Source organism: Haliotis rubra, unplaced genomic scaffold (assembly GCF_003918875.1).
Source record: "Haliotis rubra isolate DU_JTF1 unplaced genomic scaffold, ASM391887v1 Scf41, whole genome shotgun sequence".
NCBI lineage: Eukaryota > Metazoa > Mollusca > Gastropoda > Lepetellida > Haliotidae > Haliotis > Haliotis rubra.
In genome coordinates, this window is record NW_025767091.1 from 2340962 (window position 1) to 2629319 (window position 288358).

General features: G+C 40.9%; 8 protein-coding genes across 17 annotated transcripts; 4 read left to right on the forward strand and 4 right to left on the reverse strand.

Annotated features, from left to right (window-relative positions):
- Window positions 1-19149: 19149 nt before the first annotated feature.
- LOC124288035 lies at window positions 19150-22697 on the reverse strand. Its single transcript, XM_046724597.1, has 4 exons — window positions 22608-22697; window positions 21722-21792; window positions 20373-20535; window positions 19150-19236 (listed from the first exon to the last, which is right to left on the reverse strand). The coding sequence occupies exons 2-4, from the start codon at window positions 21780-21782 to the stop codon at window positions 19200-19202; spliced, it is 261 nt and encodes an 86-aa protein (XP_046580553.1). The 5' UTR covers window positions 21783-21792; window positions 22608-22697; the 3' UTR covers window positions 19150-19199.
- Window positions 22698-27933: 5236 nt separating this feature from the next.
- Window positions 27934-71291, forward strand: LOC124287992 (DNA polymerase subunit gamma-1-like). Its single transcript, XM_046724500.1, is given in 25 exon segments — window positions 27934-28105; window positions 28770-29329; window positions 36214-36409; window positions 36719-36877; window positions 37351-37491; window positions 38610-38689; window positions 52874-53056; window positions 53466-53652; window positions 57013-57113; window positions 58031-58172; window positions 58174-58283; window positions 60719-60887; window positions 61069-61146; window positions 61474-61631; window positions 62459-62512; window positions 63535-63652; window positions 63825-63960; window positions 64925-65031; window positions 65828-65967; window positions 66539-66565; window positions 66988-67045; window positions 67047-67103; window positions 68284-68535; window positions 69212-69329; window positions 70172-71291. Coding segments are annotated over 24 exon segments (3426 nt in total). The 5' UTR covers window positions 27934-28105; window positions 28770-28775; the 3' UTR covers window positions 70273-71291.
- An 831-nt stretch (window positions 71292-72122) lies between these two features.
- On the reverse strand, window positions 72123-76260 carry LOC124287995. The gene is made up of 4 exons (XM_046724504.1): window positions 76107-76260; window positions 74229-74315; window positions 73003-73156; window positions 72123-72187 (listed from the first exon to the last, which is right to left on the reverse strand). Exons 1-4 carry the CDS (start codon window positions 76243-76245, stop codon window positions 72151-72153), a joined length of 417 nt encoding a protein of 138 aa, XP_046580460.1. The 5' UTR covers window positions 76246-76260; the 3' UTR covers window positions 72123-72150.
- Window positions 76261-76984: 724 nt separating this feature from the next.
- On the forward strand, window positions 76985-79580 carry LOC124287994. The gene has a single exon (XM_046724503.1). It carries the CDS (start codon window positions 77086-77088, stop codon window positions 78778-78780), a length of 1695 nt encoding a protein of 564 aa, XP_046580459.1. The 5' UTR covers window positions 76985-77085; the 3' UTR covers window positions 78781-79580.
- Window positions 79581-84449: 4869 nt separating this feature from the next.
- Window positions 84450-105168, forward strand: LOC124287993 (nucleolar MIF4G domain-containing protein 1-like). Of its 2 annotated transcripts, none has more exons than XM_046724502.1 (14): window positions 84450-84748; window positions 87012-87152; window positions 87435-87573; window positions 94249-94338; window positions 94905-95757; window positions 96870-97069; window positions 97568-97689; window positions 98699-98792; window positions 99667-99891; window positions 100422-100547; window positions 100800-100930; window positions 102242-102406; window positions 103749-103880; window positions 104807-105168. In XM_046724502.1, exons 1-14 carry the CDS (start codon window positions 84563-84565, stop codon window positions 105089-105091), a joined length of 2889 nt encoding a protein of 962 aa, XP_046580458.1. In that variant the 5' UTR covers window positions 84450-84562; the 3' UTR covers window positions 105092-105168. The 2 variants fall into 2 exon arrangements, with proteins under 2 accessions (XP_046580458.1, XP_046580457.1); XM_046724501.1 differs by having other exon boundaries at window positions 84451-84748; window positions 100797-100930; window positions 104807-105164.
- A 4758-nt stretch (window positions 105169-109926) lies between these two features.
- LOC124287960 (nostrin-like) lies at window positions 109927-194141 on the reverse strand. Of its 4 annotated transcripts, XR_006901351.1 has the most exons (18): window positions 178248-178807; window positions 168424-168706; window positions 137213-137298; window positions 131362-131442; window positions 128700-128762; window positions 127447-127528; window positions 126707-126769; window positions 123312-123401; window positions 122655-122771; window positions 121381-121488; window positions 120698-120820; window positions 120029-120137; window positions 118883-118971; window positions 118429-118557; window positions 117755-117905; window positions 115904-116008; window positions 111071-112425; window positions 109927-111027 (listed from the first exon to the last, which is right to left on the reverse strand). XR_006901351.1 is itself a non-coding variant. In XM_046724455.1 (17 exons), exons 2-17 carry the CDS (start codon window positions 168493-168495, stop codon window positions 112319-112321), a joined length of 1575 nt encoding a protein of 524 aa, XP_046580411.1. In that variant the 5' UTR covers window positions 168496-168706; window positions 178248-178807; the 3' UTR covers window positions 109927-112318. The 4 variants fall into 4 exon arrangements, 3 of the variants coding, with proteins under 3 accessions (XP_046580411.1, XP_046580412.1, XP_046580413.1); XM_046724455.1 differs by having other exon boundaries at window positions 109927-112425; XM_046724456.1 differs by lacking the exons at window positions 168424-168706; window positions 178248-178807 and adding exons at window positions 143936-144252; window positions 144835-144916 and having other exon boundaries at window positions 109927-112425.
- Window positions 194142-201506: 7365 nt separating this feature from the next.
- Window positions 201507-215551, forward strand: LOC124288033. 5 transcript variants are annotated; one of them, XM_046724595.1, is made up of 13 exons: window positions 201507-201564; window positions 202975-203132; window positions 203644-203817; window positions 204258-204520; window positions 205062-205251; window positions 206350-206608; window positions 207151-207386; window positions 208503-208658; window positions 209030-209121; window positions 209398-209594; window positions 211130-211210; window positions 212662-212796; window positions 213689-215551. In XM_046724595.1, exons 4-13 carry the CDS (start codon window positions 204369-204371, stop codon window positions 213832-213834), a joined length of 1644 nt encoding a protein of 547 aa, XP_046580551.1. In that variant the 5' UTR covers window positions 201507-201564; window positions 202975-203132; window positions 203644-203817; window positions 204258-204368; the 3' UTR covers window positions 213835-215551. The 5 variants fall into 5 exon arrangements, with proteins under 5 accessions (XP_046580551.1, XP_046580549.1, XP_046580546.1 ...); XM_046724593.1 differs by having other exon boundaries at window positions 201519-201564; window positions 202936-203132; XM_046724591.1 differs by lacking the exons at window positions 201507-201564; window positions 202975-203132 and adding an exon at window positions 203195-203445.
- Window positions 215552-216776: 1225 nt separating this feature from the next.
- Window positions 216777-282536, reverse strand: LOC124287986 (sterol regulatory element-binding protein cleavage-activating protein-like). Of its 2 annotated transcripts, XM_046724491.1 has the most exons (25): window positions 282443-282536; window positions 278039-278227; window positions 275266-275422; window positions 255423-255583; window positions 248943-249080; window positions 248401-248480; window positions 247519-247633; window positions 246438-246619; window positions 245987-246113; window positions 244827-244939; window positions 244443-244537; window positions 243998-244096; window positions 241533-241847; window positions 239869-240200; window positions 238946-239372; window positions 237628-237743; window positions 232791-233215; window positions 231487-231614; window positions 231305-231390; window positions 230983-231092; window positions 230325-230497; window positions 229766-229846; window positions 224917-225129; window positions 224243-224305; window positions 216777-223878 (listed from the first exon to the last, which is right to left on the reverse strand). In XM_046724491.1, exons 2-25 carry the CDS (start codon window positions 278152-278154, stop codon window positions 223696-223698), a joined length of 4035 nt encoding a protein of 1344 aa, XP_046580447.1. In that variant the 5' UTR covers window positions 278155-278227; window positions 282443-282536; the 3' UTR covers window positions 216777-223695. The 2 variants fall into 2 exon arrangements, with proteins under 2 accessions (XP_046580447.1, XP_046580448.1); XM_046724492.1 differs by lacking the exons at window positions 278039-278227; window positions 282443-282536 and adding an exon at window positions 276674-276736.
- Window positions 282537-288358: the final 5822 nt, after the last annotated feature.

Sequence of the window (288358 nt, forward strand, 5' to 3'; positions counted from 1 at the left end):
ATGTTTGGGGTAGCCGTTGAGGCTGACAAAAGTTGCTCTGAGGTGGTCTATTTCAGCTGGGAGATGGATCCGGGGGTGTTGTTGGTTGAGGTGGTCGAGGTGGGGTCATGGTCAGGATCTAAGATGGTGTAGGCATCATCCACCTTTCTGAACCAATAGAGTGGTTGGAGAGGGGATGTGGATAGGGCAGCAGACTCTTCGAAGCTGGTCATGGAGATCTCGGTTATCAGTGGTGAAAGAGGGGAACTTATGAGGAGATCATAGATCTGCTGGTAAACGTTGTCTTGCAAAGTATACTAGCCACATAAAGAAACTGTGCATTGTCAAAATATAATCCCAGTTGACAAGTACGATAACAATGTCAAAGGTACATATAAACTTTAATGGAGGGATCATGAGACCATAACAAGTCGGGAGAATTTCAATTGAAAAGTCAATCACAATGACGTCACGAGTCCACAAGCGGGACAGGGGTCAAACGACCATGTCACAAGCTCAATAACGGGTATGTCAGCCATCGGCATTGAGAACAGCAGTGCATCGACGACGCATAGAGCCTATCAAACGTGCAAGGAAGGCTTGTGGGATGTCATGCCAGATTCTCTCAAGTTCTGTTGCAAGGTCAAGGACGTTATCTGGCGGATGAGGAAGACGGCGTCGACGTCGATCCATCTCGTCCCAAACATGCTCTATCGGGGAGAGATCCGATGAATTTGCAGGCCAAGGCAGTAAGTCAACGTTGTGGTGTTGCAAGAAATCCATAGCAACCTTTGCCGGATGAGGGCGGGCATTGTCCTGTTAGAAGGTTAACCCAGGGCCATGACGTTGCAGAAAAGGAATTGCCACAGGTCGAAGAATCTGATCCCTGTAGCCCACACCAGTTAAGTTGCCCTGAACAATCACCAAGGGAGTTCTTTGGCGTGCTGTTATTCCACCCCAAATCATCACGGAACCACCACCACCAAAGCGATTCCTCTCCAAGACACAGGCCTCTGCATAACGTTCTCCCACGCGTCTATAGGCACGTTGACGTCCATCACTATGGGAAATGTTAAACCTGGACTCATCTGTAAAAAAAACATTTCTCCACCAAAACAAGGGTCTGCGGACATGATTTCGGCACCACATTCGGCGAGCTTGTCGATGACGTTGTGTCAGGATAGGCCGTATGGCGGGACGTCGTGGTCTGATCCCGTGATGACGTAAACGTTGTCGAACTGTGTTGGGGTGGATACGGCGAAGTCCTGGGATGGTTTGGGCAGTCATCACTGCAGTCTGAAACCTGTGGCGAAGATGGGTCACCCTTATCCATCTGTCCTGTCTTGGCGTTGTTACACGCGGACGTCCAGAACGTGGTCGATCGATGACGTCATTTGTGTTCTGGTAGCGTCTCACCAGTGCAGAAATGGTGTTCCGGTGGCAGTGGAAATGTGCAGCCACTTGTCGTTGTGACATTCCCCGATGGACCATCCCAATGGCCTCATGACGTTGTGCAGACGTGAGCCTTGGCATGCTATGCGTTTCAATAGCCGTTTAATTTTTTGAACGATCGCAAGGGCAGGGGTTGAGCTTTCTAAAGTGACAGTATTGTGTGGCATTCATTTGCTCTGTTTCTCTTTCCCGGAATGCACGTGCAACATCGTATTGCACGTCTCAAGGACGATCCACACTGACGTCACGGAACGTGGCACGTGCATGCATGTTGGATACATGTCACTAATCTCTGAGTTTAAATCCTTATGTGTCTACACAGGTTTGAATAGGAGGCGTGTCTATAGTCAGTGCAGTGTCCATGGTATTGATGCAGGAGACTAATCTGGCACGGAGGACGTCAAGGGCTTTGTCTGGTGGAATATTTGTGAACAAGTCCACAACATCATAGGTGACCATAGTGCCAGATACCTTAGAGTCCAAAAGTTTTTTGACAAATGTAGCAGAGTCGCCGATGAAGGACTTGCCTTCTTTACCTAAAGGTGAAAGTAGTTTAGAGAGGAACTGAGCAGTATTGTAGTATACTGAGCCACGAGAACATACAAAATTCTAGTTAATACAGGCTTTTTGTGGATCTTAACAGTAGCACAAGCATATTGACAGATGTACTTATTGATGGGATTGTTTAATTTCTTATTGGGTCGTTCTTGGGTGGTGTCTAGCAGGGGCGTTTGGGCAAAATCTTGTAAATCAGGGGTGGTGTTCGAGGTTGATGTCCATGCCCTGCCCTTGCGACTGCCTTGTCTGCTTCGGTGATAGTGATGGATGTGCCAGTGCGAAGTTCTGCTATGGCTCTCTGTTCCTGTGGGGAGATGTTGCTGCGTTGTTTCGGATCCCAAATGGTGAAAGGGTCAGCATTTACATCGCTTTTAGCAGTCGTAGTGTAACACTGCAAGGAATCGAACATGGGTCTGTGGCTGGAGGAGTTAACACATTAACAATTTAATCTCAACACTGCAGAAACTTCCAAATCCTACCTTGGATATAGAATGACTTTCATCAACGTTTAGTGGCCTCAGTGAGACGAAGGTGCCAGGCACCTTCAATACCTGGTAGACCCTCCCGCCCGACCTGTGAACGTGCTTATGGACCCCCTCTTGTGTTGTAGCTCGTTTGCATATGCCAGATGCGCATATTTCTCTTTCCATGTAAAACATTTCATTCTCGATAGTAAAAGTTTAACACTGATTCTGTTTGTTTTTTGTGAGTCACGATAACCTTTGCCTTTGAGTATATATACTCGGCGTCATCACTGAAAGGTCAAGCTATTGATAACACTATCTCTTAAAAGTTGTAAAATCTTCATTTTTGTTTGAAATATATACAACGGGATGTTTTACAAACTTTCTTAACAGTATGTAAAAACACAGCAGGCAGTTATGTCATTATTACGTTCTTTAACGTCTTATACATTCTGTTACAAATGGCACATTTTCTATTCAAATTTTTAATATGGAAATCCACCTGCCACTTAATGTCAATGATTTGCACGTGCAAGTCGCTCAATCCATGGAAAGTGGAGGACAATACACATGTATTGATGCCTTTTCACTGTCGTTCACTGTTCGGGTACCTGTTTGAAATCACAGCTTAAAATGAGACGTTGTTTGACACTTGCTGAATAGGCCTTTTGGAATCTGGTCAAACTCAGCGGCAGACTGCTGTCCGCTTTAATGTGAGTCAGAGTGCTATTGGTTGACTGTGGCAGAGATTTAAAACCAATGGGTCCGTGGAATATAATTAACACTGCATTACGTAACAGATTCCTTAAAGCAGCAGACACTTGAATGTTAACAGTGTAAGGATATCCAGTAGCACCGTTCGTCAACGTTGTTTAAGGGCAGCCGGACTCCGCTGTAGGCGACCTGCAGTTCGTCCACCACTAACACCACGTCACAGGCAGGCGCGTTTGAGATGTAGTAGACATCATGGCCGCTGGAATCAACGCCAATGGTCTCGTGTGCTCTTCACAGATGAAAGCTGATTCAATTTGTCCTTCCATGATGATCGGGGAGGAATTATCGTCGCAATGGAGAGCGTATCACAGATGCAACTGTGACCACGCATACCCGATTTGGCGGGGGGTCGGTCATGGTTTGAACAGGGATAACTCCTACTGCACGTACTCCACTGTACGTGGTCGACGGTATTTTGTCAAACAAAATCAGTACTGGGGAGGCTACGATTTGAAATTTTTCAGCTGCCTCCTCCTGGACTATTACTTTCTTCTAGTTCGAGAAGTCTTTACCATTTCTGTTCTGTTAACTCAGGGATACTCTACAACAGGGATAGGTCACTCGCTTGCTTTCTTTACCATTTGTACTAATTAACGTGTGCCTCGTCATGCTCCAACGCACACAGTGACTTGGTTCGTTCCCAGCGCAACTTCGGCTGCGTTTAACAGTACTTCAGCCAGTGTATTGTATCAGTCGGAATTTTACAAGGAATGAATGAATGAATGAATGAATTAAGAGCAAGAATTATATGTGAATGAATGAAAGAAATAAAGAAAAAGTACAAAAGAAAGAAATACATATGTGAATGAATGAAAGAATAAATGATACACCACGGCCATCCCTCCCCAAACATGTTAAAGAACGCAAAACTATCGCTAGAACACATGTTAACATCAGCTGTCCTTTTTGTAAAAAATCTACTTTGAGACATTTTTTACATTAGTAACTAATTCAGATATCTTATTGCATGTGTGGGAATGGCATGGGCATTGACAGAATGTTAACTGACACTGTCACAGACCCCTCAAAAACAGAAAGTTTAGAACTATCACAAAGCGTTGTAAACACCTTTCCAGTTTTGTCAAATACTAAGATCAACAAGAAAGAAAGAAGTTTTAGAACTATAACACTCAAGCATCACAAGCATCAATGGCGTATCAGAACAGATCGGCGATATGTCATATTTTTCACACACCTCAAATACACCCTAACAAAAAAATTTTAGTTATAAAACTATCACTATTACTTGCAAACACCTTTCAAATAAAGGTTTATTTCCCTTCTAAAAATTAAACGAATATGTGAAAGAAGTTTTTAGCGATAGAATTTAGTCTTTCTTCGCTGTGTACCGAGAATTGAAGCCAGGGAGCTACAACATGCCGACTTGAAACTTTACTACAAATCTACTGTACTAATACTGACACTAATAACAATTATTTGACTTAAAATGAAGTGACAAAATAGGTAACTTATCTTCTACACGTAGGATTTCAGTTGTCACAACACTCAGCGTATGTAATCAGCTGTTGAAAATAAACCGGGCTCAATCTTAAAATCTACGCTGCCGCCATATTGGCTACACTGGTCACGTGACGAGCCGAGGCATACGCAAAGGGGCTTTCCGAGGAGTGACCACTCCCCCTTATATAGTCTCCCTGGTTAACTTAATCTTATTGGACATCTCTTTACTATTTGTTACCCTTGGTAGTACCTTCAGGTTTATGTGGAACGAGGCATCCCTTAGTATGTGTCTGATATCTTCTGTATTACAGTTTAGGATTGTTTATTTAATACTGATTGACACTACAGTGACTATTAAAGAATGTTTATAACATAGTGTGTCGGATATTTTAACTATTGCATTACGTGCAAACACGATGTTGTTTAGTGACTGTTGTAGAATGTACATTGTATGAACGCCCACTGGGGTGATGTCTAGATTGTATAGAGTGTGTCGGGTATCCTAACTATTGCACTACGTGCAAACACGATGTTGTTTAGTGACTGTTGTAGAATGTACATTGTATGAACACCCACTGGGGTGATGTCTAGATTGTATAGAGTGTGTATCCTAACTAGTACATTGCGTTATGAGCAATATGCTGTTTTGTGCGGTATGAACGCCCACTGGGATGGTGTGTAGAGTATTGAACAATCACATTACGTTGTATACTTTTGAATGTGTAAAATCGTTCAGTGACTGCTGTGTAATAAACTCTTAGTTTATTTACTCAGGTGTTGTGTTGTGTGTGGGTTGGTATGGGCAGACCTCTTGCCAAGCGAGCTGATTCCCAAAAACTCGCGTTTTAATAAACACATGATGACAATCACTGGATTGTCTGGTCTAGACACGATTCGTTTACAAACAACATCCTACAGCTGTAATGCAGCTGAAACAAATATATACTCATGATATAGTCACAACTGTACAATCGACTCTGCTTTTAGCAGAGATTTAATTTCTTATGGATGTGGAAAGGGTTTTGTCGCCACTATTTTCATGAAAAACGGCATTCTTATGCCAAAAACACGTTTATTTCCTGATTAGTATTTTACATCACTCTTTTTAGACGATGTGGAACTGCTTGACAAGGGACTGGAGTCTGGAACAAATAGAGAAAATTTTAAACATATACAGTCTTAGTATCATATAACTTGGTGACAATCGACTCTGCTTTTAGCAGAGATTTCTTATGAATGTGGAAATGATTTTGTCGCTTCTGTTTGAGAAAAGCGGTCATATTATGGCCGTGTGACCATGTTGAGTTAAACGACATGACGTTTTATACATAAGCTCCACCACATGAAAATGTCTTTGCGTTTTAACGCCACAATCAGAACTTACAGGCTTTTTGAATGGCCACGTAACCTTCACTACGGATTACAAACAAATGTTGAATACTGTAAAGATGTTGGATATAGACTTCGCAATATTTCTGCAATATCGTGGCTGAAATACAAGCAAAATGGTTTCATGCATTGTACTCATGTATGGAAACGAACCCATGTTTTCGGCGTGACGGGCAAACGCTTTAACCACTAGGCTAACCCACTGCCCTAATGATGGGGCTCCACTCACGATCTGCAGATGAGGTCGCAGCCGCTGGAGAGGAGCGCATTGTGCATCAGGAGGGCTGTGCACTCCGTCTCACAAGCGGCCTCGGTGCCGTTAGATCCCACGTTGTCAGCAATCTTCTGGACAACGGCCTTCAGCTCTCCCACGTCTAACCATTTGATTTCAAACTCTGAATATAAACACATAATTATGTTGATGTGAATTTGTCATTAAAAAACACTTACATCTTGCCCAAAAGATAAATTGTAAACATGTATTTGCTCCAAAGGGGTAGAATGTTATAGATATACAAGGTATTTTAAGACACTCGCGAAAGCGAAATATGTGTCACATTATGACATCTAATGAAAGCGGATGTTTGTTGATATTATCCAATGAGAGGATGTGTTGTATGATACGCACGATCGATGAAGTCACAGTATGAGGCATCGAGGAAGTATGTTTGAAGCCAGCCAATGAGAGCGGATGTTGGTTGATATTATCCAATGAGAGGATGTGTTATATGATACTCACGATCGATGAAGTCACGCCATGAGGTAACGAGGAAGCATGTTTGAAGCCAACCAATGAGAGAGGGTGTTGGTTGACATCATCCAATGAAAGGATGTGTTATATGATACTCACGATCGATGAAGTCACGCCATGAGGTAACGAGGAAGCATGTTTGAAGCCAGCCAATGAGAGCGAGTGTTGGTTGATATCATCCAATGAGAGGATGTGTTATACTCACGGTCCAAGAAGTCACAGTAAACCAAGGGCAGGAGCACGAGGATCAAGAGGGCGAATTTCATGGCTGCTGATCTGAATGTACAGAGAGTGTAACATCAGTCTGACTCGACTGGTCAACAAATGGGCCTACCTAACTGTATAACTCATAGATTGGTAGATGCTGATTAAAAAGAGGGGGAATATAATGAGTCGTCTTTGATTTTTACTTTGTAAAATAAACTCTATTTCTTACAAAAAGACAGAACGCTTGTAAATAAGGCGAATAAAACAGCGTTATGCACAGGTTGTAGATCAAACGGAATGAAGTTCCCGTATGCTATGTTATTGATAATACGTATCAAGAGAAAAACTTGACACAATTGAAAGTGAATTAAGCGATTATGATGTTATTTGTATTTCAGAAAGTTGGTTAAATGACTCAATAGAAAGTTCTGATTTAGAAATTCCCGGATTTAAGTTACCTTTAAGAAAAGATAGGGCAACAAGAGGTGGTGGAGTAGCACATCTATATGCAACATGTTTAGACCATTTAAGTCCCCCCAAGCTTGAGGCGATATGGATTCAGATTAAACTATAAAAAAAATTAAAAATTGTTAGAGACTTTTTATAGATCAGACTATAGCTTGGAATATTGGGATCTAGTTTGTCAATCAGTTGGAAATGGTATCTACATGAATATGGACAGCATTGTTGTTGGTGATTTCAATCTTGATACATTGAACAAAATTAGTGAGAAAGTAAGTAACATTGAACATATGTTTGATATGAAACAGCTTATCACAGAACCTACTAGGATTACTCAAACATCACGTTCACTGATTGATTTAATCTTTGTAACAAATTCTGATTCTGTATTAAACTCAGATGTACTTGATCCTGTTTGCAGTTACCATTGCCCCGTTTTCGTTACTATCCGTGATGCAATACCGATTCAATATTGTTTGGAAAGAAAAGTATATTACTACAATTTAGCTGACATTGAAGGATTAAATATAAGTTTTCAAAACACAGATTGATTAAACGTCCTTTCAAATGAAATCAATATTGCAACTGAATTACTAACGTAAAAGATTGTTCACTTGTGTAATACCTTTATTCCAAATAAGGTGGTAACTATAAGATCACCTGACTCACCATAGATGAATAATTTGACTCGTAGACTAATAAGGCAAAGAAACCGCCAACACAAAATAGCCAAACGTAGAAATCAAGATAAAGATTGGATAAAATTTAGACTGACTAACTGACTGAGTTTGGTTTTACGCCGCTTTTAGCAATATTCCAGCAATATCACGGCGGGGGACACCAGAAATGGGGATAAAATTTTGAAAACTTAGAAACAAGGTAACATCAGCGGTAAGAAAAGCTAAATCAGATTATTATTCTAACTTGATGATAAATTAAATAACAGTAAAAATTCAAAATAATGGTGTAAATTAGTTACCAATTACCTGAAAAAGAGAAGTAATCCATCAAAGGCACCCCCCCCCCCCCTCTCTGCATCACAATGGTGTCATTTATGAAGACACCAAACGAGAAGGCAAACGTACTTAACGATTATTTTATCGACCAGACAGACAGCTACCAGGTGTAGAATATGTAAATGAAAACTCCTTAAGACATTGTTTTGACGCGAAATGAAATGAAATGAAAAATATTATTTTATCAGTTGAGACAAACAAAGTAAGTGGCCCTGACAAAATAAGCAATAAGTTTATCAAGCTAACCGCAGAATCACTTTCTTTGCCCCTCACCTATTTATTTAATAAATCATTGCATGAATGCATTTTTACCACTATATGGAAGGAAGCTTCGGTATTTCCTTTGCATGAGAAGGGTAGTGTAAATGAATGTCACGATTACAGGCCCGTTGAACTTACGAGCTGTATTGGAAAGATATTTGAAAAATGCGTATTCAAATATGTTTTTTTAAATCTTTTCGGGACTTTTTACAGGTTGGGTTGTAGTGACTTGAACGCTCATTGTTTTGATAGACATATTTTAAATAATCCGAATTGTGCATGTGGGTATCCATGGAAAGATTCTCTCCATTACTTCTTTTCTTGCCCTTGTTATGACTTAATAAGATCAGATAAATATTTCTACACTAATGGTTTTGACTTGAATTCAATTCTCCATGGAAATCAAACTTCAAGCAACATCATTAATCAGCTTATTCTTGACTCTGTTCATAAATACATACTACTTTCAAATAGATTCAAATTATTCTAAACTCTTATGCATGCAATTACTATGAATCATTTAGTGTAATTTTGTAGACTTTTTCCTGTTATTATGCATTTCTTGCCTTTGTGGAAATAATTGCTTTTGTATTTTGCTTGAAATTAATTATTGATGGTATTGTATTATATTTTATGGAGCGGCACTCACATAAACTGTTGGCTTGTTGTGCTAATCCATATTCATGTCATGTTAATATTCATGAATGAAATATGTTTATAACGTAATACGTATCACGGCTTCTTGTATTGAGATTAAATGTGTAGTCTACGCTTGGACTGACTGACTGACTGACTGACTGAGTTTGGTTTTACGTCGCTTTTAGCAATATTCCAGCAACATCACGGCGGGGGACACCAGAAATGGGCTTCACACATTGTTCCCATGTGGGGATTCGAACCCGGGTCTTAAGCGTGGCGAGCCAACGCTTTAACCACTAGACTATCCCACCGCCCGTCTACGCTTGGAATAAATATCTACAATATTGCTGACATTGTCACTGACTGACCGAACACCATCTTGGGGAGAACAGTGGCAGTATTGTATCAGTATCAGTTGTATGTACAAGTTTACATCGTTTTGACCAGTATTCATGGAATATTCAATTAACCATTCCTGCAGAAATAGGCCTGACACTTTGTACCCATTTTTGGAATCGAAACCGAACCTCCGGTGAGACAAGCGGACTGGTCATCCACTATAGTCCGTTTGGCTCAAAAGCGGACCGATGAATTGCAAGCTAACTGAAAACTAATAAACATATAATACTCAATGAAACGCTGATCATAATCAAAACATCAGACAAACTCTGTGATTTGTTTGCAGAATTTATGTTCTAAAATTAAAAAAGTTGTTTAACAAACTATCATTAAACTTTTGACACAGTTCACTATTTGTTACGAGGGAGGAGTGCAGAGAAAGGGACAGCCAGGTGTTAGAGAAGCAAGTGCCGACAATGTTATTGATTCATTAACCTGTGCTGTGCCGTCTCCATCCTTTCTCGCACACCTGACTGTCCCTTTCTTTGCAATTCATCAGTCCGCTTTTGAGCCAAACGGACTATAGGCTACCCACTGCAAAACACTGACATGTGAATGGTTGCAACTTACCGTAGTAGTAGACGACGCTGGAGACAGAGTGGGAGCTGAGGGCGACTTATATAGGTTCCACCTCCAAGATAACCTTGCCCATCCTAATTCAAATATTTAAACAGAACTTGGTCTGTCAGTCAATTTGCATATGCAACATACTTGCATTTTGGGCACGAGGGGTCAGATAATGCAGCGGAAGGTCAGACCACCCAGTCACGATTTAATCACACTGTGCAACGTTGCTAGAACCATGGAATACATTCAACCAACATCTCATTCATCCAATTTTCAGGGTTTTTTTTAAAGGACATTAATGTTGAGAGACAGACCATTGTTATTTTTATACCATTATCTGAATTTGTATTACAGGAGCAATCCTGGTTCCACTCTACGTCAGTGACGTGTAGTTCACTACGTGTAACATTAGTATAGAGAATATCGCATGAGTTCTGCTTAGAAACTGTTGCAGGTACTGTGGGAAATTCGGGAGTGTCGTCAAAATATTATCTAACTGGAGCAACTGTGGTATGTTTTACCATGATTACTCTTCAGTTTAAATGTACCTAGATTACAAAAGTGTTCGTTTGACAGACTAATCCAAAATGTAAAAGGCAAATATTATGGAAAACTACTTCTTTTTCATTGTATGTCACAACGTTTTGGGCTATTCCTTGCCTCTTCGTCACGTGAATTGTACACGATACAAGATACATCAATGAGTGTACATAGACTAATATACTAAATGTATAAGAAGCCAGTGTTGGATGTATATACAGTAAATTGGATAAGAAACAGGAGATGAAAGAGTGAGATGTACAGAAGATAGGCATTGTTTATACAAGGGAAGATTTTTTTACAAGTGATTAGCAGATGGAGATAGAAGCCAGTAATGGGCTAATTGACTTCCCAGACACTGGGGAGGTACACTCCTTGATCCCTGTTCAGCTGCGGTTGTAATTGTCTTATCGTTAAAGACTCTAGTAGTTTGCACTTGCGGCAATCATGGACAGTAGTGGTTAATACGGTTGGTTGTTGCCAGTCAATGTCGTGAGTAGGGTTTTGTTTCGATCTGCTCTGAGAGAGCTGATTTTTGGTCCATATTTGGTACAGATGTTTTGAGGTCCTTCAGTCGTATGTCAAATGGACGGAATGTTTCACCTATGTACATGAAGCCACAATCTCATTTGCACCCCCTGGGTCTATTTGGGGTCTTCGTACAGGAAACTCGTCCATTGGCTCTCAGGGTGGTTTTCAGGGTATTATCAGAGTGGAATGTCACGTCGATGCTGGTAGTTTTCTTTATGAGACGGCTGATGTGGTGACTGATCTGGCCATGGTAGGGTATGTTGATTCTGATAGGAGAAGGTTTAGGCTTAGGAGGGCGTTCATCTTGTTGCTGAAGCGTTGAGGTTATAGTTCTTTCTACTATATGTTTGGGGTAGCCGTTGAGGCTGACAAAAGTTGCTCTGAGGTGGTCTATTTCAGCTGGGAGATGGATCCGGGGGTGTTGTTGGTTGAGGTGGTCGAGGTGGGGTCATGGTCAGGATCTAAGATGGTGAAGGTATCATCCACCTTTCTGAACCAATAGAGTGGTTGGAGAGGGGATGTGGATAAGGCAGCAGACTCTTCGAAGCTGGTCATGGAGATCTCGGTTATCAGTGGTGAAAGAGGGGAACCTGTGAGGAGACCATAGATCTGCTGGTAAACGTTGTCTTGCAAAGTATACTAGCCACATAAAGAAACTGTGCATTGTCAAAATATTATCCCAGTTGATAAGTACGATAACAATGTCAAAGGTACATATAAACTTTAATGGAGGGACCATGAGACAGGGGTCAAACGACCATGTCACAAGCTCAATAACGGGTATGTCAGCCATCGGCATTGAGAACAGCAGTGCATCGACGACGCATAGAGCCTATCAAACGTGCAAGGAAGGCTTGTGGGATGTCACGCCAGATTCTCTCAAGTTCTATTGCAAAGTCAAGGACGTTATGTGGCGGATGAGGAAGACGGCGTCGACGTCGATCCATTTCGTCCCAAACATGCTCTATCGGGGAGTGATCCGGTGAATTTGCAGGCCAAAGCAGTAAGTCAACGTTGTGGTGTTGCAAGAAATCCATAGCAACCCTTGCCGGATGAGGGCGGGCATTGTCCTGTTGGAAGGTTAACCCAGGGCCATGACGTTGCAGAAAAGGAATTGCCACAGGTCGAAGAATCTGATCCCTGTAGCCCACACCAGTTAAGTTGCCCTGAACAATCACCAAGGGAGTTCTTTGGCGTGCTGTTATTCCACCCCAAATCATCACGGAACCACCACCAAAGCGATTCCTCTCCAAGACTCAGGCCTGTGTATAACGTTCTCCCACGCGTCTATAGGCACGTTGACGTCCATCACTATGGGAAATGTTAAACCTGGACTCATCTGTAAAAACAACATTTCTCCACCAAAACAAGGGTCTGCGGACATGATTTCGGCACCACATTCGGCGAGCTTGTCGATGACGTTGTGTCAGGATAGGCCGTATGGCGGGACGTCGTGGTCTGATCCCGTGATGACGTAAACGTTGTCGAACTGTGTTGGGGTGGATACGGCGAAGTCATGGGATGGTTCGGGCAGTCATCACTGCACTCTGACGGCGTTGTTACACGTGGACGTCCAGAACGTGGCCGATCGATGACGTCATTTGTGTTCTGGTAGCGTCTCACCAGTGCAGAAATGGTGTTCGGGTGGCAGTGGAAATGTGCAGCCACTTGTCGTTGAGACATTCCCCCACGGACCATCCCAATGGCCTCATGACGTTGTGCAGACGTGAGCCTTGGCATGCTATGCGTTTCAATAGCCGTTTAATTTTTTGAACGGTCGCAAGGGCAGGGGTTGAGCTTTCCAAAGTGACAGTATTGTGTGGCATTCATTTGCTCTGTTTCTCTTTCCCGGAATGCACGTGCAACATCGTATTGCACGTCTCAAGGACGATCCCACTGCCGTCACGGAACGTGGCACGTGCATGCATGTTGGATACATGTCACTAATCTCTGAGTTTAAATCCTTATGTGTCTACACAGGTTTGAATAGGAGGCGTGTCTATAGTCAGTGCAGTGTCCATGGTATTGATGCAGGAGACTAATCTGGCACGGAGGACGTCAAGGGCTTTGTCTGGTGGAAGTCCACAACATCATAGGTGACCATAGTGCCAGATACCTTAGAGTCCAAAAGTTTTTTGACAAATGTAGCAGAGTCGCCGATGAAGGACTTGCCTTCTTTACCTAAAGGTGAAAGTAGTTTAGAGAGGAACTGAGCAGTATTGTAGTATACTGAGCCACGAGAACATACAAGAATTCTAGTTTATACAGGCTTTTTGTGGATCTTAACAGTAGCACAAGCATATTGAGATGTACAGTTGATGGGATTGAGCTTATTAAATGCAGTGTCGTTTAATTCCTTGTCGTGGAGAGTTTTTAGGGCCTTCTTGTGTTGACGTTCCAGTCTAGCAATTGGGCGTTTGGGCAAAATCTTGTAGATGGAGGGGTCGTTCAGGGTGGTGTTCGAGGTTGATGAAATCAGGGGTGTCCATGCCCTGCCCTTGCGACTGCCTTGTCTGCTTCGGTGATAGTGATGGATTTGCCACTGCGAAGTTCTGTGGGGAGATGTTGCTGCGTTGTTTCGGATCCAAAATGGTGAAAGGGTCAGCATTTACACCGCTTTTAGCGGTCGTAGTGTAACACTGCAAGGAATCGAACATGGGTCTGTGGCTGGAGGAGTTAACACATTAACAATTTAATCTCAACACTGCAGAAACTTCCAAATCCTACCTTGGATATAGAATGACTTTCAAAAACGTTTAGTGGCCTCAGTAAGACGAAGGTGCCAGGCACCTTCAATACACAAGGTAGACCCTCCCTCCTGACCTGTGAACGTGCTTATGGACCCCCTCTTGTGTTGTAGCTCGTTTGCATATGCCAGATGCGCATATTTCTCTTTCCATGTAAAACATTTCATTCTCGATGGTAAAAGTTTAACACTGATTCTGTTTTTTTTTTGTGAGTCACGATAACCTTTGCCTTTGAGTATATATACTCGGCGTCATCACTGAAAGGTCAAGCTATTGATAACGCTATCCCTTAAAAGTTGTAAAATCTTCATTTTTGTTTGAAATATATACAACGGGATGTTTTACAAACTTTCTTAACAGTATGTAAAAACACAGCAGGCAGTTATGTCATTATTACGTTCTTTTACGTCTTATACATTCTGTTACAAATGGCACATTTTCTATTCAAATTTTTAATGGAAATCCACCTGCCACTTAATGTCAATGGTTTGCACGTGCAAGTCTCTCTATCCATGGAAAGTGGAGGACAATACACATGTATTGATGCCTTTTCACTGTCGTTCACTGTTCCGGTACCTGTTTGAAATCACAGCTTAAAATGAGACGTTGTTTGACACTTGCTGATTAGGCCTTTTGGAATCTGGTCAAACTCAGCGGCAGACTGCTGTCCGCTTTAATGTGAGTCAGAGTGCTATTGGTTGACTGTGGCAGATATTTAAAACTAATGGGTCCGTGGAATATGATTAACACTGCATTACGTAACAGATTCCTTAAAGCAGCAGACACTTCAGACTTTTGTCGCTACTATTTTCATGAAAAACGGCATTCTGATGTCGAGAAACACGTGTATTTCCTGATTAGTATTTTACATCACTCTTTCTAGACGATGTTGAACTGCTTGACAAGGGACAGGAGTCTGGAACAAATAGAGAAAAGTGTAAATAGATACAGTCTCATATCATATAACTTGGTGACAATCGACTCGGTCATGTAACTTGGTGAATGGCTTCCGTTCTTTTGAGAAAGGCGGTCATATTATGGCGTTTGTGACCATGTTGAGTGAGTGAGTGAGTCTAGTTTTACACCGCACTCAACAATATTCCAGCCAATGGTGGCGGTCTGTATATAATTGAGAGAGAGAGAGAGAGAGATAGAAAGAGAGAGAGAGAGAGAGAGAGAGAGAGAGAGAGAGAGAGAGAGAGAGAGAGAGAGAGAGGAGGGAGAGAGAGAGAGAGAGAGAGAGAGAGAGAGAGAGAGAGAGAGAGAGAGAGAGAGACAGAGAGAGACAGAGAGAGAGAGAGAGAGGGGGGGGGGGGGTTAGTCCAATCCAGCAAAAGATAATATACAGGGGGCCAATTCCGCTTTCCGCAATCTACAAGACTGGCGACGTGGTTGAATGACCATATGAACCCAGGCATTGCAAGAGGAATGGGCCATAATTCCACAAGGTCGAATTCAAAAGACTTAGTCAGTCCAGGATTGGGCTTCATACCCATGTAAGGAAACGAAACAATGTTTTCTTCGGGACGGGCAAACGCTTTAACCATAAGACTAAACCACTGCCCTAGGGAGAATCCACTCACGATTTGCAGATGAGGTCGCAACCGCTGGTGAGAAGCGCATTGTTGTGCAGGATGGCGTTGCACTCATTCTCACAGACGACCTCGCTGGCGTTAGGTCCCACGGTGTCAACAATCTTACGGACAACGGACATCGGATCGAGCGGCAGTGTATAGGGCATGCTCACCGCTGAATATAATTAAGAAATACACTTCGCTCTACCACCATTTCTTTTCTAAGATGCCAAATTTAATACTTTCTAAAGATAATTACGATTAATTTAAGGCAGAAAACAAACGACGGTGTCGGTGACCTAAATTAAGAATCCTCGCACAGGGCTAACTGGCGCGCTGTTCTATTGATGTGTCTGCCCCCCCACGTTAAGACGAACGTTACCAGAAAAAAACAAATGATAACAGTTTGATGACGGTTTACGTTCGGATTAAATATCTTCTCTGAATTATTTTAATTACATCTGTCATGAACGTAAACCATATGGGGCAATATGAACGTTGCATTTCTACTACCAGCGTAAGTTTAGATCAGTACATCCAGAGGAAGTTGAGTAGTCAAGCGACATTCCACAATTGCATTGTGGGAATGTAAACATTACGAACGTTACCGTGTCGCTGAAAACTTGCGAGTCGAAATGACACATTTCAACCGTCGAAAAACATAAACGTAATGTTTCCACCAGTGATGTTAGCTGCGTGAAGCAACAGCAAACCAAGAAACTGGATGCAACGGTGTAGTTTACTGTAGGAGGCCGTACGAGGCGATGACAACTGACATGCATCGTGACGTCGCTTACATTGTGACGTAATGTAAAATGGTTCGATTACGAGGGGGCACACTAGAATGGCGCAGTGACAGGATAACGTCATTCAATTCTTACGTCATCAAAAAACTATACCTTTATTGTCTGATAATGTATTTTTTTTTCGATTGTTCTAACCGCTAGGCATCTTAGAAACACAAATAACTCATAACTAAATATGAAGGTTTCATTACAATGCGTTTGAATACTGCACAAAATATCTTTCACGTGTTTAATAAATATGTTATTTCACGGAAGCGAGTTTAGTATTCTGTATATTACTCTGCAACATATATTGATAGAAACTGCCTACAGTGTAATGACTCGCAGCTGTCCACGAGTCAAGCAAGGTCTTATACCATTGTGACAGAGGTATTAGCATTGTGACGTCATAACTGCAAACCATTATGACGTCATACGTGTAGCCTTATTACACTAGTGTAATATTGTCGTAAACATATATCACTGTAGTATTTTACACGGGCGAGTAATAAATGCAAAGTATGACACCAGCGGAAGGGACATAACTGTGCATAACAAACCTTGGAGCGGGTTGATATTATCAAATGCGAGGATAAGATTCACGATCGATCAAGTCACAATATAAGGTAACCAAGGAAGCATATTTGAAGCCAGCCAATGAGGGCGGGTGTTGGTTGATATTGTCCAATGAGAGGACGTGTTATACTCACGGTCGATCAGGCCACAAACCAGAGGCAGGAGCACGAGGATCAGAAGGGCGAATTTCATGGCTGCTGATCTGAATGTACAGAGTGTCACATCGGTGTGACTCGATGACGTAATTTTATGACGATGTCGTATTGGACATAGTCGCTGTACTCATTACTATCTGCTAAAATCAAATGAGGGATGGACCTCCCATGTGTGTCTCTTGCGATGAAGTGTTCACCCTCAAGCATATTCTACTTGACGGTGTGGACTTTTCGACTGCAAGGGATTCACATTTTGATGCGAGAAATCTTAAAGATCTGTTTTCCCGCGTCAGCGGGCATCTCATTGTTAACTACCTGAAGGAAGTTGACCTGTATTATAAATTGTAACTATGTAATGTGAATAACTAATTGATTGCTTTTGAATTTGGTGCTATGACATTTTCTGTTTTTAAATAATAATGTAGTGAATATATATCTTTTTAAAAATAAAACTCATTTGGACTTCGTACTTAAAATGTTTATGAAAGCAGACTTGATCTCGTCACTATATGGCTGGAATAATGCCGATGTGACGTAAAGCCAAACTCAAACTCAAACCTACAAAAAATGGGCCTAACACTTTGTACCCATTTTTGGAATCGAAACCGAACCTCTCGTGAGACCATCGGACTGGTCAACCACTAGGCTACCCACTGCAAGACACTGACATGTGAATGGTTGCAACTTACCGTAGTAGTAGACGACGCTGGAGACAGAGTGGGAGTTGAGGGCGACTTTTATAGGTTCCACCTCCAAGATAACCTTGCCCATCCTAATTCCAATATTTAAACAGAACTTGGTCTGTCAGTCAATTTGCATATGCAACATACTTGCATTTTGGGCACGAGGGGTCAGATAATGCAGCAGAAGGTCAGACCACCCAGTCACGATTTAATCAAACTGTGCAACGTTGCTGGAACCATGGATTACATTCAACCAACATCTCATTCATCCAATTTTCAGGGTTTTTTTTAAAGGACATTAATGTTGAGAGACAGTCCATTGTTATTTTTATACCATTATCTGAATTTGTATTACAGGAGCAATCCTGGTTCCAGTCTACGTCAGTGACGTGTAGTTCACTACGTGTAACATTACTATAGAGAATATCGCATGAGTTCTCGTTAGAAACTGTTGCAGGTACTGTGGGAAATTCGGGAGTGTCGTAAAAATATTATGTAAGTAGAACAACTATGGTATGTTTAACCCTGTAGTTTAAATGTCGCTAGATTATAAAAACTTTCGTTTGACAGACAAATCCAAAATGGTGAATGGTTCAGCATTTACATCGCTTTTAGCAATTGTATTTTAACACTTCAGGGCATTGAACATGGGTCTGTGGCTGGAGGAGTGAACGCCTTAACCATTTAACCACAACGCTGCAGAAACTGCCAAATTCTACCTTGGATATAGAATGACTTTTATCAAGTTTAGTGGCCTCAGTAAGACGAAGGTGCCAGGCCTACGTCAATGCACAAGGTAGACCCTCTCGCCTGACCTGTGAACGTGCTTTTGCATATGCCAGACGCACATATTTCTCTTTCCATGTAAAACATTTCATTCACGACAGTAAACGTTTAACACTGATTCTGTTTGTTTTTGTAAGTCACGATAAATGTTGTCTTGGAGTGTACATGTAAATGTGTTGTGGGTAATCATCATTTGTCTTTTGAAAAGGTTAAAAAACTTGGAATGACACACAGGAAAAATCTCTCAAACGTTTCAAAAATTCCTGATCATTGAGTTCACTTTGAATTTCAGCAGGTAAACCTTCATCAAAGGCAAAAAGACATACGGTTTGCCTTGAAACGAAAGAAAATTTCATTTTCTCGGCGTTCTTTTTTTCATGAAAAACGGCAACATTCAGATATCCTGACATTTATTTCCCGATTCGTCTTTTACATCACTCTGTCTAGGCGATGTGGAACCGCTGAACAAGGGACTGGAAGCTGGAAACAATATAGAGGAGTGTAAATATATAAAGTCATATATCATGTAACTTGGTGAAGTCTGGACCAGAAAATCCAGTGATCAACAGCATGAGCATCGATCTACGCAATTGGGATACGATGACATGTGTCAACCAAGCCAGCGAGCCTCACCACTCGATCCCGTTAGTCGCCTCTTACAACAGGCATGGGTTACTGAAAATCAGTTCTAATCCGGATCTTCATGGGTGACCATGCTGAGTTAGTATTTTAACAATGGTGTGTTCGAGTATCGACAAGGCAAACCAGTGGTTGATATCAGGAATGAAGGGTCAGAGAGAGAGAGTGAGTGAGAGAGAGAGAAATAGAGGGAGAGAGAGAGGGGGGGAAATAGAGAAATAGAGGGAGAGAGAAATAGAGAGATAGTGGGAGAGAGAAATAGGGGGAGAGAGAAATAGAGGAAGGGAGAGGGTGAGTGAGTGAGAGAGAAATAGAGGGAGGGAGAGAGAGGGGGAAAATAGAGAAATAGAGGGAGAGAGAAATAGAGAGATAGTGGGAGAGAGAGAGATAGATAGAAAGAGAGAGAGAGATCCATCCATCCAATCCATCAAACGATACTATACGGGGGGCCAATTCCACCCGGAACCTTCGCGGCGGATTCGGCAAGGGAAATGAGAACACTGTCCAACACATTGTTGAATACTGTAAAGATATTGGATATAGGCTTGTATCGCTTTCCTTAATATGTCTGCAATATCGCGACAATAACGTTCGATCCTGGAATCTACAAAACTGGCGACGTGGTTGAGTGACCATATGAACCACGCGTTCTGCTTCAATGCCATGACGTTTGAAACTGCCGCAGGCATTGCAAGTGGAATGGGTCAGAATTCCACAAGGTCGAATTCAAAGATTTAGTCAGTCCAGGCCGAGACGGTGCAAAACTTCACGATGGATTCAACAAGAGAAATGAAAATAATTACAAAAATAGAGTTTGGCAGTAGCCTTATGCCGCTTTTTGCAATATTTATGCAAAATGAGGGCGGCAAAATGGGCTTCATACCCATGTGTGGAAACGAACCAATGTTTTCAGCATGACGGGCAAACGCGTTAACCATTAGGCTAAACCACTTTCCTAAGGATGAGAATTCACTCACGACTTGCAGATGAGGTCGCAACCGCTGGTGAGAAGCGCATTGTTGTGCAGGATGGCGGTGCACTCATTCTCACAGACGACCTCGGTGGCGTCAGATCCAACGGTGTCAGCAATCTTCTGGACAACGGACTTAAGCTCTCCCAAGTCAAACAAGTGTTTGAACTCTGAATATAAACACACGCCACACACAAATGTGTATTGAATATGAAGGTTTCATTACATACGGTTACATACGGCAGTTTTGAAAGACCTAACTTGTTCCAGAGGGGTAAAATGTTATGGATGTACAAAAATGACACCAGTGGATCCTTTCCTCTAAAGTACATATTACTGTGCATAAGAAGTCTAAAAGCCTTATACTACTTAGAGTGAGTGAGTCTGGTTTTACGCCGCTTTTAGCAATATTCCAGCAATATCACGGTGGGGGACATCCGAAATGGGCTTCACACATTGTACCCATGTGGAGAATCGAACCCGGGTATTCGGCGTGACGAGCCAACGCTTTAACCACTAGGCTACACCGTCGCCCCTATATTACTTTGAAATCCAAACATCTTTCACAGTAAATTACAAAGAACATATACAATGAATATACCGAATAACGTCAAGTTGTATTTCTGAAGCAAAGGCAGCTATCAATAGAGACATATACACCTATAAATATCATAATTTGTCTTCTCTTTCCTTGACATTTCAAACGGACAGTCAGCTAGATTTATAAAGGTGGTTGAGCTTCTTGGTGACAACCATGCACATCTGGTTTACCGAAGATGAGATCATTCATTTCGACAGAGCAGGAATCCCATTGCGGTGGTCAATGAGAAGTGTTTCATGTTGGCCAGTAAGAGTAAACATTATGAAATACAAACCAGTGAGAGGATGCGCATAATATCACTAGCGAGCCAATGAGTGGTTACGCTACATAACCAGACTAGACATTGTCGTCACTAGCCAATGAGAGCAAGCGTTTCACGAGCCAGTAAGTGTGACACAAGCCATTGGGGTTGTAGGTTACATAGGATGAGCAGATGTTGTTTTAAGACACTCACAAAGGAGAAACATGCGTCACATTATGCCACCCAATGAGAGCAAGTGTTGGTGGATATTATCCAATCGTAGGATTTGTTATATCATAATCACGGTTGCTAGAGTGACAGTACGAGGAACCATGTTTGAAGCCAGCCAATGAGAGCGGATGCTGGTTGATATTATCCAGTGAGAGGATATGTTACATAAGAATCACGATCGATGAAGTCACACTATAAGGTAACCAAGGAAGCATGTTTGAAGCCGGCCAATGAGGGCGGGTGTTGGTTGATACTGTCCAATGAGAGGACGTGTTATACTCACGGTCGACCAGGTCACAGTAAACCAGGGGCAGGAGCACGAGGATGAGAAGGGCGAATTTCATGGCTGCTGATCTGAATGTACAGAGAGTGTCACATCAGTCTGACTCGACTACTCACCAAATGGGTCTTCCTAACTGTATAATTCATAGATTGCTAGATGAGTGGGTGAATATAATGAGACCTCCTTGACTACATAATCTTCATTTCTTTCACTAACTCGTTTCGAAAGCTCTGCCCATGTTGCTTATTTAGACAAAAAGACAGAACGCATGTAAATAAGGTGAATAATACAGCGAAGTACACAGGTGGCAGATCTAAGGGAATGGTGCTCCCGTACAGGCGTATGCTGCTGTAGTCATTGTGTGAGTGAGTGAGTGAGTATGATTTTATGCCGCTTTAGCAATATTCCAGCAATGTCACTGCGTGGGAGACTAGAAATGAGATTCACACATTGTACCCATGCGTGGAATCGAACCCAGATCTTCAGTGTGACGAGCGGATGTTTTAACCATTGGGCTAGCCTACTGGCCCCTTTACCCACTGATAATACACAGTATGGCTTCTGGTAGTGTTAAGAAGAAATGTGTTCTCTACGCTTCGAACAAATATTTACAATCACTATACATATTATATTATACATAACCTGACTGCCATACAGACATCTACTGGAGAACAATGGTCGCTGTGAATTTTTCATTCAGTTATGAGTAAAATTTGACGCCGTTTTGACCACTATTCCAGCAATATCCAATTGACCAATCTTGCAAAAATAGGCCTAGCACTTTGTACCCATCATGGGAATGGAACCCGAACCCGAGACCATCGGACTGGTGTATCCACTAGGCTACCCACTGCAAAACACTGACATGTGAATGGTTGCAACTTACCGTAGTAGTAGACGACGCTGGAGACAGAGTCGGAGCTGAGGGCGACTTATATAGGTTCCACTCCAAGATAACCTTGCCCATCCTAATTCCAATATTTAAATAGGACGTAGTCTGTCAGCCAATTTGCATATCTATGCAACATACGTCTACGTGTTTTGTGAGCACGAGAGGTCAGTGTCAGATAGTGCAGCGGAAGGGTGAACGTCCACGTCAGACCACCCAGTCACGATTTAATCACACTGTGCAACGTTGCTAGAACCATGGATTACATTCAACCAACGTTGAAGGACGTTGATGTTGAGAGACAGGCCGCTGTTATTTTAATAACATTTTCTGTGAATTCTATTACATGTGTAATCCTGATTCCAAATTACAATGCCAGTGACAATATGTAACATTACTGTAGAGAATATCACTCGTGTCCTCGTTAGCTACTCCTGCAGGTGCTATGGGAAATTCGGAAGTGTCGTTAAAATGTTATCTAACTAGATGTTTTTCCATGATACGCTCACTCTTTCCCATCCTCATTTGTTCTAATCATTATCTGATAGTGATTCACGTCCTTGAGGCATGCTTGGAATCGTAGGGGTGGTGGGGTAGCCTAGCGGTTAAAGCGTTCTCTCGTCACGTCGAAGACCCGGGTTCGATTCCCTGCACGGGTACAATGTGTGAAGCCAATTTCTGGTGTCCCCATCGTGATATTGCTGGAATATTGCTAAAACCAAACTCACTCATTCACTTTGAGTCGTACAACGGACTCAGCTTTTAGGGAAATAATTAATGCGATTATTTTTTATTATTTGCGTCGCTTGTCTTCGGTGATGTCCAGAGATTTATACATTTAGCATCTCACCATCTGTCTCTTCACGTACTGATTATGTAGGTCCGCCCAGGTATCACATACATTCTGTCTCTTCACGTACTGATTATGTAGGTCCGCCCAGGTATCACATACATTCTGTCTCTTCACGTACTGATTATGTAGGTCCGCCCAGGTATCACATACATTCTGTCTCTTCACGTACTGATTATGTAGGTCCGCCCAGGTATCACATACATTCTGTCTCTTCACGTACTGATTATGTAGGTCCGCCCAGGTATCACATACATTCTGTCTCTTCACGTACTGATTATGTAGGTCCGCCCAGGTATCACATACATTCTGTCTCTTCACGTACTGATTATGTAGGTCCGCCCAGGTATCACATACATTCGTCTGAATTGAGTCATAGGACTCCCAGAAACCACTGGCACTATATGAGAGGAGGTCTGCCATTCAGATTTCTACCATCTGTCAACTTTTAACGGATACCTGTTTAGTGATGCTTAAAGGAGAATACGAACGAAAACAAAACTTTTGAGAGGGGTAAAGTTTTGCATAACACTTCAGAATGGGCTAGGTAGCTTGTCTCCATGCTGGTAGCACTAGCGATGACCATCGTGAACCTTACATTTTCTTAAGTATGAGGTTGTGGCTTGTGTTATTTATGATTTTGGAGATACATTGAACAAACAAACAAAATATATGATCAACCTCAATCTGGGAGGAACTATGTTTCTTAAATGTATTCTTTAACACATGACCCGCGAAGAGTTAGAATTGGTTTTAAGCGACCCATGTTTGTCGTAAGAGGCGACTATCTGGATCGGGTGGTCAGGCTCGCCTCAATCAATGTGCCTCTTTGGCACCAACATTTGTGTAGAGCCATCTTTCTCCACTTCTAAATTTGTAGAACAAGTTTTCCTGCTTGAAATCATACAAATATCTCCCATTTCCTGCTGATATTGATACCCATGAAGATCCGGGTTATAATCTTTAGCAACCCATGCTTGTCGTAAGAGGCGACTGACAGGATCGGGTGGTCAGGGTAGCTTACTTGGTTGACACATGTCATAGGTTCCCAATTGCGTAGATCGATGCTTATGCTGTTGATCACTGGATTGTCTGTTACAGACCGCCGCCATATAATATATGGAATATTGCTGAGTGCGGCGTAAAACTGAACTCACTCACTCACTAGTAAAGTACAGATTCTATTAATTTTGTTGGGTTGAGTCGCAATCCACACTCTCAGAGTCCGGTACCTAATCGCCAGCACACAAAGTAACCCGCTCAGCCACCGCGACTTCCACAAAAATGGAAGTCGGACAACTGGTAGTCTAGACTTCGGACTTTGTGTTCCCCTCTGATAAGCGTAAATTGGCACGGCTCCCAAGGCCAAAAGCTATGGTGACACAATGCCATTTAGTAAGTGGTCAGATGTAACATATGTTATATTTGGGATTACACTTTCTGTGTAAAGTACATGCAGATTCTAGTACTTTTGTTGGGTTGAGTTCCCATCCGGGATTCGAACCCACACCATCAGAGTCAGGCACCTAATCGCCAGGACACAAAGTAACCCGCTCAGTCACCTCGACTTTACTAAGACAGTGTAATCCCAAATATAGCATATGTTACATTTGACCACTTTCTAAATGACATTGTGTAATCACAGTCAGTATTAGTTGACTATCCCTGATGTCAGAAGTGCTGAACATAGCAGGACAAACAGTCATTTTTCTCTGATAATGGTGACGATAACGCACTATATTTACTTCATGAGTTACATTGTCACCTGAGAATGTCCTTGACACCTTAAATAGGGGTCCACAACATGCAACAACAGCTCCTGAAACTAACATTCAAACATGATGGCATATGAACTACGGAAATGTTCATCCTTCGTAACATGTTTTATTCAGCAAAGAATAGCCTTGCCTTGCTCCAAGGCTGTACTGACTGCTGAGCCCATGGAGGTATGGTAATTCTATCCTTTAAAGAGGCAAGTATAAGCGGACGCCAGTCTGTTATTCATATCTTTTACAAATCATCAATTAAACTATAAATTATTACCTTACAGACTTGTGCAAGTCTACCATCCCCAACCGACCCCAGTTCTACTGAATCACGTTCATGAACATCTGCTGATGATTTGTACAATGAATCACTTCCTGTGACAAGCCTCTGCTGTTCGTTGTACAGAATTGTTTGAAACAAGGCTACCCTATATACAATATCAGGCCTCCGCCCCTCTCACCCAAGTCTAAGACTGATCCTATTACCATCGACATCACTTAGAGGCTGTGTGTGTGAAACCAAAGCAAACCCGTCGATACGGTTACCTACCGCTAATATTGGCATTGTCCCTTGTAACGAAACATGCAGCTTCGCGGAATACGACTGAGTTTAGTTTTACGCTGCTTTTAGCAATATTCCAGCAATATCACGGCGGGGGACACCAGAAATGGGCTTAACACATTGTGCCCATGTGGGGAATCGAACCCGGGTCTTCGGCGTGACGAGCCAACGCTTTAACCACTAGGCTACCCCACCGCCCCTTATCTGTAACTGAAGGTGACTACAATTATGTGATGAGAGTGTGTGAGTGAGTGAGTTTAGTTTTACGCCGCACTCAGCAATATTCCAGCTATATGGCTGTCTGTAAATAATCGAGCCTGGACCAGACAATTCAGTGATCAACATCATGAGCATCGATCTACGCAATTGGGAACCGATGACATGTGTCAACCAAGAAAGCGAGCCTGATCACCCGATCCCGTTAGTCGCCTCTTACGACAAGCAACGGTTTCTGAAGTTCATTCTAACCCGGACTTATGTGATGAGAAATATATTACACATATATCCGGATTCGAACCCACACTGGCCGTGGGCAGTTATGTAGCTGAAACTGACAGTGTGGCTTAATAAAAAATAATACAAGTACTAGAATCTGTACTTGTTTGAGCAAGTGTAATCCCACATATAGCATATTCTACATGTAAATAAGCTGCTTTTGGATACTAAATGACTATTTGGATTTGATACAATCTATCTCTTAATTGGGCGGTGGGGTAGCCTAGTGGTTAAAGCGTTCGCTCGTCACAAGGAGCACCCGGGTTCGATTCCCCACATAGGTACAATAAGTGAAGCCCATTCTGGTGTCCCTCGCCGTGATATTGCTGGAATATTGCTAAAAATCCGCGTAAAACTGAAATCACTCGTAATAACCATAAGAGGATTTTACTTTTTACTAGCCACGTCTTTTCATTTTCCCTGGTGTGTAGACAAGCAGGTGAACTTGAAACAGGTGTTCGAAATGCGTCGCAGTTACCGAACTGAAGGGCACCCGTGAAGAGCCACCTCCTCGTGGTGGGTGCTGTTTAATGCTGAGGGCTCTTCAAGACCCGGAGTTGTTGGCGACCTATAGCTCGTTTTTATATTGTATTGTCTTCATAAATAAAATAGTTTTAATTGTACATGCTAGTTTTAGACTCCATCTGTGATACTCTAGTTAATTTACAGCCCTTCGATGACTGATTATTTAACAACTTAAATTGATTGTTTATGTAAAACATTTCTCGTCACTATATGGCTGATATATTGCCGAGGTGACGTTAAATTTTAACTCACTCACTCACCGAACTGAAGTTTATCTCAGATTCATCTTACAACTGTTTTTGGGCGGTGAGCTAGCCTAGTGGTTAAAGCGTTCGCTCGTCGTGTTCTATTCCCCACACGGGTACAATGTGTGAAACCCATTTCTGGTGTCCCCCGCCTGATATTGCCGGAATATTGCTAAAAGCGGCGTAAAATTATACCCACTCACACACTACAACTGTTTCTAAGATGTTTACATATATCATTGTGATATCATGATCCCATAAACATGCAAATGAGGTCATATGACAGGAACTAAACTAAATATTTTTCTTGAAAACAGCGTTAAAATTAGAAAAGAGTTTTGATTGTGACTTACAAGTCACAAGCATTGTGTACGTGTTGCAATAACACCAGATATCTTACCAAATTACAATGTTGCTAGCAAAATATTTGTTTATTTGGGAATAGTCTCAATACACCAGGTGTGTACTTTCTTTTGTACATCAGTATATTTTTATATGAGAAAAGATATTTTATCCTGATGTGTGAGGGCTTCTGTGAATATTGGTGGTGCAGATCAGTTGACACTATATAACACATGGAGCAGATCACTCAGGCACAGTGTACAATCAGCGGGGGTGTTTTTCTCTCCATTTCTTGCTAGGTTACTTTGTTGAATGTTTCTATTTTGTACAGAAGGATACAATATGACAAGGAGATTATAACAGACAGAAAATAATCAGCACTTTCGGACGATGAGAACTCATGATTTTGTATATATTTTGTTCATGAAATATACTCATGCAGAATCTTCAGATGAGAAGTGGAATATCCTGGTAAAAGTGATCCGGATTATGACATCTTTCTCGTGGTATGCACAAACACATTGTTGTTACCTCCCCTTCGAACATGTGTTCGGGGATTTAAAGATGTTTACAAACAATCCCTGCGAATCTGTTGTAGAAGCTGTTATCTGTACTCAAATCATAGCTACTAAATATAGAAGCTACGTGACAGCTGTAATATTCTCAAGCACCCCGATTGCTTGCGTTTGCCAAGCTGGAAAAGTAGCAGCGTGAGTGGCTCGAGCTATTGAACTGGCAATTTAGAACTAAAACCCTGCACTGCAGCACACAGTAACAGCTACAGCACAAACTGAAAGGTGTCCGATGCATCTGATCCATGTTTTGCGAAGATATATACCCGATGAACTATAACAAATTCACATTTTAGCTCAAATACAACTGTTTGGCTAACTTATCATATGTCTAATATGTCTATGTACAGAGATTATTACACGACCAAGTGTGTCATACGACTTATACGAAACGAGTGTACAATTTTGTATTGCCCGAGCGAGAGCGAATGCAAATATGATATATATGACACTGGTTATTTTTCACCATATGAGTAATGAAAAAACTCTTAATCTATTCTCTAAAATGTATGTGCTTTGACATTAAGATAAATGATATTTCAAGATAACAAGGACTTAGTTTAGTTCCTTAATTTTGAAATATGTGATATTTCTAGGTAATAAATTTGGAAATGAGAGCATACATTTAGGGCTCTATCATGATCATTGCAAGATAAATTCCTCAGCCAGTTACAATGGTTTCTAGAAGACATTTTTATCTCATTCATCTTTGAATACACACAACAGCAGTGTAACTACAGAGTGCAGTGACAGGGTGATATAAATTCTGTTATAAAATTTGATTTTCTTTTCTTGTTTGCAGATAACAATGCAAGCTTTCCCACGGACGACATGTCACTTAAACACCTGGTGTCGCAGACAATGGTTTCATCGCACAGTGAACAAACTCCAAGATTCAATACCACAACGTACAAATCCACTCCAAATTCAAATGCTCTCTGAAACTTTACATAAACAAATTTTCAAAGAAACAGAAATTGCCGAAACGTTAAATAAAACTTTAAAGTCTGTGGAAAATCATCTCCAAAAACATGGTTTATGGAATCGTGCCACCACAGTTCTTGATGATGTTGATTTAAAACTACCCCCACTTCAAGGCAACTCCATCGATGAACATTTCTACAAGATAGCTGAACAGCAAATAGCTGTGTATAAGTCTATGGCGGAGAGCCTATGCAGCTCAGAAACACCACCACTGCCAGATGAGTGGGTCTACAGCAAGGGTTGGACAAAGTACCACCCCGACGGATCTACCACAGCAGTGCCGTACCCAGAAGAAACAGCCATCGTGTTTGATATTGAATGCTTGATGACTGAAGGACAGTTTCCTACCATGGCAACAGCTGTTTCAGATAAATACTGGTTGGTAACATGTTAATAAGAAGAATGTAAAATAAAGTTTATGATGTATTTTTAACTTTTAACTGTCATTTCTGTAAATGACATGTCTAGGAAGATAGAGTTCACTTATCAACTTGATTCAATTCCCTTTTCAAGCACTTCAGTTTTCACCATGAACACTGTTATAGTCCAAATGTGAACAGTTGGAAAATGCCTGATCCCTGTATTCTGATCCTATTCATAGCTATTGAATTAACTTCAGGGACCCATCACAACCTCTGCTTTTAAACAGATGTAAATGAGGACAGTTTGCAAAAAGGTGCCTCACTCTTGAAATAAATACCTAAAGTGTACCAGAATCTGTACTTACCTGAGAAAATGTAATTACAAAGATCACATTCCTTATCCTGACTCATGCTAATTATGCTTGTCTCCTTCCTCTTTGCTCTTATATCTGAATGATAGTGGAACACTTGAAATCCCTTTGAAGTTCCCTTCTAAAAAGCGGACGTAAAATCACTCACCCAATTATGGTCTCCTTCTCCTTGCGAATGATAGTAGCCCCCTTTCCTCCTTTTAAAAGGTGGGCCCAAATGGTCACCTGACCGACCATGCCTTGTCACTCTCTCCTTCTTCGCCCTTGAGGATGGTTGTGAGAGCACCTGGGTCCCTATACGGCACATATCCTTTTATATTTTCGGACCTTACATCAAAATTATTGCTGTATACGGTTTTTAGGATTATATTCTACATTACGGTTTGAAATTTGATCTAAATTTTCCGTTGTTTGACATGTGTTTTCATTGTGTTTACATTTGATGAAAACTTGTATTCGTTGTAGGTACCGAGTGTCTGCGGCTGACCCTCATTTATTATGTCCTAATTGCACTATTTCATGTTCTTTCAGCTCTCGCTGTAAGTTTTGTGTAAATTTAACCTCTGTTGAATTTACTAATTAATTACCTTTTTCCATCCATAGACGTGCTAAGGACTGGGTACGAAGGTATTCACAAGTCATGTCTAAATCGAGTGATTGCGCTGATAACCGTGTGTTAACCACTGCTGCAGATATTCATAATTCCAGTGAATTGCTGAACGTTTCTCGGGAGCAGGTCGATGTACCAGTGGTGAACGCCGGAGGCCATAAGAGATCATCGTCTACTGAGCTGACCTCATCGCAGATGAAGAAGGCTAAATCATCATCTTCGCAGAAGAAGAAGGCTACTACCATGAAGACTTCAGCGAAGTCTATGCTCAGCTCTACGCAGAAGACGAGGTCTTTCTCAGCCGAGATTGTTCCTCCGGAAGAAGCAGATGTTTATGATGATCCACCCATCCTCATACCTGAAGTCACCATCGTCAGTAAGAAGACGAAGCCTGCTTCTACAGCTACATCGGCATTGTTATCAGCGCAGACATTGACAGAAGACCTTCTATCAACGCAGACATCGGGTACCAGAGATAGCAGCAGCGTCAACTCTTCACAAGTGCAGCGAGCCTTAGATGACGTCTCTTCAGTATCAGATGCATCATCCCTGCAGCAGTCTCTTCAGACAACGCAGAACTTCAACCCGGGACTGTTCATGCAACAGTTTACAGACCAGATGATGTCGATGATGGAACGTCGCTTCGCTCAGGAGAAGGCTGCTATGAAGACCTCTACAACGACTACTAGACTGCGTGAAGGTTCTACAGTCTCTCCACCGCATCCGGATGAAGAGGGAAGCCTGCGCGAAGGCTCACGGACACGACGATCTTCCCCATCTGAAGTGAGGAGTCTGGACACCGCTACCAACGTCAGTTCAGCCGTAGACGCTCCAGAGATTGCTGCTAAGAAGTCTCCACGCAGGAAGAAATCGAGGCGTTCTCCTGAACCCTACAGACGTCGCAGATATGAGTCTTCATCTCCATCGGACTCTGACGCCCATCGAGAACCTGCGCGAAGGCACTCCTACAGAGGGGAAGCTACGTCCAGAAACCCACCTTCACGAAGACCTAGAGAATCATCTCAAGACTCCAGAAAGGATACACGATCGCATCGGGATCGCTCGCCTGCGCGAAGCTCATCATACAGATCATCCCATAGAGACTCAAGTCGTCGTGGATCCATAGAGCGAGAGATGTCCAAATCAGAGGAAGAAGGTGAAGGCATATTCTCCGATACGGAAGTTAACTCCTGGATCGCCAATGGCTTGGACTTAGCATCACCTTCTAAGGACACAGATGAGGCGTTTACCTACAAGATGTCCAACGATGATTTCGACACGCTCACCTTTCCACCGATCGACCCGATCTCTCAAGTACCAGACAACCTCAGCGCAGCTTTTGATAAAGCCACCAAGTCTCAGAATCAGCACATCCCGACGTTCAACGCCAGGAAATTCCCTCTACATAGGATGGAACCCTTCCTGAAGGCTCCAGAGGTTGATGATGACTACAAGATTATCACCGACTCCCGTCAGAGAACTTACAAGATTGAGGATAAGAAGTTAGCGCAGCTGGATACAACCACCAGACGTACCTTCTTCGGATTAGCCAGATCGAGGGCTATCAACGAAACACTCATCTCGAAGTTCAAGAACTCCTCCGCCGAAGAAGACCGGATGATATACTCCGCTCTACTAATGCAGAAGAGGGACCATCAGTTTATGTCGGAGCACCTAGCATCCACATCAGCGGGCCTGACTCTCCTGAGAAGACAAGGGTTATTGTCAGCATGCACTTGGAGTGAACGCTTCACCAAGTCCTTATACAGAGCCCCATGGTCAGCATCTTACATCTTCGGAGGAGGAATTGAAGAAGTCGCCAGAGAAGTCTCTCACGACTCAAGGGAGGTTATGATGATTAAATCCATCGACACCTTGGCTAATGTGATTCGTCAGACGTCCCAACGCTACTCCAACAAATCTAAGTTTGCAGGAGTCCAGAGAGCCAGAGAAAAGAAGTATTCCAGCATGAAAGGAGGAAGAGGCTCCTTTCGTCGCCCAACCGGAGCTCCTAGAGGTAACCCCGGAAGAGGCCGAGCACCTAGGGGTGCAAGAGGAATCAAGCGCTGAAGGCCAGGTTCGGAACGACTGGAGTCTTCCACCCCCAGCCGTTCCTGTACAACCTTCGACAGTGGGTGGACGTCTTCAACGATACTGGGAAAATTGGGGAATCCTACAAGACGACTACGTGTCCCAGATACTACGCAGAGGGTACAAGATACAGTTGGAAGCCACCCCGCCGCTCACAAGCAACCCGATGGCCTTCAACTATGCAGCCGACCAGATAGAGAAACTGGACGATGCTATCAAGACCCTACTCGACAAAGAGGCAGTAGAAGAGATAGATCAAGATCTCATCACGCCCGGGTTCTACTCCCCAATTTTCCTGGTACCGAAGAAGAATTCCAAGGAGAAATTTCGGCTCATCTACAACATGAGGAAGTTCAACCGGGAGTATCTACGCAGACCAGCAAAATTCAAGATGATACATCTTCCTCAGCTCCGACATCTCGTTCGTCCAGCAGACTACCTCGCCAGCATAGATCTGCAAGATGCGTACCTCCACATCCCGATACATCCAGACTCAAGGAAATACCTAAGATTCCTTTTCAACGGACATCACTTCCAGTGGAAGGTTCTACCGTTTGGAATATCATCGGCCCCCTGGTTGTTTACTTCGAGTGACCAAGCCCATCGTCACATATCTACATCGTCGAGGTCTACGCAGTGCTTTCTACCTGGACGACGGGATTCAAGCTCATCAAGATCCCAGTCAACTCAGACTGCAACTAGACTTCACCATCAGGCTGCTCACTCAACTAGGATGGCTAGTAAATCTCCTCAAGTCGGAACTGGAGCCGAAACAAGATCTGCAATTTCTAGGAATTCGACTCATCACACCAGTGAATCGCATAGTCGTTCCAGAGGATCGTTGGGTCAAGATACAACAGATGATATCTCAAGCATTGCTCTCTCCGTTGACACTACGTGCTTGGCAAAGCATGCTCGGTCTACTCACCTCAGCTCAAGACATGACTCGCAGAGGGAGACTACAGTTGCGCCCACTACAAGTATTTGTGAATGCCCACCTAGACAGCCTAGATCCGTTAATACTACCGGACAGCCTGAAACCATATCTCCTATGGTGGACTCGGAAGTCGAATGTTTGCGGAGGAACCTTTTTGACAGAGCCGGTTTGCAACACTCATCTCTACGTGGATGCCTCCCTACAAGGATGGGGTGCGCACTTCAACAACGAAGTGGCAGCAGGGAAGTGGTCGAGTCAGGATCAGAAGTCACACATCAATCTGTTGGAGATGAAAGCAGTAATCAACGCTTTACAACATTGGTCCAGCGTACTAAAGAACGCACGACTCATGGTACACACGGACAACTCCACAGTGGCGTTTTACATCAACAAACAAGGGTCAACAAGATCAACAAGTCTGCTACAACTCAGCTTTCTCCTGTTCAGCATAGTCGACGACCTGAACATCTACATGAAGGCATGCCACATTCCGGGAGCAAAGAATGTCATAGCAGATGCCCTATCTCGTCCACTACAACCATCCCCGACGGAATGGATGTTGCATCCAGAAGCATTCCAGTTCATCAGACAGACTATAGGATCCCCACTAATAGACCTGTTTGCAACAAAGTTCAACAAACAGCTACCAACATTCGTCTCACCGATTCCAGATCCTCAGGCATGGGCAACAGATGCTCTAAGCATCTCATGGGAAGGACTAAACGCTTACGCGTTTCCGCCTCCTGCACTGCTACCACAAGTACTACAGAAAATCAAGCAGACGACTACGTTGCAACTGATTTTGGTCGCGCCCTATTGGCCAGCGAGGGTATGGTTTCCCATCCTCATACAAGAACTCGGAAGTCCAACCCTGAAACTACCAGAGTGGTCGAACCTACTCGTCCATCCACACACCAAGCAAGCTCACGGGAACCCGACACTGTTCCAGCTACACGCGTGGAGCGTATTAAAGCTTGCCTGAAGACTAGAGGGTACTCCGCCAGAGCAGCGAAAGCAGTTACACTAGCTCTACGCAGATCAACTCGCAACTTGTACGACGACAAGTGGCAGAGATTTGAACAATATGCAAAGAGGAAAGGCTTTACAGCGGTGAAAGCAACACATCCTCAAGTGGCGGAATACTTATGTCATCTACGACAGACGAGACACTTAAAAGGTTCAACACTCTCAACTTACTTAGCTGCCCTCAGTACAGTTATCACCATGAAAACGGGTATCAAGCTGACCAAAGTACCAGAGATTCTGGCACTACTACGCTCGTTCAAGTTGGAAGACCAACAAAAGAAATTTAAGGCTCCTGCCTGGGATCTCAACATAGTTCTACAACATCTCACCAGTGATGCCTACGAGCCTCTAGAACGGACATCCTTTGAACTACTAACTCAGAAAACGCTGTTCCTGATCGCCCTAGCAACAGCTGCAAGGATGTCAGAAATACATGCTCTGGACTTTGAACGAACACGATTTGAATCAAGACATCGTGACATCGTACATCTTGGACTGAGATGGGATTTTATCGCCAAGAACCAACTGCCTGGTCAGCCTGACAGACAGTTCCACATCCCAGCACTATCTACAGTCCTTGGGCCACAGGATACGCAGGATCTATCCTTATGCCCAGTCAGAGCACTTAAAGTCTACTTACAGAGAACTAAAACAAGGAGACGAAAATTCAAGCGCCTATTCATCCCCTTATCCACTGAGACGCCCACGGAAGTCTCTCGGACAACGATATCGATCTGGATGAGAGCCGTTATACTAAGGGCCTATAAAGCAGCAGGACTTGAGCCTCCACGAGCCTCCAACCCACATGAAGTCAGAGCCCTGGCGTCAACACTTGCTCTGCATGGAAACTGCTCGATTACAACTATAATGGAGGGCTGCTTTTGGAGATCGAACACAGTGTTTGCCAACCACTACCTCAGAGACATTGCCACTGAAGACGTCTCAGGCATTCACCAGTTTGGGCCACTTGTTGTAGCACAACAACTAACGGTTCCACAAAGGCGCTGAGTAAATCTCACCCCTTTTATCACGTGACTTGTGAAAACCAACGCTCTGGAGAGCAATGGCTATAAGTCCATGCACACGTCTAGGACAGACTAGCATGAGTGATAGACCCTGTACTTGTATAGGACATACTTGTACATGAAGAAGGGTCGCATCTCCACTTGATGCGCGCATCAAGAGATGGAGTTGCAATAGATAACTAATGGAATATTAGTATATCTAAAATCCACACGAAAATGTCAGGAGAAGTTTCGGAAGAAATCTGACAAGTTGTGGTTCCCCCAGACTCATCAGAGAGAAGTTGAAAGAACAGAATCTTCAACAGTGCCGTCATAAGTTCCCAAGGGGGGTAATACAGGACGTAAATCTACAACCAGTGAATCCAGAACGTGGCCTGACCCACCACCGTTTCCGACGGATTCTGCAAGCATAATTAGCATGAGTCAGGATAAGGAAAAATATGTAATTTTCTGACTAAAATTGATATTTTATACTTATCCTGACTCATGAGGTTAGCCCTCCCAACCTCCCCTCTTATGGCACTCTGGATTTCCCTGTAAATCCGGGTGTCGAGAGTGACAAGGCATGGTCATCAGGGAGAGAGTGACAAATATGGCAAGGAGGCAACTCATGTGACCATTTGGGCCAAAAGAGGGAGGAAAGGGACGCAAGTGTTCCTCATTGTGAGTGAGTGATTTTACGTCCGCTTTTTAGAAGGGAACTTCAAGGGATTTCAAGTGTTCCACTATCATTCGCAAGAGGGAAGGAGACAAGCATAATTAGCATGAGTCAGGATAAGTATAAAATATCAATTTTAGTCAGAAAATTACATCTCACTCTGCCTCTGTGATGATGTCCAGGTACTCGTGGGTCAGTGATTATGTTGTTGAGGACAAGTATCGCTGGTCTGACAAGCCGACACTGTCTGACTTAATTCCGCTGGAGACAAAGCGAGGCTCAAATGCTCCTCCTGGTGGCAAATGGCAGAAACGTCTCATCATCGGTCACAATGTGGGTTTTGACAGATCCTTTGTGAAAGAGCAATATTATACACAGGTAAGTACATCTACATAAATACCAGGATACAATTCCAAATATTGACCTGAAAATATATTATAAATGTTGCCAGGAGACAAGATGGGGATCAATAGAATCGAAGGTTTTACCTGCAGATTTTTGAAGAACCTGGATTTTTCAATGGTAGTCACAGTTGTATGTTATATCCTAATTTTCTTCTCTCAGGGACATTTTTGTGTTTGAAATACTAAATTTTGAGACCTGAAAAGTGCTGTCCCATAATGTATGCATGGTATATAACTCTTATCACCTTTCTCAGCTCAGATTCCTTCTTCTCTTCTTTCCCAGCCCAAACCAATACGCTTTCTAGACACAATGTCGATGCACATCGCGATCTGCGGGCTCACCAACTTTCAGCGGATCCTGTACCAGGCAAGTGGGGGAAGGAGCATGAGGAAGGAGGTTCTGGAACACAAGGAGAAGCATCAGAAGTGGCACAGCGACACGGTTAGTTGGGGTCACTGGCTTCGACAATACATTTTGAAAATGACTTTGGATGTACCAGTGATATTAACTGTGAATACTCCCATTTGAATATACCTATGGCGTTGGCTTTGAATATAATACTCATTTACTATGAGTGAGTGAGTTGGGTTTGATGCTGCTTTTAGCAATATTCCAGCAATATCCCGCCAGGGGACAACAGAAATGGTTGTCACATTGTACCCATTTGGGGAATCGAACCCGGGTCTTCGGCGTGACAAGCCAACGCTTTAACCACTAGGCTAACCCCCCGCCACATTGGCTATGAATATACCTATGACATTGGCTCCGAATATACCTGACATCGGCTCTGAATATACCTGTGACATTGGCTCTGATTATACCTGACACTGGCTCTTAATATCAGTGACTTTGAATATTCTATAATGACAGTGGCTTTCATTCACTGAATTACTCCGATCTGATCTGTGACCCAGAGTGAGGACTGGAAGAGGATCAGTACCATGAACAACCTAAATGACGTGTACCAGCTCCACTGCAAGGCAGGGCCACTGAAGAAAGCCACGAGGGAGGTGTTCATCGAGGGCACCATGCAGGATGTCCGGGATCAGTTCCAGGTAGTTGCCACACAAACATGTACAGTGAGATACATCCATAACACACTAGCATCTATGTCTAGAATGTGAGGAATATTTATCAGAAAACATTTTATCTGTGTCTCAGCATTCTGCTGACAAGGCAGATTCTGTTGTCACAGATGCCACCCCGTGTACCATGGTGTCACAGCAGCCATAGTGTCAGTACTCACACTGGGTTCTCATGTCGGGAAACTTACTGATTAGTGTGAGTGCCTTGTGACAATATTGTCATTCAGTTTCAGATGTTCTTCATGTTAATGAGACTTCAGTGCACAGAAAATATGTTTGTTCCTGCATAGATACTTACGAAAACTCCCATAAATCCGGACCCTCTGTCCTTATAGACCCTTGAAGATCCGGGTTAGAACTGATTTTCATCAACCCATGCTTGTCGTAAGAGGGGACTAACAAGATCTGGTGGTTGGACTCTCTGATTTGGTTGACTCATGTCATCGGTTCCCAATTGCGTAGATCGTCCCTAGTAACCAATGATTCCAGTGTAGAATTGGTCCATAGTAACCAATGGTTCCAGTGTAGAATTGGTCCATGGTAACCAATGGTTCCAGTGTAGAATTGGTCCATAGTAACCAATGGTTCCAGTGTAGAAGTGGTCCATAGTAACCTAGGGTTCCAGTGTAGAATTAGCCCCTAGTAACCAATGGTTCCAGTGTAGAATTAGCCCTAGTAACCAATGGTTCCAGTGTAGAAATGGTCCATAGTAACCAATGGTTCCAGTTTAGAATTAGTGTGTAGTAACCAATGGTTCCAGTGTAGAATTGGTGCCTAGTAACCTGTAGTTTCAGTGTAGAAGTGGTCCATAGTAACGAATTGTTCGTCGTAGAATTGGTTTGTAGTAACCGAAGGCTCCAGTGTAGAATTGGTGCCCAGTTTTTGTAAGAGTGTATTAAATTGGATTGGGCCCAGACTTCGTGAAGGTCTGTTATTTCTTCATTCCTCACGATATGGAATGCTGGTCATGAGGTTGTCAGAGGTTTGTCTGGCCTAGACTTGATTATTGATATGTTTATTGGCTGATATGTCTTTGCTGAGATATTGCTGTATGTATATTCAAACACTCACATGTGCAATGTCTACAGGAGCTGATGGTGTACTGTGCCAATGATGTGCTGGCTACTCAAGCTGTCTTCCGTAAACTCTGGCCACAGTTCCTACAGAGGTGCGTCTGACACTGAGTCCTGGCTCCGATTTCTTGAAACAAACTTAAGTTTTTACTCAAATTTCAAACTGAGTTTGACAATTAAAAACAGCTGATTCTTTTTTATATATTCCTCCTTGGGGTACTTATAAGCATTTAAATGTCCATTTAAAATCCCTACGACAGTTGTAACAATATTTGAATAAAATATTTACAAAACAAAAACTACGTTTTGTCTTGTGAGACCACCCTTACAGGGCCCTCTGGCCCCCTACAGCCAAGAGCAGGTAACTCTAGACCGTAACCTCGCACCTCACTTTCCATGCTGTCGTTTCCCGACATAGACGTGGGTCCATTACAAGAAAGTTTTCTTTTCCCGGCGAGAATTATGAGTGGGTCAGAAACAGCAATTGTATGTATGGTTCTCTTTTTTCCCTGCATGGGCGATTTGAAGACTTGTTCTGAACTTTTTCATTCATAATTTTTAGTTGTAACTTGGTACCTGTCGCGGTCGGCTCGCCGGGTGCGTGCCAAGATGGCGGCCAGGTACCTTCGCTAGCATCACTGTTCATTGGTTTCCCGTGTGGTTTTTCAATGTTACAGGTGGGGTTAGTAATTTTTACGTATATGTGGTTACATGTAGGGCGTTTCCACTGCTTGCATTTTCTATCTTACGATATAAAAAGTCGTAGTTATGTCAGTGCGTATTATGGTTATTGTCAACTGTATGCTACGTTGTCGCATTAGTTGTGTCGCCCATGCGTGTTTTTTCATATATGTATGTGTGTATGGGGTTGATTGCTGCACAGGTTGTTTACTTGTTGCAGTTTAAATCCTGTACTTCGTGCCTTGCGGCCATTCCCGTCAAGGACACACACGAGGTCTGCTTACGTTGCCTCACCCAAACTGACCATGAGGAAGAGGGGTGTGTGGCATGTGCCACTTTTACACCTCAAACGATTAGAGCACGACGAGCGGATCTGCTGTTCTACAGCAATCTGATTCGGCCGGGGGGTGATATCTGGGCACAGGATCCCCCGTCCAAACGTTCACACAAAAAGGGGTCTCACGGGGCAGCCGCCCCATCTCGGAGCCGGCTCCCAAAAGAGCTAAAGGTTCCAAGGAGGCATCTAATACCAAACCTCAACTTGCTCCTGTCTCTTCCCCCTGTTGTGTAGCCGGCACCAGTTGTGCCCGTTGAATCACTAACCGCTTTATTCCAGGAACAGATGGCGTCAGTGAAATCTCTCATTGATACGGGCGTTGGATGGGTTCCGTAAGGAGCTCACCAGCGCCGTCGTGGGGTGGATCTGACGCGCATCTGTGGGGTTAACTCGCGGCCCGAGCTTAGGCTCGGGAACAGCCGGCCCCTGGGCAGCTTGATCCCGGCGGCTTAGGCCGCGGCGCCGACACCTAAGGGCTTACCTCGCCTCGGGGCGTAGGTCCGTCACAGGTGGCTGGCGCCCGGCGATGCAGGGTTGCCCTGGCTTCGCCAGGTGCCCTGACTGGCAGTCGCCGGCACTGCCCAGCTTCGAGGACACCTCGGCCTGGCAGCCAGTCTGGGTTGCCGGGGAGGCCTGTCGCGGCAGGTTCCTCTCGGCGCCTCGGCGACTTGGGCGAAGTTCTGCCCGCTGGGCGACTCGTTGCTTCTGGCCTCTTGACCTTTATGGTCTTTTCGGGTTCAGCCTCTGGTATATCCTCGGCGGTCTCTCAGGAGTATGAGAGTACGGCTGCCGAGGATTATGCCGAGGTGGACATGGAGGACGATGGAGGGAGGGAGGAGCGGGGCGGGAGTGCCGTACTCCTTTGGCTCGTCTCTGAGGCAGGTGCGGGAAAAAATTGCCGAAGCCCTGCCCCAGGTGGCCGTTCCCACACAGGCGCTCGACCCCGCGGAGTTTCGGCTCCCGGGGGAGGCTTTTGCGCCTACCAAGGTCGCCGAGGCGCGCCTACGCATCCTACCATCACTGGTAGGTGAGGTGGTAAATCCTCTCTTAACTGGTTCTCGCTCGAGATTTGATCTGCCAGACGTTGGCAGGAGGTACCAGTTGGGGGAGGAGACGCTATTCGAACCACCAGTGGTGGACGAGTGCGTCTTTGCCTCAGTCACGTTAGGGGGGTCGTCCTCGTCTTCCCTGGCCTCGGCCAGGCAGGGCAGGCGCCTCCCCCCTTTTCCTGCTAATTCACTGCCGCTGAAGTCTGCGTACCGGTCATTCGAGGAATGTTACCGGTGCGCGGCCCAGCACCTCAAAGTAGCAGTCCACTGGCCTACCTGTCTGCACTGCAGGGACAGCTGGTGGCTCACAGCGCTTGGCGCCGACTCATCGAGTCGGTGCTGTAGCGCCCAGCTCACGGAGGTACACTCGCATCTGGCTAGGGATAGCATTCGGTGCTGTGCCAGCCAGATGATGGGTGCCGTCATGGGCTTGCGCCGCCTGTGGTTGTCTGTGGCGCGGTATTCGCCGGCCACACAACAAGCGCTCCTGTCATTGCCCTATACCATGGGATCCTCCCTGTTCCCTGGGGCATTGCAGGTAGTACGGGAGGCCGCGGAGGCTGTCTCTACCTTCAAAGACTCAAAGCCTTTGTTGGAGCAGCCCTCCGCTCCTCGCCAGCGGCCTTCCCCGCTTGCGTCCGCTTATCCTTCTGTCCCGGCGAAGGATGTTGCTAAGTGGACTGCCCCTTTGCAGTCCAAGCAAGGGCAAGCCTGCTCAAGCGCAGCAGCCTTTTCGGGGAAAGGGGAAGCCAGCCCCGGCTTCCCGCTGATTCCTTCCCCAGAGCCCTTATTGCCCCCCACTCACGCAAGCGGAGACTTGCCGACTGTGGGGGTGCACTGCCTCCTGCCACACGTCCCTGTCGGCGGCCGGCTGTCCCTATTCCTCCAGGAGTGGGAGGCAGCCACCTCAAATCCCTGGGTCCTGTCCACGCTCAGGGATGGCCATTTGCCACAGTGGAGGCGGTAGATCCTCCGTCCTTCTCCGGGGTTCGGCACTGCGCCTGTGCCGACCTCCGCGACAAGCGCGGGCCGCAGCTCGATGCCGAAGTTCAGTCCTTACTGAACAAGGCAGCCATCGAGTGTGGTTCCTGTGGGTCAACAAGGAGAGGGGTTTTATTCCACCTACTTCCTAGTGACCAAAAGGGCCGGAGGGTTCAGACCCATTCTGAATCTCAGAGGTTGAACCAGTTACTGGAGGTGCCGTCTTTCAGGATGGAGACACTCAGGTCAGTGATCTCCTCCGTCGAGACAGGGGATTGGCTTACGTCAATCGATCTCAAAGGCGATACCTCCATGTTCCAATGCACCCGAGTTCAAGAAGTACCTCCGTTCTCCTTCGACGGGACGTGCTACCAGTTTCGCGTGCTCCTTCGGCATCTCCACGCGCGCCAAGGGTGTTCACCAAACTTATGCTAATCCCAGCTCAGTTAGCCAGGTCTCAGGGCAGGTGTTGTCACCCGCACCTGGACGATTGGCTTCTCAGGGCCTTAGGTCCTCAGTTAAGCAGAGCCTCCACACTGTGCGTGCTGGATACTCTGGTGTCACTGGGCTGGATTATCAACCTCAAGAAATCAGACCTCGTTCCGGCCGCAGGGATCTGATATTCTTGGGGCAAAGATTCAACACGAGCTAGGGATTGTTTCCCTTGCCCCGGACCGCATCGTCAAAGTCCAGAGCACAGTTTCTCCAGTCGCCCAATGCGTCAGCCCGAACATGGCTTCGGTTGCTAGGCAACATGGCAGCGACAGTGGACGTGGTTTGGCGTGCGCGTCTGAGGATGCGACCAGTTCAGCAAGCGTTAAGCGCAGCTGTGGTCCCACTCGCAGAGCTACGAGATTATTCTCACAACGCCCGAGTGGTTAATTCCTCACTTGCGATGGTGGACGGAAGTCGGGAATTTGTCAAGGGGGATCCCCCTCGACACCCCGACACCTTCCCTCTCAGTTCAGACGGACGCCTCCCTCACAGGTTGGGGGGGGGTCCTGGGCGAGCACTCAGCCTCCGGCCTCTGGTCGGAGCGGGAAGTCAGCCTACACATCAATGTGTTAGAACTGAGAGCAGTCCGCAGGGTGTTCGAGTGCTTCCGAGTGTTGGTGCAGGGCCATGTGGTTCGATCTAGAAATGGACAATCAAACGGCCATGTCTTACATTCTCAAGCAAGCGGCACAGTGTCTCCGTCCGCTCCTTCAGGAGGCGTGGCAGTTTCTACTGTGGTGCGGTCAGTTCAACATTCGGGTTTTGCCTGTTTATCTCCGGGGTAGACAGCGTCCGTGCAGATGCACTCTCACGGCGTATACACGAAAGTGGATGCTTTCGACCGAGATATTCGGGATTATCTCCCAGTTGTTCGGTCGTTCCAGGTGGATCTGTTTGCGTCTGGGGTGACGAACCAGATTCCTGTGTTTTGCTCCGGATTCGGATCCGGGAGCGTTAATAACGGCGCCTTTCAGCTCGATTGGACGGACAGGGTACTGTGGGCGTTCCCCGATACCACTGATTTCCAGGGTCCTGTCACAGCTGACCGCACAACCAGCTCGGCTACTTGTGCTTCTGGCACCCCTTTGGTCGGCACAACGCTGGTTTCCGTAATTCTCAGGTTTCTGGCTCAGCCTCCTGTTCTATTACCTTTTCGACCGACCTCCTATCCCAGAGCGGAGCTTCACCCGAATCCCAGGATTCAGTGGGTGGCCTGGCAGCTGTCAGGGATCGCCTCCACGTCGCGGCGGAATTCCTGCACCAGTTGCAGACACAATTCTGGCTTCAGCGGAGGGATTCGACAAGCGTTCAATATGAGGATAGATGGGCCTGTTATTCGCTGGTGTGTCAACAGGGGATTCTTGATCCCTTTTCTACAGATTTAGTCTGTGTTTTAGAATTCCTCCAGTCTCGGTTGGGCGCCGGTCTAGCGGCTTCAGCGGTTCGAGGATATTCTACAGCTATTTCTGCGTTTCATATACCTGTTGACGGTGCTCTCTTGGGGCAGCACCCTCTGGTACAGCGCTTTTTAGCAGGCGTGGACAGAATCCGTCCGGTTGTCCGGCGGATTAGTCCCCCGTGGGACTTGTCAATCGTTCTTGATTGGCTGTCCGGTCCACTGTTTCACAATCTGTCGGCTCTTTCACTCCAACTGTTGGCGTGGAAGGCGGCGTTTCTTAATGCGGTGACTTCAGGCGAAGGCGGGTTGGCGATATTCATGCAATGTCGGCCGATCCCGCTTACTATTTTTCACAAAGACAGAGTTAGCATACGGCTGCCTGATACTTACCGTCCTAAGAAGGATAGTCCCTTCCATGTGGCCTATTGAGCTCCCAGCTTTCACTCAGCCTTCCTGTCCGGTACCTCTCTACGGCGTGCTCACGTCTTAGATGTCCGTAAGACACTTAAGGCTTATATCAAACGAACAAGGAGTACCCGTGGGGTAACCAATTGTTTTGTTGTTATGGCGGGTTCAGGCTGGTCTTCCGGCGACCAAGCAAACCATTTCTCGGTGGCTTGTCTCTGCCATACATATGAGCTATACTCAAACAGGGCTTATCCTGCCTGTTGGGTTGAAAGCTCATTCGGTTAGGGCAGTTGCTACATCGAAAAGCTTACGCTGCAGCCCTGCCCATTGAGGAGATCTGCTCCAGCTGCTATTTGGAGCCGTCCGAGTAATGTTCATCCGTCATTACCAACTTGACAGACTCTCCAGTGAGCGTGCTCGGTTCGGTCAGTCAGTTCTCTCCAGTGGGCATGGTTCCACCTCTCTAGCCGATTGAGCTTTCGAGAAAGTATGTGAACCATTCCATGCCAACTTTTTTAACACTGGTGTTGGGTTTTTAAAAATCTTGTTTACATATTCCCTTGGTGACGGGTTTTATGTGGTGATGGTTTTTATTCCCATGTCTTTTGCATTCTGCTCTAGACTTTACTGGCCTTGGAAGCTTTGCTAAATATATACATATTAAGGCATTTCGTTTCTGGCGGCTTATTGCGGGACCCTTATCTTAAGCTTCCGGTAGATTACGGGAAGGAGGGAGGGTGTGTCTCGTTAGTTTGCTTTAGCGAGGTTTAAGCTGGGCAATTTACATATGTTCGACCCTGACCCTGGTTCATGCCCCGCCCTGATTGGCTATGGTGGACACGTGACCGGGTAAGTGTGCTTTTCTGCTATAATTAGCTTGGGAAATTCCACTTCTTGTCGGGGTGCTTTCTGCAGACAGAATGCCGCTCCTTAGCTCCGTCTTTAGGAGTCTGTCTTATGCTTATAAGTACCCCAAGGAGGAATATATAAAAGAATCGAACTAACCTGTATAGGTTTCAGATTCTTTGAATATATTCCTCCTTGAATACGCTCTCCCACCTCCCACATTCTGTCTGATGTCGATTCAGCATGGAAAGTGAGGTGCGCGAGGGTTACGGTCTAGAGTTACCTGCTCTTGGCTGTAGGGGGCCAGAGGGCCCTGTAAGGGTGGTCTCACAAGACAAAACGTAGTTTTTGTTTTGTAAATATTTTATTCAAATATTGTTACAACTGTCGTAGGGATTTTAAATGGACATTTAAATGCTTATAAGTACCCCAAGGAGGAATATATTCAAAGAATCTGAAACCTATACAGGTTAGTTCGAATTTTTAACTCAAGTGCATTTGTAAAATAAAAAAGCCCAAAGAACTTGAGTAATCTATCCACCAAACTCAAATTGTCTACTATGTTTGGGTTTAATATCGATTTCAGTTCATTCTGGGAAATGCATTTTCCTCCGTTTTCTCAAATTTGAGTAAAAACTCTAACTGGAGTCAAAACTCAGACTTAAGTTTGTTTCGAGAGAAATCGGGGCCTGATCACCTGGATTTGGTTTCTTTGTATGTCGGCACCATGACAACAGGATGTAACTAAAGTACCATTGAAAGCATCAATAAACGAAACTGACTCAATAGTACCACCACAGTATTCATAAATATGAGGGCGGTTGGGTAGCCTTGTGGTTAAAGTGTTGGCTCATCACGTCGAAGACCCGGGTTTGACACCCCACACGGGTACATTGGGTGAAGCCCATTTCTGGTGTCCCCACCGTAATATTGCTGGAATATTGCTAAAAGCGGCTTAAAACTAAACTCTCTCCCTCACTCACTCATAGATATGACGTTACTCTTGCAACAGTAAATATGCTCCCTATAGTCACTCCAACATATTGTACAATTGTATACCGTATACCGGGAAATTTTCGAGGTATCTAATTTTCGAGGTTTTCGAGGTTGGAAACGCAACCTCGAAAATATTATATCCATGAATTTTTTCCGAACTTCAAACCTTTTGAAGTTGGATTTCCTATCAATAAGCATTTCAACTGCTGGCAACCAAGTAACTGACATGCGCAGTAACTCTGTAATGCCTGTCTACAACTAATCTTAACATTCAGTGACCCTGAACGGCCTGAATAAACAAACAAAAGAAATGCGGAGTCGAGACTATTTAATTGTGTTGTAATTGTTGGTCCAGAATAACATGCATTAAAAAAAATATGTAATTCAATCAGTGTCTTACATGTAAAGTGTAAAGTCAAACCATCTGTCAATACACTCGATGTCTTTCTCTGGCCAAACGGACTGCATCGGTGATGCCAGGTTTGATGAATGCGCGTCTTTAAGGGGCTTGTTTACACAAACATCCTGGAGCTGTAAGGCATCCGTGCAGTTGGTCAGTTTCGCTAAAGAGGTCAACTTGTCAGCTTTCTTACAACAACATAGTTTCAGCAGAGACCCATGCATACATGCTTATAGTTAGTTGTTAAAAAAACAATATCGTCTGAGAAAAAATGGCGTCATGTTTGAACTTCGCCAACAGAGTGTTTCATGGTTCATTTATCACAACAAAGGATCAAAGGGTTGTTTTCATTACTATTATTTCTGCCATGGACTGGTATACCGGTAGTTATAACAGTCAGACGGCAGTTACCACTGGCTACTAGGAGTTTTGACAATAGCTCAGTGAGTATTGGTCCGGTACGCCATGTTTCTGGCCACTTTCTTCTATTAAACCTCGAAATTAAAATTGTCTAAAATATTTATATATTTTTGGCCCCCAAACCTCGAATTCTTTTTCAGAGAGATCGTCCTTGGGGTACATATTATGCATTTTCCGGCTGAAAAATGTCCTGTGACAGTTGTATCAATGTTTTTTGAATAAAAAGATTGAACAATAAATAAACTCTTTTATTTATTATACGGCCCCTACCTCACGGAGTTACCTCCCGTTACGCATGCGCACCAACTGGGTAGGCTCCTAGACCCGTATCATCATTCCTTCTGCTGTCACTGCCATGAACAGACGTTAATTCATGAGCCGTACAGTGCTGAACTTTCTGCAGAAACAGAAAACGACTATGTCTGAGACGCCACCTGTATGTATGGTCTTTATTTGCCTATGAAAAGGAACAGTAAAGCTTTACAGTTGGTTGTTTCATAATTGTGACTTTGTATTATATTATTTTACGCGAACTTTCCCGTGGTTTACGCACATGTTGCTCTGCCATGGCGGGAAGTTTAGCGTGCCATGTGGTCGTAATATTGCGTATTGAACCAACTATTACTTTCCGTGGTAGCCTTCACGTATTTTTTCAATGTTTTCTACGTGTATATATGCTGCTGTCCGCCGTTAGCTACATGCTTGCGTGTTTGCTTTCAGGCCTTTTCATCCTGTTCGGTCTGTGGACAGAGTATTCCACGGGCGACGGGGCATGACATGTATGCGTCGCCTGTCTAGAGAAGACTGGCCATGGCGGACACATGTACAATATGTCTTGGGTTTTCCCCGGCCCAAAAGCGGAGGCGGCGGACACGCTATTCTATAGAGAAATGCGAGGCGGGGTGGGGAACTGGCGCAGGTTCCCCGTCTAAGTCTAAGCGTAAGGGAAAAAAATCCCGAGGCCAAACCCCCTCTCCCGCTAGTACTGGTGGTTTTGATATGACACTAATGGACAAATTGTTTCAGCAGCATATGGACTCTGTGAAGTCCCTCGTTCGTGAGTCTGTTGGAGGTCTCCGCCAGGAGTTCCTCGCTCACTCCGGCCGGGGGGCGGAGAGTCAGGGGGTGGGATCGCCGGGCTCGGCTCGATCCCTCAGCCTTGAGGCGTCTGTAGACCCGTTGCCTCTGGCTTCGGGTCCGGACGCCTCGGCTGCCCCGGAGGGGGAGGTGCTCCCAGTCCCCCTCTCCGGAGTTGGCGCAGGGACCGTTGAGTATTCCTGGTGTTCCGGTCCCTCGCGCCTCCCGCCCCATGAGGCGGAGGCACCAGTTCTGCCTGGTCTGCCTCCAGCGTCTCGGGGACCGGGGTCGTGCAGACGCTTCCAGGCGCCCGGCGTGGAAGCGCTCTGTCTGCTCTTCCCTCTCTGTGCTTCCTAAGCGCTAGGCCGCCCACCGGGTCGGGTTAGGGTTCTCTTTCGGAGGAGACCCAGCCTCTGACTTCGGGCTCGGGCACCGAGTCGATGGAGCTTGGGGAGGTAGAGGAGCATGACGGAGGTTTCCGTTTTGCTTCGGCTCTGCGGGAGGTCCGGCAAAGAATTGCCGAGGGCCTACCCCAAGCCGCGGTGCCTGTTGGCCGCGCGGACTCGGCTGAGTTCCGCTTGCCAGGCGAGGCGTTTGCCCCTCGGCAGCCCTCGCAGACGCAGCTCCGCATTCTGCCTTCGTTGGTTCAGGACGTGGTCGAGCCCCTCTTGTCTGGTACCCGTGTTCGGTTCGACTTACCGGATTTAGTACGGAGGTACCAACTTGGGGATGACTCCCTGTTCGTTGTTCCCATCGTTGACGAGTGCGTGTTCACTTCCGTCGCCCTGGGGAGGCTCGGCTTCCTCGGAGCAGCTCGCTGCTCGGCAAGGGCGCCCTCACTCCACCGTTAAGCCCTGCAGCGCTCCCCTGCGGCACGCGTACCGGACCTACGAGGAGGTCTACCGGAACGCGATGCAGCAGGTCAGGGTGGTGGTCCATGAGGCCTCTCCTCGATACAGAGGTCGGCCCTGGAGGCGGAGGGGCATGCTGGCGACATTTCGCCTTCCGGAAGTTCAGGCACACCTCGCGAGCGACTCTTTGCGGTCTGCTGCGTCGACGGTGATGTGCGCAGTCATGGGGATGCGCAGGCTGTGGCTGTCGACGTCTCGGTACTCGGCAGCGACGCAGCAGACCTTGCTGGCCCTCCCTTTCCGTCTGGGAGCGACCCTCTTTCCAGGGGCCCAGCAGGTCATACGGGAGGCTGCCGCTGCAGCTACCTCCTTCAAGGATTCTAAGGCCTTGTTGGAGCACCCGCGGGTGTCTCGCCCACGCGCTCCCGTTCCACCTTCCTCCGCCGGGGTGCAGCCTACACCCGAGTCTGCCAGCTGGCTTCGGCCGCTTGGTAGGGGTAGGAGCAGGTCCGCCAAGGGTAGGGGCAAGGAGCAGTCCTCGACTAGCTCCCAGCCTTTTCGCGGGCGCGGGAGGTCTGCCCCGACCTCCCGTTAACCCATCAGGCTGCAGCTCAAGCCGTGTGTCATTTACCACTGTGGAAGCGAGGTCCGCCCTACTTCACCGGCATACGCCGCACTCCGGTGCCGTCATGTCAGGCAAGGGCGGACATATTGCGCGACGAAGTTCAGGCTCTGCTGGACAAGTCCGCAATCGAGCACATTCCACCGGGAGAGGAACAGGCGGGATTTTACTTCACGTACTTCCTCGTCCAGAAGAAAGACGGCGGGTTCCGTCCGATTCTCAACCTCAAGGGGTTGAATCGCATGCTAGAAGTACCATCCTTCAAGATGGAGACACTGCGCTCGGTGATCTCATCTGTTCAGCCTGGCGATTGGCTCACGCCAATCGACCTAAAGGATCGCGTATCTGCATGTGCCCATACATCCATCGTTCAAGCAGTACCTTCGGTTCTCTTACGACGGGATGTGTTACCAATTCAGGGTGCTCCCCTTCGGCATATCGACTGCCCCAAGGGTGTTCACCAAGCTCATGTTAGTCCCAGCTACCCTCGCTCGCTCGCAAGGAAGGCGTTGTTACCCTTACCTCGACGACTGGTTGCTCGGAGCACTAACACAGCCAGCGAGTCTAGATGCTACTCACACAGTGATAGACATTCTAACTCGACTAAGTTGGATAATCAACCTCAAGAAATCCAACCTGGTACCCACCCAGGACTTGGTTTTTCTTGGAGCTCGATTCCAAACGAACAAGGATCTCATTTCCTTGTCGCCCGACCGGATCACCAGAGTTCGGGAGATGGTATCTTCGTTCCTCTCCCAGCCCCAGGCACCAGCACGGACTTGGCTCCGTCTACTGGGCCATATGGCGGCGACGATCTCTGTAGTGTGGCGGGCGCGGTTGAGGATGCGTCCTATACAGCAAGCTTTGGCTCGGCTGTGGACTCACACGGAGGATCTGGAGCGCAGTCTCACAGTCCCCGAGTGGTTGACACCTCACCTTCAGTGGTGGACAAATGTCGGGAATCTCACCAGGGGGATCCCCTTGGAAATCCCGACGCCAGCTCTCACAGTTCAGACCGATCGTCCCTCACGGGCTGGGGGTGTTCTGGGCAGTCTGTCGGCGTCCGGACTCTGGTCTGGTCGCCGAAGCCCACCTTCACATCAGCGTGTTGGAACTGAGAGCTGTGCAGTTGGTATTCGGCTTCAGAGAGCATGTCCGTGGCCAGGTAGTCCGTCTTCAGTTGGACAACCAGGCGGCCATGTCGTACATCCTGAAGCAGGGAGGCCGGTGTCCCCAGCGCTCCTCCGGAGGCGTGGGACTTTCTCCTCTGGTGCGATCAAGTACGACTGTCAGGTACTCCTGTTTATCTCCGGGGCTGGAGAACGTCGCGAGCAGATCGCAGCTCTCGCCGGATCCTGGCCCCGCGCGAGTGGATGCTCGACAGGCAGATTTTCAGAGTAATCTCCCCAGTTGTGCGGGTCGTTCCAGGTGGATCTGTTTCGTCCGTCCGGCGGGGCGCATCAGACACCCGATGTTCTGCTCTCGGATACGGACCCAGGGCGTTGGCTGCCAACGCCTTCCTGCTGGATTGGACGGGCAAAGTGCTCTGGGTGTTCCGCCGTTACCACTCATTCCCGTGTCCTTTCACAGCTGTCCACCCAGCCAGCTCGGCTACTTGTGCTACTGGCACCGCTTTGGCGTCCACAGAGCTGGTTTCCGGTAATTCTCAGGTTTCTGGCTCAGCCTCCTGTTCTATTACCTTTACTGACCGGACATTCTCACTCAGAGCGGGCCCACCCAAATCCACGGATTCAGTGGGTGGCTTGGCCTCTGTCAGGTCTAACCTCGAGGCACGCTTGGAATTCCTGCAGCAGTTGCAGACACAATTCTGGCTTCGGTGGGATTCGACAAGCGTTCAGTACGAGGATAGGTGGTCCTGCTATGCGCTGGTGTTCAGATAGGGGCATTGCAGATCCCTTTTCTCGCGGATTTAGTCCGGTATTGGAGTTTTTGCAAGCTCGTTTGGAAGAAGGCCTGGTGGCTTCGACCATTCGTGGCTACTCCACCGCTATTTCCACTTTTCACACCCCTGTCGATGGTGCTCTTCTGGGGCAGCACCCTCTCGTTACAAGCAGCTTTCTTGCTGGCCCGGAGCGGATTCGACCTGCGCGCCAGGCGAACCAGTCCACCTTGGGATTTGTCAATTGTGCTAGATTGGCTGTCGGTCCAACTTTCTCACACCTATCGGCTATTTCCATTCAGTTGTTAACTTGGAAAGCTGTTTTCTGGTGGCGGTAACATCTGGACGTAGGGTCGGCGATTTACATGCTATGTCGTCCGACCCGGCGCTGACTGTGTTTCACACGGATCGTGTCAGTATTCGCCTCCCAGATACTTACCGACCGAAGGTCGATCACGCTTTCCATGTGACAGCTCCTATCGAACTTCCTACTCTTACCCAGCCTTCCACATCGGGGACCACTCCCCGTTGGATGTCCGTAAGACGCTCAAAGTCTATATCAAACGAACGCAGGGAATCCGTACGGGTACCCAGATGTTCTGTTGTTACAGTGGCGGGAAGGCTGGTGTGCCAGCGAGCAAGCAGACTTTGTCTCGCTGGCTAGTTTCGTGTATTTGTGCCGCTTATCAGGCTAAGGGCAAGCCTCCCCCTGAGGGGTTGAAGGCTCACTCGGTCAGGGTAGTAGCCGCATCAAAAGCTTTTGCATCGGCACTCCCCATTGAAGAGATCTGCTCTGCGCTATTTGGAGCCGGCCAAGCCGCGTTTATCTACGGCACTATCAGCTCGATACACATTCCCGTAATCGATGCGAGCTTTGGCCGTCTGGTTCTCTCCAGTGGACAGTGTCCTGCCACCCTGACCGAGTGAGTCTTGGTTTATTGGTTTGTTTTTGACGCTGCTGTACAATAATTGCGTATTATTGACATATCTGCTACTGTGAGCTAACTACATGTACCCCTTCGATTCTCTCAGGAGTTATTTGTCGAATGTGGCGGTATTTACATTCCCCACGGTGCTCACTAATAGAAACATGGTGGGTGGGGCTTTGTTGACATTCGCACCCACGTCGTTGTCTCACTATGCTAAATGGAGGTCATCTTTGAGTACACTTCCTCCCTGTCAGTTCCCCTCCCATAATGCCTCTCGCGGGCGCAACTGGGACAAGTGACAGGTGAGTGTTTATGGCGTCTGTTCAAATTTTTTTTTTCCATGATACGATCGCTATATTTGTGTGTGCTTGGACAGAATTCCCTCCTCCCTGGCCTCCGGTCTTTGGGAGTCTGTGTTTATGCTTAATATGTACCCCAAGGACGATCTCTCTGAAAAGAATTAACCAAACCTGAAGAGGTTTTCAATTCTTTGAAGAGTCGTCCTTGGGTAGGGCCTCCTGCCTCCCAATTCTGTTCACTGATATATTCAGCAGAAGGAATGATGATACGGGTCTAGGAGCCTACCCAGTTGGTGCGCATGCGGAACGGGAGGTAACTCCGTGAGGTAGGGGCCGTATAATAAATAAAAGAGTTTATTTATTGTTCAATCTTTTTATTCAAAAAACATTGATACAACTGTCACAGGACATTTTTCAGCCGGAAAATGCATAATATGTACCCCAAGGACGACTCTCTTCAAAGAATTGAAAACCTCTTCAGGTTTGGTTAAATTTATATCACCTCGAAAGCTCTGGGGGTCTCAAACCTCGAAATTTTAGTACCTTGAAAATTTCCCGGTATACGGTATTAAGATGTTTGTACTCCCAGGTTCCCCCACCCTGTGACACTGGCGGGGATGTTGGAGATGGGGACGTCGTACCTGCCGGTTAACACGAACTGGGAAAGATACATACAACAGTCGAACACCACGTACTCCGAGATGCAGCGTGAGCTGAAGAACCTACTGATGTCCCTGGCCAATGATGCCTGTGCCCTTTTGGAGAATGATGGGTGAGAATATGTTGCACTCGGGACCAGGCTCAATCTGGTTCACACATCTATACTATTCAAAAGAAATTAAGGAACACCCAATAGATGGTGTGTAGTGCTTATCCAGCCTTTCAGTTTTGGGTATTCTTTAACTTGTTTTGGGTAAAATATAACATTATCTGCACTTTACAATCTGCCTTGGCATGGTTGTTATATTGTTGACCACATCTCCCTTTATTCACCACCAGGGAGTGAGAAAGTGAGTTTTATGCCGCTTTTAGCAATATTCCAGCAATATCACGGCAGGGGACACCAGAAACTGGCTTCGCACGTTGTACCCATGGTGGGAATCAAAACTGGGTCTTCAGCATGACAAGTGAACGCCTTACCATATTTTGTATTGAGATTGAGTGTATTTTTGCATTCCCAGTTACAAGGACGACCCGTGGCTGTGGGACTTGGACTGGAGTGTCAGGGACTACAAGCTGAAGAAACTAGCTACCAAGTCTAAACACAAGGATCTGCTTGAAGAGACTTCAGATAACCCAGAGGAAGATGCACCTTTCAAGAATCCAAATGGAATCGACATGTTGACAGCAAAAGATTGTATTATTCAGGTACCTTTCTGCAGTGTCTCTTTAGAATAACTCTAGAGTCATAATATCATGGCTTGTTGAGGTCATACTGTGGTGATTAGATGTCACGTATGATTGTGTAGGACCATATATGCACTCAAAGAGAAATTTGTGCTTGAGTGCACATGCGTATGTTTAACATGGATACCCAACTAACTAATAAGTGTGGTTTTACGCTGCTTTTAGCAATATTCCAACAATATCACTGGCTTGTATCTTGATCTCCTGGGACGACATTACGATTCTGTGTTGTGATAAACCATATGCCCAGAAGATGCAGATCTTGTTTTGGTTCCAACTCTGACTTCATAAGGTTCACCAGCCATCCTAGTTGAGTGAGCAACTTGATCGTGAAGTTCAGCTGTATTCTGAGTAGACTGGCATCTTGGTGAACCTGAATGCCGTCGTCCAAGTAGAAGGCATTGCGTAGACCTTGATGATGTAGATATGTGACTATAGGCTTGGTTATGCGTGAGAATAGCCACTGGGCCGAAGATATTCCAAACGGTAGGACGTTCCACTGGAAGTGCTGCCCTCTGAATAGGAATCGCAGATACTTTCTTGATTCCGGATGTATGGGGATGTGTAGATTCGCATCTTGCAGGTCTATGCTGGCCATGTAATCTGCTGGACGGACGAGTAGTCTGAGTTGAGGTAGGTGGATCATTCTGAACCTCTCTGGTTTCAGTAGATAGTCTTATTTGAATTACGCATGTTGTAAATCAGTGTGAACTTCTCCTTGGAGTTTTTCTTGGGTACTATGAAAATTGGGGAGTAGAAGCCTGGAGTGAGATGATGCTGATCTATTATCTCTACCGCCTCCTTCATAAGTAGTGAGTTGATGGCTTCTTGTAGTTTGTCTGCCTGCTCCCCTGCATAGTCGAAGACCATCGGGCTGAGAGTTGGCGGAGGTGTGGCCTTGAGTTGTATCCGTAGTACTTGGGAGACGTAGTCGTCCTCTTGTATTCCCAAATGTTTCCAGTACCTTTGTAGACGTCCACCCACTGTCGATGGTTTTACAGGAACGGCTGGGGGTGAAGCTGGAGTACTTCTTCTCCTTTGCCTTCTGTATGTCGGAATATTTGGACTTGCTGTTATACTTTTGCGAAGTATGACGAATGACTTTGGCCAGAGTATCTATGGATTTTATCATCATAACTTCTCTAGAGTCGTGCGTGGCTTCCTTAGCTGCATCGTCTATTTGTCCTCCAAAGATAGTAGGCGCCTCCCATGGAGCTCTAAGTAGTGGCTGGGTGAATCTGTCACTCCATGAACAGGATGCAAGTACCCCTTGTCTGTGTAGTAAAGTGAGACCTGCAGATATAGATGCCACATGGTCCGATAAAAAGTATTGGTCCTTCTTCTGAGTTATGAGCGTCGAATATATCATTCTGTCCTCTTCCGAACTTGAGTTCTGGAATTTCTTGGATATAGGTTCAATCGGAGGGATAGTGACCAAGTCAAAGTCGTCATCACGCATCAAGTAAGTGTAGACTTCATCTTTATCCTTAGAAGGAGACTCAAAGTTCAACCCGTTGGCAATACAAGCTGTAACCTCTGGGTCAGGGAAGACGAAGTCTGCTTGCTCATTAAGTATCTCCTGATTAGTAGAGCTAGACCTCCACGGATCATCTATCTGCAAACCTGTATCCCTTCGCGAAAGTCTATCTTGAGAGTCCTCTCTTCGCGAACCTCTATCTGTAGATTTATCTCTTCGCGAACCTCTGTGATGTGAGCCTTCTCTTTGCGAACGTCTGTCGCTAGATGTATCCCTTCGCGAACCTCTGTGATGTGAGCCTTCTCTTCGCGAACCCCTGTCTCGTGATGAGTGACTTCGCGAATGTCTGTGAGAGATATGAGATCTCGATCTAGAGCAGCTAGGTGTAGGAGATGGATCCTTCGATGTTGTCGAATGTTGAGGGTTCACAGATGTAGAACGGTGAGTAGGCATGTCATGTCTTCTATCCTCCTCCAAGATAACAGAGTCATCTGACTGTGGAGACCTTCGCAAAGGTGTCTTGAGACGTAGTTCTATGTGGAGTAGGTTCGCACAGGTCCATTGGTTTGCGCACGGTGTCAGAAGATGAGAGGCTTCGCCGAGCCTTCGCTTCTTCCTCGAACCTCCATTCCATCAAATAGCCATCATCTGGTTGGTGAATTGTCTCATAAATTCACCTGGATCAAAGTTCTGCGTTGATTGAAGCTGCTGCGGTGTAGACGAAGCGTTTTCTCGAACGCTGATGAGTTGTGTGTCTCGACTTCACTGCGTTGAGAAGTTGGTGGTAGTTCGTCAAACATCTGGCCTGCTGTGACCGTTGCAGGAGATGATCTAGTAGTCGTGGAAGTCGATTGTGTCGCCAGTCTGAAAGGTACTTCGGGTAGAAGTAACGGGGGATCATCAAAAACGTCTACTTCATGTGGAGGTAGTATCTCTTCGTTGAAAGATTTCTGATGCGTTGACTACAACTACATCAGTACAACTTACTTTTTCTTGGCTTAAGTCGGAGTCAACAGCGTTGTAGCCGATCTCTTCTTAGCCCCCGTACCAGCAGACTGCCCCGGCAACGTACTCAACATAGCACCAGTATTATGAATCTCCGCAGTAGCAATCAACATACGGTTTGCAGGCTGATCTCCTGTTTTATCAGCCGTGACTTGAGATGACTTCCTCGTCCGATCCATGGCACGTCTATAGATATAAGACAAATATTGATTAAATTGTAGATTTGATAAATCAACACAATAAGTACAGCGCAAGCTGGAAGAACATGGTTTTATGCACGAAGGTCATTAGGGGGGTGAGGAACAGCCATGGATAACCTGTGCAGGCAAACACTGCAAGATTTCATGAAATGTTAACAAAGTTACATAACGATGAAATTATGACACAAATACAAATAATTTTTCAAATTTATGCATATAATACATAATAGTTATTGCCAAATCCATACTCAACGTAATTTGAAGAATAGGACCTAAATAAAAAGGATATAATGCCGTATAAGGGACTCCAGTGCTCGCCCAACCATCCGCTTGGGGGAAAAGGGAGAGAGTGACAAGTAAGGCTGGTCACATGACTGTTTGCATGGGAAAGGGCAAAAGGGAGGTAACTAGTGGGTGAGTGTAATTTTACGTCTGCTTCGGGAACTTCAAGGGATTCAAGTGTTCCACTACCATTCGCAAGGGAAAGGGAGATAAGCAAAAGATCATGAGTCAGGATAAGAAAAAATAAGAGAAATAGAAGGCTGTCAGCGGCAGGTAACACGGTGAATACAATGCCATGAATGTTAAAGGTCTCGCCTAGTTAGGGATGACATATCTGAGTCTTTTGTCTTCTTCAAGTCAGAGGACGAGCAAGAGGAGAGAGAGGAACTGGTTGCCATGGTGATGTCCACAGCTGGCAGGGTTCCAAAGAACGAAACCTTCATGGCTGGGTATCCAGCGTGAGTATAGATGGTTGCTCATAATATCGATCACTCAGGGATTAACTCTGTAATGTTTCTGATTGTCAGAGAAATACAAGTCACTTCTACAAAGCCATAACAGTAGTTATGGCTCTATCAACATGCACTTGGAAACTTTTAATTTTAGGTTTTGTATCTGATATATACTTCAAACCTGGGACTGAATATTGACCCTCTGAGCAGGTCTAGATAATTCCCTGTCACTAGATTGTCTGGCTCAGATTCGATTATTTGCAGGCTGCTAACATATAACTGGAATATTTCATGTCTTTTTGAGAGTCATGTATAGTATCTATATAACCCAGGATCAGGCTTTGAAGATAGTATGGCACTACATGCAAGTATTGTCCTTGGTTTCTGTCATTATTCAATGTTTCATGTAATTTCTATTCAGTTTCCTTAACTGTACGCTGCACTTATATGCAGAAGAAACACCTGATGAAGGGGAAAAAAGTAGAGGGAACTGCAGTGTTCTATGGATAGTTAAAATCCGTATCACCTTGTTTCAATTTGATTATTATCAATGTGCCTCTTTGGCACCAACATTTTTGTAGAGCCATCTTTCTCCATTTCTAAACTTGTAGAACAAGTTTTCCTGCTTGAAATCATACAAATATCTCCCATTTCCTGCTGATATTGATATCCATGAAGCTCCGGGTTAGAATCTTCAGCAACCCATGCTTGTCGTAAGAGGCGGCAGGATCGGGTGGTCAGCCTTGCTGACTTGGTTGACACATGTCATCGTATCCAAATTGCATAGATCTATGATCATGCTGTTGATCACTGAATTGTCTGGTCCAGACTCGATATTAACAGACCGCCTCCATATAGCTGGAATATTGCTGAGTGTGGCGTTAACAAAACCAACCAAGCTGATACTGATTTGTCTCCTCCAGCTGGTACCGTGACCTGTGTCCGCGGCCTAAAGCTGAAGACTGGTACCCTGGCCCCTCCCTGATCAGCACCCAAGTGCGAGTCACCCCCAAGCTGCTCCGCCTCACTTGGGAAGGCTACCCTGTCCACTATAACGAACAGCACGGGATGGGGTTACTTGGTTCCTGGAGAGACGGAGTCCGAGATGGACACGGAGTTGGCTAGTCAGGACGATGAAGAGGACCTCGAGGAGGAGGAAAGAAAGTTTCCCTTACAGTAAGGATTCATGATTGTGCCTAGAATGTTGTTATCCCATTATAGAATGTAGATAACAGGGGGCGGTGGGGTAGCCTAGTGGTTAAAGCGTTGGCTCGTCACGCCGAAGACCCGGGTTCGATTCCCCACATGGGCACAATGTGTTAAGCCCATTTCTGGTGTCCCCCGCCGTGATATTGCTGGAATATTGCTAAAAGCGGCGTAAAACTAAACTCAGTCAGTCAGTCAGTAGATAACAGTGGTGCATAAGTCTCAACATCCTCTTGACTCCCCTCCAAGCCCCTGGACTCTACAACCCCCCAGTACCTTCAGGAGTCCACAGTCCCCAGACCCAATACTTTTTGTACTCCACACCCACCAGATGTACAATCCCAGTATTCCACACACCCTAGACACAACGCCCATTGACTCAACAACCCCAGACATAACACCCCTGGACTCCAAAAACACCAAACACAACACCCTCATTCATCCACAGTCCCCAAACACAACACCCTCATTCATCCAGTCCCCAAACACAACACCCTCATTCATCCAGTCCCCAAACACAACACCCTCATTCATCCAGTCCCCAATGACAACACCCTCATTCATCCACAGTCCCCAAACACAACACCCTCATTCATCCAGTCCCCAAACACAACACCCTCATTCATCCACAGTCCCCAAACACAAAACCCTCATTCATCCAGTCCCCAAACACAACACCCTCATTCATCCAGTCCCCAAACACAACACCCTCATTCATCCACAGTCCCCAAACACAACACCCTCATTCATCCAGTCCCCAAACACACCACCCTCATTCATCCACAGTCCCCAAACACAACACCCTCATTCATCCAGTCCCCAAACACAACACCCTCATTCATCCAGTCCCCAAACACAACACCCTCATTCATCCACAGTCCCCAAACACAACACCCTCATTCATCCACAGTCCCCAAACACAACACCCTCATTCATCCACAGTCCCCAAACACTACACCCTCATTCATCCACAGTCCCCAAACACAACACCCTCATTCATCCACAGTCCCCAAACACAACACCCTCATTCATCCAGAGTCCCCAAACACAACACCCTCATTCATCCAGTCCCCAAACACAACACCCTCATTCATCCACAGTCCCCAAACACAAAACCCTCATTCATCCAGTCCCCAAACACAACACCCTCATTCATCCCCAGTCCCCAAACACACAACCCTCATTCATCCAGTCCCCAAACACAACACCCTCATTCATCCAGTCCCCAAACACAACACCCTCATTCATCCAGTCCCCAAACACAACACCCTCATTCATCCAGTCCCCAAACACAACACCCTCATTCATCCAGTCCCCAAACACAACACCCTCATTCATCCAGTCCCCAAACACAACACATCCTGGACTCCTGAACATGGAGACCATCACACACTGGCAGCCCAGTCACAGACACATGCCCCATGATCCCCTCTCACTTTTCTGACACATACATTTGTCCTATTGATGAAGATACCACCACCTCTGTCCTTCAGTTCCCTGACACATACATTTGTCCTATTGATGAAGATACCACCACCTCTGTCCTTCAGTTCCCTGACACATACATTTGTCCTATTGATGAAGATACCACCACCTCTGTCCTTCAGTTCCCTGACACATACATTTGTCCTATTGATGAAGATACCACCACCTCTGTCCTTCAGTTCCCTGACACATACATCGGTCCTATTGATGAAGACACCACCACCTCTGTCCTTCAGTTCCCTGACACATACATTTGTCCTATTGATGAAGATACCACCACCTCTGTCCTTCAGTTCCCTGACACATACATTTGTCCTATTGATGAAGATACCACCACCTCTGTCCTTCAGTTCCCTGACACATACATCGGTCCTATTGATGAAGATACCACCACCTCTGTCCTTCAGTTCCCTGACACATACATTTGTCCTATTGATGAAGACACCACCACCTCTGTCCTTCAGTTCCCTGACACATACATTTGTCCTATTGATGAAGATACCACCACCTCTGTCCTTCAGTTCCCTGACACATACATTTGTCCTATTGATGAAGACACCACCACTTCTGTCCTTCAGTTACCTGACACATACATTTGTCCTATTGATGAAGATACCACCACCTCTGTCCTTCAGTTCCCTGACACATACATTTGTCCTATTGATGAAGACACCACCACCTCTGTCCTTCAGTTCCCTGACACATACATTTGTCCTATTGATGAAGATACCACCACCTCTGTCCTTCAGTTCCCTGACACATACATTTGTCCTATTGATGAAGACACCACCACCTCTGTCCTTCAGTTCCCTGACACATACATTTGTCCTATTGATGAAGACACCACCACCTCTGTCCTTCAGTTCCCTGACACATACATTTGTCCTATTGATGAAGACACCACCACCTCTGTCCTTCAGTTCCCTGCATGAGTTCCTTGCCTCCACCAAGCCAGAGCTGTACGGACCTGACTACGAGAAGATCAAGCTGGCAGAGAACCCCCTGGGAAGAGGATTTGATGTCAACTCCATGGAGCCGTCAGAGTTGAGACGACACTGGGCTTTAGTCAATGAGACCAAGCCTCGCAAGGTGAGATGACTTATATACTATCAAAAAGAAGTTATAGAGTATATGAGCATTTTTGGCATATTAGCAGGTGGGTATTACAACCCTCAAGTGAAGGTGTCCTTTCTATTTGAAGCATGTTTATTCAGAAGAACTTCACCTTTATGTGAATTATGTATCATGTTTCTGGACTTTTATCTTGTAGCCTTTCACAGCCTCCCCTGGTGACGGACCGTTTGACATCGGTTTGACTGGCTGTGTGTTCTACAAGATACCACATAAGGTAGGTAACAGTCGGTACTGGCGTTGTACGCACTGCCCTGGACACCTACACAGCTGAAGGGAATTGGGTTCTTTCATCTTGTGCTAACTCTTTATGGTGCATATCAATTCTGTTCATTCGCCTTACAGTGACAACTTAGTTTTTTCTGATTACAATGAGAATCCTCATCACACAACATCTGGAGCTAATGTGTTGGAAGCAATAAGCACTCAGCCACTTATAAATCTTACAATTCTAAATTCCTGTTTGTGCATCACACTTTCAAATTTGGCTGAATGTACATGCATTTTCAAAGTCATTGCTGTCTTCACATCTCCCTGTTCCAAGGATGGCAACAACAAGCGAGTGGGGAATCCACTGGCCAAGGACTACCTTCTACGTGTGGAGGATGGAACACTGCGCACAGCCACCGGAGCAGATGCAGACCGGGTTTTGTCTCTGGGGAAGATGTGCTCCTACTGGAAGAACAACCAGCAGAGAATAGAGTGAGTGAAGTTCTCAGAAACTTGACCATCTGCCCAGAGTCCTGTTGCACAAAGACCGCCTCCGTAGTGTAGTGGTTAGAGCGTCCGCCCGGGAGAGCGGAAGGTTCGCTGTTCGATCCCCGACCGCGTCATACCAAAAGACATTAAAATATGGTACTTGTTGGTCCCTGCCTGGCGCTCGGCATTAATGGGTACAACAAGGACTGGTCGGCTCGGATTCAGTATAATGTGTCTGAGTGGGGTATTCATGCTTCACTGCGGCATGGTATCTCAGTGGGCTAGCACTATAAAACCAGCTTAAGTCTGGGCTAGTACAAACAGTCGCACATACACATACACACGCATGCACGTTGTCATATGAGCGAAATATTCTCAAGCACGTCGTAAAACCCAATTTCACCCCCGCCTCACCTGTTGCACAAATGGTTTTAGTGTTACAAGTGTCATAAGTCTGTTATAAAATGTGTGTTACATATGTCTTACCACTAAGACTGGACCCAGGTCTCCAAGAATCCAACTGGACATCTCCTACTGTCCAGAATATTGCATGTGTTGTTGAATATGACAGAGGTCCATAAGTAATCAAGTCTGGATCAGACAATCCAGTGTTTGACATTATGAGCATTGAGTTAGGCAGTGAGACCTTTAGACATGCAACATTGCAATAATGTAGTCCGAGTTTGAATCCTCATTCCCATTGTCATACCTTCACCTTCCACCCGCTTGTTACTTATGAATGTCAAAATCCTCTGTATATTTCACACAGTTTCAGTGATTGATTGTGTTAATTACTTAAATCTGTTGCCGTATATTGTTTGATGTTTCAGAGGTCAGATGGCACTGTGGATGAAGAAGGGAGAACTTCCCAAAAGCATCACAAGGTAAAGTTGATTTATTTTGGACTTTGTTAAAATAATATTGCATATATATATGCTCTTCCATACAGCATAACATACGCTGACTGATCTAGGCTTATGTCCGTTCCATGGGGGGGCGGTGTGTGTTTGTTTTTTGGTCTGTACAACTGATGTTTGCTAGTGCTGTTTGAACTTATTGTCTGTATGTCATGTTGTGTCACGTTTGTCACCACATTAAACATTATGATGCACTCTTAGTTCTATTATTTCTGGGAAACATTTCTATACATGTACTATGTATCATTTGACCCTTTATTAGTGACGCCTTGTATATGTAAATGTATTGTGGATAACCATCTTACATGACAAAATGTCTCATACTTTTCAATCATTTCAAGAACTCCTGATCATGGCGGTTACTTTGAATTTAAACAGGTAAACTTTTATCAAAGACCATAAAGCTTACAATTTTTCTTGAAAAGAAAGAAAATTTCATTTGCTCAACGTTCTTAAATTTCATGAAAAATAGCAATGCTGTGTGTGTTTATTTCATTCAACCACCATTTATTTCTGTATTACATGAAAAATAGCAATGCTGTGTTTATTCCATTCAACCACCATATATTTCTGTATTACATGAAAAATAGCAATGTTGTGTGTGTTTATTCCATTCAGCTACCATTTATTTCTGTATTACATGAAAAATAGCAATGCTGTGTGTTTATTCCATTCAACCACCATATATTTCTGTATTACATGAAAAATAGCAATGCTGTGTGTGTTTATTCCATTCAACCACAATTTATTTCTGTATTACACGTATATCAGCAACTCCATGACACTGAGAACATAACCGCATCACTTTACAGTCAGATAGAGTACACATTGACAGATTTTTTGTTCTCAAAGGAGAACTGATATACAAATTGACATGGAACTCTGATGTAAGGGAGATAATTCATGTATATCAGACAACAAGAAACCACTTTTCTACAAGACTAGTTTGTCTGTGTATGTAGACATGACCAGATAGTCTGTGTTTGCAGCCAGGAGGACTACGAGGAAGATGGCTTGTACGGTGCAGTGGTGCCAAGGATCGTCCCAGCCGGAACCATCACACGCAGAGCTGTCGAACAAACATGGCTGACTGCCAGCAATGCCTATGTAAGTCAAGTTGTATGCTTCAAACAAAGTAAACAAAGTGTTGCCAGTATTTTGTGTATATTTTTCCATACTCTTTTTTCCAGAATTTCAAATATTTGTTGCAGAAATATGTGTGGTTTGTAATGAAATATGTGATACCCAGCTAGGTGTAATGGGATTTGTATTTCTGCAGCCTGATCGTATCGGCAGTGAGTTGAAGGCCATGGTCCAAGTTCACCCTGGCTACCATTTTGTTGGAGCAGACGTGGACTCACAGGAACTTTGGATAGCCTCCATTATTGGTGATGCCACCTTCCAGAAAATACATGGTATGTATATATACTGTTTTCCTACTATGTAACCCACTGTAGATTCCAGGCTAGAATAGCTTCTAGACACCTTTACTTGTCGAGATGTGTCTCCTTCCAGTAAAATACTACTTCCCTGCAACAAATACCGCTTTTCTGCCTACATGTACTACTTTTCTACATACATATTCATCTTACCTACCTGTACTACATTCCAACCTGCATATACTACTTACCTGACAACATATACTACTGACCTGACTACTTGTACTACTTTCCTACCTATGTATACTTTTTAATGGTCATGCAAGAGGTCCTCCAGGGAATGAAAGATCAGACTTCGTAAACTATTTTGAAAAAAATAGCATATGAAGATAATGTAAAAATCCAGAACATTTAGGAATTGGTTCAGTCGCAACTTGTTTTAATTTTTTATCAAAATGGTCTCAATGTTAAATGTTTGCTTCTAACAAATTGAATGATATAAATGGTATTTTTTCAACTAAATATTGTCAGTGTATTTGTTTGCTCAAAGATTAAGGCTGGGTCTTCAGCAAACAATGAAAATCAACATGCCTGCCCAACAACTCAGTGAACAACTGCACCCTGTTGCAGGCAGACCGCCTCCGTGGTGTAGTGGTTAGAGCGTCCGCCTGGAGAGCGGAAGGTCACGGGTTTGATCCCCGGACCGCGTCATACCAAAAGACATTAAAATATGGTACTTGTTGGTCCCTGCCTGGCGCTTGGCATTAATGGGTACAACAAGGACTGGTCGGCTCGGAATCAGTATAATGTGTCTGAGTGGGGTAGTCATGCTTCACTGCGGCATGGTATGTCAGTGGGCTAGCACTATAAAACCAGCTTAAGTCTGGGCTAGTACAAACAGCCGCACATACACATACACACGCATGCACGACCTCATATGAGCGAAATATTCTCAAGCACGACGTAAAACCCAATTTCACCTCACCTCACCCTGTTGCAGGCTGCACAGCCCTAGGCTGGATGACCCTGCAGGGAAACAAGGCCGACAAGACGGACCTCCATAGTAAGACAGCAGAGACAGTCAGCATCAGCAGAGACCACGCCAAGGTAGGGGTGGAGGGTAGGGCTAGGTCCACACCAAAGTAGGGGTGGAGGGTAGACGTAGATTCACAGGCAGGTAGGGGTGGAGGGTAGGGGTAGGTCCATGGCAAGGTAGGGGTGGAGGGTAGGGTAGGTCCATGGCAAGGTAGGGGTGGAGGGTGGGGGTAGGTCCATGGCAAGGTAGGGGTGGAGAGTAAGGATAGGACCACAGCCAGGTAGGGGTGGAGGGTAGGGCTAGTTCCACGCAAAGGTAGAGGTGGAGGGTAGCGGTTGGCACACATCAAGCTATGGATGGAGGGTAGGGGTAGGTCCATGCCAAGGTAGGGGTGGAGGGTAGGGGTAGGTACATGCCAAAGTAGGGGTGGAGGGTAAGGATAGGACCACATTCAGGTAGGGGTGGAGGGTAGGGCTAGTTCGACGCAAAGGTAGGGGTGGAGGGCAGGGGTTGGCACACATCACGGTATGGGTGGAGGGTAGTGGTAAGACCACGTCAAGGTAGGAGTAGAGGGTAGGGGTAGATACACTGCCAGGTTGGGGTGGATGGTAGGGGTTGGCACACATCAAGGTATGGGTGGAGGGTAGGGGTAGATACACTGCCAGGTTTGGGTGGATGGTAGAGGTAGGTCCATGCCAAGGTAGGGGTATGATAATAACATAACAAGTATGATAATGTTTAACATGTTGTACATTAGGATTGTTGCTCTTGATATCAGTCACTGGTTTGTCTGGACCATAATCATTATTATGTCACAGTCATATAGCTGGAATTCTGAGTGTGATATAAACACATTGTTGCCTCCAGGTGATGAACTACGGACGCATCTATGGGGCGGGGCAGAGGTTTGCGGAGAGGCTGCTGGTGCAGTTCAATCCCCGCCTCACCCCCGAGGAGGCCAAGCAGAAGGCCAAGAAGATGTACATGGCCACCAAGGGCAAGAGGAGGTCAGTACAAACTGTTGGTAGTCTGCCATCCTCACATAGAATTAGACGAAAAAAACGTTTTTACTTTTCAAATCAACAATGCTGTAGACTAGTGTTGCTTGTTGTCCTGAAATCTGGCTCCCATGTCAGACACTGTTACTGTGTCTGAATCAGATTGAGTGTCTCATGGGTTGTTGTGCCAGGAATGGTTAAAACCCAATTCATTCACTCATTGTAAGGAAATGACACTATGTCTAATTGTAAGGTACCAGTTTATGTTCAAGTGAACTACAGGATATATCTAGAATACCAAACTAAGTAGCCTCGGAAAGTAACATGGAAAAACTCCTATTTTCTGAATTACAATTCCATAAAGTGTTATAAATTATGCATTAAAACCTCATCCTCTTTATTGTAACTGTTATTTGGAAATACAAGTCACCTTGACCAAAACATGTTATGGCCATTATAATATCTCAGACAGATTTCATGTGAGTGTTTTCTCTCTTTGACTGTCAATGAAGCAGGCATTCGTTCTATGGCACAGTATATTTTACTCTGGGTACAGATTTAACTCCCTTGTTTATTTCAGCCAATCGGGACTATGGGTCGGAGGAACGTAAGCTGTTAACTCCTCTTAGAATCATTAACCTCAAGATTTAGAAGGGCAAAGGTTACCCTGTTGTCCATTTCTTCCTTTAACTATACAGAGTTGCCTCCCTTAGGCATGCCTGGAACATATGACCTTGGGTTATAATCCCAGATTTGCACTGATTGTTTATTGTTTTGGAGCACCATCCCAGGCTCATGGTTCTAAAGCAGTAGCATATTTCTAAAACCGGTATCACTAGGAGCTTTCTCCATAATTCTTGCTGACATGTTGCGATATGACTCTCCCATAATCACTATAGAGGAAGTTAATTCTGGCTTCAGTTTTATTGATATAACTGAAATACTGTTTAGCCATCTCTCTCCCATAATCACCATTCATCAGTTTCCTGGATGTGTTTGTTATATCGGGCTGTGTTATTTCTGTTGAAGTGAGAGTCATATGTTCAATGGCCTTGAGAAGATAGCAAGATCGGAAGAACCATTGACGCCCTGTTCTGGGATGTCGAATCAGCAGAGCTTTGGAGCCAGAGCATGTTCTGGACGATGTAAGATTTCCCCAAAGCATCACCTTCATTACAATGAGGTTCAGTTTGATTTCACTGAAGCATCAGCACAGCATGAAACAAATGTCACTATCGGAATCATTTGACTGACTGACTCACTGAGTTTAGTTTTATGCCGCTTTTAGCAATATTCCAGCAATATCACGGCGGGGGACACCAGAAATGGGCTTCACACATTGTACCCATGTTGGGATTCGAACCCGGGTCTTTGGCGTGACGAGCCAACGCTTTAACCACTATGCTATCCCACCGCCCCTGAATCATTTGAATAGTTGTAGGTAGTAATAGGTGTACCCAGAATATTGGCAGTCAGAAATGTACGCTTGATGTGAGAGATGACTAAATAGATCAGGCAGCGTTCGAAATACCTGCCTGCCCGACTTCCCGGGACAGGTTATTTTCAACACGGACTACCAAATTCTCAAATTCACCTTCCCGATGGTCGGGGTAAAATTTAGACACATAGGCGGATCGGATGTTCGGGGGTGTTTGAAGGGGTGTGCAACAAAACACCCCCACCCCACCCCCACCCCACCCCTTTGTGCTGAAAGTTTGTTAAATGACCATGGAAACTCGGGTGAAAATGAAGTGTGCACCCCTCCTTTTATCAATAGTGTGCACCCCCCCCTTTCTCAAAAAGCTGTATCCGCCCCTGAGACATGTAAAGATATTTGGGGAGAGGTAAGTTTAGGTCAGGGCTGGCAAGTTTTACATTCCCATTGGAATTCCATGTGAGAGTATTGACGGCAAGCAATGTATGCAAACACCCCCAACCTTGACTTGGTTGAAGCACATCGTTGTATCCCAACTGTATAGATCAATTGTATAGATCAATTGTATAGATCAATGTTCTTGATGTGAGTCACAGTACTGGCTACTACAGACATGATCTGTTACAGAATATCTGGGGCAGTAGAAAACAACAAAGCACAAGTACAATGTATCTTATAGCATAAGATGTAATAATCCTAATATATGCTGTTCTTATTCACTCACTCACTCACTCATTATTAATGTATACCACCAATTAAATCATGTTTTGTAAAATGTAGCATATCGGTCAGGTATCAAGTGCTTTTGAGAAGAAATGATATTCAAACACTTTTTCACCATGTGTACAGCACTATTGCATAGCTGAACATATTTTGTCAATTTGTTTCAGTTCATGACAAGTCGAGTGAACTGGGTTGTCCAGAGCTCCGCGGTAGATTATCTCCACCTGATGTTGGTCAGCATGCGCTGGTTGCTGGAGACATTCTCCATCAAGGGGCGCTTCTGTATCAGTATCCACGACGAGGTCCGCTACTTGGTGAGAAGTGAAGATCGGTACCGAGCCGCCCTGGCCTTGCAGATCACCAATCTATGGACTCGATCCATGTTTGCCTCCAGGCTTGGAATGAAAGATCTACCTCAGGTAAGTAAACAAGGACAACCAGGTCATATTACTCCTGCGGTTCTTGTAAATATATTACAGTATGTGATATAATGAATCATAACATGGGATGTTGACTCACAGGATTTATGATTATAATGTAAATTCTACCATGACTTCAGTAAATACTGGATTGTGATTGGCTAATCAAAGTCAATCAGAGGTATATTTTCACGTTTATCAGAGGTATATAATGATATTGAAATAGCTCTAAATTTGACTTAAAACGGAACATAGAGCTATTTCAATATCATTATATACCTCTGATTTTCCAACACAGTATGTCATTTTTTAAATCTTAAGAACGCAGTTATAGTAGAATGCAGATAAAAATACTGTGTTGGAAAATCAGAGCTATATAACGAAATTATAATAGCTCTACGTTCGGTTTTAAGTCAAATTATAGCTATTTCAATATCATTATATACCTCTGATTTTCCAACACAGTATTTTTGTCTCCTAAATAAAGATAACAATCTCTAAACTGTTAACAGCGATAACTCTTGTTTGAATTTGGCATTGATCACTAATAATTTTAGATCAGATCAAAGAGTTGAATTAACATATTCTCAGAAATTTCTCATCAAAGAATTCCTTGTTAGAAGCATGTTAAGAAATTCAGTTTTTTGTAGTATGTTGAATTACAATCCTGTTTCAGTCGGTTGCCTTCTTCAGTAGTGTAGACATTGACACCTGCTTGAGGAAGGAGGTTGTGATGGACTGTAAGACTCCCTCCAACCCCCACGGTCTGGCCAGGGGCTACGGTATTCCACAAGGTAGGGCATTTCAATTTGGAAGCTGTGAGTATGTTATGATCGGTGGGTTTTATGTAATGTTGTCTGTGTGAGTTGGTTGAGTCTAATATTCAAGCGATATCACAGCAAGGAACAACAGATACCAATGGTGGGAATCAAACCGTGGTCTTCGACATGAACCACTAAACTACCCCACTGCCTCTCTGACAGTGGGGTTGATGAGGTAGCCGAGTGGTTAAAGCGGTCGCTCATCATGCCAAAGACACAGATTCAATGTGTGTACAATGTGTGAATCCCATTTCTAGTGCCCTCTACACTAGGGACAGTGGGAATCTTGTTAATCCATTCATGTGCGTGACTAATTAGATGACAAGGCATTTGGCTACCTTAAGAGAGTCATAGTCCATGATACTGATGGAATATTGCTAAAAGTAGTGTAAAAAACTAAAATCACTCACTTATCTAATATTCTTATGAATAAATGTTTAGCTATTAACTTGTTAACTTGAAAGTTATTTGAAAGTACAAAGGAATGGAACTAATGAGAATGTTCATATATATTTGTTTTGAATAACATATGAATTCCTTTAAAAATTGATGATTTGAATCGAACCCACACCCTCAGTCAGGCATCTGATCACCAGCACACAAAGTCAGCCGCCTAACCCGCTCAGCCTCTGCAGCTTCCACCCAGGGTTTTGGTTCAAATCCCAGATGGGACTCAACCCAACAAAAAAATACTAGAATCTGTACTTTACTGAGAAAATGTAATCCCAAATATAACATGTTACATTTGACCATTTTCTAAATGGCATTGTGTATTCATTGAATTTTTTTGTTTTCTGTCACTTATATATTTGCAGGTGCTGCCCTGGATATTTATGAAATACTCAAGATAACAAATGGGACGCTATGTGCCAAGTCCCAGAATAAGACAGCACCAAGTGGCACGAAGGAGAACTAAGTTTGTCAATGTTGGGATGATTGAATCATCTGTTAATAAAACCAAAAATGTCTGTTCAACCTTTCACTAGACACCAGCTCTATGGTCTTGTCAATGAAGTGTATACCCAGAGAGCATCATACCAAAGACATTACAATATGAAACTTGTTGTTTCCTTGCCTGGTTCCCTCTCACCTCATCCATGTATATACAGCATATGCTGTTTTATTATGTGATACTTATCATAATAGAATCAAAAATGTCATTTGTGGTTGTGTATATGGAATGATTTGTTTTTGTTGTTGATTCAAAATGCAGCCCATCAGGAATCCCGTGAGAATATAGTTTTATCTATGTTGTCGTAACAGGTGACATAATGGATCCAGGGTCAGGTTTGGTGATTTGGTTGGTCATGGCATCAATCACTGGACTGTCTGGTTCAGACTCTAGTATATACAGAACATCTTATTATTGCTGGAATATTGCTGAGTACAGCATTAAAGAACAATCAAACAAAGTGATATGGATGTAGACCAAGTGTCATCCGGACTTCCTCCCTCCCTCCCTCATCATGATCCTGTTTAAAAGGGGCAGTGGGGTAACCAGGCAGTTAAAGCGTCCCATCGTCACGAGGAAGGCCTGTGTTCGATATAATATGTGAAGCCCATTTCTGGCGTTCCCCTTTGATATTGCTGGAATATTGCTAAAAGTAGCGTAAACCCCAACTCACTCACTCACTGATTAACTCACTCACCTGTCCAAAATGGTGCATAACCAAGTTACTCACTCACTCGCTCACCGAACCTGATGAATGGCATCAGGAATACAGGGGTAGAGATTTTTGTTTATGTCAGAAGAGGTCTTTAATCTCTAGAAGCATTTATTCTTGCAACAATTTCAGTTCTTTTCTTGTTCATTACTGAAACATCATGTGTGATTTTGTTTTGTCATTTTATGTTATGGGGCTATCATCCAAAAAAGTGCAGATAAAATAGAAACAACCATTTTGTGAATGTTTGTAGTAAATAAAACTCAGTATTGTGTAAAACCTTTTTTTTATATTTCCTTGGCATGAGTTGCCCAGAAACCAGGGCTGATCGCAGAGTTGTTGCACTAACTCCCTGCTGCTGTGCCAATGTTCCTGGTGTGTTGGCAACAAGATTATGGGATAGAAAAAACTTACATGTGGTCAATGGATGATGCTATGGATCTCTGCTACTGTTTGCTGTGTTGAGCTGCATGAGAAACCTGCTAGAAATCTGGTCGGTGTGAATCCCAGATAATCTGTGACTATGATTCTGACTTTGTCAGCACCATACTCATGCTCGTTGCTCATAATATCAACCTCTCGTTTGTCTCTCCCATTATCGACCCGTTAAGATCCGGTTAGAATATTGATCTTCAGTAACCCATGCTTGTCGTAACAGGCGACTAAATCAGGTGGTCAGGCTCGCTGACTTGGTTGACACCTGTCATCGGTTCCCAATTGCGCAGATCGATGCTCATGCTGTTGATCACTAGATTGTCTGGTCCAGACTTGATTATTTACAGACCGCTGCCATATAGCTGGAATATTGCTGAAGGCGGCGTAAAACTAAACTCACTCACCCATTGTCCCATTATCGATTTTTTAGGACACTCATAGTATGTCTTCTATGTGTCTGTATGTGGGGGGGTGCGTGTGGTGCTGTCTACTAGTCTGAACAAATGCTGGTTTTATAGTGCCTGCTGACTGAAATACAATTGACACCGTCACACAGCTGTAGTGGTGTAAGAAGCTGTTTTAAACCCCACTCAGTCAATCGCTCACCCACTTCACTCGCTCATCTATGAAGGTATTGTCCGTCATCCAAAGAAATAAATTTTAAAAATAAGGAATCTGGACTTTATTCTTGGAGCCTATTCAAGATTGAACTTTTGGATAAGGGTCTGGATTCTGAAAAGAAATGGTTTAGTTTATTATGAATGTATAACCAGAAGAGAGAAAAGACTTGTACATTCATTGTGCCGAGACGACTCGAGGAGTTTATGAGACGTGTCGGAGACGAGTATAAGAACAGAGGCGGTGAGGTCACGTGGCGTCAATACACACAATTGACAATATATCTTCACAGGAATAGACAATAATGGATAGTATTAGCAATAATTGTTTCATGAGAAAGGATTGTTACGGTAACCTATATGTCTAATGCTTACTAAACTCAATCTAGATAGTTACGTTCACGTGTAACACTAAACTCAATCTAGATACATGTAGTTAGGTTCATCTGTAAAACTCCCAAAACAAAGTCTCCATTGTTACGTTCACGTGCAACACTTCCGAACACGGTCTATGATGCTACGTTTTTGCCTATCACTTACGAAGAGCATCCATAATGTTATGTTCACGTAAAACACGTAGGAAGAGCAATCTAGATGGTTACATTACTTCTAACTCATACGAAGGGCAATCTTAATGTTATATTTACTTCTAACACTTACGAATGGCAATCTTAAATGTTACGTTTACGTCTAACACTTACGAAGAGCAGTCTATAAGGGTACGTTTACGTCTAAAACTTACAAAGAGCAATCTAGATGGTGACATTTACGTGTAAAACTTACAAAAAGCCGTTTGTAATTTTACGTTTACATCTAAACATTACGAAGAATTTAAGTCTAACACGTGCAAAGAGCAATCTAGATGGTGACATTTACGTGTAAGTCTTACGTAAGGCAGTTTATAATTGTACGTTTAAGTCTAATACTTACGAAGGGCAGACCATGGGACACGCATTCTGGAGGAAGGACACCTTTATTATCAGAGGGCACTCGGTCTCGCAGAGCTTCTCGGTAGTGTCAGAACCAAGGGTTTGAACCAAAAGACTCACTATGTGCTTGACCTCGTTCGAATCCAGAATGTTAGCTGAAGAGAGAAGCATCGATTTACAGACACGCAGTCTACGTAGAAGATATGTCAGGTAAACAGAGAAACTGACGAAGCCTTTTATTTATTAGGGACATGATTACGTGAACTATCAACAGCCTCGAGAGTGCCTTAGTGGGGAACTTAGGGACTCAAGCGATGTTCCATTTACAATATGGGACTTAGTTCTATTTTTCTGGAGCTCCTTTCACGAAGCACTAAGGTGATCGTAAGTCACTAAGGTAACCTTAGTGCAATGTTAAAGAATGGGAGTTAAGGTTAACCTTAGTAAAGGTTGCTTCGTGGAAGGAGCCCCTGAACATTATCCAAGTATAGGCCTAAGTAATAGACCTAAGGTCTAATATTGCTGAACGATAATATGGTAGTATTTTAAATACGGCAGGGGTTCGTACCCCTGAAATTTGAAAAGATGAGTGGAAGATTCCAGAAAATGCTAGCATCGACTCTGACTCAGTTATAGAATTGGAAAAAGAAGGCTTGTTTGTTGTTGTAGTGCAACATCGCAAACAACGATATTCCAGTAAGTCTAACTCGAGTCTGGGACACACTGGTTGATGTTGTGGGCACTAGTCCACAACTTCGGGGCGCCCTGACACGCGATCACCCACGTCACCGAGCCAGCGTGCGAAATAGTTTCCAAATTTTGCTTGCCAGTCGAGCTAGCTATGCCTGAAAGTTACTAGCCCACAAAATAATTCACGCGCCCGAAATCTGAATGTAGAAACTAAGCAAAAGATTACAAAAAGTTAAAATACCATCATCTATCCGGCCATCATCTTGGATGATTTAAAAGTGCATTATACTTAACCAGTCGGAGAGAGTGTATATTAAAAGAATTACCCCATGGAAATTCACTAGTCAGTCGGGATAGTGACTGTGGAGATTTTTCTGGCCCGACTGGGTTTTTACTAGCCACGGGCTAGCAAGCTAGTGGCTATTTCGCACACTGTCACTGAGCCTATCATCTGATTCATTACGTCGTGCAAGACCAACATTAGATGCTGGGGACTTTCCACACACGGGGGTTCATGGGTGAAAGGAAGTCACTTACATAAAAGCATCCTCTTCTCCAAAGGCTTGGAGAAGGCCAGGGGCAGCAGAACAAGGAGCATAAGCACGACCTTCATTGTTATGTGAGCTGTAAAACCACAACACACATTTAAATCAATCACATTTCATCTGAATCGTTTTAAAGTCAGTCAGTGAGTATGGTTTTACGCCGCTTTTAGCAATATTCCAGCAACTTCACGGCGGGGGCACCAGAAAATGGTCTTCACACATTGTACCCATGTGGAAAATCTAACCCGGGTTCGGCGTCAGTAGCGAACGCTCATCCACTAGACTACCACTATCGACCCAGTTGTGAAAGGAAAAGTGTAAACACGACTAAAGTTTGCTTTAATATAGATACTGGTATGCGTATTGATATAGTTAAACATTATTACGAAAGTGCGTTCTATAGATGGATTCAATTCAAATGTTTATTGTATGAAAGGCCGTAGGTCCACACACATGAAGTCTACATAGTGCGGTATAGGATCACTTTAACAAAAGATGTACATTTCATTTCAATCCGTTTCTGATCTTTGAAATTTTTAAGTATAACATAACAGATGTTAAATCTTGATAGTTTGTGGTTGCCATAAGGCGAATAAATTGTTGTACCAAAGGTCGAATTAAATATTTTTTAGATGTATTGTTTTCGAATATTCTTAAAGGATGGACATATAAGGATGAAAAGGTACAGATCTTCGATATTGTTTATGCACATACTCTTTCAGACTTTGCCATTATATTATGTCTCCCGGTATCAATATTTAGCCTTGTACATCCAACTCGAGCACGAGCAAAGTCGGTTGCAAATGTACACAAGGTCGAATCTATTACATATTTCTCTGCTTCAAGGCTAATCTTAAAACTTGCATAACATTCATATCTAGTGCTAGATGCTAATATATTTGTCTATTCTTGGGAGTACATATCTTTTAATCTGGTTTGAAAAGTGCTAAGAAAACTGGCTATACACTAGCTCTTGATAGACCCAAGCATCGCCAAGACCCGAGCTAAATAAACTATGTCTAAGTGAGTGAGCTGGATTTACGACGTTTTGAACAACATTCCGACTACATCAAGGCATGGCAGCTTAATGTGAGAGATAAGGCTTCAGTGATGTAGGTCGTAACGTATATAACACGCTGTTGAAATCCAGGCCAACGGGTAAGGTGCTGTCAGGCCGAGGTGACATGGTCAGCACTAACCGGGTTCGAACCCACAGTCACCGCTATGTGACGTGTCCATGAGCCTCATCTTCTTCGTGTTCACATAATCCTGCATTTCACTGACATCATTGATGAAGAAAAGTCCTACTTTGGTCAGATATAACATTATACTGTATACTGCAAAAGGACCCGAAATTACATACATAATTGTGCTACAACGTTGAACATTGAAACATCTGTCTTTTTCAAATACAGACTTATCGAACGTTGATTCATATTCCTATAGTTACAGCTGAGAAATGGTACAATAGCACCGATTTCTGATTATTAAGAATCTCAGACTGTCATATATTACATACGATATACTTATAAAGTTTCTGTCGTACTAAATGGAAGATATAATATATGACAATGATATAGATATATAAATATATCGATATAAATATATACAGAGAAAGAGAGAGACGCGCGCGCACACACATACATGTATATACATGGATAGTATAGCATAGTATATAGCTGCACACACTGTTGCAATACATTGTTTATGTGTAATGAGAACTTAGATCAAGACTTAAGATAGAAATTGATTTTTATTTGTCTTTGTTCCTTTACCAACTAGGGCTCTACGCGTGTGATTAATAAGTCATACAACTATCACGGATTAATCAGAAACCATAAGTTCTACGTGAGAAGTTATTGCGTCTTACCTGTTGTCCGTACAACTGAGGTACTGATAGACCGTCGTGTCGTGGTATATCTAGGAGCAGAGCCAGCTGATAAGGGCCCGCACCCCAAACCAAACGTGTTTGATTTCTTTATTTCTAGGTGTGGTGCCAGATAGAACATATTCTTCTTAACCTTTCTTTCCCTTGCAATATGCGACTTAACTCTGGATTTCTGAAAATAGTTCAGCTGGGAGTTCTGGATGACCAATTATCAACAGTAAATTGGTAATATTAGCTTCCGAGGTATACTGAGGGGCAAAAGAAAGTATACACTTGAAAACCGGTTATGACAAAACAAATACAAACGTTATCAAAATGAAATTTCGATTAATCGTTTTTTTTTTGTTGTTGTTGTTGTTTGTTTGGTTTTTTTTGTTTCGTTAAAACCCACTATCAAAGAACTTTGTCGCTTATTCCTGTGGCATATGAGACGCTTCCTTATATCTGCTTAACAAAAATTACCATTTTGGGGGCAATAGAATATTATATTTATATATGGGTAAATATAAGACATCAACGACAAAGAATAATCAGTTTCGATTATATGGCGAAACAGATTCATCCGGAGTAAAAGGTAAAATATCGGTGAAATTACATGAATGGATCGCTGAACATCAGTGATGACATCACCACATGTTTCTTTACCTTTCAGCAACCAAACAACGTGTTCAAAGTTAGACTGTATTTCTTCAGTTTATTGAGGTATGAATGATATACCGATGAACAGATGATTGCATATTTTAGACGTCAATGTAAGCATAACAAAGTAAGGTTCTAAGTCATGACGTCATTGACTTTGTGACGTCTTGCTGAGTAACATGTGACGTCATTTACTTTGTATAGAGTCTATTATGACGTAATAGCTATAGCAACACAGTTCACAGTTATCTGAACCGTTTGCCTTTATGCAAACTCTAAGCCTACTTGAACATCCATCGGTATGAAATAGTACCATTTCACAATGAGTACAGGGAATCCGGAATTGACGAAAGAAACGCACAATAACAGTGCACTAGAACAGGAGGATTGTAGCGAAGATTTTCATGATTCTGTTACGAATGATTCGCCCAAGGATCCTCCCGAAGGTCTTGCCAAAGCGCCATTACAAACCGTGGAAGATTCAGTGGAACAAGAACCTGATCAAGACGAGCAGTTTTATGACGTAACTACTGGTTTAGAAAATTGCAAAATTGATGATGTTCCAGCTCAAGATGATGCTGAAAGCTCTGAAAATCCACCTGATGATTCGTCTCTAACGGATGATGACATTGAAGTAATATGTGAGTATATGTCTCCTGATGTAGCCACAGATTTCAAAGCTGAAATTGAAGCTGCTGCAAATGCAAGTAAACCTAAATTAGAAGATGATTATAAAATTGACGACATTGAGAGTGCCCCTAAACAACAAACACCCGAGGCTGCACCTGAGACAGACCAAACTCAAAATGGCGATGTTAATGGACAAATACCACCACCCATCATGTTTTGGCCTCCAGAATGTTGTATTTCACCTTCGGATATGCCGCGAAATTGCCCGATACCGGACCCAAACTACTTTAATCCCTCCTTGATGTTTCAACAACCTCCTCCAGATCAAGTCTTTCCGCCACATATGTTAGAATCGCAAGTCCTCCAAGAACAGGAACTGGCCAAAGCTAAAACCTGTGAACAGATCGAAAACGGCTACTATGCCTATTCTACTGGTGAACCTCAATCCCCTGCGTGCTCAAACTACACGCCACCCTTACCCTACAGTCCTTACCCGAATACATTCAACGGACAAGTCCCTATGGGTGCGTTTGATGATATGAGTGGCTGTGAGTATTCGGGAGAACCATCTCCCTTCGTCTACCCATCAATCTATGTGTCTACATCCGGTCTCATGACAGTCCTTCTAAAGAACGACACTTCCGTTGAGATGACAGCCGACAGAACAGTACGTATCGTCAGTCACAAAAGTAAGATGGCCGTGGCATCTAGTGCACGTGGGAATATGAGCGTTTTGTTCCATCCATCAGTCAAGATATTTCAAGATGGAGGCACGACTAGCGTTCAGATCAATGACGTCAATGCTAAAATGGCGACGGATGACATATGGTTTGCGAATGATCGCAGTTCCTTCAAATTCGACACCAACATGATCGAACCTGACACTACCACGTTCAGAAATATGTCGAAGGACGAGTCCGTGAATCTTCTCTTCTCGGCCGATACATTTGGCGAGAAATATGTCCCCCAGTGTCTTGACGCGGCGTCTCAGGCGGAGTACGAAAATCTCCCTAAGGGCGGAGTCCAAATCCGTATCAACAACGTCAAGATCACCCAAAGTGGACGAGGCGATGTGATCGTAGTCACCGGCCCGAAGTATCTGAAGATGTCGCCAAATGTTGGCATCATCCGAGTGAACACTCACTACATTGAGGTCGCAGTAGAGAAGGACATGAGTACTCGAATAAGAAGAGGTGGACATACTCTTACTGCAAGCGGTGGGCAGGTCATCCTGTCTAATGGCAGGATCGAAGCTGGCTTTGATGAGCATAGCCGCTTGAAGGTGCTGTCCCTCCCTGGGCGTTCCCCCCTCGAACTTGGTGAACGTCGACCTCGGAAACACACTGGATCTCCAAGACGAGCAACTGCCTTGGATGGAATGTTCTGAGAGACATGTATTTGTGACTGAAAGTTACTAATTTTATGTATTGTTACTTTTTTTGTTATTTGTTTCCACAGTTGACTGAAGGAGATTTAAGCTGCGTTATTTGTATGGAAATATATGTTGCCTGGGAATGCAGAAATGCAAATGATTGATTTTAGAGCTATAAATTTTCTATAAATTATTCTGTAAGGGTACAGCGAGAGCTTCGGCTGCCATTAGAAATAAGAAAAGAACCAATGCCCCGTTACACAACGAGATCATAGCCCTGTTGGCGATCGTAACTCCCTTTATTTAATATAGACATTCGACTGTAGCAGCACTCTGATTCTATTGTGGAACCGGGCCATATGCACAAGGAGACCTCGTTGGCATACAGCACTTGTATGTCTATCTACGTTAGGTGTTCTACTACGGCAGTTTTATACGTCTTTGTATCAGAGTACCGTTTATCCTTGAACAGACGCTCGACGTATATTTTTTCGGATAGGTCAACAGTACACATGCTTACATATAATGTTAAGCATAAGACAGAAAGTCGTTGAGCGCACCATTTATCTAAGTATTTACGGTAACGACAGTTCACAGCGCTTAGATTGATGCGTTCACGTAGACATTGTGTTGAAGGGAGTAGAGTATTCAACATGCAGAGGACTGTTAAATATGATGTATACCATCGTCATCAACATTGTGTGCACAGCTGCAGGTATCAGGGATATGCAGACTGTGCGAGTTACCGTCTGTACGGAGACCTGTTTGCTGACATGTGGGGTGTATGGCTTATAAAGATATTTTTTTGAAAATGAGCATTTCCTTGTTATTTTTTCAAATATTTCCACTGCCATTACGTAAGTATTTGATACTCTCTGTAACTCTTAGATACTTGGTTGATATACAGGGTAGCCTACCCATACATAAACATAAACCCATGTTAGTATATCTAACCCTAATCCGAGAAAACGTTCAAACATCTGTAGTGTATTATCTATTTCAGACACACAAAGTATGGGAAACTAGAATAGGAAAATATTTTTTCAAAACTGCAACACAAACAGCATAAGTTTGGGTTTTTTGTTTTCGGGGACAGGGGGTTATATAAAAAACGACTTCGAAATAGACCTTCTTAAAAAGATGTTACAAATCAATAATTAACTCCTTTAGATAATTGTTGTAACTATGTGGAAAAACACTGAAGACAATACTGTGTTATCTCGAACTGGTCTTGCATATTTGCGTTTGAATTAAGTACATGTATAAAGGTCATGTGGTCACTTCCGAACTTTGACTTTATCTCTGTTGTGGATATAAACTGGAGCAGTCGCCGTTTTGTTTTATTATAAAATGTAAATTCTGTCTCACATTTCCAAAACCAAGAACAAAATAGATGAATGTAAGTTGAAGCAAGGCTTTTAGTATCTGTACACAAATAGAAACAGTGATCATTATCAGTATTATATCAATGATGTATCAGTTAACTGAAGCATTTATCCGTGACATAAGCTAATTATAAATACGCGTTGACATAAGTATGCAAATTACATAACCGGAAGTGGGAGTTTTCCGCAGGCGCACGCGAGCAGATATTTACAAACATCTGATAATGGAGACAAATAATGTTTAAATAGATCAAAAGGGAAGTGCTACAGTGATATACGTGTTGCCCATGGATATTACAGGTTGAGGTACCGAATTCTAATTTGACTGTGATAAAAGCAGATTATCTAGAATTCCCTGTGACCAACGTTTAGTCATCGAAACACCATCGTCGAGCACGGCGAAGCAGACGACCAACTCAAACCCTAAGATGTCAGAGGTAGATTTGTCGTTGTTGAAGACAACATGATTGATGGCGTGATCCTACACAACCAAGAAACCTTTGTATGCTTTCAAACAACACAGGACAAATCTTATGGATAATCTTACGCTTTCAAACAGTTTGATAAGTCTAAAAGTCCACAATGAATTTCGCCAAATGTATGAAATACCCCCAAACGAACAAGACATACTATGCAAGTTTTTTCATTAGGGTTCTAAATGCAAACAATGAAAATTATGGTTGTCTATTTTGGTTTACACGGCAATGGAAAACGTATGACTACGCACGATATATACGTAAGATTTCTGATGTTAATTTTGATGCAGTTATTTCTTGAAAGGGAAACAATGTTAAAATGATTAATTGACTTCATCATTCGCTAAAGGATCCTTAAATATCGGATTAATTGAGACTCGATTGATATTTCCCATATTAAATAAGAAAACCCTCTGTATTAGAAACAGAGACTGCCTCCAGTCTAGCATGGTTACAGGTGCGGCTTCTATGACAAGGGTGATTCAGTATGTTTTTACGTCGCGGACATTACTATTCCACCAATATATTTATAGAATATTCTAATTTGGGAATGGCAACCAGTGGTTGATCAACTATGTGATAAGGATACTTTCCCACATGATAACATAATCACACGTGTCACACTATCCCTGGTATTGGCGGGTGTTCCCTTTTTGCCAAATATAACAAAGAGACACAAAGGCTATATTGGACAGCTATCCATTGGCGGTCTAGAACACACGCGCACACGCTCGCACGAGCAAGCACATACACACATACATACGTTGGATATAAAGGAGGAGGAATTCACTATGTCCTGATGCACAAACACAAAATGTTCAAGCATCGCGGATTATTCCCCTGCAAGTTAAAGAATGGCAGATACAGTTGTTAAACTGAAGGTACCGGAGTCCAGCCTTCCACCAGTCTCTGAAACTCAGCTGAAAGTCAATAATGGCCACATTAAAGTCCTCATTTGTTGATTTGTCTGTCGGACACAATTGCTGACGATAATGAAATAGTAGAATGTGACGGCAGTGGGGTGTCTGAACATGAGAGTCATCTGCAAGCACGGAGCCATGTATCTGTGATGCTTCCAAGGCTGGAGTGAAACCTCACTGTGAGCCGCATAGGTGGATCCAGGAATTGTCAAAGTCTGTGTGTGTGCGTACGTGTGTGCGTGCGTGTGAGTGTGTTCGTGTTCGAACTCTCCCTCCCCCGCTCCTAAATGCAGGGGGGGGTGTCGAACCCCCTGAAACCCACCCCAACCCCACCACTTGCACCCTTGGATCTGCCAATGAGCTATGTCCAAGCTTTGGTGGAATATACTTGGAAAATGTTGGCAAATGGGTGCATTTGTTGTGTGCTTTGTATACCCCTGGTGTAGCGCTTAGAGATGTTGTTAAAGCTCAGTCCTGTCACGTTGTTTGAGATGCCCTGTGTGCGATGGGGTTCAAGGGAATGTGCACTGTGTGAAGATCGGTTTTGCCGGACCGGTGTGTGTATGTTTAATACGAGTACAATGAGTTGCCAGTGAATAGTGCACAGCGCATACGTTTTCTGCGTGTTCTAATCAAGTGCTGTTCATTCTTGAACAAATAGGGCATTTAAACGGGAACAGGTCAAAGTGGCCACACAAAAAATGTCCACAAGCCCTGGTCAAAATGGCCACACCAAAAAGTCAAAATGGCCATAGAAAAAGTCAAAATGGCCATACATTATTTTTTTTTCATATTAATTAGTATTGTTCTTGAAGTGTTGATTTCGATGAGAGATCAATGGAACTGTCCATTGAGGAAGACGAAGACGAGACTTCTGAAGCGGAAGAGCAGTTCACCCTTCTCCAGACCGACTCAAAGAAGGCAAACCTCAACTGATAGAGTCTAGTGGAGACACATATGTCCAAAAGGTATCTCCCCTGTTCTCAAATATATGAAATGATAGTATCTATTATTATAGTAGTAATAGTTATTTATTGTAGTTCTTTATTACTGTATATATACCTTGTAATGTGATGTTGTAAATATAATATAAACTTTATAACATATCATGTAATATTTGGGCGGTGGGGTAGCCTAGTGGTTAAAGCGTTCGCTCGTCACATGGGTGCAATTTGTGAAGCCCATTTCTGGTGTCCCCCGCCGTGATATTGCTGGAATATTGCTAAAAACGGCGTAAAACCAAACTCAGTCAGTCAGTCATGTAATATTTATCAAGTTCATTTTCATTTTAGTCTTCAAGAGGTCCAGAAATTGCACTGGCGTTGCAGTCAACGAGGGAAAGAGATGAACTGAAGTACAACTGTAATCCAGGACCAGGACACACTCCCATCTCATAGAGCCCGGTAAACTTCAGGAGGCTCAAGTGAAGATGAAGGTAAGATGCATAGGTATTAAAAAAATGACCACTTATCATTTAATTGGCTCGTTAATTACTAAACAACATGTTATTACATACATTGTGTAATCTTTATTAAGATGTGAATCCAGAAGTGCTTCGTTAACTAATTAAGCCGCAATTGATCAATTAATTGTTAATCTCTGTGTTTATTGTAATTGTTCTTATACTTTTCAGGTGAAGGAAGCACCCATGGCTTGTGTGCCCAGCTGACTGGACCAGTGGAATGAACTGTTTCTGACTTGATGTAATTGATCTACATGGATGTCATGTAGTAGTAAATAATACAAAAGTGCATGTACGTGAAGGAAGAACCTACAGATATATGTCTTGTTATTTTTTAAAAAATATGATTTGTTGATGTGTAATAAACATCAAGTTTTGTCTGATATAACTTCTTTTCTCATTTATACACCTTGATATCAAATGATACAAGATTGGTAAATGTTATGAGTATTAAAAAATAAAACAATAATGTTTGTGGCCATTTTGACTTTTTTTGTGGCCATTTTGACTTGGATGTTTTATGGCCATTTTGACGTGTGGCCATTTTGACGTGTGGCCATTTTGACTAGGACCCCATTTAAACATTAGGCTGACTGACTGACTGAGTTTGGTTTTACGCCGCTTTTAGCAATATTCCAGCAACATCACGGCGGGGAACACCAGAAATGGGCTTCACACATTGTACCCATGTGGGGATTCGAACCCGGGTCTTCGGCGTGACGAGCCAACGCTTTAACCATTAGGCTACCCCACCGCCCCTTTAAACATTAGGATGATGTCACAGATGTGTTTAGATATTAGGGAATGGAGACTTACAGGGATATTCACTTACTTAAAGTGTCTTTTTTACACTTTGACAAAACATTCTCTTGTGGAAAATATTTAAAAAGTAAACCAGGACCCTTTGAAACCTGAATTTGTACTGTGCGAGTCGACCATGCGTGATGCACGTGTATTACCTTATCTGTCGCTGTTGCATGTGTGGTACCAGAGACCATATTATATGGTCTCTGGTGGTACCCACGAAGATCAACTGAAACATGGCTTAACCGTACCTTCAATTCTCGTCAGATTACTACCTGATTTTGAACATTCAATATATATGCAAGAAACCATGTGAATGAATTCGTTGGTTCAGTTATGATCAAATTTAAGATCTGTTGATCTAGATAATTACCATACCTTGTGATCGTTAAGATCGTTTTACAGTTGATTTTCGACAAAGAAATGACCCTCAGACCGCTCATTTAGATTAACAAATATTTCTAAGAAAGTACAACATTTTTAGGGACCATTTTGTCAGCACCATACCATGAGCGTGGGTTCTCTTTTGGCTTTCCTTCCAACTAATGCTAACTCGCTGTGGCAGAAATACGTTTGAAACGCCGTTAAAGTCTCCGTATTACTCACTCACTGATGGTGACCCCACACCCTAAAACCCGGAAAACCGGAAGTTGTAAATTCAAGATGTCTGCGCCCATGAAATAAACACATGCCTTCGGACTTGAGTCGATAATATACTACGAACAGTCGAACTGCGACCGATTTACCAAAATGGGAAAGAAGCACAAGAAACTAACAAAAGTAACTGACAATGAAGACAATATTCAAGCTATGTCGGCTCCAACCAAGGAGGAAATAATCCCCTTTATCAACCCTGTGAGGAAACGCAAGGATGAAAGAAAAGAAAAGAGGCAGCTGAAAAAGGCAAAACGTTTAGCATTCAGTCAAAGGAAAGAAGTGAGTCTCATCAGACAAAGAGTTCATGTCACCAAGTCCATTCAATGCATGTACAAGCAAACTTATTTATGGGTCTAAAAAAGGGTTTCAAGCCTTAGATTGTTCGGCGATGTTGGCTGTTATACTTGTAATGCTATACATTGCTCTCGTTGTCAAACTCCGAGGTTGATTTAGAACAGCTGGTAGTTTAGTAGCATTCTACAGCGGGAACTGTGTTTGTTATTTCACATGGATACGGGTCACATTAGTAGATGACGGACAAATTTGATTCGATTCGATTGTTTATTCAGTAAAGACTTGGGCTATATGCCCCTCGTCATCATTTTACACTGTATACATGATAGAATATGGATTGGTCGTAATTAAGGAAGTCAACAGGTGTCAAGATAATCTGTTTGATTGGCATGTTTGAACTTGATGAGCACTATGCAGTGCTTGCCTCACAACAGTATAAGAATCTACACCTAAACGTTGCATCATCATATCATAAAGAATTGTCATCCATAAAGTATCCTGCCATTCATAGGTGTAAAGATACATGTCCCATTAATGTCAGCATCTTCAGTGATACGTGTAGGTAGTTTTTTTATAAATCCCATTGTCAAAGCTGCAGAATGTTGTCTTAGTTCATGAGAATTATACATGTTAACACAGTGGTTCCGCGGTGATTGAATTAGTTAGGGTCAAGCGCTCCACTTTGTGCCGCTGAGCGCACCCATCTCACGAACAAGAGACTAAAGTCCGTCTCGCGTACTCACGTTACGTCTCGGACTGCAATTTAATAGTGTGATCCATAATTGTTTGATCGGCATTCCAGAAGTTGGTGAGTTTATAAGAAAGCACACAAGTTGATAACAACTTCTTGTTTATTGCACAGAGTGATGTTTCAGTGTAGATTCCCATACCGTTTGCAAGCTAAATGTGTCCCTTTGTTTATGAAAGTTGTCCAATTTTGTTAAAGGTCACATGCAACGTAAAACACAACTTTGCAGATTCTGATACCTTTCGGTATGGACTTACCGAAACAAATTGTCAAAAATGCAAATTCAACTTATAAAGTTGAAAAATAACGCGATGAAAAAAACCGCGCGAAATCGGAGTTCAAACGTTTCACTAAATTTCCCCCGACTTTTCTGTGGAAAACGGGTTTCAACAGCTGGCTGGCGCCATAGCATGTGCGCAGTGAAATAGGTTCGCGCGAGCTTGGAAGCGGGTTGTCCGGTGAATACTCGGTGAAGGCTTTGGTGTTAGCTATTTTTCTAATGTTTGGTTGATATCTCACAGGCGCGAGCTTTTACATGTTATGACAGTAAATTAACTGTTTATATAATTTCATTTGTCTATTTCACCACATGTTCTTCTTACCGAAGTCACTTTCTCAGTTCGATACTTAAAAGCAATGTCATTATTTAGCTTGACAGATTTCTAACTGTGATATAGATATGTCGCTGTCACAGACAAAACTCAATGTCTTGTTTTATTGACACCTGTGTGTCTGCCTACCTGTCTGCTAATGACAATATTCAATACACAGCTGCTATCACTGACCACATGCAATTTGAACTTAACACCAATCAGGCTATACACCACAAACAAAATGCATTGATTTATGGCCCGAAGTTCGGTCTCTGTCACATTATGTAATTACACAGACAGGCAGGTGTGATACTTGAACACATGACATGTTATGATGTCTGTTGATTGCAAAATGTTATACACAAAATGCGCATGTATTTACAAAACCCAACATCTCTATATATACACACACAATGAGCCGTGAGGGCATCTGCAAATGAACCAGCCGTTACACTTGAGTGCACACCCATCCGCTCTGACTGGGTTCGGTATCCCGGCTGCTTCGTTTCTTGGGAAGTAAACCGAAGTACACAATATTGCACTTTTGATTTGCGATTGTACGCTTATAATTTTGTTTATATGTTTTTTCATAACCAGCAATGTATATTATATGTCATGAATAAGTGATAATTGTGTTTTAATTATGTTTGATTTTTGGGTTGCATGTGACCTTTAACATGGTTACATTCGGTAACTGGCTGAGTCATCAGATGTGTCACCATTAGCATATTTAAGAAAGCAGTTTTGACAGTGTGAGATGTTAAATTGCTTAGCAAAGATTGTTTATCCCTAGTGTTCAGAAAATGTCTTTTCTTTAGATAATTTCATTAATTAATGACTGTTGAAAGTCATAAACAAGAAAATATCAGTTGTGTTTCTGATTAGTCATTAGTTAATTTGTTGTCAGATGCCGACTATATCCAGACAAGAAGCTGAGAGGAGAGCAGCTGCTGCTGTGGAAAAGAAACAGGCAAAGAGGAGAGAGAAGAGGGCAAGGGTCATCAAAAGGAAGATTGAGGCCAGGAAACAGAAGAAGGAAGACATGCAGGTAGATATGCTGGACACTGGCTTCCAACCACATTTCATTTGTCACTGTTTATGTCGTTTAGATTTTACTAACCAAAATAATTTATTAGCTTTAGGTGAGTAAAATATGGTTATTGTTTTGTGTGCTGGCTGTGGTTGGTTGAATCTGTAAGCTGAAAAATAAAATATTCTGTGATATCTGAAGCAGTTATTTAGTACAGGCTAGATAATTTTTAGATATCTATCTCTCATGAGGCCAATGATAAACCTTTCCTGATTCAGCACATGTTGTTTTGGTTTTCAGGAGAAGAAGCTAGAGTTACAAGCACAGAAACTTGCCATAGCAAAAGAGGAACGAGAAATGCGGGATCTAGAGAAGAAACTGAAAATGAAGAAATCTCGAACATCACTGCCACAATCCTTCGTCAATGATGGCTTGGACTGTATCCTTTTTACAGATATTTCACTGACTGGACCTCACAAACATGTCACAAAATGTCACTAATATCTCACAGAACATCCAACATCTCACTCAGTTAACCTCTCTGATGTCAGTTAGAGAGCTCCTCACACAAAACATCTCATTTTTCCTTATCCTGACTCATGCTCTTTTGCTTGTCCCCTTCCTCCTGCGAACATAGTGGAACACTTGTATCTCCTTAATTGAAGCTCCCTTCAATGTAAAATCACTAATTGGTACTCACCCACGAGTTACCTCCCCTGCCGTAAGCTCGGGAACAGGTGTCGCCACCCTCTGGCCTCATGTTTCACTCTCTCCTTCTTCGCCCAGTGAGCAGGATGTGAGAGCGCCTGTGTCTCCTTACACACTATATCCTTTGGTTTTTCTTAGTTAGTTACCTTTTATAGTTTACTATAAAGGTATAGCTAGTATCCTTCAGTTATTTGCATTAATAATTAATCGTGATTTCTACTGTTTATTCAATGGAGTTCGTGATTGTTCAGCTAGTTTTACATTGATGAAAAACTGTACTATTTGTAGATTACGCTTTTCCGCCATGGATCCGCATGCGGTATGCCCTAGTTGTACTCACGCCTTGTGCGCTTGACTCACGCTGCAGTTACTGCATAAATTTAACCAATTCTGCCTTTGATAAATACCATCTTTGCGCCTTGAGACGTGTTGCAGATAGGTCACGCAAAACTAGGTGTAGATATGGCCGATACGCCGGATTGCCCATCCAGTCAACTGCTGTCGAAAGTGATCCTCCCCGCCTGGTGTTCTGCTTGAGACCCCATCGAAGAGGGACGGGATGCAGTCCGTCACCTCTAAGAAGCGACCGCCTCTCCAGACATCCAGTCATCGCAGACAAAGTCCAAGAGGGCCTCAACGCTTTCAACGCGAGACTTCGTGACACCCCAGGGCAGCGCCTTCCTCCAAAGGGAAATCTACGAAGTCATCGAGAACTTTCTCAGACGAGATCGCTCCAGCAGCAGAATTGGGCCTCTACGATGACCAGCCTATCATCATACCCGGCATACGCCACAAGAAGCTTACCAGTGACAGCGACAGTGACGCCAGCAGAGATCAACAAGCAGCCTGATGCCTCTACACTGATGTCAGACGAGATCGCTGAGGGCCCCACCGCTAACACAGCAGAAAGGGCACCATCTACTACGCCGCAGATCATCCCAAACGATCTTATGAAACAGATCATGATTATGATGGAAGGCCACTATAGACTGGAGAAGCAGCCATCCCAGGGTCCGAAAGCCTGCTGAAGGCTCCAACGTAGACAGCACCCCAGGGGCACCATCTGTCAACGTAGCAGCCACGACAAAGCAGCCTTCGCTAAGGAAGTCACAGACCACCTCGACGGCGGACCCAGATGTACAGCCTTCTCAAGGAAGGCCTTCGAAGAAGGCGGAAGAATCATCACCTTCTTCGGCGCCATACTCAGATATGGAATCTGATCACCAGACCACACGCAAGCCTTCGCTGGTCATATCATCGCTCCTCAGGACCGACGATATTTGGCTTCGCTGGCGTGCTCGCCAAGGACACCTGAACCCAGATCGCCTTCATCTAAAAGATCAGCAAGGGACTACAACAAGAGCTTCGCTGGCTATCAGTCCCCCTCATAGATCGCCAAGAAGGTCAACCTATCGATATAGATCACCAAGATTTATCACCTCGCCATCACCACGCCGATCACCTCACAGGTCTGCACATAAGCCTACAACTAGATCTCCACAAGCGCCAAACGATATAGAGATAGAGCCACACAGCCCTACATCAGAAGAGCAACAACCTCTTATCTATGATGATGGAATGGAAGATGATGGAGGAATTATTTTCTCAGATGCAGAGATAAGATATTGGATGGTCAATAATCTAGATCTCTCATCACCTTCCAAGAGTGGCAATAAGGCTAGACTTATCTGATGAAAGAAGATGACGAGATGCTATTACACTACCCCAATCGACCCGATTGGGCGGTACCTCAGAACCTAGATACAGCATTTAACAAAGCCACAAAGGTTCAGACGCCACATCTGCTAAATTTCAGCCAAGAAGTTCTCCACGATAATATGGAACCCTTCTTCAAAGCGCAAGACATCGATGAGAACTATAAGCTGATCTCCGATGCCAAGAACAAGTACTACAAGATTGATGATCGGAAATTGGTTCAGATAGAAACCATGACGAAGCGATGTTCTTCGGTCTAAATAGATCTAGAACAATAAATGAGACACTTATCTCCAGATTTCGAACACCACCTCTGAAGATGACAGAATGATTTACTCGGCCCTACTGATGCAAAAGAAGGACCAGCAGTTTTTAACAGATCATCTGACGCCTGTCTCAGCAGCACTGACCTTAGCTCGTCAGTCAAGGCCTCCTAGCTTCCTGCAACTGGGGTGAGAACTTTACAGCTCCACTATATACAGCCCCGCGGTCTTCCCCATCCATATTTGACGGAGGAATAGACACAGTCTCCAAAGAAGTCACCAAGGATTCTAGAGAAGTCCTGATGATTAAATCGATGGACACGCTTAGCCAGTGTCATCCGACAGACTTCACAAAGATACTCAGGGAGATCTAAATTCACGGGCCTACAAAGAGCTAGAGACAGGAAGATTGCCAGTTCCAGGGGAAGAGATTCTTTTCACGCCCATATGGCAACTATAGAGGAGGGTCAGGACGAGGCAGGACACCCAGAGGTTCCCGCAACTATAAACGCTGAAAGACAGGTTCGAACGACTGGAGTCTTCCACCCCAGCCGCTCCAGTACAACCGCCACAAGTGGGTGGACGCCTTCAACTACACTGGGAAAACTGGGGAATACTTCAAGACACCTATGTCTCCAACATTCTTCAACGCTGATTTCAGATCCCACTACAGGCCAAGCCTCCACTAACAGTCAACCCTCACAAGTTCGAGGTAGAGGCACAACAACTACTAAAGTTAAGAGAGGGCGGTTACATTACTCCTAACCAAGCAGGCCATAGAAGTAATAGAGCAAGGAAACATCGAACCAGGTTTCTACTCCCCAGTTTTCCTAGTACCCAAGAAGAACTCCAAGGAGAAATACAGACTCATTTACAACATGAGCTTCTTCAACAAGACTTACTTAAACAGACCACCCAGGTTCACTATGATACATCTACCGCAGCTACGGCAGATGATTCGCTTCCCATGGACTACATGGGCAGTATAGATCTACAAGATGCTTATCTGCACATCCCAATACATCCCGAATCCAGGAAATACCTTCGGCTTACGCTTAGACGGGTTACATTACCAGTGGAAAGTACTCCCATTCGAATAGCATCAGCCCCATGGTTATTCACGAGGATAACTAAACCGATTGTTATCTATCTACATCGTCAAGGGCTACGAGTAGTGCTTCTTCCTCGACGACGGGATACAAGTAGATCAAGATCCACAGCATCTCAAACTACAGTTAAACTACATCATAAAGCTACTAACACAGCTGGGATGGTTAGTAAACTTACACAAGTCGGACCTAGTACCATCGCAAGATCTGCAATTCCTAGGAACTGATTTATCACCAATCTCAACCGTATAGTCGTATTTACAGAAGACCGCTGGCTCAAGATCCAACAGATCATTCCACCAGCTCTACTGTCACCGCTACCACTTCGACAATGGCAGAGCTTACTAGGTCTTCTAACATCAGCCCAAGACTTGACAGTCATAGGCAGATTACAGTTACGTCCGTTACAGGTCTTCGCCAATACACATCTCGACGACCTACAACCATTCAGTCTACCGATACATCTCAGACCTCATCTATTATGGTGGACAAAGAAATCGAATGTCTGGCGAAGGGATTTGTTTAGCAGAGCAGGAATTCAAGACCCATCTATATGTAGACGCTGCCGCTCCAAGGTTGGGGAGCTCATCTCTCCAACCGACGGCATCAGGGTTATGGACTCAGCTAGAAAGCAAACTCCACATAAACGCATTAGAGATGAAAGCTGTAATCAACGCCATAAGACATTGGAGCAACATTCTACAGAATGCGCACCTGATGATACATACCGACAACCTCGACAGTGGCGCTTTATGTGAACAGACAAGGCTCAACGAGATCGCCGAACCTTTGAATTTAACCTTCAACTGTTCGAATTAATCCAAGATCTAAATCTACATGTCAAAGCATGCCACATTCCCCGAGCCAGGAATATACTAGCAGACGACTCTCTCGCCACATCTACCGTCGCCGACAGAATGGATGCTCAATACAGAGATATTTGCACAGATAATCAAGCAAATAGGAGCCGCTAGTAGATCTATTCGCCACAAGGTTCAACAATCAACTACCGACATTCGTGGTCACCAGTGCCAGACCCACAAGCATGGGCAACAGACGCTTTAAGCATTTCATGGAAGGCCTCAATGCGCATGCGCCGTTCCACCCCAGCAATAATACCTCTAGTATTACAGAAAATCAACCAAACGCAGAGCCTACAACTCACTTTGGTCTTCCTATTGGTCGGGCCAGAACGTGGTTTCCGCCTTTAATACAAGATATCGGTCAACCGCACTAGAACTACCTAAGCTGCAAACCTGTTAATACATCCTCACACCAAACAGGTGCACAGAAACCCAGAAGTATTCAAACTTCACGTATGGACTGTATTAAAATGTGTTTAAACAAGAGAGGATATTCTACCAGGGCTGCAAAAGCGGTCACGCTTTGCCTTTACGATACTCAACGCGTAACTTGTACGATGACAAGTGGCAAAGTTTCGAAAATTATGCAACAAACAAGGGTTTTATAGCCAGAGATGCTACGCGATCCTCAAGTGGCAGACTATTTGTGTTACTTTACGGCAAAACAAACATTTAAAAGGCTCGACATTGTCAACATATCTTGCGCACTTAGTTCTGTGATTTCTATGAGAACGGGTGTTAAATTAACAAGAACACCAGAGTTACTGGCCTTACTACGTGCTTTCCCGGATTGGAGGACCAAAAGCGAAATTCCACGCCCAGCTTGGGATCTGAATATAGTTTTACGACACCTCACAAGTGAGGATTACGAACCATTGGAATCGACAACGCTTTGAATTTCTCTCACAGAAAACAGTCTTCCTGTTATCGCTAGCCACGGCAGCCAGAATATCTGAAATTCATGCTCTAGATTATGAGAGGATACAGTTTGATGAAAATCAAAGACAGCGCACCTGGGATTAAGATGGGATTTCATCGCCAAAAATCAACTACCAGGTCAACCAGACAGGTTATTTCACATCCCTGCGCTATCCTCAATTCTTGGATCTCAAGATACATTGGACTTATCTCTATGCCCAGTAATGAGCCTCATAATCTATTTACGCCGTTTCCAAAACAAGGCTAAGATCGCCAGAAGATTGTTCATCCCGTTATCGCCTACAAATCAGACAGAAGTCTCTCGTACCACCATATCAATATGGATAAGAACTGTCATTTTACTACGCCTATAAGGCAGCAGGACTGGACCCTCCAACAGCATCAAATCCCCATGAAATCAGGGCATTGGCATCCACCCTAAGCCCTTCATGGTAACTGTTCATTGAATACAATTATGGAAGGATGCTTTTGGAAATCTAACATGGTGTTTGCTAATCACTATCTCAGAGATATCACCACCGAGGACGCCTCTGGCATTCATCATTTCGGTCCTTTGGTCCTCGCCAGCAATTGACAGTCCCTCGTAGGCGTTAATATTCACCCCCCACTCTAGATTATTACATATATGATACATATATTCACTAGCTTATAACTCCATGGAGTTCTAGGGCTATGTACATATTTAGCCTAGGTTATTCAACCTTAAGCTCATACTGAGTTATATTCAGTGTACAGCTAATGTTAGAGTAGCAGTTTATATATATATATTGATATATCAGTATATTAGTAAGGTAATACCCCACTTATAGTGTATATATCTATGGCTTATTATAAGGAAATATCCTAAGTCTCAATGCCTTATGAAGTTCCATGGGTTATTACAATATCACTTACTTAAATCACTAATTAATCCAAAGTATTCTGTTTACCCACCACCTCTCCGATTGGATTCTACAAACAAAGAGCATGAGTCAGGATAAGGAAAAATATGTAATTTTCTGAGTAAAATTGATATTTTATACTTATCCTGACTCATGAGGTTAGCTCCTCCCATCCTCCCACATAACACTTTGGATTTCCCTGTAAATTCAAGTGTTGGGCTCGCAAAATCAGGAGAGAGTGAAACATGAGGCCAGAGGGTGGCGACACCTGTTCCCGCGCTTACGGCAGGGGAGGTAACTCGTGGGTGAGTACCAATTAGTGATTTTACATTGAAGGGAGCTTCAATTAAGGAGATACAAGTGTTCCACTATGTTCGCAGGAGGAAGGGGACAAGCAAAAGAGCATGAGTCAGGATAAGTATAAAATATCAATTTTACTCAGAAAATTACATATTTCAAGAGGACATTGCAGCATGTTTGATTACTTCAAGTTCATGTGACTTCCCTGGACTAGTCAGCAATGAGAGTTGGTAAAATGCAAAACATTGCAAAGCTTTTACAAATGGTCATTCTACACTTCTGGGTAATACCACGTGATTCACAACTTTACTGTTATTTCCATTCATGTTTGTCAGACTTGTTTGAAGCCCTTGACTCCTTTGGCAAGGATAGCGTGGCTGACCTTGATTCGGGTCAAGGGTCAGGGTCAGAGCTGGGTGATTTGGGTAAGTTTTTTTCACTTAAAACATAAATGAAATATGCTGATGTTGAGTTGAGTTAGTGCTTTGACATTGGAAGGTTGCGGGTTTGATCCCCGGCCACGTCTTACCAAAAGATGTTAAAATATGGTACTTGTTTGTCCCTGCCTGGCGCTCGGTATTAATGGGTACAACAAGGACTGGTTGGCTCGGAGTCAGTATAATGTGTCTGAGTGCGGTATTCATGATTAACTTCGGCATGGTATCTCAGCGAGCTGGCACTATAAAACCAGCTTAAGTCTGGGCTAGTACAAGCAGCCGCACATACACATGCATGCACGTCGTCATATGAGCGAAATATTCTTAAGTACAGCAGTAAACCCCATTTCACCTCACAGCTAGTGCTTTGATAAGTTTTTCTTTTCTCAAACCATTTACTGTCCATAAACATGCCATAGTTGTTCAAATAGTTAACCAGCACAATGTCTTGTAAATGATGGGAGGTTCCGTGGCAGCTACACAGATCAGGGAGATCACACTTTATGTTAAGGGTGTATTATCAGTAGTGTTTATGGTCGTCTTATATCTCACAGATGAGGATATTCCCAGTGGTTCTGAAGATGAAGAATCTGACGAAAATGATCTGATTGATGACAGTGACATGGATGATGATGATGATGACGTCAATGGCGATGATGGAAAAAATATTGAGGTTGTAATGAACGAAAATGAACCAAAACCGAAGTCTATTCTGAAGGAGAAAAATTTAAGACAAGGCCAGCATGAAGCAAGGACGTTGAAATGGCAAGGAAGTGACTCTGAAGACAGTGATAGTAGTGAGGAAGATGGTGGGCATAACATTCAAAGTTCAAAAAGGAAAAAAGATGAGGAATCAGACTCAGGTGATGAACAAACTGAAGTGAGTAAAACTTCTAAAAGGAAAAGGCAAAAAGTTGATAATATGAAAGGTAAAGAAGTCTTAAAGAAACAAAACAATGACAAGGAAAAGTCAGAAGTACACACAAGGACATCTAAGAAAACTGATAAAGTGAACTTTGAGGACAACGAATCTGAAAGTGGTGGATGTGACAGTGATGATGATAGTGATGATGATGATGATGATGATGATGAAGAAGATGACACTGGTGTTGATGATAGCGAGGGTGATGATGATGTTGATGAGGACAATGATGTTGATAATGATAGTGAGGGTGATGAGGATAGTGATGATGATAAAAATGATGATAAAAATGGTGATGAAGATGCAGCCACCTTACGTGAAGACATCTATGGACGAACTATAGACAAGGATGGCAATGTGGTTAAATCTAGTGTATCAGGATCTTACATCCCGCCAGCAAAACGCGCCATGTTGGAAGGGAATTCTGGGAAGAGGAAGTTGATGTTGGAACGTATCAAGAAACAGCTGAAGGGGCTGATCAACAGGTGAGTGGATATGTGATGATGTTCATTGATTTAATACTAAGCTTGTCACTGTTATTGTCTTTTCATTTGTTTGTTTGCTGTTTAACGCTGCACTCAGCATTCCAGCTATATTTGAAAAACATGTCAAGTATCGAGAACACCACCACCCTATCCTACCCCTCCCAAGAAATATATAACACAACCATCCCATCCCAAACAAAAAAGCAAACATCAAGAACAAAAACAAAAACAAATTAAAAAACTTTCTTTCTTTTTTAACAAAACCCCACACTTCCAAGAAATATTTACCACAACCATCCCATCCCAGACCCAAACAAGAAAAACAAACATCAAGAACAAAGCAAAAACAAATTAATAAATCAAATTTCTTTCTTTTTTTAGAAAAAAAACACACGTTAAAGGTGGTCTTCTCACTCATGAGAACATCTGGTATGGACATATGTTAGATGAGGTTTCACATTTCAGATCATGATCAGCTTATCAGAACGAAAACATAAATGACCGATTATTATATGTTTCCAAGAAACAAGTATGAACACAGGACTATAACTGCTGCTAAAGTGATGAGTCATCAAGCGTGAGTGTGTAAATACACAGTGAGTGAGTATGGTTTTACGACGCTTTCAGCAATGTTCCAGCAACATGACGGGGGGACACAATATTGTAATAGTAAACATTTGAGATCGAAGCTTTGGTTGTGGCGAACACATTGCCAGATTTTGGCTGATCTCTCCAATTCTTATGATTTAAGACTGAATAGGACTTTGTCAAATGTTCGGTAGTAACGGAACAGAAACACATGAGTGGGTGAGGGAGTGAGTTTAGTTTTACGCCATACTCAGCATTATTCCAGCTATATGGCGGCGGTCTGTAAATAATCGAGTCTGGACCAGACAATCCAGTGATCAACATCATGAGCATCGATCTGTGCAATTGGGAGTCAGCGAGCCTGAACACCCAATCCCTTTCTAACCTGGATCTTCATGGGTTTATTGTCTTTTCAAGCCAAAATTAACTGGTATGTTCGAATTAACTGGTTCAATTTGAAAAGGGTTCATATTTCATTTACATAATTTTCAAACATTTTCAGTATTTTGTGTTTTGATTTTCAGAGCAAGTGAAGCAAATATGCAGCCAATCAGCTCTCAGATAGAAGATATCTACATGTCCAACAGCAGAGCAGATGTCAATGAGCTCCTTACAGGGTTGTTACTGGAAGCTTGTATTGCTCCAGTACTGACACCAGAGAGACTGTGTTTGGAGCTTGCGATGTTGGTCGCTATTTTACATGGAAATGTTGGTATAGAAGTTGGTGAGTTTTAATGAATCCATTTCTAAATGCAAACATCTACTGAAAGTACATCCTCAGTTGTGTGCCATTTTGTTACTGTTTTGTTTCCTGGAAGCATTCTCTACGATAGCTTCATGTTGGAACCCCTTTGACACAACCCTATGAATAACCACTGAGTCAGTCAGGGAATGCCCTGATGATGAAGATGAAATCTTGAGTACTTGATGCAATCTCTGTTGGAAATGAGTTTGGTTTTATGCTGCTTTTAGCAATATTCCAGCAATATCACAGCAGGGGACACCAGAAATGGGCTTCACACATTGTACCCATGTGAGGAATCGAACCCAGGTCTTCGGCATGACGAGTGAACGCTTTAACCACTAGGCTACCCAACCGCCCCATTTCACACAGGAAACTGTTGAAGCCATCAAGTCCATGTTGATTTTATCAAGGAGATTTAGTGTAAACGAGGGTGATACAGTCGTTTAAACATACCAATGAAAATATAACTTCCTTCAGGGGCGTGCTTCCTGCAGCGTGTTGTACAAGAGTTTGATGCCAGGTTCAAGGTCAGCGGTCACAGTGAGTCCAAGGAGATGGACAACATTGTTGTTCTGCTGGCGTGTCTGTACAACTTCAAGGTGAGCTGTTCTTGATTCTCTCTACCAGTATGTCTCTCGGGCTAGAATAGATCCTTGGTCTCTAGTCATTGTATCCCAATTGCGTAGATCGATGCTCATGCTGTTGATCACTGGATTGTCTGGTATAGACTCGATTATATACAGACCACCGCCATATAGCTGCAGTATTGCTGAGTGCGGAGTTAAACAACCAACCAACAGACCAATCGTGGTCTCTTCCAGTATCTAGGTGTGTAAATAGGTCCGGGCTGAAGTCCCTTCCAGTATCTAGGAGAGTAAATAGGTCCAGGCTACAGCCCCTTCCAGTATCTAGGAGAGTAAATAGGTCCGGGCTAAAGTCCCTTCCAGTATCTAGGAGAGTAAATAGGTCCGGGCTAAAGTCCCTTCCAGTATCTAGGAGAGTAAATAGGTCCGGGCTAAAGTCCCTTCCAGTATCTAGGAGAGTAAATAGGTCCGGGCTAAAGTCCCTTCCAGTATCTAGGTGTGTAAATAGGTCCAGGCTAAAGTCCCTTCCAGTATCTAGGAGAGTAAATAGGTCCGGGCTAAAGTCCCTTCCAGTATCTAGGTGTGTAAATAGGTCCGGGCTAAAGTCCTTTCCAGTATCTAGGTATGTAAATAGGTCCAGGCTTAAGTCCCTTCCAGTATCTAGGTGAGTAAATAGGTCCGGGCTAAAGTCCCTTCCAGTATCAAGGTGTGTAAATAGGTCCGGGCTAAAGTCCCTTCCAGTATCTAGGAGAGTAAATAGGTCCGGGCTAAAGTCCCTTCCAGTATCTAGGAGAGTAAATAGGTCCGGGCTACATTAGGTCCTCGGTCTCTATCATCATCAAGGCATCTTCTTGATGATATGTTAATGTTATGTGTGATGTAAATACCTAATGATTAGTTTAGTGTACATTTCATTTTACAATGTTTCATGTAGGTTTCAATGATGTTATTCAAGTGTTATGTCAGGCCCTAGTGATCTTGGTGCTAAGGTATTTGTTAGATGGATGTATGTGTCATGTTACAGATTCTCCAGAGCTCACTGCTGTTTGACGTGGCACGGAGGTTCATCAAGAGGTTCCAGGAGAAAGACATCGAGCTTCTCTTGCTTCTGTTGAAGAGTAAGTCAAGACTTTGAATAAAGAAAACTCCAGTCTGAGTTCAATGAGACCTTCACTCTGATTAGATACTAGCTCAGTCAAGATGAGACCCGTGAAGATCCGGGGTAGAATAGGTCTTCAGCAACCCATGCTTGCCCCAAAAGGTGACTATGCTTGTTGTAAGAGGCTCGTGAAGACTAACGGGATCGGGTGGTCAGGCTCACTGACTTGGTTGACACATGTCATCGGTTCCCAATTGCGCAAATCGATGCTCATGCTGTTGATCACTGGATTGTCTGGTCCAGACTCGATTATTTACAGACCGCCGCCATATAGCTGGAATATTGCTGAGTGCGGCGTAAAACTAAACTCACTCACTCACTCAGTCAAGATGATGTATTATTGAGGTAGTCGTTGTGTTTTTAATTTATTCAGATCAAATTTCAGAACTAGTGACAGGTACTTTGTTGGCAGTGAACTGTGGTGGCCTGGTTATGAGGGAGGTCAAATCAGAACACATCTGATTGGCTTTGAAATCTTTCAGTTTGATTGGATGAACTAACCAGAAGTTAGCCAGATTTTATTATTAAGATGTTAAGAGAAAAGTCAACTTCACATACTCAAGTTCTGCCACACCACCAGTGATGATATGTCTTCAAAAGTTAAATCATCCTGTCAACCGTGTCATACTTTGGTCTGTTTCTGAGTGGGGGATGGTATAGTTTCAAGATCTGTCAAACCACAAGATATTGCATGTCTTCAAGAACTCAACAATATGGCCATACATTTCAGTTTTGTTTGTTTTTGAGTGGGGGATAATGGTAACATAAGTGTGTTATTCTCCACACCACTTCCCTGATCATAAGTATATGATGCTTATCACCCTCCTTCCTAGATGCTGGCTTCAGTTTGAGGAAGGATGACCCGGCTGGTCTGAAGGACCTGATCCTGGAGATCCAGACCGCTGCCGGATCACCAGACGCATCCCAGGACAAGTCTCGCATCCGCTTCATGCTGGACATCCTGCTGGCCATCAAGAACAACAACATGAGGAAGATCCCCAACTACGACCCCGAACACCTGGAACACCTGCGCAAACTCGTCAGGAACTACATCAAAGGTAAGATCTCTTTATTGGTGTTAGCTTTAATTTACAGGTAATTGTACAACTGAATATTGGTACCAGCACACATACACAAACTTTATATTCAAAGAACAAAGAACTTGAAATCCGTAAGTCAACCCAATCTTAACCAATGGCCCCTGTCACATTTGATACATATTTGCTTTATTTTCTATCAGTGTAGATTGTTTCTTATTTTGTTGTATTGGCCCTATCATCAAGGTGCTGAAATTACAGTGCAGAGTTATGTCCCTTTGTAGCACAGAGATCTGCTGAATCTGATCTAAACTTAATGAGATTGTCAGTCAGTAATTTATTGCACAATGATGTTACCACAGTCAAGGTGCTTGATTGTAGTTTCTGATGGTTCACCTAATTTGTACATTTTTCAAATCATGATGTTACGTTTATCGTATTAGATTATCATGGTTATTACATCTGTAACACTATCCAGTATGTGATATCATTCTGTATACCCATATACTTCCTATGGCTAACAAAGACACAATGATATTGTTGTTATACAGATGGAGGTCTGGGCAGCAACCAGCTCAACATTGGCCTAGAAGATCTGCTGAAGGCCGAGGAGAAGGGAAGATGGTGGGTGGTTGGCTCGGCCTGGAGTGGGCGTGAGATGGAACGTACCACACAATGTAAGTTTCAAGGATTTCAGATGGTGGGATCTTTGGCCATGTAGCCTTGTAACACAATTCAAGCAGAGTTGTACTACCTCTAAGGCAATGACTGAGTTCTCATAATTTGGAATATTCTTGAACTAGAGTTCCTTAGAGTAAATATGACACTTCTAAACATTATTTATCCTTGTGAAGAGTTCAGGCTGAATATATCCCTATATCCCATATCTACTGGTGCATCAGCTGATAATCCATTCTCTCTTCCAGCAGCCTCCACATCAACTTTCTCAGTTTCCAACGTGATGAACGAAGCCAGCTCACAGTTGATGGAGCTGGCTCGCAAACAGAGGATGAACACCGACATCAGGAAGACGATATTCTGTGTCATCATGACCAGCGAGGTGACCATCACATGTTGTGTTATATTCTTTACGTATCTCCAATGACCACACATTGTTGTAAATGTACTTCTCAACTTTAGATTAGGATACTCTGAATGTGGCGGGGACTGAATGTGACTGATTGGCTAGGTGAAGTTGTCACACAAGTAGTATTGAATACTACCTTAGGACATTTTCAGCATTATTTAAAAAGAGGGGTGGTAGGGTAGCCTAATGGTTAAAGTGTTGGCTCGTCACACCGAAGACCCGGGTTCGAATCCCCACATGGGTACAATGTGTGAAGCCCAAGTCTGGTGTCCCCCCCGCTGATGTTGCTGGAATATTGCTAAAAGCGGCGTAAAACCAAACTCAGTCAGTATTTAAAAGAAATCATTAGTAATTAAAACACCTTTATCTTTCTTCTAAGTTTTGGTGGATGAAATATCTCAGTGTCCCTTCCGTGAATTGAGTAGTATTTGCCATCCATTATGGAGTTGTTACCATCAAAGTTTTATGCCTGTATGTTCTTCCAACCTCAGTTAGACTCATAGTCTCCTTAACCTCGTTATTTTGACTTCCACCTAGTGCTGTCAGTAATGCAGATGTTCTGATTGAAGCAAGTCTAGATTTCCTCAGGTTCAATCTCCCATCTCACTGGGGTTCATTTTCATTTCAAATGTACTAGCTTTTTACCAACATACTATGTTTTCATAAACTAAGAGTTAGGGACCGTTCATAATTTATGGCTTGGGTGTGGGTGTGGGGGTAGGGGTGTTTTCACCTATTTTGTTGGGGTGGGGTCACCAGTTTTGTACACAGGTACTAGGAGGAGGAGGGTCATCAATTTTGTACATAAAAATATTATGCTTAAAAATTATGGGAAGGGGGAGGGAGGTAATTGATTTTGTCACTTACTTTGTACGTAAATTTTAGAGGGGTCATTCACATTGTACATGCTCCTGCATAAAAATCATCACCACCCCTCCTTGCCATAAATTATGAACGGTCCCTTAGTCTATTCAACCTCTAAATGATATTCAAGACTTGATATTAAAGATGTATTCCCATCTAAGCTCCCATCTTCCTCAGGAATAGGGGCAGTGAGGAGCCCAGAGGCTGAACTATTTGCTTGTCACGCCGAAGACCCGGGTTCGATTCCCCACATGGGTACAATGTGTGAAGCCCATTTCTGGTGTCCCTCGCCGTGATATTGCTGGAATATTGCTAAAAGCGGCGTTAACCCAAACTCACTCACTCCTTGATGAAGAAAGTCATGTGTCACCTTGTTGGCGAGTGAACTGTGTTGATGTAGTCAGTGATCGTTGTTGTCAGGATTTCATTGATGCGTTTGAGAAGTTGCTGAAACTGGGTCTGAAGCACCAACAAGAAAGGGAGATAATCCATGTGATCCTGGACTGCTGTCTCCAAGAGAGGAAGTACAACGCGTTCTACGCCTTCCTTGCTCAGAAGTTCTGTGAGTTCGACAGGCGGTTCCAGGTCAGTCCTTTTGCATCGTTATTTATTGTATTACCATGGACCCATTCTTTAACATCCAGTTCAACCTGACACCAGGTGTTCCTTAACTTGTTTTAGTGGTATATGTTGGTGATGATGTGCTTGTATGCTCTTCCTCCCAGATGACGGTGCAGTTCAACCTGACACCAGGTGTTCCTTAACTTGTTTTAGTGGTACATGTTGGTGATGTGCTTGTATGCTCTTCCTCCCAGATGACGGTGCAGTTCAACCTGACACTAGGTGTTCCTTAACTTGTTTTAGTGGTACATGTTGGTGATGATGTGCTTGTATGCTCTTCCTCCCAGATGGCGGTGCAGTTCAACCTGACACCAGGTGTTCCTTAACTTGTTTTAGTGGTACATGTTGGTGATGATGTGCTTGTATGCTCTTCCTCCCAGATGACGGTGCAGTTCAACCTGACACCAGGTGTTCCTTAACTTGTTTTAGTGGTACATGTTGGTGATGATGTGCTTGTATGCTCTTCCTCCCAGATGACGGTGCAGTTCAACCTGACACCAGGTGTTCCTTAACTTGTTTTAGTGGTACATGTTGGTGATGATGTGCTTGTATGCTCTTCCTCCCAGATGGCCGGTGCAGTTCAACCTGACACTAGGTGTTCCTTAACTTGTTTTAGTGGTACATGTTGGTGATGATGTGCTTGTATGCTCTTCCTCCCAGATGACGGTGCAGTTCAACCTGACACTAGGTGTTCCTTAACTTGTTTTAGTGGTACATGTTGGTGATGATGTGCTTGTATGCTCTTCCTCCCAGATGACGGTGCAGTTCAACCTGACACCAGGTGTTCCTTAACTTGTTTTAGTGGTACATGTTGGTGATGATGTGCTTGTATGCTCTTCCTCCCAGATGACGGTGCAGTTCAACCTGACACTAGGTGTTCCTTAACTTGTTTTAGTGGTACATGTTGGTGATGATGTGCTTGTATGCTCTTCCTCCCAGATGACGGTGCAGTTCAACCTGACACCAGGTGTTCCTTAACTTGTTTTAGTGGTACATGTTGGTGATGATGTGCTTGTATGCTCTTCCTCCCAGATGACGGTGCAGTTCAACCTGACACTAGGTGTTCCTTAACTTGTTTTAGTGGTACATGTTGGTGATGATGTGCTTGTATGCTCTTCCTCCCAGATGACGGTGCAGTTCAACCTGACACTAGGTGTTCCTTAACTTGTTTTAGTGGTACATGTTGGTGATGATGTGCTTGTATGCTCTTCCTCCCAGATGACGGTGCAGTTCAACCTGACACCAGGTGTTCCTTAACTTGTTTTAGTGGTATATGTTGGTGATGCTTGTATCCTCCTCCCCCTAGATGACGGTGCAGTTCAACCTTTGGGACAGGTATAAGGAGATGGGGAGTCTGTCTCAACACAATCGGGACAACCTCGCCTCCCTGATCTCTCACCTCCTGCTCAAGAAGGGTCTGTCTCTCTCCGTCCTCAAGGTGCGTACAAATATTACAAAATGTGTATTCAGTGTTAACTATGTCATTTGTATATGTGTTTGTTTTGTAAATATGAATTTTTTGGGTGTCATCTGTGACAAAAGTTTTAGTTTCATGTTCCATGACAGCTCTAGGCCCCTCAGGTAACTTGGGCTAGTCCCCTTCTCTGGACATCTGGCAAACCACTTAATGTGTCCTCACATCCAATTTAAGAATTCTTGAGTAGTATCAGTTCCCACACCTGGCCCCAGAAAATTGGATTGAGACTACACTGAGAATGCATGACTTCTTTGAATGACATTTAGAAGCTGGTATGATGGAGAGGAACACTTTTTATGGATAAACAATTTCTGTATTGCAGTAGATGCGACGTTTTGGTGTAGATCCTAACACTGTTACCTAGCAAAGGATTTTTAAAGAAGTTGTCTATCTATAAAAGTGTTCCTTTTGAGAAAGCATAAGTTTACTTGTCACTCTTTGCAAGAGAAAAAGTCAAAAATGAAATTTCAACGTTAAAACCAGGTATCAAATATGCATTTCATGGCATCCAGTATTATGTGGATAAAACAAGGACTATCAGTAACCTGTGTGAGTGGGGTATCCATGTTAGACTGTAGCATGGTATCTCATGCAGGTGTTTGTCTGGACTAGTGCAGGTACACATATACATGTACACACTCACAACTTTTGAGTGAGTATGGTTTTACGCTGCTTTTAGCAATATTCCAGCAATATCACGGCGGGGACACCAGAAATGGACTTCACACATTGTACCCATGTGGGGAATCAAACCCAGGTCTTCGGCGTGAAGAGCGAACGCTTTAATGACTAGGCTACCCTACCGCCTCTATACATCTTTTGAAATGCAGCGATCTTAAACCCCATATCACCTCACCTTACCACACCGCTTTTCTCACCATCATCAGGTTGTGGAGTTTGGCACCCTGGAGAAGCCGATGGTGAGGTTCCTAAAGTCGCTGTTGATGTCGCTCCTTACTGCGGCAGACCAGGACGAGATGGTGGCAGTTTTCCAGAGAATCGCACCCCTCCACAAACTCATCCATGTGCAGGAAGGACTCAAACTGTTTATGCAGCACTTTCTTTTACGAGGGAAAGGGAAAGTGGAAATTGAAGATCTAGAGGAACTCCAAAGGCGAATTAAACTTGCAGAGAAAACACTGAGTCTGGGACAGTCCAGCATGTTGTTGTGATTCTCCCTCCGAAAAGTTACTATTAAATATGTTGTTTCAAAAAATTAGTGTCATTGTAAATATTGTGGTATATTCCGGCAATATCACGGCAGGGGACACCAGAAATGTGCTTCACACATTGTACCCATGTGGGGAATCAAACCTGGATCTTCGGCGTGACGAGCAAATGCTTTAACCACTAGGCTACCCCACCGTCCCAGAACTAGGATTGAGGAGGGATGTGCCTGAATGTTCAGCTAGTAACATGTCTCCAATCTGACACTTCGCAATTAACAAACATGAAGACAAAGTCATCAATATCCCCCGCAATGGCAAAATACTCTTCATGATTATGTCTACGAGTTATGATTATGTCAGATATTTAGGTGTGTATACAGAAAAGTGGAAGGAGAGTATTGAAAGGTTTTCCAGAAAGCAGCACTATCACCAATTTCAGGCTAAGTCAAACTTGTTGCCATGGAAATGCCAAAAATATTTTATTCGGAAATCCAAAACTACCAAAAGGCACCAGTACACCACCAGACCAATCTATGTGCAAAGTTTGGTGAAGACATATTGAATGGTTTTAGAGTTCTGCTCTGGAAAAGAGCACTACCACTAATTTCAGTCAAAGTCGAACTTGTTGCCATGGAAACGCCAAAAATATTTAATTCAGAATTCCAAAACTACCAAAAGGCACCAGTACATCACCAGATCCATGTATGTGCCAAGTTTGGTGAAGAAATATTGAACAGTTTTAGAGTTCTGCTCCGGAAAAGACAAATGTGCACGGACGGACGGACGGACGGAGCCCATTTTAATACCCCAAAACGCGTCTCGGGGGATAATTATTAGCAAGTTCACAAACTACAGATTTATTTTGATTGAGTTTACTTAAGAAATTCAAGAACATCAGATTCAGTACATGTGCGGATCTGCATCACCTACTGACTTTTCTCTGTATCAAAACTGAAGCGCTGTGAGAAAATATTGTCACTTTTCACAACAAAGACATGTATAGGTTTTATGTTTTTAATCTTTGATAATTACTTAACATCTATCATGTATTATATATAATGGCTATAGTAATCAACATCACAGATGACAGAAATGGAATTGAAATGAGTAAAAGTCAAAGTTCATCACAACAATCTATACAAAGTCACAACAATCACAGATGAGCCTTACGCTGACACAGCGATACTGCCGACACAGCGATACTGCTGACATGTCTACCTCCAGGACAGGTCACCCTGACCTTCACCTCCCTACTCTTACTTATGCCTACTGAGCCAAAATGTCTCCCCTTCTCGTTACAAGAGGTCCCCCTGATTGCCAGCATTATGACCTAACTCTTAGCAATAAATTCCATGATGTTAATACAAAAACTAATGTTAGGTCCTGATGTTAAAACACTTGGTGATGTTAAACGATAACTGTGTTATGCAAGAACAACATCCCCTGTAACAGCTGCAGCTGCATCAAGGCCCATCTGTCCAACATCACATACGATTCACATCACTATAGAATTTACCTTCCATGTTACCATGGTAACAATTAAAATATTCCTCTTTACATGACTTCACGTTTATCACTTCAAGGTCCTTGTGTACCATCCACTCAATTACAGTAGAGCTGTCATGATTGAGAACACACTGCCTATCGAACACATAGTTTGAGCAGAAGACTCAAGTCTACTTTAAGTATATCAACTTGGATATTTTGCATACATGATCAAATTCAGTGATAAATATATTTAACAAGGAAGCAGTTATATTCAGCAGAACATACTGAAAGTATTTTGCATGTGGTATAGAATTTTGTACAAGAACAAGGTGACGGACAGGTTAAGCAGCGTTTACACAAGTAAAGAAAAACGTGTATCAATTGTAAACTTGCTACAGAGATCTGGTAAGTTGGGAAGTGTCTGCAGTACTGCAAATATAGCAAACATGCTGTATTCGCGTATCATCATACGATCTATCCCACAAGGCCTCCTAAAAGAAGGCATCAGCATCAGCACCAGCACCTACTCCAACAGCATTCAACAGCACCTACTCCAACGGCAAACACTGGTAGCTTTGTGAAGTGGCTGAATACCATGAAATGATTTTTGATCTTCATCTGACATAGGAGACCAAACGTTTATATTCTGTTTAAGATGCAGGATATTTATTTGGTCACAGCTTAAAACAAAGAAATGTTTTCAGAACAGTTATTTTTTTACAGTTTTCAATTTACATTATTTTCATGGCTTAGCATTTCGAGCGAACAATTTATTTAGTTTGGTGAAACCATATTATAGATATTAATATTTAAGTATTTTCTGTAACAAGTTATTTATTAAACTAATCCCAGGCTGTGGTTCATCCCTAAGTCATTTACAGCATATCAGTTCAGGGCCTCTATAATAGTTCGATCTTAATATCACAGTGATCTTAGTCCAACCATCTAACTTAGGCTTATCATAGTCTGAGATGACACTGGCACCCTCGTGATCGGTGAGGTAAGATTGCCCTGTATCAGCATGAACTGACAGTGATTACGAAACCATTTAAATACTAGTATCCGTTTCTACAAACTCCATGCTTGGAAGAGATAAAAATGTCCAGAATCACAAATGTACATTTCTGTAAGCAATATATGTTTGTATAGTTGCAGTAAGTCCTCTATGGGTCATGTACACGTTAGTTCCAAGATGTACTTATATGAAAACTAATGCCTGATAAGTTATATTTTGGCACAGTGGGTGTCCCCAAAATAAGCAGATAAGCTACCATGTACACATGGAGGTCATGCCTCCATCATTCATCCGATAGATCACCACATCTAATGGCCCGTCGTGAACAAATCACAAGATGGCTATCCCTACCTGCCTCACTACCAACACGCCGTCCAACATCAGTATATTCTCCTCAGCTACCATAACGAAGAAATGTGCTACATGTTTCCTTTGCTTTCATGACGAAGTACACCATTGATCTATCAGACATTTATGCAGATGTGTATGACTTCCATTCACAAATTACAATCCACAGATGTGTCTCAGCTCCCGTTTGTAAATTTTAAGTGGATGTCTACTCATCAATGTAATTAGTGTTCCTTCCCCAATTATGTCGGCCCAAATGATCAGCTCCAACATTAAATCTGGTATCAACACCCTCGGTGTTGAGTAATGGTCATCTCTTCTGCAATCTATGACACTGATTTTAAGGGTCATTTGGTCATGAAGCTATACACGGAATGAAGAAATGACAATTCAAATGGTTCCAGTCACACCTTTCAGTTTACAAACTTCAAGATTTTCAAGATCCTTTGACTTGAAATGGGCTTCAAAAAAAATAATTTGTATGCAGGAAGGAGTTTCTGGATAAACAGTGTCTGGACTAGTCCGGTTAAACTGTAGTTGAATGAAGAAAGGACACCAGAGTTATTTTCACTCATACATTTTGGTGATGGACTCAGTAACTGAGCTGAGCTTGACCATGAGATAACGTACGAGGGAAGAAATATCTGTTACTGGCCTAGATTCAAGGTTTGAGAGATCGTAATCCTTTGACTTCTTTCATGATTAATTGATCGAACACTGATTACATTGATGCAGTAGCAGAGCCTCTGAAATATTAATGCATGATTGTAAAAATAGATCAATTATAATCCTTTTGTGATTTTAGATATAAACATACTGAAACCCTGAAAATACAACTATTTGTTTCCATAGTCTGTTTCCATGACTTCCTGAATGTACACAACGGATGTGACTGTGCTGCCCAACCAGTCAGAAAATCAGGGAACTGTAAGATATGACTTTCAAACAGGAGCATTAAACCACAGAAAACAGTTTATCGAACAGTATATGTTCAGTTGATTTTATAAGTAGGAGCTGGTAACACAAGTCAGCATTGTGAGTGAGTGAGTGAGTGAGTGAGTGAGTTTAGTTTTACGCCGAACTCAGCAATATTCCAGCTATTTGGCGGCAGTCTGTAAATAATCAAGTCTGGACCAGACAATACAGTGATCAACAGCATGAGCATCAATCTACACAACCGGGATACGATGACATGTGTCAACCATGTCTGTGAGCCTGACCAACCGAACCCGTTAGTCGCCTCTTACAACAAGCATGGTTACTGAAGACAAATAAGAAGACATGTCCAAACACTAAAAGTAATGTCCTAAGTATAGTATACTGTCGTTAATCCGACATTTGTGGTTGCAGAGAAATATGTCGGATTAACGAAAATGTATACTGACAGTCATTTTGTTGTTATGGCAACTCCAATTCTTTTCTTCAGGGGAAGAAAAAAGATATCTCTCATAGACTGTTTGATCGTCAGCTGTAACATGCCCTGTTAATAGTAGTGATAGCTCTGATTCTGACACACTGAGCGGCATAAGGACAATGCATAACGTGGACATGGTGACGTTTTATGTACACAATGAGACGTGAGATTACACAGCACGGACTGAAGCCTATGTACAACTTCATACATCAACAAACACAACATTGACTTCTTGTTCTGTAAAAGTCATTTCATCAATATGATAAAACAAACAAAATAAATTGGCAATTAATATCCATAACCCTTTCATTTTGCATTATATCTCATAATTATTTATCACAGGACAAAATTTGCATTTGATATAAATATCTTTGTAATACATAATTTTGTTTTTACTTCATTCTGACATTACAACAAATTTTTCTTTTTATCACTTTTCAAACAGAGAAACATTTCAAAAAGGGAAATTTATTTGGTCATGATTCAATGTATCTTTTACACCAATATCTCAGGTCTGTTTATTATTATATCAGAGAGTTGGCCGTGATTCAAAAAGAGAAATTGATTCGGTCATGATTCAAAAAGAGAAATTGATTCGGTCATGATTCAATGTATATTTTACACCAATATCTCAGGTCTGTTTATTATTATATCAGAGAGTTGGCCGTGATTCAATGTATATTTAATATCAATATCTCAGATCTGTTTATTATTGTATCAGAGAGTAGAAAATCAAACTCCAGCATGTTCCTACGGTTACCCTGTGCAGCTATGGATGTTTGTGAGTGACATCTAAATACAGAATGATATTAATGATGATCTTGCGTACATATTATGCAAATTCATGTCAGCTTGGATTATCTGAATGGCTGCATAGCATCATGTAGTCTGTAGGTGACAACATACTGCATGTTGTAATATCATCAGTGTGCACGAAAAATCTATGAAACAAAAATATTTGAATTGGGACACCTTTGATTATCCAGTGCTTCATGCTGCTATTCTATGATGATAAATACATGTATCATGCTTGATGGGATAAGTCTACTTAGAGATAAAACTGAAGCAGTTTACCAGGTACAACTAATTGACTCAGGCTGCTTGCTGTGACTCTCGCTTCACAGATCTCAAGTGTCGCTTCCATCCTTATTTTAGTTGGGTTAGTTGATAGGTTCAGTGCTGAGTGAAATCTGTAACGGTAAGCCCAGTAGACGTGCACTCCTGCATGGAAAGACCCGGTTGTATGAGGACTCTTCCCCTATCTTAGTATTAATGTAAACATCATTTTCAGGTTAATGTCTACTAATAACAGCACTGGCAGGATAAGGATGGGCTTGGGGGTTATATGCACACACCTCAATTTTCCCAAATATTGCATCAGGATCTTGTAAAGGAGGTCTGATTGTAAACTCACATATAATGTTCATTCTGATTGTACAGGTGGGCCTGACACATAAAACACTGGATAACCATGGATGTAATGTGAGAAGCCATAACATATCTATTCTAACTATAAAACTAGGTATTTTGTTGTTCTCAAACTAGAGTGATCATAATTTAAAGAATGATGGAAATATCTTGAACTGTTATTGCCGAACACAAGCCTGTGTTGTATGTACACAAATATGTCTGTGTAATTGGTCGATGGACCTGTAGTCTCTACAGTCTTGCTACCTTGCAATGCTAAAGGGAAACATAGGGTGGCTACACCCCTCACTGATACACAAAGTCTTGACACAATAATGCTGCAGCACATATCAACAGTTAATATCAACTAGTTACGAAAATATACACAGATTCTTCATCTGCAAATTGAAGCTAAGTAGAAACAAGAAAGGGTTAAACTTGGACGAGCCAAACACCTGACTCCATGTAAAGTCGAAACAGGTGAAACAGTTAAACATTGTGAAGCAGTTTCACACAACCTCTAACCTATACGTGTCTGATAGATTAAAGTAGAAAACGTTCATCCTTAACTCAAACATGACATACCACTAGTATAAACTAACATCCAGTATCTACCAGAGTTCTGGTGTTCTTCCTCAATGTCAGTACTTCACGGGTATTCACACCATGTTCCTCATTCACCATGAATACAAACTCGGCTTTACGGAGAAGCTATTTCTAATAATCAGTCAAGGTCAGGTGATATTGAAAGCAGCTCGTACTCAGAACAATGACGTCCTCACACACGAGACACTGTTTTGTAATTCAGTTGCTGTTTTTAACAAATCAATGTAAGTCAGAGTCTTGCAAGAAGGAAATCAGCTCGTACTAAGCAGTGAGTGAGTTTAGTATTATTCCAATTTTAGTTATTTTCCTCCAATATCACATCAGGGGACACCAGAAATTGGCTTCACACATTTGTATCCATGAGGGGAATCGAACCCAGGTCTTCAGAGTGATGAGCGAACGCTGTACCCAGTAGGCTACCCCATCGCCCCACCTTATAGCATCACTAACACACCACACAGCAGTTGTATATATTGATGGTGATGGAAGAACATAGCGAATACAAGATCATGAAGTAATGATGATAGTCTTCTCAACACCTGGAACTCTCCACATTCGGCGCTTACAAGTCACACCATTCCACGGAGCAATCAGTCCCAGGCCATTCACACGGACATATATGACTCAACACTTCGTAAGGATCAAAAGTAACCTATAGTAAAGATGTGGTCCTTAGGAAATATTGAGTGGTATACAACAGTCATGACCTTGTAGAAGGCTCTTGAACCATTCATGACAAGAATGGCACCCTTGTTTTCAATCCAATGAGCATATGCTAATTGTTCAATAAATACCCAGATGACAATCAGCTCCTCCATCATACGGACCATAGCTCACTACTGTGTATATACAGGGCTTTAACGGTAACCTACTGCTATGTACATTATGCAGAATGCTTGGAGCTGTATATAAATACATCTCTATGTACACCAGACGCTAGACTCTCAGCTCCTCATTTTATATCCTCCACGTATGTTGATGGGAAGATCCCCACCTCTCCATTCAGCTCGCCCTGCCACCAGCCGTCGGCCAGCTTCTCGTACACCGAGATTATGTCACCTGAAACCAGGAGTACAGAGTAAGTTAGGGGTACCCGTCAGTGATCAAGCTCACCAGCCTAGGCTGACAAACCAAGGGACGTAATTAAACATGTAACAATACTCTGGGGTTGTGAGTGAGTGAGTGAGTTTGGTTTTGTGCTGCTTTTTGCAATATTCCAGTAGTTTCACGGTGGGGGACACCAGAAATGGGCTTAACACATTGTCCCAATGTGAGGAAGCAAACCCGGGTCTTCGGCGTGACCCATGGCTGCCCCACCACACTCTGTGGGGTTGTGATACGATACTTATCTTGATACCATGGATATGATAAGATCTGTAACCCTATACTATGAGTGTCGGGTTGTGATACGACACTTATCTTGATACCATGGATATGATAAGATCTGTAACCCTATACTATGAGTGTCGGGTTGTGATACGACACTTATCTTGATACCATGGATATGATAAGATCTGTAACCCTATACTATGAGTGTCGGGTTGCATTATAAGATATGTATCCCTTATCTTGATACCATGGGCATTATAAGATATGTATCCCTATACTATGAGTGTCGGGTTGTGATACGACACTTATCTTGATACCATGGATATGATAAGATCTGTAACCCTATACTATGAGTGTCGGGTTGTGATACGACACTTATCTTGATACCATGGGCATTATAAGATATGTATCCCTATACTATGAGTGTCGGGTTGTGATACGACACTTATCTTGATACCATGGATATGATAAGATCTGTAACCCTATACTATGAGTGTCGGGTTGTGATACGACACTTATCTTGATACCATGGATATGATAAGATCTGTAACCCTATACTATGAGTGTCGGGTTGTGATACGACACTTATCTTGATACCATGGATATGATAAGATCTGTAACCCTATACTATGAGTGTCGGGTTGTGATACGACACTTATCTTGATACCATGGGCATTATAAGATATGTATCCCTATACTATGAGTGTCGGGTTGTGATACGACACTTATCTTGATACCATGGGCATTATAAGATATGTATCCCTATACTATGAGTGTCGGGTTGTGATACGACACTTATCTTGATACCATGGATATGATAAGATCTGTAACCCTATACTATGAGTGTCGGGTTGTGATACGACACTTATCTTGATACCATGGGCATTATAAGATATGTATCCCTATACTATGAGTGTCGGGTTGTGATAATGACACTTATCTTGTTACCATGGATATGATAAGATCTGTAACCCTATACTATGAGTGTCGGGTTGTGATACGACACTTATCTTGATACCATGGGCATTATAAGATCTGTAACCCTATACTATGAGTGTCGGGTTGTGATACGATACTTATCTCAATACCATGGGCATTATAAGATCTGTAACCCTATACTATGAGTGTCGGGTTGTGATACGATACTTATCTCAATACCATGGGCATTATAAGATCTGTATCCCTATACTATGGGTGTGATATGATAAGTATCCCAATACAGCACATTTACAGTTGATATTCTTTCTTTTGAATCACAACCCTATATCATTTGATCTTAAATTAAAAAAATGAACATGGAATATAATAGTGAGTGAGTGAGTTTAGCTTTATGCCACACTCAGCAATATTCCAGCTATATGGCGGTGGTCTGTAAATAATCAAGTCTGGACCAGACAATCCAGTGATCAACAGCATGAACATTGATCTACATAATTGGGATACGATGACATGTGTTAACCAAGTCAGCGAGCCTGACCACCCGATCCCGTTAGTCGCCTCTGGGTTACTGAAGATCAATTCTAAACCGGACCTTCACAGGTTGGAATATAATAGGGCTAGAGGGCGTTGTAATAGACTCTTGATTTGCATACTGAAAGCTTACAGTCCCCAAACATGGTGTTCATATCAATTCCTTAAAGGTCACATGCAACCAAAAAATCAACATAATTAAAACACAATTATCACTTATTCATGACATATAATATACATTGCTGGTTATGAAAAAACATATAAACAAAATTATAAGCGTACAATCGCAAATCAAAAGTGCAATATTGTGTACTTCGGTTTACTTCCCAAGAAACGAAGCAGCCAGGATACTGAACCCAGTCAGAGCGGGTGGGTGTGCACTCAAGTGTAACTGCTGGTCACGGGTCACGGGTCATTGTGTGTGTATATATAGAGATGTTGGGTTTTGTAAATACATGCTCATTTTTTGTGCATAACATTTTGCAATCAACAGACATCATAACATGTCATGTGTTCAAGTATCACACCTGCCTGTCTGTGTAATTACAAAATGTGACAGAGACCGAACTCGGGCCATAAATCAATGCATTTTGTTTATGGTGTATAGCCTGATTGGTGTTAAGTTCAAATTGCATGTGGTCAGTGATAGCAGCTGTGTATTGAATATTGTCATTAGCAGGCAGGCAGGCAGACACACAGGTGTCAATAAAACAAGACATTGAGTTTAGTCTGTGACAACGACATATCTATATCACAGTTGGAAATTCTGTCAACGCTAAATAATGGCATTGCTTTTAAGTATCGAACTGAGAAAGTGACTCGGTAAGAAGAACGTGTGGTGAAATAGACAAATGAAATTATATAAACAGTTAATTTACTGTCATAACATATAAAAAGCTCGCTTCGTGAGATATCAACAAAACATTAGAAAAATAGCTCACACCAAAGCCTTCACCGAGTATTCACCGGACAACCTCTTCCAAGCTGCGCGAACCTACGTCACTGCGCACGTGCTATAAGCGCAGACCAGCTGTTGAAACCACTTTTCCCCAGAAAAGTCGGGGGAAAATTAGTGAAACATTTGAACTCCGATTTCGCGTGGTTTTTTTCATCGTGTTATTTTTCAACTTTATAAGTTGAATTTGCATTTTTGATGATTTGTTTCGGTAAGTCCATACCGAAAGGTATCAGAATATGCAAAGTTGTGTTTTACGTTGCATGTGACCTTTAACTTTATAAGCATACTCATATAATTCTGGCTCAAATAAGGGAGGCAGTTCTAAACAGGGAATTTTTGTGCCTTAGATGACTGGGCCACCTGTGTGCCTAAGTGAATGACGGTTAAGTAACACCCAACATCCGACCAAGGGACAAAATTCCTGCTAAATTCAAACAGCTGTTAATCAAATCTGAACCAGGCAAACCAGGGTCCCAATCCACAAACGTTCGTAGCATTACGACATTTGTAAGCCTATGCTAAGCTATAGAGTTACATCACGTCAAAACATTACGAACGCTGTGTGCATCGGGACCCTGTCCCTCCATACATGAGCAACAAAGTCATTGACCATCCAATTATCAGCATTCCCTACTAGGGGCCGACTCTACCACCAATACTCGGGGCCTACACACCCCAGACTGCCCACAAGGGTCCTGACACACAACAGGCAAGTGGCTGACATTACTGTTGTCACACAAATGTAGTTAACATCCCAATGTGTCAAAGATGACCTCTCACCTTGTTTGATTGAAATCTCATCTTCATGAACAGCATCGTAATCATACACCGCCTTGCATCTCCCGATCGGCGTGAGAGGAGGGAATTCATCAAAGTCATCAGTTTCTGAAATGAGATGGAGAAAGAGTAAAAACAATGGTAATATTCTTAAAACTAAACAATAGTCAAACGCTAAGAGAATCTGCACCACACTCTGGCACAGCGATGACTTAACATAACATCACTGCCACAGGCTAATTTGCATATCACGTGACCGGACTTTTCTCTTGTTTGTAATCAAACGCGCATATTCATAATAAGAAGAGACTGGACTTACGAAAGCTTTTCGCCGCTCTCTTCATAATGTTTTACATTGTTACATATATATTCTTCCACAACTGCGACAGTAAGGTCTATGACAGTACATATTTAGATATCAAACTGGCTGCATCGTTTGCTCTCCATCAGCTTCGAAGACAGCATGTGGAGCCGTACAACCTATGTAAACAAACGATTGCTATGCAAATCGAAATAGTGTTACATGTTTTAGGATATTTTCTCAGTGAAACTAAACCAGTTTATTAAAAATGTTTAGTTAGATGTGTAGACTCGTCAAAAATAAAAGAGTAAAAGAAATCTGTACATTATATTGAATGGACATTGCAAGATGTGACGAATCGTCACATTTTTCTGGCCTGTGGCAGAGGTACCAAACTTTAAGTCAAAACTACAGTCGGTTTGATGTTTGTAATAACTTGTTCTCCCCCTTTTGATATAAGAGCATTGGTGTGGAAGAAGTGGCCTAGCTAGGTCAGAATCTCCCCCTTTTGATATAAGAACAAGGGTGGGGAAGTAGCCTAGCCAGAATCTCCCCTTTTCATATAAAACAAGGGGTGGGGAAGAAGTAGCAGCCAGAATCTCCCCCCTTTTCATAGAAAACAGAACAAAATATCCTAGCTTAAACAGGGGGGAAACTTTGGCCTAGAGATGGAAACTTTAGCCTATCCCAAACTTTACCCGGGGTAAGAATACCCTAGGATAAAACTTCACCGGGGAAAGTTTGGCCTAGGACAGATTCTCCCCGGGGAAAGTTAAGACCGGGGAAGAAATGGCCTGCTACACCGGGTCTTCAGTGTGACAAGTGAAAGCTTTAACCAATAGGCTACCCCACTGCCCCTGGAAGGTTTCATTCATGGAACCCAAGTCCTTTCACATTTTCAGACATTTCTAATAAACTAAATGCTGCAGTTAGGCACTTGCCTGATATGCATAGAAAGTTTGACAAAGAGATGATAAAGTGTTTATGAATTATGCTCCGGAAACCTTCCCCAGCCTTATCTCAACTTATTGCCATTGAAAAGACAAACTTTGGGGGATTTTTGAGGCTGGTAGTTGACAGAAACCTCAAATACTTAAGTGTAATGAGATGGAAAGTGGGTATTGACAACAAGGTGAGTGAGTGAGTGTAGTTTTACGCCGCACTCAGCAATATTCCAGCTATATGGTAGCGGTCTGTAAATAATCAAGTCTGGACCAGACAATCCAGTGCTCAACAGCATGAGCATCGATCTGCGCAATTGGGGACAAGCTAATTAATGGGACATGCATTCTCAATACTACACTTTACTTTTTAGATAATTCATTCTGATACAAGATAGGATATGAAGGTAGTTCTTGTCAATGTAATTGAAACACAACCAAAACAAATGTCACCAAAATTGTCAGTGCAATTAACATGAAAAAAATAATAGTATCAGTTAGAAGACCACTACAAACATTTCTTGAGTCTAGTCAAACCCAAACAGTGTATTGATACACTACCAAACTAAAGCAGGTATGCTGTTGCTGTTTAGATAATGAGTATCAACTCACCAAACTCATCATCGTCGTAGGTTGGTTCAACGGTGGAGTAGTGGTCCCCGACTGTGGATAGCGACGTGACGGAGCCAGCTGAGTAGGTATAGTCTGAGTTGCCGTCCAGCGCCAGGTTCATCGGCAGCTTCAACAAACTCACCATGTGACCCTGGACAAAACAGGAACAAAACAGAGGTCACTTATGATGCGAGGTGGACCAATTTTTATTTTTTTGACAGACATTCAAGCTCTTTATGAGGTGAGGTGAAATTGTGTTTAACGCCGAGCTATAGAATATTTCGCTCATATGATGACGTGCATGTGTGTGTATGTGTATGTGCGGCTGCTTGTACTAGCCCAGACTGAAGCTGGTTTTATAGTGCTAGCTCACTGACATACCATGCCGCAGTACATGAATACCCCACTCAGACACATTATACTGACTCCGAGACAACCAGCCCTTGTTGTACCCATTAATGCCGAGCCCCAGGCAGGGACCAACAAGTACCATATTTAACGTCTTTAGATATGATGCGGTCGGGGATCGAACCCGCGACCTTCCGCTCTCCGGGCGGACGCTCTAACCACTACACCACGGAGGCGGTCCAGCTCTTTATGAAGTTCAGTTAATTAGATAACAAAGTTTGTTTTCTTGAGATTCTAGAGAACAGAATACAGATGAGACCTCATACCTGTTTTTCCCTGGTGGTCTCAATGTACTGAGAGAACTTATGGACTGGCGGGTCTCTCTTGTCCACCTTGGCCAGTGACTTGGCGATCTTGTAGTGACTAGCTTCCAGAAAGTTGAGAGTAAAGGTTGTCTGCAATGTCAGGCACAACGAATAAGTCCAGGGACCACAATAGATCAAGGGCCCATTCTACTAAGCTATCTTAGTGCTCCAAATATTGTAAGGATATGTGAAAGTATGGGAGTTAATCATCTTGGAGTGGGTGAGTTTAGTTTTACATCGCTTTCAGCAATATCAGCAATATTACACATCAGGCAGAGAGAACACCAGAAATGGGTGTCACACATTGTACTCATGTGGGGAATCGAACCCAGGTCTTCGGCATGAGGAGCGAATGCTTTACCCACTAGGCTACCCCTAATAATCTTAGAAAACAGCAGTGATGACAACAACGTACCTGTTCTAATCTCTGTTTTACATCCTCCTGTGCATCAGCATCAGCGAAATTAGGCTTGGATTTGTATACATCTACTAGCTTCTGTACACCTGAAAACAACAAGATCATCTACTGAAACCTAACCCCCAAAACATGCTCAAAACACAACCTTAACATCCAAGTTAAAGCATCTGTGTGCACTAGATTTCCATGCAAGGCTCCTTGGGGTATATACCACTGAAGCTACTCGAGGTGCTTGCAGGTTAACGGTCATATTACCATTGTATCCTATCAGGTACCCTTTCACTGTTGGGTGAACAGAGCCTATGTGCATATGATATGTGTGTCTGTCGGTTTATGTGTCTCAGTGTGTTTATGTGTGTCTGTCTTTGTATTTCTGTGTGTGTCTGTCTTTCTGTGTGTGTCTGTTTGTGTGTCACTCTTTCTGTGTCTGCTTGTGTGACTGCCTTTCTGTGTCTGTTAGTGTGTCTGTCTGTCTGCCTTTCTGTGTCTGTGTGTTTGTCTGTCTTTCTGTGTCAGTCTGTTAGTGTGTTGTCTGTCTGCCTTTCTGTGTCTGTCTGTTAGTGTCTCTGTTTGTCAGTCTGTTAGTGTGTTGTCTGTGTCTGTGTGTCTTTCTGTGTCTGTCTGTTAGTGTCTCTGTTTGTCAGTCTGTGTTTGTATGTGTCTGTCTGTCTTTCTGTGTGTCTGTGTCTGCCTTTCTGTGTCTGTCTGTCCTGTTAGTGTCTCTGTTTGTCTGTCTGTGTTTGTATGTGTCTGTCTCTTCTTTCTGTGTCTGTGTGTCTTTCTGTGTCTGTGTGTGTGTCTGTCTTTCTGTTCTGTGTCTGTGTCTGTCTTCTGTGTCTGTGTCTGTCTGTCTGTCTGTGTCTGTATTTCTGTGTCTGTGTGTGTCTTTCTGTGTCTGTCTGTCTGTCCTGTGTCTGTGTCTGTATTTCTGTGTCTGTCTGTGTCTCTTTCTGTCTATGTGTCTTTCTGTGTGTGTGTGTGTGTGTCTGTGTGTGTGTGTGTCTGTCTGTATTTCTTGTGTGTGTGTGTGTGTGTGTGTGTGTCTGTCTGTGTGTGTGTCTGTGTGTACAGGTCACACACCCTGCTGTGGAATCCTCAGAATACAGACAGCTGTCGTGTACTTCCATGGACACTGCCACCTACCCTCCTTGCCCTTGCGGTCCCTCTCCAGCATCTGCTGTATGTAGAGCAGGTAGTTCTGTAGAGCATTCCGCAGCCGCACAGGGTTCATGTTGAACTGACCATCTTCAGCCTGGACAACAACAACACCTTGATTACCATCGATAACATTTGCTTCACAGCTTTACATGGAACACGTAATGGTAGGTTAGCAAATAGAACTCCAGGTGTAAAACGATAGTGTCTATATACTACAATACCTGACAGTTTGTACAGCATGGTTTATAACATACATTGAGTACATTTACATCACAGTCTAAATGTACACTCAAAATACTAGCTCAGTATAAATAAATAAATAAACACCCTTGATACAAAGAGGCCTCAGTAATATTTCACAGGTACATATGTACTTATTCATTACACAACACAAGATGCAGTAGTCCTTATACTCAGTTACATATACATTGGTTGATATACACAGGTTCATATACCCTGGTTCACATATACTGTGGTGTTAAACAAACAAACAAACAAACAAAAGAACACAGGTTCACTTACACAATGGTTTACATACACTGGAACAAATACACAGGTACCAGTATAAACACCCCATTTCACCTCACCTCACCTCGCCTCATCTCATTTCACACCATCTCCCCCTCATCTCATGTGAAGATGCAAGGAACTTACATAGCAGTCCATCAAGACTTGTTCCGGCATCCGGGCACCCTTCACGCCTTTCTCACGCACAACAATCTGAAGGTCATTCTGAAGGTCAACTGCCATCACAGTTTCATTGAGGTGGTCTAATATCTGAAGACAACAGAAGAAATTGGTCAATACAGGGTTTTTCATAGCTCTTCGAAACTAGGAGTCCTGGGGACTCAGGGTATATTTTTTTGAGAGTGCATTTCCAAAATTGGGGGTGCATCAATTTGCATTAAATCAGTGATACTGAATGCTTCCCATTTGATAATGATTATGTTAAGATATGTGTTACTTTCAATGTCATTAGAATAATGATTGTAAATAAAATGTTAATACTTTAATATGGGATATCATTACAAACTCATAAAGTTCTTTCCCAGAAAAAAATTATATTGCGTCCACAAGGACGGACAGGATTTTAGTTTGGGGGTACTTCACCAAATTTCTGCGTCCAATACGCAGGAATCTTGCGTCCCATAAAACCCTGTCAATATGCACATGCGAACACGATAAATTATTTTCCTTAGAAGCATAAATGATGTCAGATACATATTGTAGCTGAACTTGAGTCAATTAAGTCTCATCACTGCATAAGAAATACTTTAAAAAGATGGCTTCACCTGCATTTAAGTAATAGTTTGAATGTATCTGCTGCATGCACTTACTCGTGTTAGTTTGGGAGGCAGCACCGATATGTGGCTGTTGTACTTGTTGAGATATTCCTGCATCGTCTTCACTCGGTCTTCTTCCAAATGTTGCATCTGGGTACTGCCCTGAAGGAACCAACAGACAGCATCAGTAAAAACACATAATTGTCAATGTTATCTAAATACACAAAGCTCATGTATCGTATACATACATGAGGAATAAGTCACGTATTTGCAACACTTGCAATTTGAGCAGCATTGGTGTGAGTCTCCTTGTCCCACTTGTCCTGCTTACAGCTCCCATGGCTATGCAGGAACCCATTCAATGGGCAAATAGCATGAGGACAACACCAAATGAATCTTACTTTAACTGTTTAATGAGTAGGCTTCGGTTATAATTTAAACAAGCATTGTCACTAAGGTGACATAATCCCCAGCCGCAAATTATCAAATCAAACTTATAAAGTAATGAAAGTTTAAGTTAAATGTCAACAAAAACATGACCAGCCAACCTCTCTCGATATCTTGCTCTTTAGGTGTTCAAACACACACATATTTTCAAGACTGACTTTGACCTTGACATGAATGTCATAGTGTATGAAATATGCAAAAATAGTACTAAAGAAATTGCTCATTGAAAACATTCAAGGGAAGTCTTGAAAGTCTATGAAGAAAATCCAGTAAACCGTTCTTGAAATATCTTGCTGACAATTCAGGTTAATATGCTGAAATCTTCAAAGTGTCGCCATGACCTTGACAATTAAGTGGAGGTCACCAAATCTGGGCCCTGCACCTTTCCTAGATAAAGCTTGGTATCAAATATGAAGGAAATCCAGTGAACGGTTCTTGAGATAGCTTAACATGCAGGTAAAATGTTAAAGTCCCCTTGTGACCTTGAAATGAAGGTCAAGGTCACCAAACCTGACTTGGGCCTTTCTTATACTGTGATGAACCTAGGTACCAAATATGAAAAGAATCTTGAGAACAGTTCTTAGGATATTCCAATTCGTACATATGGACGGACGGACGGACGGACGGAGCCTAATACTATATCCCCTGCTTCGCGCTAAACGCCGAGGGGGATAATTACATATGATATACATAAATGCTCAGGGTGCTAAATATAAAAACTTTTAGTAAGTCATTTCCCTCCTCCTCCGCATCATCATCATCATCATCATCATCATCATCATCATCGACGTCGTCATGAAGACCACCACCACCATTATCAACATTGCAACTGCTTTCTACACTGAAAACAGATGTCATCTACATATTAGAGATGCTGTTACCTTGGAAACGGTGAACTCCCAGTCCTGCCTTGAAGTCTCCCCCTTGTAGCAGGACTCGGCGTAGTCCTTGTCTGCCTTTCGCACCGCTGCCAGGGAGTTCTTACTCTTCTTCTCCATCTGGAACCAGACATACTGTCATCTCGCAGGGTGTTAACACATGATGGTTCATACAGCACAGTTTCGACACTTCAGGACTTTCCACAGCAAGGATACCATTAACAGGCTAACCAGTTTTTTCTTTCTAACAGTTTTATTGGGACATACTTCATTGTCAGAATGGGTATACTTGTACGTAACAGTACAAACATGGCTGCAATAATTGTATGTCTGGGCTGCTCCATATGAATGGTTCTGATACAGTGTGAGTGAGTGAGTGAGCGAGTGAGCGAGTGAACGAGCTAGCGTTTTACGCCGCACTCGGCAATATTCAAGCTATATTGCGGCGGTCTTTAAATAATCAGATGCTATAAGCTCCACAGTACGGTACACATGAATGTAGCCATGCCTTTTGTCCTTTCAAATGCAAGTATCCAAACAGAATTTCCAGAAGATCTGAATTTGATATTGCTACTTTATTTCGATTCATGCCACTATATTTTGATTCATGCTGTAATAGCTCACTGCAGGACAGGAGTTTGGGTCTGGTATGTGACTCACCTTTGCTATGTCTTTTGACTTCCCTGATTTGACTTCTGAATCCTCCACCTTCTCATATTCTTTAGCACATGACACAGCGTTCTTCTTGGCCTGGGTAGTAGAGACAAGGATTGTCATGGTAACCAAGTGAGTGAATGTTGTTTTACACCATGTCAGGGATTGACATACGAGCCACAATAGTGAGTGAGTTGGGTTTACTGCTAACAGTATATCAGCCTCATCAATGTGGGTCAGTGAGTGAGTGAGTGAGTGAGTTTAGTTTTAAGCAGCCCTCAGCAATGTTCCAGCTATATGCGGCGGTCTGTAAACAGTCTGGACCATCAATGTGGGTCAGTGAGTGAGTTTAGTTTTACGCCACCCTCAGCAATGTTCCAGCTATATGCGGCGGTCTGTAAACAGTCTGGACCACTAATGTGGGTCTGTGAGTGAGTGAGTTTAGTTTTACGCCACCCTCAGCAATGTTCCAGCTATATGCGGCGGTCTGTAAACAGTCTGGACCATCAATGTGGGTCTGTGAGTGAGTGAGTTTAGTTTTACGCCACCCTCAGCAATGTTCCAGCTATATGGCGGCGGTCTGTAAACAGTCTGGACCATCAATGTGGGTCAGTGAGTGAGTGAGTTTAGTTTTACGCCACCCTCAGCAATGTTCCAGCTATATGCGGTGGTCTGTAAACAGTCTGGACCATCAATGTGGGTCTGTGAGTGAGTTTAGTTTTACGCCACCCTCAGCAATGTTCCAGCTATATGGCGGCGGTCTGTAAACAGTCTGGACCATCAATGTGGGTCTGTGAGTTAGTGAGTTAAGTTTTACGCCACCCTCAGCAATGTTCCAGCTATATGTGGTGGTCTGTAAACAGCCTTGACCTTCAATGTGGGTCTGTGAGTGAGTGAGTTTAGTTTTACGCCACCCTCAGCAATGTTCCAGCTATATGGCGGCGGTCTGTAAACAGTCTGGACCATCAATGTGGGTCAGTGAGTGAGTGAGTTTAGTTTTACGCCGCCCTGAGCAATGTTCCAGCTATATGGCGGCGGTCTGTAAACAGTCTGGACCATCAATGTGGGTCAGTGAGTTAGTGAGTTAAGTTTTACGCCACCCTGAGCAATGTTCCAGCTATATGTGGTGGTCTGTAAACAGCCTTGACCTTCAATGTGGGTCTGTGAGTGAGTGAGTTTAGTTTTACGCCACCCTCAGCAATGTTCCAGCTATATGGCGGCCGTCTGTAAACAGTCTGGACCATCAATGTGGGTCTGTGAGTTAGTGAGTTTAGCTTTACGCCGCCCTCAGCAATGTTCCAGCTATATGGCGGCGTTCTGTAAACAGTCTGGACCATCAATGTGGGTCTGTGAGTTAGTGAGTTTAGTTTTACGCCACCCTCAGCAATGTTCCAGCTATATGGCGGTCTGTAAACAGTCTGGACCATCAATGTGGGTCAGTGAGTGAGTGAGTTTAGTTTTCACGCCACCCTCAGCAATGTTCAGCTATATCGCGGTGGTCTGTAAACAGTCTGGACCATCAATGTGGGTCTGTGAGTGAGTTTAGTTTTACGCCACCCTGAGCAATGTTCCAGCTATATGGCGTGGTCTGTAAACAGTCTGGACCATCAATGTGGGTCAGTGAGTTAGTGAGTTAAGTTTTCACGCCACCCTGAGCAATGTTCAGCTATATGTGGTGGTCTGTAAACAGCCTTGACCTTCAATGTGGGTCTGTGAGTGAGTGAGTTTAGTTTCGCCACCCTCAGCAATGTTCCAGCTATATGGCGTCTGTAAACAGTCTGGACCATCAATGTGGGTTAGTGAGTTAGTGAGTTTAGTTTTCATAGCCCTCAGCAATGTTCCAGCTATATGGCGGCGGCTCTGTAAACAGTCTGGACCATCAATGTGAGTCAGTGAGTGAGTGAGTTTAGTTTTACGCCACCCCTCAGCAATGTTCCAGCTATATCACGGTGGTCTGTAAACAGTCTGGACCATCAATGTGGGTCTGTGAGTGAGTTTAGTTTCACGCCACCCTGAGCAATGTTCCAGCTATATGGCGGTCTGTAAACAGTCTGGACCATCAATGTGGGTCAGTGAGTTAGTGAGTTAAGTTTTACGCCACCCTCAGCAATGTTCCAGCTATATGTGGTGGTCTGTAAACAGCCTTGACCTTCAATGTGGGTCTGTGAGTGAGTGAGTTTAGTTTCACGCACACCCTCAGCAATGTTCCAGCTATATGGCGGTCTGTAAACAGTCTGGACCATAAATGTGGGTCAGTGAGTTAGTGAGTTTAGTTTTAAGCCGCCCTGAGCAATGTTCCAGCTATATGGCGGCGGTCTGTAAACAGTCTGGACCATCAATGTGGGTCAGTGAGTTAGTGAGTTAAGTTTTACGCCACCCTCAGCAATGTTCCAGCTATATGTGGTGGTCTGTAAACAGCCTTGACCTTCAATGTGGGTCTGTGAGTGAGTGAGTTTAGTTTTACGCCACCCTCAGCAATGTTCCAGCTATATGGCAGCGGTCTGTAAACAGTCTGGACCATCAATGTGGGTCTGTGAGTTAGTGAGTTTAGCTTTACGCCGCCCTCAGCAATGTTCCAGCTATATGGCGGCGGTCTGTAAACAGTCTGGACCATCAATGTGAGTCAGTGAGTGAGTGAGTTTAGTTTTACGCCACCCTCAGCAATGTTCCAGCTATATCGCGGTGGTCTGTAAACAGTCTGGACCATCAATGTGGGTCTGTGAGTGAGTTTAGTTTTAATACCACCCTCAGCAATGTTCCAGCTATATGGCGGTGGTCTGTAAACAGTCTGGACCATCATTGTGGGTCAGTGAGTTAGTGAGTTAAGTTTTACGCCACCCTCAGCAATGTTCCAGCTATATGTGGTGGTCTGTAAACAGCCTTGACCTTCAATGTGGGTCTGTGAGTGAGTGAGTTTAGTTTTACGCCACCCTCAGCAATGTTCCAGCTATATGGCGGCGGTCTGTAAACAGTCTGGACCATCAATGTGAGTCAGTGAGTGAGTGAGTTTAGTTTTACGCCACCCTCAGCAATGTTCCAGCTATATGGCGGCGGTCTGTAAACAATTGAGTCTGGACCATCAATGTGGGTCAGTGTGTGTTGGTGTGGCTGCTTATACTAGGCTAGACTAATGCTGATTATAGCACTAGCTCACTGAGACACAGAGCCACAAGTTACGATGGATACCACTCCAGGATACAGTGTACTGACTGAACAAACCAGTCTTTGTTCCATCCCATCAACTGTGAGTTCCAGGCAGAGCAACAACAAGTACCACCTTCTAATTGACAGTATGATGAGGTCTGGCTGAAACTTTGACCTGCAGCTCTTTCAGCAGAATGACAAGGGAGGTGTTCTCATACCACCCCAGAAACCCTACATCATCTTACAATCTCCCATACCTTATACTCTTCTGCTCGTCTGTCTGTGAGATTCCTGAATGCTTTATCTACCATGGCCTCGATCTGAAACAGGGACCAGTCATTGTATACACTGTCATCAGTATGTTGACTGATGTAGCAACAGCTGTGTAATGACTGAAGACATGCAGTAAGCTTACACCCAGTCTATCCAGTCTTGTCTGACACAATCAATTTATGGCTTCTGATATAATGCTGTTGTTTTTAAACCCTGAATTTCATGTGGAATACAGTTAGACTTGCTTATGTAAATTATCTACACACTGGTCATTGTAAAAAAACAAAAGCACAGGCATTACACAGTAAATATGACATTGCTCTAAATAATCAAGTCTAGACAAAGCAATCCAGTGATTGACATCATGAGCATCAATCATGTATCATAGAGATATGATGACATGAACCCAGTCAGCGAGACTGATCACCTGTTCGTCACCTTTTATGACAAGCATGGGTCGGGAAGACCAGCTCAAACTTTATGAGTGAGTGAGTTTAGTCTTACGCTGCCCTCAGCAATATTCCAGCCATATGGCGGCGGTGTGTAAATAATCTAATCTGGACCATACAATCCAGTGATCAACATCATGAGCATCAATCTACACCATTGGGATACGATGACATGTGTCAACCAAGTCAGCAAATCAAACTTAATGGGGTAGTGCAATACTAAAGTCCCTTTAAATAATTTCCCTTACAATGAGGAAAGGTATCTCCAATCTTACCGGCTTCCTTGCTTTGTTTTGTGTTTCCACAACAGACTTCAGAGGTTTGCTAATTTCTTCCAGCAATCCAGAAGCTAAATTTCTGCAAAGGAAATGATTGTTTGTTTGAAACAGTTACTAACCTCTAGCTGCACAGGCTATAATGCAGGTAATTGCTCATTATCAGTATTATGTTTGTGATCATACTGAACTAAAGACATAGTTTTATATTTAATAGATTCAGAATGAGTGAGTGAGTATGGTTTTACTCCGCTTTTAGCAATATTCCAGCAACATCACGCGGGGGACACCAGAAATGGGCTTCACACATTGTGCCCATGTGGGGACTCGAACCCAGGTCTTCAGCGTGACGAGCGAACGCTTTAACCACTGGGCTACCCCACTGCCCCAATAGATTCAGAAGAGAGATTACAGGCTACATGCTATCTCAAATCACATGAGTGACTGAGTTCAGTTTTCCACCGCTTTTAGCAATATTCCAGCAATATCACGGCAGGGGACACCAGAAATGGGCTTCACACATTGTACCCATGTGGGGAATCAAACCCGGGCCTTTGGCGTGATGAGCGAACACTTTAAGCACCAGGCTACCTCACTGCCCCCTCAAATCACATGACAGCACTACGCTTAGAGATAGAATTGTAGCATGATTAAAATCAAAGACTTTAGATAAAAACTAGACTTACTGAAGTGTGCCATTAAAAGTTAATGAGACACTACTAAAAAACTGTCACATACTTCCTTCTTATACATGAATCAGTAATGGTGATACAACCCTCTAACAGTGAGTGAGAGAGGTAGTTCTTAACCCCACTTTGAACAGTATTCCCGTCATATCAGGGCATGTCAGCCCACTGTGGGAAGAAAACCCCAAATGATTCATTTCTCAGACATCTAACACTTTGGTGAAACCCACAGGCATGGGTACAGTACTGACACACCATAAAACACAGTGAGGGCTAACTGGGATTCGAACCCATGCCTTTGTCTGGGCCACTTGTACTCTCTCAAACAGTGAGTGAGTTTTGGTTTTATGCTGCTTTTAGCAATATTCCAGCAATAACATGGCAGGGGATACCAGAAATTGGTTTCATGCATTGTACCAATGTGGGGAATCAAACCAGGTTCTTTGGCATGACAGGCAAACGCTTTAACCACCAGGCTACTCCACCTCCTTCCCCCATTCCACTTAAACAGACAGAGACTCAGGGAGTATAGTATCAAGGGAAATCTGCAGTTTGGAAGCCACATACTTATGTAGCTCTGATTCCTGCTCCATGGCCAATGCAGCCGACTTCCATCCATCAGATAAACTCCTGAAACAAAATGTTGATATCAGATGATGGAGACACCCACTGTAGGTTCAACACGAGTCACTGACACTGATGGAAGTGCTCATAAAATCTCTAACATCAGTGTTGGTGCACTCACAAGCTAGTCGTATTGTTTTCAAACTCATATACTTTACTTACATGACCTTCATAAAAACACTGTCAACTTCCAATTTTGTATTGTTTAAAATTTCTTTCAAATCATGCATAATTAACCTACAACACCTGTCTAATGATTCTTCCCAAATTTCACATTAAATTCTTCACGGGTAAATAAAAAAGAAGGATCCATTACAGACATCACATATTCTAAGGAGCAGTTATTGACAAAATAGGCGAGACAGAGCATAAAGAATCAAAGGCTCTTTGTGACTTAAGCACACTAGTTCAAAGCCACAGTCAAACCTATTTGGTGCAGCGATCATACTTTTTATAAAATAATAAAAAATAAAGTATTGTAATAATATAGCACTTTAAATAGTGTGATGGATACGCCTAGTTTTGAGATTATTGTTCATAGCAAATATTTCCTTCATGGTCAGGTTTTATAATAATCTGTTTTGACTTTTCCTTGTTTAACCACAGGACATGAGCATAATTAACCTGACTTTGTCTCTGTCATTATGTTTGTTAGATAATGTTTTTGTTTGAAAACTCAAATAAATCAGGGATTTTTTACATGAGCAAGTAACAGATCACATGAGGTATTAGAATAGACGTCTCCTCATTAAGTATATCCACAATTCTTCCTACATTTGTGAACTTACAATGATGAGGACAGTGTGGAAACTGATCATGAAACACTGCGTAATGTATTACTCCACGTTAGTCTATGGAACTTTGTGCTACACAATATTTGTTACATGTATTTATGCCCATGAACAATCGAGAGGGCAACAGACAATGTATACTGGCAGCAATGATCAATGCCATACAACGACAAACCATCAACATGGTCACCCAGTCTGACCACCCCATCTATGAACTAGTGGCTTAAAACCAGCATAGATGGCTGGGGACCAATTCAAACCTGGAACCCCTGCAGGGTCCGTAGTCACCTCCTACAACATTTTGGTTTGGTGTGTTGTTCTACGCCACATTCAGCAAAATTCAGACTGTTAACATCTTACAGACTAATGTTGATATACTGTAATCGTAGTTGTTTTCGCGTGGGATTAATTTTTGCGCTTTTAGCGGAAAAAGATTGTGTGTCAATAATCATACCAAGCGAAATATTCATGGTCAAGTCATGACAAAGTTCAGACAAATACTCAAGTAGGAACAACATGCATTTGTTTAATGCAGCCAATCAGTGATTTGACCATGTGAATAAAACAACAAACACTACTTTATGATTTCTATGTTTAATTATTGTAAGTACTGGTATACACTCTTCCTTAATTGCTGTCAGTTAATCTCGCATATGGGACAGGTGTTGTCATGTTGACACAAGTATAATCCCACCTCTCTCTCTGATTGTTTTAGTAAACACGATTCAATTATGGCGGCTAGCTTTGATCATTGCATTTCTATTGGTTGTGAATACTCAGGTGTTTGAAATGCGCGAAAAAACAACTGCGCTAACAGGTCTTTGGTGAACTTTCCGCGAAAATTGCACCCCGTGAAAATATATACGATTACAGTACTAGAGACATAAACCACTCATTTCCACAAATAGTTATGGTGATACATATACTCTTCAAAACTGATGTGCTTCTGAGGAACAACTGTACATGCTTGGATGTCAGGATTAAGGTTTGCTGTGCTTTGTTGTTTAACGCAGCACTCAGCAATATTCTAGCTATATGGTCTGTAAATAATCAAGTCTGGACCAGACAATCCAGTGATCAACAGCATGAGCATCAATCAACGTAATTGTGAAACCATGACATGTGTCCACCAAGTCAGCGAGTCTGGCCACCTGAACCCGGCAAGCATGGGCTACTGAAGACCAATTCTAACCCGGATCTTCACGGGTAACCTCTTACAACTACCTATAGGGTGCACGTGCTGGTGACACATCCTACCACACCTTCACGAGCCTAAGACTACTAGTGAGTGAGTCAGTGAGTTTAGTTTTACGCCGCACTCAGCAATATTCTAGCTATATGGCAGCGGTCTGTAAATAATCGAGTCTGGACCAGACAAACCAGTGATCAACAGCATGAGCATCGATCTGGGCAATTGGGAACCGATGACATGCATCAAACAAGTCAGCGAGCCTGACCACCCGATCCCGTTAGTCGCCTTTTACGACAAGAATGGGTTGCTGAAGACCTTTTCTACCCCTGATCTTCACGGGTCTCTAAGACTACTAACTGAGGACACAGACATATCCAATGATGGTAGTCCTGGAGACTAGTAACACCTGAGATGTAGAACACAAGTTAATTAGTTCTCAATACTTCCATTTTGCTACAAAATGAAACTGAATTATAAAGAAATGTAACAGATGTCATGTTAACAAAAACAACTGCCCACAGCCTACAACAATACAGCCAATAAATTCATTGTGCATACTTTCTTCTGTGCACGTATCATTGATATACAGCTTGTTATAACAGTTCAAGTATAACAGACTTACCCCAACCCTGTGCCAGCAGCTTTAGCTAGCTTACTGCCAATTCTTGCCAACCCTTTGGCATATGTGCTTTCAATATCCGCCCTGAAATGACAATCAGAAAGAGAATGAACCAACATAGTATTGTTATGAAGACAATGTGAATCCAGTTTTAGCAGACAAAAGTTTGGAGTGATCATGGTCATACTGGAGTGTCTTATCATAGTCAATGGACACCACAGATTAACAAAGGTTTGGGAACAGAATTCAGCTTTGCATTATGACAAGCCACCACTTCACTCCCTAACGTACCCACTCCCATGGTCAAATATATCAGTATTGGACTGGGAGTGAGCTAAAACTTAATGTGGCATCAGCTTTCTTTCAGCCATATAGCGACTACTGGTATTAGAACATGCCATACTCTTGAAGAATAGATAAGAAAAGGATATTGCAGAATTGAAATTGGATCAAATGTTTCGTAGACCATTGTGACATCATCAGTTTCAATGACATCACAACCAAATGACATCACTCATCCCTCTTATCCTGACGCTGGTTAGCTGTACTTTGTAAACTCAAGATTATTACTGTTTACAGAAACGTTTGGGATGAGAACTAGAATCTCACCAAGTGTCTTGTAAAATCAAATATACCAACACACATTATAATATACATCACCAAACCTCAGAGATTTAAACGTTTATTGACTTGTTTGACATATTCAGTAGCAAACAATGACTGAGTGAGATTCTGTATATATTGAACCTATCATCCAAACGACAAACGGACATGTCACATATTAACACAAAATGCAAACAATATGTACCATGATTCAATCTACTTCTATTCTGATAACTAAAAGTTCTGATTGTTGATTTCCTAGTTTCTAGTACCATAAAGTTTCAGATAATCATACAACCATATTTAGAATATACGGGATATACTGCTTCAAAAATGAACATTGTTATGACACAGGGGTGGAAATAACCCATTACCCGACGTCCGAGTCTAGTGTTTTTTTCCTGTTGGTCAAGCAAATTTGTATACAGTGAGACCTCGGATATCCGGACACATTCGTTTTTACGTAAATCGTCCGGATAATTGAATATCCGGATATCTGGATTTTTGGTTTTCATACACCTCAAGGAAAATCCAAAATATTTATGATCATCAAGCGTTTATTATACATGTATAGACATTCAAAAACAGCATCACAACATAACTGGCTTGAATATCGACACTCTGCACTTTTATTGCTTTGACTGAATAAACAACATCGTATCACTTCGCGTGAACAAACAACAGAAGACGACTTTGTCAGTAGAGACGTCAAATTTACTATTAAACATCACTAGACAAGATTATTTACTTTAAGTTATAAGTTGTTTTTGCTGGGCATTGTATTATTTGCAGGGATTAAGATTACCGTATGATATTTGTCTCGCATTACACAAAGCCGAAATAGCAATCAGCTGTGCACATCGCTACCCGCTTAACAAGTTCAAACGTGCACAATAATATAACGGGATGAATTCTGACGCAGTCGTCAGTAAAATATAATACAGAATACTATTATTTAACCCAAAGAATTTTATTTACAATTTTTATGTAAAATATATATAATCAACACTAAGGTTATACGGACCCTCATGAACGGTACGCACATGGAATGGGGTAAAATACGGAAGCCATTTAAATTCACACATTTTACCGATGTTACTGTAAACTAGCAGTCAATGGAAAACGAGGCGTAATCAGTTCGTGATTGTTGAATGGGGTAAAATAAGCAAGCCAGTTTGTTGCTACAATAAATATGATATTTAGAGAAGCTATATTATGCATTTTCTGTCAACTACACTTCGCTTCGATCCGTGAGTAGACACAATAATATATATGACACCACGTCTGGTGTCAAAACACGTGGGACTCTCGCACTTCCCTTCACACGGTTAGCGGTAGATCAAAGCTTCGTGCGGATAGGTGAGTCAATTTTGTGTTGATTTAGCCAGTTTGTTTGTAAAATGTACCGCCCGGAAACGGAAACCGAATATCCGTTATAGACAGTCACTTTTATAACGTAAGAGAATGTTTTTTTCTAAAAATTGACCGGAAGGCGAGGTTTCCAGATATCTGGGGTCCGGGTATCCGAGGTCTCACTGTATCACACTGTACTGGTGTCCAGTTGACTTTCCAATGTTAATTATGTTGTTTATGTAAAAAATCAACAAGAAAAGGTCCGGTATAGTGGAAAAATGACCAGGGCAAGTGATTTTACATGTGCCACTGTTCCGGAGTACACTAGCAATTTTAAAGTTATTTCCACCCCTATGACACTATCTAAGTTTTGGGATGCCATGTGAGCCAACCTGCAGTCATCAAGTAACCGTGTTCAACCTGGGTTTCCCTTTGTTCTACCTGCCTGGTACCCCCCAGAACTGTGTCCCCAATCCCTGGGGAATTTGTATATTTACACAAACAGACTGTCTAAATATCCCACTTAAAACAGGGTGTGGTTAGCTTCCATAGAATCACAAGTGACATAATAGCCTGGCTGATTAACTGCTTACTTAAGTATTTAATCATCCTTACAATATTGTCACCAATCAAAATTACCACTCTACAAAGAGTACACACTGCTAGATATGTATGTGCAATGATTAATTCTTATGTAATTACATGCCTTGACGATAACCTCCATTGTGTCATATACTCTAATGTAATTACACTGCTCTTTCTTCACATTCCTTGATAAATAATGGAGAGGATTGGTTGTGGTGTGATACAAAAGAGTCGGGATCTATTGCTCATACTTAAGTTGTGTTCTCATGATCAGGAACTGACTGATTTAAAACTGAGGAAATTGTCCTGCATCACTTGGGGAGCGGAGGTTGGAGTGTTTGTTAACATGAGGGGAGGTAACTCTTCCGGTAATAATGACTTGCAGCTACTTCAACACCAAATCAGAATCTGTTGTTCAAACAGCAAATTTCATACAAAGAATAGAGCATGCCATGAGAAGCCTCACTGATGTGATTGGATGATATTGTGTAAAATTGATAGGATTTAAAAATGTCATCTAACAAGTAATTAATACTGATTATGTTTTCCAATACTTTGAGTTTTCTTGTCTACCATGATGAATTATGCTAAACGTGACCACAGACATTTGTAATTTTAGTCCAGATTTAGGGCCAGGCTGTCATAACTTGTAGTACAAAGTCATCGTATCCCAGATGCATAGATCAATGCTAATTATGTCAATCATATCTGGTGAAGACTTGTAACATAGTTGGAATATTGCTGGAGTCCAGTGTTAAACAACCAATAAAGAAACACAGATGTCACGTCATGTAGTCTGTGGTATTAGACTTCATGTCCCTCTCCCAAGCATTATTTCACCTGCCATACACAACTGGGCTACCCATGCTCTTGTAACAGTCTCTCTCTGTACAGCTAGTTCAAAAGCAAGACTGACAAGGTAATTTCCAAGTAATTGCATCAATTTACCACATCATTAACTGTCAACTGACTTTACTGACAGTACTATGGATTGAGCTAGTGTTGAGCTTGTGGGCGGCTTACATCATCTACATACTTCAGACGCTGAGAGGGTGGAGGAGGTAGAGAGAGAGAGATAGGGAAGAGTAAGTAGTGACGCTGGAGAGGGGAGAAGAGTAAGTGGTGGAGGTAGAGAGAGATAGGGAAGAGTAAGTAGTGACGCTGAGAGGGTGGTGGAGGGGAAGAGGTAGAGAGAGAGGTCGGTCGGGAAGAGAAAGTAGTGCAGGTTTCATGTATCTCCTCTGGCTGTACAGCTTTGCCTGGACAGTACGTCATTGTCTAGACTACATGGACGCTTGTTACCAGATGGGAAGTATTACCACTTGTTTAAGATCCTATATGCTGTATCAAACTCTACCTATACCAAGGGTATATCCCCAAGTACCTATAGTGAGTGAGTGAGTGAGTTAAGATTTAAAGTCACATCGGCAATATGTCAGCCATATCGTGACTAACCTATAGTAATAGCATGGTTCTTAACTTCTTTTGAGAGGTATACATATGGCGAACACAGATTGTTGAACAGGCCAACTGAAGGCCATTAAACAATTCAACCTAACAATCAACCAAGAACTGCAGATACAACTACAATAACTGCCATGATGTGAAAAACTTTACACACACTGCACAGTTGGCAACAACTGGCCATTTTTCCTTAAATTGACCTTGACCTTTGGTTTCTTCTTTAGCTTAAAAAAAATCCCATCCTAATGAAGGTACATACAAAGATATGATAAATGTATGATTTGGGTTTTCAGTGAGAAGTCATACACACAAACATTTAGTTTTTCTACATTGTGAACCTGGCTTTAAGGTTTTTAAAGACGTGCCACAAGAATTCCCAAGGGTCATATGTACGAAGTCCAGGCAAAAACATCATATCAAGTTTAATTTCAGTTATCTTTTTGTGGAAGCTTATCTGATACACTAAAACATTTTCTTATGTTAGAATACATGACATGAAATCTATACCACACACTCAAATAAATCTTGACCCTCTGCGGAGAGCATACATCTATCTGATACTTGAAAAGACTTGTCTATTTGTCAGCAACATTCAATCACATGTCTGAGTACCACAGCGTTACCGGGATATTGAAAGGTTTCTAAAACCATTATCAGTTAGATGTGATATTTACACCTGACTGAAGCAGATAGAAACCACTCACATAGGTTTAGCCGGAGTGGCGGTGTAAAACAATGTTTTTCCTACAATCAGCAATATTCAGGTTTTATTATTATCGCCAGAAAATGATCACATCAGGGCTAGGCACAACTGTGGCTGATATTGTTATCCGTGTAATGGGATATGATGGAACAGATGCAGCAAGACCACACGCCCAGATAAACTGCGCATTTGTGGAAAATACAAAAAATATACCATTCAAATGAAATATTTTAAAATGCCACAACACAAAAAAACACACATTTAAAATACAAAATAAATGATAGCAATGGAAGACTTAAAATCCAACAGCATAATAATACAGTGTATAAACACCCAGGTAGTTTGTTCAGATTGCATATCTTTACACATCGTTAATCAAATGGAGGCATCACCTCTGCCATTGTCTACATAGACTAGGCTGCACTGTCTTGAAGAATGCACAAAAAGGCTGTCTCCCTTACTGCAACTGTCACATGTATTGCTGTTGTGAGCTTATGTGACAACTAACATACATGATGCAGTTCATGAACAGGAGAAAATTAGAAGATGTCTGCAACTGCATTTTAAGCAGAATTATTTTTCAAAAAAGGCTACTCAGTGGTATTGAAATACCAACTAGACTGGATCCAAGAGAATGAAATGTTATTATTACCTCAAGAAAACTAGCAAATGATGAGTGAGTGAGTTTAGTTTTATGCCGCTTTTAGCAATATTCCAGTAACATCACAGCGAGGGAAACCAGAAATGGGCCTCACACATTGTACCAATGTGGGGAATCAAACCTGGGTCTTCGGCGTGATGAGCGAACGCTTTAACCACTAGGCCACCCGACCGCCCCAACTAGAAATAACTAACTTAAATCATAATACTGATTAAATAAACAGCAGCGAAAAGATCCAGGAGTGAAGTTTTCTGGTGTTTGAGAAAAAAGCAGTCCTATCCCAAGGAACATCAAGAACACTAACAAAAGAACATTAGTCCTCTGCTTCTGCCACCCACACAGCTCCGTAAACTCATCCCATCTTTGTCTCTGAGTCAGAAGAGGTACATGGATCTTCACAGAGGGTGGGGAAGACACCTTCCTTGACTTAGTAAATCTGTTACTAGAGACACCCCTACTTGGGATTCAAGAGTATCTATACCTACCTCTCTTGTAAGAGGACAGCCACCTCCTTAGTGAACTCACTGCCATGCTTGATGTACTTGCGTAGTTCCTCAAATCCGTCATGGCCCTGAAAAAGAGAGAAATATCATTATTTTCTGATAAAACATTACATCTTAAATGAATTCTACAATACCTGATCTTCTTCTGCAACACCTGGTGTCTCCTTGAAGAAAGTTTCAACAATGCTATTGTTTTAACTTCATCTTTTCAAACTGCCTGACGACAGGGTAGACATAGTAGAGTATTTCTAAATCCATCAGTAGATCATGGACTAGAATCTGAAATATTCGGACTGTCTGCAACGTACCTGAGCTGGAGTGTTTTTTAAGTGATTAGCACCTGAAACTTGTGTCATGATACCATGAACCTGACATACCATGACACAATTGTTTGTTGCTTAACACAACCCTCAGCAATAATATTCCAGCTATAATATTACAGTCATTCTGTAAATGTTTGTGTCTGGACCAGATGATCTAGTGATTAATAGTATGAACAGATCACAGCGGTACATTAAACTGTAATGGTATGAGGTTAAATGATTATTATACTGAAAAATATTCTTGCAAATAATGTAACTGCATGTTGAAAATATAAAAGGCAAGGGTTTTTTCCCCACCCATGACGAACATATGAGTGTGAAACAAGGAACCAGTACTTTCTGTATATCTTTTCCTTCAACTCTTTGTAACTTGCTCATTATCTATCTGTCCCAGACTTATCATAGCAGCTTTAGAAAACTTGTCTTTTTAAGACAAATCACTTTAGCTAGCCCTCTTGGAATGAGACAAAACGTTTACATTTTTGTCAGTTTCATTTAGTTCCAATTTGTAGCAAACTTCAAGCTATGAGACCTGGTTCAGGTCCACAGTCTTCAAATGCCACTAGTTAATGAGAACCAGCATCATTACTTTTGTACTTGTCCTTGGCAAACATTTAGTTGTCTTGATATCGCGGACTTGTGTGAATTGAGTGTGAACGCTGCACTAAATGTCCCTTCAACGCAGCCACACTGAACCCAATACAATCAGTTCAAGCATTGTCTGTCAAGTGAATCAGCAATTCCATTGTTCTTTTATGCATAATTTCATATGTTTTTGCCATTTTATTTATGATTCCAAACATTACCCCTCATACTAGTAACAGACTGACTTAAGTCATTAGAAGACTCTCACACGCAGCAGTGGTACAAATCCCACAAGCTGATGCAAACCCTGGAGGTCTTACATGGGCATTGCTTGGATTAGTTAATCTCCTCAGACTTCAAAGGTGTCAAATTTTATGAATATGGTAAATTCTGACTTATCATGAAACATGTACACAGACAGCAAGTCAGGATTAGAGCACGTGGAGGATGGGCTAATGTCCTGATACTCTGCATTGTTGTGTGGAGAACCTACAGGTGACCCTACTTGTGTCCCCTGTTTACAACACTCAGGGACAGTGTATCAAGTTTATGTGCCTCCTTCATCAAAACCAGCCATTCATACCTAGCCCACGGACATATTTATACACTCAACTGCCCGAACACAGACAATATGGACATATATCACAATGTCGTCATGAGCACATGAAATATCAATATTACGCTATTTAATTGAGCCTTCTATTCCGCATAAATGGTGGCTATTTGGGGGCTGTTGGTAATGTATACAACATAATAGGGCATGGATGAGTCTAGATTTACTACCCAGGTACCAAAATATAGCTGGATAGCTGCTACAGGTGTCAAAAGCCTGATCATGAGTTGTTTCTCCAGAGGCTTGGCAGAAACTAGTTACACAGCCGTCTAATTATGCCGACAATCTAAGTAAATGATGCTTCATCTTTACTGAATTATACTGAAGACAGTTTTGGATGATAAAAAGCATCATCACTGATAAAAACAACAAGATTCAGACTGTGAACGTCTTACCGACTAATGTTGATATATTTGAGACACAAACCACCCATTCCTACAAGCTCGCATGAGATGCTCTTGAGTAGACAAGCCCACATGAGGAGTGTAAATGCAGGCTTAACAAGATTAGAAACTATCACTGTATTATAGTGAATGTGATGTCATCTTTACCGTGACATCATCAAAAGATACATATACTCTTCAGAACTGATGTGAGTGAGTGAGTGAGTGAGTGAGTGAGTGAGTGAGTGAGTGAGTGTGAGTGAGTGAAGTTTAGTTTTACCACACTTTTAGAAATATTCCAGCAATGTCACATCCAGGGACACCAGAAATGGGCTTCACACATTGTACCCATTTGGGAATTGAACCCAGGCCTTTGGCATGACAAGCGAACGCTTTAACCACTAGGCTACATCACCACCCCAGAACTGATGTGTTGCCGGAGAAGAACTCCACATGTTTGATGTCAGTGAAACAGATACCAAGTGAATAGAAATCTTATCATTTTCTTATAACATTCACACCTGAAAGTGTCTTCCAGGGTGACATTAAGGAGTGTTATACCACATACAGGCATGTAGTTCTCCCACTGTATCCCAACACTCTTAAACCATTAGGTAATGCCCACCCAATTAAGTTCTCACACTAGTCTACTTATAACAATCCGTATTCACTGTCTGACGGTAATTATCCCCCAAGGCTGTGTAACAATGTAAATGATCCTGTAGATTCAATACCAAATGGCCCTAGGGAGAAACAGTCCCAGCTACAACCAGCGTGACCTGGCCTCACTGCCCAGCTGCAACAACCCTGCTGCCTGTACACAGACTAGACTAACGCTTAGTCTCTGAATATATATCATTTTGATAGTAACAAATAAACCCATTTAAATTGAAAAGGAGCCATAGTGAGATGGGAGATTAACATGAGGAAATGTAGACTTGCTTCATTTAAGGCTTTAGCACTGCAGGGAGGGCTAGGCAGTAGGGCAAATAATGTGGTTCGGAGACTGTGAGACAGACTATACACAGACTGATAACTATCATGAAATACTGAGACTATATCCAATATAATTAACTTGGTCGAAAAGGTTCAGCTTTACATTACAAGGATGAGTGGGTAGATATGGAGAATATTCCCTGTGTCCAGCAATCATCACAGCCATATCACCAACATTCAGTCACAACACAGTTATTGGGCGATGGTGTTAATATACGTCAAGGGTATGACATCTAATGCCACATCCTAGAACAAACAGATCCTTAATATTTTTAATCGGGCACGTAATCAGCTTTCAAATGAATGTTAGTACTGCATTACATTCTCATATCATATTTCCCATCTTTTGTTGTCATCTGCATTGTCACGGTGTGTATTCCACATATCTATACTGGTATTACAGATATGTATTATTTAGTTATACAGTTTTACTTATAAAAGAACTCCCAAGTGTGTAATAAAATATTATCATTGTCCTGACAGCATTACAACATGAACTTTGGAAATGTATTAAATAGCATGTCTGTAGTGTGTAAACTGTAGTCTCTCGTACAGACCCAGAAGCAAATATATCCAAGAAAGTCTAGAAAATGTGGCAAGTCTAGATCTGAAAATGAAGAAAGTCTCAGGGCTCCTTTTCATTATATATATATTTTTTACTATGAACGTTTTTTTCAGTAAAATATGTTCATTTCAGAGACTAGTTGTTAGTGTATCTGTAACTGATGAATACCTGGATGTCACAGATCATGATGTATTGATATACAGCAAGTCTACAGTTGACCACACTACACATGATACACCTACAACAATTCATTTTGTTTACCTGCACATATCCAAAGGGAATATTTACCAGGTTTGCAATATGAGTTCTCTCTATCGTACATCTGTCATGAAACATTAAGATTAACCTGATTTTACCGTTCAAGTCTCAAATCACCAGCTGTGAGAGATAAACACAAACTTGTTAGCCTCATAAAGAGATTATCACACAAAATGGACCTACTGGGGATTCCAGGTTAGCACTGTGCTGGTGGTAACAGGTGACCTAGTAAATGAGGAAGTCGGGCTCAGAGACTTGGTCGATGTAACTGTCACTGGATTGTCTGAAGGCTCGGATCAGTGCTGACAATATCAGTCACTTGATTGTCTGGTCCAGACTGTTTACAGATAATCCGCTAACATGAGTTAGGCATACATGTAAGAAAGTGACTCAAATGACATAGGCAAGAAGGCAACCTGTGACATGCCAGACTTACTTCATCAGTGAAAGTGATGCCATGCACTCGAACAAAATTACTTTCACTAAAAAAAATCAATTTCACAAATCCAGGCAATGAAACCTTGATTAGATGTGAGTAGAATTTCTGTAACTTCATTGCAGTTCTGTGCTTCTGGACAAACCAAATTCACTGACACCCAAATTACAACAATTTTATCAAACTGATGCATGACATCCGGCTGTCTATCCCTGAACTGAATCCAGCATCTTTCAGAAAGGCAACACAAATTGTATATTTGTGTTGGAGGCCAGTCTGCAACCCTGCACGTCAGATCAGCAGTTGTGTCAGCTACACACAATGTACACAAGCTGCAGCAACAGCGGAGTTGACAAACGCGACAATGTCACCGGTGCAAGGGCACAGTAAGCCCAGATCCAACCACCGACTTGAAGAGAGTGCAGAGGGATTAAATCTCAGTCCCACAACTTTTTCTCAAATGCAACATTTGGCAAGCCTTACTCTGGCAAATGAGTACTTTTCAAAGCATTTTGACAGGTTAATTCCCCAGACATGACAAGCTGGGGGGCTGGTAGTTTAACAATCAAATTTAGATAATCGAAAAGTAAATGGTTGATGGGCAAAAAGCTGCAGATTGAAGTTCAGTGTTTCAGCATCATGACTCCAGTTCAGTTTTCAATTTGTCTGGTTAAATTTGGAGGGTGTTGAGAACATCCATGTGGAGGTTGTGCAGTCCTAGACATCAATATTTTACAGTAGCTGGTCTGTGGTATCATTCAATATACAGATTTGCCATGGCTCTCCAACAACAGATACTTGTAGTTCATCACTGTCATGGGGAGGCACGCCGAAGACCCGGGTTCGATTCCCCACATGGGCACAATGTGTTAAGCCCATTTCTGGTGTCCCCTGCCGTGTAAACTAAACTCAGTCAGTCAGTCAGTCAGTCAGTCAGTCATGGGGAGGACAACACAAGGTGGTCCTCTTCTGGCTGCAGGTACAAATCTGAGGCCACGAAGTGCCAATAGAGCTGTGTGACTTGGTAGAAGCCTACTGTGTTTGTGTGTATATTAGAGTGTGTGTGCGTGCATGCATGTGTGCATGCATGCGTGCGTGCGTGCATGCATGCCTTTAGAACTGTGTCAATGGTTGGGTGCCTATTAAACTGTGTGAGGGATGGATGTCTTTAGAACTGTGTGAGTTGGTGGGTGGGTGCCTATTGAACTGTGTGAGATGGTGGGTGGGTGCCTATTGAACCATGTGAGTTGGTGGATGGGTGCCTATTGAACCGTGTGAGTTGGTGGGTGGGTGCCTATTGAACTGTATGAGTTGGTGGGTGGGTGCCTATTGAACTGTGTGAGTTGGTGCCTATTGAACTGTGCGAGTTGGTGGGTGGGTGCCTATTGAACTGCAAGTTGGTGGGTGGGTGCCTATTAAACTGTGTGAGTGATGGCTGCCTCTGGAACTGTGCGCTTGGCAAGGTGGTTGCCTATTGAACTGTGTAAATGATGGTTGAACATTGAACTGTGAGTCCCTTGAGCTAAGTGAGTGGCATGGGTTAGTGGGTACCATCATAGCAGAGGGTAATGAGCGTAGTGTGTGATGTGATGAGCATGTTAGATGATGTGTGATAAGTGTTTAAGTGCAGAGGGTATTGGTGAGCATATGGTTTGGGGGGGTGATACAGGTAGTTGGATTGTATGAGGGTTAAAACCACCTCCAAGGATACAGTAATGTCATAGCTGGATTTACAAATACTGGGATTTACAAATGAGGAGAACTGAACAAAATTCCAAGGTTTCACTTAAAGTATGACAACAGGTATGCAATTTTACGTGAATTGTGCTGTAGTTGCTGTCAATACTAACTACACCAGACTATTGTGTTTGTTACAGGGTCCCAGACAGACACTGTCAGGGTAAGACAGACCGGACCACTACACTCCAATTCTTACTGGATCATTTTCCATATAGTTTCCTACCACTTTCACATGCATTGCTTTAAGAGACGATCCCCACCTACAATATTTCATAAATATTACTCATAGGAGAGAATGATCATGTAATAACTTTCCAATATATGCACATACACATTGGCACTGATTAGCCAGCTGAAGCACAGTGCTCCATTGTTGATAAAAATACATTATGACATCACCCATTGTTCATGATGTCATAAACTGATATTTACATCATCTAAACAATAGGCTCTGTAGAGCTGACATTCCATACATTTCTATGGCATGAAAATGTCAATGCATAATTTATAGAATAATCTACTTGAAACTCAGAATAACTTACTTGAACCTCAGAATAACCTACTTGAAACTCAGAAGAACAGATTATCTGTCCTTCATGAAAGTCAAAATCATTCATAGACGTCACAAGATTAACACCATTCATTTACATGGTCCGATAATCTGTAATTGTGCAGTCAGTTGAGGAGGTTGTTCATTAAATCTTCAACCTCTTCTTGTAATTTCCCTAAGAGTCATTATGAAGTCAGTGAGCAGGTCCAAACAATTTTCAAACAAAATTTGCCATTTTATCAAATAAGATACTTACCAAATCAAATGATGCATGATCGATAATTGCACTTTTTCTTCTGCTCCCAAAATGCTTCATCATTCAAAGTTTGGACTGCATCTACTTAACACTTCTAATTATGGAAGCAGATTTGAAACGCAGCATGACATAAGTATATGTTGACGTCAACTGCAGTTGACAAAAGCACAAACATGGCTGCTCTCCATCTATATCAAAATATTGACATGGTTGTCGGATGAAGTTTCATATCTCCTCTAATGTTGCACAAATCCAGATTCCGATATTTCTTTGTTTGGTATCCAGATGAATGTATCCGCTGCCTCTCCAACAACAGGCTGAATAGCAAGGCACATGAAGGAGATTTATACATTGAAATAACTACCACTTAGATAGACTCACGACCAACCTCTACCCAGCAACGTCCTCAACAAACAACACTATTGAACTGATCATGTATGTAATACGACCTAAAATGTGTTCTTTAACGATCAGATGTCCTCAAACACATCACTTAAATGTGTTTACTGTGATAAGAAAAGACAGCTTGATTGTTCAAGCATGGAACTGAGATCAATGAGTGCATCAAACTTTAATTAAGTATAGATAGACATATAACTATCATTACGTTCCCGAAAATCAATGAAACAAGATTCTACATAATATATCTGGGGTATACTACCAACTTAAGAAGCTCAAGGTTCCCATGTATATATATTGTGACTTTATAAAAAAATTGTCATCTGTAACTCTTGAATATTCACTGCCAGAATAACCCACTTCTGAAGATGATATACATTTGACCACTCAGCAATAAAAAGGACAAAATAACCCAAGAAAACACAAATTCACTTTTCCACCAATTCACTTTACGGCAAATCCAATTTCTGAATATCTTCATCCATATCACAAATATTCACCTGGAGAATTCTTGAATAAACAGTCCCAGTGTTCGGAATAAATACCTCCACACTCCCTACAGATTCACAATCACGACTTTCTACACAAGGTACAACACAGATACTGCCACCGACTCAAGCAGCGTCCTCAACATCCCACACAGGTAACAAAGCCAATCCACTGCTCAGGTAAACAGTTGCCTGTGGGGACCCGGACAGGTAAATACACACGTCCCCATCATCAGCTGTCTGATAGGCTATTACCTGCAGATGGGTCGGGAAGCGGAAGGCGGTACACCGTAGGGAATGTCCATCTCGCTAACTATGACCATCTCAGACCTTTCAAGTGCACAACTTGTCGAATATGTCTGATCGGTGTCAGTTAGATATGTGCTCTGTGGTGAATTTAGATCGAGTGTGTTGGTCTTTAAACCAACCTGTGATTAAGTGGGCTGGCTTGGATAAAATATTTATTGGAAACACTCAACGAGCGAATAACACTTACTTTCAACAAAATCAATTTTCATCAAATCTAATTTGTGAATATCTTCATCAATCATGATGGAATTTGATTCGAGTTGCTTAGTGTTGAAGCCAACATGTGATTCAGGGTGCAGACTTGGATAAAATGTGGGTTTGATTGATTATAAAATACCTTCCTGACGAAGCTGTTCAGCTACGGGAACCTGCTAGTCTCAGTACAGGGGGAGACTATTCACTAGTGATGGGCCGTCTATTTGAAGCAAATCTGTTGATGTGGCTGCACAACTACTTCTCATCACAATGGGCATGATGAAAGCTTGTGTGGAATCTGGTAGTTCAAGTTTTTCTACATACAATACATTTATTTGTTTAATCACGTAGAAAATATTCTCAATGCTTCAAATGAAATTATCGACTTAAACGTTTGGGAACATGTGAAAAACAAATCTTTCTCAAGCTAATAACTACACGACAAACAAAATTGACATCGCCTCTTGTGTTACATACATTAACACATTTGACACTGACGCAGGACAATAAGAATGATAATCTAAAGAATTCCACCTAGATATCAAGTGTATGTTTTGCACTTTGATTGTTTGCCCATGATCTGAATTGAAAAGATGAAAGGTGTCAGAAGGTTTCATCAATAAACAATGCTGCATCACAACAGATCATTCAACAAAACTTTCAAAGAAACAAAATCATCTTCAAAAACCTATCCCTTTTTTCACAAAAAAACACAACTTGTTTTATTACTTAGGTTCAAAAAACATTATCTTACGAAAACAAACCAAAGCTGTGTGTCTGTCCTTGCCCAATATTTGTCCTGAACAATACAGTTTTTACTGGAACACGTAGACATATTTTTTGTGTCCATGTTCGGGATGAAAGGAGTGTTTCAGTGACGTTAGTAACTTGGAACTGATGAGGTGTGTCTTACGTGAGATGGATGGCTCATGATGGTAAACAAAGGAGGCGGGCTGTGTACAGGTATTTTAATTTAGTAATAGAAGCAGGTATTCTTACTTAGCTAGACTGCAGGTAAATGGTTGATTGTCACTGCCTAGCTACTTAGAGGTGGCGCATTGCTCACACAGTCCACGGCTAATTTTATTTGTGTGGAATAACTAGATTCTAGAAAAATTCTCAGACTAATTAACTAACAGACTAATGAGAATATCAGAATCTGCTAGTTAATTGATGTTGTTCTGGCATATACGCTGTATCACTTAAGCCACTAGTCTAAAGCCAGAATCTCATAAATTTCAGTTTGCGCAAGTAAGCTCAGCTAGTATTTGTCCACAAAATAACACTGAATTCCACTGAAAATGATGTTGGGCTCAAAAGTGCTTGCCACAGACTGTACATACCAGTGAAACTAACAATAGATTTTGTTCTAACACTGAAACTTAAGTTAGATCTGAGTATTCTTAACCTGAGTTTTATATCAACACTTTCACAGCAACCACGTATACTTCTCCTAAACAATTCTAAAAAACATATATATTTAGGTTTATATTTTGGGTTTAAAATGTAGCCAATGTATTTAAACATCTGAGAGTTAAAATGAAGCATAAAAAAATATATATATATGAACAAATCTCAGAATGATTTTAACAGCAAAACCTACTTCAAAGGGACAAATATTTCCTTCTTCACATAAACACACTAGGAAACAGCTGCATGTACAAGACACAAGACATCATCGACAAGGATCTTCAACGTATCATTCTGACCACATTAACGACACAGAAGGAAACAGGTACATATCTTCCTCAACACAGGACACGCTTCCACTTCCATCATGCTGACCACATCAACAGAATCAAAAACAAGCAAAAATACAACTGTCATTATAACCACCACTTCACTCTACGACTTGTCTACCCGCACCAATTTACCAGTTGTATTTTCTTTGCTCAATGATATCAGAAATCACGTTTCGTCCTCTAGACCACATCAACAAAATAACAACCAACCAGCAACTGTTAACATACACACCTCACTCTGCACCAACAAAATTACCCGTTGTTACTTCCACAGCACAATAATTTCAGATATTAGATATCGGCCTCCAAACCACATCAGCAGATGATAAACAGTCAAGAACTGTCATTATAAACAGCACTACACTTTATCCAAGTACTTGATGTAGCACCTCAGCAGGGATTTCAAATCAATACATCTTCCTCTGAACCACACTGACCAAGCCGTAAACTGAGGGTCTGATCCCAAACATAAAACTTCACCTACGTCAAACTACCACAGTTAACTTCCGTGGGTTGGCCTCCATACAATGAAGCACCTGTATCACAGAAACACCCCAGGTCCGAGGAGTGAGTACTAGCTGACTGTGCTCAGTGACTGGACTGTCAACCTGCCCTAGGGTTGTACTGCCCTGACTGGTAATCTTATTACATATGTAACCCCCTGGGTGCACTCTGCTAATGAAGTCATTCATCACAGCTGATGACAGTGAGGACTACGTGAGGACTAGTAAGTTTAGCATACTGTATGCCACTCAACTTTTGATGGGGATCATTATTACTGTTATTTCACATGGGGCTGAATTGGATTATTGCTTGGATGTCATTTTAATTTGATTTCAAGTTACAATGAACATAATAAAAAACATTTACGTAAGTTAGGAAGTATATTTCAGAGAAATGAATGACAATGTCCATGTTTATATCCCTGATGGTAAAGATTGTTTCAGGGGCGGATACAGCTTTTTGAGAAAAATGGTGTGCACACTCCTGAGAAAAGGAGGAGTGCACACTTCATTTTCATCCGTTTTCACGGATAAACTTTCAGGACAAAAGTGGGGGTGCACACTCCTGAACCAACACTACCCCCCCCCCCCTCCTCTGGATCCTCCTGTGTGTTTTGACAATGAAAGTGAGAATGAAATGTTGCTGTCAAGAGTATGTATTTATGATAATAATTAGGACCCAAACCAGGCCATTTTACACTTAGACATTTTGATACTTTTATCACCTACCAATCAAAATCAAACTTAAAGATAATTACTTAGTCCTGTACAATGTATTGGGTTGTTTTTTTCTCCATTTTTCACTTTCAATATCTTAAGACTCGGTCTCCCCAAACAGAAAACAGTCTTCTGAATTTTAAAACAGGAAAAAGTATCTCAGAATCCTCAACAAAAGTTGAGTTAAATTGTTTATGTTAATATCCGACGTCTTTCAGTACAATTACTAAACTGTTCATAAGACAATAAAACCACACCATTCTTTCACAGTACTACACTGTACTACAACATAATGTCATGTTCTCCAGCTTCTATAGGCAGGGGTGAATCCTATGGTCAACCCCAAGTGGGAGCGGGGACAACTTGTGAATGATGTTACTGACTTTCTGTTACGCAATCTTTGTGATAAAAGAACCATGATCACTGTTTAGTCACGGTTAAATCAGGGCTAATTTCAGTATGTAATCTAAAAAGTAATATTTTCTAAATGAAACTCATTTTTCAGAGAGCATAATTAGCAACTACTGATTATCATATTGCTATAATGACTTAGACCTAGCATTCACTTCATCCAAGCTACAGTACTACACAACTATATAATCTTTCTCAGTGGTAAGCAGCTTTAGAAATTTGATACTTTTTAAGACTAGTCCAGTGTAAAAATTCAAACAATTAGGCCTAGTTCAAAATCATTGCCATCAAATGCTTTAAGTCCATGGACAACCTGATCATCAATTTTCAGCTTGTCCACAATTTAGTAGGCTCAGAATAGTGGATTAGCATAAGGTTTGACGCCTGACAATGACAACGCTCATCTCTATATATTGATAATACGAACGATTCCTTTTTCAACTGCACCATATGTGTCTCCATGACCTCTCCCCAAAGCCATAATCTCACAGTAACGACAACCCCAAGCCTACCAATAATCCCTTGATTTAACATACACCGGTGAATATCACTATGATACAGGACCTAGGTCATCACCTCTCAGGTAAATGTAGGGCTATTGTTATGTCAGCTGACATAGACAGTGAGAGGTAATATAAGCTCATATCTCACTTCCTAGTCCAATACTATCGATCATGTTTCACTAGCGAGGCTGGGGTCAAGGAGGGGACTACACAGTGCTTCGAGACTAGACTAACAGTTACTCCATTTCTTTCAGATACATGTCATTTTATTTTTCAATATAGTCCTCCTTCCTTGATTTAGTATGACCTAGACTTGCATAGGCTTTTATAAAACATAATAGGCATCATGAGGTCAGTTGATAGAAGGCTGTAGCGCTAAGATTACAGAAAGGGACTGCTGTGCTCAAAGCAATCGTAATAATGCCACTACTGAAAGTCTACGTAAGAGTGTTGGAGTTATGACAGTTGTAGCGCTATGTGTGCTGGTATGTGGAAAGAACTCACGTACAAAGCACCCACAGAGACACCACTACTGAAAGCCTACATTAAGAGTTGGAGTTACGACAGCACTACGATTGGCTTGTGGAAAGGACACTGTCTTGTACAAAGCATTTTTTAAATACGTATGTTAAAGTGCACTAGTTGACAGTACTATTATTGTGGAAAGGACCTGTGCTGTGGTTAAGAATATTCAGATCTAACTAATATGACTATTGTAAGTCAATTACGTGTTGTAGTTATGTCACCTTAGTGAGTGAGTGAGTAGTTTGACGCCAAACTCAGCAATATTCCAGTTATATGGCAGCGGTCTGTAAATAATCGAGTCTGGACCAGACAATCCAGGGATCAACAGCATGAGCATTGATGGGAACCGATGACATGTGTCAACCAAGTCAGCAAGCCTGACCCACCCGATCCCGTTAGTTGCCTCTTACGACAAGCATGGGTTACTAAAGGCCAATATTCTAACCCGGACCTTCACGGGTCTTATGTCACCTGAAGGTGTGAAGGTAACTGTTCTGTACAAAGCAACTGTAGAGATAGACTATTGTAAATCTATGTTAAAATGTCACAACAGCACCAAGACTGCATTGTGGAAAGAGTTACGACTATCGTAAGTGTCAAAATCTGCATGGCAGTTACTACACACAGAGCACTAAGATCACTTAATGGAACTGGGACCTGGTGACTTCTGATAGCAGTAATGAGGAAGGCACGAACTGAAGATAACACAGACATGTAAACAATTACCAATACAATTAACAACAAGAATTACGTGCTGGTGGGTTATTGTTGACATGAGTGAGTGAGTGAGTTTAGTTTTACGCCGCACTCAGCAATATACCAGCTATATGGCGGCAGTCTGTAAATAATCGAGTCTGGACCAGACAATCCAGTGATCAACAGCATGAGCATCGATCTACGCAATTGGGAACTGATGACATGTGTCAACCAAGTCAGCGAGTCTGACCACCCGATCCCGTTAGTCGCCTCTTACGACAAGCATGGGTTACTGAAGGTTCATTCTAACCCAGACCTTCACGGGTATGTTGACATGAAAAGAACATTCTGTCTGTAACCTTGGGTTAACCAGCTGAAGTGTATGTACATACAGGCTGACGGATGGAACTATTTATCAACATTTGGAATGTTCTCTCCTTGAATCGTTCAGGTACAGTTGTACAAAAATATATACTCACACACTGTTGTGTCAAAGTTGAAGGAAACTCCATAAATACTTTGAGTTACACAAGGTCCACACAGCCACAAATTGACGACTAAGTATAGAATACGCAGGGACCAAGTTCCTACCTCAATACAGCCATAAGTTTGACTCATCAAAGTTTGATACAACAGTGTTTGACACTAGCAAAATCTTTTCCATTTTTCACAATATACTCAAAACAATGTCTGCAACATGAATACATCTAGTGGGAAACATTTCAATAAATTTGAAAACTTTTTGACTTCTTGTGGTCTGTAATATATCATGGACTTCTATTTTCCCACCATTCACAAATCTGAATTACTGGAAAATATTCCTGTCATTCCGTGGTCAATACCTTGGCAAGAGAATCCAACGACACAATCTTTTTTTGAAATCGATGAATTTGTTTTGGAATGAAATTGAAAACTACTTTCTATGCTGCTGTGACAGATCAGTAAAACAAATCATGTACCTAGGTCACGGTGACCTGCAGCTTGGCAAGTGCAGTCTTCAAATAGTTGGGGCAAGGGAATGTGCCTTCATCATGGCCCCATCAAACAGACTGAAGGAGAAACGGAGGTATCAACATTCCTTGGAAACATCTACCAATGTAATGACATTTTACTCAAGGTTAGAAGTGACATTTGTTTTGATAAAAAAAATAATTTATTTAAACTCTTTAAACATTTTTAAATTGATTATATCAGTGGTGTGATTTGTCTTTTTCAATTCTCTAATGCTTTCCGAAACCAATTCGTGTTGACAGAAATCAATGTCAATAACAAATGTGCAATAAAACAACAGCAAAACTGAAAACAATAAAAGAAAATGGGATTTCCTCTGAGGACCAGTGAAGTCCCGTGAAATAGGGTTCAAGGTTGTGTTCAAGATTGTTCCTGTTATAGAGATGTGCATGCATGTGTGTGTGACCTTACTAATCCAGGCTTACGGTGGTATACAGTGTGAAGCCAGTGACATACCATACTGCAGCTTCACGTGAAGACCCCATTCACAGCATACAGACTCCGAGACCTGGCCCCGATTTCTCGAAACAAACTTAAGTTTTTACTCAAATTTCAAACTGAGTTTGACAATTTGAAACAGCTGAATTTTTAACTCCACTGCATTTTAAAAATAAAAAAGCCCAAACAACTTAAGTAATCTATCCACAAAACTCAAATTGTCTACTAAGTTTGAGTTCAATGTCGATTTCAGTTCATTCTGGCAAATGCATTTTCTCAAATTTGAGTAAAAACTCTAACTTGAGTCAAAACTCTGACTTAAGTTTGTTTCGAGAAATTGGGGCCTGGTTCTATCCCTACAATGCTGAGCGGGTGAGTTTAGTCTTACACCGCTTTTAACAATATACCAGCAATATCACGGCAGGGGACACTAGAGACGGGCTTCATACATTGTACCCATGTGGAGAATTGTACCCATGTGGAGATTTGAACCCGGGTCGATGAGTGAACGCTTTCACCACTAGGCTACCCCATCACCCCTCAATGCCATATGAAGGGCTGGAGAACAACAACTACCATCTCTTAAAGCATTAAGGTTAGACGGGGTGAGAGAGTTTCAAATGTTTGAGAAATAAAACTACTGCCTCTATACTGCCTCTGGTATAATGAGGATAAAAAGACATCAGTCAGTAGATATATTTTTGTTAATAACTAATTCATCACCTCAGTAAGCTTGTTTGCCTCTCCTCATTTCAGCCATAACATTCCTACTTTGCTTCATGTAGATGTCAGGATGAGACATAAACAGACTAAATTTAACTAACGTTCAGTTATCTAAAAATAAACTTGAGTATGAAAACATATCTTGTGCTATAAATGCCGCAAAATAATTACTTGAAAGACAACCTGTCTGCAGGCATGCATGATCTGATAAAGAATGTTTACCTTGAGAACAACGTCTGATGGTGCTGCTTGGGCCAATTATAAACTACAGTCTGTTCTCTATGTTGGTCTAAATGTCACCAACCAAATTAGCAGCACATCCTAACATGCTGCTTTGAGAGAGAAGCATATTATAATAACATGGCTAATGCATTTATTACACAGTAGGTCTCCATCATTGTAACATGGCCACTAGATGAACATTCCACAATGGAGGCTGTTACTACACATTACGTCACCAGTGAGGGGGAAGCACAACACTGTTATTACAGCACTGCAGGTGTGGACAGGGCTCATCGTACAGGCCCCTTCATAACGCTGAGTATGCATATCTATAGGAGTGAGTGAGTGAGTAAATGAGTGAGTTAAAATTTAAAGTCTTTTGGCAATATTTCAGCCATATCGTGACTAAAACAACATATATATTTACAATAATTAAATATAGAGTATAAAATCCTGTCACCGAAGAACAGTAAAACAACTAGAATATCACAGATCAAAATGTAAAACTAGTAATTAAATCTAAAACATTTTAACTATAGAGGACAACACAATATAAAAATAGGCTATAGATCCCCAACAAGTGAAGGTAGTTCACCATACTAAGGACCATGGGGACTTACAGTACTTTTGCTACCTGCATGGACCCTAGTTGGATTTATAACATCCCTTCAGCTGTTGGCGATTATACAAAATGATAGCCAAAATTAAAATAACAAGAATACTACGTTTAAAATCCTGGTAAGTTTAAATTAACTTTGAAAGTTTGGGGACTTACGTACGAGTGAGTGAGTTAGTGAATTGAGTGAGTATGGTTTAATCACACCGCTCTTACAATATTCTGGCAATATCATGGCGGGGAACACCAGAAATGGGCTTCACACATTGTACCCATGTGTGGAATCAAACCCAGGTCTTCAATGTGACGAGCTGACGCTTTAACAACTCGGCTACCCACTGCCCTATCTAAAGGACACTTTAAAAGGTCCTATACCCAAATGCTTATTCTCTGAAAATATATACTTTTGATAAAAACAAATAATAACTTTTAAATTGAAAAGGAGCCCCAGTGACAATGGTGATTGAGACCCTGAGGGAATCTAGACTTGCTTCATATACAGCTTCAGTACTGCAGAAAGGGCTGGGCACAAGGGAACATAATGCAGTTGAGGGACTGTGAGACAGACTAGGGATCCTAGTCATATGCTCCATAAATGTTTCTTGATATATTACTCTCTGTCACACAACAGCATCAGGAGAAGGGACTCTGACAAGGATTTAGATGGAATCGTGGCTTAATAAGTTCTTGGCCATCATGTCTTCAATAAAAATGTCAAAAAATAATTGAGATCCACCAACAAGTCTTATTTATTGACATGCAAAATGTGAAGAAAGAGAAAATGTTGTTCCTGGAAACAGAATTTGTCCTGAGTGTTTAGCGCCAGTTTAACCCAAAACTATAATCATCACTTGGCAAGCCAGATGTTGTGATACAAATGTATTGTGATAACAGCAACAATTAATCATCACTTGGCAAGCCAGATGTTGTGATACAAATGTATTGTGATAACATCAACAATAAATCAGCTCCTCATTTCAGAGTAACAAACTGATTGTTTTGAAGTAAGTGACTGACAATATATAATGTCTCCAACAAACATTCAGTCGTATGTCTATTACACAAAGTGTACCTTCTTGTGGCATCTGTATCATGACACACACCTGTAGCCTACAGTAACCCTCTTACCTACATTGTATCATATGTACAGATCTGGGGTAGAACTGGTCTTCAGCAACCCATGTTTGTCACAGGAGGCGACTAACGGAACAGGTGGTCACTCTTATTGACTTAGTTCACACAGGTCATCTTAACCCAAATGCGTAGATAAATGCTCATGATGTCAATCACTGGATTGTCTGGTCTAGACTTTATACAGACTGCCGTCAAACAGCGGGACTAAGTGTGCATGTATGATTTTTTTAAATGGTTGCAAAGATACTTATGCAAAAGAACTTTCATTACTGATTTAATATTCACTAATATTATTCAGATGATAACATTAAAAAAACAATTCCATTTGAAAGTGTGCCATGTATGCTTGTGAGCTGTGCCTTTTTTATGTCAACTGTGCCACATGCACCATAATATGATGTATTTGAAACCCTGAAACATCACCTGTCATGCGTGTGGACCATACAGAAAAATTATGAAGGGTTCTTGGAGAACAATACAGTAACGTCAGGATCAAGGGAGATAACTCAGGGGTAGATTAGGTATACCACTAGGAATAGCTATGACTAAGTGTTAACATTTCTTTTGATTTTCTGTATGTATTCTGTGAATCCACAGGAATAAGGGAATGTTTACGCTTATAATTATGATGTATTTGTAACCCTGAAACCTCCCCCTCTGTATGACCTGGTGTGGACATTGTTTATCACCAGAATAAAACAACAGACAGCGATTGTCTGAGTTTTGCTTCATTTACACTGAGGTCAAACACAGTGGGCCTACATCAAACACATTAATTACCGAGACAAACATGCCAAGTTGATAATCACTTGCACCTGACTAGACAACTCCCTTGTATCAACACATATCATTTCTGTTTACAGTTCCCTCAACCAATAAGTGGACATAAGGTAGCCCCTGCTGGGAATGTTTAGCTTATCCCTTAAACCCTCTAAGTACTAGTGATACGTACTGGCTTGACTTCACTACTGCAAATGATTGCAATAATGTTTCATGTTTACAATTAGCACCAAAATATGTCGCATGCAATGATGTATTCTTTCGAGCGAGTGAGTGAGTGAGTATGTTTTTACACCACTGTTAGCAATATACCAACTATATCATGGTGGGGGACACAAGAAATAGGCTTAACACCAGTCGTGAGTGTAATGAGTTGACGCTTTAACTTTCAAATGTGATTTGTTATGAGCATTGATATAAATGGACAAATACATCAGACTATCCCCAGATGTTTGACAACTGGAGTTATCCACCTGTTTGTTTGATGATCATATGGCCGCAATACTCATGTAATATACTCATTATATACACAGAGAGCTGGCTGTGATTGTTTCACTGATCACAAGAAATCAAGTTGGTGACTTCTGAATGTCAGATATTTATTTCCACTAGTAACCTTACTTGTGTGATTTTGTGGAAAACAAGATTCGTTGAAAAGGGGTCCGCCTATGTAAACTTTGCACCTTCATTATGCTATTTTTCTGAATGACCCTCTCTGAATCATTTGTTTCATAAACGTTGCCTATAAGATGAAAATCTGCATTACTTGAAAAAACTCATCATATTGGTATTTTCTAAATGCATTGTGCTACGTATTCCTGAAGATTTCAAGACTTGGTACCAGTTATACCGCACACCTCTATGTATTACAGGGGCGGTGGGGTAGCCTAGTGGTTAAAGCGTTGGCTCGTCACGCCGAAGACCTGGGTTCGAATCCCCACATGGGTACAATGTGTGAAGCCCATTTCTGGTGTCCCCAGCCGTGATGTTGCTGGAATATTGCTAAAAGCGGCGTAAAACCAAACTCAGTCAGTCAGTCAGTCTATGTATTACATGTATACATGCTGTGTACTCACAGCCAGGGATTATGATTCTTAATAAATTTCAAAGCAGGTTTACAGGAATTATACCGAGTAATTTACTCATCAAAGGTAAACTGTAGCGATGACTCCAAGCATGGAACTGGCACATCAAAATCAATGCCCATTAGTGTCACCAGCCTGAATGGTGATGTTATAAGCAAACACTTTACCATTCCTAAACCTGATGGAAGTGTCGGAGACAGACAATGACTGCAGCAATCAGCAGCATCCACACCTCTGTCATGCTTATCAGGTAAAACAGCAGCAGCATGAACAACGCTGGTTTGTTTGGCTGCACGGTACAAGATGTGGAGATGGTCCTCAATGATTCACAGTTAATGATACCACACACATCATGTTTGTAATACAGTTTACACGTCAGCTAAACAGTGGCACAGGATGGTAACACTCACAACACAGGTTTTTGCAGTTGTCCATGCATTAATGTGTTGATTCTCACCTGTGATGTGAAATATGTGGTTTCTTACAGACATTCTTTGCAATTTTACTCAAAGTTTAAGTAACTTCTGTGATATCTATCAATAATGTTGATAATCAATCGATATTTAGCTCATGATTATCAATTATCAATACCCAGCCCTTCCTGTAAGCAATACAGTATGGGCGTGGCAGGCCGATGGTTGATAGCATGAACACTGATCTAAGGTGTGACACTGTCAGGTAGGTCACACTATCCAGTCCACTACCATGGCACCAAGCAGTGGACACTGTACGTGCACCTATTCTACTGTATTTTCCTCCACACCTACTCTGCCTTATCTGCTTATTTCTACTTCCTTTTAAGATATTTTAGCAATACCACAGCTATGGTACACAATAAATGAGCTTTGAACATCCAAACCATGTGGGGAATCTACCATGGGCCTTCTGGGTATGACAAGCAAACACCTCGACCACTTGGCTATCTGACTAGCCAGTCAGCTGCGCTACATCCAAGCCATGCAGGGTATCTAGTGTGACTAACACACATCATCCACTGGTTGTGCACACCTGACAATAAGGGGTTCATCATCTTGGTCAACTATAATTCAGAGCATGGCAAAATTGCTTACCTACATCCATCTTATTTATATTGATATGAATAATGATAAACTACTTAATAGTGAGAGCATGGATTGGAGGTGAATTCAAGTCATGAACTGTCAAGAGGGCAAATACACATCTGTCTACAGACATTGTTCTTCTTATGAAAGCCTGTAAACATCTTACCTACTTTAACAAAGTATGAGCGAGTTGAAGCCTAATGTCAGCCTACATTATTCCAGCCACACAGCAACAAGACATTGACAAAATGTATGAATGACTGGTTGGTCATGATCAGTTATTATGTCATGAAATCACCTGGACTGATTATACTATGATCTTAATGCAAATTTGGCCAGCCCAGTTTACTTCACTATCAATGACTTTGCTAGAGACCTAAGTTAATTGGACACATTATGTTTTTATAAATTTTAATGAGAAATTCTTCTTTACAAATTTTGAAAAGAATATTTTCATTGGACATTTTAGACGACAATGAGTCAAACTGAAACCATGCACAAAATCCAACTTCAAGTTGGACGTTACAGAAAACAAATGAAGCTGGCTCCCTCACATCCCTAGTTTGTTTACAAATTGCATACCAAGCCCGTTACATCAACACATCATCCAGCCTCGACAACAGCTCATGAAGCCGAGGAATAAAATATTACACAATCCCAGGTTTGACCAAGTATCTGAATCTTGAACTTCATAAAGATGATGGTAACTGTGGAGATCTCAACCCTATGTACACTTACATGCTTGTGGAGTTTCTCCATAGCGTTCCAAGTCAAACACAATACTCTGTCCGAGAACAAACACAGATTCACGGTTCCTGTCCTAATTCACATCAGTCTTGTCACACGGAATTCTTGCAATTTCAAAAGTCATCCACAGCAACATCAACAGCAGTAGCAGATCCACAATAGATATTAGATAAACTTTCCACACTTAGATCCCGATCAATACCAGGAGACCACAAGTCCTTTCTTCAACTCATCCAGACAAGCAGAACAGTTTTTTAATACAGCATCACTGTTCAGCCTTAAAAATATTTGTCTCCATGAAATGTATTTAGCTGATCCTCCATGTTTCACAAGAACCTGTCACGTTCAATGACATCTCGTGCACTCGACTTTCCTCTGTTTAATCTGCGATTTATGAACATGACTGCTTCGGCAAGGATTTCAAATCACAATATTTTCCCATGCTCCACAAAAAATTGTCAGCTTTCTCTGTCCGACCAGAGAACGATTCTAATTGGCTGGGAAGGAGGTTTGTCATCCAGAATGGCAAACAGATATAGCTAGTCAAGGGGGTTCGATCTGATTACCCACAAACTTCTCCATGTTTGTCAAGACACATGCTGTTTGTAGACAGGGTCAGATCCGTGGCATGAAACTGACTAGTTGGGTAAGAACACTCTTTCAAACAGCCAGGCAAAAATCTCTGGCTTTGCTCAAAAAGTTTTCAAGGATTCCTGCATATTTGACACAATCTGCCCCCAGGAGTGACTCTAGGATTCTAAACTTCCTGCCACTGGGCATCAAACTGTGAAAATGTTATTTTGCTCAAAAACAGATGTTTATTTATTCACAACTCCATGTCAAGAATATAAAGATACTAAAGACGCTTCCTCCTTATTGTCTCAATATCATTAGTTATAACCCGAATAACATGAATTTGGGAGTTCAAAACTATCATTTGCGAATTTTTCCTCATATTTGATCATCAGGGGACCAATATTATTATTAGCCCCTGAGCAAGTCCACATAAATCTGTGTTGGTGAAACATATTATATTTTTAAAAAAAGATCATCCAAAAAGCATGACATAAATTCTCGTTTTCTTCCCATTTATAATTTTTGAACACAATAGAAAGTTTATGATTTAATTCATGTTATTTGCTGTTTATTTACTTATTATCTTCCTTCAAAGCAGATTTTACAAGTAAGAAGACATGTATACATTCTCTTCCCACAGAGGTTACTTGTCATATCTTCCTACAAACCTCTGTTCTAATACAGCCCTTTCATGTTGCGGGTGTTCACGCTTCGTGATTGGTTGCAATCAGATTTAGTTGTGCAATCAGCGACGTTGTTTCAAAAGTGATCATTTGCCCAGCCTCGGTAATTTCCGTATGCTTCGGGAAAACTTATCTAAGAACCTCTTCTTCTGCGCGATGCGAAAGCGTTTCTTCTAGACAGAACTCAGTCATGTAATGGCGGATCAATGGCGTCTCCATTGTCCTCGTCGACAACGGACAAGCTTGCCATTAAATGTCACATCAAAACAAGTCCCTGGGCCCATTTTGCTTGCATTAGTCAAGTTGTATCTAAGTCGATGTAACACACGTGATCTGATTGGATAGAAAGAAGGGAGATATTTCATTTTGCAATTTTTTGCCGCTAGGGGGATTTTACGAGAACCAGGAAATATGGCCATATTAGAACAGAGGTTCGTAGGAAGGTATGACAAGTAACCTCTGTGGGAAGAGAATGACATGTATAAAGAGAAGCATGAATTTGTTTCTACCCCAAAGAAATAAGTATCATGCTCTGATACATTCACTATTTGAAAGAACCTTCTTTCAAATTGTATAATTTGTTGATTCAAAGCATTTGCAATGTGTGTGTTTACTTACCAATAAACAATCTTTAATATTGAAAATGTTCCTTAATTTGTTCAACCAGTAATTATCAAGATGCAACAAATACATGTTACCACGGTAACACTGGTATGTTTATTGATTCAAGTTGATTTCCCAATGAGGCTGAATTATCTGCCTTCAAAGTAGTTTTTACCTTTAAAATGATTAAACAGGTAAAATGTTGCACAACATAGCTCTCAAGTGTCTACTCATGTTTCAAGAATTCTATTCCTATTGAAAACTAATTTACCTGATTTACAGGCAGTCTGTATGGGGGGCAATTTGGTCTACTGTCAGCTTGATGTGGAAGGATGCACAAACCGATACAAATCATAGGCAAATATTAGTCTGGTAAAACCCACATGCACGGGTATGAGAGACCAGTCAGAGTGAGTGAGTGAGCATGGTTTAACGCCACTTTTAGCAATATTCTAGCACTATCAGCAGGGCACTACTGACTTCAAACATTGTGCCCATGTGGGAAGTCAAACCCTGGTCATCAGTGTGACAAGTGAATGCTCTGACCACTAGGATACCCCTCTACTCCTAATCAGGATAAATCTGTTCCCATGATCACTGGTCATGTCAAAGGGACACAACTCTGTACAGCAGATTGGCACCTTCATAACTGACTTGCCCTTGGCCAGATTTACACTTAGACTACAATAATCCAATCACAAACCAATCATTCAGTTTGTGTCTGGGATAGGCTCTAAACATCTTCATGGTTAGAATCATGTTTCAGACAAAACAACATGGCAATATCTGAGGTACGGTATATATGGTGTTTGACATTTACAGACAACCTGGAAATGGGGAAAATAAAATCAAGTTTCAGCAGCAGCAGCATGAATATAAACAAGACCTTGTAAGTATTTCCTTGCCTTTCTTCTAGATCTAAAATAATGACATACAAGAGGAAACAGAAAAATGATCATCTAAAAGAAAATACTTTTTCACTCTTACCCTGAAAGCTTTTGTATAAGCATTGATTTATATATTTCTGCAATCTAGTATCAAAATGATTTACGGGACAATACAATGCTGACAGCATTGAATATAAATAACTCCAGCAACAGTCCTATATACATGGAATACTGCCTTGTCATGAAGAACTTTGGTTTTAAATCTCCTATTCCTTATCAAACTGAATTTCTTTGGAAGAATTTGGAAATGAAAAAATGGGAAACCTCTGTACACCAACAAGCAATAAAGGAAACATCTGTAAACCAACTAAAAAAAAGGGAAAAGGCAAAACAAATCCAGCACACGCTGTCTACATGAAATAGGATAGCCACTCTTCACCAGAGTGCACAACCGGAAGAAATCAAACAGCGAATTAGGTCATTGGAGTAAGAATGGGAAACAACTATAGCCCGCCTGCCTGTCTGTCTGATATACCAGCAACCCAATGGAAATGTCAGTTACGAGTATATCTGCCAAAGTCAATACATTCCTTAACATCATATAAAATATGGGCAGCCTCGGACAGGCTGTGTTACGAGTGTTATCATCTGCCATACTGATGTATATATGAATATACATATATAGCAGAGACGTGGGGGTAGCCCAGAGGTTAAAGTGCTGACTTGTCATAACCCACATGGTTACAGTGTGTCAAGCCAATTCCCTTGTTCCTTTTCTTGATATTTCTGAAATATTGCAACTCTTCTGGGACAGTTTTTAAACCTCTTTTAGCAACATACAAGGAATATCATAGGGTGCCAACCTCAATTTGATATGTCAGATGCTAAACCATGTCACAGTGCAGTGCCAGATACCATGAAATGTTTTTTTCTGGGACATAAATGCAAATACTTCACTGATAATTTCAATAAAATCCCAGTCTAATTACTTGTGCCAGCTGTGTTCCCTGGTATAACTCAGTAGTTGTTAAACTGGATGCCAAAACAAATTACATGGCATACAAGGGGATGCAACCTGGGGGACACCAGACCACTTTCAGTACTCAGTATTACCCTAATGTAACAGAAAGTATACATGTTATTTATGATACAACAACCAATTTTCAGTGTGACATAATCTAAATGATCCCTGTCAGTTATTGCATAGATTTACATGCTATACAGGTGCTATTGTTTGATACATTAAACGGGATACCAGCACCCTGGTAGAAAGTCCACATGTGATAACATGTACCCAAATGTTTCCTATTCTAGTTGTCAGACATTGTAACAATAGGAAACCTGACTGGCTGTATGCTGGCAGATAAACCCAGTCATGAGTGGCTTGTGGAAAGAGCAGTCTCGCTACAAGGCTGTACTAGATCATCATAAATCCATGGATGAATAGTCATTCTACCTTTTAATAGGCAATCTAGTTCAGCAGACAGAAAGTATACCAGTCTTTTTATCGAGACAAGTTGTTAATATAATATATAAAATAGGAATTATGATTTAAAACAATAATCATTTTCTTAGAGACTAGTGCAAGTCTAAGGAACAAGCTGAAGTGATTAACACTCAAGAAGTTTCTCACGCAATGGCTATATAAGAACTGGGGTACATCGTAAATGATTATGTAGAATATGTGTTTCACAGTTCAGTTGGTGCAGGACAACAGGCAGTGATGCATTACTTCACACACATTACATGTAACTTCATTTAAACATGGACTTCAATATTTGATGTATTTAAAGAGGTGTTAATATACCAACCTGTTTGTTACTGACATATCTAAGTGGTACCCAAGGCTTGAAGATCAAGATGTCAAGGGTGAATTCAAGTGTCACAACTGCCTGTATATCTTGATTTAATCTGTAACTTCAACTGGTAAACTGTAGGTTAAACAAAACCCTGGGGTTGTGATACGATAGGTATCCCGATTCTGTGGGTATGATACGACTGTTCTTCACTTAGCATATTCAGTTTGTTATTATTCATGTTTTGACACCAAAATAATTGTAATGTAATGTATCATATGCATTTGATCGTAAGTGATTATGTATTTAGCGTTTCATATTATAAGGGATATAGTGCTATATTGTTACATCTCTATCTGAAACCTAAGACTAGAAAAAATCTGTTTGATCTAGTGAGTTCAACTAAAATGAATCCATATTACAACACTAAACTCTGAAAATGATGCCAAAAACCCATTTAGATTTTTTTGGGACTCCGATGTATTTGTCATGGATTACTGATGCAAGCTGACAGCCAAGTGGATTCAGTAGCCAAAGATGCTTCATCACAAGCTCCACTCTGGTCACTTACATAAAGCATCTCATGGCAGACCTATTTATTCACAACACATGTGGTACCGATGAGTCAACATGGCGCCAGTCTTCAATATCGGAAGTGATTCTAAAAGGGGCAATTGACTTACACCACAGCAGGTCTGCTTAAAGTGGGAAGAAAGCCCAAAGTAACAGAGGTCTCACATGTTAACCACTTTGGTGAAACCCAGGAGGATGGGTCCTGACAAACATAGTAATCAAATTGGGGTTGAAATGGGACTCAAACCCACAATCACAGGTATCTGCCATGAACAAGGGGACGCGACTCTGCGTAGCAAATTGCCATGCCTTGGATGACTTGGCCACCTGGGCCACCCATACCATGACTCATCATTAGATCTACTCTACCTGAAATATGACAATAGAAGCTTATATTTGGAGACAGCAACACTTGAAATAAGTGCACTTTGGCTAAATTAGGTGGGGTCTGGCACAGTTTTGTTCCCAATTACACAAGTCTCAGCAGCAGCAGCAGCAGCGTTGAAAGAAAACCCAATGACTAACTGGTAAACCATCCTTGTCACTTACTTGTTCCTGTGGCAGCGGCAGACCACAAGCCATGACCGGAAAGTGACACACATGAACTATACACGGAAAGAGTGCTGACAATTACATCACGATACTGTTTAGAAGGATGAATAGTGGGAAGGATGAATAGTGGGAAGAGGAACTGACTGTCATCATGATGATGCTCACGATAAACACGTCCTCCAGAACTCAAGTAGTACTTGTCAAACTGGGTTCAAAATGACAGTGTGTCCTGTTAATGTTGTTTACAGCCTTTGTTCTTGAATATACTGAATTATTCTTATTCTTATTTCTTTTCTCACAAACTTAGATAAATAATATTTTGCATCACTGGAATTGAATGTTTTCACATGGACTCATAGCTCTCACAACTGAAATCCTTTCCTAGAAATCCTACAAAGGTTCCCTCTAGAACACACATTATTATTGAGTGATTAGATAAACCTATGTAAAAGAGGCATGCTAGACTGACATTTAGACCCCAAAGACTACAACCATGTGAACTGCCAATGAGTGTAGTTCATTTGTGGCTGCTGTCAACATGCTGAGTTTGGTCTGCTTCTAAACAACTCTGTTTATGGTGTCCCCATCGTGATTTTCCTGGAATATTGCTACAGTGGTGTAAAACTAAACTTACTCACTCACTCACACTAAACAACTGCTGTAAGCACAAGCACCTTTACTCACACAGGACAACAAGGAATTTATATGAAATCCCTTAAAACAGTAATTTTAATAAATCAAATTTTTGCTTAGGGAAAATATAAACACTTTTTTCCCATGCACTTTATTCCAGCCAAATTTTGTCACTAACTTCCTCAGGGGAGAAAATCCACAGATGTGGAAACCTGGAAACAGAAATATAATACCACATCCATCCAGTGAGTGCTCGTAGAAACATGAGAGTTGATGGTACGTGACTTATGCCATGCCAGGGCTTTACACAATGGGACATATTCAGCCATATGGAGCCACTAAAAGCACTGCAGATTACCACTAAGTCAGTCCATGTGACTCCATTCCCATGTGTATATCAGGTTGGGAGTAACACAAGGGAATAACAGCCAGAAATAATGGCATGGAATAACACAGGGATAATGACAATGATGGAGACAGCTCTGTTGAATATTAGCCTCTGAAACAGCCGTGGCAGGAAGAATAAGAAGGATTATGTGTGTGGCTTGTATGATGGACTGTACATAACCATAAATGATAATGGAATATTTCATGTTCTGTTGCTTTTGTTGCTGACAACTCAACATCATAAAAGTACATCACCATTCAAAGAGTTTCCTATTTTATAAAGTGTAATACGTGTTACATACCATTATTAACAATATTCCCAGACCACCTCAGTGATTATTGCTTGCAACTGTAGCTAAAGCAGTTTGAAAACCACTAGTCCAGAATATCTATTGAACTTGTCAACTAAAAGCATCTACTGAGATTTATACTGACTTCAGACCAGTAGTTTCCAAAGTCTGCAACAGGAGGTTGTGAAAGCCTCATAAACCTCTATGTGTTAAAGAGAGCAAACTGGAAAAACTTTTCCTGTTAACTGTCATCGACCACCTCCATGGTGAACAGGACAGGGGACAATTGTGAGGAGACCGGGTGGTCAGTGGTTTCATTCTCTGGTAGTATCAAATCAAAGACATCATGTCATGAAACTTTTTGATACCGTGCCTTGTGTTCGGCATTACAGGAATGCCAGAGTCAATATCAAGTATTACACATTTTCTTTACCCTTGAATATCCGGGTTAAAACTATCTCCAGTAACCCATGCTTGTCGTAAGAGGATCCTAACTGGATCAGGTGGTCAGACTGGCTGATTTGGTTGACACATGTCATTGTATCCCAGTTGTGTAGATCGATGCTCATGCTGTTGATCACTGGATTGTCTCGTCCAGACTTGATTATTTACAGACAGCCACCATATAGCTGGAATATTGATGATTGCAGCATAAAACTAAACTCATTCACTCACTCATCTTAATTCTGTGACATGGTATCTCACTGGGTGTTCTAAGCAAGGCTTCAACATATCTACTAGGAGGTGAAAATGATTCATATTGGGTAATGAATGCAAATATTTTCTGCTGAATACAGTAACAAGCCAGCAGTTGATGTATTACTCATTATATTCAATGAACTTAAAAAAATTATGAATACTCAATTCCATTGACAGGGAATATTGAAGTGAATTCACGGACGGATACAGTTTAATTCACTGAATATGTAAATGAATTGTACCAACCTAGGTAGCACTATAATAATTGCATATGTGCAGACACAAAAAAGTTACCGCACAAATGGGCATGCAAGTCATTTATAAACAAAATAATCTTGAACGCAACATTAAACCCCATTTCACCTTCACCTTGACCCCTGCACAGCTCAGACAGACTTGGTAAAGGTCACAGACGAACATGCTTCTGACCTTGGTGGGGACACTTTCAATTTAATGTCACATCACATGCCCTTCGTCTACTGCAGCACACTTTCATGCCTTAAACTTTCCTGTATTTGGTCTCCAAATAGGTGACATTTCGTTCGTTCCCATTTCAGATATAAGAGAAAAGCCCTTCATCTTTGCACAAAATTTAGCATTATATAAATGTAACCTTTCCTAAGATCTTTAAATCATGTGTAGAAGCTTAAAAATCAGTGAAGAAAGTATAGATGTTTGAAGTTCAACCTTTTGATAATCTTTCAGTGTGATATTTCAAAAAGATGCCTGTACCTTTAGCATTATAATGATCTCCTTTGAGATCACATACTTGGTAAAGGTAACATGCATCTGCAAAGACAAGTTGTTTTCAAAGAACAAGCAGTGAACTTGTAAATCTTCATCGTCATCACCTTTTATCGTAATTATGTCATCAGGTTTCACCACCTTGTCAGGGCTCGATTTAAGAGATGTTAACCTACTTGCATCAGATAAAAATCTAGTTGCACCAATCAAATTCCAGTTGCACTGTTTTTATTGCAATATGTAATATCAGAAATATGCTATTGAATTATTTAGATGTTTTATTCAGAAGTTTACCCACTCAAAAATTGACTTGTGCCTGGTGCAAGTTAGACTAATAACTAGGTTGCACTTTGTAATATTGGGTTGCACCAGTGCAAGTAACAAAGCACTAAATCGAGCCCTGCTTGTTTATGCTGAAAATGTAGATTACTTCATTGGAACAACCAACTCTGAAGAACTGACTTTCACTGTCTTACAACAGCTATTTAGCAGTGCATTAGGAAACCTCATAGCACAATACCATGTGCATATAAATGATGAACTCATGTATGCAACAAAACATAGATTACCATGTTAACAAAGAATCACCAAAGTGGACATACTATATACAGTAAAACACTTCACCCATACCATAGCATCCCCTAAAATTGTCCATCCTAAACAAATTTTAAATTAAAGAATTTGGGGTACAGTGCTTTTGTTTGTTCAAACCACACACAGATATATTCCAGCAATAAGAAGGCAGCCTGTAAATAATCAAGTGTGAAACAGACAATCCAGTGATGGGCATCATAAGCATCAATCTACAGAATCAGTATACGATAACATCAATCAAGTTTGTGAGTTAGACCATCTGCTTCCCCTTATTGCTCTCCAACAACAAGCATGGGTTGCTGAAGACTGGTTCTAACTCTGATCTTCACATGACAGGGCTCGATTTAGTGCTTTGTTACTTGCACTGGTGCAATCCAATATTGCAAAGTGCAACAAAGTTATTAGTCTAACTTGCACCAGGTCAATTTTTTGAGTGGGTAAACCTCTGAATAAAACACCTAAATAATTCAATAGCATATTCTTTCATTACATATCACATTAAAAGCAGTGCAACTAGAATTTGGTCGGTGCAACTAAGCTTTCATCTCAGGTTGCTCCTGGTGCAGTAGATGAACATCTCTTAAATCGAGCCCTGCATGAACTTAGGTACATGGATATCTTACTTTGATTGCAGATATCATATCCCCAGCAGTAATCATAAAAATGCCAGTTTTGGAATAACAAAATCAAGACCAATATAGCTTTGCTTTAATGCCCTTGCTACCTCTAGAGTGTTATAACACTTTATTGCAGAAATGTACTAAATTTCAGCTGATAATGGAGAATAATGCAGCATTAATTGGTTAATCTCCCATACAGAATTTAATTATTTCTGTCTGCATGTGCGAATGATTCATCATCATCAGGTTATAGGTTATATGTTATATCTGCAAACATTCCTACAACACAGATGCCAGTCAGACAAGGAGGGAGTTCACAAGATATATTATATGCATTGTACAAGTGTACATGCTCCTCCACCTCTACTGGAGCCAAGTGGAGCCAAGGTCAACAAACAACATTTGTAAAATGAATAAATGGAAAATTCTCTCTCAAACAAATACCCACATGCCATATCAATGTCACTTTTAATCCATTTTATCAAACACCTATCCACATGCAGTAAGAATTTTTGTGTTATGATGTTGATAATCCATGCTGTTTACCTTGGCAATTTTCTCCATGGGGTAGGGCAGCATGAGGCTGTTGATGACTTCCTGAATGGGCTGTGGCATCATATTGGAGATACGACGGGAAGCGACTGTTGCTCCGATGACGACGTGTCGAACACCGCTTACACAACAGAGTGTGACTCATTCCATCGGTCACATGTCCCAAAACACAATTCCAAGTGGAATAGATATAGAATCCTCCAAATATCTAGATCAAAGATGTCGAACTTCACAGTCTTGAATATTGTTCCAAATATGTTTAGTTTTTATAGTCTCTCTGCATAAAAAAATATTCAGTAAGAAAATTTGCACTCTATATGCATGATCACATGATGATGGGTAAATTAAATTTCCATTTCATTCTACTACATTAAAATTAGAAACATCGAAGAAGAAACATCCATACACGTCATAGGAAAGGACAATTTCTAACAATGTTCAAAAGAATATTGGTTAATTGCCTGAATTCTTTAAAAAAAAAATGTCATTGCAAATTCCATGCAAAACTACAAGTTACAATAGTTCACATTTTCCAAATATCAAAGACGTTCAAGATTAGGACTGTATCAATCTGTGCCAGGAACTCAGAGCATCAGTGTGACATGTAATCAAATATGTAACATTCACTCATAAAGCATTCGTTTATATCTCTAATATGACAAGGACAATCAGTCTTCATTAGGCCAGTGACAGCTGTTCTCTTGGGCTGTTACTTGCAAACATTAACATATGCTCATCGGGAAACGATATCATCCTTACGTCTACACTGTACAGGAACTCACCGGGTGATGTATGATGTTTGATATTACTGTTATTAAGCACTGACATTTCATATTTAATGTCGCGATTACTGCATTAAACATGCTACATCGCAACACGTAAGTGAGAGTGTGAGTGGTGGTGCTTGTACTAGTCAGGGCCCCGTTTCACAAAGCTCTCGTAACTTTCCTCGTAGCATTCCTACTTCCTATACTGCAACACTGACTTACGATAGTCATAGCACTATGTGAAACGGGGCCCTGGACTACAGAAAGTGTCATCATTCCATCCCACCAAGATGTACCGTCACATTGATACCCCACTGAAACAGAGCACACTGACTCAAAGTCAAACACTCTTAGTTTAATCACGCTGATGTGAAGTACCAGGCAGAGAAACAACAAGTACCATCATTTAACATTTTTTGGTTGTTTGAAACAGGAGCAAACTTCAATGATCCCAGAACTCCCCGCACATTTCAAACATGGTCAAGGGCATGTGTGGTTCAAGAGGTTGGTTCTTGTACAGAAATTCTAATTTTAGTCTTATATGATCATGATGATAGAGAAAACCAGAAAACTGAAGCACACTTAATCATAATGTATTTTGAAAGCCATTTTTACAAATCTTATCCTGAATATATATTCAGTTGAAATATATTTGTCTTTGTACACAAAGTGGCAAGCTCATATTTTCATGCAGAAATATCGAAAGATTACAAGTTTGACATCAAAGCAATAAAGAGAAATTTACAAAATATCAATGAAGCTCAGAAAATATGGAAATGTAAATATGGTGGAGCTTAGGGGTGTAATGATATGTCAAACTATTGATACATTGACACTGTTTGCCCTACTGTTTACTATATGTAACCCTATTTATATAAACCCTAGTGTCATTCAGACATGCATAACAGTTAATAGTTTCAATAGTCAAAACTACCAGTAAATAAAATATATATTATGTTCTGCAAATTTCAAATCTGCCGTGTATTCATAAGAAAGGACTTTGACAGGTTCAGATGCTGTGAAGCAACAGGGATGAAGATGTATTACTTTGACATTGTCGGCAAACCTCTATCCATGTGTATTGCAGTGCACTGATTGACATAATTATCAAGCCTTAACATCAGTTCCCGCCTATGGCAATACTATTCCAATACTGTGTAGTACTATGGAAAGAAAAACTTGATGCCCTAATAATCCAAAATTACATCCATATGTGTCCACCATAGATAGGCCTGAATGTCTGCACCACTTTAACTCCAGCCAATGGAACCAGGAGATCTGAGGATGGCGCCGTGAGGAATGGTGGTCCATAAGTTATATCTACACTTGCTCGAATGCTGCTAAAATAATATCTGATTTTGCATTTCTTGGTTCAATGAAATATCAGTACGAGAGACCAAAGCAATTTCTAACCCAGAAGAGTACTGCGTGGTGTCGATATGACACGATTCTATTACAGCAGCCTTCAATGTGACGCCACGATAAGAGCCACTCACTTAACCTCTTCAGACATTCAAGCATGCCTTGCCCTACTATCACCCTGCTTCAAGCACACGATTGTTAATTCCAACGCAGCCACGTGCATGATGAAGATATGAGACATTTAATAAACTGATTAAGACAACATGTGTCAAAACGTACTCAGTCTTGCTTTTTGGCAGATTAACTTTATGAAATTACTTGAGTTTAGATAAGAAGGGACTTAAATGGTGGGGGTATAAAAGTGTTATAAATCTAATATGCCCACACAAAATACGAGTGGCAGATTTACATGTACTTGTCTTAAGTCTAAAAGCAAATATATACTGAAGTCAAGTCTTACAAATAAAAAAGTCAATAATAACTTCACACACTCACCAATGAGCGCAAAATTAAAAAAAAAAGGTAGAAAAAATATGAAATCTGTCATTTGAGCATATATAATGCAGCACAAGTCCCATTCATTCTATTTTCAGCCAATCAGGAAACAGCAATCACTTAGCAGGTATGGCCTATTGTTTTGGTTTATGGAAACATGAAAGAAGGTTCAACCAATCCAATGTTGTGGATATCTCTTGCAATACATTACACATATTTCACCTCATGTCCAGAGACTGATTCAGATACATTTGAATATTAAAGGTTAAAATAACCAGTTAAGTGAAGACTTCATTATATTTCTAACATGCTTCACTCAGAAATGTAGGGTGATATATGTTTTCAGGTATTGGATTGGTGATGTTAATTAACTAATATTATTCATCAACAGTTGAATAAAAATGTTTGGGGTAATAATACTGTTACTGCATGACAGTTGAATGGCTGAAACTAGTTGAGGTGAGAGGTTTAACAATACTGATAGATATACAGCTATATGCCATGCTGCTGAAACTAGGTGTAGTGAGAGGTTTAACAATACTGATAGACATACAGCTATATGCCATGCTGCTGAAACTAGGTGAGGTGAGAGGTTTAACAATACTGATAGACATACAGCTATATGCCATGCTGCTGAAACTAGGTGTAGTGAGAGGTTTAACAATACTGATAGACATACAGCTATATGCCATGCTGCTGAAACTAGGTGTGGTGAGAGGTTTAACAATACTGATAGACATACAGCTATATGCATACAGCTATATGCCGTGCTGAAGACATAACTGCTGAAACGGTGTGGTGAGAGGTTTAACAATACTGATAGACATACAGCTATATGCCATGCTGCTGAAACTAGGTGTGAAGAGGTTTAACAATACTGATAGACATACAGCTATATGCCATGCTGAAACTAGTGAGGTGAGAGGTTTACTGATAGACATACAATACTGCTGAAACTAGGTGGGGTGAGAGGTTTAACATACATAGCATACATATGCCATGCTGCTGAAACTAGGTGAGGTGAGAGGTTTAACAATACTGATAGACATACAGCTATGCCATGCTGCTGAAACTAGGTGAGGTGAGAGGTTTAACAATACTGATAGACATACAGCTATATGCCATGCTGCTGCTGAAACTAGGTGTGGTGAGAGGTTTAACAATACTGATAGACATACAGCTATATGCCGTGCTGCTGAAACTAGGTGTGGTGAGAGGTTTAACAATACTGATAGACATACAGCTATATGCCATGCTGCTGAAACTAGGTGTGGTGAGAGGTTTAACAATACTGATAGACATACAGCTATATGCCATGCTGCTGCTGAAACTAGGTGAGGTGAGAGGTTTAACAATACTGATAGACATACAGCTATATGCCATGCTGCTGAAACTAGGTGTGGTGAGAGGTTTAACAATACTGATAGACATACAGCTATATGCCATGCTGCTGAAACTAGGTGTGGTGAGAGGTTTAACAATACTGATAGACATACAGCTATATGCCATGCTGCTGAAACTACGTGTGGTGAGAGGTTTAACAATACTGATAGACATACAGCTATATGCCATGCTGCTGAAACTAGGTGAGGTGAGAGGTTTAACAATACTGATAGACATACAGCTATTCCTAAACTAGGTAAGGATAGAGGGTTTAACAATACTGTAACATACGAAGCCTACTGCCGAAACTAGAGGGCTGCCAGTACAAACAGGTGGTGAGAGGTTTAACAAGGGCAGCTATATGCCGTGCTGCTGATTTGTGTAGAATCGTTTAACAATACTGATAGACACTCCGTGCTGCTGAACTAGAGTAACAGGTTTAACAATACATATCAGCTATATGCGGTTCTGTTGTGGTGAGAGACTTCACTCTAGACTTGTTGAAGGTTTACAACTGTCCTACTTGCTGCTGAACAAGTCTGCTGATAGACATACTGTCTTGGGAAACTATGTGGTGAGGATTTATTGATAGACATATACTTCAGAATGGTGAGAGGTTTAACAGACATACAGCTATATGCCATGCTGCTGTACATACAGCTTAACTGCTGGTAGAGAGGCCTTAGAATTCATTATATTCTGATGAGGTGACACCACCTTTCAGCTGCTGAGTTGTTGGGGTGGCAATATGATGATCTCTCTCTGCTGATACTATGGTGTGAGAGTGATTACGATAGACCCAATATAGTGATTGTATTTTATATGTTGATATTATGCTATTGCTGCTAGGTGTGAAGCAACCTATATGCCGTTGCTGAATCTAGGTTCATTGAGAGGTTTTAAGTTCCAAAGATCAAAGGCAGTATATCAACATTCATTTTAATCTCTGGACATAGCTCTAGTCAAGTCTATCTAGCTGGAAGATATTCTTAAAACTATTTCTCTAAACACATGCATGCACCTGTGTGCAACACACACTCACACATTCGAGTGAGAAATCATGACAAAAACTCTTTACTGGAGGAATGCATAAATCTGAACTCAGAAAATTTTATTCATTCTCTGCTTCCTGGAACCTCTCTACATTGAGGAAGTCAAGAATCCTGACAGACAACAACAAACCTAGCCAAGCAGGATTCCTAAATAGTAAGGATAAGCTGTACCTACTGCCTCGAGGGCTGCCAGTACAAACACAAGGGTATTTGTGTAGAATCTACACAGAACTGTAACACTCAACTCTAACAACCATATCACTTTCTGTTGGGCTTCAGACTTCACTCTAGACTTGTTGAACAACTGTCCTACTTTCAGAACAAGTCTGCATAATGTCTTATTGGTCTGGATTTATTGGATAAGATTCTTCAGAATGTCAGACATGGAATATTTCCTGTAAAACTGTACATAATTAACTGCTGGTATGACTTTCCTTAGAACGATTATTCTGTTGTATCACCACTTTTCAGCTGGAGTTGTTGGGGTGGCAATATGATGCATCTCTCTCTATACAATGGTGCGATATGATTCATATCCCAATACAGTGATTGTATTTTATATGTTGATATTCATTTTGCATGTGAAGTGCAACCCTGAATCATTAGTTTTTAAGTTCCAAAGATCAAAGGCAGTATATTGTAGAAACATATAGGCTGGAGGGCAGTAAGTGGATGTTAAGCTATTTACAGCTAACCAGGAAATACCAGGGATAATTCAGTGTTTCATGTTTGTTTCTTTTTCAGAAAAAGAAATGTTTGCCATTTTATTAATTATTATACACAAAAAGTGGTGATAAAATCAAAAACAAAAGAGCAAATTGTTAAACATTATTGTGATTTAAGTTTGGATGAAAGAGATTGTTTGGCACATAAATGATCACAAAATATGCCCTAAATCACTCTCCTAATTCATATCACCACCATTCATATTCTGTTCAAACACATTGATTTTGTAATTTACCTTGGAAAGAGGGTGGGGAGGACTCAATGGTCCAATTTATGTCCCGTTTGATCAAATCATTTCAGCATACAATCGCTGCCCAAAATGGCCTGTTGAAATAGTCTTTAACATAATCATGATAATGCAGTCTGTGCAAAACCCCTGAGTCAAGACCTGGACTCATATGCAACATGTTCAGTAAATGATATTATATTTTAGCTTACTAGATGAAGCATAATTTTACTACAATCAGGCTTCCAACTATTGGCTGAAGCTGTATGCTGTAACATAATCAGTTTCTACTACACTGAGAAACTCTGTTCCATTCTCCTTTAAGTGATATGTTTAATGACCACAGTACAGAGCCTAGACTTTAAAGATCAAGTCATATTTACCAAGTCTGAAATATCTGACTTTTCCAAGGAGAGGCAAAAAGCCATGAAATCACTTAGCTCTGCTATAGATACCGGTAATTCCACCTGTTGGCCTCTCTTGCCAATCTCAGTGAGACCAGAGTTACTGGTGTTAACCTACCTACCAAGATCACCATGGAGCTGGGGTTATGGTTAAAGAGAATACCAAGTCTTATTCCCTACTTCTAAAGCCAATACTTGGTGGCCCCTGCTGGAATACTGCTAGGAGGTGCTGATGTTTATATTGTGTCAATGATTCAATATTCAATCGTGTGAAGTGAGCTAGTGTAAACTGTCTGTATTTAGAGACACTGAATGAACTCAGCTGTTTACTTAACTAGAACTATGTCCTGGAATTTCATAGCTTACATCAGCAAACACAGGTTGATATGGGGTTATCAAGCATTGTCAGTGTGCTTATCATGGTGTCAAAACGGGATTTAGATATTGTGTAATTTGCTTATTATCAGTCAGTAATAACATTGTGACATTTATATGATCTAGGAGTGAGTGAGTGAGTTGGATTTTACACCACTTTTAGCAACATTCCAGCAATATCACAGCGGGGGACACCAGAAATAGGCTTCACACATTGTACCCATGAGAGGAATCGAACCCGGGCCTTCGGTTTGATGAACGAACGCTTTAACCACTAGGCTACACCACTGCTCCTATGATTTAGGAAGTAATTCAATGAAGGGGTAAGAACATGGACAAGCCACAATACTATGTGTATTCAGATACTATGGGAGTAATTGTTTATCGCATTATAGTACTTACATTTACTGGCAATTTATCATTCATAATTTTACACAACCTAACTTGAACTGTATGTATCACAACTCCAGGGTTGTTGATTGATGGATTGTATTGTGCACCTTGTATAATGGTACAATATTGTATATTGTGTTATCAGTATTGTATCATGGGTTTTGTATACAGTGGGTACAATGTGTGAAGCCCATTTCTGGTGTCCCCCGCCATGATATTGCTGGAATAGTGCTAAAGCAGCATAAAACCAAACTCACTCACTCAATTGTATACAGATCCCATACTATATCATGCATCATTACACCACCATAGTTAGGGGATAACTGTACTGTGTTTGACGAATTGGGGATGTATACCGGTGGTTATATAGCTGCAAATTCAGTTATATCGGCGACGTGTGAGAGGAGCCGATATAGCGTTAAATTTGCGGCCATAAAACCAGTACAGTTATCCCCATTCTAATTCAACTCGTTTTACGCTTTTTTTTTCGTGAAATAAATTCATTATTTAAACTAGGTCAAAGTTTGTCTAGGTCAAAGGTTAATCATATCACTGCTTGAACTTACACCATCGCCAGAAAAAGTAGTTCCCTTTTCAAACTACACACGTTTATTATGTGCACACAGACAATGATGAATAGATCATAGTATCATAGATAAAATGGATGGAATTATGATGAAACCTCCCTCTAGTTACAGAAATGAGCGGCCCGCTGATTCCTCAACTACGGGCCATTATCAGTTCTGTTGTCAAATGACGTCACAGGTGACGTCACGCTCCATAATGACGTCATAAATCTTGTTTAATGATCTAACAGTGTTGGGTCAACAGCCCGTTAAAATTAAATTTATGATACTGTTTTGTCTTTTTTAACACAAATTCCACCCATTTTAACTGGATAGGGGAGTTAATGGACCAATGGCTTCTGCAAATGACAATGTCCTGCAAAACAGCGTTACCCCAGTAGAGTAGAGATACATTCAAAGGTTCTGGTGAATCGGTTTTCAAATTGCGACCGTATATGCTGATTATACGGTCGGAAATTTATAGCATTGACCAATCAGAACTCGTGTTACATACTAAGTCGAATTAGAATTCATCATTAACAGTGCTTCTTACATGTGTGCATCCACAGAAAGAAACACATCAGTTGATCCTCATTCTGTGTGCAACTTCTGTAACTATCACCCATCCTCACTGAAACCCCCCTCCTGCCTGGCCAGCGGCAGGAGACCAATCTCCCAGGCAGATCTAACCAGGTATTGATCAACAAGCCTCTGTAGCTATATATAGCAGCCAGGTCATCATGGAACAGTATGTAATCAGGATGTGCCCCAGTGCAGAATAATGATACTACTCCCTCCTTTACATAAATACACACACGCTTGTGGGAAACGTGGTGATGATTTTGTGCATGAATGGTTTGGATGCCATCATATGTTGCAATATTGATAATATTTTACTGTTGATGTACAGGTACTGATATAAGTAATTATCTTGAGCAACAGAAACATTTATCATGTTTGAGATGAAAACTGAGAAGCCAGAACAAGTGGATCAGCCTAGTCACACTTTCTACCATGACAGTGATAAATAGCACATGGGCAATGTATAACTAACTGTACACATATAGAAAAGTTAATCTTAGTATTACTCAGTACGTCAATATATCAGGACACTTTTTGCCATGTTGAGTTGATATATTAATATCAACATATCCAGTCAATAACGCCCTGAATCTTATTCCACAGGACAAGATACTTACATGTGGTGAGTGATATGAGATTACCATGAATATATGTCAATGATTACTTACACTGTAAGCTCAAAACAATGAAACATTGAAAACTTTAACTGAAAATTTCAAGAATGATAATATATCAAGAAATTCAACTCCATGTCCAAAGCACCATGCTTATCACAATCACAAGGTCAAAACAGAAGATATAACCAGAGTGCTGACATACCCATCACTACAATGACACAAGTACTGTGACCTTGTATATAGTAACACTCACAGTATTTTGGTTTTGTGAATGCTCAATCAAACAAATAGGTTCCTGGTTTCTTTAACAGGTTGCTGTCATTAAATTTTAATCATAGAAAGCCTACATTTTTAACTTAACTTCATGCTCAGACAAGGGCCCTTTCAATTCAAATTTCAAAATGGCTGTCAATATAGTCAAGTTCACAATCAATTTTCTCATGTCTCTGGAAAACAAGTTTGTTGTATCCATATTTGTCACAGTTTATGTCAAAAGGGAGACAGAATGACAATTTCTGATAAACACACCTACAATATAACAGGACCAACTAGTTTCCCTTGGCAACCACCATATCTAGTAATTCCTGTTCAAAACTCTGAAAGTTTTCTCAGTTAACTGTAGACAAACATCGGGGCAGAATAGAGGTCACACTGCTGCATTATGTATCCCCCTCCTGATAACAACTACACACGGAAGAGATGCTGAGCCATAACACGGCTAGTACCGCAGCAAATTAATGTAAACCATCAATGCAAATAAAACACCATGAATTTGAACTCAAGTCCTGGCACAGATAGACACTGTCATAACTTAAATATTTTCTATTTGTTCAAACCTAGAACACATACAATTGACGTGAAAATACCCACAGAAGTTTCTCAAGTAAATCCACCTCTTCAGCTATCCACGAAGTTCACATTCCTGGTACCATTTCCACAAGTAAATCCATGAGATCACAGGACCTAGGATGGGATGAGTTTCCTACAACATAGGCAGGATGGAGGAGAGGCCATCAACACTCACCGAGATCCTCCCCACACAAACAAGTGACGCAGGAACCCCAGCAGCAGCATCACTACATCCCTCCCAGCCCAGACAAGTTGCTGTGTATATCGGAAACACTATCTACGTAACATTCCCCCAGTGCTGCAGGCTAGCAAGCTCCTCACAGGTCCACACTGCCGATCTTCTTGTTATATCATGATACTCTAACTTGGGCCGCTATAGGCATGCTGGTCAGTTCCAGGTCAAAACTCTCATCACAGGCAGATCTGATGACAATCAAATTGTTTTCCACTTCCTGTATTGAGAATGCTGACCTTGAAGATTTTCAGTGTTTCTGTTCAACTGCTGGTCAGTTGGTTAATAGACTGTGGCAAAGTTGATGATAACTCAATTCAGGTTAACCTCAGTAGCTGGGATGCTTTCAACACTACAGTGTCTATTGGGTATTGAGAATCTTGTCATTCCAGTATTGGATTATAGGCACAGACAACGTTGTAATAAACATTAGAGAATTCCACTCTTCCTTACGGTGTCATGGTCCCTTCAGTAAGGGTTCTACCACTGAAGTGGTTGAGGCATGCCACAACTAATCAGCTTCGTGTTATGGATGATTAGTTCAAGAGGCACTGCTCCATCTCACGTCCTGATTAGAGGCTAGGTTAAACTGACTTGTCTGATCCAGTTAGCTGGCCTCTGCTCCAAGTTGTGAAATCTATAACTAAACAATGTCTGGTGTTACACCAACTATTCCTCCCACAATGGCTGCCTGTATCACAGGAATACACCCATGTTGGAAAAATGTTATTCAGATTTGAATTCCCCAACATCTGTCTAACATAGTTCCAACCAATATGAACTCTCATCAAATGGTAATGTTACAACTTGCTGGTGTCTGAAGGTCACACAGAAAAGGCTAATCCAACAACATAGTGAGTCAGGTTTTAGGATGTTTGGAGCAATTTTCCAGCAATATCACACCAAGAGACACTGAGTGAGACACTGAGTGAGTGAATGAGACACTGAGACACTGAGTGAGTGAGTGAGTGAGTGAGTGAGTGAGTATGGTTTCAAGCTGCTTTTAGCAATATTTCAGCAACACTGTGGCTGGGGACACCAGCCCAAGAGACACAGAGAACACATTGTAATAATGAGAGGAATGAAACCCATGTTTCTGTAAGACATTTGTGTTTAAATTAAAAGGACCCTAGGGTCCTTAAACTTGGCTAGTGGATCATTCATGGGATTTGAATGGAGGGACTCATTGTACCTTTACTGGTAGGGTAATGCCAAGACTCCGCTCACACCCATTCTTAATTTTGAAACAGCTGCAGTGCATGCCAACACTACCACTTGGTTAGCCAACCACCTTCAACATTCCATAGCAGAAACATTCCCATCACCATGCTCTATTCTTAATGCTGAACATGTGATATTACAGAAACTGATATTCCTCACAAGGGAGATAGATACTGGATACAAGTGAAATCAACAAAGACTGATTAAACAGTTCGTTAAGCCTCCCATCTTCAACAAATGGCTGATTTCTTATGGATTCTTTGTGTCGGGGGAGACAGGCATGTGAAATCTGGCTAATTTGAGTGAGTGAGTGAGTTGGGTTTTACGCTGTTTTTAGCAATATTCCAGCAATATCACGGCAGGGGACACCATAAATGGGCTTCACACATTGTGCCCATGTGGGGATTCGAACCCGGGTCGTAAGCGTGACGAGCCGATGCTTTAACCATTAGGCTACCCCACCGCCCCTGGCTAATTTGAAACAGGAAGCATCTTCTGTTGATATCAGAAAAAATCTGCCCTGTTTCCTACAAAGAAAAGTGTGCACAGTCCGAGATCCTGACAAATGTTGTAATTATGGCCAGTCAGCTGTGCCCCTTCCTCATCCTGCTGCATGTGTTGATGTTCTAAGTGGTCTGCTGGAGCAGGGCATTGATTAGATTCCCTCACAACATCAGTGCTCTTCTGATGCATCGACAACACATCGTGTAAAAATGCTGGTGGATATCTGACCCAAAAACATTTCTGGGGACAACCATCTGCGGTTTTTGAAAACAATATTCTGAAAACGGAGAAATATTATTTGTCCTTGGGTCAATATTTGTCCGCACATAACTGTTCACTGGACATGATGGAATTTTGAGGAAAAGTGTGATAATATAGTACTGTTTGAATCTTTCCAGAGAACTGATTGTGTGTCATGGTATGAGGATATATCCCCAGGATATTAGATCCCAAGTGAAGATCTGGGATAAAACCCATCTTCAGTTGCCCGTGCTTGTTGTAGAAGGCAGCTGTCAGGAACATGCAGTAAATTCGTTAACTTTGATGATACGCCATTTTTTCATTTTTATCCCATTTGCATAAAAACAAATGTTGATGATGTCAACCACTGGGGTGCCTGGGTCTGACTCAATTATTCACTGATCGCTGTCACATAGCTGGAATATTGCTGAGTCAGCACTTAATAACAGATTATCAAATGCTCAGTTGCTACGTTACATCAGATGTTTTCAGCTGCTAATAATAGTGAATATGTTCCTAAACCTCTCAGTCATTGTAATAAAACAATGCTTGATATTAATTGTCTTAAAAGTGTTTAGAACCTTGATTAGAAGCATTACTGACGGCAAATAGAAGGAATCAAATTTGACCCAAGCTTAGACAATGTTTTCCACAGATGATGATTATGCTTGTATTGATAGGAAGACTCATCAGTATGATCTGTCTGTTTCAGTACCAGCCCTGCATCACCTGAGCTTCATATTCGGCACCAGATGTAGCAGGGGTCCTGGTTAATGGTGGAATGCTATCAACTATTCATCCAGTTGTCCGATCAATTCCCATCTGAGATGCACCATATGGATGGCATGTACAGGCTGGGCATTTAGCATGCCACTCATTTCTGACCAGGGAACCCTATATCTCATTTATACCCTCCGGCCATAAACGCACGAATGGTCAATACTGCATGTTACACATCACCATGATCACCACTGTATGGGCAGGTAGTAGCATGCATAATCATGATAATATGTCAGTACAATATATTCATTATTCAGGTTTTCTTTTTGTCTTTACTGCCACACTCAGTCAAATCAAGTCTGGACCAGACAATACAGTGACTGATATTATAAGTATTAAGCCATAAATGATATATTGACATTGAAGTGAACCTAGGTTGGTGGGTTTATTCAGAATCTCCATCAGCTACAGTTAATCCAGTGCTCTTGTTGAATGTAATCAGCAGATAAGAAACCCAATTATTGTTCCCTTGACTCAATGACTGGCTTATCTAGGACATTATAGAGAACAACATGCTTGTGGGGGACACATTTGAAAAGACATCATTATCTCCTCCCAAATAAGATACTATTATGAAAAATCTAAAGTATTTTAACATTGTGACAAATTAATAGTGAATCAAATAACTTAAACAATATTTTGGTTAAGTCAAATACAAACTACGATAAAATATGAAATTTATATTCCAATTCAGGAACTTTAACTGAATTTCATATAAAAATGGCAGACCTGGAACCAAAAAGTGTCTCATTGAAAATTGTTTCTAAGTCTTGCTCAGATATGTTTTCATGGCCTTAAGCAGAAATATAACAAAACTTTCAAATTCATCAGGCCCAGAAATATCACCAGGCCCAGCTATAAATACCAGTGTAAAGTATGTTTCATGAATCAGGTCCGGAAACAAAACAGGGAGGGGGGTGAGGGTAAGATGAGGGACAGAGGGCTGGATATATGGGGGCTGGAGATAGGGGGAAGGGGGAGGGGCGGACGGCCCTACCCAAGCACCATGCTAAAAATATAAACATTTGAGAAAAAAACATAACAAATTTATTAACTCTTAATAACAATCGGTTGTTATAATTTTCATAATTTTTAATGTATCCTCCTGACTAAGTATAACTATAAATAATTTATCCACCAGAAAAGATCTCTACCAGAAATGACTCCTGTGGTTTGCAGCTGGGTAAACAGCCTGTCTAATCTAGAGCCCTATAGTTAACCAGCAGCCTCATTATACCCACTTCCGGGGCCAGGAACTATACACAGTACTTCATCATACTTCATGCTTCTCCTGCCCCCAGCTGCCTCAGGTATATGATTATCAACAATCAACCACTTCCTGGACAGCTTCTTGGCAGACTTCTTTAATCTGTTTCATTCAAGCTTTTACCATTTACAGGAATAACAGGCATTATTGCCAATAGCCATCCTATATATGTTACTTGTGAATAAACCCACATGGAACTTCTGTCTATTAGAACTAACTGTTTGGCAGATCTTGGCCCTGAAGACAAAAACAATCTGATCAAGAAGAATTGGATCCTTTATATATTTCATTTGTTATATACAGGACAAAATAGTTTTGGGATATTGGTATTTTTATGATTGATATTTTATCAGTGTGTCAATTAATAAATAGATCATTATTCATAATTTCAATCCCTAACCATTTTGTCCAGTATATGCACGTGCACATGTTCAATCATAACTTCCTACCAATTAATGAATTAGGGGCTGGTTAGTCTATCTCACAGTCCCTGAACCACATTATTTTCCTTCCTGCCTAGCCCTCCCTGCAATGCTAAAGTCCCAAATGAAGCAAGTCTAGATTTCCCAATGAATCTCCCCACTCGCTCCTTTTCTATTGAGATGGGGTTATTTGTTACTATGAATATTTATATATTCCGGGACTAAGCATAAGTCTAGGGGATGGTCACATGATCTATTTGGGAAACTTTTCCACGGATTATGTGGAAAGATCGTGGAAATTTATGCTTGATGATATCACCAAAATTTCACAAAACCATCAAATTAACGAGTTCATGATGATCTCAAGTTTTGACAAATCAGTGTTTTTTCCTGCAGTAATATCAAGAAAGATATGCAAGCATTGGGGAGAAAATCACAGCAAGAGTAAACTAAAAAAAAAAAAATTGTGTGCAAAAAATTTACATTAGTTTGAAATTATTTTCGAGATCCTTCGGGTATTACATGCGTGAGAGTAGACTAAACACTAGTATCTGAGCTATTTTGTAAGGGATCTATCTGGGAAATTCAAATATGATGATAATTCCAAAAATATTGGTTGTAACCCCCAGGTGTCCATAGCATGTTCAATTCCTTATACATTCCATCCCTGTGTGAGTTAATGCATCAATAGAAGTGGTATAAAACAGCAACTGGTAAACATAAACCCATCCAATGTACAGCAGACCATCTGAAACTCAACACCCAAGCATGTTATCAACTTGAACATGTTGAAAGTCAAAGGATACAATTTTTACAAGAACATCTTCATTCCACTTTCAGAATTAAAATCTGTGCAACGTTATTGACAGAAGGACCTACTGCATGTGCTCTGGGCTATGTATGTCTGCACAAGATTGTCAAAAGTACAGTCTAATTAGGAGGGAGAGTGCTGGAGCCTTCGGATCAATACTTCTGATCAATAGACATTAAATTCTGATCACTTGCCTTCAAAACTGAGCCCCAAGACTCTGTAGCTCACCTGCATTACTGACTGCCTGACTGACTGAGTTTGGTTTTACTCCTTTTAGCAATATTCCAGCAATATCACGGCGGGGGACACCTGAAATGGCCTTCACACATTGTACCCATGTGGGGATTCGAACCCGGGTCTTCGGCGTGACAAGCCAACGCTTTAACCACTAGGCTACCCCACCACCCACTGCATTACTGAATGAATGAGTGAGTTTAGTTTTATACCACACTCAGCAATATTCCAGCTATATGGCAGCTGTTTGTAAATAATCAAGTCTGGACTAGACAATCCCGTGATCAACAACATGAGCATCGATCTACGCAACTCGGATCGATGACATGTGTCAACCAAATCAGCGACCCTGAACCCCCGATCCCATTAGTCGCCTCTTATGACTACTGAAGATCAATTCTAACACCGATTTTCAGGAGTCACCTGAATTCCTGCTGTTAGCATTTATACAAACTTTCAGCTCCATGGACCTTGTGAGAAGATGACTCAAACATGGTAACACAAGGTTTGTGATATGTCAATGTCAGGAGTTATTAAGTAGCTTCATCAGAAAAGAAAAAATCCAAGAAACATATTATTGGCTATTCTGCTTATATAGTACTTTCTGTATATTTAAGAAAAGCAGTTCGCTCTACCACCATGTATAGTGTAATAAAGCACACTTTTGCCCTGAACTATTATACTATAATAGTTCAGGGCGAAACTGTGCTTTAATACACTATACAGATACATGGTGGTAGAGCGAACTGTATTTCTTTTCTAAGATGCCAAATTTAATACTTTCTAAGGATAATTACGATTAATTTAAGGCATAAAACAAACGACGGTGTCAGTTACCTAAATTAAGAATCCTTGCACAGGGCTAACTGGCGTGTTGTTCTATTGATGTGTCTGTCCCCCTACGTTAAGACGAACGTTACCAGAAAATACAAATGATAAACAGTTTGATGACGGTTTACGTTCGGATTAAATATCTTCTCTAAATTATTTTAATTACATCTGTGATTAACGTAAACCATATGGGGCAATATGAACATCGCATTTCTACTACCAAAGTAAGTTTAGATCAGTACATTCAGACATTCATTGTGGAATGTAAACATTGCGAACGTTACCGTGTCGATGAAAACTTGTGAGCTGAATTGAGACATTTAAAACGTCGGAAAACATAAACGTAATGTTTCCACCAGTGAATGTTAGCTGCGTGAAGCAACTGCAAACCAAGAAACGGGATGCAACGGAGTAGTTTACTGTAGGAGGCTGTACGAAGTTGTACGAGGCAACTGACATGCATCCTGACGTCACTTACATTGTGACGTAATGCAAAATTGTTCGATTACGAGGGGGCAGACTAGAATGGCATTGCACATTATTGTCTCATACAATGATCTTTCACTGAAGCATCTTAGAACAGGTTTTATTATTTTGATATTTATACATCAAGAAATGGTATAGTTATGGGCAAAAATGTCAGATTACAAATGGCCACCTTGGCCGTCTAATAACTATGTCTAACCATCCTGTGAGCATGTTTTAGAGACAGCATACCTGTGATTATGTACACTAAGTTTCAACTTCATAGGTGTTGTACTTATTGATGGAGTGCCTTACAGTGGCAGTCTGGTCTCTACGTGGCCTTGCACAACAAAATCTACATTAGTCCAAAACAGAACAAGGATCCCCCCCCACACACACAAGTCTTGGTCAGGCCAACAAGTCAGAGTAAAGCTGCACTTTATCAGGGTAAAAACTAAAATGACACCAGATGCTTGGACAACCAATCCCCACTTTACTCTAATGCTACGAGCAGCCTGGTATTGGCTTGGTGAACCTTTAATATATACACACCTCCACTTAAATCTGAAATTCTACTTGCCAAAGAATACATATTTAGTAATTTTTACATTGCAATCTGTGTGACTGTTACTATAGCAACACAAGGTTTACATCAATAATTGATATAAATGTTAAATATGCAATCAAACTAATTACTTTGCTTGGCAATTATATTATGCAAGCATTTATGAGTTTTGCTGACACTAACTTCAAACATTGACATAGTTGAGACCAAGTAATTATCTCTGCGGTTAATCTGTGGATACAGGGTATCACAAAGTTGTCATTTCACCATAAATGGATTATACACTGAAGCTTAAAGTGAACACATTATTCAGCTTCATCATCAGCGTCAGGATGAAGTTTGTTCATCAATATTTATTCTTTATTTATAACTTCTCTGTTTTAAATTTCTTCTTAGCAAGCAGATTGGGTCGGTTTTGATTTATTGTCAGAGCTAACTCGACCAAACACAGAAATAAGCCAGTCATCTTAAACATGCTTGTCAAATGCAGTGAGTCAACCAAACCAAGTGCAAAAAAGTTAAACTTTTGCAATTTTTCAAGACTACTTAATGTCATTTCTTTCTCTTAAACACAGTTCACAATTTGCATGATAGGGAGGGGGTCTTGTCATAACCTTGATATCAAAGGTAACCATAGTAACAGTTTTAGGGGTCCTGGATTTATACACCATAGCAGCATACCTTAGGATCCTAATGCTCTGCTAATACCTTTAAAGGTGAAATACTCATTCTTTTGAATTTAAACTAAAATTCTATTATTCATATTTGATAAAGCATCAACTGTGTCAGTCATAATTCCAGTATAATCTTCAAACATTTACATCTGAGTACTAGAAACTGTTTAAACTACCAGTATAAATTATTAATTTCAGTAATTATTGTTGTCATAATATGCAAGACTAGTATCAGTTTCATCAGACTGAGATATTTATCTGAAACATACAGCTATCTGAAATGTACAGCTAGTAGTAGAAGTAGGAACTTGACGTTATCTCAAGATAGCTGGACAAAAGCTATTGATCTGTGGATTCAGATAAAGATATGACAGGAAATATTAAAATTACCTAGATGAAGTGGAATTTAATCCTATAAAATTTGATCACAATTAAATTGTCACTGATATCAAAATGACCAGACATAACACAAGGAATCTGATGAGTCCCTGTGAGGATATGTTTCAGCATGACTACTGAACACACCGGTAACAACTTCCAGCTTCCTTCTCAATATCACAATTCAACTATGTCAGCCAATTTACGTAACAAAAACACCATGAATTAATTTTCTACTGTGCAGGATGTACCAGCTAACCCATGATATTACATGAGAAAATGGTGTAATGGCGTCACCAGCGGGGTAAACCAGTGGTTAAGGTTTCATCACAAAGTGTGACTTCAATTTGTGTCAATATACTTTGGAGGCTACCCCAAACTTGCTTTTTAGCATCATTTTCTGCACACGTTTGCTTATTATGTGAGCTATTAAGATGAGCTTTCAAGGTCAAAACAAAGGTTCATGAGGCTAAAGTTTTGGACAAGTGGTTAAGGTTGCAGACTGGGATTGAATAACAGGGTTTTATTCCCCACTTGGACATCAAGTGTGAACATGGTGAATCTCATTCTTGGTGGTGTCTTCTACATGGGCTGAAAACTGCATTGGTCAAACCATACCGTCCAGAAAACCACCATGATAAACGTATGTTAGTTGTCAATGTAAGACAACGGATGCCATTATTGCATCAATCCAGTATGCTCACACTTGCAAGTTTACTTGCATCATTAAATACATGACAGATTTGGGGGAAGCGCAATTGGTCAGTTTGATATTTTCATGCCAAACAATGAAGGGAGAGTTAATTGGTTCCCATTTAACAAGCTCTATATGTGGTTACATTAAACAGTTTTAACCTTTGTTCCACTATCCATCATGAACATTCTAGACAGGAATAAATTCAATGCATCTAATGGTTTATACCCGGACTGTCGACAACAACAAATAATCCGTCCAAATTACTTGTCGACAGTCCGGGGAAAGGGAGATGATGTTGTACATGAGTGACTTCACTCCCAGTGTTCTCGAGATTAACAAACCAATTAAAAACAGAGTGTGAAATATATAGCAGACAATATATTTATTTAGTCAATATAACAACATGTATGTATCATATGTCACACAATATAACATATTTGTATATATAGTATATATATACTTGTGTGTCTGTTTTATATAAATAAGTGATTTCTGCAGGTGTATAAGTAATAAATATATAAAAGATGAGTCCAGTTATTTCTTTTTGCAAAAACTCCTTTATATCTGCACTAAAGTAATCTGAATGTTCAGCCAAGATGAAGCAACTCTGACACATGGTCTGTGTAATTCAAGTCAGTAAGTCTGTCGGCAAGAAGGTCGGCCTTCAAGGATCGAATCCTAGCATCGATGATTCAATAGCGACGTCTATGGACGGGATCTGTCTGCTGTCCTTGGATCTGCTGAATTTTTACTTCAATACTGGCTCAGACAATTGTATGATTTAATTCATGACCAAAGATACCTACTGTCAAAGTACCATGATGCTCTGTATCAAGTCACTGAGCCCAACTGCTCCATCAATGTACATGATGTAGTCATTTCTTATGTCCTGCACTGATGATATTTATAACAAGGCCTCAATACCTGCATCAATACCAACACCTGTGTGATTAGCATAAACTACCTCAATATTATCTCTAGTGCATTTAATCCTCAGGAAAGAAATATGATGCTTGAATCCACATCTGATATACTTAAGGAAAATGAATTTGTTACACTGTGGTCCCAAGACACTGATGACATTGTGGGAAGCATTCATGGTTACTTGATTTGTTGTATAACACTGCTCTCAGCAATATTCCAGCTGTATGTCTGTAAATAATCGGGTCTGGACCAGACAATTCAGTGATTAACAGCATAAGCATCATTCTACACAACTGGGAGGCAATGACATGTGTCAACCAAGTCAGCGAACCTGACCACCTGATTCCGTTAGATACCTCTTACGACAAGCATGGGTTACTGAAGATCAATTATAATCTGGATCCCAGATCTTCAGAGTTTGAAAACCCTTCACAGAGGTATCCTGTCTTCTTGGGAATGTCGGCTTATTCTAGGGATGCTGTCTTCATGGATTGATGTTCCTGGTTGCAATTAGGAAATCAGTGGAAAAATCTTGAGTGTACATTTAGGCTGTTACGATTCACACGCACATTCAGTGAATCGATTTGTTTCCCTTCATGAATTCAATTCATTATTTGTGATCACAAGAATTGAATATTCATTAATTTTTCTTCTAGAATTCATGAAATAAGCAGAGTCTTTACCTGAGCTTAAAGTGTTATTTATCAAGATATGCAAAATGAAATATTTTCAAGCAAAGTAGGATAATAGCCAACACTCAAATATACTTCATGTGACAGTAATGACACTTATAATATGTCCCTAGCCAATGCCAGGATATATTAACAGTGTCAACATGGTCAATCATGGTCAAACAACTAGTCTCTGAAATGAACATATTTTACTGAAAAAAATATTCATAGTAAAACGAAAACTTTAATGAAAAGGAGCCCTGAGACTTTCTTCATTTTCAGAAGCTGAGGAAATCTAGACTTGCCACATTTTCTAGATTGCGTGGGCTTTCTTGGATATATTTGCTTCAGGGTCTGTATGACAGACTATGAAATCATGAGAGACTGTACTGTTACATTCAATAAAAACTTTAATTACGAGACTTTTATATTCCTTGTCATGAATTCTGCACACTGAATATGATTTTGAATCCATAAAATGAAATACATATTTGTTTCTGCATCCATAGTCCTTCACGTTCCTTCACCTTTCAAGTTACATGAATACATGGCAAATCATAACTGTTGACCAGGTTGGATTACCCAGCTCCAGAGTGTCCTGCCAGGTGAAACCACAATACACAGATATCAAGCTGATCAGTCTGAAGGCAATCAAATATGCCCATTCATCATCCCCTGTCCTCCACTTAACCCTGACTTGACAACATTGTTCAATGTCCACCTTCCTGTTGTTTTGTTTGTCCAGCACACTAATAGTCTAGGGAAGTGCCAATAGGAATGTAAGGCTTTCACAATGCCTCCCCATATTAGGAACCTTAACAGAGCTGTGTTAAATCTGTCGTTATGACATTCTGAGACTTCCTTATATCATGGACATTGGTGCAATTGTTTTAAAGTTCAATATCAATATAAGTTGACTCAATAGTATCAAGACTCATATCGGTATATTCCCTGGTAACAAATTTATGAATACACAATGCCAATTAGAAAGTGGTCAAATGTAACATGTTATATTTGAAAATACACGTTCTCAGTAAAGGACAGATTCCAGTACTTCTAGAGAGAAAGTTAGTTAATCATTTTGTTCATTGATATAAATTTCCTGTGTAAACTTAACATTAATCAATATAATGCTAAAGAATAACTGGGCTGTTTAACTTATATTATAAAGAAACTTATTTTTTATATATTGTCATACTAACATAGTCTATATTGGCCATGGTAACCCTACATATTCAAGGTGAGGTGAGGTGAAATTGGGTTTTACGCCATGCTTGAGAATATTTTGCTCATATGACGACGTGCATGCGTGTATATGTGTATGTGCGGCTGCTTGTACTAGCCCAGACTAAGCTGGTTTTATAGTGCTAGCCCACTGAGATACCATGCCGCAGTGAAGCATGAATACCCCACTCAGACACATTATACTGACTCCGAGCCGACCAGTCCTTGTTGTACCCATTAATGCCGAACGCCAGACAGGGACCAACAAGTACCATATTTTAACGTCTTTTGGTATGACGCGGTCGGGGATCAAACCCGCGACCTTCCGCTCTCCGGGCGGACATTATTATTAGGAAAACTACTGACATGATATATGAGATGAACTTCAAGGAATTAATTCAAGCGTATTGGGAGATTGTCATGTATGAGGCCAGTCAGGAAAACAGTGCAGGTTTCACAGAGGAAATGTCTCAGTAAGATAGCAGTGAATTTAAACCGATACATTACAAATACTATGTCTACAGTTCATTCAAGTAGGAAATGTACAGTGGTGATAATTCTGGCTATGAATAATGTAAGTTGGGTCAAAACCAATTAAGGCAAGCTGAGGTTTGAGAGTGAAAGTCCAATAAGATTCAATGCTGTAGTTAGTGCAACTGGGATACCTCACTAAGACACACATAATACTGATGATATGTACACCAGTCCTTGTTCCATCCCCTTACTGACAACCACCAGGCAGGGTAACAATAGGTACCATCTTATATGATGAGGCCAGGGATCAAACTACTGACCTTCTCTGGGCAGATGCTCTGACCACTAGACCACAGACACAATACCTTTAGGCCAGAAGCAGAAAGGTAGCTGGTGTGATACTAATGGCTTGACAGGTCTTATGCACCACAGTCAACACAGAGAATGTATACATATTATCATCATGCTGTGGTAAAGAAATACCTTTATGAACAAACCATTACTTTGCTCTTTAGTTTATTAACTCTAGATAAATCTGTTTGCTGAGATAGTGATGAATTCAAACAATGTGCATTCAATAAACCTAAAGCCTCTAAATATTTGTTAATGAGCATGCTCAGAAAGATAAATCTAATTTCCTTGAGATTTGTTAACCTAACCAGCCTTTGAAACATGTTACCAGTCAACAGATCAGCATCACTAGCAATAAGTAATAATGCTGAAAAGTATGTCATGTTTGATCTTGCAATCCAATGAGTTTTTCACTGGTGAAATGGTACTGGTAATTAAATGGCACATTATTCAGTGACAGATAATAACAAGAACAATCTGCTACTGGCAAATGCAAGTACACGGAGGAATGACATGTTTTGTGCGAGTAATATCTACTCCAATAGTATACAATTATTGACTCCTAGTGAGGTTGATCCAATGATTTATCGACCTTGGACATGTGATGACCAAGGTTGATAAATCATTGGATTAACCGAACTGAAGTCAATAATTGTTTTATTATATGACAAAAGTACTGAATACCCGTTCTTTTGTCACATAGCATACCACTGATGACGTTGCACATGACCCAGTGGTGCAGTCATATTGATACAGATGGGACGTAACTCTAAACCAACAGTCACAGGGACGAAGCGATGCCTATCGCTTCCTTATCTAGCGTGACGCACGCATTGCGGAGTTCGCAGCTGGAATATCCCAAATCTATATTTAGCCACGGGAGGTTCTTGGATTGTTATATCAACCTCTCGCGACTTGGCGAGGTTGACATCGCTTAGCGTCAAAGCTGTCATGTTACCAAGAGGGCCAATCAGCAGGGCGGAAATCTACCCGTCATATAATAATAGCCTATCATGTATATGGTATCACCTTGATCACTGTGGCGGGATGATTTGAGGTAATAAAGTTGTTTCCCAACGTAGCCAATCAAATTACACAATTCATACCAAGTTATCATGACAATGTCTAAGTCCAGTAAACATAGTAGTCTACCTTCCAAATCCAAGAGTATAAATAAAGAGGGAATTCCAACTCAAATGTTGAATGATTTGGCAAGTCTATCTCTGAAATTAGGAATGTTCTGGTCTCTTTCAGTATTTATGTTTGTGCAGACATATGTTCTGAAATAAGACATCTATATTTCTGGGACAAAACGTCTGTCTAGTAAAATGGATGATTATCTATTTGCAAAATTGCACCATCTATCTTTGAAATTTAATCATTGCGTGTAAACTACCAATACGTATCAGCAACTAGATCTTGTCCATTTGTCACATAAAATATGATAAGGAAGACTTTCACACAACCCCATTTATCAACACACTCATAAATGAATGGGATCACCACTGTAAATCACAACAAAGGAACAGAAAGAATGAATACTAGAATTCATGTGGATGAAAATATCATTAATGTACAGAATCAACAGTATTAACACTTTTCAACTTTCAAGTATATATGTATTCTTTCGACTGGATTGGACTGGTCTGCACTTATAAAATGTAAAGGTTCATTATCCGGTGATTGTGTATGTGTCAGGATATAGTGAACGCCAGTAAACAAGACAACTAATAAGATAAGCTATCGGTATCACTGGTTACTCACTGTTATATCATATCAAGCAGGTCATTGATGGTCATATCAAGTAACACTGCTGAAAACAACATTTGTGTCAATTAACTAGTGGTACGCTTCTCTTTACAAATGCTAGAGTTATAACTGATTGAGGTGAAAGAAGAAACACAAAATATGTTTCAACTTTTGTTGTTATAGACATAAAATTTACTTTCGAATAAACATTAATATATTTAACTTGAAAAACTGTATCAAAAGTAGCATATACTATATGTGACACATGGTGTCAAGATATACACTACAAAAGCAGTTACGGTATTCAATTTAAAGACAGAAGACACAATTGCTTTTCTCTTCATGTTGTTTGTTCTCAGATCGACACTCAAGAAACATTCACTGATTTTTAGCTAATCACTTGATCAACTGTAAAACATCATATCCACTTATTAACGACAAGTATATCTTTGAAACAAGTCATCTTCAAAGATATACAATGCGTCTGTGATGCCACATCTCTTGTTAAAGCATACGTGATGTCGGTAAACCTGGCCCTCTAAAAACATATGATATCCCAAAACACATAAGCCAGCGAAAATGGTCTGGAATAAATAAGGGGGGAATCTGAATGCAGGAAGTAGAAGTTACATATTATATTTCCTGCACCATGCAGTGAGGTCCCTGAAAAAGAGTCATGTAGTCATTGTTTCCAAGCAGCAAGAAAAAGCAAAATATAAGAAACAAACTATCTCAAAATACTGTAATGATCTGCCATGTCAGCATGGTCAGTGACCACGGTGAATTATCGAAAATAATTCATATTTTGACAGATCGTTTCAAAACAATTCATGACAATTATTAATCAACATTACAAAGAGATTTTTAACATGAAACGGATCTAATATGATATAACAAAATCAAGCGTGGCGTCCCTTTTTACGTTCATTTCATTTATGTTTTTCAACTTCGTCACGATTCACATGTCAAAACATCTCTTATTGTTGTCAGCTCTGTGAGTCATCGCCACTTTGACAGTGCCTCGTCGTCCAGTTCAGGTAAATAAAAACATGAGCAGCAATACACGTGACATGCGTATCAGTTAAAGAGAAATACTCACCCAGAACTTGTCTCTAAATAACGACATCTTTGGGAAAACACTAAGTCCGCTACATGTCACCTGTGAAACTCATCTCTCATTGAAAACAGGAAGTTGAACTGTAATATGGTCACGTCGAAAATGTGGAATGTTTACATAACTGAAACGAGGTGCGTTATCGGATAAAAACACCTGTCGCTATCGTATTGACCTCGCATGTCGAGGTACATGTAGCGAGATGTGTTTAGAAACAAGGAAGCAAAACAATTCATCGAATCTTTGAACGCTAGTAACTTCTGTTGCAGGAAAAGAAGAGCTATGAGTTAATTCAAGCCGGACATCTTGATCTCCCTGCGGACACAGAACGTTTTATGGCGCTTCAATTACTTTAGCATAGGTGGATCCAGAGGGGGGTGGGGAGAGCAGTTTCAAGAATTTCACATGCTCAAGAAGATCCGAGAGTGGTGTGTCTTTCTGCTGCAGAACAACATTAGTTTCCCTTCCACCCACACCTTTCTTCAATTCTTAAGCCCCAAATGAAGCAAGTCTAGATTGTATTCCGGTTTAGCCCGTACCTCAGTGAGTCTCCATGTTTCTAAAATTGTATATGTTTCAGCGACTATAAGCCGATGGGTTATTATCGCCAGTTTTGTCGGCAAAAGACACACAGTCAGGTTAACATTTACATGCTGGTTCTTCAGGATAACTGATTACCTGTTTCTTAACGACATATAAAACAACTGTTTTCGATTATAATCAGAAAACTGAAGTTTGTCTGACCCGAACAGGCCACAGTATAATAATTATATTTTCATATTCTTTCAGTATATGGCACAGTTGTGAAAAAACCACTTGTGCCATAAAACAAACAATGCCCGTGTTGTGTTTTGTTTTTGTTTATTTTAATTTTGATGAATTCTAATAATTGTTACATGGGCCCAAAAAATAACAAACAAAGTATCATAAATTAGGTATTTGAATGGCATTAAGAAGTGATACACATAAGGAAGAAAGATTTTATGGATGAACTCTTACTCATCATAAAGAGGTTGACACCCATAAAAACTCTCTTCCTTATCATAAATACATAAATTAAGATGTTATACATAGGCGGATCCAGAGGGGGGTGCGGGCGTGCTTTCTCAAAAAGCTGTATCCGCCCCTGTTATACTATGATAAATAACAAAGGTCACAAAGTCTATACTTGTGACAAACATAGTAATGCTGATTAAATCTAAACGCAACTCGTCCATGGCACATGATCTTTCACGTTGGGGGAATTCAGGGCAGAATAGATTTCAGGATATATCCAGACATGTACGGCTGTGGATATTGTGTCCGTTGTCAGACTCCATTATGACTCAGTTAAGGTGTCACTATATATATACAAATATTCGTGATTTACTTCAGTCGCATGGACCAACATTAACAATTACCCGTGAAGATCCGGGTTAGATTCGGTCTTCAGTGACCCATGCTTGTCACAAGAGGCGACTAACGGGATCGGGTGGTCAGGCTCGCTGACCTGGTTGACACATGTCATCGGTTCCCATGCGTAGATTGATGCTCACGCTGTTGATCACATGATTGTCTGGTGATATGTTTGATTGAAAGAAATAACAATGCATTACAAATGTCTTGCGTTGGCATTTCTGTAGTGTATGAAACTCTGACAATGAATGTTTGTGGCCTGATTGTAGTCCAGTGCAGGGTTAGCTATATTTAGCTGCTGTTGCTACCACAAAACACGGCATCAGAATGTGACCAGTCATCCATCTTTGAGGATTTTATGTCGCTTCTCAATACTGTCTGAGACGTAAAGAGCTGGTGAAGATAGTATTTTCAGCAAACAAATAAATACATGCATAACCCTCACCCACTTATCCCCAAAAATAAATCATAAAAGTAATAAATTATTTTGTTTTGCAAATTAACTCCGCCACGCACAAGAAATAACAAACAAGAGAAATCACCCAATTTTATGCAAATTGCTAGTTGTAAATCGATTTTACAGTGTCGTCGTGGGCCATACCTGCAATTTAAATAAGTCGGACAATTTTTTGACGATAACATGTTTACATGTACTTGCATGCATCTTCTGCGGGTATTACAATAGTCAAGATCGATTAAATGTTTAAGTTAATTAGGCTCCCATTTAATCGATCTTGACAATGTGTAAGCTGTATCGTAACTTTGCTTTGTAACCATTGAATGTGAGAGGTGTTCTCAGCATTTCACAAAGGTTAAAGGTTAACATGAAATCTTGGAATGCAATTCAAATAATACGCACATATATGATGATAATACGCACAGATGTGTGTGTGTGTGTGTGTGTGTGTGTGTGTGTGTGTGTGTGTGTGTGTGTGTGTGTGTGTGTGTGTGTGTGTGTGTGCAAGAATATACTCCACAACGCCGTGATATTCACAATACAGATGTCAGCTTCTGTGTTATATAGGATTAGCGCCACACGTTTGGGTAGCAAGAATATACTCCACAACACCGTGATATTCACAATACAGATGTCAGCTTCTGTGCTATATAGGATTAGCGCCACACGTTTGGGTAGCAAGAATATACTCCACAACGCCGTGTTATTCACAATACAGATGTCAGCTTCTGTGCTATATAGGATTAGCGCCACATGTTGGGAGACAAGAATATACTCCACAACGCCCTGTTATTCACAATACAGATGTCAGCTTCTGTGTTATATAGGATTAGCGCCACATGTTGGGAGACAAGAATATACTCCACAACGCCCTGTTATTCACAATACAGATGTCAGCTTCTGTGTTATATAGGATTAGCGCCACATGTTGGGGAGCAAGAATATACTCCACAACGCCGTGTTATTCACAATACAGATGTTGGCTTCTGTGCTATATAGGATTAGCGCCACATGTTGGGGAGCAAGAATATACTCCACAACGCCGTGTTATTCACAATACAGATGTTGGCTTCTGTGTTATATAGGATTAGCGCCACATGTTGGGGGAGCAAGAATATACTCCACAACGCCGTGATATTCACAATACAGATGTTGGCTTCTGTGTTATATAGGATTAGCGCCACATGTTGGGGAGCAAGAATATACTCCACAACGCCGTGTTATTCACAATACAGATGTTGGCTTCTGTGTTATATAGGATTAGCGCCACATGTTTGGGTAGCAAGAATATACTCCACAACGCCGTGATATTCACAATACAGATGTTGGCTTCTGTGTTATATAGGATTAGCGCCACATGTTGGGAGACAAGAATATACTCCACAACGCCGTGATATTCACAATACAGATGTTGGCTTCTGTGTTATATAGGATTAGCGCCACATGTTGGGGGAGCAAGAATATACTCCACAACGCCGTGATATTCACAATACAGATGTTGGCTTCTGTGTTATATAGGATTAGCGCCACATGTTGGGGAGACAAGAATATACTCCACAACGCCGTGATATTCACAATACAGATGTTGGCTTCTGTGTTATATTATATAGGATTAGCGCCACAATACAGTGTTGGGAGAGGATTAGCGCCACAAGAATATACTCCACAACGCCGTGATATTCACAATACAGATGTTGGCTTCTGTGTTATATAGGATTAGCGCCACATGTTGGGGGAGCAAGAATATACTCCACAACGCCGTGATATTCACAATACAGATGTTGGCTTCTGTGTTATATAGGATTAGCGCCACATGTTGGGAGACAAGAATATACTCCACAACGCCGTGATATTCACAATACAGATGTTGGCTTCTGTGTTATATAGGATTAGCGCCACATGTTGGGAGACAAGAATATACTCCACAACGCCGTGATATTCACAATACAGATGTTGGCTTCTGTGTTATATAGGATTAGCGCCACATGTTGGGAGACAAGAATATACTCCACAACGCCGTGTTATTCACAATACAGATGTCAGCTTCTGTGTTATATAGGATTAGCGCCACATGTTGGGGAGACAAGAATATACTCCACAACGCCGTGATTATTCACAATACAGATGTTGGCTTCTGTGTTATATAGGATTAGCGCCACATGTTGGGGAGACAAGAATATACTCCACAACGCCGTGATATTCACAATACAGATGTTGGCTTCTGTGTTATATAGGATTAGCGCCACATGTTGGGGGGAGCAAGAATATACTCCACAACGCCCTGTTATTCACAATACAGATGTATAGGATTAGCGCCACATGTTGGGGAGCAAGAATATACTCCACAACGCCGTGTTATTCACAATACAGATGTCAGCTTCTGTGTTATATAGGATTAGCGCCACATGTTGGGGTAGCAAGAATATACTCCACAACGCCGTGATATTCACAATACAGATGTCAGCTTCTGTGTTATATAGGATTAGCGCCACATGTTGGGGTAGCAAGAATATACTCCACAACGCCGTGATATTCACAATACAGATGTTGGCTTCTGTGTTATATAGGATTAGCGCCACATGTTGGGGAGCAAGAATATACTCCACAACGCCGTGATATTCACAATACAGATGTTGGCTTCTGTGTTATATAGGATTAGCGCCACATGTTGGGAGACAAGAATATACTCCACAACGCCGTGATATTCACAATACAGATGTTGGCTTCTGTGTTATTTATAGGATTAGCGCCACATGTTGGGGGAGCAAGAATATACTCCACAACGCCGAGTTATTCACAATACAGATGTTGGCTTCCATAAATCCACCCCTCCCTCCTTTATGTATGTTGTACAGCTCAAGCCGTAACGACCACAGCTGTATATAACGTGATGTTATAGACCACCCAATGTTTTATAGCGTGTACACCCCGGGTATCTCCATGCAGTAGTGATGGTTGATGTGTACCGTCTACCCATGGTCACCCACACTTAACAGCAACCGTTCGAACGAAGTACCCAAGGACGGCGGTCTGTCAAGAATCGAGAGGGGACCAGACGATCTTGAGATTGACGTAATGAGCATCGATCTAGACGATTGGTACACCATGGCATACACCAATCACGTCACCGAACTTGGCCACCCGATCCTGTTAGTCACCTCTTGTATGGCTTACTAAAGATGATTTGCAGTCGGATCTTCACGGTTATCTGATCATCAAGCGGTGACTCAGCCATGTGGACAACAAGATAATCGATCCGGAAGACGGAAGGATGACAGAGTGATTTGGGTTTGACGCTGTTATGAACAGTATTTCTGTTTGATAACAGCGTTTCAGCATGGCATTGTGTATTAACAGCGTTTCAGCTTTACGTGTGTTGTGCCCTTAAACCTACAGTGGTCGTAAGTTAGCCTGTCTCACAGTCCCTGAACCACATTATTTTCTCTTCTCTCCCTGCAATGCTAAAGCCAAGTCTAGATTTCCTCAGGTTCGGGAAACTCTTATCTCAAAGGAGCTCCATATGAATATACATGGGTTTATTTGTTACTATCAAATTATATATATTCAGAGACACGTTAGTCTAGCCGCAAGCTGGAAACCTTGATTCGATGAAAAATGATTATAGCAACACATACAACGTTGTGGATATAATAACTTACTATTTCTTACGCCTTTATCAAACTAAAGTGACTACAATCACGTGACAAGATGTGTACAGTATGTTGTAACCAGCAGCATGTTAACAATGATAACTACAGATAACTGATAACTGGACGAGGCAAGATGGGAAGTAAAACAAATAGCACAAGTAATGACGCCAGTATACACAAGGATAAAAATGTTAAACAAGATGATTGGATAGTAATTGAAATGTATATTTGGTAGAGCTTATATATCGCTTGATATTAACATATTATGCATATAGACATGTTTTCATACATCTCAGGGATCGGGTGGTCAGGCTCGATGACTTTGTTGACACATGTCATCGTATCCCAATTGCGTAGATGGATGCTCATGCTGTTGATCACGGGATTGTCTGGACACGATTATTTACAGACCGCCGCCATATAGCTGGAATATTGCGGCGTAAAACTAAACTCACTCATGCATCTCAACTCTCAGCGCTTACTCTGACAGACGCGTACGTGCGTTACACAGTCATTGGAAATTGTTGAGTGGTGGCTTGTGTTTAGGATAAAGCTATCTTTTATAAGTTGGTAAGATGTTTTGTAGTCGTTCATGTGATTAGAAAGATGTTTCTTACTAAATCTTAGATGTGCGAACACCCATTAAACAAGGATATCTTATGGTGAATGAGTTTAGTTTTACGCCGCACTCAGCAATATTCCAGCTGTATGGCGGCGGTCTGTAAGAAATCGAGTCTGGACCAGACTATCCAGTAATCAACAGCATGAGCATCGATCTACGCAATTGGGATAAGATGACATGTGTCAACCAAGTCAGCGAGCCTGACCACCCGATCCCGTTAGTCGCCATGGGTTACTGAAGATCAATTCTTGCCCGGACCTTCACGGGTGTGGATATATTATGGACTCAGATTGAAAAAAGATAGAAAATTGATCAGGACAGACAGTCTTTCATCCTCATTTCCACTTATTTTCTGTACTAAATCATACAATGGGTAAATATACAACAAAACAGATACAGTAAAGCATGGAGTAAACTAGAACCATGTGCAGTCAAGTTCACTGAGCTCCAGAAGAAGACACTTCCAAATTACCTAGTTCATGGTCTAACATCTACCTATGTGTTGTGACCATACCGTATAAACGTATTGGGGCGGTTGGATAGCCTGATGGTTAAAGCGCCCGCTCGTCACGCTGAAGACCCGGTTTCGATTCCCCACATGGGCACAGTGTGTGAAGCCCATTTCTGGTGTCCCCCGCCGTGATATTGCTGGAATATTGCTAAAAGCGGCGTAATATCATACTCACTCACTATAAACTTATTAACATTTAGGGTCTCCGAAACACTACATTCCCAAATAAAGATTTTTTCCCCAGAAGCAACAATAACGTATAACCTTATTAACATTTAAAGTACTTTCCGAAATACTACTTCCATAAATAATTATAAAGACTTTAAACTAAAAGTAACAATAGGTGAAACACACCGCCAGTATAATTTATTGAAAATATTGATTCAACTTTATTTTTACATCATTTAATTTTTTTAATTCAACGTGTATATCACGAAATGCTTTGTATATGAATATTGCCATCAAACTGATATTAGCATTTCTTGTTCTGACCAATCATCATTCTGTACGATGTGAATTTCTTCATAGATGTTGTGATTTTAATAAGCAATTAATGATGTCATAAACTAGTAAACTGATTTTAGTTTAGATTAGGATTCAATTGTATAATGTCATAATCAGGATTTAGCATGGTTGTTTTTCGTGTCATTTCCATGCTCTTGTGCCTATTCCGTTTGTATTTCCGCGCGTATCTGACTTTCATATTTTGAAAGAAACGCAGTCTTGTCTGAACTGGGCTTCGTCTATCAATAGCATAAGTGGCAGTTCGAGCGCAATTTCATGCTAGAACCGTCTGACTTTTTACCCACAATCCTCAGACTCAGCCGTCGTCTGCAAAAAGAAAGACGTGATTATTTCTTATGCCCGGGCTATGGGTAAATTGAATGGTTACTGTTAATGTTTAATTAGTTTACAACGAGTATTGGTTGTGTCACAGTCGCAGTATATTGTGTCCCAGGTTTCAGAAATGTTGTATGTATATTTTGTTTGCAATGAAACTCGGTGTACGGTACTTGAGCTACAGCCCTTCGCAGAGGCTAAAAAGTTCGATTCTGTTCACAAAAGTTGTACAGTTAAAGTGTGACGAAACGGTACTAGGGCCGCGATACGACACGATACGTATCCTGATACTAGGGTCGCGATACGATACGTATCCCGATAAAGTGGGTGCGATATGATTCGTATTTTTATCAGTAAATATTCTTTCTTTTCACAGGCAAGTCACAACTATGAATGGTTTGTTTTCACACCTTAGAGATATGAGGTGCCATATTGTAACACAGTCACAGAAACATAAGCGAATGGGCAATGGCTATTTATAGCCAATAGGACAATTCAAGAGAATCTGTTTAAGCTAGATGTTATCAGATCTATTAACATCAATACAACTTGTAGTGGTGTCTTCATGCAAAGGAAACTCTACCACATATTATTATTAGCAGGTTTGATTTGTTTTAGTTATCATTATGAATGAGGGGCAGTGAGAAATACTGTTGATATATAATCCTCTTGTAAATTTAGTATTTTCAACTGACAGGGTCTTGATATTAAGTGAGTGTGCGTGAGTGAGGTTAGTTTTAAGCCGCTTTTAGCAATATTCCAGCAATATCATGCTGGGGAACTCCAGCAATATCACAGCAGGGGACACCAGAAATCTGCTTCACACATTGTACTCATGTGGGGAATCGAACCTGGATCTTTGGTATGATGAGTAAATGCTTTAACCGCTAGGCTACCCCACCGCTCCCCCTTGATTTTAAGACCACTGACATAAAAATAACATGTTTATCTAATATCACAATAATTCAAATATTGGAATAAATAAAGAAGACTGTCTTCGTTATCGTGATTAGATTCACAATTAATAAATTGTAAATATGTGTGTGTTTCACTATCTACAGACTGTATTTATATCAATGTTAATAATTTGATACAAATCTATTACCAAATGATTTGAATAATATATGAACATTAGATTTAGCACCATTTTGTGAATTCTAAATTCTTTGAAAGATATTGTGTAATGATATTGATTATCCAACCAATTCCAGTCCAAAATGGCTAATGCATACCTGGTATATATTGACAATGAACTAAACAAAACACAAGTATATTTTCTTAAAATCTGCTATATACAATCTGTACCTGTGTTGAAATTTAGAGATATTCTTCAACAATTACATTTTGTTTTGGGACTACAATTTGTCAATTTCCAAGATGGTAAATGTTTTGTGAATTGTTTTCAGATTTGTCATTCATGAACTCTGCCATGGTTTCATATACAGGGTGACGAGTCAGATTCAGTCTAAACACAATGTCTTCATAAGCTTATGCATACGTGCATTGTGAAATTTAGATTTGTGTTTTTGTCATCTGTACTAATGGAACAGCATGACAACGACATCAAAAGGAAGAATGCTTACAAGAGGAGTGAAGCGATCAGGTAAATGCACATTACCTTCGTATATATTGCAAACCCTATCAGTTTGCTTTATATAGCCATACTACATCTGTGGCTTGGCTGGTCTGCAGGAAAAATGTAAGGTTGATGATTCAATGCATATTGTAGAAGATGATGTGAGATGGTCGTGTTGTTATCCAGCCTGCTGTTTGGCATTATGTGGATAAAACAAGGACTTGTTGACTCAGTGTCAGTATTACTATGTACTGTTTGAGTGTCATCTCACTACAATATTCTCACCTCAGGATGTTTTATGGTTGCATTGCAGATTTTATCACTACTGTGGAGTTTTCAGGTGAGAATTGGTCCCAAAAAAGCCTATGCTTGTCATACAAGGCGACTTAATAGATGTGGTCATCAGACTGTGTGACTTGTTGATGGTGTTCATAATATAAATCACTGGTTTGTCTGGTCTAGATTATATTATTTACTGGCCGCCAAGACATGATTAGAAGTTTTCGTGTATGGTGTATGGGCTTTTTTCTTTTTATAGTGTTGAATAATCCAGACCAAGTTCAGCTACTGGATAAAGACACTCAGGAACAACTTCTGGCAATAACCAAGTTAAAAACTCCATCCTCTCAGAAAAGCTTCTTGACTTTAAGTCAGTCACCTCACTCCCAAAATCTCACGGAAATCTGGGAGCACAGCTGAGCTCAAACAGGAGGTTATAATGAATGTTTGGAAGCATATTTGGTTTGGTGTTTTTGCTTTATGTTAACTTGCTTCAAATGCTGCTTTAATATCGTTATTTGAAAACCATGTGATTTGAGTAAACATTGAGTCCTGAAATCATCTCTTTCCCTGTCAGCACAGAAAATTGATTTGAAATTATAACCTGTGAAGTGCAGGCCGGTTGATGAAAATAATGTAATTTGCACAAGTATAAAACTGCAAATGACTCAGCTTTCTTTGATAAAGGACCAGTAATACAATTTATTCTCACTGGGCATATTAGGCATATTTTAGCATACTAAACATTTATTCATGTTGAATACATGTTATCTGATATTTACTGAATCATACAGATGTCAACAGTAAAGGAAAGAAAAACTGAATTCTATGTTGATGGGACTAAGCATCCATATTTTCTGTGAACCTACATAGCTTGAGTCAACACTATGGGTCCAGTGTGAGAATCCTGGATGCTACAAATGGAGAAGAGTGTCAGTGTCAGAGCTGGAAGGCGTCACGGAGGACACACCCTGGTTCTGCTACATGAATTACAACAGGGACTTTGCAGATTGTCATGTGCCTGAAGAAAACACTGAATGGTATGACAAGGCAGCCAAGAGAGTTGGTCTGTGCTATGTCAAGTCACCCATAGCTGAGGGTTCGCTTGTCTGGGCCAAAATGACTGGCTATTGCAAGTAGGTACTGATGGACTGTCCCTTTCTTTGAGTGAGTGAGTATGGTTTTATGCCACTTTCAGCAATATTCCAGCAATATTGTGGTGGGGGACACCAGAAATGGGCTTCACACATTGTACCTATGTGGGGAATCAAACCCGGGTCTTTGGCATGTCGAGCGAACGCTTTAAACACTAGGCTACCCCACTGCCCCTCCCCTTTTTTTAAAGATGGGTATGGTGGCATAGGATGGTGGGTAAAGTGTTTGATTGTCACAGCAATATTCCAGCAGTATCACGTCAGAGGACACCAGAAATGGACTACACATTGTACCCATGTGGGGAATCGAACCTGGGTCTTTGGCATTACCCACTGCACTACCTCACCGCCTCTTTTTACAAATGAAAACATGACCTTAAAGTTTTCGAATCATTCTATTTCCCTGATTATCAGTTGTTGATTTAGAATTAGTATTGGACGATATATTAGTCTAGTATTGGACTGTATATTATTTTTGGTCAGTGAGGTTTTGTATGTGACAGATACTGTATTGTCTGTATAGATGGCCTGGAGTTATCACAAAGGACCCCAGCAACCAGCTTCACTGTCTGTTTGATGGACATCACAAGCCAGGGTGGTACCATGTAGAGTTCCTGGGGAGATGTCACACTCACAGCTGGGTCAGGGCTCTCAGCGTCAAGCTGTACACCGTCAGGACACCTTCACCATGCCTTGCAGCCACACTTACTGAGGTCAGGAGGGGTGTTTTACTCTTATTGTATTGTACAAATGTGTTAACATGGTACAGTCTCAAGGCCTTGCAGCCACACTTACTGGGGTCAAGAAGGGTGTTTTACTCTTATTGTATTGTACAAATGTGTTAATGGTACAGTCTCAAGGCCTTGCAGCCACACTTACTGAGGTCAGGAGGGGTGTTTTACTCTTATTGTATTGTACAAATGTGTTAATGGTACAGTCTCAAGGCCTTGCAGCCACACTTACTGAGGTCAGGAGGGGTGTTTTACTCTTATTGTATTGTACAAATGTGTTAACATATGGTACAGTCTCAAGGCCTTGCAGCCACACTTACTGGGGTCAAGAAGGGTGTTTTACTCTTATTGTATTGTACAAATGTGTTAATGGTACAGTCTCAAGGCCTTGCAGCCACACTTACTGAGGTCAGGAGGGGTGTTTTACTCTTATTGTATTGTACAAATGTGTTAACATGGTACAGTCTCAAGGCCTTGCAGCCACACTTACTGGGGTCAAGAAGGGTGTTTTACTCTTATTGTATTGTACAAATGTGTTAACATGGTACAGTCTCAAGGCCTTGCAGCCACACTTACTGGGGTCAAGAAGGGTGTTTTACTCTTATTGTATTGTACAAATGTGTTAATGGTACAGTCTCAAGGCCTTGCAGCCACACTTACTGAGGTCAGGAGGGGTGTTTTACTCTTATTGTATTGTACAAATGTGTTAACATGGTACAGTCTCAAGGCCTTGCAGCCACACTTACTGAGGTCAAGAAGGGTGTTTTACTCTTATTGCATTGTACAAATGTGTTAATGGTACAGTCTCAAGGCCTTGCAGCAACACTTACTGGGGTCAGGAAGATTCTTTAATACTGATTGTATTTTTAAGTGTGTAAGTTCTATTATCTCCATTCCTTGTAGCAGTACATGCCTGAATTAGGAGGAATCTTTTACGATGATTGCACTGTACAAATATGTAAAGTTTCCATGCCTTGCATTGAGACTTAACGTGTTCAAGAGGGGTCTTTCATTCTCATTGCATTAAAGAACAAAGAATTGCATAAATATCTCATATTTTCCAATTGTTGACTGCATCAGAAACAAGGCAGAATCTGTATCAGGGGTCGGAAAGGCAGAAGAAATGCTCTCACTTCTTCCACGAGCAAACACCCAGAGCGCAAGTGCTACATGAAAGATGTGTCTGTGGAACAGGCGTGTATGGAAGCCAATAAGCTTCTAGCAGTTAGTAATGAAGAGAGAATCGCCATGTGCACCTTCACCAATACTGCTAGTGTTGTCACAGAGGCAGCTGGGCATGCTGACGAAGTGGGTGTGGTGCTCACCCCAGTTTTGAGGGGTAAGTTTACACTCCTGTCTCTTCTACAGTCATCAGTGCATAGAAAATGTTATGTTTCCATATGCAAATGTATACAAATATTGTTCAATCTTTTAAAATTATGTGATAGGCAGTAGCCATGGTAGCAGAGGCAATTATGTAAAAATCCCAGATATATTTCTGGGAGAATGCAGAAGAGCACTTTCATGAGGCAGTCTGTGAGGTTGGTTGTATTCAGTAGTGTACTCTTTGTGAATACACATAGAATATATAGAGCATGTTTTTGGTATGTTATTATAGTTAGTTTCAGGTATCAGGTTTTGTGAAGAAGGATACTCTGTTGCATCTTATTTGAGTGCCAAGTCTTGTGACTGTTTCATTATTTCAAATGTTTTGTATGTAATTGTTTTGATGAAGTGGGCAGAGCAGGATGTTCTTTTGTGTAGTCATGACACACCAAGTTGTTAATTTTCAGATTTAAATAATATTTTATTTAGAATGCTTTGGTAATCTTCAGATATGCTGTTTGTTTTATTCTGACTTTAGTTTTTATTATTTTCCAGATGGTATAACACAAAAGAGCAAGGAGAGCAAGTGCTTGGTGAAGACAAAAATGAACAGCAAAAAGCAGGGCAAACACAAACAAGCTGACTGTCCTGTTGAAGACAGTTTTGCTTTCCCTGACTCTCCAGCATCAGTAAATGCATGTGGTGGGCCCAGTGTGGCGAACCTAGATATGAAGTTTCCAGATTCTCTAGTGAGCCATTCCAAAGAGGAAAAGCTGGTTCTTGATGTACAGGTAGGTTGTAATAAGGGATGCATGTGTCAGTGTATGTCTGTGTAGTGCTCTAGTCTGCAATATGATGGTAACTAAATGTGGACCAGCCAGTTCACTGATTGATGCTGAAACAATAAACTAAGTTATTCAGCCTAACCATTGTTCACCTCATGTGACATTATTGCTGGGAACCATGTCAAACCTGGGCCCTCTCCTGTGAATAACCAGTTATTGGAGGTTGTTGCAGCCACACCAAGTATTCACATGTCTTTGTCAATCGTATTTTGTTGATGTGAATAATGTCATGAACAGCAAGACAGTAGTCGTTGGTGCATAGTGTCTTACTGGCCACCAATACTTATCTCCCCTTGGTCATTTTGGGTCAGAACAGACGCCACTGCTTGTGGTAATAGTTGATTCAGTTTAGATGAATTACTGAACTATAGCTGACAGTGGCAAACAGTATACACTCACATTCACTTAAGAACTGATGGGATTTGAACTGATCCTGTGATGGGATTTGAACTGATCCTGTGATGGGATTTGAACTGATCCTGTGATGGGATTTGAACTGATTCTGTGATGGGATTTGAACTGCTGATCTGAGGTCAGATGCTTTATCCACATGACCAAATAGGTTACAGCATGTTGACAAAAAATGTCTCCATGACCAGCTACAGCAGCATAACAAATCATAGCAAAATGAACTCTTGGAAACGAATAAGGGAACACATGAAAGTACAAGTGTTCCTTTATTCTTATCCAGGTTTCTTCACAAGGTATGTATTGCAAAGTGAGCGAAATTCTGGAAATAATAAAGGCACACTTGTACTTTCATTTGTTCCCTTATTCGTTTCTATGAGTATATATTGAAGTACATTCATATAAATACAACAATAATATTAAACGTCATCCATATGAATCAGAGACATTAGTCAGCGCAGTAATGTGCCTCAATCCACACTTATTCTGTTATTAACTAATTAGTGAGCATGGCCTATTTTGTGGGGGTTGAAGGGTGGGTGGTTAGGGATATGGCAAAAAACAGTAAAGAAATTGGTGGCTAACCAATCAGGTGCCAAGGAATGGCTTGAATGATTTGTTTTGCATATTATCACAAATTGATCTTTGTTATAGATGTATCAGAGAAATGAGCGGGCATTTGAACATGATGTCTTGAGGTTCATGAAGCGAAACAAGATGACCTTCCGGGGTTTACCAAGATGGCAGAATACGTCCATCAGTCTCTTCCAGCTGTTCCTAGCTGTTCATGAGAGAGGTGGCTACGAGCAGGTCAGTGATGACAGCCCACGCAAGACATACTATAGAAAGCTACCTTTTCGGAGTGAATGAGCGGTTTTTATGCCGCTTTTAGCAGTATTCCATCAATATCATGGGGACACCAGAAATGGTCTTCACATATTGTACCCATGTGGGGAATTGAAATAGGGTCTTCGGCATGACGAGCAAACGTGTTAACCCCACCGCCCTGCAAATTTAGGAATCGAATATAGCAATGTTTTCATTGTTCATGCAATACTGTTGTTAGATATTCTTGTAAAGATGTTGGGTTTATTTGATAATTGCTTTGGACTTTTGTTAGGTTCTCTTTAGAAAGTTAAGTTTAAACCTAGTTTAGGTTTATTAGTTAACTTATTCTGCAGGTATGTTCAACCCGTGGTGGTTGGGTGCAAGTTTACAAGGAGCTCACAGAGTGCACGAACAGTGGAGAAGTTGCCAAGCGATACTATCGGAGGTGTGTTGTGAAATTGTTCGAGACAAATACCAAGTGTTACATTTTGTAACACTGCAAATAACTAGACGATGATTTGGATTTGTTTGTACCAACTAGTTCCTGAACCCATTAAACCTGCAGTTGAGTCTTGAAAATATAGTTTACCTAGCTCAAATATACACATGGTATATGAGTGAAATGTTTATAATGATTGTAAGATATATACATTCAAAGTTCACATTAAAAAGTGACTCACAGCTATCAGCTGATAGCATTCATGCTATTTTTAACTTTCAGAAATCTATATCCTTATGAGTTGTTCATCAAAGGAAAGGACTTTCAGAAAATACTTCCATCTAAACACAGTGGTAAGAAGAGAAAAGATGTAACCAAAGAAACAAGTTTTGCTGAGTGTGTGCCGTACATGGACTCCAGCCAGAGACTGGATGACAGTAGTGTTGGTGTGGACCGAGGCAGCAGCCCTTTTGAGTCCAGTGAGTGCTACTTATCATGTTGATTGCAGTAGTAATTTGTTAAAAAACTAATTCATAGGTCTGGATTTATGTTAATAGTCTTATGTGAGTTGTATGTAGTGTGCAGAGTATTCAGTTATTGTGGCAATCCATGGGGATCTGTGTCAGGATAGATTTCCAGTATTTATCTGCATGTCAGCTGACAAAGGTGGATTGTATGGTCAGCCTTAGTTACTGTGTTGATTGCATGGCATCTGATGTTGCTCATAATATCAACCCCTAATTTGTCTTGTGTTACGGTTAGATAATTGGCGTGACAAAAGGTTTAAGAGTCCCCTTTGAACCAGCAAAATATAACAGACAAGTCTACAATATTCAATAATATATTGAGCAAACAATGAGCAAGCTAGAATGAATGACAATACAGATATTTAGTACAATGCAATTGAGTCACAAATCTAAAGTAATGGGTCACAAATATGAAATATTAACCCACCAGAGTCTTGCATTTACAGTGAGAGCAGATATTCTAACTGAAGGTAGTTTACAATGTCAGCAGATAATCGGTCTTGACGATGTAGACAGACAGACGACAACGGTAGGCAGGTGACGGCAGAAAGATGTACACAACTCCAGTGATATGATAAGTGTGTAATTCCGTGTGTCAGTCCCTCGTGTGTGTCAACACAACAACCAGCCTTTATATATACTGACACAGAGTTTAGAACATTCTTTATCAACTGAGAACATTCACGAAATGGCCTTGTAAACACGACATGATGAAAGCCGTAAATAAGATAGTCAAAGGAGGCAACTCTGGAGCGCTATCATAAAGGCGTACCGCTAAAAATAGTATTGCCATTAAACATGTATGGTGTGAAATGTGACCCACAACCCACACTCAAAACTTTAAACATTGTGACCCAATAATAACTATCACTTAATCAATGATAATATAAATTACAAAAAACACACTCTCGTAACACTTGACCCTTGATTAGTTACAGGACATGTAGCTGGTATTCGACTGTGTCTTAAAAAACTAAAAAATATCATCAAATGTGGCATAAAGTAGTGCTGCTGCTTAATAATACAGTGTATGTGTCTCCCTCGGGTAATACGGTCTGATGTACGCCTTTTTGTAGCAGTGTCATCCCTCGCCTACCGGCCTGGGTGACACTGCTACAAGCAGGCGTACATCAGACCGTATTACCCTTGAGAGAAGCATGCAACTTATAATATGTCCCTGATAACACTATCTTATACCATGTTCAACCATTACATGATCCCCTCAACAGCACCATTCCATTATGTTGTTGAGTTATCTGAAATATGAAGAAATGCAGTTATTTCTGATTCATGTGTCACTGTTGTTGTTTTTTCAAAAGTCCTTAAGCGAGAATAAATACACATGTATCACTGTTAGTTGAAATTGAGTAAACGCTAGTTGATGTTCATAAGGGCTACAGATGCTTCCGGAATCTGGCAGCATGGCTAATCAATGTTTGGTATTAGTTTTGAATACATTTTGTAATATATTAAATGTTTACTATCAGTTGTGTCGGAGAAATCTGTGAATCTGATGGAGATGCTTGGAGACTTGGAGACCAGTGCCAACCTGTGCTGTTTGGAGGAAGGTAGGAAGGTTTAACTGTGTCAAACTGAGTGGAGGATGGTAGGAGAACTTGGTTGTATACTTAACTACATTGGGGGTTTTGTTTTGTTGCTGAGGACAGTAGGACTGGACAGATTGATTGTGACATGGCCTAATTAGAGGATGGTAGCCTTTTGCCACACTTCTGGGGTAATTCTCGCAAAAGAAGCATACACAAGCTCGTGATGGTGACTGTTAGGACCTGAAAACGATCTTTGGAATCCTGGGGTAAGCCTGAGAGTGGACTCTCATCACCTCGGGCATAAAGAAATTGCAGGAATAGTAAACGTTCAAGTGCTTCCAGCAGCCAAAGCATATTCTTCATGACGATCTTCTCATATGCTTCTTTCCCTCCATCTACTGACCTATTGACAGCTTTATACCCAGGGCTTCTTCTTTTCACAATGTAGCACTCTGGTTAGTCGACAGCTTCTGATTGTTTTAGCTTCTGTTCTCTTGTTCGGAGTGGGTTTCCACACATGGTCGTAGAAGAAGAAGAGAGGGGCATACCGTGAGATAGGATAAGTTTAAAACTTTGTACTTAGAATATTTACGAATGTTGTTAAAACGTCAAAATTTCCTCCTGTGAAGTCACCCCTCAAGTGCATTTTTTCATCTGAGCTTAAATATCCAACTAGGTAGAGTCGTACATGTATCATATATGTGCTTTTATCTTGTGTCAAATTCGTCCTATTGATATTGAAGCCAAAAAGCATTTTCCAATCATTTTTGTCCTTACTTTAGCTCTGTAGATGATTACTGTATTGCATACCACTGAAACACTTTGTCTTTGGAATTATGTAATACTCAACACTTATGTACACTAATACTTAGGATGACATACTTTAGACAATGAGACTGACAATTTGTCCCAGGCTAGTCTCACATTTGTGCATGTTCACTATGCAGAGATGCATCACTTTGTCATTTATTAAGTCTGTCATGGGTTTGAATCCCAGATTAGATCTGATCATGTTTCTGTCTTAGTCAGCAGCACACTATTGTTCAAGGGAGGTAACTTCTAAGACCTGCCTCACTTTGCACTTTCCATGTTATGATGTGTCCGCTCGACATGCTGAAAACCCGGGTTCGATTCCCCACATGGGTGCAATGTGTGACGTCCATTTCTGGTGTCCCCCGCCGTGATATTGCTGGAATATTGCTAAAAGCGGTGTAAAACTATACTCACTCACTCACTCACTCTCAGTAACTTGTCTATATCAGGGCGGTGGGGTAGCCTAATGGTTAAAGCGTTTGCTCGTCACGCCGAAGACCCGGGTTCGAATCCCCACATGGGCACAAAATGTGAAGCCCATTTCTGGTGTCCCCAGCCGTGATGTTGCTGGAATATTGCTAAAAGCGGCGTAAAACCAAACTCAGTCAGTCAGTCAGTCTATATCAGAAGTTTAGCTGTTTAACTTGTTATCTTTGTAGATGTGCTGATGGGTAAGGCCAAACTTGGCATTGAGATCACATTCTTTGATGAATCCCCACAACGGCCTGGAAGATCCTCTCAGTACCTCAAAGTGGCAGACACTGCATCAGAATTCGGATATGCAGCCATTCCTAGTGAGTATAACATGTGTACATCACTGCAGCATCTTTGAAACAATTCAAAGTATGTTTATGAAACTTATCATGCATTTTAATATCATGAACATGTTGATAAAAGCTAATACTGGATGAGTTGTCTCCAGTCTGTTGATTTTTGTCCTCCCTGCAACTAGGAGGTCTGTTATGGTCTGGGAAAAACAATACCAAGAGTTCTGATCTTATTCTAAACACAGCCATAACCTTTTATTGCCAATGATATTGGTCAAAGACATTAACTGCTGTTCTGACGATGTTGTCTAGTAACTTGAAAGTACTGCTAATAATAGTATGTTCAGGTCATAGGTTTTCGGGCGTTACCCTTTTTGGATGGCAGCATTTACTCACATTATAATGAAACAGGTTGTGACACACAGGCATTGTAAATACTGGGATGATTGCTTGCATTTCAGATAGAGTTGTCTTTAGTATGTTAGTGGGGGCGGTGGGGTAGCCTAGTGGTTAAAGCGTTAGCTCGTCACGCCGAAGACCCGGGTTCAAATCCCCACAAGGGTACAATGTGTGAAGCCCATTTCTGGTGTTCCCCGCCGTGATGTTGCTGGAATATTGCTAAAAGCGGCGTAAAACCAAACTCAGTCAGTCAGTAGTATGTTAGTGACATGTTCTAAATTGTTCATGTGATAATCAAGCCAAGCACGGATGTTCTTAAGTGAAAACCCATAACACAATCATACCTATAATAACACTAAATGCTACTCAAATTGATTCTGGCACAGATAGAAATATTGTCGTGTATACTGCCTTTCTTAAAAACTCTACTTAAACTGCTGGACTTGTGGAGCTAAAATGCTAGCAATTATAAGCTCTAAATCTGCACAGAACCAATGATGAACATGTACTTTTGTCCCAGACTCCAGTGACGGAGCTCAAGAAGTGCCTGATGTATCCCTTGTAAGCTCAGGGAGCAGCAGTGACGATGGAGACCAGCTGATACATGAGATGCAGGCCCTGCAGGAGGGCATCGACCTTGTTGATGGGGAGATGCACTTCCTATAGCTGCCATGAAAGATAACCTTTGTAAACGTCTTAATCTTAATATTCATCACACAATAATGGCCTGTGTTCAGCTCAGGGAATAAAGTGTGAAGGTTCATTAATGTTTCCATTCCGGAAATGATGGTTTTCAAGAGAAGAGATGTTTTCAGTGTTGTTTTGAATTATAAGCGAAAATGTTTATGTTATTATTAAGATTTATGTCCCAATTTTTGTGTCTTGTATATTTCAACCAAACTGTCCGTTTGTGGATAAGATGTTAAGGGTTGCTAATATACTGAAGCATGAATGTTCAGTGTGACTATGGATACCTGATGTCATTCAAGATACTTGACAAGTACAATGCAGTGTCGATGTGAGATGGTTCATTAAAGACGGAACTCAGCTGCTCTCTTACAAGTTGAAAATACAATGTTTTTAAATACTTTTATCATATATTATCTGCTACCCTTCAATAAGACGCTGAGTATATAGCATCAAGAACGCAAAACAAAACATGTAGTAATTGTTTATGGTATTGATTGACAATAAACTGATGTGAGATGAAGTTTGGAAGTGAGGTGGGCAGGGGGGGGAATATCAGATAATTAAGGCAATGTGGAATTTCATGATAGGATGAACTCCACGGCCTATGATTATATTTAATTGCTGGTGGATAACAGCTGACTTCGGTCCAATCGGTTGTATCCCATTTCAGAACCAGGGTATGGTATCGTAACTGCTATAGAAAACAGGCTTAATTTGTTGAACAATAACTAGTTTTCTTTGTGATTCTTACTGGTCTGTCTTAATTGAATAAACACCTTGAATGTAGCTTATGGTAAGCTAGGCTTAGTACTTTCAGGTATTTCACAGTTTTTGAAATTAATTCAGGTATCTATTCAGTACATAATAACTTAACACTTTACTGTGAATGATAAGGCTTGACATGGAAGTGGCCTCTTCTAAGCCATTGATTTTGGTGGACAAGTTTGAATTGTACCATAGTGACTGTTTTACAGAAAGGGCTTGTGTTGCCCCAGGCAAAAGGCTTAGAATTCTCTGTAAAATCAGATGGATGAGGGATGAAGATTAAATCATGGTGTACAAATTATTGGTATCATACACAGGTAGCAAGATTGTAAGTCTTGCGGTGTTTGACTCAAGCCTGACATGTAATAGAGTTGAGATAAAAGTGCACAAAATTTGAAACTGTTTATGGAACTTTAAGCCCATGATATTAAAGAATGGTTTTTGTTTTCATTTATTGCATGTTCATCGTCCCTGAGTAATGGAGAATCACAGATTTGATGCCATTCCAACACTTTGACCAAAAAGAACATCTTTTGAACAACAGCTCACATATTCGTAAGGGTGCGATAGTCACACCAAATCCCTTGATATTGTGAATGAATTTGTTGATGTTATTAGGTTAAAATTACTTCTTTTATGATACATATTAATTTAACTATTTCCACTTTGGTGTTTGTTCCTCTTGTTTATTTATCAATTTCTTATTTATTGCTTGATATTTACGAAACACTTGCCAAACAAAATAAATTTTTTCTAGAATATATATATATATTACTTATGTACACTGAAATGTCGGGCATGTGTGTGATATCATTCGTTTGTTTTGTTACACAAATTCAGAATTTGTTGATTATGTCATTCCTCCATTTAAATATTGAATAATATCATGCATTTGTGATACTCATTTAAGAAATAAACCTTTATTGCCCAAGTAAGTTGTTTCTTATTTTTTTTGGCTACTTCAAGTTCTGGTTTTACTAAGCAGCCTGTTCCAGATTGTAATGAGTAAATGTTATTTTATGGTGTTAAAGATATTGTAGATAGAGGATATTTTATTCGTGCCCATGTCATACTATGTTTACGACACGAGTGCCTAAATGTTGGTATTTCCTGAGCGAGAGCGAGGGATATACCGATATTTAGGCACGAATGTCGTAAACATAGTATGATATGGGCACGAATATAATATTGTTTATTACCGGAGTCGTCAAATTGAGGAAAATAACCCAAATCTACTTTCAAACATAGGCTGTCTACCCGTCGTCACCGCATGTAGAACGCAACGTCACAGAAGAAACGTGCAGTCACAGCATTGTTCATGACGTCGCATCACCATGACAAGGTGATATTTTGCCCTAGGGCATCGTATGAAAAATATGAACCCCGATATGTTCGCCCTCGTAGGTAATAAAATGTATTAAAAACTGTAGAGGATTTTGACTAAATATAACAGTGATAGACAATATGAGTAAATGCAACTTCCAATCAAATTACAAGGTCTTGTCAGACATTGCACCACCCATCAGTTATGTCACCAATGGTTCCTCGACTAACATTTAGTCCCAGAAATAATGTTACCTATTTATGTATCCAAAAAATAAAACGAGTCATCAGAAGATGACAAATCCCCCTGGCCCCCACATATTTGAAAGAACAAATCATCTGACAGTTATTTCAAGTCCAACTTAGTTTTTTTCAAAGACTAAGTCTGAATCGTTTCCATGGAAACCGAGAAAAGTAAAAATGACAAAACTCTGCATACATCAAAAGGTACCACTCTGGTATCTGCCTCATATAACTGCTGAAAGATATTGAAACCCATCCTTTCCTTTTGAGACTAAGTCTGAATCGTTTCCATGGAAACTAAGAAAAATAAAATGACAAAAATCTGTAAATAATAAAAGGCACCACTTTAGGTTCTGTTTGATATAACTACCAGTTTTAGCTGAAGAATATTGATAGGTTTTCGAATTGTGCTCCAGAAATGAAACCCATCCCTCCCTTTTGAGACCAAGTCTGATTCGTTTCCATGGAAACTGAGAAAAATAAAAATGACGAAATTCTGTAAATAACAAAATACACCACTTTAGGTTCTATTTGATTTTCTGCCCAAATCCATACCTGTTGACGAAAAACACACAAACCACATGAAATTTGTTTTCAAAAGGTTTATTGTACAGAGAAATATAGACATGACTTTGATCAAACATTCGTGATATACAAACATCCATACAAAATATACATGTTCATATGACTCGTAATCCGTCTCACACTTCCAACATCTACACGTGATATTGCAACCATGTATGTACAGCGGATGAGAAAATCCCCCACATGTGCGGACCGTATCCTAGGCCCAGTCTGCAGCTGTAATCAGTGGTCCAAAGCCCAAATGTAGGAAGGGTTCTTCCTACATAGTATTGTCATCAAATACCAGAGATACCAAACATGCTTTTGGCAAAATCGATACATTTTGAACACAATTCCGATAATATGACTCATTGAAGCATAAAATATATTTTGTCACTAGCCTTTCAATTACACTAGCTATTGACGTTACAGCGGCCATTCTCATATACTACTCAAAACAAGTTAAAGAATACGGTTGTTTTTCATATGACTACAGTTAATCTAGGAAATAAGTGAGTGTTCTTAACTTCTGTTGAGTAATATACAACCTAATAAAACCACTCTGCCTGTGACAGTAAGTTTAACAGACGTTTAGGAGTTTGGATGAAAAAATAATGCAATAGGGATATACTTATTTTCATCAGACATGTTAATAACAGACATATTTTATATGATCTTCAGTGCCCTTGTACATTCCCCAATTAAAGTTGGCATACTAGGCCATATAGAAATATAAAATCTGAAAATCATAATTGAAGTTTGAGTTGGTAGATGAACATTTGGGTACTGTTTCAGCATTTGTTAGCCAAAGATTTGTCAATAACTCATAGACACTAGAAAGAGCGACTTGCCTCAGTAGTACATTATCAACTATCACTGTTTCGCCCATAAATGTAACTGTTACATTGGGAGGCCCTGCTGTCTTTCTTGGTTTATGATCTCTGATTGAAAAAAATATTAACAAAACTATTTATTTGTATATTTTTTCACGTTGCCATGATTAGTAAGCTTTGAAAAGGTGTGTGTAAGAGCACCGACCTTTGGATCTAAGTGTTATTGTACACCACAATACTGCCATGCAATAAAATATAAACACATACCATCTGCGTTCAGTCCTTTCGTCTCCTGTGTGAGTGTTCAGTGACTAGGCTGCCATGCATATGGGGGCAATATCTATGTACACCCTAACAAATTAATCTATTCACGAGGTTATCCTTTGAATTATTAATTGTTAAAATGTCACCTAAACTAACTAAAATGGTTAAATAGAAATGAAATACCATTTTTCTAAGTAATTAAGACAAATTTCATCATATGACATCTGTCGCATAAACCTTGCCTCTTAAAGAGAAATAATAAATAACATAAATTATTACATTCTCCTCAATTTCAATGATGGATTTCAATACCGATCTGGAGATTATCTACAATCTATCAAATGAATAAATAACAATCATAATGCAAGACTAGGACAAGGAAAAAGTGCAGGTTACCAAGTGCTTTCTATGATAATGATAAGCAGATTATTGATATGTAAACACATCTGATCAAATCTGATGGTTGGATACTCCAGTAAATATTGTAAGAGTGAGTGAGTATGGTTTTACGCCGCTTTTAGCAATATTCCAGCAACATCATGGCGGGGGACACCAGAAATAATGTAAGAAAAGATCTCTACAGCAACAAAGAATATATGCTTTCATGATCATTACTTTCTCAGCATCAACCTCATGTTTTTTCAAATTAAAGTCACAAACATCAAATAATGCATGTTAACTTATACATTTTACACACTGTCTGACTTCAATATTTCTCTTTTCCCTTATTCATGACTGATGGGAGATACTTCTTTGAAAAACAAAAACAGAATTAATAGCTTTATACGGAATATCTTGTGTTTGAATACGTAATAAACCAGTACACCCATGAAACCACATTACAATCCCTAAAATTAAACTTTGAGTTCTAGGCAATACATAGCCACATCATACGTTTACTTTTAAAGATGGTTGTGCTCCTGTCCCTAGTGCTAGTTATCAACATGATAAACACAGACTGGTTGACTTGGTATTGGCATAACGTGTCTGAGTGGGGTATCTATGTTCAGTTGTGGTATTGTCTTAAGTGTTGGGATGTCCTGATTTTGTGCTTGAGGATCTTTAGTCCAGGCAAAGTCTAAAAAAGGCTTAAAGAGATCTGCATTTTTCAGCTGCCAGTATTCTTAATCTAACATTCTTGGTTGCCTTGGATTAACAATAAAGCATGATAAGGTCTAAAGCGTATTCAGCTGGGCTAGGACACAAAATACTATGAAAGCAATATTTTACACACAGACACATGAGATGCACCCACACATGTATACATACATTCTTTTGCTGAACATCCTGGTGAAGGATGTATGACAAAGAACACTTTTGGCTCCTTTCAAAGAAAAAAATTCTATGTCTTGAGGCAGTTACCAAAATCATATTCTGTTCCTAATGAGACTCCCAGACCCCCACGAGTATGGATTGGCGAGTCATGTTATACATCAAGTTCTGAAGATACTGAGAGCAGTAAAAACGTAGAAAAATCATGAGTTTGTGTCAGGGCTGAAATGATTCAATAGTTCAGTTAAATATCACACGCCATGGTACATGACTTTTGTATTGTATAATATTGATAAACACATTGTTGGATTTGTTGGTGTTCGTGTTGAATGCCTTAGTATCAATAGTGAAGCCTGTAGCTGGCTACACTGGTTCCAAATTAAATCTCTGGGCATTCAAAACACAAGTACACCAAACATCTGGAAATGCAAGATGATATTTCAAAATGGATGTATACTGGAAAAAATATTATAAGGTATCCATGGAGAATATCTTGAATTGTTTATCATGATATGTGTGACACATGCTTGTCCTTTCACACCAATGATTCGATCGTCATGGAATCTACTTGAACACATCCCAGGTTTCAGTCTCCGTAAAATCAAGTCTTTGTGCTTACAGCTGCTACACTGATGACAGCCCATTACAGGTCATGCTGGAACTGCATTTCGCATAGCCAGACCAACCAACCAAATGACAACCCGGTAGTTGATATTAGCCAATCAAAAGGCAGCTTTCTTGAGTATCACTAGTTTTGAAATGATTACTTACAAACTATGCATGATAAATATTTTGATAAAGTTCTTGATTTGAAATTTGAAGACTGAACCAAAGAAGATTCTTAAATGTAATAATATGGCTGAGATTGTATGGTATTACTTCCCAATGGAATGTTACTTGTTACGAAATGTTTATCAACTGAATCAAGAAAAAGACGACTTCTTTCCAAAAGTCCTGTAAACCTTTCACGGTTTTATGAATAGAAAACACATTTGAACGATCACCTCTGTGATCATGTAAGCAACTCTGATAGGACGGATGACAGGTCATTCTGATCTGACCTGTGATGGGACGTCCTCAGATTTTTGTGTAGTGGTAGCAGGCACAAAGATCAGATGTGTTAGAGACTGCCCAGGTTTTCACATCGAGGTTCTTCAAAATACATTCAATGCAATACTCACTAACAATGTTGCTTGAGATCTACAAAGATGAAAACAACAGTAACAAAAATTGGTGGGTGAGTAACATCAGACGGGGCTGTCATTGGCAGATTGTATCCTCTAACAACGTACTGACGCAAACATAGGGATGACATGACCGATGGAACATATCCAAACAATACCACAGTTTGTTAAACATATACTACTTGTTCAAAATCTAAGACTAAAAACTAAAAAAAAACCCAATTCCAACTTTGAAATCTTTAAGTTCTATCATTTTCTTTCACTTTGTGATTCAGATTTCAGATTTTCATGACTGAAAACATCGAAGGAGGCTGTTTCCTTTCCAGTGTGACAAAGCAGTGAGAGAGAATGTGAGGTCAAGAGGATGTCATAAATATATTTTGGGGCTAACTAAAGGATCTCCTCGAAAAGGTGATATTTCACTCAAACATCACTTTGGTATTTTCAGATAAATATGGTACGTCATCCCTAAATTATGCCACTCACAAGAAGTGGAAGAACCCTGATTATTTCATCTGACAATAGCTTCTTGAGCAGCATGAGTGAAACATGTCATGGTATCAGCCACTCCACCAATGACAGCCCTCAAACAAGATAACAATAGACGGCGTAACAACATCAGCATGCTGCTCCAGTAGGAGGGGATCAACAGTGGGATAACTTGCATCAGCAACACTTCACAGGTTTGGAACACACGTACACTTCCTCCAACATCTGGGAAGACTCGGGTGAGTGAGTTAGGTTTTAAGCCGCTTTTAGCAATATTCCAGCAATATCACGGCAGGGACACCAGAAATGGGCTTCACACATTGTACCCATGTGGGGAATTGAACCCAGGTCTTTGGCGTGACAAGTGAATGCTTTAGCCACTGGGCTACCCCACCGCCCCGGAAGACTTGGGTGAGTAAGTTGGCATGACAACCAAGATGCAAAATCGACACAAAGCACAGACCATGTTGCTGCTTGAGGTGTCAAAGACTAGACCTTTTGAAATCATTAAAATACAATTGAACATAAGAACAGCTAATCCTCAGCTCTTAAGTGAGTTCCAAAGGTGAAACTCTAAAGCGAGTGAGCAATATCATGGCGGGGACACTAGAAATAACCTTCACACATTGTGGCCTGGGAAGACTTGGGGATCGAATAGCGAACATTTTTGCTGTTAAATAATCTAACTAGACAGTGTATAACTCACAGAAGTCCATCGATCCCAACTCTGTGAATGAATTTAATGACTAACCTACGGCTGCAAACTTTGACAATCTATTGAGCAGATGACAGCTCAGCTGTGTTGTGTAATCTGTCTGAATGTCAGCAGTGGTGTCCCTCTAACTAGACAGAACCAGCCGTGGCTGGATTAGATGGTGACAAAGAGGGACTATGCTGCCAAGCAGGTGTGTGTACAGGAGGTGATGGTGGAAGTAGAGTATACAAACCCGTGAAGTGCTGACGATGCTTAACTAGTCACAATCAACAGGTCACAGGAGAGACTTCAGATCTGGAAGACTGTTTTCAATCTCATCACGCTAGCCTCTCTCAAACATAAGCCAGTGCAATGAGCTTGAGCAATGACAAATTATAAACCTTGACTCTGACAAATACCCTGTGTAGAGGGAGTGATGTAGACATCTTATATCTGACATGTACGGTCACTGTGTTAGTTAAACCCAGGAGAAACACATGGGATCTGATGATTGGGTACAAAATATAGTCCCATGGTCTACACAACAACTTCAACCAGAAAACTAGTCATGGAACCTACATGACCTTAATTAAATTAAATTTGCAGTGTTTTATCTGCATTATTCTTGAAACATAAAAATAGAATCGATGATTCCCGGGGAATGACTTCTGAAACAATGGTGCTGCTTGTAGCCAATTTTGTTCATAAACATTAAATGTAAAAATTCATGTTAAAATTTAAAAACATGTGGAAATATTTGTTTTGTAGAGGGTGTTTTACTACTTAAGGGGGTAGATCTGGGCTTACACTTGAGTTACAATGACAATATTAATACTTGTTCACTAATAATCTGACACTCATTATGCAATAATGTGCTAATATTTTGATCAAATCATTAAAATTGATCTGATATTTGTAGAATCTTGAAACAGTATCTCAACAGTTTCCAAACTGATTGTAATCATACATTGATGGGCAGTATTTGAAACTGAAAATAGGGTGGAAAAAGGCAAATTTGAGTAAAACATGCTCTAAATATTTTATACAACATTTCCTTGAAAGTACTTCTCTCATCTGATGCTGCAGAGAGAGAGGGAGATTTGTGCTGTTTTCACCAGTACCACAGACATAGGGTCACATAATACCAGTGTTGGCACTGAACCTAGACCTTAGAATGGGAAAGCAACACATCACCCTGTAGGCCAAGTGACTGACAGCTGGGGAATATAGCAGATATATTCCCTGTACTGACATGTCACCTCAGCCAGGAACATTACAGGGGACCGGTCATTGTTTCATAATGGTTTTGCAAGCAAGTTAAAACCCATGAAATATATGACTGGTCCACGCGTGGTCAGAGAGGGGAGCAACATGTGTAAAACAGCATGCTTGTGATTTACTGTGACAGAACCGACAGAGGATCAGTTTGTGATCATATCTTGGTGACTTCTGTCAGTATCACAATGTTGTGTAGTAAATGTCATGTAACTGCCACATCTGGGGCGTAACCCTACCCTGTGGTAATTATCAGGTTGTAGCTGCCGCTGAGTAATCTCTTTTATAGGAAATATGGAACTGAGTTGGTAAGTATTTACCATAGTAACTAGATGGTTTGGATGTTGATAAACATAATGTTCAATACACGCATAAGAATAATGGGACATGGAATATCCTAACCAATAGCTGAGTTGGGACAGAGACATTGCTGTACACAAATAATCTGTAGTATAAATATTTGGTAAAATTTGGAATAACTGTAAACTTAACAGTTGAGTTATCTCCCCTGGCAGAACTCTCTCAAATGGGTAACTTAAATGTGATTTAAAAAAATGCAGCCACCACAATCCCTACAGTTTGTTTTTCAGAAATACTGCTTTCCATAATACCAGTTATGTAAATGGTTCAGCAGTAAAGTGTAATTCCCCACATATGGTTTGATTGTTTGTACTGTTTCCCAGTCAATTATATATTTACCAGTTGAAGGAAGTTCAAAACGCTGGCACATTCAATATTGTTAACAGGGTTAACTTCCTGATACATGTACATGACCTATATCAACATTATGCTTTCCTGACATCTGAAGTGACCATATTGATTGTGTGATCCCTAGTAAACCTACTTCAATCACGTCAAAGTTTCATAACTTCCTCCACATCCGACACTGCACACACGATGTGGCTGAATCAGTTGGACAGTGAATGTTTTACTACTCAAATTTTTCTAGGATTGTTGGGAATTGGATGACTTTGAGGTCGACGCCACAGTCACAGACGACCCCCATGTTGCCGACCACCTCAAGATGGCTGACTAGTGAGGCCTGTTCGGAGTCCTCCAGTTCAATCCTCCTCATCAGTTCCCCTTTAGCTATGTCCCACAGATACAGACAGCCCTGGAACAGAGAAGACAGATTCTTCAGTCCCAACCTGCTCATTAGGACCTCTCACCTAATGGCACCTGGTCAGACGCCTGCTCAAATGAGTCAGTGAGTGAGCGAGTTTAGTTTTACGCTGCTTTTAGCAATATTCCAGCAATATCATGGTGGGGGACACCAGAAATGGGTTTCGCACATTGTACCCATGTGGGAAATCGAACCCGAGTCTTCGGCGTGATGAACGAACACTTTACCCACAAGGATACCCCACCGCCCCATTGCTCAAATGAAGATCTAATTGTTTCAACTGATCATTGTATATGATGACAGACAGGGTTCTACTGTATATGCAAGTATGGTGACAGTAGAGGATCTAACTGACCTGTCCCCCCGTGACCAGCAGGTTGGCAGTGAGAGACGTCAGGCAGCTGCTGTACGCCCGCTCCTGGACAAACAACACACACATGTACAACAACGTCTGTCTTGGTAGTGTACAACAGTTCAACAGTGAGGTGCTTATGGTAAACTTTTCATTAAAGTAAACTTTTCATTAAAGTAGATATACTAAACTCAGATGGTATTAATTCCAGGTATGTATCCCAAATTCCAGGGGATGGCCCCTTTTCCCAGGCAGTGAATATGGTGGCCTCTGTCCTTTATCATGTTTATGGCCACCAAATTCCCATCACATGTACTGACTCCATGTACTCAATATACAATGGGCTCTACCAACACATTCTACACACTGACTTGTTTAGCAGCAGTGACTATGAAAACACATTGTGTCCTGTTTGTTAATCAGATTCTCAAATTGTATTGTATTTACCATTGTAGGGTTACTCTGAAACAAGGATGGCGATGATGATGATTTCACACACAAGCACACTGGAATTATGACAAAGATAAGTGAACGGCCCAAACTAAAGGTATGTGAAAATTTAATTGCATAATGATGGGATTGGGCAGGGTGTCACCCTTCAAGATAATGCAAAACATTTGTTTAACCAGACAGCTGTGCAGTTCCTGAAATTACACATGACATAACAAGTGTCTCACCATGTCTAGGCAGTGAAGCTGGTGGCCCCTTGTCCGGTCCCACACTGACAGTCTGTCATCCAGGCCCAGACTGACGATGTGGCTGACGGTGCAGTCAACTGCTGTCACTGTCCCATCATGACCCCTGAACTTGTGTATGCACATCCCTGTGAGGAGCTCCCATACTCGGATGTCCCCATCAACGGAACCGCTGACCGCAGCGTTAGGTGGGCCCTGTGGTTGCAGGACAGACGTGTGAGGGAAAGAATTTTTTTTTTCAGTTTTTCAGCAACAGTACAACTTATGGTATCCTGCAAAATGTAATTTTCTGACTAAAATTGATATTTTATACTTATTCTGACTCATGCTAATTATGCTTGTCTCTTTCCTCTTGCGAATGAAAGTGGAACACTTGAAATCACTTGAAGTTCCCTTCTAAGAAAAGCGGATGTAAAATCACTCACCCACGAGTAGCGTCCCTTTCCTCCCTTTGGCGTCCAAATGGTCACATGATCGGCCATATTTGTCACTCTCTCCGTATGTAAGCCTGACACCCAGATTTACAGGGAAATCCAGAGTGCCATAAGAGGGGAGGTTGGGAGGGATAACCTCATGAGTCAGGATAAGTATAAAATATCAATTTTAGTCAGAAAATTACATATTTTTCCTTATCCTGACTCATGCTAATTATGCTTTCAGAATCCGTCGAAAACGGTGGTGGGTCAAGCCACATTCTGGATTCACTGGTTGTAGATTTACATCCTGTTTTAACCCCCCTTGGGAACTTATGATGGCACTGTTGAAGATTCTTTCAACTTCTATCTGATGAGTCTGGGGGGACCACAACTTGTCAGATTTCTTCTGACATTTTCGTGTGGATTTTAGATATACTAATATTCCATTAGTTATCTATTGCAACTCCATCTCTTGATGCGCGCATCAAATGGAGATGCGACCCTTCTTCATGTACGAGTATGTCCTGTACAAGTACAAGTACAGGGTCTATCACTCTTGCTAGTCTGTCCTAGACATGTGCATGGACTTTAACCATTTGCTCTCCAGAGCGTTGGTTTTCACAACTCACGTGATAAAAAGGGTGAGATTTTCTCAACGCCTTTGTGGAACCGTTAGTTGTTGTGCTACAACAAGTGGCCCAAACTGGTAAATGACGTCTTTGGTGGCAATCGGTGGCATTGTCGTCTGCTTGATTTTCTGTATTACTTGTGGTAGTAATGCTGGAGGTGGAAACGCATAAGCGTTTAGTCCTTCACATGAGATGCTTAAAGCGTCTGTTGCCCATGTCTGAGGATCCGGAATCGGAGAGACGAATATTGGTAGTTGCTTTTAACCTTTGTTGCAAACAGGTCTACCAGTGGAGATCCTATTGTCTGTATGACGAACCGGAACGCTTCTGGGTATAACATCCACTCTGTCGGTGATGGTTGTAGTGGACGAGATGGGGCGTCTGCTATGACATTCTTTGCTCCTGGAATGTGGCCTGCCTTCATGTAGATGTTCAGGTTGTCGACGATGTTTAACAGGAGAAAGCTGAGTTGTAGCAGACTTGTTGATCTTGTTGATCCTTGTTGATGTAGAACGCTACTGTGGAGTTGTCTGTGTGGACCGTGAGTCTTGCGTTCTTTAGTACGCTGGACCAGTGTTGTAAAGAGTTGAGCACTGCTTTCATCTCCAACAAGTTGATGTGCAGACTCTGATCCTGACTCGACCACTTCCCTGCTGCCACTTCGTTGTCGAAGTGGGCACCCCATCCTTGTAGCGATGCATCTATGTAGAGATGAGTGTTGCAAACTGGCTCTGACAAAAATGTTCCTCCACAAACATTCGACTTCCGAGTCCACCATTGGAGTTATGGTTTCAGGCTGTCCGGTAGTATCAGCGGATCCAGACTGTCGAGATGGGCGTTCACAAATATTTGTAGTGGGCGTAGCTGTAGTCTCCCTCTGCGAGTCATGTCTTGAGCTGAGGTGAGTAGACCAAGCATGCTTTGCCAAGCACTTAGTGTCAACGGAGAGAGCATTGCTTGAGATATCATATGTTGTATCTTGACCCAACGATCCTCTGTGGTGTGATGAGCCATATTCCCAGAAAGTGAAGATCCTGTTTTGGTTCCAACTCCGATTAGGAGATTACTAGCCATCTACTGCAATCATGTCCTACATTGTAGGTACGTGGATCTAGGAGTCCTTGCCATGTCCGTCATGGAAGTGGAGAGATGATCGATTCTGCAATCGTGGCTTGAAGCTTGTCTCATCATTCTTCTGGTAATATGTAATGAAGATGTTGTCACCAGAATCCGAACAATGTGCAGCGATGATGCATAATACGTCGTCTCTAGATCAGCAAAAATCTATGATGTACTGGGACTGCCATCGATGTGAAGTCTATTCATAGCCGACCGGCTGCCGCGAGCAGAAACCGTCTCACGCTTGTCGCTGCAAGTCCCCAGATAACCAATATTAAATCTGCTGACAGGGGAAGTCCTTTATGACCCGTGAAGACAGTCGAACCACGCTGTACCCTGCTAATTAGACTGTAAACGGAGCCTTTCCCACGTTGAAAGAGTTGTTTACAACTGTAGACGACTTCCTGGCATGTGACTGTGATGTCACCGGTGTTGCAGGAAAATGATCCTTGTAGAATCTTGTGCAGTCGTTGATTTCTTCGTCAACACTCAGCTTGTGTCGGAGTTCCACAAGTGAACACGTGTCTTGATGGCTGAGTGGAAGCACGCAAAAACTTCGCAGCGTAGTACTGACGTAAGCAGACTGTTCCCTGTCTGTTGTGACTGTATTCTTCAACTTTATAATCTTTACTGCAGTCGTCATCTTATTCAGATGTTCTGTAAAGTTGACCTTAACCGATGTCTCGCTGAGGAACTGCGACAATGCTGTTAACTGTCCCTTTGATATCTTGTAAGCCCATGTGATGAAATTTCATCTTCAGTGTTTCATCGGATGTTATCTGACATCGTTACTTCAGGTGTGTGTCTCTTCCTCCAGCCACGCGTTGATCCAACATAGCCAACATCTAGTTGTAGTGTCCAGTTGTGTTATCTTCTTATCTTGAATATCTATTACGGGATTCACTGATGATCTTGTAATCTCAAACCCTGATGTATCATGAAGGGCTCCGTATGATGAAGGGGAAATCTGCTATCGTTTAAAGGCGGGACATGCTGACTCTGATTATAATCCTCCCCGTGAGTGCCTGCGCGCAGGTTGATGAAGGTCCAAGTTGGAAGATCTGTATCTGCGCAGTCTGTAGAATCCTGGAGAACAACTGGATCTACTTCTGTGTTAGAACTCTTCCTGCTGAGACGCTGAAACTGCGTGGAGGCTCCATCGTGGACTGCTAACACTAAGCTGGCGTTCGTTGAATCCTCCAGGCTTTTAACTGCTGATACTTCTGACGGTAAAGATCTTCGCAAACGTAACCGTTCGTGCAGGCCTTCATCCGAGAGAGCTTATATAGCTAATATTCCTTTGCGCAGGTCGACTGTCATCGGAGGGGTCTGCCATGCTGAGCTGACATTAGTAGAGTTCTCCAGACTTCTAACTTCAGACAGTGAAGTGTGACCGTGTATTCCTCCTGGAGTCTTGAGATATCTTTCTAAGCCTTCACGAAGGCCGATTGACGTAATCTCCCCTCTCTCTATGGGATGATCTGTATGAAGAGCTTAGTGCAGGCGAGATCCCGATGCGATCTTGAATCCTTCCTGGAGGTTTGAGCTATTTCTCTAGGCCTTCGCGAAGGTGGATTCCTGGACGTAGCTTCCCCTCTGTAGCAGTGCCCTCGCGCAGGCTCTTGATGGGCGTCAGAGTCCGATAGAGATGACGACTCATATCTGCGCCGTCTGTAGGGTTCGGGTGAACGCCTCAATTCCTTCCTGCGTGGAGACTTCTTAGCAGCAATCTCTGGGGCGTCTACTTCAGATGGGGAAGATTGTCGTGTCCGTGAGCCTTCGCGCAGGCTTCCCTCTTCATCCAGAAGTGGTGGGGAGACTGTAGAGCCTTCACGCAGGCTAGTAGACGTTGTAGCGATCTTCATAGCAGCCTTCTCCTGAGCAAAGCGACGTTCCATCATCGACATCATCTGTAAAATACGGAGAGAGTGAGGAGCATGGGAGACAGGTGGCGCCGTTTCCCGCTAAAACCTATGAAGGGAGATGACACCTGGTAAGTGATTTTACGTCCGCTTTTTTTAAGAAAGCTTCAAAAGGGGATTCAAGTGTTCCACTAGCATTCGGAAGGAAAAGGAGACAAGCAATAAGCATGAGTCAGGATAAGGATAATATAGTTACAACTGTCGTAAGTTTTTAAAATGGACATTTTAGTGCTTATATGTACCCCAAGGAGGACTTCTGATGAAAAAGAATTATGCTGTTGTTAGCAATAGTATAACTTTATCCCACAGCATCCTCTAAAGAACCGAGTCTTGCCGTGGCAAGCCAGTGGTTTAAATCACCAGTGAAGATCTGGGTTAGTGGTTTTCAGCAACCAATGCTTCTTGTAAGAATAGGATTTGGTGATCTGGCTCTCTGACATGGTTGGTACATGCCTTCATATCCAAACTGTGCAAATGGATGCTCATGATGTCAGTCACAGGATTGTCTGGTCTGGACTAAATTGTTTACAGACCGCCATCATAAAGCTGCAATATTGCTGGGTGTGGCAATCAACAACAAACAAACAAACGAAAGTGGTTGATATTACAGGTACACGGAGTGATCAATCCCTCCTTCCTTTAACTGGGTACAAACTAACACAAAGTTCACACAAGGTGATAGGTTAATGTTGTACTAAACTGGGGACTCATTCATTCCCTTATTTCAAGTACTGCAATGTTTTACCGAGTCTAGACAGAGAGCGGTGACGCTGCCGACGTGGCCGTGGAGGGTGTAGAGACACAAACAGTCCTCTTGGCGGAACACCTGCAACCAGAGTGAGTGAGTGAATATGCAGGCAGGGCTCCAGATAAGGGCCGTATCGGTGTATGTACGGATATAAAATATGCACGATACGGTAGAAAATAATTTTAGAAAACGTAGCAGATACTGCACCACACAGCAATGGTGTACGGTCTTAGAATCATTTACAGATGTATTTTTTTTAAAGTATTGCTTTATTGTTTTACTGACCTGTTTAGATAAGAGTAGCAATGTTGTGGTGCATATAAGAAACGAAAACACAAGATTACTGATACTCCTGTAAGTCCAACTAGTACTCTAAATGGTTTTCCAGTACTCCTCTGTTGAAAATATAACGAGTACTGTACTCTGATGTTGAAAAATTATCTTGAGCCCTGTGCAGGGTTCTAATCTTTAAGCAATCATCTACAAAATAGACTTGGTATCATAGGGAATTAAATACAGAGGCCATACATAGGCTGCTTGTGTGCCTGATTCCAACCTTGAGTGTGTGGTCCTGGCTGGCCGTGACTACACGACATCCCTCCGACTTGAGGACATTGATGGGCTGCTGGTGAGCTCGGTAGCTCTGTATGCAGGTACAGTGGAGGATGTTGTCCCACAACTTTATCTCGCCTGTAAAACCACTGCCACTGCTGAGGGCCCTCGTATGACCTGGAACAGCAACAACCAGCAATTGATGTGTTTTGTTTTACAGGATTAATCAGTGAGTGAGCAAGTATGGTTTTATGCAGCTTTTAGCAATATTCCAGGTATGTCCCAGCAGGGGCGTCACCAGTACCCAGTACCCATTGTACCCAAGTGGGAAATCGAACCTAGGATATTGGCGTGACGAGTGAACACTGTAACCACTTGGCTACAATACTACATCATTAATTACAATACAGTACGCCCAGCTTAAAGGTGAGGTTGTCTTGGTAACTTACTGTGGAAGGATGAAGTTGGAAATAGAAGCTACTGATAGGCGTATATTGCATGGATACCCCATGGCAATCAATAAAGTCCCTACCAAAACTGATGGTACCATTCATCAGGTCACTATACACAGTGCAGTAACGACAAACAGGTCTCCACCCCTGCTAAAAGTACTTTAGATCTAGTCACTATTAACTAACAAGAAAGAAGAAACAGGACATCACCTCTTGTCTGTTTGGTTGGAGATGCAGGAAGAGCTGCAGACGTCACAGGGTTCAGAAAAGTTTCAATTTCTAGGAAGTCGAGGGTGCCGTCAATACGTGCCGCAACGATTCTGTGAATAGAGTCAGAAGTTCAATTAATCCATACAACCTGTTCCCTTTTTCACAAAAGCTGGTTTGCCTGCTTTAAACTTTCTACTTTCAGCACAAATATCGTGATAAAATAGTCAACAACATAGTTGCTAGTTACTGGGGTGCTAATCTTGGCTGGATTCCCAGGGAGTTACTCGGAATATCATTTGCGAAATAGAAGATCAATGTTAACCTTTTTCCCGAGATACAGAGTGCCATGACTGCACTCTTCCCACCATCATACTGGCCCTTCAGCACCACACTCTCAGCCTCCCAGATCTGAAGCAGGAATTACCATGGTTACCAGCATATCACATATCAATCTCTTTCAGGACATATAACATTTAAATCTGATTTAAATCATGCTTGGCATACCTCAATTTTCCCATTGCCGCAGCCAGCCACGATGTATCCATCTTGACAGGCAAGGCACCAGACAGCTGTGGAGGCGTCATACAGGAGGGGGTAGTCGTCCTGCTGATCTGTGGCGCTGGGGTGGTCGCCTACAGGAAGTGAGGGGAGGTGAGGGAAAACAGGGTTCAACAGTGCATTAACATTATTGCACTTAGGTGCATGCATGCATGCATGTGTTTTTTGGGGCGTGCATGCATGCGTATGCGGCTGATGGGATAGTGTTGACTAGTGTCAGTTTCATAGCGCTTCCCCACCAGGATATCGTGACACTAGTAACATGAACTCCAGAGAGTATACAGACTCTGAAGTTTACCCTCATGTATGCAAGCGAACACCAGGCAGGGCAACAAAAGCACCACTTCCAAAGTCTTCATGTATGACACGGCTGGGGACCAAACTGCTGGCCTAGTGCTCTCTATCCACTAGACCATGGAAGAGGTGTGTATATCCAGGTTAGAATTGATCTTTAGTAACCCATACTTGTTGTAAGAGGTGACTAACGGGATCGGGTGGTCAGACTCGCTGACTTGGTTGACACATGTCATTGTATCGCAATTGCTTAGATCAATGCTCATGTCGTTTGTTGATCACTGGATTGTCTGGTCCAGACTCGATTATTTACATATAGCTAGAATATTGCTGAGTGCAGCATAAAACTAAACTCACTCATTCACTCCTTCAAGGGAGTGAAGGAATAGTTCAGTGTTAAGAGTGGGCCTCCCATCAACCTATCATAAGGCCCACTGCACAAGACATACAGAATACCACTTAACAACACTTCAACCTTTCACATTCATATCAAACAAAATTTTTCACGACAGACATGCTGACAGCATTTGCTGTTAATTGCTGGTCATAGTGCTATAAAATATGTCAAACATACCCAGTCTATATATTGAGCTGTCTTGTTATGGGTATCCTTGTCCACTCGTCGTCTCAATCGCCTCATTTCACTCATTTCAAAGGTACGTTTTTAGTGTTACCAGAAACCTATCATAATGGTTTTGAATGCCAGATTCCCCATGATTGTGTTTTAATCTGTATCAGTACCATATTTGTGGCTTTGGTTTTCACATAAGAGGTGAATGTCTAATGACTGTGGGATATCCTCCACCATCACCTTGACATGATATCATACAAACCAAATATTGTTCCAAGTGACCTCACACTGATCTCACTCAAAAATATCCACCATCAGGACAATTTCTACTTCTGCTGACCACAGCATACCACACGACCAAATTACCCAGACATTGTAAACTTACCAGCACTCCAGCTCCTGTTCCGGGCAGAGTCGTCAGGAAGCTGCAGATGTTGTGTCTCCTGTGCGCTGTGCAGTCGTCTCCCCTTCATCTCTTTAGTTCCTCCTTCGGCCACAAGCTGGCGATGTTCTTCATACAAGCCCTCAAACATCCCCTGGAAGTTGAATGGACCTGTCGATGGAGCTCCTGGACTTGTTTCTATGGACGAAAACTGGGTGTTGATAGTGCTGGAGAGGTCAGGGTTTACATCACAGATGGAACTGGAAGATTTACGCGGCCGTTCACAGAGTTTACGTGTGAATGGACTCTCAGAGGAGTCGTTGAAATCTGAGAACGAGCTGTCGCCATGATACTCAGCATAAAGGTCGGCATCACTATCCTCGATGTTGCGGCCAACACATGGCTTCCTGCTCTGTGGTGGAGTGAAACTGAAAAGAAAGATGACCGGACACAAATATTTAGTCATGAATATATCACAAGATGTCGTCAGTCTGAAGAATGAGTCAACCTACCAGTAGTTAATACCAAACGAAGCACTGTCAATTCTTAAGGGGTGTTTTGGCAAATACCAAAAGGTGTTTTGCTGCGAGTAGTTGCTTTTTTTAAACAGTGAAACAAAGCATGACCTGGCTCAAGTGATTGCATCGGTTATATTTCTTGTGTAGCACGTGACAGAGCCATTTTGTCAACTACACTGAACACTGCTTCAATGTCAATCTCCGGACAAAGTTCCGGCACTTGACTAAAGACTGACTTCACTATTGAACTGCACATCAGCTTTAAAATATTTATGGGCAGTGGAGGAACACAGTAAACACCCTGTGTACTATTCACAATAAAATCACACTCACAGTTCAATCTTTTTAAAATCTAAATGTTTTAGATATTTAAATATTTATCTTACCTCATGGTAATGTGTATATTACCTTTGCTCATCTGATACTAAGATTGGAAACGTGATCGATAAGTATCCTTGTTGAATGCTATCATGAAACTGGTGACGTGTCGATCTCGTCCGGCGAGTGGAAGCACGCCCCCCAATCCCATCATGTGACAACGAGAACACGTCACTTTATCCGAATGAACGTGTGGCCAACTGTGGTAGCGGTTGAGGATCTCCTTGGTGAGTCGACGTAGTTTGGGGAACCAGGTTCTCGCCGGCCACCAAGGCGCGACCAAAAGCAGAGTCATCCGCTTGGTCTCCTTGAGCTTGGCTACGACCTCGGGAAGAAGAACTGGAGGAGGAAAAGCGTAGGCGTCCAGACCCTCCCATGAGAGGGACAGGGCGTCCACTGCCCAAGCGACAGGATCCGGAAGTTGATGGTCGTGCTTCGTTGCAAAGAGGTCCACTAACGGTCTGTGATGGAGGTGACAATCCAGATCGAATGCTTCCGGAAGAAGCATCCACTCTGTTGGGGATGGCTTGTCTGGTCGGGACAGAGCGTCTGCCAAGACATTCCTGCAACCCGGAATGTGACGAGCTCTGATCTTGTCGTCCAGAAGGCGAAACAGACAAAACGTCTGATTCAAGAGAAGACTCGAGCTGGTTGTTTCCTGGTTGCGGATCAACCAGACCACTGTCGAGTTGTCCGACGCCACCAAGAGCTTGGAACCCTGTAGCGATTGAATCCAATACTCTATCCCCCGAAGATGAAGATACCGGGAAATCGGTGCTGTATTTCGAGTGAAAAGCCACGGGGCCATAGAGATGCCAAACGGCAGGACCTTCCACTAGTAATGGTGACCGTCGAAAATGAACCTAAGGAACTTCCGGTGAGGTTCGTAACATACTAAATGGGAACATGTAGGTGTGCGTCTTGAAGATCCAGACTGACCAACCAATCCTAGGGGGAAAGTTTGGTTTGTAGCTGGATCAGAGATACCATCCGAAAATGTGGCGGCTCCGGAAGGTAAAGTTTGTTGAACACCGCCATATTGTGTATCATCCTCATCTTCTAAAATATCTTTTTGGGAACTAAGAAGATAGGAGAGTAAAACCCTGGGGAGTTGCTGGAAGTAGTACTTGTTCTATGGCCTTCTTGTCCAACAACGCCTGAATGTTGGTCAACAGGTGCTGGTGTTGAACGATGGAATATTCATGAGACCGGGGCGGGAGGTCCCAGTCGTGACCGCCCAAAACATCAGCGGCGCTTGTACTTGGGTTTGCCGGTCTTGCCAAAGTCCTTTTGGTTACCGGCGGGACGACGTTGGAAGTCATTGGAACATCCCCTGCCACGCCCTCTAAAGGCTCCACGAACCGACATCCTCCTGGATTGGTAAAGGTTGGTGGTCCTGGTAGCTGGCGCTGACAAAGTGGCGAAGTGACGAAAAGATCGGAGCGCAATCTCAGTTTGGGTCAAGGAGGCATGCTCTCAAAAGACATCCGGGATCTTATCCGCGAATAAGGTGGGAGCCGCAAACGGGGCACGCATCAGTCTTTTCTTGAATTCCTCCTGCCAGGTACATGGAGCGAGTAACCCAGTCCTCCTAGTCACAGTGGTGGTAGCTAAGGCCGAACGAACGTGATCCACCACATCAGACAGAACTCTAGCCTGCCACCTAAACATAGTGGTAAGATGATCTAAGCGGGAAGGGTTATCCTCGAAAGATCTTGAGACATGGCCTCCGTGGCTGAAGCAAGCACAGAGAGGGGCTTCAAGGTTCGACAGAGTTCCGTATTAATTGCCAACAACTTGGCATCTGGGACCTTGTATTGACCTTGAGAAGCATCCGACAATCGTTTGGCCGCTTCATCTTGTGTAGCGCCAAAATCCACAAAGTCAAAAGAATGCACCTTGTAATCCTGACGGGGATGTTTAGCAGGCTTGATGGAAGGATTGAGAGATAACTTTTGGAAATCCTCATCAAGTGAAGCAATGGCATCAGCAACCATGGGATGCGGTGGCAGAAGGAGCTCTGGTTCATCCCAAATGGAGGTAGCACGAGGAATATCCGATCTTGGAGGCGGGCAAGTGATAAGTCTGTCAGCTATCCAGGCGTAAACACTCTCCATGCCCAAGTGCGTCAGACCCTGGTTGTCTTCTTCCTCGTAATCACAAGAGACGAGGAATCCCGCGACCTAAACATAGGTGATCGGGAACGTGAACGCTGATGAAGAGGTGAAAGTTGTCTCAGAGGTGAACTCAGAGGTGAACACCGAGGTGAGCACCTAGAGGAGCGCCATTGTGAACGCCGAGGAGAGCGCCTAGGTTAACGCCGAGGAGACAGGAGTACAGGAGAGCGCCTGGGAGAACGGGAGCGCCGAGGCGAACGTCTAGGTGAAGAACGCTGAGCATCACACTCTGTTGCACGCTTGGGAGAACGCCGAGCATCTCGGCAGGTGAACGGCTTGGTGAAGGTTGAGGGGAGCGTTGAGGGAAACGTTGCCGATTCGTGGGCAAACGCTGGTCATCTCCGGACAATGGACGATCAGAGGAGCGCTGGCGTTCCTTAGAACGATCATCTGGATGCTGACAATCCTCCCGTTCCAGAGCCCCATAAGCCGGGAATCTTGAAGAATAGATGGAGCGCCTGGATTCACAACATTGTCGATCTGGGCCTGTGTGAGGAGGCTCGCTCCGGAGATGAGGACTGGCGGGGAGGCAAAGTCGTGGATCGCCGATCCGCTGAAGGTGTAGAGACGTTCCCAAGCTGAGCCGTAGGTGTCGAAAGAACCTCAGCAGTCTCAGAGGCGTCGTTAGAAGACATGAGGCGCTTTGCGTTGAGTAAAACGTTTGTTCCGAGCAGCTAAGAACGCTTTAAAGTCAGTGGAAGGTAGGTGCCGGCAAAACGAGCACCGAGAGGTCCAAGTACACGCTGAGTCGACAAGACAATCCAGGCAAGCAGGATGGGGGTCTTTAGCTGACTTCTTAGACTTGCACCGATTGCAGTAAACCTGTGGCAGAAAAACAATTACTGTTGATCACATGTTAAGTAAATATTAACATTGTCACAAAGAAAATATAGCATAACAAACAGTTATGATAAAGCAAATATAAGCCTATATGGCAAGGGAAGGCCCATGTGCAAAACCACATAACTTTGGTATACACACGCTTACCCAAATAAGAAAGAAACGCCAACAACTTAATGAGACAGTGAAGCGAAAAACGGCGGGAAAAGCGGAATACGAAACTAAACGACAACAGAGAGCACACACACGTAGCTCTGCATGTATGTGCCACGCCTAGCGACAGCCGCCATTACTGGCAAACATGTGAAAAACCCAGGCTGACCAAAGAGGTACCTAATTCTGCCGAAGCGAAGCTGGATAAACACAGGAGGCAAAACAAAGCAAAACAACACACCGCGAAGACCGTACAGTGAGAAAAAACAGCCAACTGTGAGTAGACTTTTTGTAATATCATGGTAGAAGGATACAACAGGAAAACCTTACCGTAGCAAAACACAAAGAAACAGTAAGAAAAGAAAAACAGAAATATTGTATACACGTCCAAATCGCAGTGCGATAAAATAAAGTGACGAAAAGTTCTCGCTTGTCATATGACAGGATGTGTGGGTGGGCGTCACCGGACGAGATCGACATGTCACCAGTTTCATGATAGCATTCAACAAGGATACTTATCGATCACGTTTCCAATCTTTGTATCGGATGAGCAAAGGTAATATGCACATTACCATGAGGTAAGGTAAGTTAAAAATTTACCATTTTCGTATTTTTTAAGAAAGTAACAACTCAAACATTTTCTATGTCGACAACTATATAAAATAGGAGAAGAAGACTTGAATAATGAAATACCTGACTGCTATTATTTCTGTTTTTATGTAAAAGTTTTAAAAAGTTCTCATGTATGAAGATTCTCTCAAGCTAGGGTGTTACCTTCTCCGTCTGACTGCCGACAGACACTCTCCTGTGTTGGAGTCCCACACCCTCAGCTGCCCTCCCCAACAACAGCTGACCACCAGGGAGCCGTCCACCACAACACACTCGATCTTCTGATGGACAAACAATGTAACAAACCTCAGTAGCATTCACAGGACCTATACCATAGATTGAGGAGTTAATGTTCTCCAGTAGTGGTGACATAGGATCAGAGACTCAGGCTTGGTGACTTGGTTGACGGCGTATCATCGTAGCCTCAGTCATAGTGTTCAGTGCTGCTAACTGGACGAGCTCATATCAACCATCATTTGCTCTGTCTACACTCAATTAAAATGGTGTGATCATGTTGTGGACTGTGGAGTTATACAACAAAGACCAAGGCTATGTGTTAACTGATTCGTATATACACTTGCTCCTGTTACCATGGTTACATGCAATAAAGGAAATATATGTTGGAGCAATTTGCAATTTATTGCTGAACTCAGAAGTATTACAGAAAAAAAATATTGAGTCCAGACCAATGTTCAACAGCATGAGCATTGATCTACGCAACTAGAATACGATGACATGTTTCAACCTAGTCAGTGAGCCTGACCACCCGATCCCATTATTTGCCTCTTTTGACAAGCATGGATTGCTGAAGACCAATTCTAACCCAGACCTTCATGGGTATTCAGATTAACTGGATGAGCACATCAATATTCATAAACTTTAACAGAGGAAAGGAAAACAGCTATTCTGATGTGTCTCTGTGCACATAAGCCACATAAGTATGTAACTGCCAGTTAGAGGTAATCCAGAAATATTATGGTGACCAGTCTAGACACCACAAATCTTTCATGTATATCCTGCATTTGCATTCAGAACTACAGCTGGCCTTAGTAAAATATCTGGGCATTAACCCTATCCCCTAAATGTGGCAGCATTTCCTACCGAGTCATAAATAAAACTTAAAGCAAATGTATAACGCTACTCTATTGTTTCAGCTGTAGATTACATGTAACTAACTGACAGTTATTGTTGAGACTTGTGTTACTATTTACTGGCCAATGTTTACTTGAGAGGGGCAGTGGTTTAGCCTAGTGGTTAAAGCATTCGCTCGTCATGCCAAAGACCCGGGTTCGATTCCCCACATGGGTACAATGTGTGAAGCCCATTTCTGGTGTCCCCCGCCGTGATATTGCTGGAATATTATTGCTAAAGGCGGTGTAAAACTAAACTCACTCACTTGAGAACCACTGGTCCATCTGGAAATGAAATGCGATTATTTTCTATCATATGGCCCACAAGACATACAGATGACTGTGGCACATACCTGCCTGTGCCCCTTCAACACAAGTGGCACTGAATCCTTAATCTGTTTATAGTAGCCTTTCTTCTTCCTCTTCACCTTTGTCCAAGACCGGCGCCACTTGGAGTAGTTCCTGGAGCACATGCACTTATATAGCATGATCATGAAATACGAGATGACAATGACGCTGAGGAAGCCCAGGCACAGGGTGATGATGAACTCCTTCTTAGACTTGGGGTAGAACGTCTTCAGGTGTTCCGGGTCATACATGTAATATGGAATTCGATTGGCTATATCGGAAGCATTGGTGTCTTTGATTGGATGAGTGTGGCCCTCACCATCGGGACCTGGATGAGCGTAGTAGTCAAACTCTGCCGCGTGTCGTAGATCTACTGCTGTCTGTGGGTCGATGATCGCAGAGAGACGGATTGGTGGTAGAACAGTTATATATCTGAAAAGCAAAATATGGAGAGTGGGTATTTATCTGAACTAACATGTCATCTTACATTCAATTATTGGTTTAATTAATGTGAAACTGAAACCATTGATTGATCTTATAATTCTTCTGGAAATCTGTTTTGACAAATTTCAGGATTTCTAAAAATAGAGGGGTCAGACCAAAAGCTTCCAGTGTAGGTACATGTGAGTAAGTTGGTTGGTTGCTTGTCGTAAGAGGCGACTAACAGGATTGTGTTGTCAGGTTCATTGACTTAGTTGACACATGTCATGGAATCCCAATTGCGTAGATCAATGTTCATGCTGTTGATCACTGGATTGTCTGGTCCAGACTCAATTATTTACAGACCCCTGCCATATAGCTGGAATATTGCTGAGTGAGGCATTAAACAACAAACCAACTACACCAACCATTCCCTCCATCACTGTCTCTATCACTCTATCTATCCTTCCCATCTATTCCCTCCCTAAACCAACACTTGTGTGCCTACCTTCCAGCCAGACTGATGTTGTAGTAGCTGAACAGCGTGGGCCAGTGTTGTGGAGACAAAGTCAGGTAGGACTCCTGGTTCTTGTGCTCCGACATCCCCTGGGTCTCCTCCTCATCCCCCACCCTCCCTGTGTACCCCTCTTCGTCCCCCCTGCCCTGGTACACCCCATCAACCCCCTTCATCTGGGCCTTGTCTGCATACAGCTCCTGCTTCAGCAGATGGTGGGCGCCGGAGGGGCTCCTAGTGGCGAGGATCACCCCTTCCGGGCTGGTCAGCTGGTCAACCAGGCCTGTCTTGTACACAATCAGCCCGATCCAGATTACTGTACACAGCTGGAAACAAAAACAACAACATTACCATAATGTTCTTAATGAAATCATAATGTAATCAGCTCTTTGTTTCTTGCTTAAGTTTGTTTAATTATTTAATGTTGCACTCTGCAATATTCCAGCTATATGACGGGAGTCTGTAAATAATCGAGTCTGGACCAGACAATCCAGTGATCAACAACATGAGCATCGATCTACAGATTTGGGATATGATGACATGTGTCAACCAACTCGGCAAACCTGACCACCCGATCCCGTTAGTCACCTCTTACAACAAGCATGGGTATCTGAAGACCATTTCTAACCTGGATCTTCATGAGCGCCTTGCTTAACTCCTCACTCCATATTCCAGCTACACCACAATGGCTGGCAGAAAATGGAGTCTTGTCTGACCAGCCAGTGATCAATGTTATGAGCACCGATGCTGGCAGGGTACACGATGCAATCAAGTCACAAACCCAAACATTCAATCTGTACCTCCCATCAAAAGTTTAGACTCACTAGTGTAAATGTAGCCACTTCAGTCAACTGTTCTAAGCTAGATTTTGCAAAATATTCCATACTGTTTAAAGGTACTGTTTACACATGAACTGATGCATTGTAAAACAAATTCGTAACGTTGAAAAGATTATTATCATGAGTTCAGTATATGATGAAACTCAGTGAAAATTGGCCAATTGTTAACAAAACTTTACACCAAAACGCAGCTGTTCACATGCACAATATTTGCACATGCTTTTCAGCAATTTGATGCATGATCCTCGTGCAATTCATCTGCATAAGGTCTGCTGTTGGTTCCCCCAAGTTAGTGGAGAAATTCATCTTCGATGTAACCATATGTTTATACATAACATATAGTGACTGCTTTAAGGGAGTCAAAACTTTTGATGGGTAGTATATTAAGCTGCCTTGTATGGTTTCACAGTAGTAGTGCTAGTAGTAATAGTTTGTGACAACGAACAGTCACGGTCCCCAATCATAAACAAGTAGGGACACCATGCTATATGGATTCAATGTTGATAATTCATTTAGAATTCATTTATAATTCACTGGGATTGCCAAAAATGGACAATGAGAAGGCAGAAGTTTGGATAATTTATGGATCAGCCTATTTCATGCATAACATTACATTATTTGTAGGCATACAGAAACACGTTATCTATATACCTGACAAATACTACTACTAAATATAACTATGTTATTGTTTGATATAACACCATATTACAATACTCTTGAGTTGATGTATTGACATTAACATTTCCAATGAATGACACCTCAAGCATTATGTACGACCAGCAACAGTTTCACCATTAATGTTCAAATACCAATACTAACCATAATCAGCCTCTGAAACATGCGTGTTCTTGCCCAGAACGAGATGAATTTCCATCGGCGAGGATTATCAAAAGTTTCAGGGAAGAACATCTCGAGCTCGGGGAGGTGAGGTGAAGGGGGTGGTGAGTGGCGTTGCGCTACGCCCTGGACATCCAACCCTGGGGCGGACTTGGACCGGTGCATCTTTGAGGTAGGTGGGGACCCTGGAGGGGTCATTCTGGACATGACCGGACACCGCAGGAGGGGCTCAATGTTGATGTTGGTGTCGTCCTCCGAGGTCCTCTGGAGGACGCTCTGCTTGTGGAGGTCAGCCAGCTACAACACCCACGGCATGGTGAAGGGGATGTGCTTAACAAAGATGTCAGTAGCATTCAAGTCATATCATGGCAGCCAGGATATAACCAGGCCACATGAACCAGTGATTGATATCATGAGCAATGTTCCATGTTGCCAGGGTTTCGATGACATGTAGTGAAACATGTTAGTAAGTTCTATTTACAAGAGCTCAATTTAAGTTACTTGTTAAAAGGCATAGGTTACTGGATACTAATGTTTCTCAAAGCAATCCAACAGTATTCACACAGTTTCAAAGACAAACATTAGCTACAACCATCAGTAAGTGAGTGATGTGGGAGGAAAGACCTAAGTAATGCAGGTCTTAGACCATGATAGTCTGATGAACTGGCAGTAATGTAATGGCATGATAACAATGCAGTGACCTGGCAATATTGTAATGACCTGATAATAATGTAATGACATGATAAAAATTTAGTGACCTGATTATAATGCAATGACCTGTAATGTAATGACCTGACAATAATGTAATGACCTGACAATAATGCAATGACCTGATAATAATGCAATGGCCTTGCAATATTGTAATGACCTCATAATAATGTAATGGCCTGGCAACATTGTAAAGACCTGATAATAATGCAATGACCTGATAATAATGCAATCACCTGATGATAATGCAATGACCTGATGACAATGTAATCACCTGATGATAATGCAATCACCTTATAATAAAGCAATGGCCTGGCAACATTGTAATGACCTGATAATAATGCAATGACATGATAATGCAATGACCTGATAATAATGCAATGACCTGATGATAATGTAATGACCTGATAATAATGCAGCCACCTGATGATAATGTAATGACCTGAAAAAAAAAAATAATGCAGTGACCTGATGATAATGTAATGACCTGAAAAAAAAAATGCAGTGACCTGATGATAATGTAAATACCTGATAATAATGCAATGACCTGTCAATCATGTACCTGATAATAATGCAATGGCCTGGCAGTAATGTAATGACCTGATAATAATGCAATGACCTGATAATAATGCAATGACCTAGCAGTAATTTAATGACTTGATACAAATGCAAAGACCTGTTAATAATGCAATGACCTGACAATAATGTAATGACAAGTAATGTAAAGACCTGACAATAATGTAAGCCCCTGTAATGTAATGACATAACAATGCATGACCTGTTAATAATGCAATGGCCTGATAATAATGCAATGACCTGAATGGCCTGGCAATATTGTAATGGCCTGATAATAATGCAACGACCTGATATTAATGCAATGACCTGATGATAACGTAATGACCTGATGATAATGCAATGACCTGGCAGTAATGTAATGACCTGATAATAATGCAGCGGCCAGGCAGTAATGTAATCATCTAATAATAATGCAATGAACTGATAATAATGCAATCACCTGATAATGCATTGACCTGATGATAATGTAATGACCTGATAATAATGCAATCACATGATGATAATGCAATCACGTGTTGATATTGTAATGACCTGGTAATAAGGCAATGACCTGGTAATAAGGCAATGACCTGGCAGTGATGTAATGACCTGATAATAATACAATGACCTGATGATAATGTGATGACCTGATAATAATGGAATGACCTGGCAATATTGTAATGACCTTATAATAATGCAATGACCTGGCAGTAATGTAATGACCTGATAATAATGCAATGACCTGATAGTAATGTAATGACCTGATAATAATGCAATGACCTGGCAGTAATGTAATGTCCTGATAATAATGCAATGACCTGGCAGTAATGTAATGACCCGATAATAATGCAATGACCCGGCAATAATGTAATGACCTGTTAATAATGTGATGACCTGAAAATAATGCAATGGCCTGGCAATAATGTAATGACCTGTTAATAATGTAATGACTTGATGATAATGTAATGACCTGGCAGTAATGTAATAACCTGGCAGTAAATGTATTGACCTGGCAATAATGTAAAGGCCTGATAATAATGCAATGACCTGGCAATAATGTCATGATCTGTTAATAATGTAATGACGTGATGATAATGCAACGACCTGTTCATAATGTAATGACCAGGCAATAATGCAATGAGCTGACAGAAATGTGATAACGTGACACACAGCCTCTATCTCACCTCCATTCTCCGAATGTCCACAGAGAGAGTGGTAGCAAAGAACACCATCTGTAGGAAGAAGTCGGAGAGCAGGCCAACCAGTGCAAACATGCAGAACTCCTGCAACATCACACAGAAACAAATAAGACAAGTCTCGAGGCTCAGGATCTGGGAGCAACATATGCCCTTTTTCCTCTCACCAATATCACAGATGGGGACACTTGAAAAGGGCTTCATACATTTCACACATGCAGGGAATCAAATCCAGATCTTTTGAATAATGAGTGAATGCTTTAACCACTAGGCTACCCCATTGACGCCACCCCATTGACGCCACCCCATTGACGCCACCTTCTTATGACCATGGGCTACAGGGATTGTAGGATGTACCACACAGAAAAACTCCCATCACAAGTCTGGCGTCAACCAAGTCATGATAGCTACATACATACAGTCATGTGTGTACCTGGATAGCGGGTACAAAGGTGAAGAACCCAACCAGGATGATGAAGAGCTCTGTGAGCAGATTCTTGGTGATGAACCAGCCCTCCTTGCTCAACCCTGCAACAAACATTTAATATAAACAGTGTGTGTATCACTTCGTACCACACTTAATTAGTAACAGACTGCTGGCACATAGCTGTGGTAAGTAAAGCAACATGATGATGAAGGAGCGAGCATATACCCCGAAATGCCGTGTTATTTACAATAAAGAAGTTGACATCCATAATTCTTGCTTTTCTTATGCATTGCACTCCGAAATGTCCTTCAAAGATTTGACATAGCTGTGATATTGAGTTTGGTTTAAAGCATCTCCATGTTTCGAACACAATAAACAATTAGCAGTTACCTTTAGCAACTCTGATCTTAACATCCAGATGGACGGGTGTTGACACAACAGACTTGGTGATGATGAGCACGTTCTCCACGCCGATCAGCACAACCAGGTAGGGGAAAATCTCCCTGAAGCAGACACAACATGACACCGTTATTTACATCTGTTGTTTTCCCTGCTGCTAGTAAGCAATATTCCAGCTATATCCCAGTGGAATCTGGGCCAAATAACCCAGTCGCTGATATAATGAGCAGCATCTCATGTGACTAGGGTATAATGACTAGTGCTGGGAATTGGTCAAAATCTCATAATTGATGATTGGTTCATTACAACCGATCAATCATCGAAAATAATTGGTTAGCATATATTTATGAAATTTTCCTGATTATTTTTGTTAATGGACAAAAAAAAAATAAAGAAAAAACCCTGTAGTATTTTGGAGTTTTTGCAAATTGCACAAAAGGCATTGGCAAATTTCACATCTTTAAAGGATGACTAGTAGGTTAGGAACATTAATTTCTTGGAGTCTTTAAGATACATTCAACCATGACTTGGAACGAGCTTGTAGTGGTCATGAAATGTAACAGACAAAACCAACCTTGTGAAAACTTTTGTTAATGCAAACAAGTGTTCAAGAATTGTTTGTGTTCGATTATGAGAAAACATGATCGATTGCTTGGTCACTGCGACCAATCTTCAATTATTTCAATTAATCGGACCACCACTAATAATGACGTGCAACTGAACCACTCAGCAGCCTGACCTGTTCCAGTCTAGGTTGTTGTTATTGCTGTTTGTTGTTTAACGCCGTACTCAACAATATTTCAGCTATATGATGGCGGTCTGTAAATAATCATGTCTGGACCAGACAATCCAGGGATCAACAGTATGAGCAATCATTCTACGCAGTTGGGATATGATGGCATGTGTTAAACCAAGACAGCGAGCCTGACCACCCGATCTCAGTAGTCACATCTTACATTACAACAAGCATGGGTTGCTGTAATCCAGATCTTCACAGGTGTCCTATTTAGGCAACTCTCACAACAGGTGCTGGGGACTTAATCTCATATCTCCCAACAAGATCATTTTCTTTTACTACCAGTCTTTAACAACTACCTCAAATATCCAGTCCATAAACACGACAAAACAAGATATGAGAACGCTGGTCCTACCCGCCATTCAGAGTTGGAGCCAGACCAAAGACAGAGCACACACTGACAGACACAAGCAGTGATGCCACAACCGTGAACAAAGCGCTGATGGCCAGGCCGATCTTAGACTTCACCATCTCAATCTTCCCTGAAGAAATACACAAAACTGGTTAGAAAAGTACACAATATTATGTCTTTAAGTGATATACAGAGGTTGGTGTAATAACACTAAGTTTTGTTCATGAAAACTTCATTTTCATGTTTGATATGAAAAAAAAGTTTATTTAGGAGACAAATTAGTACACATTATTCATAAATGATTTCAGTCTTAAACTGACATACAGAAGTTGGTGTAATGTGTATGTGTGTTGTATAATGCTGGCCTGTAAACACTGAATCTGCATCTAACGTTCCAATCCATTAATGGATATCACGTTCATTCTAACACAAACTTTGCCCCAGAGCTACTTACGGACAGAGAAGTAGAGGTACATGAGGATCACGAAGTAGGTGACGAGGAGGGGGGTGTACTCCACGAAGTAGTTGATGTCTCTGTAGTGGAGGTGGACCACCTGGTCGCTGTCGCTGATGTTACCGTGGAGGGATGTGTCTGGGTAGTGATGCTCTAGCTCCCTCTTCAGGGAATCCACAAAACTAAGGGCAGAGAGAATGAGTGAGTTTAATTTTACGCTGCTTTTAGCAATATTCCAGTAATATCACAGCAGGGGACACCAGAAATGGGCCTCACACAATATACCCATGTGGGGATTCAAACCTGGGTCTTCGGTCTTATATTATATTGAGAATAAGATGTACTTAGCATACTTAGTCAACAAAAGAAGTGAGTGAATGAGTGAGTTCAGTTTTATGCCGCTTTTAACAATATTCCAGCTATATCACGGCAGGGGACACCAGAAATGGGCTTCACACATTGTACCCATGTGGGGAATCGAACCTGGGTCTTCGGTGTGACGAGCGAACGCTTTAACCACTAGGCTACCCCATCTCCCCACTAAGGGCAGATAAACATCACTACATGCTAGTAGGATTCACTGATGAATGTGCATTCAGAGACATACACTCACATACCATATCTGTCATAGTAACTGTTAAACCACTTTTCAGTCTTTGGAAGGAGCATAATGGGGATCATGATAATCATTCTTCTCTTTTCATATTTTGAGTCCTTTTTATGAGGACTTCATATTTCGTACTTAACTCATTACCCTTATTATAACCACACATCCAATACTTATATTATATTGAGAATAAGATGTACTTAGCATACTTAGTCAACAAAAGAAGTGAGTGAATGAGTGAGTTCAGTTTTATGCCGCTTTTAACAATATTCCAGCTATATCACGGCAGGGGACACCAGAAATGGGCTTCACACATTGTACCCATGTTGGGAATCGAACCTGGGTCTTCGGCGTGACGAGCGAATGCTTTAACCACTAGGCTACCCCACCGCCCCTCAGCAAAAAGAAGAATATGACAAGTTGAAAACATAACTGTGGTGCAGTAAAGTGTCACTTCACAATCGGTGGGCTCACCTTGCACTGTAATTCTTCATGACAATGGATATGGCGAAGGTTATCACTCTTTGACGATTGCGAATGAAGTAGCGTGACACCCCTGTCTCCTTCCACGGCACCCCGAACAACACATCTAGAACAACAGTCTCTCGTTTATGTTGGTCATGAGTCACGTGTTACAATCAATCGCTGATATCAGTTATTGCTATTGTCTTTATGCAATATATCATCATGATCATGTGTCATTGTGACTAGCAACGGTTTGAGTAGTCCTAACTTACACCTGTAATACAATATCAAATACCTACATTCAACATTCTGAAAGGGTCACTCATATCCTTGTAGTGAGGAGTGAGTGAGTGAGTATGGTTTTATGCCGCTTTTAGCAATATTCCAGCAACATCACGGCGGGGTATACCAGAAATGGGCTTCACACATTGTACCCACGTGGGGAATCGAACCCGGGTGTTCGGCATGACGAGCAAATGCTTTAACCACAAGGCTACCCCAACCGCCTCTCCTTGTAGTGAGTGAGTAAGTGAGTGAGTGAGTGAGTATGGTTTTATGCTGCTTTTAGCAACATTCCAGCAATATCACGTTGAGGTATACGAGAAATGGGCTTCACACATTGTACCATGTGAGGAATCAAATCCGGGTTTTCAGCATGACGAACAGACGCTTTAACCATTAGGCTACCTGCCATCCCCATATCCTTATAACATGTAAACTCTAATACTGATACATGTCACTCATACCCTATGTGTAGTGGTACACCAAACTGACACATGCCCTCAACACACCCTACAGCTCATACAGCTTGGAATGGTTAACAGACCAAATCAAGTCAAGCGTCAATGTCGGTTTCTAGTGTTTAGTGTCAGTGTCTGTTACTATTGTTACCTTTCAGTGTTGGAGATGATTCCAAAGTTTGTCCAAATTTTTGATAAACTGTTTTAATTATTTCAGCATCTTTATGATACCTGGAACAAACAAAGTTATCACAGTTGAACAGATATGTACACATCAAGTTCCCATTTCACAAAGACATGTTGTACCCACCTTACACACATATGTTGTAAATTTATCAAAGGATAAATACATATTTAAGGATTAATAAGCACTTAATTCCAGCATTTAACCAGCACTGATCATACTTATACCATGACTTAACCAGCACTTATCATGTTTATACTATGACCTAACCAGTATTTCATGCTTATACCATGATTCAACAAGCACTTATGTGCTTATACCATCATTTAACCTGTACTAACGTGCTTATTCAAGAAATTACATCTTACTTTCTCAAGGATTTAACTAGCGCTTATTTCAAACATTTACCATGTTTATCTGCATATTCAAGAATTAAACTGGACTATTCATGGATTTATCTGATCTATACACTGACTAAACCAAGGATTTAACTGCTATTTAGCTGTTACCTGTGCTTGTCTTTCATCCACAAATTGGCAGGGGAGACAACTAGACAGTCATAATGTGGCAGGACATGCCCAAACTTTATCCACTTGACCGACTCGGCCACTCGCAGACACATATTGGACAAAGACACCTCCACACCACTGAAGACAAAACATGTGGCAAATGCAGAACCTTCAAGATTTTCAAGTAATTTACAAAAATCCCTGTTATCAGTCTAGCAGGGATGGGCTACCCAGGCACCAGTCTCTTCTCCCATTCCACAAAGTGATGCCAGCTGCACAAATGTCGGAAGTCTACATTACAGAACAGGTGATATAAACTGTAATACTTATAACCCGAGACGATGTATACCTGGGCCCCATTTCACAGAATGATGTCAGCACTTTGATTTAGGTTATAACTGTCTCTGCAGTATGACCACTATACTGGTTGACGCTAAAATATCTTGGCTTCAGAATCATATATTGAGGGACCATTCATAATTAATGAGTGGCCCCCTGCATGTCACGTACAAAATCAATGACAAAACCCCCCACCCCCCTATTTGTACAAAATTGATGACCCCCTTTTACTCCTGCTAACTATAGAGGTGACCATCCCTTAAAATCATCATCAGCCCCCTAGCCATGAATTATAACCAGTCCCTAGCTTGTCTTGAAAATCAAACTCTTGACCTTGACCTTGCTTCCCCCTATTATATATCTACCTATATTCTCAACATTTAACACAGTGGTATTTACAAGTACCCCTCAGATTTGATGTTCAAATTACAATACTTGTAGATGCACTGCACCTTTCCTATAAACAAGGAAGCCTTTATCCAAATCTGAAAATAATCCATAAAATGACTGTGAAGTAGAGCTGTGTATCGGTGCCTAAGTGGCGAGACGATATATCCTGATACCAGTTTAATGAGGCAAGACGATATATCATGAAAGTATTGGCAAGGAACCTGTGAGACGATCATCATCACAACACAGTGATGGCGATACTATACGTATCCCGATACTTTACAATTCTTAAAACAGGACATATATGATAGATAAAAATGTAATTTTTCAAGTAAAATTGATATTTTTATACTTATCCTGACTCATTATCTTTTGCTTATCTCCCTTTTCCTTGCACATGGTAGTGGAACACTTGAATCCCTTGAAGTTCCCGAAGCGGACGTAAAAATACACTCACCCACAAATTACCTCCCTTTTGCCCTTTCCCACGCAAACAGTCATCTGATCCTATTCTTCCAACTTGCGTTATAACTCGGGGGGACCACTTTCTTGTCTTACTTCAGTCTCAGACAAGCTGAATCATCTTGATTCATGTGGCTACAGATAAACTAGTATCTTCATATTACTAGATATCTTATAACAACCCATAGATTATGATAAGATCTTTATCATAAATGAGTTGTACAGGTAAGATCTTTACCCGTACAGGATCTTAAATCACTCATGCTAGCCTGTCCTAGACTGTGCGCATGGACCTTTAAACTAATACTTTTCCTTAGTAAAAGTTATCAACAAGTCAACGTGATAAAGGGTGAGATTTTCCAACTCAGCACCTTTGAGGAACCGTTAGTTGCTGTGCTACAACGAGAGGCCCAAATTGGTGAATGCCTGAGACATCTTCAGTGGCTATGTCTCGGAGGTAGTGGTTGACAAACACTGTGTCTGACTCCCAAAAGCAGCCCTCCATAATTGCAGATATAGAGCTATTTCCATGCAGAGCCTGTGTTGACGCCAGTGCTCTGACTTCATGTGGGTTGGAAGCTCTAGGAGGTTCTAGTCCTGCTGCTTTATAGGCTCTCAATATGACGGCTCTCATACAGAACGATATCTTCGTTCTTGAGACTTCTGATGATGTCTCTGTGGATAATGGGATGAACAGGCGCTTGAATTTTCGTGTCCTTGTCTTAGTCTTTTGAAGATATATCTTCAGGGCTCTGACCGGACACAAGGATAAGTCCTCTATATCCTCTGGTCCAAGGATTGTAGATAGAGCTTGTATGTGGAACTGTTTATCTGGCTGACCAGGTAGTTGGTTCTTGGCAATGAAGTCCCATCTAAGTCCTAGATGAACTGCAGCATGTTGCCCCGTGTCGAATCTGGTTCGACCAAAGTCCAGCGCATGTATCTCTGATATTCGAGCTGCCGTGGCTAGCGCAAGCAGGAACAGAGTCTTCTGTGTCAGCAGCTCGAGTGTAGTCTGGTCTAGAGGTTCGTAGACATCACTCGTAAGATGACGTAGAATTACATTCAGATCCCAGGCCAGAACTCTGAACTTCTTTTGCTGGTCCACCAGTTTAAAAGATCTCAGCAGAGCAAGTAATTCTGGTACTTTTGTCAACTTGATGCCTGTTTTCATGGTAATCACTGTACTGATGGCGGCAAGGTATGTAGATAATGTCGAACCTTTCAGATGTCTGGTCTGTCTAAGATGGCACAGGTATTCCGCCACTTGAGGATGAGTACCTTTCATCGCAATGAACCCTTTCCGCCTTGCATAAGTCTCAAACTTCAGCCACTTGTTGTCATATAGACTGCGAGTAAATCTGCATTACTGCCTTTGCTGCCCTGGTGGAGTATCCTCTTTTCTTCAAACATGTTTTGATACGGTCCACACATGTAGCTGGAACGTTGTCGGGTTCCCGTGGACTTGCTTGGTGTGCGGATGTATGAGTAGGTTTGGCCAATCTGGTAACTTTGATTGTTGGACTTCCGAGATCTTCTATTAGGTCTAGGAACCATACACTCGCTGGCCAGTATGGGACGACCAAAGTCAGTTGTAGCACCTGTGTCTGTTTGATCTTCAACAGTACTTCTGGTAGTAACATTGGGGGTGGAAAGCATAAAGCGTTTAACCTTCCAAAGATATGCTCAGTGCATCTGTTGCCCAGGCTTGAGGATCTGGAACTGGTGAGACAAACGTCTGTAGTTGCTTGTTGAACCTCGTGGCAAACAGGTCTATGCAAGGGGACTCTTGTAAGTAGGTCCCTCAGCAAACGTTTGACCTGTGTGTCCACCACAGTAGATACCTCTTGAGGTTGTCTGGCAGCAAGATAGGGTCGACGCTGTCTAGATGTTTTGTCAGGAACCGTTGCAGCGGTCTTAGTTGTAACCTTCCTGTGCAAGTCAAGTCTTGCGCCGAGGTTAGTAGACCCAGTAGAGCTTGCCATGATCGTAGTGTTAATGGAGAGATGACTGCTAGTGGAATCTTGGCTTGTATCTTGACCGTACGATCTTCTGGGACGACAAATTGATTCTGTGTTGAGATAAACCTTATCCCCAGAAATTGCAGATCTTGTTTTGGTTCCAACTCTGACTTCATAAGGTTCACCAGCCATCCTAGTTGAGTGAGCAACTGGATCGTGAAGTTCAGCTGTAGTCTGAGTTGTTTTTTTCAGTGTTTTTTTTATTCCATTTCAAGTCTCACATAAAATACATATGGCAAAGAGGACAACATCCAAATATATATGTATATAGCTTCAGTGATGTTTTGCAAGGTTCTATATGACATAAAAGACAGTATTGCAAACATATACACACACGTGCACACATACATATATACATATACATACATATGCACATACATACACGCATGTATACATATATATAAATATAACATCATGAGATTACAACAATTATATAGATACATAAGATGTCATTAAAGTTTCTGTGGAGGGAATATGAAATTCGAGGGGTAAGGTTGAATAGTATGGTTGTAGTGACTATGGAGGTCTCAGCTGATATTATAGGTAGAATTTAATGTTTAGCACATAGTAAGGTATATAAATGTTTCCATTTCCTTATAAAGGGATCTAAGCTATTGTTTTTCCTAGCTATATATTTTTCAGTTGTATATATATCTTTTAATAACTTAAGAAATTCCTCAAGGGAAAGAGTTTGTTGTTTTATACTTGAAACATAAATGAATCTTTTGGCAAGAAGTATAATATGGTTTAGTATTTTATTGTTTGAGAACATTCCAAACATGATAGTGAATTTTGTAAATGTGACATCACACTGGAGGTGGGCATTTAGAAATTGTTCTACTTTTCGCCAAAAGTTTTTAACTAAATCACATTAAAAAAATACATGCAATATGTCTTCTGAGGTATTTTTACAAAAAGTACAAGTATCATTATCAACTAGCTTCATCTTCAATAGTTCTTTCTTTGTATAGATTATTCTGTAAATAAATCTGTACTGAAAATCTAACAGCTTACAATCATTTGTGCATTTCCTGTAATATCTGAATACATTACTCCACAATTATATCCTGCTGAAAGACAGTTTTCCAATACTCTAGTACTTTAGGGGTATTGTTGTTCTTAATCAATTTATCATAGAATATCCTTGAACCTTTAATATTTGAGATCATATCTAGGTAAACTCTATTAATGTTTAATTGATTTAAGCAGAGAGTTCTGTTTCCTACAAGTTGTCTCCAGTTCATTGGAATGTTATTTAACAAATGATGATAGTCTAAGAAGGTCCCGCTTATTTTGTACCTCAGTTTTACATCTTCAAAACTGAGAAATCCATTTTCATTACATATATCGCTGACATAATGTATACCGCACTTAAACCAATTTCTTATCATGTATGAAGATTTAAAGAAATGGTTTAACCAGAGTGGCTGAGCTAAGATTTGGTCTAAATAATCGCCATCAAAGGTGTGTTTTTTATAAAATATTCTCCAAGCAGATAAAACATCTCTCCAATAGGGATTATCTTTGCCAGATAAGCAATCAACAGCATTAGAACCTAGAAAGTACAGTTGACTTAAGGGAAAAATGCTATTAAAATTTGAAGTTTTCTTTAAGTCTGTAGTCTGAGTTGACTCGCATCTTGGTGAACCTGAATTCTGTCGTCCAAGTAGAAGGCATTGCGTAGACCTCGATGATGTAGATATGCGACTATAGGCTTGGTTACTCGTGTGAATAGCCACGGAGCCGAAGATATTCCAAACGGTAGGACGTTCCATTGGAAGTGCTGCCCTCTGAATAGGAATCGTAGATACTTTCTTGATTCCGGATGTATGGGGATGTGTAGGTACGCATCCTGCAGGTCTATGCTGGCCATGTAATCTGCTGGACGGACGAGTAGTCTGAGTTGAGGTAGGTGGATCATTCTGAACCTGTCTGGTTTCAGTAGATAGTCTTTGTTGAATTTGTGCATGTTGTAAATCAGTCTGAACTTCTCCTTGGAGTTCTTCTTGGGTACTAGAAAAATTGGGGAGTAGAAGCCTGGAGTGAGATGATGCTGATATATTATCTCTACCGCCTCCTTCATAAGTAGTGAGTTGATGGCTTCTTGTAGTTTGTCTGCCTGCTCCTCTGCATAGTCGAAGACCATCGGGCTGAGGGTAAGTGGAGGTGTGGCTATATAATGCCGTATACGGGACTCCAGTGCTCGCCCAACCATCCCCTTGGGCGAAAAGGGAGAGAGTGACAAGTTAGGCTGATCACATGACTTTTTGCGCGGGAAAGGGCAAAAGGGAGGTAACTCGTGGGTGAGTGTATTTTTACGCTTCGGGAACTTCAAGGGATTCAAGTGTTCCACTACCATTCGCAAGGGAAAGGGAGATAAGCAAAAGATCATGAGTCAGGATAAGAAAAAATTGACTGAATCTTTATTTGTTATGCAGCAGAACATGTGTTACATTCACACACACTTAAAAGGCTGTTTCCTATAATAAAGTTTCAGCATTTAATGCTTAAGAAAGTACAGTCAAACATATTCAGTATACCTTGCTCTAGGTTTCCCTGGGAAAGTTGTGTTTCTGCACCAATGCTTTCACAGGCAATTCAATGTAATTTATACCAGAATCACTAAAAAAACTCTTAAGTATGCTTTCTAAATTTTATCTTCCCTTTCTTAACAAAGCTAAGACATCGTTCATAGTTGTTAAAAAAATGGTGTTATTTGTCAAACAACTAAAACATGTTTCAATTACTTAAAGACAAGTCTTTACAGTTCAGAGAGATTGAAAAATGTTCACAATCTTTCACTGACACACCAACTCCTTTGTTCATGTAACAAGGATGGCAGACACAAACAAATCCTGTAAGGTTCAGTTTGTTTTAAAAAAATTAGAAGTATTTCAAAGAGACTCCCTTCCTAATCCTAATGCAATACTCCTTACAACTTTAAGTAGTATTTAAGTAGTATCGGGATATATCGTCTCTTGTGGCAATGCATCGATGTATCATTGACCCTTGCGATATAAATATCCTGATATATTACCTAAATGTGTTTTGCATCGATGCACTCGTATCGCGTAGTTGATGATGCAAACATCGATACTATCGATGAATCGTTACACCACTACTGTGAAGTTAACGGTTAAACAAATTTAACACATAACTTTTACAGTTAAGGATATGTATTTTGTATTAATTCTTGATAAATGAAAAATATCACATCAAGACTGCATCTCTAGTATGCATATTGAGGGTAATAATGAATGCACTGTACCCATTGACAGCTTTAGCATGCTCTACATGCTCCAGGACTTCAAACACTTTTGCTAGGGTTGGACGGAATGCATCTGTTGGTATATGATTTTGAGGTTGCCATGGCGACACTGTTGTCTTGACAACCACTTGCTGGACAACTCCCACAGGATCCCCAACAATCTGTGGGGGGAAGAAAAGAAGGCCATCATAGGTGTTTATCATTATATATCTAATTAAAGTGAATCTGTGGGGGGGAGAGAAAAGAAGGCCATCATAGGTGTTTATCATTATATATCTAATTAAAGTGAATCTGTGGGGGAAAAAAGAAGGCCATCATAGGTGTTTATCATTATATATCTAATTAAAGTGAATCTGTGGGGGGAGAAAAGAAGGCCATCATAGGTGTTTATCATTATATATCTAATTAAAGTGAATCTGTGGGGAAGAAAAGAAGGCCATCATAGGTGTTTATCATTATATATCTAATTAAAGTGAATCTGTGGGGAGAAAAGAAGGCCATCATAGGTGTTTATCATTATATATCTAATTAAAGTGAATCTGTGGGGAAGAAAAGAAGGCCATCATAGGTGTTTATCATTATATATCTAATTAAAGTGAATCTGTGGGGAAGAAAAAGAAGGCCATCATAGGTGTTTATCATTATATATCTAATTAAAGTGAATCTGTGGGGGAAGAAAAGAAGGCCATCATAGGTGTTTATCATTATATATCTAATTAAAGTGAATCTGTGGGGGGAGAAAAAGAAGGCCATCATAGGTGTTTATCATTATATATCTAATTAAAAAGTGAATCTGTGTTTATCATTATATAAAAAAGAAGGCCATCATAGGTGTTTATCATTATATATCTAATTAAAGTGAATCTGTGGGGGAAGAAAAGAAGGCCATCATAGGTGTTTATCATTATATATCTAATTAAAGTGAATCTGTGGGGGAAGAAAAGAAGGCCATCATAGGTGTTTATCATTATATATCTAATTAAAGTGAATCTGTGGGGGGAGAAAAGAAGGCCATCATAGGTGTTTATCATTATATATCTAATTAAAAGTGAATCTGTGGGGGAGAAAAGAAGGCCATCATAGGTGTTTATCATTATATATCTAATTAAAGTGAATCTGTGGGGGGAAGAAAAGAAGGCCATCATAGGTGTTTATCATTATATATCTAATTAAAGTGAATCTGTGGGGAAGAAAAGAAGGCCATCATAGGTGTTTATCATTATATATCTAATTAAAGTGAATCTGTGGGGGAGAAAAGAAGGCCATCATAGGTGTTTATCATTATATATCTAATTAAAGTGAATCTGTGGGGAAGAGAAGAAGGCCATCATAGGTGTTTATCATTATATATCTAATTAAAGTGAATCTGTGGGGGGAGAAAGAAGGCCATCATAGGTGTTTATCATTATATATCTAATTAAAGTGAATCTGTGGGGGAAAGAGAAAAGGCCATCATAGGTGTTTATCATTATATATCTAATTAAAGTGAATCTGTGGGGGGGAGAAAAGAAGGCCATCATAGGTGTTTATCATTATATATCTAATTAAAGTGAATCTGTGGGGAGAAAAGAAGGCCATCATAGGTGTTTATCATTATATATCTAATTAAAGTGAATCTGTGGGGGAGAAAAGAAGGCCATCATAGGTGTTTATCATTATATATCTAATTAAAGTGAATCTGGGGGGGAAAAGAAGAAGGCCATCATAGGTGTTTATCATTATATATCTAATTAAAGTGAATCTGGGGGGGGAAAAGAAGGCCATCATAGGTGTTTATCATTATATATCTAATTAAAGTGAATCTGTGGGGGAGAGAAAAGAAGGCCATCATAGGTGTTTACCATTATACATCTAATTAAAGTGAATCTGTGGGGAGAAGGCCATCATAGGGGTGAGAAAATTAAAATTGAAGGCCATCATATTATATATCTAATTAAAAGAATTGAATCTGGGGGAGAAAGAAGGCCATCATAGGTGTTTATCATTATATATCTAATTAAAGTGAATCTGTGGGGAGAGAGGCAGAAGGCCATCATAGGTGTTTATCATTATATATCTAATTAAAGTGAATCTGTGGGGGAGAAAAAGAAGGCCATCATAGGTGTTTATCATTATACATCTAATTAAAAGTGAATCTGTGGGGAGAAAAGAAGGCCATCATAGGTGTTTATCATTATATATCTAATTAAAGTGAATCTGTGGGGAGAAAAAGAAGGCCATCATAGGTGTTTATCATTATATATCTAATTAAAGTGAATCTGGGGGAGAAAAGAAGGCCATCATAGGTGTTTATCATTATATATCTAATTAAAAGTGAATCTGTGGGGGGAGAAAAGAAGGCCATCATAGGTGTTTATCATTATATATCTAATTAAAGTGAATCTGTGGGGAGAAATTATAGAATCATCATAGGTGTTTATCATTATATATCTAATTAAAGTGAATCTGTGGGGGGAAAAGAAGGCCATCATAGGTGTTTATCATTATATATCTAATTAAAGTGAATCTGTGGGGGAGAGAAAAGAAGGCCATCATAGGTGTGTTTATCATTATATATCTAATTAAAGTGAATCTGTGGGGGGAGAAAAGAAGGCCATCATAGGTGTTTACCATTATATATCTAATTAAAGTGAATCTGTGGGGAGAGAAAAGAAGGCCATCATAGGTGTTTTCTATCATTATATATCTAATTAAAGTGAATCTGTGGGGGGAGAAAAGAAGGCCATCATAGGTGTTTATCATTATACATCTAATTAAAGTGAATCTGTGGGGAGAAAAGAGGCCATCATAGGTGTTTATCATTATATATCTAATTAAAGTGAATCTGTGGGGAGAAAAAGAAGGCCATCATAGGTGTTTATCATTATATATCTAATTAAAGTGAATCTGTGGGGGAGAAAAGAAGGCCATCATAGGTGTTTATCATTATATATCTAATTAAAGTGAATCTGTGGGGAGAGAAAAGAAGGCCATCATAGGTGTTTATCATTATATATCTAATTAAAGTGAATCTGTGGGGGGAAAAAGAAGGCCATCATAGGTGTTTATCATTATATATCTAATTAAAGTGAATCTGTGGGGAGAGAAAAGAAGGCCATCATAGGTGTTTATCATTATATATCTAATTAAAGTGAATCTGTGGGGAAGAAAAGAAGGCCATCATAGGTGTTTATCATTATATATCTAATTAAAGTGAATCTGTGGGGAAGAAAAGAAGGCCATCATAGGTGTTTATCATTATATATCTAATTAAAGTGAATCTGTGGGGGAAGAAAAGAAGGCCATCATAGGTGTTTATCATTATATATCTAATTAAAGTGAATCTGTGGGGAGAAAAAAAGGCCATCATAGGTGTTTATCATTATATATCTAATTAAAGTGAACCTGTGAGGGGAAGAAAAGAAGGCTATCATAGGTGTTTATCATTATATATCTAATTAAAGTGAATCTGTGGGGGAGAAAAGAAGGCCATCATAGGTGTTTATCATTATATATCTAATTAAAGTGAATCTGTGGGGGAAGAAAAGAAGGCCATCATAGGTGTTTATCATTATATATCTAATTAAAGTGAACCTGTGGGGGAGAAAAGAAGGCCATCATAGGTGTTTATCATTATATATCTAATTAAAGTGAATCTGTGGGGGAGAAAAGAAGGCCATCATAGGTGTTTATCATTATATATCTAATTAAAGTGAATCTGTGGGGGAAGAAAAGAAGGCCATCATAGGTGTTTATCATTATATATCTAATTAAAGTGAATCTGTGGGGGGAAGAAAAGAAGGCCATCATAGGTGTTTATCATTATATATCTAATTAAAGTGAATCTGTGGGGGAGAAAAGAAGGCCATCATAGGTGTTTATCATTATATATCTAATTAAAGTGAATCTGTGGGGAAGAAAAGAAGGCCATCATAGGTGTTTATCATTATATATCTAATTAAAGTGAATCTGTGGGGGAGAAAAGAAGGCCATCATAGGTGTTTATCATTATATATCTAATTAAAGTGAATCTGTGGGGGAGAAAAGAAGGCCATCATAGGTGTTTATCATTATATATCTAATTAAAGTGAATCTGTGGGGGGAGAAAAGAAGGCCATCATAGGTGTTTATCATTACATATCTAATTAAAGTGAATCTGTGGGGGAGAAAAAAAGAAGGCCATCATAGGTGTTTATCATTATATATCCAATTAAAAGTGAATCTGGGAAAGAAAAGAAAGAGGCCATCATAGGTGTGATCATCAAATTAAAGTGAATCTGTGGGGGAGAAAAGAAGGCCATCATAGGTGTTTATCATTATATATCTAATTAAAGTGAATCTGTGGGGGAGAGAAAAGAAGGCCATCATAGGTGTTTATCATTATATATCTAATTAAAGTGAATCTGTGGGGGAGAGAAAAGAAGGCCATCATAGGTGCTTATCATTATATATCTAATTAAAAGTGAATCTGTGGGGGAGAGAAAAGAAGGCCATCATAGGTGTTTATCATTATATATCTAATTAAAGTGAATCTGTGGGGGGAGAAAGAAGGCCATCATAGGTGTTTACCATTATACATCTAATTAAAGTGAATCTGTGGGGGGAGAGAAAAGAAGGCCATCATAGGTGTTTATCATTATATATCTAATTAAAGTGAATCTGTGGGGGAGAGAAAAGAAGGCCATCATAGGTGTTTACCATTATACATCTAATTAAAGTGAATCTGTGGGGAGAAAAGAAGGCCATCATAGGTGTTTATCATTATATATCTAATTAAAAAGTGAATCTGTGGGGGGAGAAAAGAAGGCCATCATAGGTGTTTATCATTATATATCTAATTAAAGTGAATCTGTGGGGGAGAGAAAAGAAGGCCATCATAGGTGTTTATCATTATATATCTAATTAAAGTGAATCTGTGGGGGAGGAGAAAAGAAGGCCATCATAGGTGTGCTTACCATTATACATCTAATTAAAGTGAATCTGGGGAGAAAAGAAGGCCATCATAGGTGTTTATCATTATATATCTAATTAAAGTGAATCTGTGGGGAGAAAAGAAGGCCATCATAGGTGTTTATCATTATATATCTAATTAAAGTGAATCTGTGGGGAGAAAAGAAGGCCATCATAGGTGCTTTATCATTATATATCTAATTAAAGTGAATCTGTGGGGGGAAGAAAAGAAGGCCATCATAGGTGTTTACCATTATATATCTAATTAAAGTGAATCTGTTGGGAGAAAAAGAAGGCCATCATAGGTGTTTATCATTATATATCTAATTAAAGTGAATCTGTGGGGGGAGAAAAGAAGGCCATCATAGGTGTTTATCATTATATATCTAATTAAAGTGAATCTGTGGGGGAGAAAAGAAGGCCATCATAGGTGTTTACCATTATACATCTAATTAAAGTGAATCTGTGGTGGGGGAGAGAGAAAGAATGCCATCATAGGTGTTTATCATTATATATCTAATTAAAGTGAATCTGTGGGGGGGGAAAAGAAGGCCATCATAGGTGCTTATCATTATATATCTAATTAAAGTGAATCTGTGGGGGAGAAAAGAAGGCCATCATAGGTGTTTATCATTATATATCTAATTAAAAGTGAATCTGTGGGGGAGAAAAGAAGGCCATCATAGGTGCTTATCATTATATATCTAATTAAAGTGAATCTGTGGGGGGCAGAAAAGAAGGCCATCATAGGTGTTTACCATTATACATCTAATTAAAGTGAATCTGTGGGGGAAAGAAGGCCATCATAGGTGTTTATCATTATATATCTAATTAAAGTGAATCTGGGGAGAAAAGAAGGCCATCATAGGTGTTTATCATTATATATCTAATTAAAGTGAATCTGTGGGGAGAGAAAAGAAGGCCATCATAGGTGTTTATCATTATATATCTAATTAAAGTGAATCTGTGGGGGAAGAAAAGAAGGCCATCATAGGTGTTTACCATTATATATCTAATTAAAGTGAATCTGTTGGGAGAGAAAAGAAGGCCATCATAGGTGTTTATCATTATATATCTAATTAAAGTGAATCTGTGTGTGGGGAGAGAAAAGAAGGCCATCATAGGTGTTTATCATTATATATCTAATTAAAGTGAATCTGTGGGGAGAGAAAAGAAGGCTATCATAGGTGTTTATCATTATATATCTAATTAAAGTGAATCTGTGGGGGGAAGAAAAGAAAGCCATCATAGGTGTTTACCATTATATATCTAATTAAAGTGAATCTGTGGGGGGAAGAAAAGAAGGCCATCATAGGTGTTTATCATTATATATCTAATTAAAGTGAATCTGTGGGGAGAGAAAAGAAGGCCATCATAGGTGTTTATCATTATATATCTAATTAAAGTGAATCTGTGGGGGGAGGAAAAGAAGGCCATCATAGGTGTTTACCATTATATATCTATTTAAAGTGAATCTGTGGGGGAGAAAAAGAAGGCCATCATAGGTGTTTATCATTATATATCTAATTAAAGTGAACCTGTGGGGGAGAAAAGAAGGCCATCATAGGTGTTTATCATTATATATCTAATTAAAAAGTGAATCTGTGGGGAGAGAAAGAAGGCCATCATAGGTGTTTATCATTATATATCTAATTAAAGTGAATCTGTGGGGGAGAAAAGAAGGCCATCATAGGTGTTTATCATTATATATCTAATTAAAGTGAATCTGTGGGGGGAGAAAAGAAGGCCATCATAGGTGTTTACCATTATACATCTAATTAAAAGTGAATCTGGGGGAGAAAAAGAAGGCCATCATAGGTGTTTATCATTATATATCTAATTAAAGTGAATCTGGGGGGGAGAAAAGAAGGCCATCATAGGTGTTTATCATTATATATCTAATTAAAGTGAATCTGTGGGGAGAGAAAAGAAGGCCATCATAGGTGTTTATCATTATATATCTAATTAAAGTGAATCTGTGGGGAAGAAAAGAAGGCCATCATAGGTGCTTACCATTATATATCTAATTAAAGTGAATCTGTTGGGAGAGAAAAGAAGGCCATCATAGGTGCTTATCATTATATATCTAATTAAAGTGAATCTGTGGGGAGAGAAAAGAAGGCCATCATAGGTGTTTATCATTATATATCTAATTAAAGTGAATCTGTGGGGAGAGAAAGAAATCATAGGTGTTTATCATTATATATCTAATTAAAAGTGAATCTGTGGGGGGGAAAGAAAAGAAAGCCATCATAGGTGTTTACCATTATATATCTAATTAAAGTGAATCTGTGGGGAAGAAAAGAAGGCCATCATAGGTGTTTATCATTATATATCTAATTAAAGTGAATCTGTGGGGGAGAAAAGAAGGCCATCATAGGTGTTTATCATTATATATCTAATTAAAGTGAATCTGTGGGGGAAAGAAAAAGAAGGCCATCATAGGTGTTTTATCATTATATATCTAATTAAAGTGAATCTGTGGGGAAGAAAAGAAGGCCATCATAGGTGTTTATCATTATATATCTAATTAAAGTGAATCTGTGGGGGAAGAAAAGAAGGCCATCATAGGTGTTTATCATTATATATCTAATTAAAGTGAATCTGTGGGGGGGAGGGGGAGAAAAAGAAGGCCATCATAGGTGTTTATCATTATATATCTAATTAAAGTGAACCTGTGAGGGGAAGAAAAAGAAGGCTATCATAGGTGTTTATCATTATATATCTAATTAAAAGTGAATCTGTGGGGAAGAAAAGAAGGCCATCATAGGTGTTTATCATTATATATCTAATTAAAGTGAATCTGTGGGGGGAAGAAAAGAGGCCATCATAGGTGTTTATCATTATATATCTAATTAAAGTGTGAACCTGTGGGGGAGAAAAGAAGGCCATCATAGGTGTTTATCATTATATATCTAATTAAGTGAATCTGTGGGGGAGAAAAGAAGGCCATCATAGGTGTTTATCATTACATATCTAATTAAAGTGAATCTGTGGGGGAAGAAAAGAAGGCCATCATAGGTGTTTATCATTATATATCTAATTAAAGTGTGAATCTGTGGGGGGGAAGAAAAGAAGGCCATCATAGGTGTTTATCATTATATATCTAATTAAAGTGAATCTGTGGGGGGGAGAAAAGAAGGCCATCATAGGTGTTTATCATTTATATATCTAATTAAAGTGAATCTGTGGGGGAAGAAAAAAGGCCATCATAGGTGTTTATCATTATATATCTAATTAAAGTGAATCTGTGGGGGGAGAAAAGAAGGCCATCATAGGTGTTTATCATTATATATCTAATTAAAGTGAATCTGTGGGGGAAAGAGAAAGAAGGCCATCATAGGTGTTTATCATTATATATCTAATTAAAGTGAATCTGTGGGGGGAGAAAAAAAGGCCATCATAGGTGTTTATCATTATATATCTAATTAAAGTGAATCTGTGGGGGGAAAAAGAAGGCCATCATAGGTGTTTATCATTATATATCTAATTAAAAGTGAATCTGTGGGGGAGAAAAGAAGGCCATCATAGGTGCTTATCATTGTATATCTAATTAAAGTGAATCTGGGGGAGAGAAAAGAAGGCCATCATAGGTGTTTATCATTATATATCTAATTAAAGTGAATCTGGGGGGAAAGAAAAGAAGGCCATCATAGGTGTTTATCATTATATATCTAATTAAAGTGAATCTGTGGGGGGAGAGAAAAGGCCATCATAGGTGCTTTACCATTATACATCTAATTAAAAAGTGAATCTGGGGAAAAGAAGGCCATCATAGGTGTTTTATCATTATATATCTAATTAAAGTGAATCTGTGGGGAGAGAAAGAGGCCATCATAGGTGTTTATCATTATATATCTAATTAAAAAGTGAATCTGGGGAGAAAAGAAGGCCATCATAGGTGTTTACCATTATACATCTAATTAAAGTGAATCTGTGGGGGAGAGAAAAGAAGGCCATCATAGGTGTTTATCATTTTATATCTAATTAAAGTGAATCTGTGGGGGGAGAGAAAAGAAGGCCATCATAGGTGCTTTTACTCATTATACATCTAATTAAAGTGAATCTGTGGGGAGAAAAGAAGGCCATCATAGGTGTTTATCATTATATATCTAATTAAAGTGAATCTGTGGGGAGAGAAAAGAAGGCCATCATAGGTGTTTATCATTATATATCTAATTAAAGTGAATCTGGGGGGGGAGAAAAGAAGGCCATCATAGGTGTTTACCATTATACATCTAATTAAAGTGAATCTGTGGGGGAGAGAAAAGAAGGCCATCATAGGTGTTTATCATTATATATCTAATTAAAGTGAATCTGTGGGGGGAGAAAAGAAGGCCATCATAGGTGTTTATCATTATATATCTAATTAAAGTGAATCTGTGGGGGAGAAAAGAAGGCCATCATAGGTGTTTATCATTATATATCTAATTAAAGTGAATCTGTGGGGGAGAAAAGAAGGCCATCATAGGTGTTTATCATTATATATCTAATTAAAGTGAATCTGTGGGGGAGAAAAGAAGGCCATCATAGGTGTTTACCATTATACATCTAATTAAAGTGAATCTGTGGGGAGAGAAAAGAAGGCCATCATAGGTGTTTATCATTATATATCTAATTAAAGTGAATCTGTGGGGGAGAGAAAAGAAGGCCATCATAGGTGTTTACCATTATACATCTAATTAAAGTGAATCTGGGGAGAAAAGAAGGCCATCATAGGTGTTTATCATTATATATCTAATTAAAGTGAATCTGTGGGGGAGAAAGAAGGCCATCATAGGTGTTTATCATTATATATCTAATTAAAGTGAATCTGTGGGGGGAAAAAGAAGGCCATCATAGGTGTTTATCATTATATATCTAATTAAAGTGAATCTGTGGGGAGAGAAAAGAAGGCCATCATAGGTGTTTATCATTATATATCTAATTAAAGTGAATCTGTGGGGGGAAGAAAAGAAGGCCATCATAGGTGTTTATCATTATATATCTAATTAAAGTGAATCTGTGGGGAGAGAAAAGAAGGCCATCATAGGTGTTTATCATTATATATCTAATTAAAGTGAATCTGTGGGGGGAAGAAAAGAAGGCCATCATAGGTGTTTATCATTATATATCTAATTAAAGTGAATCTGTGGGGGGAAGAAAAGAAGGCCATCATAGGTGTTTATCATTATATATCTAATTAAAGTGAATCTGTGGGGGGAAGAAAAGAAGGCCATCATAGGTGTTTATCATTATATATCTAATTAAAAGTGAATCTGTGGGGGGAGAAAAGAAGGCCATCATAGGTGTTTATCATTATATATCTAATTAAAAGTGAACCTGTGAGGGGAAGAAAAGAAGGCTATCATAGGTGTTTATCATTATATATCTAATTAAAGTGAATCTGTGGGGAGAAAGAAGGCCATCATAGGTGTTTATCATTATATATCTAATTAAAGTGAATCTGTGGGGGGGAGAAAAGAAGGCCATCATAGGTGTTTATCATTATATATCTAATTAAAGTGAACCTGTGGGGGAGAGAAAAGGCCATCATAGGTGTTTATCATTATATATCTAATTAAAAGTGAATCTGTGGGGGAGAAAAGAAGGCCATCATAGGTGTTTATCATTATATATCTAATTAAAGTGAATCTGTGGGGAAGAAAAGAAGGCCATCATAGGTGTTTATCATTATATATCTAATTAAAAGTGAATCTGTGGGGGGGAAAGAAAAGAAGGCCATCATAGGTGTTTATCATTATATATCTAATTAAAGTGAATCTGTGGGGGAGAAAAAGAAGGCCATCATAGGTGTTTATCATTATATATCTAATTAAAGTGAATCTGTGGGGGAAGAAAAGAAGGCCATCATAGGTGTTTATCATTATATATCTAATTAAAGTGAATCTGTGGGGGAGAAAAGAAGGCCATCATAGGTGTTTATCATTATATATCTAATTAAAGTGAATCTGTGGGGGGAGAAAAAGAAGGCCATCATAGGTGTTTATCATTATATATCTAATTAAAGTGAATCTGGGGGGGGAAAAGAAGGCCATCATAGGTGTTTATCATTATATATCAAATTAAAAGTGAATCTGTGGGGGGGAGAAAAGAAGGCCATCATAGGTGTTTATCATTATATATCTAATTAAAGTGAATCTGTGGGGAGAGAAAAGAAGGCCATCATAGGTGTTTATCATTATATATCTAATTAAAGTGAATCTGTGGGGAGAGAAAAGGCCATCATAGGTGTTTATCATTATATATCTAATTAAAGTGAATCTGTGGGGAGAGAAAAGAAGGCCATCATAGGTGTTTATCATTATATATCTAATTAAAGTGAATCTGTGGGGGGGAGAAAAGAAGGCCATCATAGGTGTTTACCATTATACATCTAATTAAAGTGAATCTGTGGGGGAGAGAAAAGAAGGCCATCATAGGTGTTTATCATTATATATCTAATTAAAGTGAATCTGTGGGGGAGAGAAAAGAAGGCCATCATAGGTGCTTTACCATTATACATCTAATTAAAGTGAATCTGTGGGGGGGAGAAAAGAAGGCCATCATAGGTGTTTATCATTATATATCTAATTAAAGTGAATCTGTGGGGAGAAAAGAAGGCCATCATAGGTGTTTATCATTATATATCTAATTAAAGTGAATCTGTGGGGGGGAGAAAAGAGGCCATCATAGGTGCTTTATCATTATATATCTAATTAAAGTGAATCTGTGGGGGGGAGAAAAAGAAGGCCATCATAGGTGTTTACCATTATACATCTAATTAAAGTGAATCTGGGGGAGAAAAGAAGGCCATCATAGGTGTTTATCATTATATATCTAATTAAAGTGAATCTGTGGGGGGGAAAAGAAGGCCATCATAGGTGTTTATCATTATATATCTAATTAAAGTGAATCTGTGGGGAGAGAAAAGAAGGCCATCATAGGTGTTTACCATCATTATATATCTAATTAAAGTGAATCTGTGGGGGAAGAAAAGAAGGCCATCATAGGTGTTTAATATATATCTAATTAAAGTTTACCATTATATATCTAATTAAAGTGAATCTGTTGGGAGAGAAAAGAAGGCCATCATAGGTGTTTATCATTATATATCTAATTAAAGTGAATCTGTGGGGGAGAAAAGAAGGCCATCATAGGTGTTTATCATTATATATCTAATTAAAGTGAATCTGTGGGGGGAGAAAAGAAGGCCATCATAGGTGTTTACCATTATACATCTAATTAAAGTGAATCTGTGGGGGAGAGAAAAGAATGCCATCATAGGTGTTTATCATTATATATCTAATTAAAGTGAATCTGTGGGGGGAGAAAAGAAGGCCATCATAGGTGTTTATCATTATATATCTAATTAAAGTGAATCTGTGGGGGGAAAAGAAGGCCATCATAGGTGTTTATCATTATATATCTAATTAAAGTGAATCTGTGGGGGGGAAAAGAAGGCCATCATAGGTGTTTATCATTATATATCTAATTAAAGTGAATCTGTGGGGGGGGGGAGAAAAGAAGGCCATCATAGGTGTTTACCATTATACATCTAATTAAAGTGAATCTGTGGGGGGGGAAAGAAGGCCATCATAGGTGTTTATCATTATATATCTAATTAAAAGTGAATCTGGGGAGAAAAGAAGGCCATCATAGGTGTTTATCATTATATATCTAATTAAAGTGAATCTGTGGGGAGAGAAAAGAAGGCCATCATAGGTGTTTATCATTATATATCTAATTAAAGTGAATCTGTGGGGGGAAGAAAAGAAGGCCATCATAGGTGTTTACCATTATATATCTAATTAAAGTGAATCTGTTGGGAGAGAAAAGAAGGCCATCATAGGTGTTTATCATTATATATCTAATTAAAGTGAATCTGTGTGGGGAGAGAAAAGAAGGCCATCATAGGTGTTTATCATTATATATCTAATTAAAGTGAATCTGTGGGGAGAGAAAAGAAGGCTATCATAGGTGTTTATCATTATATATCTAATTAAAGTGAATCTGTGGGGAAGAAAGAAAAGCCATCATAGGTGTTTACCATTATATATCTAATTAAAGTGAATCTGTGGGGGAGAAAAGAAGGCCATCATAGGTGTTTATCATTATATATCTAATTAAAAGTGAATCTGTGGGGAGAGAAAAGAAGGCCATCATAGGTGTTTATCATTATATATCTAATTAAAGTGAATCTGTGGGGGAGGAAAAGAAGGCCATCATAGGTGTTTACCATTATATATCTATTTAAAGTGAATCTGTGGGGAAGAAAAGAAGGCCATCATAGGTGTTTATCATTATATATCTAATTAAAGTGAACCTGTGGGGGAGAAAAGAAGGCCATCATAGGTGTTTATCATTATATATCTAATTAAAGTGAATCTGTGGGGGAGAAAGAAGGCCATCATAGGTGTTTATCATTATATATCTAATTAAAGTGAATCTGTGGGGGGAGAAAAAAAGCCATCATAGGTGTTTATCATTATATATCTAATTAAAGTGAATCTGTGGGGGGAGAAAGAAGGCCATCATAGGTGTTTACCATTATACATCTAATTAAAGTGAATCTGGGGAGAAAGAAGGCCATCATAGGTGTTTATCATTATATATCTAATTAAAAGTGAATCTGGGGAGAAAAGAAGGCCATCATAGGTGTTTATCATTATATATCTAATTAAAGTGAATCTGTGGGGAGAGAAAAGAAGGCCATCATAGGTGTTTATCATTATATATCTAATTAAAGTGAATCTGTGGGGGGAAGAAAAGGCCAGGCCATCATAGGTGTTTACCATTATATATCTAATTAAAGTGAATCTGTTGGGAGAGAAAAGAAGGCCATCATAGGTGTTTATCATTATATATCTAATTAAAGTGAATCTGTGGGGAGAGAAAGAAGGCCATCATAGGTGTTTATCATTATATATCTAATTAAAGTGAATCTGTGGGGGAGAGAAAAGAAGGCTATCATAGGTGTTTATCATTATATATCTAATTAAAAGTGAATCTGTGGGGAAGAAAAGCCATCATAGGTGTTTACCATTATATATCTAATTAAAGTGAATCTGTGGGGGGAAGAAAAGAAGGCCATCATAGGTGTTTATCATTATATATCTAATTAAAGTGAATCTGTGGGGGAGAAAAGAAGGCCATCATAGGTGTTTATCATTATATATCTAATTAAAGTGAACCTGTGGGGGAGAAAAGAAGGCCATCATAGGGTGTTTATCATTATATATCTAATTAAAGTGAATCTGTGGGGAGAGAAAAGAAGGCCATCATAGGTGTTTATCATTATATATCTAATTAAAGTGAATCTGTGGGGAAGAAAAGAAGGCCATCATAGGTGTTTACCATTATATATCTAATTAAAGTGAATCTGTGGGGGAAGAAAAGAAGCCATCATAGGTGTTTATCATTATATATCTAATTAAAGTGAATCTGTGGGGGAAGAAAAGAAGGCCATCATAGGTGTTTATCATTATATATCTAATTAAAGTGAACCTGTGGGGGGAGAAGAAGGCCATCATAGGTGTTTATCATTATATATCTAATTAAAGTGAATCTGTGGGGGAAGAAAAGAAGGCCATCATAGGTGTTTATCATTATATATCTAATTAAAGTGAATCTGTGGGGAGAGAAAAGAAGGCCATCATAGGTGTTTATCATTATATATCTAATTAAAGTGAATCTGTGGGGGGAAGAAAAGAAGGCTATCATAGGTGTTTATCATTATATATCTAATTAAAGTGAATCTGTGGGGGAGAAAAGAAGGCCATCATAGGTGTTTATCATTATATATCTAATTAAAGTGAATCTGTGGGGGGAAGAAAAGAAGGCCATCATAGGTGTTTATCATTATATATCTAATTAAAGTGAACCTGTGGGGGGAGAAAAGAAGGCCATCATAGGTGTTTATCATTATATATCTAATTAAAGTGAACCTGTGGGGGGAGAAAAGAAGGCCATCATAGGTGTTTATCATTATATATCTAATTAAAGTGAATCTGTGGGGGAAGAAAAGAAGGCCATCATAGGTGTTTATCATTATATATCTAATTAAAAGTGAACCTGTGGGGGAAGAAAAGAAGGCCATCATAGGTGTTTTATCATTATATATCTAATTAAAGTGAACCTGTGGGGGAAGAAAAGAAGGCCATCATAGGTGTTTATCATTATATATCTAATTAAAGTGAATCTGTGGGGGAGAAAAGAAGGCCATCATAGGTGTTTATCATTATATATCTAATTAAAGTGAATCTGTGGGGGGAAAAAGAAGGCCATCATAGGTGTTTATCATTATATATCTAATTAAAGTGAACCTGTGGGGGGAAGAAAAGAAGGCCATCATAGGTGTTTATCATTATATATCTAATTAAAGTGAATCTGTGGGGGAAGAAAAGAAGGCCATCATAGGTGTTTATCATTATATATCTAATTAAAGTGAATCTGTGGGGAGAGAAAAGAAGGCCATCATAGGTGTTTATCATTATATATCTAATTAAAGTGAATCTGTGGGGGAAGAAAAGAAGGCCATCATAGGTGTTTACCATTATATATCTAATTAAAGTGAATCTGTGGGGGAGAAAAGAAGGCCATCATAGGTGTTTATCATTATATATCTAATTAAAGTGAATCTGGGGGAAAGAAGGCCATCATAGGTGTTTTATCATTATATATCTAATTAAAGTGAACCTGTGGGGGAGAAAAGAAGGCCATCATAGGTGTTTATCATTATATATCTAATTAAAGTGAACCTGTGGGGGGAAGAAAAGAAGGCCATCATAGGTGTTTATCATTATATATCTAATTAAAGTGAATCTGTGGGGGGAGAAAAGAAGGCCATCATAGGTGTTTATCATTATATATCTAATTAAAGTGAACCTGTGGGGGGAGAAAAGAAGGCCATCATAGGTGTTTATCATTATATATCTAATTAAAGTGAATCTGTGGGGAGAGAAAAGAAGGCCATCATAGGTGTTTATCATTATATATCTAATTAAAGTGAATCTGTGGGGGGAGGAAAAGAAGGCCATCATAGGTGTTTACCATTATATATCTAATTAAAGTGAATCTGTGGGGGGAAGAAAGAAGGCCATCATAGGTGTTTATCATTATATATCTAATTAAAGTGAATCTGTGGGGAAGAAAAGAAGGCCATCATAGGTGTTTATCATTATATATCTAATTAAAGTGAACCTGTGGGGGAGAAAAGAAGGCCATCATAGGTGTTTATCATTATATATCTAATTAAAGTGAATCTGTGGGGGAAGAAAAGAAGGCCATCATAGGTGTTTATCATTATATATCTAATTAAAAGTGAATCTGTGGGGAGAGAAAAGAAGGCCATCATAGGTGTTTATCATTATATATCTAATTAAAGTGAATCTGTGGGGGAAGAAAAGAAGGCTATCATAGGTGTTTATCATTATATATCTAATTAAAGTGAATCTGTGGGGGAGAAAAAGAAGGCCATCATAGGTGTTTATCATTATATATCTAATTAAAGTGAATCTGTGGGGGAAGAAAAGAAGGCCATCATAGGTGTTTATCATTATATATCTAATTAAAGTGAACCTGTGGGGGAGAAAAGAAGAAGGCCATCATAGGTGTTTATCATTATATATCTAATTAAAGTGAATCTGTGGGGGAGAAAAGAAGGCCATCATAGGTGTTTATCATTATATATCTAATTAAAAGTGAATCTGTGGGGAAGAAAAGAAGGCCATCATAGGTGTTTATCATTATATATCTAATTAAAGTGAATCTGTGGGGGAAGAAAAGAAGGCCATCATAGGTGTTTATCATTATATATCTAATTAAAGTGAATCTGTGGGGGAAGAAAAGAAGGCCATCATAGGTGTTTATCATTATATATCTAATTAAAGTGAATCTGTGGGGGAGAAGAAAAGAAGGCCATCATAGGTGTTTATCATTATATATCTAATTAAAGTGAATCTGTGGGGAGAGAAAAGAAGGCCATCATAGGTGTTTATCATTATATATCTAATTAAAGTGAATCTGTGGGGGAAGAAAAGAAGGCCATCATAGGTGTTTATCATTATATATCTAATTAAAGTGAATCTGTGGGGGAAGAAAAGAAGGCCATCATAGGTGTTTATCATTATATATCTAATTAAAGTGAATCTGTGGGGGAGAAAAGAAGGCCATCATAGGTGTTTATCATTATATATCTAATTAAAGTGAATCTGTGGGGAAGAAAAGAAGGCCATCATAGGTGTTTTATCATTATATATCTAATTAAAGTGAATCTGTGGGGGAGAAAAGAAGGCCATCATAGGTGTTTATCATTATATATCTAATTAAAAGTGAATCTGTGGGGGAGAAAAGAAGGCCATCATAGGTGTTTATCATTATATATCTAATTAAAGTGAATCTGTGGGGAAGAAAAGAAGGCCATCATAGGTGTTTATCATTATATATCTAATTAAAAGTGAATCTGTGGGGGAGAAAAGAAGGCCATCATAGGTGTTTATCATTATATATCTAATTAAAGTGAATCTGTGGGGGAGAAAAAGAAGGCCATCATAGGTGTTTATCATTATATATCTAATTAAAGTGAATCTGTGGGGGGAAGAAAAGAAGGCCATCATAGGTGTTTATCATTATATATCTAATTAAAGTGAATCTGTGGGGGAGAAAAGAAGGCCATCATAGGTGTTTATCATTATATATCTAATTAAAGTGAATCTGTGGGGGAGAAAAGAAGGCCATCATAGGTGTTTATCATTATATATCTAATTAAAGTGAATCTGTGGGGGGAGAAAAGAAGGCCATCATAGGTGTTTATCATTATATATCTAATTAAAGTGAATCTGTGGGGGGAGAAAAGAAGGCCATCATAGGTGTTTATCATTATATATCTAATTAAAGTGAATCTGTGGGGGGAGAAAAGAAGGCCATCATAGGTGTTTATCATTATATATCTAATTAAAGTGAATCTGTGGGGGAGAGAAGAAGGCCATCATAGGTGTTTATCATTATATATCTAATTAAAGTGAATCTGTGGGGGAAGAAAAGAAGGCCATCATAGGTGTTTATCATTATATATCTAATTAAAGTGAATCTGTGGGGGGGGAAAAAGAAGGCCATCATAGGTGTTTATCATTATATATCTAATTAAAGTGAATCTGTGGGGGAAGAAAAGAAGGCCATCATAGGTGTTTATCATTATATATCTAATTAAAGTGAATCTGTGGGGAAGAAAAGAAGGCCATCATAGGTGTTTATCATTATATATCTAATTAAAGTGAATCTGTGGGGGAAGAAAAGAAGGCCATCATAGGTGTTTATCATTATATATCTAATTAAAGTGAATCTGTGGGGGGAAAGAAAAGAAGGCCATCATAGGTGTTTATCATTATATATCTAATTAAAGTGAATCTGTGGGGAAGAAAAGAAGGCCATCATAGGTGTTTATCATTATATATCTAATTAAAGTGAATCTGTGGGGGAGAAAAGAAGGCCATCATAGGTGTTTATCATTATATATCTAATTAAAGTGAATCTGTGGGGAGAAAAGAAGGCCATCATAGGTGTTTATCATTATATATCTAATTAAAGTGAATCTGTGGGGAGAGAAAAGAAGGCCATCATAGGTGTTTATCATTATATATCTAATTAAAAGTGAATCTGTGGGGAAGAAAAGAAGGCTATCATAGGTGTTTATCATTATATATCTAATTAAAGTGAATCTGTGGGGAGAGAAAAGAAGGCTATCATAGGTGTTTATCATTATATATCTAATTAAAGTGAATCTGTGGGGGAGAAAAGAAGGCCATCATAGGTGTTTATCATTATATATCTAATTAAAGTGAATCTGTGGGGAGAAAAGAAGGCCATCATAGGTGTTTATCATTATATATCTAATTAAAGTGAATCTGTGGGGAGAAAAGAAGGCCATCATAGGTGTTTATCATTATATATCTAATTAAAGTGAATCTGTGGGGAAGAAAAGAGGCCATCATAGGTGTTTTGGTTTTATATATCTAATTAAATATTCCAGCAACATCACGTGGGGGGACACCAGAAATGGGCTTCATAGGTGTTGTCATTATATATCTAATTAAACTGAACCTGTGGGGGGGGAGAAAAGAAGGCCATCATAGGTGTTTATCATTATATATCTAATTAAAGTGAATCTGCAGTCATCACATGCCCTCACTACATTCAGATTTTGTCAACAGAACATTCAGATTGTTTCGGTTCTCTGATTGATTGATAAATGATGTTTAATGAATCGTAATGTGACATATATGCACTCACTCACTCATTTCTAAGTCCCATGCACAAAGGTATCATTTGCTCTATATAGGTGTTGGCAACGAAACATCACGTCTGTTACAATAAACAAGTTGTCTATCCATAAACAGTGTTCCTCTTCAGCAGTCATAAAGACATTTTTTCTTGCAGCATGACAAAAAGATAACGTTTTCCCCATAGAAATAGCAGTTCAAAGGGAAAACCCAATGATGACTGACCAAGCTGTGCTAGGCGTCAAACCGGCAAATATACTTTAGTAATCAGTTGTACCAAAGAGGTACCTGGATAGTTCTATATATTTCACATAAAACTGCAACTGAAACAGTGAATGAGTATGGTCTTTAGCAATATTCCAGCAATATCATGGCGGGGGACACCAGAAATGGGCTTCACACATGTTGCCATACGTTGAATCGAACCCTGGCCTTCAGCAAGACGAGCGAACGCTTTAACCACTAGGCTACATCACCAGCCCCTTAGAAAGGGCAAACAGCAAAATACTCACAAATGGCAATGAGAACAGACAGTTACATTCACTTAATTATGCTGCACTCAATACTTTGCCTGTTGTATGAAGAACTGAGTAACCTTGGCACTGGCTGACCTAGTTCATGTGATACCAACTACTATGGTGGCCTGTGACACCTACCCATCTAGGGAGTTTCAGGTCTTCTCCTTGCTCCCTTGGTGCTTTCTTCCGTGCAGTCGGAGACACGCCCAGGTTGGGGTGTTTCTTCAACTCGCTCAGGGTCATGCCATGTTGCAGGGGGGTGTTGCCCAGCAGGGGCAGGTTGGATAAGGGATAGCTGGAGGACAAAATCGAAATCTTAGTTCAATAATATATACTACCCCAAAGTCATGATTTAAAGGTCACATGCAACCAAAAAATCATACATAATTAAAACACAATTATCACTTATTCATGGCATATAATATACATTGCTGGTTATGAAAAAACATATAAACAAAATTATAAGCGTACAATCGCAAATCAAAAGTGCAATATTTTGTACTTGGGTTTTTGTGTGTGTATATATAGAGATGTTGGGTTTTGTAAATACATGCTCATTTTTCATGTATAACATTTTGCAATCAACAGACATCATAACATGTCATGTGTACAAGTATCACACCTGCCTGTCTGTGTAATTACATAATGTGACAGAGACCTAACTCGGGCCATAAATCAATGCGTTTTGTTTAGGATGTATAGCCTGATAGGTGTTAAGTTCAAATTGCATGTGGTCAGTGATCGAAGTTGTGTATTGAATATTGTCATTAGCAGACAGGCAGGCAGGCAGAGACATAGGTGTCAATAAAACAGACTTTAAGTTTTGTCTGTGACAACGACATATCTATATCACAGTTATAAAATTCTGTCAACGCTAAATAATGACATTGCTTTTAAGTATCGAACTGAGAAAGTGACTCAGTAAGAAGAATGTGTGGTGAAATAGACAAATGAAATTATATAAACAGTTAAATCGGTAATCTACTGTCATAACATATAAAAAGCTCATGCCTGTGAAATATCAACAAAACATTAGACTGACATTGAGTTTAGTTTTACGCTTTTAGCTCACACCAAAGCCTTAACACATTGAGTATTCACCAGGTCAACATTGTGATCGAACCAACGCTTTAACCACTAGGCTACCCCACCTTATTTCACACCAAAACCTTCACAGAGTATTCACCAGACAACACGCACCTATTTCACAGCACATGTAGCTGTTGAAACCACTTTTCCCCAAAGCTCTGGGGGACAATTAGTGAATCGTTTGAACTCCGATTTCGTTAGGGTTTTTTCATCATGTTATTTTTCAACTTTATAAGTTGAATTTGCATTTTTGATGATTTGTTTCGGTTAGTCCATACCGAAAGGTATCAGAATCTGCAAAGTTGTGTTTTACGTTGCATGTGACCTTTAAAAGTCGTTAAAAATGCTTAAAAATCCCGCGTGCACATTTTCCTTGCAGTGATGGTAAATATGATGACACAGATGACGGAGCCGATGATTGAGTAGGGATGAGTGTCAACCCTGGATGTGGGCTTACCATGTAAATATGATGACACAGATGACGGAGACGATGATTGAGTAGGGATGACTGTCAACCCTGGATGTGGCCTTACCATGTAAATATGATGACACAGATGACGGAGACGATGATTGAGTAGGGATGAGTGTCAACCCTGGATGTGGCCTTACCATGTAAATATGATGACACAGATGACGGAGACGATGATTGAGTAGGGATGACTGTCAACCCTGGATGTGGCCTTACCATGTAAATATGATGACACATGATGACACAGATGACGAGACGATGATTGAGTAGGGATGACTGTCAACCCTGGATGTGGCCTTACCATGTAAATATGATGACACAGATGACGGAGACGATGATTGAGTAGGGATGACTGTCAACCCTGGATGTGGCCTTACCATGTAAATATGTTGACACAGATGACGGAGACGATGATTGAGTAGGGATGACTTGTCAACCCTGGAAGTGGCCTTACCATGTAAATATGTTGACACAGATGACAGAGCCGATGATTGAGTAGGGATGACTGTCAACCCTGGATGTGGCCTTACCATGTAAATATGATGACACAGATGACGGAGACGATGATTGAGTAGGGATGACTGTCAACCCTGGATGTGGCCTTACCATGTAAATATGATGACACAGATGACGGAGACGATGATTGAGTAGGGATGACTGTCAACCCTGGATGTGGCCTTACCATGTAAATATGTTGACACAGATGATGGAGACGATGATGCCTTACCATGTAAATATGATGACACAGATGACGGAGACGATGATTGAGTAGGGATGACGGTCAACCCTGGATGTGGTCCTACCATGTAAATATGATGACACAGATGACGGAGACCCGATGATTGAGTAGGGATGACTTGTCAACCCTGGATGTGGCCTTACCATGTAAATATGATGACAGAGATGACGGAGACGATGATGCCTTACCATGTAAATATGATGACACAGATGACGGAGACGATGATTGAGTAGGGATGACTGTCAACCCTGGATGTGGCCTTACCATGTAAATATGATGACACAGATGACGGAGACGATGATGCCTTACCATGTAAATATGATGACACAGATGACGGATACGATGATTGAGTAGGGATGACGGTCAACCCTGGATGTGGCCTTAACATGTAAATATGATGACACAGATGACGGAGACGATGATTGAGTAGGGATGACTGTCAACCTTGGAAGTGGCCTTACCATGTAAATATGATGACACAGATGATGGAGACGATGATTGAGTAGGGATGACTGTCAACCCTGGATGTGGCCCTACCATGTAAATATGATGACACAGATGACGGAGCCGATGATTGAGTAGGGATGACTTGTCAACCCTGGATGTGGCCTTACCATGTAAATATGATGACACAGATGACGGAGACGATGATTGAGTAGGGATGACTGGCACAGAACAATCCATGTGTGTAGTAGATCTGTGCCACCCTTTCCCGTACAGACTGCATCATCACGTGACCAGGTTAGCCCACAGCTGTACGGCAGTAGTCATGGTAGTCTCAGCTGTTCATCCTAGGAACATATCTGTAACAAACACCGCAGATACAATCAACCACTAAAGCCACCAGTCTCCAGTCAGAGTCCAATAAAGAGTGATAAAATTGTGTTTGCTCAAATCATCTGAACTCATATAGTCTAACACTAAAATTTAATGAAAATGATTATCAAAGCCAAGTTTGGTGTAGAAGTGTGAAAACTTTCTGGCACAGAGTGAGTGAGTTTAGTTTTACGCCACACTCAGTAATATTCTAGCTATATGGCGGCGGTCTGTAAATAATCGAGTCTGGACCAGACAATCCAGTGATCAACAGCATGAGCATCAATCTGCTCAATTGGGAACCGATGACATGTGTCAACCAAGTCAGCGAGTCTGACCACCCAATCCCATTAGTCGCCTCTTATGACAAGCATGGGTTACTGAACAGGCACAGGCTACAGATAGCCATGCACGTTCTTGATCGTCGAGTGTATGTATCATGACCATGTTTTATAACAACAAATACCTGGAACAAATGTCCATAAATGTTTTCATGCCATTTTAGCAATATTCCAGCAATATCACAGAGGTGGTCACCAGAAATGGGTCTCACACAGTGTACCTACTTTCGGAATCAAACCTGGATTTTCGGCATGACTATGAACACATTAGCTAGTAGGGTACCCTAGTTTTACACTGCTTTTAGCAATATTCAAGCAATATCACGGCAGGGAACACCAGAAATGGGCTTCACACATTGTTCCCAAGTGGAGAAACGAACCCAGGTCTTTGCAGTGACGAGTGAACGCTTTAACCACTAGGCTACTCTAACGCCCTGCCTCCTTTAAGAAGTGATATCACCATCTTCATCACACTTCAGGTTAACTAGGGCACAGAATTTATTCTGCTAATGAAGAACATGGTACTCACTGGTAGAAAAGGCTGACAACTGATCTTTAAGTTTTGGACTTCTCACATAATCAAATTAATGTTAATGGATAAAAAGAGTCATAATCATGATAATCATATTATTTTCAATTCCAAGAGAAAATCTAAGAATGAGCATGTCTGCCACTGTGTACTGTTGTGTTCTTCGTGTCCATCTCCTAAAACTGTTTAAATGGGATAGAGATAGAGATAATATAACATTGACTAAATAATGATCAATTATCGATTAACATCATGGTAAAAAATAGTGAGTGAGTTGGGTTTTACCCTGCTTTTAGCAATATTCCAGCAATATCATGGCAGGGGACACCAGAAATGGGCTTCACACATTGTACCCAAATGGGGAAATGAACCCGGGTCTTTGGCGTTACCACTAGGCTACCCCACCATCCCAGTACAAAATAAAAAAGGTTTGACAAAATCAAAATATTTCATGTAACTGTTGAGTGATAATCATGCCTGGAGGTAACTCAGGGTGAGTGATTGTACGGACGCTTCAGTGAATTTGAATAGGATTCAAGGTTTCCACTTGACCATCGAAGGAGAAGGGAGATAAGCAATAATCATGAGTCAGGATAAGGAAAAATTTATAATTTCGAAGTGACTCATGAATATAGATGTAAGTTTGTGTGTTGCGTATAAAAATTAAAAGTATATTTTATCAAAATTTTCTATGCAAGACACTATTCATGACACAGTTTCATATCGACAATTGTTAGTAATTCTGCCCATTAACCATATTTCCGATAATGGAATGTCAACAATTTCACTCTTGTTTTACAAATCTTTTATTCAAAACATCCCTTGTAACTATGTTTCTGAATGACTTGTTGGTTTGGATATCTTTCTAAATAAAAATAATATAAATAAAGTATAAAAAATCATGAACACTGCAAGTAAGATATCATGAGTCCCTTTAGAAAACTCTTCATTCCGGTTGCAAACTGAAAATCTAGCTGTGAAAATTGCTACCGACTTGTACACTTTCTTCAAAATGAATACAAACTTTCAGATTCCAGATGCTGCTTTCAAACTCCTCTTTTCAGAACTAATAGAGCAGCAAAAACATTCAATCCAACCAGCATTGTTATTCTAAATCCTTATGTTTAAATGCTAAATGTGTTTGTCCCATGTAAACATGGTGTTATGCTATCACAGCATCTGATGAAAAACAAATTCCCTCTCATAGTGGAGCGGGTAAGATCAAGTTTCCATAAAAATTGTGCAGCTGATGATAAACTCACCAAAATTGGTCATGATATAAAAGAACATGTCTGAAATAAGTTTAGATATGGAGGCACCTCAAATTTTGTATGTGTGTGCATGCGCAGTACATAAACTATGACATACTATTTTCACCATTTCCCCTTAAAGTATCAGAATAGCCAGGCATAACATACTCATAATTTCATAAATAGTGACCTACAGGCACATGCAATGACAGGAAAATGCATAATTTTAGAATAAAAGAAAACATTTCTAAACAATGAACATTCCCTCCTTCCAAAATGGCAGCTAGCAGACAGCGTTTTGGACTATGGAACTCCCTAACAAAATATATGTATGGGATTTATCTGATCAAAATAGACTGAAAATGCATATAAAATGTAGAGAAAGAACTGCAGCACAATAAATAAATAAATAAATAAATAAAGTCATGTCACTGAATGTTGAAACCTGGTACAGTCAAAACATTTGATGAATATGCTAGTGAGGTTTTCATACCATACATCCATTCACAGCTATGAAATGTGACACGTTTGGATCTGATTTGGGATAGATACATAAGCAACAGTCTAAAAGCAACTGTTAGAGATCAACGGGGTACAGGTGTTACATGAAGATCCCAACAAAGGCCCTATTCACTGGACTCTGTTGGTGTGAGGACCAGTAACATAGCTCCTGCAATATTTTTAACATGTTAAACCAGTATTAATTTCAGGTCAGTATTTTCGAGACAAATCATCCCATTTGTGTACTGATGGCAGCCCCAAAGCTATAACGGGAGCCAGAAAAATCAAAATATTATCTATCTAGTATCTACTGCGCACGCGTGCAAAATGAAATTATTTTAAGTGCCTCCATATTCTAAAATGTTCAATATGCATCAAACCATAAATGTACAAAGTTTCAAGCTTTTATCATTAAATGCACATTTTATCTGCTCAGCCGATCCACATCAGGCAAAAAAGTGTTGTCATTATTATTTTTTTAACTAGGCGTAGCTAGAATTGTGACACGTGTTACCTAGACATGTCAAGTACATTTGTGTACTTCGCTTAGTCATAAGTCCCAACCATGCAATTGTTGAAATGAATATGCTCTAATTTTCATTCATGTTACTCTTCTTAGCTTTTATAATGATTTGTGATGCTTCTCATGATATATCCTCATGTACCCCACTTTACAGAAGACCAGCCCAATATTCCGCCCAAAGTCTACTACAAATATCAACAATTCCCACATAGAAATTATATGATTCTAAGTTATGTTTTTATAATCATAACTCACTTTGTCAACTAGCTTGAGTTGAATTTCTCAAACATTTCAGTATATTTGACTCTCTCAAAAGAGTGTGTATTATTTTTTTGGTGACCCTTCTTTGTTAGCTTGAAATAAACAAATAAAATGACTGGCCATTGAGCCCTCTCCTTTTTTGAGAATTCCAAACAGCTGATCTAATGTCTTATTGGTCTGACAACTACTGTTAAATAGTCAGATTCTTTTCATCTTAATTTCTTTTTCATTGTACCATGAAACAAGTCAAATGTATCCTAATACTGTTTACAAACATCCCAATACAGCAGGATCTTTTACTGCTTACGGGTGAAGGGAAAAGTCTGCACGTAACCTCCCTGTTGAATTTACAAAATCCAAAATCACAACCCCAGACTACAGTATTTAAAAATCATCCTTGTCAGGTTAGAGTTTAGGTCAGAGTTTGGGTTAGGTTGCCCTAACCCTGGCGCCCGAAATGTGAAGCAGAGCTTGTGGTCTTTCCACCATGACAACATACAATGCAGCACAAACTGAAGGAATAACATACATACATATATTTCTTCCTCTCCTTCTAGCTTCCAAGTACAAAATATTTCTGACAATAAATAGACTATGATTCACACAAGATCACCTGAGGTGGCCCCTCACACTTTTTTCTCAGTCGGGAAGCTACCGAGACGAAGTGGGAATGAGATATAGACTACATCACCAGTCTTTAATGTTTCCCGTCAAACATAAATACCACAACCGAAGAAAAGAAATAAAATTATGTGATGATATAATCACTATCCCGCCTGAAACAAATGTAAACTCACACAAATCGGGTATGTTTTGCATGACCGGAAGTACTTGAGAACAAACATTGTAAAACCCGGACGTTTCAATTCTGTTTCCGCTTTCATTCTAGACTTGATAAGGCTTCACCAGTATATTGAAAATCAATAGACGTTCATTTAAAGAGTCCCCATGTGCCACTGTTATGTTTATTTAACAATGAAATTACTCTTTAATCTACGATTGGGCTGGGAGGCTGTAATTTCGTACATTAAGAATGTTTAATGAGTGACTGAGAGTAGGTGTTGAGACAGCGTTTAGGTCTACACAAATAAAGCTTTATGTAATTATTGACATCATGTGATCATTATACTGAATGTGGTCATGGGTCGTGGTGGTGAAGATCGTGTCACTGTGCTAGTGGTGTATAATGTGAGTGAATGAGAATAGATGTGTTTTACGCCATTTTATCTCGGGGACACCATGCACAAACGGACATCATTGTATCAATGAGAAGGAAAATTGCAATGGGAGCCTATATTTTTGTGCAACAAAATTGTTTTCGATCACCACTTTTGTTATGGAAGGAAGCGACTGTTCAGAGTCCATAAATGGTTAGAATCATGAAAAGACAAGAAAATAAAAGTACATAGTACGTGACCTTGGGGATTGTCGTAATTCCCATACTGTTAATTATTTACAATATATAGCACTGATATACCGTTCGTTCCTTGCAGGTGACCTAAACTTACTCGTCCTCTTACAAATACATCATTAAGATGGATATACAACGGAACCCCGCTAATCCGGATCCTTGATATACGGAAACCTCGAAATGTGAATCGATGAAAAGAAATATATACAATACATAATATGCTTTCTTTATCTCCGGACAGTGAAATTTAGTGACCGATGGTAGAAAATATACAGTTTATATCCCAGTTACCGGACAACAACCACACTAGAGGATGTTTTGTCTGTTATCGAAGGGGCGGCTGTCATGTGATCTGCGTTAATCTACTCACGTCATTATACATAGAGGTTATAAATAAAACATTATCGTATATCTGGATTAATATTTGTAATCTATTTTATTCAAAATTTCGCTCAATAGTGTTTACATTAATTTCAGCTAAATCATGAGTGGTCGGCCAAATCACCATTACCTGCACCAACCCTTTGCATATTACATCTATGAAAATCATTGACACGACAATTAGTTAATAATGCATAAATGCCACATTCCAATTCTCTAAAGGTAATTTTTGTTGAAGCATGCCAAATATATTCCAACATGACGTTTTCCCGATAGAAATAGCAGTGCCAGGGAAAACTCAGCGATGCCTGACCAATGAAGCTGTGCTAGGCGTCAAATCGGCAAATATATTTTAGCAGTCAGTTGTACCAAAGTGGTACTCGGATAGTTATACATATTTCATATGGAACTGAAATAGAGAGTGAGTATTGTTTTAAAGTGGTTAAAGCGTTCGCTCGTCACGCCGAAGACGCGGGTTCGATTCCTCACATGGGTATAATGTATGAAGCCCATTTCTGGTGTCCCCCGCCGTGATATTGCTGGAATATTGCTAAAAGCGGCGCAAAACCATACTCACTCACTGTTCATATCGGAGTCGGTCTACTGTGCCTGACGGGGTGTCTGTGTTAAACTGTAGCATAGACTGTCAGTAGGTTAACACTATAAGTAGGTTAACACTATAAAAAAATACATTAGCCAATAAAGCTGTTGATGACTAACAATTGCAGACGTAACAAACTGCACCATTCACCCCTCGACGAACCACCATTTTACAATGTAAGCGACGTCACGATGCATTGTCAAGTCTCATTCCCCACATGGAAGCTATTCAGGGCAAAGTGCAATAATCTTGGTAACGCTGTATTTCGTTAAACCATGGAAGCTATGAAAGTGCATTCCACATCACCTATTGTATTGTCGCAAACACCACATCCACAAATTTAACGACAGTTCGGCGAAGCGTGTCCCGCCTTTGTACAGACCCAGACACTGCTGATGGGACTACTGGTGTTTGCATGTCATAACAAAGACTTCACGTTTTAATATTTTAACGGGGCATTTTGTAGACTCTTTCGTTTAATAGATTTGTATTTTGTAAAGCAAAGTCTGTATTTCTATGAAAGACATTAATTTTCAAAATCATCCAGCTCCACAACAGTTTTAAGTTTTCTAATGACAGTAAACAATTTAATTACTTATCCTGCTTAGAACTGTTTTAAACGGGCGACTTTAATGCATTCTGTATAACCGGACACCTTGTATTTTCTCATGTCAATAAATGGTGCTCGACACATACTACTGCTGCTGCTGCTACTACTACTACTACTACTACTACTACTACTACTACTGCTACTACTACTGCTACTGCTGCTGCTACTTCTGTTACTGCTGCTGCTACTACTACTGCTACTGCTGCTACTACTACTGCTGCTGCTACTACTTCTATTACTACTACTACTGCTGCTGCTGCTACTACTACTGCTGCTACTACTTCTACTACTGCTACTACTGCTATTACTACTTTACTACTACTGCTGCTGCTGCTGCCACTGTTTCTGTATTGGTTTTATCTTATTTCAGGTTGTGTATAGCCGATGGGGGAATAATGTAATACATTACTGTTACTGCTGCTACTACTAATACCATTACTACTACTACTACTACTACTACTACTGATATAGTTACTGCATGCTGCTACAGTTACTGCTACTATTACTGTTACTGCTCCTACTACTACTGCTACTACTGCTGCTGCTGCTACTCACTGCTACTGTATTGGATTTATTTTATTCCAGGATGTGTATAGCCGATGGGAATAATGTAATACATTACTGTTCTTCATATTTGCTGGACTTCCATGACAGCTACTTGTATAGGCCATCTGTTCAATCATAGGAACATACTCCTCTATTTTACACAACTCTATACGTTGTTGTCGTTGAGATAACCTTATCTATCATTTGGCCTCATGTATTGTGGTCTTGGAGATAGCCTGATCAAACAGGGGGATAAAAATACATGTATACCCAATCTCAGCCGTGTGACGACAAACTGATGTCGCCTGTCTCGAGAATATTGATATAATGAACTGCTGCTGGTCAAAGTTCAGGGTAACCTGCCATAGCTCGTTGTCAGGGTCAGCTATACAACACGTGACATTCAATAACTGGCACATGCATGTTTGACCCAACGTGTTTAACAACTAAACTGTCGGGTAAAGACAGTATAAAGTTGAAAATTCATGCTTTACGTATTGTGGTGTACCGTGAAGTTGTGACCATCCTTGAGACGAGATGAGACGTAATCTACTTGATGTATTAAATTGTTTCTGTTGAAATTCGGCGGAAGTTGATAACTTTGTGTTTTGACACTAGTCAGGGATATATCTCTATATATAACCAGAAGTTACTTAATTTGGATGCTCTTCGAGTTAAGTGTATTCTGGAATCTTCCGGACTAATTCAACATTGTGTTGAACGTCTGAGAGGTTTTCACGACTATATGGTTTAAACATATTTATTTCATGAAAAAGCAAAGACAGAATTTTCATGAACTGGATTGGTCAACAAGCTCAAAAGAACTTATATGAAGACCGCTCCAATATACATAGATATATGAAACAGTATCATGACAAGAAAAAATGATATCTAAAATGAAAGTAGATGGTATGACATGTAGTCGGAAAATTAAAATCATGATGGTTGTATACATTCATGGCATCTGCAGTCGGGATCCATAGTAGTATAGCTTTGAGAATTATAGGTTTTAGTGTGTGACTTGCTCAGTTAAAGCGCCTAGTTTCAATTATAAATAGATGGACTGATTGTAAGATATGTGATTGAATTTGTGGGTCCATGGAAGATGTTCCGTATAAGATTGTTTCTAATGAAAAGCCATTGGTATAATAAAAATTATTTATTCTTACAGCATCAAATCTGGGACATACAAAGAAATAATGACGTGCATCTTTAGTAGGGTGGCCACACAAGCAATCTGCTCTCTCTGATATATGTCTGTTGTGTTTGTCAGCGTTGAGATCGCTACATCCTAACCTAAGCGACAGTGGAGGATTTGACAAACTCTTGAACCTATATTTGGATCGAAATGAATGTCTTTAGCTCTATGACTTAAAGCAGATTTAAAATCATTGATGTCTGTAAGAGATTTAATATTTTGCGGTAAACTATTCCATAAACTTACAGCGTCCGTTAGAAATGAATTGTCATATAGAGCAGTACGGCAGGCAATAGTTTGCAAATGCGATGCGTTACGTAAGGGATAGTTACTGACTTGAGAGACGAAGGGAGGGACGAGTTTGTTTAGATAGTGGGGTAATCTGTTATGATACATTTTGAAAAATGCGATTAGTTTAGCTATTCTTCTTCTTTCGCGAAGAGAAACAGAGGATGTTTCAGCGTAGATTTTATCGTGACTGGTGCCGCGAACAGCTCCACATATCGTACGTAACGCGTCTAAGTGCATGTTTTCCAAGATTGTTGCTTGAGTTTTGGTACAATTGTCATAAATATGGCTACAGTAGTCAAAGATCGGAAGTATAAACGACGTATACATACGATTCAGGGTGTTTCTCGTTAGTCGATATTTAAGGCTTCTTAAGCAATTTATCATGGGGTTGAAACGACTATATAAAGGTCCAAACGCATGGCTCTGCCACCTCGCGTTACACGAAGAGAAACGGTTATGCAAAACCATTTTTTTCACCCTGGAGATACAGCCAATAACCACTGTAATGATCTCACTCAGTAGTTTGAACTGATTTGAAAACCAAGGAAACAATGGTTCTTGATTGGCATTTAGAAGTTGGTATTCAAGTCAAACGCAAATATTATGGATGACAACTTCTTCTTTATCGTATGTCAATTAGGTCATTACTGGCCTGCACCCACATCTGCTTATCACTTGTATAAACTCTTCCCTTGTATAAACAATACCCATCATCTGTACATCTCACTCTTTCATCTCCCGTTTCTTATCCAATGTATTGTATATACATGCAACACTGGGCTCTTGTACATTTAGTATATATACTCATTGATGTACCTTGTTTGTTACAATTCACCCGAGGAAGGGGCAAGGAATAGCCCAGAAACGTTGTGACATATAATAAAGAAGAAATTGTCATCTTCTTGTCACAAGAAAAAACATCTTTGTTGTTCGTTGGTTTCACACTGAATTCTTTTGCCTTCAGATTTTTTATTGCTACAACTTGGAAATGGACAGACAACAGTTGTCCCGATTGTCTGCTATAACGACCTGAGCAGCATGACGCCACATCAGCCCATGGCCATAACCGTCAGGAGAGCGACCGCAAGGCATAATAAAAGAAGCGTTGTAAAATCATTTGGTAAAATTTGTATCTGAAGAAATATTCAAATGAAAACTCTTTTGTTATATATCTAAATACTGTCAGAACGACTAATCTAAGACAACCTTTAAATGAACAATCAAATTCAATGAATAATTATCCTGTGGCCACGAGGTGTAAACTTTTAGATTCACTTGAGTGGCGTTATTCGTAAGACCCTAATCCCAGGTTTTATCCCCACTAATTAGAATGTAATCCGTGCCGGAGCACCCTAGTTCCCAGACGAGAAAGGTCAAATCAACAGCTTTTAAAAAAAATAATCTTTTTATTCATTTCAGATAGGTATACAAAGACAGGGAGTGCACGACTCCATGTTGGAGCTGGTTACACATTGGCAATAAAGAGTTACAAAAAGTGTGAAAATACATGTATAGGTATACAAAGTCAGGAAGTGCACGACTCCAGCAACAAACTCCATGGGTTACAGGCATGTTGGAGCTGGTTATACATTGGCAACAGGGAGTTACTAATTTCAAAGTGTGAAAATATAGGTACACAAAGTCTCATCAACAGCTTAGCTAGGGTGAGGCTAGG

Excerpts from the sequence above, each read along its gene's own strand:
- LOC124288035 (XM_046724597.1), bottom strand. The coding sequence starts at position 21,782 with ATGAAATTCGCCCTTCTCATCCTCGTGCTCCTGCCCCTGGTTTACTGT. Across the intron at positions 20,536-21,721 it reads TTACTGTGACCTGGTCGACC|AGTTCAAACACTTGTTTGAC; the intron begins GTGAGTATAACA and ends GTTTATATTCAG. Across the intron at positions 19,237-20,372 it reads TGCGACCTCATCTGCAAGTC|CTTCCAGTCCCTTGTTCAGC; the intron begins GTGAGTGAATTC and ends TATTGTTTCCAG.
- LOC124287995 (XM_046724504.1), bottom strand. The coding sequence starts at position 76,245 with ATGTTCTATCTGGCACCACACCTAGAAATAAAGAAATCAAACACGTTT. Across the intron at positions 73,157-74,228 it reads GGAGAAGAGGATGCTTTTAT|CTAACATTCTGGATTCGAAC; the intron begins GTAAGTGACTTC and ends TTCTCTCTTCAG. Across the intron at positions 72,188-73,002 it reads TGTCCCATGGTCTGCCCTTC|AATCCAGACCCTTATCCAAA; the intron begins GTAAGTATTAGA and ends ATTTCTTTTCAG.
- LOC124287994 (XM_046724503.1), top strand. The coding sequence starts at position 77,086 with ATGAGTACAGGGAATCCGGAATTGACGAAAGAAACGCACAATAACAGT.
- LOC124287993 (XM_046724501.1), top strand. The coding sequence starts at position 84,563 with ATGGGAAAGAAGCACAAGAAACTAACAAAAGTAACTGACAATGAAGAC. Across the intron at positions 97,690-98,698 it reads CGTGTCTGTACAACTTCAAG|ATTCTCCAGAGCTCACTGCT; the intron begins GTGAGCTGTTCT and ends GTCATGTTACAG. Across the intron at positions 100,931-102,241 it reads GTGTCATCATGACCAGCGAG|GATTTCATTGATGCGTTTGA; the intron begins GTGACCATCACA and ends CGTTGTTGTCAG.
- LOC124287960 (XM_046724455.1), bottom strand. The coding sequence starts at position 168,495 with ATGATGCCACAGCCCATTCAGGAAGTCATCAACAGCCTCATGCTGCCC. Across the intron at positions 128,763-131,361 it reads GCTGCTGGCACAGGGTTGGG|GAGTTTATCTGATGGATGGA; the intron begins GTAAGTCTGTTA and ends ATTTTGTTTCAG. Across the intron at positions 123,402-126,706 it reads GACGAGCAGAAGAGTATAAG|GCCAAGAAGAACGCTGTGTC; the intron begins GTATGGGAGATT and ends TCTACTACCCAG.
- LOC124288033 (XM_046724590.1), top strand. The coding sequence starts at position 203,404 with ATGGTTGCATTGCAGATTTTATCACTACTGTGGAGTTTTCAG. Across the intron at positions 209,595-211,129 it reads CAGCAGCCCTTTTGAGTCCA|TTGTGTCGGAGAAATCTGTG; the intron begins GTGAGTGCTACT and ends GTTTACTATCAG. Across the intron at positions 212,797-213,688 it reads CGGATATGCAGCCATTCCTA|ACTCCAGTGACGGAGCTCAA; the intron begins GTGAGTATAACA and ends CTTTTGTCCCAG.
- LOC124287986 (XM_046724491.1), bottom strand. The coding sequence starts at position 278,154 with ATGATGCAGTCTGTACGGGAAAGGGTGGCACAGATCTACTACACACAT. Across the intron at positions 247,634-248,400 it reads ATCATCTCCAACACTGAAAG|ATGTGTTGTTCGGGGTGCCG; the intron begins GTAACAATAGTA and ends CTGTTGTTCTAG. Across the intron at positions 233,216-237,627 it reads TCGGCAGTCAGACGGAGAAG|TTTCACTCCACCACAGAGCA; the intron begins GTAACACCCTAG and ends CTTTCTTTTCAG.